Genomic DNA, 288,358 nt, shown 5'->3' with positions numbered 1-288,358 from the left:
GATAATCATAAGGTTTTATTCGCCAAAGAAATTTCTTGCATTAGTGAATAAAATGAATATTTCCACATAAGTCGCTCATTTTAAACTTTAGGAAGAAGGTGATATTAGCTTTGTTGTTGAGAATGTTATTACGTTTCGAAATGCATGATTAAATTAGGGTGTTCCATTTGAAAAAATATCATTCCATAAAATATCTTGAAACCGCGACTGTCAATTTTGTTTATGTAGCGTAGAGAAGGTCATTAAAAATGCTACTAGTTTGCCCATTTCACTGAATTCGTAGTATAAATACTAACGGAGTTGGGAATGGTGCCGACTTAATTTGGTACATCCTGTATACCATAATGTCATTATTTTTTCATGCACAATCACCTCCTGAAATTTGTCGCACTCCTTCACTAACACCCCGTATTTAAGAGTCCGATATAAAAAGTACTCTGTGCTGTCTTATCTCAGAATTCTTGGCATTTATAGGTATAAATATTTTTTCATGATTGCTCTCTCGTTCCCATAGAATGTCTGCTTCATTTAGAGAAGAAATTCTAGAAATTTTTTTATTGATACGATAAGACTATTTTCAACATTTATTAACAAATAAATTTATTTCCAATATCAACATCTATTCTATAATGTTTCAACGATTAGTGTAATTTGTCTTTGAAGGTAATTGACTTTCGATAATTTATTCGCATCAAAATGTTGCAATATGCAAGTAGAGGTACTCATTTGAAATTTTCATTAATTCAGAAAGAATATCAAAAAGGATTGACAAAACGGGTAACCAATTTGGATCAGGAGTCCTTGCAACAATATTATACTCCGTTATACTCTCTAGAATATAATTGACTTCTGAGTCAATTTTTGATGAAATAACATTTTAGGGTATTTCAAAAGCGAGTAAAATAGAAAGATATGTTTTGTTTTGAGTTTTAGAAATTCAATCTGGAAAAAAATAAAAAAATTGATCAACCACACGATGTAAAAACATTGGATGTTTTCGAATCATTCACTCACAAAGCTCCAATATAAAAGAAACAACAATATCAAATCAACATCAATGCGCTCAATGACTCAACATCATCATGTTTCACATATATCAAAGCTCAAGGTTCAATAACAAAATACAAAAGGAATACACGCTTTAGCTTGATATAAAAGTCAGTTTCTGTCAATTTGCTGTGTCAATGGAAGAATAATCTTATCTTTTCTTGTCTGTGTAATATTACAGGTTTCAGTTTTAGTTGGTATAATTTTTTCACTACAGGAAACATAATTCCTTATAGAAAAATTAACTCAATAAAAAAATGTTGCGAACATATGATAAACATCGAATTTCAAAACATAAAAAATATAGCTTCTACTAGACAACCCTGTAACAGCTCAAATGTATGGTCTGCAGTCAGATGAAAATTTAATAACTGGAGCAGATCTTGGATTTCTAGTTCTCGCTGATTGTTGTCCAACAGCTGGATTGAAGCCATGAAAAGATGACATGTTCCGACATAGATGAGGTGAATTTTTCTGGAAATCATCCTGAAAATGAAGTAACCAATATAGTACCAACTCAGCTTTATACTTATCTTTGTGTACAAAATGTTTCTTGTTGTTACTTTGTTATTCTCAACACACCAGATTCGCTATACAGGGTGAGTCTTTGACTCGTACAAATATTTCAACAGTAGATACGTGATGTCAAAAAAAAAAATTTTCTTATCATAATGAACTGTGATACCCCTGGAAAAACTAAATTACCTTAAGAATAACTAGCTGAATCTATAACATTGCGCACATCTGTGGATCTTTCAAACAGGGTTGTATCCAGCCAAAGTACCCAATTTTTTGAATTTCACAGATCCTTTTTATTTTTTGAAAATCAATAACTCGAAAAATTATACGAGAAAATATGAAGAATACTTTTATTTTACAAAAAGTTCGAATATTCATTAGATAGCGTCCAACTTAGTTTTATTTTTATAGTACGTAATGGTCATAAGGAGAAAACTGGAAGACGTGGGTGATATCTTGTATTCGAAAATGATTCATCGAATAAATAAAAAACTATATTCCGAAATTCATTTCATCCTATGAAACCGTTTGTGAGAGAACTAGAAATAACATTTTTATGTGGTAAAGGAAAGAAGTTTTTCTTATTTGACCTCAACAATCTACTGTTGTAATATTTGTACGAGTCAAAGACTCAACCTGTATATTTGAATTCAAATCGAAAGAACCAAAAATAGAATAGAAGCTAGCAGATTCCTTTTAAATCGTGTTGTAAATTCGAAAATATGTACTTCTTATTTTTCGTTCGTTGCTGTGAAAGCAATCGTGGAACATTTGCGAAATATCAATTTTTCGTAACTAGTTACAAAAAATGGCACATTTTAAAACATCCGTGGGTTCAAGAGAATATCACCTTATAAGTCGAAATTAGCAAAAAGTATTTTTAATGGCATAGATTGTTTGTCCACCTCCAGCCACAAAAATATGTGGAATATATTTCCAGCCACTTTCATCGTTTGTTGTATTTCTAGCATACATTATTGAGCAAAGCGAATACCACGCCAACCACGCGAAAAACTCCATTTAATTGAGGAAAATCATTGATATGGATTTAAACAATAATATAGATAAATATTTATTGAAACTCTGAACTGGTCACAAGCTAGCATGTTTTGAACCTACATTATTGTATTGATTAATCTTACCTGACTGTGATGCATTGTCCACGCCAATCTAGCGCGCTGATGTAAAGAAAATAAGGGACAAACAGATCTACTAGATATATCTTTCTCTACACTGTGTCCCAAACTGACTCCATCAGGACCTCGCAATAGGTCTGGTGTCTCACTGAGCCCTACAATCAAATTGTGATAGAATGTATACAGAGGGAGTGAAAACAAAAGCACAATTTTATATCTTTTGTATTTACTATTTTGTAGAAATTTTGGAAATTTCAATATGTTCTGTCATGTCAAAGTAACTAGTCATGTCATTAAAAATAAAAATTCACATGCTGCGTTACTTCTTGCTGACTCTGCAGGTATAAGAACCATTTTTAAATTTCAGTAATTTTTGCAATTTTCAGTGAATCAAATCATGCTAACTCACTCTCTGAGCTGATGCTGTTAAAGAGAGAAGATCCTACTATCTCATCCCTTATGCGTGCTAAACGTTTTCCTGGATCTTCACTTACGAGCCAATACGTTCTCATTTCACCTTTTCCCTATAAACGAAAAATTATAACCATTTACACGGACTGGTCAAGATGACAATACAATCTTCACATTCTATCGAACCATATATGGTACCCTATATATAGGGTTTGATAGAAGGCATTGCGAGGTGAAAGTTAAGAAAATAAGATCTGAATCTTTTAGTTCATTATGGATACTCTGATTCTATATTCTAGAAGCCACTTGTTGTAGTTCAATCAAATGATGGTGTTATGGTTGTTTTCATTTCCACTAAATGTATATTGGTGACACTGACTGTCAATGAAAGAACTGTGTTTTCCGTTTCCGGCATGTACAGTTAGACATGTGCATATTAGACATGTATCGTTGTTGTGGAATAAAGCTTCTGGAGTTTAAGTAAAAAGCTTTCATTAATCCTTTTATTATATTGCTAATTAAGAAACACTAAATCAAAAGATCAAAAGGTTATGGGCCCAGTCACGGCTTATTAGTGTTTCAAAAATATAGTAATCTGTGAAGGATCTGCGTTCTTTCTACTCCGATACCACGAGGTCAATATGGAGGCCCTTTCTCCCATTAAGTTGAATAACACAAATTGGAATATATGGAAGTTCCAAGCAAGGGTATCTCTATTATCAAAGGGATTGTATGATATCACCTGTGGAAATGAAAATTTTCCCATTGAAGCAACAGAAATCCCCAAATGGAGGTTAAAGGATGCTAAAGCCCAAGAAGCCCTGGTCATGAGGATGGAGGAGGAAGTTATTTCTCACGTCATGCAGTGTGAAACCGCCAAGGAAATGTGGCTTAAACTGGAGAACATCTTCGAAAGAAGATCAGAGGTCAGCACTCATTTATTAAACGAACAATTCTATAATCTCAAGTTCGAGGGTGAAAATATTAGCTGTTTTTTAACCAAAGTCACCAACCTAGTGGCCAAACTAAAGCAGCAGGGTGAAGAAATTCCTGAGAAGATGGTGATGACAAAAATTATTATGGCCTTACCTGAAAAATATAAACATTTCCAATCTGCATGGGATAGTGTTTCTGCTGAAAATCAAACACTGAATAATTTGACAGCAAGACTCCTTATAGAAGAAGAAAGATTTGGTAAAGAAGAGTCTTCTACAGCCTTAATGTCAGTTCGAAAAGGAAATACTGCCCAACAAAGTTCACCAATAAAGAAATGTTTCATATGCGGCAAAGCTGGTCATCTCAAATTTCAATGCAAGAATGTTGAATGTAACTACTGCAAGAAGAAAGGTCATCTGCTGAAGAATTGTTTCCTGAAGAAGAAGAAAGAAGAGAGGGATAAGAATAATGGACATCAATCGACAAATCAAAACAATGGGAACTATGCCCTAATCACTGGTTCCTCCCAAGAAAATCTGGAATGGTATCTCGATAGTGGAGCTTCACAACATATGTGTAAGCAGAGGGAACTGTTCTGCAATTTTATGAAACTAAAAGAGGCAAAATGGGTCAAGATTGGTGATGGTACAAATCTCAATGCACAAGGAATAGGTAACATTTGTGTCTCAGCTTATAATGGTAAATGTTTTCATAATGTTACTCTTTATGATGTTCTATATGTGCCAGACTTGAAAATTAATCTCTTTTCTCAAGGTAAAGCATTAGACAAAGGTTTGACTCTGGTTTCGGATGCTAAAAGTGCAAAATTTGTTAATAATGAAAATATTATTGTAGCTGTAGCAAATCGTTCAGATAAATTGTATAAAATGGTATTTAATTTTGATGAGGGGTCCAATGGTTGTGAACACGCAGAGCATTATAGTTATAATGAAAATTTAGAAGTTGATAAATGTTTTTTAGTGCACCAAACTCAAGATATTATGTGGTGGCACAGAGCTTTAGCTCATCAAAATTTTAAGTATATTACAAATACATTACAAAATCAAAATATGATTTTCAAGAACGCTGATCAATTCTGTAGTCATTGCATTCAAGGTAAGCACTGTAGAGAACCATTCAAAATTAACAAAAGTAGGTCAAAACATTTAGGTGATTTATTACATGTAGACTTATGTGGTCCGATGGAGCAACCATCATGGAATAATGCTAGGTATATTTTGCTGCTGAAAGATGATTTTAGTAATTATAGATTCCAATATTTTCTGAAGAATAAATCTGATGTATATGAAATATTGAGAGAGTTTATAATATTTTTCAAAAATCAAACAGGTAACTCGGTTAAAGTCATAAGAAGCGATAATGGTACAGAATTTACAAATCGTGCTGTGAGCACATTATTGAAGAATTACAACGGGATTAAACATGAATACACAGTAAGTTACACCCCACAACAAAATGGTAGAGCTGAAAGAGAGTTTCGAACGATTATTGAGGCAGTTAGAGCAATGCTTGCAGATAGTAACTTACCAAAGATTTTTTGGGCGGAAGCCGCCAACACAGCAGTTTTCTTGATAAACAGAACAGGTGCAAGTCCGGTCAAGGGTAAGACACCTTACGAATTAGTATATAATAGAGCCTTCGATGTGAAAATGATAAAAGGTATTTTTGGTACGAAAGTTTGGTCTTATATACCTAAAGAAAAAAGGAGAAAATTGGATGTGAAAAGTCGACAGGGAATATTTATGGGTTATTCAGACAATGTAAAAGGATACAGAGTCTTTTATGAAAGGAACAACAAGGTCGAAATAGAAAGAGAGGTAATATTCACACCACAAAATGGAGAAAAAGATATGGAATACTTGATACTGAACAAAGCAGAAAATGATGATGAGGTAGAAGATTCTGGTAGTGTAACACAGACAGAATTAGAACCCACCTCAGAAACTTCAGACTTGTCAAGTGAAGGTTCAACATCGATTTTGGACACAGCACAAAACAGAGGTGAACGACTGAGGCCACATAGGACACTCAAACTTCCTCAACATTTGAGGGATGATTATGAATTAGGCTACTTCAGCCTAGATGGGGATGAACCAATGTCCTACGAAGAAGCAATGGAGAGTAAGTATGCTTCAAAATGGAAGAAGGCAATGGAGGATGAGGTGAAAGCTTTATTAGAAAATAACACTTGGGATATTGTAGAGGAACCAAACGAAGGTGAAATTATAGACAGCAAATGGATCTTTAAGATAAAAAAGGATGATGAAGGTAAGAATGTAAAATTTAAATGCAGACTTGTTGCTAGAGGTTTCAAACAAAATATTGATCAGGACATTTATAGTCCAGTGGTTAGATTGAACACTATTAGAGTAATTCTGGCTGTGTGTGTTCACAGGGGTTGGACCGTTTATCAAATGGATGTTTGCAATGCTTTTTTACATGGGGAATTGAAAGAAGAACTTTATATGTATTTGCCAAAAGGTCTTAAAACAGAAAGCAACAAAGTTTGCAAACTAAATAAGGCAATTTATGGTTTAAAGAATGCTCCAATTTGTTGGTACGAAAAGTTTGATAAGTTCATGATAGAACAAGGTTTTTCAAAGAATTTATATGATGAATGTTTGTACATGAAAATTGACAATGAAGAACTATATGTTGCAATTTTTGTTGATGACATCTTAATAAGTGGTTCTAATCATGAAGATATAAAAAATTTAAAATCTAATTTAAGTAAATATTTCAAAATGAAAGATTTAGGTTTGCTGAAATATTTTTTGGGTATATCTATAAAACAGGAAAATTCAGATACAATTATTCTAAATCAGAAACATTATTTAGAAAATGTACTCAGGAAATTTAACATGTTTGAGTGCAAACCTGTGTTTACACCTATGGAACCGAAATTTGATCATATCGCATTAAAGAGAGATTGTTCTGAAAGTTTTGAAATTGAAAATCAGTGTAGGAGGATGATAGGATGTATAATGTATGCTATGCTTGGTACAAGACCAGATTTGTGTTCTAGTATTAGTTTACTATCACGTTATCAAAACTGTGCAAGTAAAAATTTATTAATAGCACTCAAAAGAGTTCTAAGATACATTAAAGGAAGTTTGGAGTTGAACTTAGTTTATAAAAGAAGAAATATCAACTTGATAACATGTTATGCAGATGCAGATTGGGGTGGTGACACAATAGATAGGAAGTCAACAAGTGGTTTTTGTTCATTTGTGTATGGTAATATTGTGTCATGGAGCTCAAAGAAGCAAAATACGGTTGCCATCTCAACTGCTGAAGCAGAAATTATAGCCCTAAGTTCTTGTATTGTTGATGCTTGCTGGTTAAGAAATTTGCTATCAAATATGAAACTAATTGAATCAGATATGAGGGCAATTGTATATGAAGATAATCAGTCTGCAATCCGTTCATGTAGTTCTCATGAACAATTGAAAAGAATGAAACATTTGGATATAAAGTTTCATTTCATCAAGGACAAGATTAAGGAAGGTTTGGTTGAAATAAAATATATTTGTAGCAGTGAACAGATTGCAGATATATTTACTAAACCCTTAAGCAGAGTTGTTTTTGAGAGGATAAGAGAACTTATGTTGACAAAAATTTAGTGCATTAAAATATTTTGTTTTTTGTTTAGAAAGATGTAAGATGTTTTTTTGAATCATTGATTGAGGGTGGGTGTTGTAGTTCAATCAAATGATGGTGTTATGGTTGTTTTCATTTCCACTAAATGTATATTGGTGACACTGACTGTCAATGAAAGAACTGTGTTTTCCGTTTCCGGCATGTACAGTTAGACATGTGCATATTAGACATGTATCGTTGTTGTGGAATAAAGCTTCTGGAGTTTAAGTAAAAAGCTTTCATTAATCCTTTTATTATATTGCTAATTAAGAAACACTAAATCAAAAGATCAAAACCACTTTAAAACTTTCAATAGAGTGAATAATAGAAACTGAAATTTACACTAATAGAAGGTCAAGAGTCCACTCTTATCTCTTAACATTTTTTTAGACAAGAAAGGCTTCATAACTAAAACTGTTTGATCAAGGAAGAGTTAGTGGGTCTTTTGGAAAAAAAAATCCAAAAAAAAACAACTGGGGAACATAACTGAAGAACACGTTTCCTATAAAAAAAAATTTTATTTTTTCGTTGTGAATGCTGTTTACCTAACAAATTTTTTCACATTCGGTACAATCTCGATTATCAAAAACCTCAATTTAGCAAAAATAACCTGATATCTCGAAATGGCGTACTGTAACTGTTGATACAACAAAGTACAGAGTATAATGTTGCTATATGAGGCTATTAAGGCCAAGTTGTAAAAGAAATTCAGGGACATAATTAAAGAAAATTTAACTTGCCTTGATTGGTATAACGCCTCTTTCCTCACATTTATAGCCACCCAGTTTCTGCAGAAGGGCATATGTTGCGTACGATATGTGGATTTTGAAAGCTTCTCCAGAGCTTTCCATTCTGGAAGCAGTATTAACGGTGTCTCCGAACAAGCAGTACCGTGGCATTTTCAATCCTACTACGCCAGCTACACAGTGGCCTAATGAACATACGATAATTTAGTTCCAATAGATCCATTTCTGATTGATTTTGATCCATCAAAATTTTTTATATCCACAAAAAACATATGTATATTTGTATTTATATCTGAAACTAATTCCTATCACCAAAAACGTTGGAACTTCACTGTAGATGAGAGAATTATTCATTCTTTAATAGTTCCTATTCTTATAGAGGACACCAAAATAAGAATCTCTTCCACTAGGATAGGGTAGTCGTCTTCTAAACTCTAGTTTCAACTTGACGTTCATCTTGTACTTTTAAAATTCGACAAGATATTTCTCAGATGGCACGCATCGTTGAAAATGAATAATAAGTAAATTAAAATGCTAAGGTTGAAAAAGCAGAGAATGACACTTGATTATAAGTTAAATTTGAAAAAAAGGGTTACAGTTGAGGTCTATTATTGTGTCCCCCTTTTAGAGCAGTTCTTATCATTTCAGAGCTCCTATGAACTCCAGCCAATATAGTCAATGACAATAATATCGAACGTAATGACTCCAGTATCTGGGAAGGCTTCAAACGGGCTAATTGAAAGTTTCGTATATTCCAACTTTCCATCAAGATGCTGATCAAGTCGTGAATCAATTTAAGAATTAGTAGTCCAGAACGTTTACTACTAATAGCTATAATTTGAAGAAGAACCCTTCTGAATACTCAATCAAATTAATGGCTGCATGAATGCGGCTTTTGAATTTCTGATGGGCTATTTGAATTTCTGATGGGCTTTTTGAATTCGACTGGTGGATGGGTAAGTTCAGAGAATTGTGATCGACATCTGCACGAAAATAAGTACATATATCAGTTATCAGTTTGTTGTAGATGCGAATGGTTACGGCATCTACAGCACAAAAGCCGATTTAGCTTCCTTCAATGCAGTAGATCTCTGTCAGTTTCAGCGGATCAATACAACGAAGAGCAATTATGGGAATACTTCATGTTTCTATCGCGTGGGCTAGGACAACCGAGAGAAATCTTTTTTCCACATGTTAACCAGTTATTTATCGATAAAAAACTTTCAATTAAATGTTTATGAATTTTCAATTCCAGAAATGCACCTTCATCTGGATGAAGGTACATTTTCTGTCTCGCAACACTAAGCAAGAGAGGATATTAATCAATGCATCGTTGATTCACAATTTCGAAACATTTTTAATAGGAGATTTGTTCACATAAACTGAGAATGACAGAGCTTGGAAGCTCAGTGTGGTTTTACTCGAAAATTATTCAAGTTTAAAATGGTTGATAATGAATTGGTTATATTTGCAGGGGAAGGACGAGGAAAAACACAATTTTTAATAATTTATCGACGTTTCGATCATATATTTTTTGTTTTTACTCAAGGCTACAATATAAAAGGAGAATTTGATGGACGGGACAGCTAAAAACACACAATCGCACAAGTTCTCCTTTTATATTGCAGCCATGAGAAAGATAAAAAAGTTATATGATCAAAAATCTATACCCATGCGTTGTAAAAACATTACTTGCAACAACTGGCAAATTGATTATTTGAACAACTTTGCTCCCACCTGAATGTATGCCTATTCTCAGTTGTAGAACTTCTCCTTCCATATGCTTTATTTTAAATTTCTTTATTTTGCTCAGAAGATGTAAAGCCATGGATGCAATTTCCCCAGCATGTTTATCACCATGCCTGATTGGTAAACCGCTAGCCACCATGTAAGCATCTCCGATTGTCTCAACCTATACAAAAACATTTTTTAAATGGAAGAGCACAAAACTTTTCTTTTCTTCGACATATTTTTACCTTGTAGACGTCATAGTGCGATATTATGGAGTCGAAGCAAGTATACAAGTCATTTAGCAGATCGATCACTTGCAGTGGTGTACTGTTGGCAGACAGTTCTGTGAATCCAACAATATCGCTAAAGTATATTGTAACGCAATCGAATATTTCTGCTTCCACCTGGTCTCCTCTTTTGAGAGCGTCCGCTACTGGTCTGAAAAGAAGAACAAAAATATTCACAATTTGAGTACGGACACGCATGCTTTTCGATGCTTTGGTAAAGCAAAAATGTCAATTAAGAAACTTATCCCATTCCGTTTTCTACCACGAAAAATCTCATACCTTCAAGACGAAGAGTACCTGATTTTTTGTGTGTATATTGAATAAAATGTAGATAGTAGGTGTATAGATTAATAATACATAATTTCATCATGAAGTAAATATTAAAAAGAATTGATTTAAATTAATTATTGTTGGTTCGTTGTCCGCAATGCAGATGATTGACAGGAAAAACTCACTTCGGCAGCATCCTATGAAGCAGTGCATCAGTCTTCTTCTTCTCTTCAGTCAACTGATTAGTTCTTTCTTGAACCAACCCCTCCAAATTATAAGCGTACTTCTCCATTATCGCAAGCATATTGTCGAAAATATTTGGTTTCAATCCTGCCTGTAATGCGATAAAAATGAAAATTGCAAATTTTATACCTATCATTTTAAAATCTAAACAGAATTTTTACATCTTTCTTTAATTCTATGCGCAACTTGAACTGGGCACCAATTCAAGATAGTAGAAGTTTCACCAAACAACTTAATATGGTCCAATTATGAACGATACTGACATTGGCCCACATGCAGAGGTATTATCCTACCTGCATTTCTTTTAATCTTACTCGGACATATCTGATATCTGGTCTCTGTTCTGGCTCTTCGTGCCAGCACGCTTTGATACATTTGATGATGTATTCAGATGCTTCCAGCTGCTCCAAGGGCGGTCTGAATGGTGTGTCATAATCAGTTCTCTTCACCCGATTTATAATATCTGAAAGTTAGATATTTGTTACTTCATTAGGTGAATCAAATCAAAACTATAATTCATTACAAAGTGAAATCGAAAATAATGAGCAGTTTTCACTCTATTTCACTTTCTTTTTGCAGCTTTCTTACTCTTACAGCAATTTTCATTGAAATGTGGTTAGTGAATACTGCAGTTTTCTCCAATAATTATGCCCTGGAATTAGGAAAAGAACCTAACCCGAAGTGAAATCTCCTGATCGGACATTCTCATCACCTATCACTACATCAGGCCCTACAAGAGAACGTTTATGTTTTCTATGGGGTTAATTTTACATCCTTCACACCGATCGACATATGGTTCTCGATTGAGCTAAACTGTATTTGCAGAGGTTACAAAACTGAGCCCTGAGTGACACCCTCATTATAACACTCCATTCAAACAGAAAAACCTCCAGTTGAATCACTGAGAGTCAGCTCAATAAGAAATTGATACATGCCAAAAAGATTCTTCGGAGATCTAAGTAGTATATGGATCTTAGCAAGAATATGCTACACCTCCTCACTGAATTCCTTACAGGGCATTTCCACCTCAGGAAGCACCTAATAAGAATGGATCTAGTATAGTGTCGATTCTGTGAGAGGAGGCAACACCTGATCCCCTGGATATGCCTTGCCAACGTAAAATGTTTCGATCAACAGGCTTATAGAAGTGAGGAAATAACCTCCTTATAGAAGTGAGGAAATAACCTCCTTCTAGATATCCCAGATACTGGAGTTCAGTATAACTTTAGAACTGGAGGGTGAGCTCCTAAGTGATGGCGAGAACACCTCTGATAGAGGCCACAATAGACAATAAGGTATCAGTGCAATGAAACCTATCTTAAGTCACGAATTAGCTGCTTACAATATACAGGAGCTTGATAACTTGCACGATAGGGGGTCTTTGTTGCATCTTAAGCATTCATCTTTCCACTTTTTAATCTGTAGGGAGTCGAATCAATGGTGAAAAATAATAATCTTACCTGGTGCAGTCAAGTTTGGCAGACCCCATGGACCAGAACGACCCAGTATCTCATACAGGACAATTCCAAAAGAATACACATCTCCTTTTTGAGTGCCTCTAGGTGGTGGCGATGGATGACGAAGAAGTTCTGGAGCTCTATATAATGCTCTTTTGAGTTCCTTTTCGTCTGATTCGAAACTGTTTCCTTTGAACTCGTGTAGTCCGAAATCGGTTATCTGCAAGACCCATCTACTATCGATCAGGCAGTTACTTGGTCTCAGATTACCATGAGAAATAATTTCGCTGTCGTGGAGATAAATCATTCCCTGAAATGAGAAGAATGTCTAAATAAGATTGATTTGGTTTTCGATCGCATGAGAAGTCTTCCAACATTGCCATCTCAATCTGGCGCAATAAAAAAGCTTGTTAAAATGTATATCGACTCATATAATAAAGTTCCTCCATAAGTGACAGGAATGACAGGATAAACTATTGTAATGGATAGGGGAATACCTTTTTGACTGCTTTATCTATTTCTGCATCCTCCGAGGAGGATACAATACAAAACTCAAGAAAAGAATCATTGCAATATTAAGGCCGGTCCACACTATTCTTGCTCGAGCTCGCCCGTCTTAGGCTTGTGTAGTCGGATGGTGTGGCTCGTCTGACTCACGGCCGTGTTCGTTATATCATTGACAACATTAACTCAGTGGCTTGTCAAGCTTTATTGACTCGCGAGGATCCGCTTCATTTGCAGACTTGTCGTCGTCCACATGACTAGAGCGGCTCGACGAGCATAGCGATTCTTTCCTTTGATGTACCGACAACAAATGGAGCCACACAAGCTCGTAAGATAACGCGCTTGTCTCTCGGATCGAGCTTCCGTCCACATTACTTGCAAGACATCAGAGTAACATAAACACGAGCACTAGTAGTGTGGATCGGCCTTTAGTATTGACATGCAAGGTTCATATTATATAGTCCATTCAAGAATGACTGACATCCCAGTAGGACTTGAAAGTCCAGAAGCAGCTTAAATCTGGTCATAAAAGATCTTCAATAATTTCTGTAGTTTCAATCACAGAAGTGGAATATTTGAATATAAGTATTTGAAAAGAAGAAATATTCAAATTCAGAGCATATTAATCAGCAATCAAAATGGATACAATTATGTTTCCAATTTGTTGGATTAAATTGAGAATGTAAACAGCTCCACAAAACTCAAATTACCTTCGGTCAGTGCATAGATTCACAATAATTGGTCTGTGGATCGCCGTTTATTTACAATACCAACATGAATTCCGCAACACAAAATCTGAACTTATGGGCTATTACCAACTTAAATTCGATTTTCCATAGCCACCCGAGATGTCAATCATTCTTGAGTTTACTATATATAAGTAACCCATTTCGAATTAATAACGATATATCTTTTGAATTAAATATTTTTGTCGAATGAAATATATTTTTTATATCTTTTTTCGAATGAAAATGAATTCCAGTAGCACAGAAATATAATATTGGAAGTGAAAATTAGATCTATCCGTTATTTTGTGGTCAAAATGCATTTTTATTCGAAAATAAAATGAATGAAGAGATAGTTTGAAGTGTTCTCTGTCGTTGGCTTCTACCTTTTGCCAACACTTAGGCAATTTTCGAATCCCATCTCGAAAAACTGCCTTTTGAGGGGATCCCAGTTGATTGGAGTTTTCGATTCCTGCAAAAGAAGTGCCTCAGGTGACCTGCTAGATCGTGCTACAATGCTACATCCGTCGTAAAAACCTAACCTAACCTAACCAACAAAATCAGACGTTTGTCTTCAACACCCCGAACTAATTTTTACTTCCTATAATAAGAAAAAAAATAATTAATCATCGGATAGATGTTTAATAAAATACAAAATAGGTATAAAGAAAACATTTTGAGTGGATATACAAAACGAAAATCATTCGATCACGTATCAGCTCATCCAACAATCAATTGACCATGTTGCTCACCTTCAAAATATCCGTAACAAGCGAGGAAATGAACATATTATCCAGTCTCATATCCTCGTTTGCAAGTACGTCTTCCAGACTACCCCTGGCGCAGTAGGCAGTGAAGATTGCTATATTTCCAGCATCCACGCTTGCGCCGATGAAAGGTATTAGGTTTTCATGTCTCATTTCCCTGACCTGTGAATATGAAGTAGAGTAAAACAAACGACAATTTACAACATATAGCCTACTTTCCCAAAACTTAGAACTCCATGGGTCGAAAATTTAAGTGAATAATTTTCAATGATGTAATAATAAAGAAATAAGAAACAATTTTATGCAGAGGTATATGCATGATGTATTCAGTTAGGTGTATTTATACGGTTGACATGTTTGAAATAGCACCAGTACAGAAAGACTTCTTACTTCGTTATAGCCGTAGAGAAATAAACATAATAAAAATTCTACCTGGTGGGTTCTGCAGGATTGAAAAAGGTTCCTACTGTTATAAACAACAAGGTTGACCGATTTATGTATGTGCATGCACGTTTTGGAGCAGTGTCAGATATATCAGAAGGAAACAATAATTGAATAATAATTCTATTACCTGCTGCAATTCTTTCCTTATCGATCTAGACAAATCGAAGGATTTCCTATTGGCAAACTTTATGGCAACAATATTTCCTTTATAAAGACCGATTTGTGTGTATGCACGTTTTGGCGAAGTGTCAGATATATCAGCTATACTACTAGCTGGAGCTTGAAACAGGCTGTATCTACAGGTTTGTATCTGAAAACAAAGGGATATTTTTCGACTCTTCGTAAATTCTTACTAAAATCCAAAATTACCATACTCTTGCTTGACATTTGTGTAGTCTCCGTGGGTATAATGGTCACATCTTTCATTTCGATTTTCCATAATAAACAGGCAAGCTTTTGCTCATATCTGTAGTGTCTGCATAAATAATTTCAATAAATCCATACAGCATTCTCTAAATGATTTATGGTCAAGGTTTTTGATTATGGAAGAAAAAGATAACTAGCCGAATCTCTATGTGACAGCAATTCACATAGGTAAAGGATTAATAAGCTGATAGGGTAGATAGTATGACTAATGAAAACGACAAATTTACGTTAACGTTGAAAACGACTAATTGAACCGTTCGCCCTGAGTGAAAAAGCTTTGCAAAAACTACGCGAAATCCGAGTCCTGACACCAATTTTTTGTGATTAATGGTGACATCCATATCCGCATCGATTGCCCAGTCAACCAGTTTCAGTCACAGGGAAGTTGTTGGGAATTACCACTGTGGAAATGCGACTTCACAATGTTGATTTAAAAAAAGGCCACCAGTACTTACTGGAGAGTGCTTAATGTCCGCAACATCGCATATCGCGGGTAATTACCCAGTACATCACATAGTAGGTGTAAAAAAAGCACCCTAGACAGCAACTTTGCGACTTCTCATTTTGGAGGTTTTTGGAACGATTATTTTGACAGAATAAACTACCAAAGTGTATCCTCTATTGAAGTTATATTCATGTTCAATTTGATAATTACCATCGTGGCAATCAATTTGCACTCTATATTCGAGGCGTTCCGAGGAAGAGTGACCCAAGCTACAATTTTCTGAAATTGAATTAACAGTAAGAACTGCCTGAAAATGAATCAAAATTTTATATACTCGTAAACTCAATTTCAGAAAAAATGTAGCTTGGGCCTCTTCAGCTCTGAACGCCTCATTTGTACCCTGTGTTTACTCTTTACTCTTACCTACATATATTTCGCATTCTGCTCTCATCCTCAAAAGGAAAATTGAACAACTATATGAATTACGGATATCTTTTTATTCAAGATTAATATGTTTCATACAAATCCAAATATATAAAATAAAGAACATATATCTTGTTATAAATCTTCATTCCACTTCAGGAACGGCATGGTCCAGCTGAAGAAGAAAAAATCAGAGCTGTATTGATCGTAATAAATTGAGTGTCATGAAAAATCTAACAACAGTAGAAGGTGATTTTTTTCAGCACAGTATCTAAAATAATAATTTGAAGTTCTCTCTATGATTCAAATCAATTCCAAGTTTGATTTTGAAGGTTGTGAATGTTACTTATCACCTAAATTCATATGAGGTATGTTGAAAGTTGAACGTTACAAATGGGGAGGATATGGGCCAAGAAGTGATCATGATGTAGTCATTATTTCAATAGGTTATATAACTACTCACCTTTTACTGCACGTTAATTAATCAATCAACGTCAAGTTACACTTAACTAAAACGAAATTTAATAATAGAACAGCTCGGTTAAAAAAATTATTCTAAAAATTTATTCATAAAGATTTTGTTTGTTCATTCTCTCAACACAACGTAGTCACAGAACGAAACACGTCACACCACGTTTTGCATAGCGCGATTTAGGTTATGAGTTAACCTCGAGACCACGTGCTGATAAATAGAACATTAGAAACAGTTACTGAAAGTTTTTCTTAGGGAAGTCGCTGGGTAGAGTTCATCGAAATTTATTCACAACAGATCATTTCATGTTCTAAAAATATCACAGATTCAATATTTCAAAAAAATCAACAGAGAGAAGTCGCATAATAGTAGCTATGTTCACTTCATCGGAACATCTCGATATGATGTTACATGCAACCACTAGGGATCTAAAGTTGAGGAATTCGCAAACTTAACAATATGCGGACGTTAATGTCCACAATGTGAAATCTAAGGGTACGTTCATACCGAAGATGCATGGATGAGCGCGGTGGAGGTCGCGGTCGCGGTCGAGGTTTACATCGATGCCTGGCAGTACATGTCGAAGATGCTTTCCTTTCAGTCAAAGCTCATAAACGAACTGAAAAATAAATACGTTACCCTGGTGAATGTCACGTGATTTGAAGATCGCCAATAAGCGTGCAAGGTACCTCGCGGCAACAGCCCGATCGCCATATAAAATCAAACTATTTTGTTCTGCGATCGACATCGCTGTAAACCGCTATGATAAGCGGCGAGGGTGAACGGGTGAAACATCCTTGGTATGTACGGTCTCATTAGAATATGAAGGTTTGTTTTGACATCGATGTAACGATCGCGACCGCGACCTCCACCGCGCTCATCCAGGCATCTTCGGTATGAACGTACCCTTAAGTACATCCATGAAACTTCTCAAAGAAGCGCTTCAATGCGATATTTTTGGGTACTCCCTGCGACTTACTGTTACATTTCTGGTTGACTGGGTGTATGCACATCCTCACCATGTCGTGGGCTCATAAACTAGACACGTGTCATTGTGAGTAGGGAATAATTTGATTTAGGAGTTGAATGCCGCAAACTAAACAGTATCAGCCGATGAAATGAGAGGTGTTACGATAATATTCTATTCGATATCTCTATTTGTATGCATAGGACTCTTGTTAGTTATGGTTGGATAACTATATTTCAATCGGTTTCTTCTTGGATATAAATGGGGAGAAACCCCATCTTGAATAATAAGACCAACACTTCATCTTGTCAGGAAGAATTTATTAGAACTGTTGGCGGGGATGGAAGGATCTCGACAATCATTTAGATAGGAAGCACTCGAAAAAATGAATTTTGGCTTGACCCCAATACAATTAGAAAAAAAGACTTGTTTGTTAGACTCTAATCGCGTAGGTGATTAAATGACAAAAATATTTCTACGCACTCAAAAACAAAAATCAAGATTTGACTTGTTCCATCCGACTGATAGAGACATCACCATTTTGTGAGGATTGTGCCTTCATACTTTGACAAAACCATTGTATAAGTCCTTATACATAACATCTGTCTATTAGTTGGGGAGCCGAAGAGGGAAATTCGGGATTTACTCCAGCGTGTCAGATTAATATGAGGGGACATACCTTGGACCCTGTAGAGTACCTCTACCAAAAATTAGACCTGTAGGAAGGGGCAATTGTCTAGGACAGCCTGTCAGAAGAGTAAAATAAAACGATCATTGTACATACTCGAGCGTGAAGATTAAGAAATATGTAGTTAATTACATGTTGAAAAGTATATATTCTCTTAATCTGACAATTTAAGCGTGTCGAAAATGTGTGGGGAGCCAAAGTTGCAAAAAAAAAAGTCACGTGTACATTCTCGAGCCTGGTGGAGTTTTTTCTTATTTTGAAGCTAATGATTCAAGAATAACGGAAAAAATTTAATCTGATAGTTTTATCAACAACAATAAAAATTTGCCATAAAAGTCACAAAAATCAGTTTTTTTGAATTATCTCCTCCCTTGGGCTTCAAATTTTTTTCGCTTTCATTATAAAAGTTGTAGAGCATAACATTTTCTAAAAATTTTGTCCCAAGCAATTTTTTCTACGTTCAAACGTTTTTGATATATATGGCGATTAATGCGAGGTGTTTAGCGATACATGCTGAAGCGAAAATTCACTCGTTGGAAAATGATACATTCTAAGGTTCAGTCAGAGACTAATTTCGAAAATTCATAGAAATCATCATAGAAATACCTTGTCATTTTGAAAATTGGATGAATGGGATTCTACATTGTCCTTGCCTTTTCGCAGGTGTGGCTAAGCTCCTCGCCCTTATCGCCCTCTAACTCGAGAACGGTTGAGAGTATGTAAAATTGTTTCAGACAAAAGTTGTGTAGAATTTTATTATGTTCAACTTTCATAATGAATACAAAAACGATTAGAGGAACAGGCAGGGAAATATTCGAAAAAAATCATTTTTATCATCTTCAAAGTGTCAGATTAAAAAAAACCTCCTCCTGATTAGTGTTAGATTAATGGGTCATAATACGTCTGCAACCCCGAGATTAACCATCTGTATTAACACGTTTGAGTATGTACAAGTAACAATTTTTTTTAACATTTTCGAGAGACCGCTGTGAACTTGCGTCACGTCCAAATTGTCAGTCCCTTGAAAAGTTGCTTCCTTTGGATCCAATTAACATATCCTCCAAAAATCTTACACGCTGTAAAAATTTTTTTTTACCATTTTCAACTCTTCCGTACGGCCAGTCCCAGTGTCAGAGACACTTTCCCCACCGCTGAAAGTGCATACATCATAAAACCCTCTTCTTTCTACCATCTAATCTTCAAAATGCACTAGGTCTCCACGATGCTCGAGTAGATAAATCCCGATTTAGCATCGTCGGCTCCCCAACTATTACATTAAGTTGAATTCTTTTTCATCAGAGATATGCTGCATTGTTCCGAGAATGGTATAATCGTAGAAACTGTACTTACTTCACAGCGAATAATGTGCTCACTAGTATCAGGCTCAAAACGAATAAGAAACCAACGAATAGCTTCCAATTCATTTGGCTTTCACATTTTTCACCATAGAATCCACATGTAGGTTCGGCCAGGGGAAGTTTTCCACCTACCCACTGAATTGTACGATCTGAGTCCAAATATTTAAATTCCTGAAAAATATTCCCTTGAACTTTTCCTATGAAAAATCAAAAAAGCTTATTTGTTAGATTTGAACCTGAGCTCGAACTTGAGCAGAAACTTGAGATTTAGAATTTCTGCAGCAAAAAAATAAAAAACAAATAATTTCACACGTTATTGTAATATTAGAACTGCTCATAACGTAGCTTCTTCATAAGGTTTAAATTGTTTGGAATGTCCTATAAAAAGGATAATTACAATGTGTAACTATTATTCACGAGTTAATGTTCTTCACGTGACTCCTCTTAATACTTCTTTCACTGAGTTTCATCATTTTTATGACCCATTCGAATTTTATTCAAATATCCTATAGCCTTCGAAAAATTGGTGGTACACTGTATGAATATTTTAGTTAATACTGGATCGTTCTATCTTCTATCATCTGACACGATTTGTAATACATGGATAAATACCGTACTTCTTCATGTTTCAATCTGAAGTCAAACCGTCAAATTTCAAGATCCTTTTCGACTCAATTAGAGGGATGTTAGGTGAGCAAATAAAGATTGAAAATATTGATTATTCTTCTGAAAACACAGAAAAAGATCAAAAGGTAATCATTTCATAATTCTTAATGACAATTATCTAGACAATTTTGCACTGGAATTACAAATTTTTATGGACCCAGAATAATGGAACAGCTGATCAGCTCACAGTTGAAAAATTGATTCCTGTCCATTCGAATTTGGAGTTCCTCAGGGCGCCGTATACACGGACCTCTATTGTTTATTATTATTCATCAATCATTTACCCGAACATATTATTGCACTTTTTGCAAATGATCTCTTTTATGCTGCTGCTAGATTTGAATGCGGGGAACCAGAAGAAACCATAAATCATCTAGTTAATCATTGTCCAATTTATAAATTTCAGGATGGTTTTAGAGCTATACATGCAGTTTCCGAATCTTTTTTGAATTGGGTTGTCAATTTTAGGTCAATCTGACATATTGAATCTAATTTTATTATTTTACGTTTTTCTGCTTTTGTTTTCTCTTTATTTCAGATAAAAGTTTCTGGTATCTTGGAGAAGACCTTCTGGATTTTCCCTTTGTTGGAGAAAAAATCAATTTTTGCAGTGCGAGATGCCCTTCAATATGGAATATTTCAGCTTATTTCGTGAACAATTACAATCCACTACACTCACGGGGAGAAAGGGTTTTTTTACTGAGGTTTTTCCCTAAGCTCTTGTATCATACACCAATTTGTATGGTACCCCGTTACGCTAACCTCTGCTAAAACTGTATCTCATACACATGCTATAATTATTGTTTGGTGTTCAAGATTGTAATGCTCTATATCAAAAGAATATATATATATATTTGAAGAGCCAGAAGCTTTGATTTTTGCGGCACTGGGAATGTTTGTTGATTAGTGTCGAAAAAATGGTTTGGTGGTTAATATCGAAAATACTGTATGCATGCATACATTTTAGTCTTAGGAATATGTGTAGAAAACCAACTTGAGTTAACTCATGAGTATCTGTTTTTAATCTCAATTGACTGTACTAAAATTCAGATCGACAGATTTTGACGTTGGTATAAAGACATAGATATGTCACAACGCCTACACTTATGACACTTCTAAAAGTTTATCAAATTAAGACCAAAAAATCTAGAATTTAGGTCCTTATTTGATAAGTTTCAAGAAAAAATAAACATTCGAACCTTCACGATTTTATTGATATCGATAAAAATGTAACCGTGAGTCAAAGAAACTAAGGTTCAAGATTACCCTAAACCACCATGATCGTGACAACATCAAGGCGTATATCAAACTTACGGGTACGGCATAAGGAGTGCTACTACTATTTGGATTGTATTGAAAATAACCTACAGGTTGCATACTCATCGGTAATATCGATCCATTGACATCCCTGTCGTCTAACAGTGCTACAACTGTGAAATTTCCCTCTGCGTCACCATTTCCATCGATGAAAACCTGAAAGTTTCTGATTTTTCTAAATTCATAATAATTATTAATATGAAAAGTTAAGTTCAATTCATATCCTCAGTATTCATTTCGGTGGGGGTGTGCCCTTTGGTCCGCTCCTATATAGACCACTCGGCGTCAGGATAAACTAGCTCTTTCTGGGAAAAAATAGTTTCGCTTGGACAATAGGGAATAGTCCTTCTGACGAAAATGATGTATTTTCTATGAAATATCTTTGAAACGTCACATTTTGAAAAAACCATTTCAACCGTTTCCCAAAAAAAATTGTTTTAAGTACTCAAAAATGAAAAATAAAGATGAGTATTTAAAATTTAAAGTGTTTCGTTTCTATTGCACAAGTTGGCAACATCGACTGAAATATATGTGTTATAGGACTGCTATGAAAATACGAGAAATGATTTATTGACCTACAGTTCGATATCCATAGCACTTTAATTCTTTTCAGTAATTCACCATTTCACTGGAAAATCACTATGACACACAAATAACTTATCAAACGTTCAATATCTGCACTTATTCACTTTCAGTAATCCACTATTCAACTGACAAAACGTCTAAATGATGATAAATACATATCGAAACGACCGCAGTATCAATAGCATTTCTCACAATCCTCCATATTTGTTTACGTTTTACAGCGCCCTCGACGGTAGTTAAAACGATTATGGTGTCATGCTCTGTTCATGATCTCAAAATGATACATGGCAAATAAAGAACAATGTTACAAATATGTTACGTGGATATCAGGGAGCGGGAACATGAAATTTACAAAATGTGGATATAATTTCGATACAGCACAGGTACATCTCAAATATCACATCAGACACGTAATGGTTACAGAAAAGTAACACATAACAAAGTTCCCCATTCGATCTCCCAAGAAAACATAACAGATATGTTACTGGTCACCTGGGATGCGTTGATAATAATGGACAACAAATATAATATCTTGATGAGATAGACAAAGATGACAGTCTATGAAGTCTGGACGAACGAGGAAGGTCGTAAAATTTTATGGGATTTGTATGGCCGGTTGCTGTTGAGGCTATGATGGCTGAAAATTAACAGATGCTATTTCATAAACAAGTCATTGTTCTTTTTATTTTCTAGTAGGCGCTGCTGCCAAATCGTAAACGAGAAACGAAGCGATTTGAATTTTAAAATCTCATATTCAAAGAATGATTTTGAATAGTTTCCCCGGTGCATTTGAAAAATTCATGAATGAAACTAATAATTATTCAGTCTAAACTTGCATATGCTGTGATTGCGGAGAATTCCCCATTCAGGAGCAACTAGGCCGAACTGAGTTAATTAGGTATAGGTACTTGAACATGAAGGACAAAGAATTAAAAGGGCAATATTTATTCACACATGTATCTAATTATAAAAAACAATATCGATGATACAATAAATTCGATTTTCCTGAAGTTAGAAGAGTAGATAATTCTGATACCACATTCCAAGTGTAATAATGCACCCTGTATCTTGATCAATGGAAGACCGGCTTCTGGACAAAAGGTGATTATTTTCAAGACGTTAAAACACAAAAATTGAAGACCCTCCGGAATTTGTTTTTCATTCCGAAATTTATAGCATTATTTATGTAGTAGTAGAGTCCCCTTCTTATATACGAAAAAAATTTTGTCCGATCATATAGATCGAACAGAATTTCGACGTACATGGAAGAAAATTTGCCTAGATTGGAAAGAAGATTTTAAGAAGATATCAATTGAAATTCAATCTGGGAGGATTCTGCATTTTCTGAAACTTTTTAAGATTTTAACTCCCAAATTTCTGAAACAAAATCAATTAAAAAATTGAAAGAACCGATTTGCTCCTGCGTAAATTCTTGCACTAATTTGTCAGGAGCAAATCAAGTAAAAAAATTGTAGCTAGACAATGAACTGAAAAAAAGAAACTTTGAAATTATAATTATGTATAATAACGTTTCGGATTTTATACCAGACTCCTTCATCAGACGAAAGTCAATTTCTTACGATCTTTTGAATTGTAGCTTTTATTTGACATTAATTGTCAATACATATTATAGAAACAGAGACTGCCTAGAAACGTTGATTGATTTGAAATACCGGATGACTCTTCAGCAACAAATATTATTGAGTAGAAAGAGGGGAAACTAAGCCACTAAAGTGATGTGAGCGCTATCTGTGTTTCTAAGACCCTAAGACTGGTTAAAATAATAATTCGAGGGCCATTTACAGGAACATATGAAATTTTGTACGATTTTCAGATGGACATTTTGATCGAAAGGTTTTGAATGTTTTGATTCTCATACCGCTTTTTGTTTAACTAGCTCGTTCTAGTTGCTGATTATTGAATTTTTGTCTGATTTCCTAGTGAAAACATCAAAATATCGTTCGAAAATGATTACATGATGAAGAACTGTGGATCGAATTAAATTGATTATTAACAGAACGTTTTCAGCGCCATCTGATTGTCAAATGTGTTTTCACACATGAAGTCGGTTTTTGGTACTAGAGATATGAGGGCGTTTCCTATCTGTCTACTCTATAATCTTTGTTAAGCAAGTTAATGCAAATATGATCTATTTCAATTTCTTAATTGATTTTGTTCCAGAAATTGGGAGTGAAAACCCTAAAAAGTTTCAGAAGATTAATGAAACCATCATTTGTAATCAAATGGCCACGAATGCGGGATGTGTAAGAGGCAAAGGATGAAGCCTGATGAAACATAGATTAATGTTAGAAATTTAGCAGTACATATAACGTTTCGTACACAACTGCGGTAGGCATCGCCAGAGGAATTTCTATGTGACATTGTATCTGACTGTATTAATTCATTTCACATTTCATATGTACTTTTTTTTCATTATAAAACTTACATCATATCCTTGGATCGAGTGATATGATCTATTAACAATCCTTTTCAAAATAGCACTACCATTTTTCGGATCTTCATCGCATTCCAAAACCTCAGTGAGTGCCCTTGCATATATCATTACAGCATCATATAGATAGGCTGCTTGTATTGGTACCTAAGAAGTAAATTTCAGATTAATTCTGACGGAAAAAAATTTTTTAGTAGGTGAAACCAATCAAAATTCATTTGGTTTTGTTGAGCCAGTGTGATCCAGTTCACTATTTAATACATCAATTGGGATTGTCTCTAACAAATGGCGTGAAATCTCAGCTTGGGACTCCCAAACCCCAATTATGATGTCTCTACCACCAATACAAGTATTTAGTCAAGTGATAAAAATTTCTGCAAATAAATTCATCTTTGGAGTGAGAAGATTGGACCTATATACTACTCGGAGTATACCTCAAAAGGTCAAAGTATTTCAATCATTATTTCTTCTATGCAAATTTTTTAATAACTTGTTTAAGTCTCCTAATTCCATTCCTTTTGAACAGTTTTTGGGTCACGATATTTTACTGCGAACATTTCGAAACATTGTGGAAAATCTTCATCTTCGAGTATCTCATTCGTTTTTAATAATAATACGTAAACTACCAAATATAATAGTAGTACTTACAGAAATACTGTCGAATATTTTCGGGTGATATGGCACACAGAAAGGAGGTTTGATAGATGTATCCTTAATCCTTTCGCATAAATATCTGCAACAAAATTCTACTATAACATCACTTGTATCTGCATAAAAAAGTTAAAATGCGTATCATGATTCAGTTTGTTGACCAAAATAAAACTCTAGATTTAATTATCAGGTTTAAATTGTGCCTGCATAAATTTTTCATTTTGTTTTAGCCACCTACTAGAAATTTTTCATTTTATATTTTGAAAAATTTGGATTTTATTTGTTACCAAATGAGAATGTTCGAAACTAATTCAAATGTAATATTTATGTTTCATTCGAAATAATTACTTCCGATCAAAGATTATAGAGTAGAAAGATAGGAAACGCCCTCATATCGCTAGTACTAAAAACCGACTACATTTTGGCCAGTGAAAACACATTTGACAATGAGATGGCGCTGAAAACGTATTATCAATACAGAAAAACTGTTTAATAACAGTTTTCTGTTTTATAATTGAGGGGCGCGAAATTCGAATTCTATTCCTTGTATTGAATTTCAATATTGACCTTGTTGAGACCAGAAAACAAACCTCCGGAGCGACAAAACAACAGGATGGTTTTGTTTTGTGACCAGGATATTAGTTTTCATCTGACCATTGTTTGGAATCGATTGGTATCAATGAAATACGCTGTTGGATGTGATAAATTTTTATTTGCAACCTATAAAAAATAACAAAAATTTGAAATTATGGACAACGAATAGAGCTTTGACTAGGATACAAGAGTACATGGTTATCTGCTATAGGTACGTCAAAGGTGGTTTTTCTGTGAAAACGTTTTGAATTAATAAACTGAGTAGAATTTGTACAATTTATATCAGAAATTGATATGAACCAATATTCAATTTACCGTCATAGGATGCACATTTCCGTTATTTACATATTATTTAGAAAATTTTCAAAACCACAATTAAAAAAACCTTACAGAGGTATACAAGACCTGTATTCAAGCCCGTCAGTATAATTTCTTCATGCTTTTTTATGATTTCTTCATGGTATGTTCTCTTCATGGCACAATATACAAATTGATTGACGAATGAACAAAACACTCACAGAAGGTTTCATAAAACTTTGACTTTCCAAACGACAATTTGACAGTCACCCGATTCCCTAATCGAAATCCATAAAACTTTTGCATTTCTGAATATATTGAAGGCATTTGAGAATCTTTGAATGGACGTATAAAAGTCATAATTTCCCCTAAATGAGCCCTTCATGTAAGGGATGCTTCCTGCATACCACAATTCACGTGGATTAACAGTTCTCAATCGACTTGCAGTAAAATGTTCATTGCACATGGTGTAGTCAGTAGTGTTTGCAGGCCTTTACGTCCTGAAAATTTTATCCACTTCGTAGCACTGAAAATAAAAATCAATGAATGACCGAGTCACCTGTTACCAGTTTTAATACTTACATTTCCATTTTCCTTAGTAAAATTCGTTTTATTTGATCCCTAGTTCTTCACCATACAATAATTTTCGAACGATATTCTGAGGTTTTCGCCAAGAAATTAGACACAAATTTCAATAATCAGCAACTAGAACGGGCTTGAAAAACAAAATGCGATACGAGGTTATCTATGGGTACGAGAATCAAAACATTCAAAACCTGTTTGATCAAAATTGCCATATGACTCTGACATCTCGCAAAATTTCATATGTCCCTCGAATTAAAATTTTAACCAGTTTTAGGGCCTTAAAAACACATTTGAAACACAGATGGCGCTCACATCACTTCAGTCGCTTCGTTTCCTATCTTTCTACTCTATAATCTTTGCTTCTGATTATATACAGGCTGGGCGAAATTGGTGATACCTGAACTACAACTTTTTAACACAACGAGATAGAGGAACATGCATGCCACATTACGATCGTCTGTTCTCGAGAAACTAATAATGCCGTCAACTACAGTCCTCTATCCTTTTTTCGAGTTATGGGACAAAATTGAAATTTTAACTTTGGTCATTTTCTCCGTTTCTTTTTGAGCTAGGATGTTGAAATGAAAATATTATATACAGACACTTTTTTATAGCAATCCAGTGGCGTACTATGATTTTTTCCCATTCATTTTCCTCTATTTCGTTGGATTAAAAAATTGTTGTTAAGGTATCACCACTTTTGCCCACCCAGTACACTAAACAAACATAAATTTTGTTAGGTAGAATTTTCAACTAACCTGTAGTTCGGATTTCTGGGGTGGGATGGCGTTAGTTTCAGGACTGATCTGAATCCTAGCAAGTCACTGCCGTTTCCCCAAGTTTCATTCAAAAACGGGTCCAGATAATCTAAAAAAAATCATGTTCGTGGGTGATCCTGGAGGATTTCGAGGAAAAATGACACACGAACATCCGAAAGAGAGTGAACTGGAGTAGTAAATCATGTTAGGATGAGTAGGAATTTATTCATCTCTATACGATTTTCATGCGTGGGAAATAGCAGCAGATAAATATTTGTCTGCATTATTCATGATATAACCCTCAAAAACAGTATAAGCCTATTTTAGTATTGCGGATGTTGCCCCCACTGAACACAGTAATTCGATGGTTTTTCTATTGGAAATTACGTCAATGAGCAAGAAATAGTGAGCAGCGTTTGCAAAAAACTACTGAATACTTGTGAATTCATCCTTTCTTATATTTCTCATTTCAAGCTATAAAAGGTTAAGTCCAAATTTGATTCAGTATTCAAGGAAGGTTCATCCTTGTGAAAGGTATGATTTCGCTCCTGATTAAAACAATTATTTTATAGATTTAACCAAATTCCATATAGTATTCTCATTATATTTCCTTTCTTACAGTAAATTTTGCCGAGATTAAAATATACTTAATATACAGAATCTACGGATTTAGATTTAATAGAGATTTCAGTAAAATTGTGTAGGCGTTTTGTACAGTGCATCCCGTGCATCCCAAATTTGCTGTCCGTTGTGCAACCGTTGGAGATATAAAAATAGAGCTAGAATTTTATTGGCTACTTTTTCATGACGAATTCGAAGGTGCTTTCAGTTTTTTGATATATGTTGAATTTTAGAAGTTACAGGGTCATTTTGAAAATATCGCATTATCAGGGATACTGTGTATCTTGAAAACTTCTTATGATATTTTCAAGGTGAAAAATCACTTTGATAGATATTTTCACGCAGAATTCACTGACATACACAAAAAATTTCTTGGCCATCCTTTTCGAGTTATAACTCAAACTTATATTTTTTATGGAACACCCTATATTTCATTTTATCATGAAATAGCATTTTTTCTGATTGAAATAATTTAAAACATTTGGTAAATAACAAAAATTGAAAAAATAATAATAATCAAAATTTGGAAGAAAATTTACGACCTTTTTTAATTTTTTTTCAGTTGAGGAATGAAATGATAGTCGAATGGAGCCAAATCTGGTGAATTAGGGGGGTGTTCTAGTAATTCAAACCCTAAATCACTAATTTCTTGCATGGCAACATGAAATTTGTGTGCAGGGGCGTTGTCCTGCTGAAAAAACACCTTTGGATAGCTTTCCGCGTCTTTTTTCTTTAATTTTTTTTTACCGTCAGTAATGTCGAATGGTAATCTCCGGTTATTGTTTTTCCCTTATTTAAAAAATTAATCATGATTACTCCATGACAATCCCAAAATCCTGAAGCAAGAACTTTTCCAGCAGATTTTTGGTCACGAAACTTCTTAGGTCTTGGAGAACCAGAGTCTCGACATTCCATCGATTCTTGCTTTGTTTCTGGATCGTAGAAATGTGCCCAAGTCTCATCCATAGTAACAATTCGGTTTAGGAAGTCAAAATCGTTTTCAAATCGAGAACAGATCGAACGCGATGCTTCTACCCTTGCACGCTTTTAGTCAAGATTCATACATTTGGGGATAAATTTTGCAGCAATTTTTCTCATGTCCAAATTGCCCTGAACTATATGATAAACGCGTTCTTATGAAATATTCAGTGCTTCAGATATCCTTTTAAGCCCAATTCGACGGTCTGATAAAATCATGTCATGAACTGCATCGATATTTTCGGGGACTTACACAGAAACTGGCTTGCCCAGTCGGTCATCATCTTCAATGGAAAATTCACCTCTTGTGAAGATTGCAATCCAATTTTTCACGGTCGCATACGAGGGACATTGATCACCAAGGGTATTAAGCATATATCTTCGTAAATCTGCTTACCTCTTAACCCATCTAAATACAGGTACTTGATGATGGCTCGATCTAAATTTTTCGATTTTCACAATTTCGGTGGACATCTCCTTTCTTTTAATTTATTGCGTAACTCTGGTTCACTTTTTTGACCTCAAATTACACACTAACACTTCTAATGAGTTATTGTTCGCAATATTTTTTTTTATGCATGGAAGTGGTCTAGGCTAATTAGATATCAATATATCCTCGTATATCGAAAAACTGAAAGCACCTTTGAAGTTGTCATAAAAAAGTAACCCATATAATTCTCGCTCTAATTTCATATCTCCAACGGTTGCACAAATACCCTTAGGAGACAGCGAATTTGAGATGCTTTATACATTCCTCTGTCCCAAAAACAATCTTAATTGGTGAAAATGGTGCCATATTGAAATCAAGAAATGACTGATATGCATTTTATGTACGGAAAAGTTAAAGTTGATGTAAACTCGCATGCTAACCACAGCATAGAAGGGGAAGTTCTTCATGAGCAATTACTCTATCCATTTTTATCTTATGTAAAAGGTTCCAGCCCTAAATCCTGAAGACTTCCCAGAATATTGGAATTCTCTTATTGATTAACGGTTACTGAATGTCGACTTTCTGAACAATCAACTAAATTAAGTCTCATTTCCAGTCAAAGAAAGAAAATTGGCGGTAATTGCCAACAAGATATTTATCGTACTCGTATATCTTATAATATTCATCAACAAACAGGAGGCGCTTTCGCTGTGACCTACAATGAGGCTCGATGGAAAAATCTGTAATTTTCGTTCAATATTTTTCTTTCACTCCACTGATCCTTAATAATCTGTTTACCATTTTCAGCTTTTTTGCACTTACCTCGACGCACGATGTTGATTCGTCTATTGGGGTCGTAGATCTCATCGTCAACAGAGATAACGACGTAGTCTCCAGAGTCTAGCAATTTCCTTCTTTGAAGACATTTCACGAAGTCGATTAACGCAATATGCTCACCGACAAATACATAAACTAGAACATAAAGAAATGTGGATGACCTGGGTGGAAGGCAATGAACATTTCAGGCCGTTACTTTAACTAATGAATCTTGGATATCTATCACCATTTTTCTTAATTTCAGGATAGAAAATTTGAGAATTGAAAAAAAAATTTTATAATTCTTGACGAATTCAAAAAAAATCTAGTTTCATTTGTATAGGGTATTTTAGAAAACCTGGATCTGACCAAACGTTTTTATTTCTCAAATAATATGAACCTTTTTCTTATTGAATTTTTTCATTTTCCAGGAAATTCCGAATTTTGTCTGAGTAGGTACACAAAGTTTTATGTACATTTTGACATAAGAGAGAGAAATAGCAATTTTTATGTAATAATTGATATTTATGCTGGTCAAATCAAGTGGTATCAAATGTTTCATAAATCAACAAAAAGTTGTATCTGAATCAACATTAAAATCACCAATACTTTTTATACTCTGAGGAAAATCAATAATTTCGGAGAATAGTAATAGCGTAATATACTTGAGGAATCTTTGATTTGTACAAATATTTTAACAGTAGATTCTTGAGGTCCAAAAAACACTTTTCTCGGTTACCATTTTCCCGAATCGGCTCAGTTTCAAAGATACAGGCTGTTGAAAAAACATAAAAAATCTATTTTTAGTTCTATCTCACAAACGGTTTTATCGAATGAAATGATTTTCCGAATATAGTTTTCTATTTATTTGATGAATTTTTTTCGAAGACAAGATATCACCCACGTCTTCCAGTTTTCTCATTATGACCATTACGTACCATAAATATACCAAAAATTCGAAGAACCCAACTTTTGAAACTAAGTCGGATGCCATCTAGTGAATATTTGAACGTTTTGTAAAATAAAACGATTCATATTTTCTTATATAATGCGCCGTTTTCGAGCAATTTGATGGTCAAAAATTGAAAAATATCTGTGAAATTTTAAAAGTTATGTACTTTGGCTGAATAAAACTCTGTTCAAAAGATCCACAAATATGTAGAGTGTCACAAATTCAGCTTGTTATTCTGAAGGTAATTTTGTTTTTCAGGGATGGCACAGCTCATTATGAAAACTCAAAATGGCTATATCTTTTCATCGAGGCCGAATCGAAAAAATGATATAAAGAAAAAAGTGTTTCTTCTGACCTCAAGACTATTAGAACAGAATCTTAAGTAAGGGGCCCTTAAGTTTTTATATCTAGTGATATTTCAGTTTTTTATTTTGGTGCAACTTCATCCTAGTCCAATAAAGCCATTTCATTGGTTGACCGGTTGTCTATGATCGTTGTCATTCCATTAACCTAACTAAATTGTCCTGTTAGTCAGTTTCAAGTAAATTAGTGTATTATTATCAAAGAGTAACAACTTTTTGTTGTTGAATTAGCAATATTATTGATAATGATAAGGATTGTCAAATAAAGGGTACCTAAGTTTATATAAGTACAACACTTTCTTTGTAAGGTCTTGTGTGAATTTGTTTCATTAATGTTGAAGAGGAACGTGAAGAAAATGTCCTTTTTGTCCTTATTAGTACGGATACGATGAATTATTGCCAAGCGAGTGGTGGTAATTTACGAAGGGCACTCAACTTCTCAACAGAAGAAAAGAGTTTGTTGCTAACTATAGCATGATTTGTGAAAAAAAATTGAAAATTGAAACACTGATGGCGTAACAATAAAGGCAAAAGAAAAGAAATGAATTCAATTTTCAAAATCCATCAAAAATGGGAAGTTCTGCAGCCAGTTCAACAAATTATTTTAGGTTAGAATCTCGCCCTCAAATATTTAAGTGGTCATTGCAGGAGCGCTTAAATTTAAGGTTAGCTTTAGCCATTTAAATGTCACTTAACAGTTGGTGCAACGTAATTTAAGTTGAGAGTTTATTTTAAGGGACACTTAACACTAAGTATGTTTGGTGTAATCGGGTCTTAGTACATAAATAACAATTTCGAATACCTACTCATCTCAATATCGTTTTATAAGTCAAACCTAGGTTTAGGATATGTCCTAAGAATATAGAATAAGGGGGAAGGACCATATTGCTCATTCCAATGCTATCGGAATAGAGGAGACTTATATTTCTGTTTTCACAATTGCGTAGGGAATTTAAGTTTCTGAAAAACTAACTTAGTTTCAGTTGATTGTGATTAGTCAGAAGCTTTTGCATGCTCGTTCAAATTCATAATCAAAGCGGAAATCATCCCAGCTACTAGCTACTGAACCCTCCGAACACTGGTTGGTTGCCCGATAACAAAAATTATCCCCTATCATGGGACTTAGGACTTCTTGATTTAATGTTTTTACCTACAAAATATACATTATTATCAACACGTCATCTATTGCTTTCTTAGATAATTCAGACGGTAGACTATAATTGTTTTGAAACCAGTAGGAAAGTGTCTCACTATCACATTGGATGTTCGATCGAAACTGTCCTTTGAGTGTGAAAAATGACAGAAACATAATACCAAGATTCTTTTAGAAATGAATTCATGATTATTCAAGAAACATATTCATTCCTGCCCTTTTCTTTCAGCTTCCGCAAAGCTAGAACTAAAATATATTCGAATCGAAACAAAACTACTGACAATCACACATAGACTTAATGGTAGATACTATCAGATCTATGGCCTAACATCACCTACGCCCATGAGGTGTTATTGTTATGGGCTCATCTTGAAATGCCATTAAATTTAGAAACTTATAACTACTAAAATAACAGATATTCAGTAAAAAAAACTGTGAAAATGTTACACTAGAATTTTTGTTTTTCTATACTAGAGAGTAACCACAAGCTGCACAACTGAGCATTATTTATGATATTGTAATATTTTCTTGTAATAATAAAATTGTTAATCATGTAGCATGAAAACTGTCTATTATAGTCCAGCCTTCAAATTGATAGCCGAGTCGCAGCCGAGACTAGCAAGCAGGCATATTACATTTTTTTGACGACCTCAAATACCTTTATGGTATCTAGGACACCGTATTTGCAAATTCAGCTCTGCAGTATTGTCACTGATATCCATATCGCTATCACTAACCATTCTTGATTTTAATGAACACCAATATTCAAACCACGTACCTAATTAACTCGTCAAATCTAGCAGATTTCGGAAAGAATTAATTTGACAAGAGCACATGACAGTTGTTGTCACGGGCACTTATGTTGTCATCAAATTTTGTAACGTTTGTAACAGCCGAAAATTCTCTGAAGAATCATCTACAGAATTTTGACGAGAAAACTGCAGACATTATTCTGTGCAACTAAACAGTGAATGCCACCGAAAGTATGTATGTAAATGCAGATAATTCAGAAGTAAATTCTCTAGAAAATTTTCGGCTTTTGCAAACGGTCGTTAGTGACGAACAGCCGGACGGAAAGAGTTTGCGGACAAAAAGTGTAGGCGGACAAAAAGAACGACTTTTCGATCGTAAATCAGTACGTGAAATGTAATTTTTTGTTTAGGTCTACGAAAAAGGTATATAACACAGACTTCTTTGGATTAAATACCAAGGATCCACGCTAAAATATCAGAAGAGGATCAAATAATGAACAAGGCACCTATTTGAAATAAGTAGGACTACACCTATAATTTCTGAAACAGCCTGTACAAGTAGGAAAAGTTGAAAAAAATATTTTGGCTCATTGAACTTTGGTACGTTTCTTTCTACACAGTGACCCAAAATAAAGTGGAAATGGGGTATTTATTATCAAACACCCTCTAGGTACACCACTCAAAACTTTTCTTTCTGGTATTATGACTACTATCGAATTTAGGTCATACAATCCCGTTTCCGATTGTCAATTCTACATATTTGCACTGAAGAAAAAGTTTGATCTATTAACGATGTTTACCAAGCATCAATAAATATCATCCTCGTCTCAACCTACTTACAAGCAGTTCGAGTACAATCCTGTCAGGTGTAAATTGCTACCAACAATAATCAATGCAATTCCGTATGCCCAGACGAAGAAAGGATACTTGAGATATTCACTTTGGTATAGTGTCAGGAGAACAGCAAATAGTCATTACACTATCCTTCCCCTATAGTGGGCGAAAACACTCATTGAATCAGATTCTTAAGATTCGAAAGGAAATTACCTATTCGCGTCCAGAATTCCACAGCGAATATTTCACGGGGGAAAATTGGAGAATTATAGCCGTATGCACCGTTTGATTAAACGAAGTTTAAGCTCTAAACGAGTTTCAAGCATAGAATCTCTATTGAAAAAAAAAGATGTTTGAGGAATTAATCTCGTTTAAGGAAACGGTGCATATGGCCATTAGTGTTTTATTACTAATAAAACCCAATAGGAAGAATGAAGAACATTGGCAAAATGTAAATTACAAGGATAAGAGCTTCAGAGGGTCAGACATATAGATGCCTGCACCAAAAATGCAATGAATAAGATTAATATTCTCATTTTACTCACTTCTTGTTCTCTCATAAGTGTCGGCAACAATATTTTCCATTTGTTCGATGTACCTAGGAATGTAATTTGTGTACTGCTTGGTATCTGTAACAACCAAACCATGATAATTGGAGAGTTCCTGAAAATGAAAATAAAATTATTTCGTCCGCTTCTTTGGTTGCTTGAAGATTTCAAATTGCACAACTAGTAACACGACGGGTTTTTCCAGAACGATATGATATAGCGTGTTCTGCTTTTTTTGCTGGATGAAAATTAAGAACATGCAGTTATGAATTTCTCATTGGAAAGAAAATTTTGTGTGTGGAAGTAGTGAAAATTTTACACAAGGCTTTGACTGAAATAACATTTTTATCAACATCACATGTGATGATGAACTATACTCATGAGTATAGTTAATAAGTTTTTGTGACCAGAACGGAGTAAGGTTGGCAAACATGAAATGTCGTTAATGTCATAATTTACCAACATCTATTTGTTTACGCAAAATGTCAGAAGTGCTTGCACAAACAGAAAAATTTATCAGGAACTGCTATTTTGAATTGAAATCTGCTCAACACAAACGTCATAACCTCACAATTTCCTAATATACAGTGTGGAATGTGTCGAACTTCCAAGGCCAGCCGACTGGTTTTATAAAAGTGAATGGACTATACATGACTCGTACAAATATTTTAACACAAGATTCTTGTATTCATAAGAAACACTTTTTACGTATACCATTTTTTTCCGATTCTGCTCTGATAAAACTATATTGCCATTTTAAGTTTTTATTATTTTTTATTGCACCCCTGGCAAAACAAAATAACCTTCAGAATAATAATTAGCTCAATCTGTGACACTAGACACCTGTGTATCATTTAAACAGAGTTGTATTCAGCCCCAATTTTTCAAAATTTCACAAAAACTTTTTAATTTTTAAACATCAAATTACTCGAAAACGGCGCATTTCGGGAGAAATCATGAGACTTCTATTTTACAAAACGTCCAAATTTTCATTAGATAGCGCCCAACTTAATTTCAAGAGTTGGGTACTTTGAACTTCTGAAACAGATATAGAATAGAGATTAAAACACGTCTTTGAAACGTTTGTGTCTCGAGAATCAATTCGTATCATTTTATCCATGAATCGTATTAGTGCTCTAATGGTACCCAAAGACATGAAATGTCTGCAAAAAGTGCGAAAACTCAAGCTTCTGAAGGTTACAGGCTTAATGTAGAAGCAAACTATTGAGCAAAATCAAGATTTATGGAAAGGAACCTCGTGGATTTTGATCACGGCATCATCCCACCAGGCTATCCTTATGGACGACTGACCGAAAGCTCAACAAATATTTTCTATCTACGACAGTGAACAGATCTACTATTGTAGGTTTTCAGATCTCGGATAATCTCGCTGCATTCGTTTTCAGACATACATAGGTAAAAAAATTCCTGCCCTTACCTCGATGGCTTCCTTCACTTCACTTCCTGAAGCCGGATGTTCCCCTGAAACAACAACGAATCTGTGCCAATCGAAAGCGATGAGTAGGGCAACAACACTCTTGGATACTTTGCTGGATGGTGGTAAAGTTCGTGCGAATGTGTAAAAAACTCGTTTGTCGCTGACCCTTGTATCACTACATTTCTGAAAAAATAAGTGTGAAATCAGTATTTTTCCGCACAATTAGACATACATCCATAAGATGCAGTGATAGAGCAGAATCAGAAGAGTTGTAGGCATTGGGTTTGTCCTTGTCGGCGTTCGATAATCTCAGACATGTAGTAAGAACGAATGTGCCAATATGCCTAAAGAGGAGGGTAATTTGACCAAAGAGAACATCTGCAAAAAACATGTCTATATCATGCTAAGTAGAATGGAGAGGTCAATGCTTGGAGTTACTCTTAGAAATAAAATACCACACCGAACCATGAGGACCGAACAGGAGTAAGAGATGCAGTAAGGGCTATCTTGAAAGTGAAACTGGGTGGGACATGTGGCTAGAGTGAGCGATGGAAGGTGTATAAAGAGACTTGCTGAGTGAAGACCAAGACATGAGGTCTTTAGAAGCAGAGGAAGACCTCCTAGTCGGTGGACAGATGATATCAGAAGATTGGCTGGCTGGAAACTGGATTCCGACGGCACAAGACGGTGAAAGATGGCTAGTGTTAAGGGAGTCTTTCGTTCAGCAGTGGACGGGATAAGCTTGGTGATGATGATGACAGACATTAGGATATGTAGACCTAAAAAGCATCTTTCCACCCCATGGAAATTTATCCTACGCGAGGAGATGCTAGCTGTCTACACTTGTGCCCGATGGTCTTAAAAGGTCGCACATCTATATCAAAACGGGGGGACCAAGCCTGCCTGAGAGCCGTGGATTCAAACAGCCAATGTTCTCTGCTAACATCTAATGTTAATGTACAGGTAATGCTGTAGTACCGTAGGGCAAATGGTTAGAGGTCTTTTGGCTCATAAGGTAAAGACACCTGCTATTTCTGTTTCGCATTTATTGACGATAAAATAGTGAACCCTTATTGTGAAAAATCGGTTATACATCAATGTTCCAAAGTATGTATAATAGTCCGTCACTATCCACTACTTTTTCTACTGGCAATTGATGGATTCCATCCTGGGAAGAGGCTCTTTGGCTATCATCCATGCATCGATCCATTTTTTGACTTCTTCGTGAGAAGTGCTGGTCAGCCAGGCCATGTTGCCATATCGGAAGATATGTTAATTTGAAGAAACATTGTCTGGACAGTACGGCGGATGGTGTAGGACTTCCCATTTGAGTTTTCAAGTAGGTATGTTTTGACTGGTGATGCAACAGTCAACTTTTGGACCGTTCCCATTGATTTTAGAACGTTACTCCACGTGTTTTCACGAGTTCTTCTTGCGTTTGTGATGGCTAGCCTTTCCTCTAATTCTTTATTCTTAAACTTTGGTGGCGCTCCGGGTCATTCTTGGCCTTCCAAGTCAAAACTGGCACATTTCTACCACGTTCGTTCAGCCAGACTAGATGGAGCATGGTTACCATAAACTGCCACTAAGATACAATGATTTCAACAACCTTTTTCTTCATATTGATTTAAAACTCACCGCAAAAATAAATTATTCGGCACAAATCTGAACATTTGACAACCCAGAACACACAGCAACTAGGTTGTTCATACCTCAGCAAAATGGGAGATAATTAATGCTATGTTAAGAGAGTCGGCGCCCCAAGGCATCAGATTGTTTAGTGCTCCAATTCTCTTTTATATTTATTTGAATAAATAGATAGGAAAAATATATATTTTTATTCTTGAAACTCACTAACAATCTAAATATTCAACAAAAATAAAATAACGATCATTCTAATGAAAGATGAATATTTTTGTAACGTAAGTTCATACCAGTAGAAAATTAAATAACTATTTTTGAAAAAAAAGATACTGAGTAAGATAATTTTCTTGATTTGAGTTCAGCTAACTTATTTATTACCTCCTCGAAATCAATACTTCTTGCAATTTCATTTTCTATAGATAAGAGTACCAACGAATTCAGTCTCTCTTTACCTTTGGTCGAGCGCTAATAATTTTTCACCAATTTCAATTTTGAAAATGATCTCTCTCCTGCACAGTTGGATGTTTGTGTGCTCAAAAATATTCGTATAGCTTCAGTTTTGGTTTATATCAGTAGTACAAACATCGGTTGCACATTTTTCATTATTTTCATAAATGTCCGTTAATTTGGGAATTTTTGCAATAATCAACTCCCTAGAACTTAGTTTTTCTCTTTGTCTCTCACGATTTTCATTACCCCTCCTTTGCTTTCTGAACATTATTCTTGATAGATTCTAATTGTATTACAACTTGAACAAATTGAATGAAGAATAGGCAAACCGTGATCAGCGTAAATATAACCAATAAGTAAGCAATAATTAGGATTAAGAAACTTGCGCCCTTCCGCTCTTTTGCTGATGAATACCGAGCTTGGATATTGTCATACGTTCTCGTGTACGTACGAAACGTCACCGACGGATGGGTTGAGGGATTCGGGTGGGCCAAGGAGTCATCGAAAAAAGTGATAAATAAAACTGAAATATTTCTGTGCTCAATTAAATATTGCTGACTTTTCACCAGCCATAATCTATGGAAATTATGAATATTCAGCATCCAAAAACACCACCTTGTGACTAGCGCAATGCCTCCCCCCAATAAACACCAGGACATCCGATGGACATCCGTTGGACGTCCTTTGACGGACAAAGGACGTCCATTGGATATCCCATAGATATCCGTTGTCACCAATTTGGATGTCCAATGGATGTCCATATTTGGTCCAAAATGAACGCATTTTGGACATGAATTGTACCAAAACGGAAAAACAATGGACATTCGATGGACGTTGCCTGGACAACTGATGGATATTAACTGGACCTTTTTAGATGAAAACTGGGCTAGTTATGACCCTCATATCGACGCTGAATCAGTTGAATAAACCATATACCTATACTTCATTGGATGTCGATATGACGTCCATAACTAGCTCAGTTTATATCAATTAAAAGGTTCAGTTAATCTTCATCAGCTGTCCAGGAAACGTTCACGAAATATCCAATGTTCGTCCAGATCTTAACAGAATGTCCAATTACCATATAGACACATGGAATGAACCCATTTATGAAATAAAAATCGATTTATATGAAAAAAATATATAATGCAAACCAAGTATATAAAATTGAAAACTAAAACTAAAATAAAACACTGTTCGTTAACAAAATTATATTCTAAAAGGTCATTTTTTTCTTCTCGTGTTTACTCCTCTCCTTGGCTCTTCCAAGCCACTCTTTTAAAACAACTCACTAAACTTGAAATTCTTGCGCTTTGATGAATAAATAAAACTTAATACGTTACTCTTTGTCACTCTTCAACAATAATGAATGACAATTGACATACTGTCAAATCCCTGCTTCGCCGACCGACGGTTATGCCAACCACAGATTTACCAAAGCTATTCAGGTTAGATATATCCATATTTATTATCATTGAGTATGAGGGTTTGATACCCAATAACATAATAAAAAATATAATGATATTTAGACTATATGGAAATATCGATTCCGCGTGATAGATGAAGACAACAATATATACATACTTCAGGACATACACAAGAATACGAAATATTCTCGAAATTGAGTATTTTCTGTTCGTTCAACACACATATGATTTTTATAAAAATCAGCAAATCATTAAATGACCGAAGCAGATAAGCTTTGATTTTGATGATAATTAAGAAATCATTATATCCCTAGTAGGTACGTCCATGAATGAGTGTACAATGGATGTCCATAATTGGATATGTACAGTACGTCCATGAATGGATGTACAATGGATGTCCATTATTGTATATCTATAGTACGTCCATGTACCGATGTACAAAGGATGTCCATGTCCATGTGTACCAATTATGGACCTCTTATGGATATCCATTGGATGTCCTGTGTTTACAAAAGCCATGGTCCCAAAACACGTGGCTCATTTAGTCATTTGCCTTTCCGTTAAGATGGCCCTGGAGATACTGAAAAAGAATGCCTAAGGATGACAGTACAAAAGTACAGTATTGCCAGAAGGAACAATGGAATAACAAACAAGTAGCGACTTCTATTATCAAAACCGCACGAACTTATTTACACTAGTAATATTATAATAATATTTAACTCTGATCAGATAATATAAGCATTCAACGGCTCACTTCGTATAAAAAAAATCATCCACGTCATTCGATCAAAGATTTCATCATAATTTGCAATGAGGACCTTCATCTAAAAATAAATCTATTCATTGTTATTCATTTACCTACATCTAATGAAAATAAAATAAATGAATTACTTAATTTATCCTAATTTGTGCAAGATACTTCGGATTAATATATATTCGGAGCTTAGTAGGTAATGAAGAAATATTACATAAGATTGATGCGGATAAAATGCGATATTTGAATCTGATTTACCATATCTTTATTCTACATGAGCTGAAATGAAAGAAAACAGATCTTTGTGTATGTGAAAAAGAATGTAATGGTAAATTCGTTTCCTATCAGCTGATTTACGACATCGTATTTTTTAATTGACCACGTGGATAAACATTCCTTTCTTCGAAAAATAAACGAGTAAAACAAACCAATTCGAATAGTCTAAACCTTATTGAACTGAAGATATCTTAATAACGTTATAAACCATTGAAATGCACTTTTATTGGAATTTGCGTTTCGAAACTCTATCAAATCAAGATTTTACTGCTTCCACAAACTATTTGCAGACGTATTAGCAACGAATATTTAATAACTCTAGTGATATGTAGCAGTTGATATTTATCATTCCTGATATTGGAGTGAATTAAGTTCGCGATTAAAATATTTGACATATACAAAGAATAATCACGACAATAGTGTGATAAATCATTATATAAATAGGAACTAAAAGATTTTTTTCATATATTCGTCCATTACTTATTCGAATTCAAGTAGCTCGTGCCATCATGACCAATATGGATACATCAGTTGTGTTTCAAAGTGTAGTAGAGCGTATGATGAAGTCGAAAGATATCGAAAATTACAAATTTGAAATCGACGGTGGCACTGCGAAATCGGACGGATTCATTGGTGATGTGATTTTCTTCAACATTCAACATGAATCTGAAAAAGAGCACCTGGTCCTGAAAACAGCAAAAACGGGAGAAACTATCAGGAAACGTATCGATGCTGACACCGCCTATGACCGAGAAATTTGCATGTACACTAAAGTTTTACCAGCATTGGAACAATTCACCAGGAGAAAAGGTCTCTCAGTCATACCATCCTTCATACCAAAGGTATTGTTCAATTTTAAGGAAAGCCTGGTTATGGAAAACCTTAAGATGCGAGGTTTCCACATGTGGAACAAAAACAAAATGATGGGAATGGCACATATAAAACTTCTCTTCGAGAATTATGGTGTGTGGCACGGTATCACCATGGCTTTCAAGGATCAACAGCCAGATGAATTTTCAAGTTGTGTACAAGGTTGGATTGACAGTAGATTCAGTTTAAATAAAGCCTTTGGCCTCACCACTCATTTCAGCAGAGAATTTTCAGAAGTGCTGAAACTGCTGGCAGAAAAAGGAAGACACGATTTAGTTGATGTCTATAAGAAATTTGAGGGGCGTATAGATGACTACGTTTATAGAAGAGATCTTCCAGAAAGGGACATGCTTATAATCAGCCATGGGGATGCATGGTGTAATAACTTCTTGTTCAAATATAAGGTGAGCAGAAACATAATTTCTTTGATAGGAAGAATACTCAGGGCTTATTTCACCAAATGGTGATAACTTCACTTTACTCAAACTCAGAATAAAAATCGAACATTGGCATGCAAATCAATGTCGTAGCTTGCCTTAGAGGGGCCCTGTATCAAAATGTGTTGAGGGGCCCTAAGGAAGAGTGAAGTAAAAATAAAAGTAGCAAAAAATGTTCGATAAATATCGAAATGATTATATGTACTTATAATTGAAAGTTCTAACACATACTTGGTGCTTGGAGCGAAATAATATACAAACAAATAACATACAAACAATATAAAATAATATACAAACAAATAATATACAAACAACATAAAATGATAAACAAACAATACAAAAAATTAAAGATACACTTTTCTAGTCTTTATTCCAGCAAATCTATCTATTAAATCAGCCATAGCTGATTTTCAAGTTGTTCCCCCTATCCCCCTCTATTCACAATAACGACATGTCTGACAGCCGTTCCTGTCCCATACAAGTCCTCAGATAATTTTTTATGACTTTTAATTTTGAAAAACTCCTTTCAGCGGTTGCAGTTGTAACCGGAAGGGTCAAAAATGAAAGGCATGCAGTAATAACTTCCGGAAAACTGGATGCAAGGCTATTGAATTTTATCAAGACTAATTCTAAAAGTTCTTTGATGGCACGAATTTTCTGAATTTCAGATTTTAAGTATTCGTATCTATCTGAATGATCGATTCGGTGTAATGAAAGGGATTTTGAAATGAATGGTTGTCTTAACAGTTATTCTCAAAAATGCTATCCTAAAACCTGTGAGAGGTTTTGGTAAACATTTTTAGGAAGTTTTTGCTTACATGACATTCGGGGGCCCCTAAAGCCTTGGGGCCCCGTATCAGTGATACCGCTGATACCGCGGTACGCCCCGCGGCTACGCCCCTATGCATTTGTCTGTGAAGTGAAGTAAAGAGGAAAAGAAACCACACAACACGGAGGCACTCCATTTTAAATGGAATTTTGGGGCGTCATCGCCATAAATCAGCGAGTACCCACCCTGTACATTCAAATATATTAACAAAGAAATCGATAACAAAGAAACTGCAACACTCAGAAGGAGCTGTTTAAATTTTAAATTTGTTTTGCTAAAACAAAGATAGTATAGCAAGGAGTAAATGATTAAAATTTGGAAAAAAATCGTGAAGTTTTTTTAAAATAAACATTTTTTGTTACTTAAATATTGAAGTCGTTTTTTGCAAATTTTTAAATTTTACAACAAACCAAATGTTCGAGGAGATCCAATGTCGATGTTTAGTTGTTGTTGAAATTCCTAGAGCACGTGTACGCGGAATTTATCGCCAGCTGAGTGAATTTGAAAGAGGTCGAATTATTGGTTTATTGGTTATTGAGATGTTGTCAAGCGTGGTTTGATAATACCCTAAATCGAAGAAGAGTTGGCAACGGACATGGAAGGGGCACAAATGAAGTTCGAGATCGGCTTCTAAGACTTATGGCCATTACAGATTGATTTGCGACAACTCGATCTTTGGCTGATGAATGGTAAGCAGAACAAGGTCATTCTGTAACTGTTCGAACGGTGTACCGCCGTAGGTATAAGGTCTTTTAGACTGCAGTATTATCGACCCCATCTTGTGTTACCTCTTACGGTTGAGCATCGACTGCAACGAATACAGTAGTGCAGAGAACGACAACATTGGAATATGGAATGGCATCAGGTCGTCTTTTCTGATGAATCTCGACTCTCGTTGGGTGCACATGATGGCCGAAGAAGGGTTAGACGACGTCGAGGAGAAAGACGTGAACCTCATTTTGATGTTGAGCACACCGTGATAGTACACCGGATAGTAGGCGTTATGGTATGAGGTGCTATTGCACAGCTTTAGACTTTATTCGAGGTAACATGACAACGCTGCGTTACCTTCAAGAAATAGTGGAGCCATATGTTCTCCCTTACCTTAACCGGCTTGAGAATCCAATATTTCAGCAAGATAATGCTCAACCTCATGTTGCCAGAGTTAGTTTAAACATTTTTGAAGCGATCGCCATGGCCGCCCAGATCTCGCCATCTTGGAAATTTACCCTTGCCCCCACGGACTCTGAGGTATGAAGTACAGGTAGCTTGGAATTGTATCCCTCAAGAAGAAATAGACCAAGACGTGTTGGGAAAATTTTTAACAAATTCAATGAAATGTAAACCCCTCGTTTTTTTTCTTCAAATCTTAATCGTTTTGTTATTGGTTTAAGAGAAGCTTTCGAAAATATTAGCAAAAAACCCTTGTTGGTATCTTCAATCATCATGTTATTGTTCGAAGATACCAACAGGGTTTTTTGCTAATACCTTTGAAAGTTTTTCTTAAAAAAGTGACTCGGGATACATCAACCACATATTAACCGTTTTCTAGTAATTTAACTAGATGAGTTCGTCAAATTCAAGATTATTTCATCATCCAGGTTAACCAAAAGTGTCAACCAGTTATAACTTTAAATAATAGCCCACTAGAACTCATATCAATACCCTCGAATGAGGGTGTAACAACCCGCAGAAGGAGCTCCTTAAGAATTGAATATATTTTTGTTTCAGGATGGCGAAAAGCAATCCCAGCCAAATCAAGTATATTTCTTAGATTTCCAACTATCCAGACCAGAATCCCCAGCCACAGAGATCAGCAGTGTCCTATATAATATGGGAGACAGGGAATGTTTCGAAAACTTCCAAAATTTACTAAGTGTATACCACGACAAATTATCAGAAACTTTGAGATCGTTAGGAAGTGATCCGGATAAACTTTTCCCGATGGATATCCTGAAAAGGCATTTGGGACAATATGCGTTCTTCAGTGTGTTGCATAGTTTTATATATACAAGAGTTGCACAATGTCAACTAGACGAAGCACCAGATTTGGGCGAGATGGCTGAAAATGGAAAAGACTTGGATGGTGCTTTTGCTTTTGGATTAAAAAACATGGAACTATTCTGGGAAAGAATACTGGAAGTGTTCATTCATTATGGAGAAATTTTGAAACAGTGTTCCAATAAATAAATCAATTTGAAAAGAACTAGATTAATTAATACATACATACACAATGACCTAAAATGAAGCCGTATAATAATGAAGTTACTTCGTTACACTGGTGGGATGATGTAAAATACAATCCTGAATCAATCAAATTTTTTTATTCATTATCCATACTAACATTAACTTTTATTATATTAATAAACTATAATCCTAACTAGATATTATTGTTGTTGCTTTTCAGAAAGCATGGTACTTTTCTAAGTTTTTATAGAATCTCTTATATGAGTGGATGTCCCGTCTTGTAAGGAACTATTATTTATAGGGGAACTTTTTTGCTTTATCAAGCTTATAAGATTATACAATTCTCGATATATTTCTGCTGCAGCTGAGCTTCTTTACCGCCTTGTCGTTTAATTGTTGTGAGATCAGCGCCTTTTTCAGCCAATAAGTTACTCTTCGCCGATGTTTTGTTCTCGAATGTATTATCTTAACTAAATGAATACTTGTGCAGACCTGAACAAGATCCCAAAAGTATCGAAACGTGGACGATTTAAAGACAGTCCGTCTGTTCCGATATTCCTGAACAGTACTGTCAGTATTTCAGAGACGATTCCTATTGGCCCAGTCGTTCGAGTTCTATTGTTATTCGATTGCGGGCCAGTAAAACCAGCAATATCGGAACAGGCCCAGTGTAGAATCAAAGAGGAGTTCCTCTTTGGTAGAATTCACTCCAGTAGTCCTGAAGTCAATAATAATATACAGGTTGAGTCTTTGATTCGTACAAATATTTTGACAATAGATTCTTGAGGTCAAAAGAAACACTTTTTTCCTCAACATTTTTCCCGAATCAGCTCGGTTTGAAAGATACAGGCTGTTGAAAAACCATAAAAAATATTATTTTTAGTAATATTATCTCACAAACGGTTTTATCGAATGAAATTAATTTCGGAATATAGTTTTTCATTTATTCGATTAATTTTTTTCGAAAACAAGATCACCCACGTTTTCTAGTTTTCTCATTATAACATTACGTACCATAAAAATACCAAAAATTCAAAAAAACAACTCTTGAATCTGAGTTGGACGCTATGCAATGAACATTGAAGGTTTTGTAAAATAAAATTATTCTTCATATTTTCTCGTATAATGAGCCGTTTTCGAGTAATTTGATTTGCAAAAATGAAAAATATCTGTGGACTCTGTCTAAAAGATCCACAGAAATTTAGTGTCACAGATTCAGCTATACTCTATCCATTTTTATTTTAGCAGACGGTTGGCCATGGAAATTTGACACATTTCACTCTGTATAGTACGAAAATGTTGGGTTATGACGCTTGTCAAAATATTTTTGGGTTTTAAATCAACGCTATGTTGCCCGTTCTACGTAAAAGTTTCTGTTATTACGTATTTTATCACAATGTCGAATCCCTTCGGAAAATATGTGACGAATATAATTGAAGTTTATACAAACTGATTTAAGGCATACCAAATCCAGTTATTTGCATGGAAAATACAAGAGATCAGTATAATATCATAATATAATATACACTAACTTGAGGAGAGTTGATGTTCGTTATCTTCTTTGGCTAAAGTTTGAATACGTTACATCAGTAGTAGATTTCAAAAATATTAACCCGAAGATGACATGCATATGTTGCAGTGGTTGGGAATGGGTATCTCCCGAAAGAATTAACAGATAATTACAAGAATGTTAAATTCTTCAACAAAAATCATCTTGCATCAATATAAGTAAAAGGAATTAAAGGAAGTTTCAATCACGATTAACTTCACCTTTGAACAAAAATTTCACATGAATAAACAATAGGACAACTGGCGCGTATTTGTCGCTGTTCATTTTAATGCATTCATATAATAATAATAATTAGGTATTTATTGGTACCTTAAGACATTTACAATGTATAGGACAAGTCAAATAAAAAATAGAAAAATCAATTTTCGGGAACTTATTCTACGATGATATTCATCGAAAATCCTGCAGTAAACTTTTCGCATTAATTCACTCAAACATAAAATTCTCAAATGCCACCACTTTTTTGGGTCTCCCAATAGAAGGAAATTCTTTGTCATCCTCTTCATTCACAATCTTTCTGATTGTGGAAATATTCACCTGAAATACAAGTCGTTTAGATTCAGATGAAACATCATATAAATTCTCTTACATTGAATATGTTCGCTACCGTCTGACGTATTATGGATTTTTGAATATCAGGGTATAACTGAGCGGACCTGAATTCTAAATAGCACTTCCTGAAACCCTGTCTCTTTTTTCAATCACTTTGGGCATTTTTGTAATATTAATTGATATAAGTTGTGGCAACGGCGTTATGACATTAACGACATTTCATGAGTGCCAACCTTACTCCGTTCTAGTTACAAAAACTTGAGAAAATTAATTCATGGCCAACCGACTGCTAAAATAAATATGAATGCAGTATAGTTATTCTGAAAGTACATATTTTTTTCCAGGAATGGCACAGCTCATTATGAAAATTTAAAACGGCTATATCTTTTTATCAGGGCAGAATCGGAAAAGATGGTATAGAAAAGAGTGTTTCTTTTGACCTCAAGCATCTACTGTTAAAATATCACCCTGTATACCTTTCCTCAGTATTGTATAGCAATGATGAAACTCGTTAGAAATTTCTAAGTTTATTATCTAAACTAAACTATATATAAACTAAAAGGTCGATATTTCTTATATATTGAAAAAATAGTAATAGTAAATTGACAGAGGGGCAGATGATCTGTGACCCATTGAGTCCAATATACCTTTTACAATTGAAGGTCTAAATGTTTTCACAATTTAGATATATATGGGGCAATTTATGATACACGGAAGCTGATTAAATTTCTTGGGTCGAATCAGAAAGCAAGCAATTGAGCTCGGGATTAAAATTATTCAGATATCAAGCCGAGTAATCATCACAATTGTTTAATAAGTAATGCAACGTGTGGGTATAAAGAACTATTCTTTTGATATTAACGTCCATTTCACGTACACTTCCTAGTGCATATTATAACATGACCGATATGAGTTTAGAAGCCGTGTTTTATAGTGTAGTGAAGCATATGATGAAATCGAAAAATATCGAGGACTACAAAGTTGAAATCGAAGGGGGAACAGCCAAAACTGATGGCTTCATTGGTGATATAATTTACTTCAACATCGTACACGACAATAAAAAAGAACACCTAGTTTTGAAAACCTCGAAAACAGGAGAGTACGTCAGGAAAATCATCGGTGCTGAAACCGTTTATGATCGGGAAATTTCCCTGTACACTAAAGTTTTACCCATATTGGAAGAATTCACTAAAACAAAAGGACTCTCAGTAATACACTCGTTCATACCGAAGGTATTGTTCAATTTTAAGGAAAGCATCGTTATGGAAAATCTCAAGATGCAAGATTTTCACATGTGGGGCAAGAAAAAAATGATGGGAAAGGAACATATCAAACTTCTGTTAGAAAAATATGGTATTTGGCATGGTATCACCATGGCATTCAAGGATCAACATCCAGATGAATTTTCGAGATGCGTTGGAGGATGGCGGGACAGTAGATTGAGAACCAATGAAACCTTTGGTCTTACCGCTCATTTCAGCAGAGAATTTTCGGAAGTGCTAAAACTGCTGGCAGAAAAAGGAAGACACGATTTAGTTGATGTCTATAAGAAATTTGAGGGGCGTATAGATGACTACGTTTACAGAAGAGATCTTCCAGAAAGGGATATGCTTATAATCAGCCATGGGGATGCATGGTGTAATAACTATTTATTTAAATATAGGGTGAGTTATTTTTTCTTAATTTGGCAGGAGCTTAGGAAAAATAAAGCAAAAAAAGGCTACTTATTTATTATACTTAATGTAATATAATTCAATGGTATTCAAGCCACACTAAGCTACAAAATTTAATGTCCCTGTGATTATTTTTTTGATTGTTTGTTCGTCTTCATATAAGATCCAAACAAGATGTCCTTCATCTACACTGAAAACCTGTAATATTATTTGTGAAACGCGCTTTATATCACAACTTTTTCGTTAGTATGCGAATTGGCAATGGATTTTATTTGTTTCTCATTTGTAAGCGTCAGTTTCCAAAAATACAATATTAATCAAGAAAGTTTATTTTATCAAGTCACTAACTTGTAAAACTGACAGTTAACTTGCAAAATTTTTAAAAGTTAGTAGTATTATTTTTATTCCAATCACCAAGTAAGTGTCAAAAGAGGTATCATTAAAACACTTTATGATAGAGCTAATTTAATTTCATCTACACCCGAAATTACAAATAATGAAGTTGACTTCATTAAACATTTTCTTAGGGATAATCAATACCCAAAAAATTTTATTGAAAAAACAATATTAAATTTAGAGGGAAAAATGACTAACCAAAATCGTAATAATGATCAGGAACAACCAACAAACCGTCAAGAACAACCAAATTTGTTGAATGTAATTCCTTATGTTAATGGACTTTCAGAAAAAATAAGAAGAATCGGTTCGAAGTTCAACATACGAACTGTTTTTAAAACGCAAAATGATTTAAGATCTATATTAACAAAAACTAAACCTTTGAACGAAAAACAAAAATCAAAAAATTGTATTTACAACATACCCTGTATTTGTGGTAAAACTTATACAGGTGAAACGTCCAGACCTCTAGAAATAAGAAAACGCGAACATAAAAATAATATTAAAAATAGAGAAATTAATCGATCACAAATCGCAGATCACATTTGTTTTAATACGGGAGACCACATGATGGATTGGGACAACACTAAAATTTTAATGACAGAACCAGACCATTTTAAACGAAAAATTAAAGAGTCTACGTGTATTCTATTAGATCAAGATAATAATTTGGCAAATTGTTCGGTAGGAGTGGATCGTATTTGGATCAATTTGCTAAAAAAGGAACTGTCATCCGGTAATTTCAAAATTAAATGAATCAACGTTTCTGTGCAGTCTCTGTTTCTGTGTGTTGACAATTAATGTCAGACAAAAAGCGACAATTCAGAAGATTTTCAACGTTATTTATTTTGAGTTCATTGTCAGGCAACAATTTTTTCTAGTTAATTTGCTCCTGACAAATTAGTGCAAGAATTTACGCAGGAGCAAATCGTTGATTTCATTTTTAATTGATTTTGTTTCAGAGATTGGGAGTGAAAACCCTAAAAAGTTTATGAAGAGATGCAAAATCCTCCCAAAATAAATTTCAATCGATATCAGTATTATTTACATTAGAAAATTTTGTTTTATCGTCATATATGTTGAAAATCATGGTACAATTGTTATTTCCAGTAACACAGATTTTTTATGATGAAAGAGTTGATACTGATGATGATGAACCATCTGTTGACTCAGAAACTGCTGAACTCGAGGACTGCAGAACATTTGTACTCTCCTTACTACCAAATAATTTGCTAGACATTTCGATTTTTTTGTTGACCAAATCATCAACATAACTCATCGCAATTTCGGTGCTCTTCCACCCTCCTGCACGCTTCAGTGCTAAAATATCTCCACCCGAATCCGCAACAATAGTGGCTTCATTTCTGCGAAAAGAGTGGCCGGTGTATAACTCTGGGTCTTTTAAACCTAAATATTTCGCTATTTGCTTTGGGACATCACCAATAGTATGCTGGCCAGCATTAAGGGAAATGCACTTTCCATGTCGGTATGTCAAAAAAAATCTTAGGCTTTCTGTTCCAGGAGGCCGAAGATTTACATATTTTCTGTATAACATGCAGGGCTTGAAGCTGCAGCCATCATCGGTTATGGTGAATCTTCTTGTTGTTAAATTTCTTGTTTGCGCAATGTCACAATAACGTATTTTCCCATATCTTCTACATCATTCATGTTTAAGGAGAGAATTTCGTCACATCGACAACATCCAAAAATCCCAAATATTGTTACAATTTTCGCCAGCTCCTGGTCATCAGGAGCATGTAAAAGAAATTGTTCAGCCTCTTCTTTACTTAATACCTTGGCCTTTTTTTTGGCGTATAACGCTCATTTTTTCGTTTCAGAACCTTTTGAAATCTGCAAATATGACTAAACGTCATATTTTTCAATAAATTTTTTAAGGAAAACAAACCTGCGAACAGGGGCATTTTCTTTCATTTCCAAGCAGCTTTTCAGCATAGACCATTTTGCCCATAAAGTATTAGGGCTGAATCTAGCTGATAGTTGATTCAAGTAGACCAACAAAACATCTTCAGTTACCCAATCACACTATTTTTGTTTTGCCACTTTTTGAAGCTGATTTTGCAGGTAATAAACTTGAAGCTACACTGCTGGCTGCCTCAATAATTTTTTTTGGTACATTCATTTCCGCTTTCGCCAAAACAAATGTAAAGAAAAATAAACAGACATGTTCATGGCAACGCTTCCATAGCTTACGGCATTTGCGACAAATTATTGAGATTTTTTTGGAATTTATCTAACCTTTTTACAAATGAGAAACAAATAAAATATAAAACAATACACGCAAGGTAACAGGTTTTACTGGCTCAAGGAGGTAACAGTTATATCCTCCATTCGCCAGTAAAAACCCTCTTACCTTGCTAGTAATGTTATATACTATATCTTTCACTGATAAACTTGAAAACGTCGAAAAATAGGTTCATTATATAAGGAAAAAATCTATTACATTTTAGGTAGAGGTTGTGTTTTCACATCGATAATTTTCTGTCTTTAATATAGGTATTGTAATAATATATTCAGTCAATGTTAAATAGTAATTTTCCCCGTCACAGAAAAAAATTGTGTATTTTTCATGGAAAAAATTTTAGATTTCAGCTGTGGCTCGATCTAAAATGTAATACTGACACTGATGTGTCCGATATTGGATGGCCCTGATCCTTAAGATAATTCAATAATTTTTTTCAGACCGATGAGAAGCCGTGTCAAGTCTATTTCCTAGATTTCCAACTGTCTAAAGCAGAATCACCTGCTACAGAGATCGCAAGTGTCCTGTACAATATGGGAGATAGGGAGTGTCTTCAAAATTCAGAAAATCTAATAGAATGCTACCACAAAAAATTATCAGATACCTTAAAATCGTTAGGAAGTGATCCAGATAAACTTTTCCCGATGGATGTCTTGAGGAGACATTTCAGACAATATACGTTTTTCAGTGTGTTACATACTTTTATTTATGCAAGAATTGCACAGTGCGACCCAGATGACGCACCAGATTTGGGCAAGATGGCGGAAAATGGTGAAGACTTCGAAGGTGTTTTTTCTTTTCGGTTGAAAAACATGGAAGGGTTCTGGGAGAGAGTACTGGAAGTATTCACACACTATGGAGAAATTTTAAAGGAGAATCCTGTAAATAAATAAATTCAACAACACGTGCTTTTTATTCTTGTTGAAATAGATCATAAATCATAATTCCGCAAATTAAATTTGTTATCGTAAAATTAAATCTTCTTCATCATTCATTTTCAATGAACCTTTGAAATCCAATACAGCGGAAATATATACTGCGCAAAAAAATTAACGCACATCCTGAAAATCTCAATTTCAATGAAAGTTAACTATACATTGACTTTATAACTTATTTTTTATGTTCTCTCGGGAAGGTTTTGAACGAAACAAGACACATTAAATGGAAGAAAAATTCAGGATTTCACCGAATCTTATGTGAAAGAAGAGAAATGAACAATTTTCAAAATACTGAAATGCTGATAAGTGATTTAATACTTGGTATTTCCACCCCTTGCGTTAATTACAGCTCGGCAACGACGGTTCATACTCAAAATGAGTGATCTCAAAATGTTCTGATCTAATCCTTCCCAGATTTCTCCGAGTTGGATTCCTAAGTCATTAAGAGTAGCTGGATGATTTTCCGAACTTCTCAGCTTTCTATTGAGGTTGTCCCAAACCTGCTCAATCGGATTGAGATCTGGACTTCTTGCTGGCCATTCCATTCGAGAGACTTCAACCTCTTCAAGGTACTCCTGAACGATGGCATTATCGTCCATAAAAATGAAATTTTCACCAATGTATGGGTCAAATGGCACTACATGCTCTTCAAGAATGTTCCTTATATACTTATCAGCATTCATAGCTTCATTATCAACGACTATCACACATCATTATCACTAGGTCTGTGCGAACAGTCAAAGATATTCCACCCCATACCATAATTGATCCTCCCCCGAAACCAGTAGTATTCAGGAAATTGCACTCAGCATATCTTTCATGTGGACGTCTGGTATACAAGGGAACGTCGATCACAATGGTAGAGGCAGAATCTAGACTCATCTGTGAAGAGAACTCTTTGCCAATCGGCCTCTTCCCAATGGATATGCTCTCTCGCAAAATCCAAACGCGCCCTTCGATGGGCTGGGGTAAGAGCTGGGCCTCTTGCCGCGACAAGTGGCCTTAAATCATATTCTCTGAGGCGATTTCTTATTGTCTGAATGCTAATTTGCACCTCATGAGTTTGCTCAAGCTGAATTTGAAGGAGGCGAGCGGTTGCAAACGAAGAAACTCTGAAGTAACCTTCTTGAATGGCAGTTGTTACCCGTGGTCTACCCTGTCCTGGTCTTCGGACATTCATACCTGTCTCCCTGAATCGCTGCAACATTCTGGACACACTTGTATGGGAAACTCCAAACCTTTCTGCAATTCTTGTGTATGTCCACACTTCTTCTCGCAAAACTACCGCTTGGGCACATTCCTCTTGGGTCAAATTGCGTGTTTCGCGTTGCATAGCGATCGAGTGTAGAAATTAAGAAAATCAAACGAAAGAAAAACTATTGATCACTAGAATTGATCGAGAACAACTGATTTTAGAATGGAGCCAATACATTCAAAATCTGATAATATCATCTTTTTTTATTACTGCTGGGAAAAAACATCTGTATTGAAGAAAACCGTTGAAAGTGGATAACATATGCATGCATAATTCTGATAAAAATAATTATCATTGATAACACCTTCAGTTGTAGAATAAATTTGAGATTTCCATAATGTGCGTTAATTGTTTTGCGCAGTGTATTAATTGGGTTTCGAAAAACAAATTTCCCTTGAAACTACCAAAGAAGTCTATCAAATTTGACGTATCTACATAATTTCCTCATTTCAAATGATATACATGGTGGACAAAATTCGATAGAATTGAATGACAGCTCTGTAACCGTAAGCCTAGTTGCACACACACCGATTTTGGACGGCCCGGAATAAAATCGGCCGATATTTTATCGGTAGCAGCACTCAACGGATTTTTACCGTCCAAACGATCAGCCAACTACAGTCGACTGAAATGGTCGGTAAAAAACATTGAACTCAAGAAAGAACTCCTTCTTGAGTTCAATGGTAAACAATCGGTGTTTGTACAAACGTGTACCTAGTCAAGCACGCCATTACATCCCGGTATTGCCGGTATTGGACGGTTTCTCACCGGCATTTTACCATCACCGATCAGTGGTCGGCGTATGTGCAAGGTCCCGTTCCCACACGTGGTTCACTATTGGAATTTGGACGACCGATATAAAATCGGCCGTCCAAAATCGGTGTGTGTGCAACTAGGCTAAGAGCTAAGGAAAATTGGATGGCACGTATCCGACCTCGATTTTCTAAAGATTGTTAATGGCCAAAACCGTATCCCTCTATCTTCGTTTGTTTTCAACTTATAAGTGAAAACTCATTTTTCGGCTCTTCGTACTGGTGCCTTTATTTCGTAAAGTATCAGTGATATAGAAAAACATATATAACATTCTACAAACACTTTTTCATGTAGAATGCAGTGGCACAGTCGAAAATTTTTTTCATTCCGCCACTCCATGCAGTGATATAGTATTATAGTAACTTTCATTTTCTTAAATATAAACTCTGTTATTTTTACATTTTCCAGTCCCAGATTTTTTTGTGATTCAGAATATATAATATAAGTCGTATCTCTAATTTTTCTCCCAATAAAGAACTCAATAACTAGTTCGGTCAAGTTGGCAGGTCATTTTGATTGATAATATGATAATGAGCTTTATGCTCATGTTATGGAGATTTTGGAGGTGAGTTTCAGTCCGGATATTCGAGAAGATGCTCGGAAAATGAGGAAATTATAAGAATTTCCATGACTACATCATATTTACCAATTAACATCTATTAGTAGTGGCACAGTCTTATTTTTAAAGATGTTTGAAAAGGCTGTGGTACTGGTATTTAAATTTTCTACTAGTTGAAAAGGTTTCGGAACATATTCAGCTAAATCCAGGTTTATGAAATTTCCTGAAAGTGATTCATTCCATATTGGCAAATTTTTCATCCTTTCAAATATCCGGAATGAAAGTGATCTTCACAGTCTCTCTTATTAATAATAATAATGAGGTTTATTCTTTGAAATCGACAAGGTTGTTACAATTTTAATATCTGAATAAAAAACCTAAGGAAATCCACTAAAAAGGCAAAGCCTGTTTCATTCAATAACCTGACACAATTTGGAAGCGAAATACAGGGTGGACCAAAAGTCCGTTTACTCTTTAAACAATGATAAAAACAAAACTAGATAAATGCTGCAAAATCTGTTTATTTATTATTAAAAAAGACAAGTAGGGATTTTATTTTTTGAATATTACATCATCCATATGTGACCCTTGTCCCTCACGACACTGTTGCAACCTGGAGCGAAAATTTTCTCAGACGAAGCACACTTCCACTTAAATGGACACGTGAACCGGCAAAATTGCAGGTACTGGAGTGACACTAATCCTTAATTAAAGCATCAAAATCCCCTGCATTCGCCCAAAGTTACTGTATGGGCAGCTCTGTCAGCAAGAGGGATTATTGGTCCATATTTTTACGAAGATCAAAAAGAACATGCTGTTACAGTGAACACAGAGCGGTATATAGCCATGCTACGGAACTTTTTTACTCCAACGCTACAGAATTTTAATGGTTTTAATCAACGCTCATGGTGATGATGACTCATTGATTGCAGTTCGTTAAATTTTCGGTCAAAAAGTGATATCAAAAAGAGGTGACGTTAACTGGCCACCTCGTAGTCCAGATTTATCCCCAATGAATTTTTTTCTTTGGGGATACCTTAAAAATAAAGTTTTTGACACCAACCCAGCGTCTCTTGAAGAATTAAAGGAACGCATCAGCGAAGAAATCCAAAACATTTCAGAAAACACCTGCAAGGCCGTGATAGAAAATTTTCGCTCCAGGTTGCAACAGTGTCGTGAAGGACAAGGGTCACATATGGATGATGTAATATTCAAAAAATAAAATCCCTACTTGTCTTTTTTAATAATAAATAAACAGATTTTGCAGCATTTATCTAGTTTTGTTTTTATCATTGTTTAAAAAGTAAACGGACTTTTGGTCCACCCTGTAGTTCATTATGATAATATCAATGAAATGATCTGCCAACTAGACCGAACTAGTTTTTGATTTTTTTTTATTGAAAGAACAATCAGAGACACGACGTATGTTGAATAATCTGAATCAGAAAAAAATATGGGACTGGAATATGTAAAAATAACACAGGGTTTATTTTTAAAGTAATTAAAATTATCACTATATCACCGAAGTGGTGGACTGAAAAAAGTCTTTGACTACGCCACTGCATTCTACATGAAAAAGTGTCTGTTTTTCTATATCATTGATACTTTTCGAAATAGATGCACCAGTACGAAGAGCCGAAAAATGAGTTTTCACTTATAACTTGAAAACAAAAGAAGATAGAGGGATGATGTTTTGGCCATCAACAATCTTTTTCGAAAATCGAGATTGGAAAAGTGCCATCCATTTTTCCCTAACTTTTACGGTTGCAGAGCTGCCATTCAATCCCATCGAATTTTGCCACACTATACAATAGGGAAAATATTGCATTGAGTCATTAGCTTTCTCGAGCTCGTACAAATTCATTACATCACATGAAATTCGAGTGTTTTCTAGGGCATAGTACCAATTTTTTTTCGGAATTATTGGAATTGGTCGAAAATTATAGACTTGAAGAGGGAAAAACGTGCAAGAAACATTGAAAATTCATATTAAATTATTCATAAAATAATGGACAACATTTGAATGCAGATTGCAAAAACAATACACTTCCTATACATCCAGAGATCCTTGTGACGCACTAAAAATACATCATAAATTATATCGAATAATTCAGCCCTATTAGTTATGAAATATGATGAAATTTGATTATATAACCAGTATTTAATTTCAAAGCAAACACTAACTGTCTATTCAACTGTCGTCCAAATTATTGTAAGAGATTAACAAAGGACAACACAGCATATAAAATCATTTGTAAATGGCAGATTATTTTTCGATCAAACTTGTGTTTTTTTGCCTCCACTATGTCTATCATGTACACAGTACTTCCTGACATCATTAAACAAATGATGAAAGAAAGGAATATCGAACAATTCAAATTCTTCATCGATGGTGGTACGAATAATCAGGATGGTTATATGGGAGAGATAGTGTTCTTTCATGTGGTTACAAATAATAATGAACGACTGAATCTGGTATTGAAATCGGCAAAGGCTCAAGAAGACTTGAAAAACATCCTTTCTGCAGATATCCTCTATGAAAGAGAACTGAACATGTACACAATTGTAATACCCACCCTGAAAAACTTCGCTGAACGTAACAATTTGCTGGAAATGGATAAATTCATACCTAGGTTGTGGTTCGCGGAAAAGCATTCGAATCAGGTGAATATTGTCCTGGAAAATTTGAAATTGCGGAATTTTCACATCCACGACAGAAGGAAACCTATGGACAGTTCCCACATGAAGGTTCTCTTCGAGACTTATGGGAAATGGCATGGAATTTCGATGGCTTTTAGAGACCAATATCCCAGACATTTCTCCAAGTTATTGGAGAATTGGATGGATCCCAGATTGAAATTGATTCAGAGTTTTGGTCTCGTGAAACTCTACAAGAAAGAGTTAGGTATCATAAAGAGAATGTTGGCGGAACGAGAAAGGGACGATCTTTTGAAAATCTTCGACGGTGTTGAAAACGAAATAGAATCGATTTTGTTCAGGAAAAATTTAGACCAAAGTGACTCATTGATAATAAGCCATGGTGATAATTGGAGTAATAACTACTTGTTCAAATATGAGGTTAGTTGAAGTATTTTTCAAGATACAAATAAGCTCAAATCAATAATCAACATCTTTAACTCGACAACTTTTCACTGTTATTCTAGTTCTATCTCAGCAAAAACACGAATAATTTTTCTTTCAAAAACTATACCTACTCCAACAATTAATTGCAATTGCGTTTAAATTTCTATTTATTCGGGACTCTTGTTAAGTTATCTAGAAAATTTGTTATACATTTATTCTTTTGGGATAATCTGGAATATTTCAAATTGTTTTCTTCACATTCTTTATTACTTCATCAATCTCTCGCACTTAAAATCCGTCAATTGGAGCAGGCTGCAGATGATGACAGAAAAACCAATTAACAGGGTGGGCAAAATTCGTTTTCTACTGAGAGGATCCCGAGAGCTATAAGAGCTAGAAGAAGACGGATGATACATTTCTGAGTTTTTTTTTCAGAGAAACAAGAATTGGTGAGTTATTAGCAAAAAATGAGATTTTGACGATTCGAAAAAGTTCTCATAACTTTTTTGTCTTTGGATTGACAGACGTGAAAATTAAGCCTTCTTAGGCACTTTTATTCGAAAAATCTACTGACAAAAAATTTTTTCCAATTCAAGAAATACAAATTCAATAAAAGTTTGCATTTAAAGCCTAATAATTCAAAATAAAAAAATATTTCGAGATCGTCAGCTACTTAAGATCTGTAACTTCAAAGACAAAAAAATTATGCGAACTATTCGAAATCTTCAAAATCTTATTTTTTTGCCAATAACTCAAAAACGAAGAATCGTAGGAGGCTACGAATTTTACCATTATTTGTTTCTCTGAAAAAGATCTCGGAAATGTGTCACCCGTTTTCTTCTAGGTGTTATATATAGTTCTCGAGATCACCTCAGTCGACAACGAATTTTGCCCACTGTGTACCAATTATTTTTTGCTGATATTTTACCTTGTATTTGGGGAGCCGACAGTGCTAAATCGGTATTTACTCGAATGTCGCGGAGATCCAGTGGATTTTGAAAATTAGATGGTAGAAAGAAAGAAAGGTTCTATGATGTATGAACTTTCAACGGTGGGGAAAGCGTCTGCAGGTTTTCAAAGATGTAAAAAAAAATTCTCAGGTGTACATACTCGAGCGTTTCAGATTAAGATACTGTATATGCCCTAAGTGTCTCTGATAATGAATACATGTTAATCTGACAGTTTTCAAAGTGGGTCTGGCCGTACAGAAGAGTTGAAAATGGTAAAAAAAAAATTTTTCGCGCGTGTCATATTTTTAGAGGATATGTTACTTGGACCCAAAGGAAGCTACTTTTCAAGGGACTAAAGATTCGCACGTAGCACAAAGTCACAGCGGTCCTTTGAAAATGCAAAAATAATCGTTACTTGTACATACTCGAGCGTGTCAGATTTTCATACAGATGGTTAATCTCGGTGTTGCAGATGTATTGATTATTAATCTGACACTAATCAGGATGGGTTTTCCTAATCTGACAGTTTGAAGGTGATAAAAAGGAATATTTTTGAAATATCTCCCTTTCTGTACCTCTAATCGTTTCTGTATTCATTATGAAAGTTGTAGATAATAAAATTCGATACAACTTTTGTCTGAAGCAATTTCACATACTCTTAACGGGGGCATAAGTATAAGGGAGAGGAGCTTAGCCATGCGAAAGTCCAAGGTCAATGTAGAAACCCAGTCGTCCCAGTCTAATGTACATTCATCGCCATATATCTCGAAAACGTTCAAACTTAGAGAAAATTGCTTCGCACAAAATTTGTAGAAAATGTTATGCTCTACAACTTTCAAAATGAATGCGAAAACAATTTAAAGCCCAGGAGAGGAGAAAATTCAAAAAAACTGATTTTTGTGACCTTATGGCCAATTTTTTTTCTTTCGGCTTGCTGAAGCTGTCAGATTATTTTTTTTCCTTTATTCTTGAATCATTAGCTTCAAAATAAGAAAAGAGCCACCGCGCTTGAGAATGTACACGTGACGTTTTTTGCAACTTTGGCGCCCTCTAACATATTGTCGTCACGTTCAAATTGTCAGATTAAGAGAATATATACTTTTCAACATACAATTAACCACTTATATCTTAATCTGGCAGGCTCGAGTATGCACAATGATCGTTTTTTTTTATTCTGACAGGCTATCCTAGACATATCCCCGTATGTACAAATAATACTTTAGGTAGAGATAGACTACAGTTTCCAACGTATCTCCCATTATAATAATCTGACACGTTCGAATAAATCACAAATTTTCCTCTTGGGCTCCTCAACTATTAATGAATTGTAAATTATTGAAGAATTGCATGTTCATTTCAGGGTTCTGATGGAGATTACAAGCCAAATCAAGTCTATCTCTTGGACTTCCAGTTGTCCCGACTAGACTCGCCAGCTTTAGAACTCAGCAGTACCCTTTACAACATGGGGGATAGACATGTCTTCGCTGATTTCAACAACCTGCTAACTATATACCATAAATCATTAACAGAAACCCTGAAGATCTTGGGGAGCGACGCCAAAGTTCTTTTCGCAATGGATGACTTGAAAAGGCATTGGAAAAAGTACGGTTTGTTCAGTGTACTGAACTCGTTTGTTTACCTTAGAATCGCTCTATGTGAAGCAGAAGAGGCACCAGATCTAAGCAAAATGGCTGAAAATGGAGAGGACCTCGATGGCGCTTTCTCTTTCGAGACTAAAAATATGCAGACATTTTGGCAGAGGGTGTTAGATATATTCATACATTATGCAGAGTTTTGCAATCAACTTTCGATCGAATGAAGAAAATTTTGATTGATTGTTTATGTTTGATGCCATTATTATTTATTTGTAACTGCAGTTTAATGTTATTTAGTTGGGGAATAACATTACACAAAAGATCTACATGGTCGCGGTTCCCGAAAGGCTTCAAATAGTTGGGGAATAAAACCAAACAAATCTTTTTCCGTTCATTTTTTTGTTTCTTTGAAGCTCTGTATGACTGTATGAGATGTGTGAATTCTTCTTGCTATTTGAGGTACAAAGCGATCCTGCAGAGACTAGCAAGCAGACGAGACAATATAGACAATTTTTTGCCGAAGTGCAGATTATATTTTGTCGTCGACCTGATGCACATACCTTATAGTTGGGGAGTCCACGATGCTAAATCGGGATTTACTCGAGCGTCGACCTAGTGGATTTTGAAGATTAGATGGTAGAAAGAAAAAAAAGTTCTATGATGTATGCACTTTCAGCGGCTGGAAAGCGTCTACAGGTTTTCAAAGATGTAAAAAAAAATCAGGTGTCAGGTGTACATATCTGGGAGTGTCAGATTAAGATACTATATATGCCCAACGTGTCTCTGATAATAAATTCATGTCAATCTGACAGTTTGCGTGGTGGGACTGGCCGTGCGAAAGAGTTGAAAATTGCTTGGTACTAAATTAGAATTGAAAAATGTTACGTTCTTATAATGAACGCGAAAACAATTTGAAGCGCGCAGGAGAAGAGATAATTAAAAAAAAAAACTATTTGTTGTGACCTTTATGGTCCAATTTTCATTGTTTCGGCTTGCTGAAACTGTCAGATTATATTTTTTCCGTTATTCTTGAATCATTAGCTTCAAACTAAGAAAAAAGCCACTGCGCTCGAGAACGTACAGGGTGGGCAAAATTGGTGATACCTGAATTGCAACTTCTTCAACCGAATGAGATAGAGGAAGATGCATGACACACTAGGGTCGTCTATTTTCGAGAAACTAATAATGCCATCAACTGCATTACTCTGTCTTCTTTCGTTTTCGAATTATAGGTCAGAATTCAAATTTCAACTTTGGTCATTTCTGTTAAAGCTAGGATGCTGAAATTAAAACATTATATAGACACTTTTTGATAGCAATCCAGTGGCGTACTTTGATTTTTCCTAAAGGTATATTTGCTAAGCTATAACATAAAGATGTATTTTTTCTTATGAAAACAGTAGTTTAAAATGACTCAGAAAGACTGAGGGCGATGTTTGATATATTTTTGAAACGGTAAAAAAATGGCAATTCTTTCTAAGTAATTTTAAACTACTGTTTTCATAAGAAAAAACACAACTTTATGTTACAGCTCAGTAAATAAACCTGTAGAAAAAAATAATAGTACGCCACTGGATTGCTATCAAAATTGTCTGTATAATGTCTTCGTTTTAACATCCTATCACTAACAGAAACGGAGATAATGACCAAAGTTGAAATCGCCCAAATTTAAATATTGGCCTAAGACTCAAAAACAAAAGCAGATAGAGGAATGCAGTTGATGGCATTATTAGTTTTTCGAAAAAGGACGACATGAATGATACATTCATCACAAGGGCGATCCTACGGGGGGGTAAAGGGGGTAATTAACCCCCCGAAAGCTCATAACGAATTCGATTTTTTTAATTTTTCACATGAAAAAACTAAGAAAAAACAATATTATTATCAAATAAAAAGGAGAGATTCCTTGTACAATTTTAAGAAAAAAAATATGGTACTGTAAATGCTACCTAGAGATACCTACTGGGTGGTATTTGAAGTCTTAATTTGAAATTTCAATTGTTCTTTCAATTACTACACCCCCCTCCCCCCAGAAAATCAGTCTAGGACCGCCCTTGCCTGTACACTTGACGATTTTTTCCAAGTTTGGCGCCCTGCCACATATTTTCGTCATAAAGAGAATGTAGATTTTTCAACGTGTAATTAACCACATACATACTTTATGGTGGGATTCTGCTTTTATCTCTAAGACAATCTGTAACTGTAACTTTCCATAAGCTTACAGGAAAATTGCAATTTTGGACGTTTTTAGTGATCTGTAGCTTAAAGGAATCCGTAACTATTTACGATAAGTCGTTCAGAAGTAAAGAAGATAGTTACAGAATTGCATTGTTTTCGAATCTGACAGATCGATCGTACGCTAGAGATTTGTAACTATTCTGACAGGCTCTCCTAGACAATTCCCCTATAAAGGCCAAATTTTTTGGTAGAGGTATTATAATACAAGGTTCAAGGTATCTCCCCTTATATTAATGTGGGACGCTCGAGTAAATCCCGAATATCCCTGTTGCCTCTTGAGCTCCCCAACTAATAATGAAAGTAAGGATTCCGTAAGGAATTAATTTGACAAGTGAAAATAACATTTAGGTTTTCATGGAATCCTAATTCTCGAAATTGATTAAATCGCCACTTTCGCATCTGTAACTAAGCGAGGAACAAAGCAGACGAAAAGTTTTAAAGGACGAAAGGTGAATGAGTACGAAAAGTCAAGTTTCGTTCGGAAATTAGTACGTGAAATGCCATTTTCTGTTTAGGTCGACTAAATACGAAATTTTTAACTTATCGTTCCTTATCCTTACTTGTAAATTTTTACACAGAATTGCAGAGTAATTCATAGATCTTATTATTCCCTGTTTGAATTTGTTAATTCCCAATTTGATTTTGATAGTTTCCAATTTGAACTTGAAAAGTTATAGTTTTGCCACGTTGGCGTTGGTCTGTATTATTGCTATTACTTTGTAAAAATTTATCGAAGATATGAAATTTGTATACTTTGTACATATTCGAATCTCAAGGATTAAGTTCTGAAATATCAGGACACCATTTATATCTAGTCCAATGGATGTGAATGGTGGAACCCGATTTTTCTGAAAATCTTGATCAATTCACATTTATTCGGATGTTTGTATGAACACCCATTATTGAACAGTTTCCCTTCATGTAAAGTACTCAATAAATTCTATTAATTTTGGTCCATCGATGGAAATCATTTCAAGTTAGATCAAAAAGCGAACAACCGTATGAAGAAGTACCCACTATTTTTTATTGGCCATATTGACCTCAAGCCTGGAAATTTTCCCACGTAATCGGCAAAAATAACGTAATCTCTACTAATCCAACTTGATTGGAAAATTTTTCGACCGTGTAAAAATAAGGTTGTTATTCCAAACTAGTCGCATGTAGCCAGATACGGAATGAAAAGCAATATTCTAGACCTTCAGCCTTCAGCTTCGAAAAAAGAGTATATAGTATTGGTTTGTTTGTCCTCCAAACTGAAGTTATTGGTGGAGAGAAAAATTCAAGTAACGAATTTAGCCGATTTATTTCTATCAATCGTTCAAAAGGAGCAATACAGTCCTTCATGTTGTCAAAGCATTTGACAAGTGGAAAAGGTCACATAAAATAAATATCGATCATATTCCGCTCCAAATATACCGAGTGTCAAGATTTAACGTTTATGGTTCAGGGGGTGATTCTAGAGGTCAAAATAACTTGATACCAATTTCGGTCATAAAAGGCATCCCACAAACCCTAGAACCTCTTTCAAAACCTCCAGAATCCAGTAAATTTGCGATAGACAAGGGCGGATTCATTGAGAAATGTGCATACAAAACAGGGTAGATGGATGACACCGACCTGCTCCTTGATAAACCATTTTTTATGGGTATACCAGTATTTGTAACCAAGATACAGGCTGATTTACTAATTTTCTTCATTTTTTCAATTAATTATACCGTATTAACGTACCGTTTACATTTTTGTGATAGGTGATTCGTATATTCTTTGTCAGAATTAACATTATAAAAGGAGTCTCGTTTCAGCTCCAAAATTTTAATGAGTAATGAGTAACACCCTGTATATCAATATTTTGAAATTTCATTCACAAAATCACAAATTTGGAAAGAGCAGGAAAAACAAGTAAGACTGAATGCATGTGGTATTTCCAGGAAATGATCGCTTTTTAGAAAATAAAGAAAAATTTTTTTACATTCGTTGGTAACTCGTTAGTAACTATTTCTAAGATCCGCAAAAAATCGAATACTGGGTGCTTGTGAGGTTAGCACCTAGCAGAATGCGGTGTTTTTCTACCAGTATCTTTGAGGTACAAACGAAAATGTTGGTGTTATAAATAGTTACTAACGAGTAACTAATGAATGCAAAAAAAACTTTTTAGAAAAAGTTGATGCTAACTTCACTCTAGCTGGAAAGATAATTAGGAGCGATAAAGAAAATTCTAGTTATTTGATTTTCTTTTTTGTTCAACCTTTGTAATGTATGTAGATTTGTTCCAACGTTATTATTGTTACTATTGCTAATATAAAATAAAGTTAGGATTTCTTCGCCGTGAAAATGATTACCATTTTCCATTTTTTCTCAATGTTTGCGATAAACATATGACATGATAATTTTCCTACGCATACAGGACTCAATTATTGTTAACAATAATTCGTTCAATAATGGACATGTCTTTTCGTATTTCAATGAAATTGGGTTCCAGTAATGGAGAAAATAAGAAGGAATGGCGATTTCATGGAATTACCTAATCTAGAAAAGTAATATTTGGGGAAGGCGATTTTAAACTTTGAAATTGGAAGAAAGAGCAAATACATTCAGTTTTAATGATTTTGTTCCGGTCTTCCGAAATTTGTGAATAAAATTTTCAAATATTGATATATGTACAGGGTGAGCAAAATTGGTGATACCTGAATTAACTACAACCCAACGAGATAGAGGAAAATACATGACACATAACGTTCCTCTTTTTTCGAGAAACTAATAATGCTATCAACCGCATTTCTCTATGTTTTGTTTTTGTTTTCGAGTTGTAGGTCGAAATTAAAATTTCAACTTAGGTCATTATCTCCGTTTCTGTTCAAGCAAGGATGTTGAAATGAAAATATTATAGAGACACTTTTTTGATAGCAATCCATTGTAGTGTAGTTTAAAATGAGTTAGAAAGAATCGCCATTTTTTTCCCGTTTCAGAAATATATCATACAATAACTATAACCAACTCGATGATATTTGCACATGCAAACCTTTATCTTCTTAGTATATATAGGTGATCATACCTGCTCAGTAGAAATAAGAAAATTATATTACCTAAATTAAATTTACAAAAATAAAAAAATTTCAGTAGAATGGTCTCAGAAAGTCAGAAAGAAAAAGATTGCCTTTTAAGACTAAGGTAATTCGACATAGTATTCCTCCCTAATTCCAATCTCGTTTCAAATGAATATCTACGTCAGAGTATCAGATTATTCTAGTTTATCGGCAACACTGTAAATTCAACATGAAGTTATTTCATTTCCTCATTCCAGTAATGGGCGCTTGATCTCATGTTCCATTAAAATTTCGATTTCCTGCATATTCTCTCCTTATTTCACCTTTATATTCGATTTCTGTAAGTACAATTTGCATATTCTGAATTTATTCCGAATAGGATTTTCAACCTTATCATTCCATATACGATATACGTGAAAAACTATCAGTTCTCCAAGGATTCTTGCTCGCGTTTCTGTTCCTCTGGTGTTTGATTATTCGGAGTTCGACAGTTCGAATGAGCATAGTTGCAGTTGTTGAGCAGTGGCGTACACGAAAAATATAAAATCCATTTCCTTTCGTGGAAATTGAATTATCCAGTGAAGATACATCTGGGAATTCCGAGATCAACAGCAGGGTCTCTTGTTTAAATAAACATTATTATTGCTTATAGCTTATATCATTAGATCTTACGCCTTCCATATAGAGTTTATCTACTTGAAATAGAACAAAAAAAAGATATCAAAACTTCACTAAAACTATGATATTTCGTAAGATAATTTTAATAAATCTCTGGCCTGAAGAATAAAGAAGCAGAAGGCAGCTTCTACGAAACATTGCCAGGGTGTTATTGAGTACTCTTCCTTTTGTTTTACAATTTCCTGATATAATAATATATAGATTATACGAGTAATTGTTATTGTATTTTGGAAATTTGCGGAATGTTCTTTTTGCTATAAAATGTTTAATTTGGGTTCAACGAAATTATGCTCTGTAGATGAATAATATAAAAGGTTTTTTCGTCTCGCCCTTCTTTGGAGGTGATTTGGCATATTCTCAAGATGGAGGCTGGGTTAAGAAGTTTGATGGGTTTTGGAGAGAGCAATGTAGTCTAAAACCTTTTCAATCTAGTTATTTCACTAGAATAGAAAAAATAAAAAAAGAGAATGTTAGTGTTGAACATATTGATGAACTATTACTTTAAACACGCTGACGTTTATAACGAAAAATTTATTGTTTTTGATTATGAGTAAAAATGGTTTAAGAAGCTTTACGGATTGATTCAGGCAGTGAACGATAAGAATATTTCATAAATTTTTTATTCATGATAAGAAAAAATTCAGCATTAGCGAAATATATTGTAACGTCCTTGAGTAGCAAGTATATATATATAGCAAGTATAAAGGAGTATACGTTCCGAACAAAAAATGTTTGTGTTTGATATTTCCTTCTTCAAAGTACAACGGGTAAAGTTATATCTTTAAACATTTCTATTAAATATTTGTACCTACATTTCAACATGTAGATAGGTAAGTGACAACACAGCAAAACATGGTTGTTGGTATATTGTTTTTTTTTTTCTTATTTGGGTACCACACCTTCTAATGTCGAAGGTTGGCGAGCAATAGGGCAATTTGAAACTTCGAAACTGCGGCACGAAAGAGTTCTGATGTGGTGTGTCCATACTACATTCTGGGGTTTTTCGTCCTAGGTCCCTCCACTGATCAGGACCTCTGTTATCTTGAATCTTCCCTGGATTATCAGCAGCAGCAGAGGGAATTTCTGGTTGTGCATGAGATGTCCGAGATATTCTCACTTTCTCGTTTTGATAATAAACTGCTCCACATGAGTTAGGGATATTGACTTAAATTGTAAAAAAATATAGTTAAAATAAGATTTTTGTGATGAAAATTCATATTAATATGATTTCAAGTTGCGAATTAATTTTAGCCTGTAGGTCTGCAGCGTATACAGGGTGGTTAAGAAAAATCGAGTAAAATAACGAAATTTTATTCCAAGAGAATTCAAGCATTTTAACCCCGGGGTTCATAAAGCTTGATCGGGGAATCAACGCTTGATTGATGAATAGACGTCAATTTGTTTTCAACGGATAACTGAGTTATGATCATCCAGAATATTATTCTCGCATCAAATTATGATGTTCATACGTCCATTCAATTATTCTCAATTACTACTACTTCACTAAATTCAGAAATGAAAAGGATTCAGTGATTTCGTTTTAGAAATCGAGTGACTGTCAAATCGTTGATCGAACAATCAAAGTTTTATGAAACCCGCTGTAAGACTATCAATACAATGTATGGCCTCCACGGGCATCAATAACAGCTTGACATCTTCTTTGCATACTACACACGAGGTTTTTGAACATTTCTTGAGGAATTTGGTTCCATAAACGGGGCAGAAGCTCTCTCAGATCATTTAAGGATTCTGGGGTAGGTTGATGATTATCTAATCTTCTTTGGAGCATATCCCATGCATGTTCTATGCTATTCAAATCTGGTGAGTGCGGAGGTATTAGTAAATGTGGAATACCAAGCTCCTCGCGCGCATTCTCAACTATGGCTGCACGGTGCGGTCTAGCGTTATCGTCTAGAAATTGAAAATTTTCACCAATAGCAGCGTGAAAATTTGGCACAACTTGTGATGATAGTTTTATTGTCTGAAATATAATTAAAAGAAGGTGGTACTTTTTTCAGAATTCAATTCCTGTCTGCATGCCGCTAAAATAGTTATTTTCCTATCAAGTGCGGAAAGTGATATTTGCCCGCACGAAACTGCCGTTGCCCGAACGATGCGAAGCAGAGTTCGGGTAAGCAGTTGAGTGCGGGCAAGACACTTTACGCAAGAGTTAGGAACAATATTTTTTCTACAAGCGCTTGAAATATATAAATATATCCATTTCACGAAACAGATCATATCTCATTTGATTAATTCATATATAATGACAGACGTAATTCTGCATGTCATTACTATGGGTTTCTCATCGTTGACGTTCTATGCATAGAAACATGATAGAATTTAATTTACTCTATAATATTTGCGTGCGGGAAAAACCCCTGCTAATCCATTCCCGCACGCAAATGCGTGCGGGAAAGAAATAGCAGGCGTTTTTCCCGCACGTTTTGGGAAAGTGACTCTTTGCAACTTGGAATGCGTGCGGGAAAAAGGTTGAACGCGCACGCTTGTAGAAAAACCTTTTTTTCATTTGGCACAACATTGTCAATGACATGCTCCCTATTAAGGCGGTCATATTCCCAGGACAAATGTGTAGATCTGTGCGCCCGTTGAAACGTATTCCGGCCCATACCATAACACTACCCCCTCGGAATGGATGGACATCTTGGACATAACGACGATTACGGGGTATCCGTGGGATTATTCTTCGAGAATCTGAAAATCGTCCATATCTGGATTCATTGTCCATTCCAGTCTTTGACGACGCTTATGGTCACGTGTTAATGGAACTCCTCTCAATGGACGTCTAGAACCTATATTCACCTCTCCCAAACGTCGTCTGATGATTTCGATGGAAACTTGAACCCCATCTGCATTTTGAAGAGTATTCCGTAGAATTCTACATGTAGGGTTTCTTCTCGCCGAAACGGTGATAAAACGATCCTGAGCAGGTGTTGTTTTTCGTCGCCCACCAAGCCTTGGTCTTTCCAACACGGAACCTGTCTCCCTGAACCTATTCCAAAGTCGAGATATTAACACTTTGGCTGACTTGAAGCCTTTCCGCTACAACAACCTGAGTAAGGCCACCATGTAGCATTCCGATAGCCCTATTAGCCTCAGCGTTTGTTAATTTACGTCTTGGCATTTTGAGAAAACTCCTTTCAAATCGAAGCCGTTGATAAACTGACTTCATTTCAAAATAAGAACATTCATGAAGCATATGCAAAGAACCAAACTTCAGAAAAAGGGCGACCAGATTGACGAAATGTCTCATACTGATTTTAATTGGATCGATTCAAGTTGTTATTGAGTTTTATCTGATTTTACAGCGATTTTCTTGAAGATTACATACTTTTGAAAACTATTGAATACGATATCCCTAAATCTTGTGGAGCAGTTTATTCATTAATTGCATTTCGGTATTTATTATATTCTAGCAAAACACTTCCACATTCTTCACTCTGTCCATCCAAGAGATATACCATCAGCCTTTAAGTCCAACTTTCAACAGCGTGTTCCTGTTGCCCCTTTTAACGTCCATGCTTCCAGCAGGGGCTATATTTGACTCGTACAAATATTTTAACTGTAGAATCTTGAGGTAAAAAAAAGACTTTTGTCCTCAACCATTTCTTCCGAATCGGCTTGGTTTGAAATATATAGGCTGTTGAAAAACCTTTAAAAAAATTCATTTTTTGTTCTCACAAACGGTTTTTTCGAATGAAATGAATATCGAAATATAGTTTTTAATTTATTTGATGAATATTTTTTCGAACACAAAAGGATATCACCCATGTCTTACAGTTTTCTCATTATGTACCATAAAAATACCAAAAATTCAAAGAACCGAACTCTTGAAACTAAGTTGGAAACTATCTAATGAATATTTGAACATTTTTAGTCCGGGAGGCACGCCCTTTTTTCAAGGAATTTCATCCCGGCTGAAATTAATACTGTATGTTGTAGTCACATTGTAAATGACGAAACTGACCGTCAGCTGGTCAAGTAGCGGTGGGTGCGCGCGTGGGAGGCGGCGGAACTTGGGAAAAAATGCAAAATTTCAAGTGATTTTATCCCGGCTGAAATTTTTATATGTAATATTAATGTTGAATAGAAACAAAATAGTGAAGTCAGCCGATAGGCGGAGGGTGGAAAATACGTCAGTCGAGCGCGTGAACTGGGGAAAAAAATTTGAAAGTCAAGTGATTTCATCCCGAATGAAAACACCTCCATATAATTTCTTACATATATGGAAATATAAAAATGACCGTCAGCTGCGTGTCTAGCGGGGGAAAGACCGTCAGTCAGATCATTGAAAATTCCGCGCGCCGTATAAATGCATGAGCGCGCTCATACATTTTTGCTCTGACTGACGGTCTTTCCCCCGCTAGACACGCAGCTGACGGTCATTTTTATATTTCCATATATGTAAGAAATCATATGGAAGTGTTTTCATTCGGGATGAAATCACTTGACTTTCAAATTTTTTTCCCAAGTTTACGTGCTCGACTGACGTATTTCACACCCTCCGCCGATCGGCTGACTTCACTATTATGTTTCTGATTAACATCAATATCACATATAGAAAATTTCAGCCCTGATAAAATCACTTGAAATTTTGCATTTTTTCCAAAGTTCCGCCGTCTCCCACGCACGCACCCACCACACTTATTTTCAAAGAAGCGCTCGTTGAATTTTTAATAGACGATTGGTTAAATGATCACATGGCATCGTGGATTTGGAATAAAACAGTTTTCGTAAACTATATGGAATGCCACAAATATGAAGTGGAACAACGTAAAATTCAACGAGATCCATTGTTAACGTGTCCAGGTCACGAAGAAGCAGACTCATATATGGTTTTCCATGTCTGTCACTTGAAATCTGATGTTCATGTAACTCCATATGATTTCTTACATATATGGAAATATAAAAATCACCGTCAGCTGCATGTCTAGCGGGGGAAAGACCGTCAGTCAGAGCAAAAATGTATGAGCGCGTTCATGCATTTATACGGCGCGCGGAATTTTCAATGGTCTGACTGATGTCTTTTTTCTCATTAGTTAATCAGCCTACGGATATTTTAACATTTATATTTATTGAAACTATGATTTCGATCGATATCAAGCGGGTTTGTTACGATTCACCCATGATACATGTAGATAAAGCAGCAACATCATATAACATACTTAATTATAGTATAGTATATTTATTTCATTTCTACAATTAATTTACATATCACAGATATGTCAAAATAAAATAGAAGCATGTCAAAGCAACAACAAAAAATATATCTCAGGAGCAATTTTTCTTTTTACAAAATTCTCTAAATTCTTCCAAGTTATAAGGTTCACACTAAAGTATGTAGCTGTAGCTGTGAATCCTTCTCCGAAAAAGATCAAACTGATCGATGCCTTGCAAATTCCTTGGTACGCCATTAAATAAATTCAACGCTGCATAATGGACATTTTTCTCCCTTAAAGTTGAGGAGTGTATGGGATAAAAGTAGGGTTCAGTTCTTCTTGTGTTATTACCATTCTTACAGTCCTCAAAGTAATACTGGTGCTTGTGGAGAAATGGAAGTAGTCTACATATGTAGAGACCATAAAGTGTCAGAAGGTTGTTTTTTCTAAAGTGACCCCGAGACGATTCTCTATGTTCAAATGATAGTATATAGATCTTATTGCACATATGCAATAGGTCATTCATATTTTTATTAATTCGTTATCAACATAATCAACATTCAAATAAATCGGTAGGTACAGGTAAATGTGCTTGGCTCCAAAGGTGGACGATGTATGCCGTTCGAAAGAAATGTTGGTTCAGTTCAGCCTTAGAGGGCGGGAATAACAATCCGTCAATTGTGCGGGCGTGGGAGACGGCGGAACATGGGAAAAAAAGGAAAAATTTCAAGTGATTTTATCAGGGTTGAAATTTTCTATATGTAATATTGATGTTAATCAGAAACATAATAGTGAAGTCAGCCGATTGGCGGAGAGTGTAAAATACGTCAGTCGAGCGCGTGAACTGGGGAAAAAAATTTGAAAATCAAGTGATTTCATCCCGAATGAAAACACCTCCATATGATTTCTTACATATATGGAAATATAAAAATGACCGTCAGCTGCGTGTCTAGCGGGGGAAAGACCGTCAGTCAGAGCAAAAATATATGAGCGCGCTCATGCATTTATACGGCGCGCGGAATTTTCAATGATCTGACTGACGGTCTTTCCCCCGCTAGACACGCATCTGACGGTCATTTTTATATTTCCATATATGTAAGAAATCATATGGAGGTGTTTTCATTCGGGATGAAATCACTTGATTTTCAAATTTTTTTCCCCAGTTCACGCGCTTGACTGACGTATTTTCCACCCTCCGCCTATCGGCTGACTTCACTATTTTGTTTCTATTTAACATTAATATTACATATAAAAAATTTCAGCCGGGATAAAATCACTTGAAATTTTGCATTTTTTCCCAAGTTCCGCCGCCTCCCACGCCCGCACCCACCCATGGTATTGAAGCTGACGGTCGGTTTCGTCATTTGCAATGTGACTACAACCTACAGTATTAAATTCAGCCGGAATGAAATTCCTTGAAAAAAAAGCCCCTGCCTCCCGGACTATTTGTAAAAAAAAGTTTTCTTCATATTTTCTCGTGTAATGCGCAGTTTTCGACGATGTTCGATGTTCAAAAATAAAAAGTATCTATGGAATTTGAAAAAATGGGTACTTCGGCTAAATACCTACGCTGTTTAAAAGATTCACCGATGTGTATTGTCACCGATTTAGCTATTTATTCTGAAGTTAATCTTGTTTCTTCAAGGATGGCACAGCTCATTATGAAAACTTAAAATGGCTATATCTTTTTATCCGGGCCGAATCAGAAAAAATTGTATACGAGAAAGTGTTTCTTTTGACCGCAAGAATCTACTTTTGAAATATTTGTACGAGTCAAAGACTCACCCTGTATAGTTCGGTTGGGCAGAGGAGTTGTATCAGAGGAGCGGTTTCATCTTTCTGGATGTTTGCCACGCTTGTTCAATTATGCTCTTAATTTCTGCTTGTCTCCAATCGCAACTCATGTATATTAATGATTTGAAATGTAGAAGACTATTCAATAAACCACAAAAAAGGGTAAGGTTTACGAATACAAAATTTGTTTGAAGATTTTTCCATGTGTCATGTGTCGGATCATTCAAAATTGAATACAGATTCAGAAGTTGTACAAGTCTAAGAAAATCGATATTTTGAAATCGAAATATTCATTTAGGTTATTCTCGAAAGAATGACCATTTGATCATGATTAACCTCATCAAATGCTCGGATGATTCCGCCAGAATATTTATAAAAGTTATATAAGTACCTATCAGTTCAAATTTTATTTAATCTCTCCTATTACCTAGTCTTATTACACAACAATACTATCATGAGTAAATAATAGAATCAAAAACAAATATTTATTTTTTCATAATGCAACGTTGCAACGTGAGTTGATACCGATGTGATTTTTTTAGGAGTAGGTATTGAATAATCCAATTAGAAACCTACATAAAATGGAGATTTTGGAGGAATTCCGATCATTGATTCCGCAAATGATGAAGGAGAAGGGAATTGAAGATTATGAGATTGATCTGACTGGAAATTCAGGAATTGGAGATGGATATATGGGGGATATTATATTCTTCAAGGTAAATGTCATTCTTGTTTATTATGATAGTGTGCTGATAGGATAGCTGGGTCAGAGCAATAATTGGCATAATGTTTGAATATGATTTCCACAATTTGATTTCTAATTATTATAATGTTAGTTGATGAACCTTTTTGATTTCGTTACATAATTCATAGATCTTATGCTAGTTCGAAGCACTATTAGTATGGCGAAATATAATATCCTAACGCCACCTGACTCAGTGGCGGATTTACCATAGAGGCTGAGTAGGCTGAAGCCTAGGACGGCAGATTTTGGGAATCGGCAAATTTGGGGACAATTTTTTTTGAACCCATTATAGAAACTGAAATACTTATATTTCAAAGCTATTTTAATATCTATCTACAAGAAGCAAGAAACTTTTTTGATATTCATATTTTACAATGAAAAATTAATTTTGGATAACTAAATCCATTCTCAAAAATAGGGTCTCTTGTGATTTCTTGCTAAAATTCACGGTATAAAAAAATAATCTTGATGATAGCATGAGTCGTAGAGGCTGGATTCATTTCTGAACTAGAATTTATCTAGTGAGCGGATGTAATTTTGATATGACAACTGGCTAGTTTTGATTAACTTTGATTCAGTTACAATTATTTGTTGATTTGGCTATCATCTTGAGAATTTTGTTACATACTCATTAAAATGATTGTGTGCGCAAACGCAGAAATGTTCGATATGCACTTTGTTTACGGTCTGTTTTTCTGAAAAACCGTGAATTTTCGCAAGATACTACAAAAGACCTTATTTGTTAAGAATGGATCAAGCTATCCAAAATCAATTTTTTTATTGTGAAATATGGATATGGAAAAAAGTTTCTTGCGAAACAATGTTTAGGGGTGGCTTTCAATAGCTAGCACTTTCAATCATAGAGGAATAGCATCGAAAACTTCCTCGCATAAAATATCTGCTTAATTTTATTCTTGTCAGTTTTTCGATTTTCAAGAAAAAAATCAAAAACTGCTTTTCAGGTGCCACCTTTAGGGAGCTGTAACTAAGCAGGGGGCTCAGAAAAAAATTTTTACATTGAAGATCCACCCTTTTTTTACAAAGAATTTAATTTTTCGCAACTATTCCTATGCACCATGTAAATATTATATTTGCTGTTTGTTTTCGTCCTTGCTACTTGTTTTTATAGTTGCTGAACTAAATGCTGAACTTTGAAAAATTTGAATAGCCTACTGGCGGCAAGTATGTAAATCCGCCACTGACCTGACTGAAAATTAGGACAAACTCATTTCACTTTCCTAACTCTCAGAGTTCTCAAACTCTCAGATTCCAGGAATCGTATATCATATGATAACCAAGCAGAGAGAGAGAGAGCGCTCGAAAAGTTCGAATTTGTGGCATTGCCTAACCTTCTCCTCGGAAATCGAAATCATAAAGGCATTTGGCGTTCTGACAGGTGAATAAAGCACTAAACTAATTCAGACTCATAACACCTGCAGATATAAATTTCATAAATGATACATTCTAAATCTATGGCAAGCCAGCATTACTCAAACTATCAACGGAAATACCATTTCGTTGAGAAAGAGCAGATACTCGCTATGGTTTCGTTCCCATTTGACCTCGCCAGAGTCACACAACTCATATCTCGACGAAATTGGAACGAACTGATATCCCTTTTATGTATGTAGTTGGTATGGTGATGGAATAGACCCTAGCGCCATCTGATAGGATACGAGGACCAGCACAATTTACTTTCCTAACTCATTTTTACTCTTTTGCGCATTGTTCAGGTTCAACGCAGATCCCCTATATGCCCCTATATAAAGGTCTAATTTTTTGTGTATATAATATATCATTTTGAACGTCAGCAATACATTTTTGTATAGCTACTTTACATGGATACAAGGATTTCCCCTCTTATATTAAACTAACACGCTAGACTAAATTTCAAATTTCGCTCTTGGACTCTCCTATCATAGAGATAGAAGAAAAGAGAAGAAAAAAGAAGGCACAAAATTCATATCTTCGGTACTTATTTACATACTTTTTCGCGAAAAAGTGTTCTATTGAGTAATGACAAATCTAAAATCGATTTATCTTCATTTTATCAAATGCAATGCATATGATATTTTTTATCATTCAAATAACTATTCATTCTACTTCAAAAGTTGTATTATATTATATCATACCATATTTACAGGGTGAGCCATTGATGCGTACAAATATTTTAACAGTAGATTTCTTGAATTCAAAAGAAACACTTTTTTCCTGTACATTTTCTTTTGATTCGGTCCTGATAAAAAGATATAGTATTTTAAAGTTTTCATGATGAGCTATGACACCTCTGAAAAAACAAAATTACCTTCAGAATAACTAGCTTAATTTGTGACACTACACATCTATGGATCTTTAAATTAGGGTTGTATACACCCAACCTTCCAAATTTTTCAAATTTCATAGGTCCTTTTTAATTTTTCAACATCCAACTACTCGGAAACGGCGCATTATAAAAGAAAATATAAAGAGTACTTTTATTTTACAACACATTCAAGTATTCACTAGATAATGTCCAAGTTGGTTTCTTTGAATTTTTATGGTACGTAATGGTGATAATGAGAAAACTGGAACATGTGGGTGATATCTTGTGTTCGTAAAAGATTCATCAAATAAAAGAAAAACTATATTTCGAAATTCATTTCATTAGATAAAGCCGTTTGTGAGATGGTATCTCAACAGCCTGTATCTTTTAAACCGAGCCGATTCGAAAAAATGGTAAAGAATAAAAGTGTTTGTTTTGACCACAAGAATCTACTACTAATATTTATACGAGTCAAAAACTCACCCTGTATACAGGGTGTATTTGAAGTTGAGGCTTATTTTTCAACAGAAGGTATAAGTGGTCAAAATCAAAATTACCTATACAAAACTTTCAAAATGACAAAGTTGAAAAAAAAATTGAAAATGATTACTGAGAAAGATGCTAATACAACCCTAGACCGTCTGTTAGCTGAATTATCAAAGCAAAGCAGTCGAAAAAAACTTATCTCCTGATTCGATCTTGTAGTTTCGTTTAAGATATTGGCTCGTTCGATTTATGTGGTAATCAAAATGTAAACTTAGGATTGCCGAATTGTTGTCATTATTCTTCAGTTACTTACACTATTTTATGAAATGGCTCATTTTGATACCAACTTAGGACACAAGTGTAAAAAATAGATATAATACTTCAAAATCTCAACAATAAAATTCGTCCAAATTATTCACGAATTTTTTCATAATGGGCATTACAATCTTCTTGTTCGAACATTCCAACAATCGTCGTAAAAATGGGATGAAATGGGGAAACATCATAGCACTTTTTCAACATAACTAACATAAGCACTTTCAAGAAACTGCCTCGATTTTCTACATGTTTTTTCACCCTGAATTGCACGATACAGCAATTATGATTCTCTCAAAAGTGATGCATCTAATCCGATGAACTTGGTACTGAACCATTCATTCTCCAGACATATGTTTATGTTTTGTTTCGTTTTTTCGATGCCAGAGTCCCGTATTTGAAATTCAATGAAATTTTGTCGAACTTTTAGGGGTTGTATATCAGCCATCTTGGATATTTTATTTAGACAATTTTTGGTTAAACGACTTATTTTGATGAGTTCTACCTTCTGTCAAATAAAAACCTCACCTTCGAAAATATCCTGTATATAATATATATTAACGATTTCATCCCCATAATGAAAAAGGGTACAGAAATAAATGAACAAATCATCCTCAGAAACAAAAGATCTAACCATTACTAGCAGAAAAAGGTTTGGATGCCTTGAAAAAACACCCTCCAGGTAGAGGGTGAATGACAAACTCCACAATTATACAAGAGAATTTGCGTAATTTAAGAAAATTTAATCATTATTTAAAGAATCATATCATAAAAAACTTGACCTATTTTTGTAAGAAAAATTTTGTTCTTGTCTTTTCACTCACTACTTATAGTAGTCCAAGATCCCAGAGCGACCAGACATAATTTATTTTCACACAGATGAAACTTTAGAGTCTCATGTGCTTTGAATACCTGCGAACTTGTGGCGCTTGCCTAGTGACACCTGGGCAGATACCAGGTGGCAAAGGTAACTTAAAATAAGTGTTACTTAATTTATTTTCTCATGGCTGATTTTTATATATGTTTTGAAGAATATTATTCTGAAGTTATATTATAAGTGACAGACACTTTCCATGGGCCAAAACTCTTGCCAGACGCTTTGAAACTGCACAAAAAAAATGAACTTCACTAATTTTCTTCTCGATCTTAGGATAGTCATCCTAAACTCCTATTTTCCAAAAAAATAAATAGGATTAACCAAAATTTCGATTATCCGAAATCATTGTGGTCCGCATTATTTCGGATAATCGAGACTTTACTGTAGGGCCTGTCCCCCTGTCCATTAACTTTTTAAGAATTCGAAAGAAAATACTATCCCATTGCATCTGAATTAACAAGGGACTATGAATGCAGTCAGTAGGTTTATTGTGTCTAAGTATGTGCTGTGTATGTGCAAGAGTTGATACTCTTAGGTATGTATATGTGCCATGTGCGAGCAATGTACAGTATACAGTAAATAAAAGAGACTCCAAACAGACTGTGAAAGGGACCCGAGTTACCACTCTGAAACGCATGCATAGTGTTCTCTCGCTCACACTCCCGGCTAAATAATTTTCATGTTTAGGGCATGTTGTTCACTACTATTTGTCTGAATGTGACATGTGAAAATAAGTAAATAAGTTCATTTATTTTTTGTGCAGCTTCAAAGCGTCTGGCAAGAGTTTTGGCCCTTGGAAAGTGTCTGTCACTTATAATATAACTTCAGAATAATAATCTTTAAAACATATCAAACTAAGTTAAGTAACACCTATTTCTAGTTACCTTTGCCACCTGGTATCTTCCCAGGTGTCACTAGGCAAGCTCCACAAGTTCGCAAGTATTCAAAGTACATGAGACTCTACTGAGATCCTAAAGTTTCATCTGTGTGAAAATAAGTACTGTCTGGTCGCTCTGGGATCTTACTCTAAAGGTTTGCTTCCTGTAGCACGTAGTATACAGATGTTTAAACATATGCAGGTTGAATCGAAAACCGACAGCAAAACACATCACCTCGTCATGAAGCTCGCCAAAAAGAGTGAAGCTCTCAGGATGAACACCAACTTGATAGAGAATTTCAGAAGGGAAATCTTCATGTACAATACAGTTTTCAAATCGATCGAATCGTATTTTGCCAAGGCGAAACCGACTGTTAAAGTGTTAGAATATGTTCCAAGTTTGTTTTGGTCATGCGGAGAACCTGGGAAGGAAGCGCTAGTATTCAATAATCTCAAGGCAGATGGCTTCACCAGTTGGAAGAAAGGAGAGCCTCTGGACTTCGAGCATACCGTACAAGTAGTTAGAAACATAGCAAAATGGCATGGAGAGGTTATGGCGTATAGGGACCAGAACCCGGATCAGTTCCAGAGTTGGATACCAAAGCTTCAAAATATAAGGTAGTTAATCAATTTGTTCGTTCGTCTTATCCCAACCTGTATTGGTTAGACTTCTAGTGATAAGTTAATCAGTAAATTGAATGGCAAGGTGGATCTACGATCTCCTAGAATATACAGGGTGTCTGTAAAGAAATGCGAAGGACTCAGGGAGATGATTCCTCGATGAAAATAAGCACAGGTACTTTCTATAATTTTTCTTCCAAATCGACCTCCCTTACAAGATACAGTCTTTGGAAGGCAATGACGAGTTGACAGTTTTTGATTTTTTTACGGATTCTAAAAAACACTGAGTCCTAAAACTATACATGATATGAAGCACAAAATAGATGTTACTCACACAATTTTTTTAGATTTCATAACTTTATTATTAAGGGTTGAAAATAACAACCCCTTATGTTTTTCCTTCAAAAATTGTTTTCAATTCTTGGGAAAAAAAGTCTCTTGTAAAATTTCGATACAGTGAATACTTTTCTCGGAATAAATAGAACTCACAAGCAGTTTTGATCACCGTTCATTCAGCTATGTGAAGCTGGCACCCCAAATGCGAATTTTAAAACAAAAATTCCAGGGTCGTTTGTCCATCGTAGGTCCATGTTTGTCCGTCCTTTTTTTCATTTGTCCAGGCACCGTTTGAGAGATATGGGAAAAAAACTTTTTTCGGTGCATTTTCTGAGCAGCACCCCCAAATTGCAAAAACTTTTTTTTGATGGTAAAGATCGTTTGTCCAACGTAAGTCCACTTTTGTCCACCCAATTTTTTCATTTGTCCACCCACAGAACCGAAGAAATCAACCTTTTGAAATTTTGGAAAGTGTGAAATTGGCACCGAAAATTTCAGGGTCGTTTGTCCATCGTAGGTCCATGTTCGTCCACCTTTTTTTTTATTTGTCCAGGCACTGTTTGTGGGAAATGGAAAAAGAAGTTGTTTCGGTGCATTTTCTGAGCAGCTCACCCAAACTGCAATATAAAGTGTTTTTATAGTAGAGATCGTTTGCCCAACTTTAGTCCACTTTTGTCCATCCAATTTTTTCATTTGTCCACCAACAGAACCGTAGAAATCAACCTTTTAAAATTTTGGAAAGTGTGAAGTTGGCACCCCCAAATGAAAATTTTTGAACCAAAATTTCAGAATCGTCCGTCCATCGTAGGTCCATATTTGTCCACCTTTTTTTTATTTGTCCAGGCACCGTTTGAGAGATATGGAAAAAGAAGTTGTTTCGGTGCATTTTCTGAGCAGCTCACCCAAACTGCGAAAAACTGTTTTTTATGGTAGAGATCGTTTGTCCAATGTTAGTCCACTTTTGTCCACCCAATTTTTTCATTTGTCCACCCACAGAACCATAGAAATCAATCTTTGAAAATTTTGGAAAGTGTGAGTTAGCACCCCCAAATAAAAATTTCTGAACCAAAATTTCAGGGTCGTCTGTCCATCGTAGGTCCATGTTTGTCCACCTTTTTTTTCATTTGTCCAGGCACCGTTTGAGAGATATGGAAAAAAAACCTGCAGTTCTGAATCTAAACTCGCCAAAGTGTGTTCGGATTTATTATGTTTCGATTTGGATCTTGTTTTTGAAATTGAGAAAGATCTATTTCCTGATGGAATAAAATTGAACGAATTTCCCGTGGATATTGAGGTAATACATGAAAAATATATGCTAGGCGGGGTGATTGTCCATTATCCCCAACACTTTATTGCATTTACAAGACGGGTTACAGGAACTTGGACAAAATGCGATGATATGTCACGAAAAGTGCAATCAGTCAAGGACAATATTTTTGCATATCCAGTCATCGCCATTTATATCAAATGAGGAAACTGATAAATTAATGTAGGTACTCGTAGTATTGTCCATATTTTTTGTTTAAAATAAATAATAGAAAGGAAAACGGATGATCAAATTATTTACCCATATATTCCCCATAAATTGAAAAACATCAACAAATCCTTATTCGCAATTTTTGAATTGTCTGATGGAGGATAATTGGTTTTCTTACCATCACATTATATTCCATTCCATTTGCGAATGGTACCTGGACAACTGAAGAAATTCGTAGACAAATATGACCCGCGATGCAACAACGTTATTCTCAATAAATTCGCAGTTGTTGGTAAAATTACGAATAAAAAGAATATAAAAAACAAAAAGAAGGTTCATGACTAACTCGCCTTATTGGAGCGACAATTCCTTCGGAATTGTTGTTTCCATTTATATTTTATATTCCAAAAAGAATATATTCGCTTTTTTTATCAATAAAGCATATGAACCAATGAAAATTTTGGTTGGCCAAACGTGACTTTGGACGAACGATTCATATGGTGAAAAATATTCTTTAGCATTTTAGGAATAGTCAACGAAGAATTTTGATTAATCAATTTTTCATCCCATCTTTCTAATGGAGTGTATACAAATGCAAATGAATTTTCGATGTACCATGAACCAGCGAAAGACAAACGAACCTGAATGTTTGGTTCGAAGATTTGCATTTTGTGATGCCAATATCACACTTTTTTTTTAATTGTTTTTTATGGTTCTACGAGTGAACAAATCAAATAATTGCCTAGATTGTAGTGGAATTGCGGAAAACTCTTTTCCGCAATAGGGTGGCACTGCTCAGAAAATGCAATAGAAAAATTCCCTTTTTTATATCTCTTATACGGTCCCTGGATAAATGAGAAAAAAAGGTGCACAAATAGAGACTTACGATGGACAAACTACCCTGAAATTTTGGTTTCAAAATTCGCATTGGAGGTTTCAGCTTCACACTTTCATCCAAAAGTTTCAAAGATTGATTTCTATGGTGCTGTGGGTGGACAATTGAGGTAATTGGGTGGACAAAAGTGGACTTACGTTGGACAAACGATCTTTACTATAAAAAACACGTTTTCGCAATTTGGGTGAGCTGCTCGGAAAGTGCACCGCAACAACTTTTTTTCCATATCTCTCAAACGGTGCCTGGACAAATAAAAAAAAGGTGGACACATGGACCTACGATGGACAAACGACCCTGAAATTTTGGTTCAAAAATTTTCATTTGGGTGTACCAGCTTCACACTTTCCAAAATTTTCAAAGATTGATTTCTATGGTTCTGTAGGTGGACAAATGAAACAATTTGGTGGACAAAAGTGGACTAACGTTGAAAAAACGATCTCTATCATAAAAAAACACTTTTTCGCAATGTGGGTGAGCTGCTCAGAAAATGCACCGAAACAACTTCTTTTTCCATATCTCTTAAAAACGGTGCCTGGACAAATGAAAAAAAAATGTGGACAAACATGGACCTACGATTTACAAACGACCCTGAAATTTTGGTTGAAAAATTTTTATTTGGGGGTGCCAACTTCACACTTTCTAAAATTTTCAAAGATTGATTTCTATGGTTCTGTGGGTGGACAAAAGTGAACTTACGTTGGACAAACGATCTGTACCATCAAAAAACCATTTTTGCAATTTGGGGGTGCGGCTCAGAAAATACACTGAAAAAAGTTTTTTTCCCATATCTCTCAAACGGTGCCTGGACAAATGAAAAAAAAAGGGTGGATAAACATAGACCTACGATGGACAAACGACCCTGGAATTTTTTTATCAAAAGTTGCATTTTGGGGTGCCAGCTTCACATTGCTGAATGAGCATAGAATGACTACCTCCCGCTAAAATACATGCACTAACTGTCTGCCCCATAGACCTATCGAAATTTTACAAGAGACTTTTTTCTCCAGAATTGAATAGGAAACCATAGGAGAATTACATTTTTCGAAAATCTATCCCACGAAAATTATTTTTGAAGGAAAATCAGAAGGGGTTGTTATTTTCAACCCCTAATAATAAAGTTATGAAATCTAAAAAAATTGTGTGAGTAACATCTACTTAGTGCTTCATATTAGGTATGGTTTTATGACTCAGTGTTTTTTAGAACCCGTGAAAAAAATCAAGAACTGTCAACTCGTCATCGCCTTCCAATTGTACCTTGGAAGGGAGATCGATTTCGAAAAAATTTATAGGAACTACCCCTGCTTATTTTCATTGAGCAATCCTTCCCTATGTTTACAGACACCCTGTAGATCAGAGTATCGGTATTTTTCATCAATTAATCAAGTGGGATAGCTACAAAGTATTGATAGATATGCTATAAATATCAAAACCAAATGCAAGTCATATATTGAGAACGAAAAAAGTCAGTTAAAAATTTCCAATCCATCTTTATGCAGCGCTGTTTTTTCAAGAGGCGTTACTTTGGTATTACCGGCATGCTATCAAATCACTTGTTTCTCTTGAAATTATATTTGTCATTTGCCATCTTGCAAGGAATTTTACAATTTGATTCGAAGTTAATTTACCTTTTTATCTTCATGCATGGATAATAACGGCCACAGGAAATATTGTAACGAGATATCAGATCATATGATTCATATTCAGTTCAATATTTTTCAGTTTCTCAAGAATTGGATTGGTTGGATCACAATTCTTTATTTTCTTATAGGTACGAGCTGTTGGTGCAGTTGGGTCTGATGAAACATGCCCACAAAAATTTCAGAAAGGTAGTTCAAATGTTAGAAGAAGGAGGCGAGTCTGAATTGGCTGAGAAATTCAAGTCTTTGCAAAATAATCTGGACCAATATGCACAAGTAGCGGATGACGAAAAAGATAGACTTGTCATAACGCATGCTGATTTATGGATCAACAACATCTTATTCAAATTTCAAGTAAGCATTATTTCCAACTAACCATAGAACTCACTTGAATAAGAAATATGAGGTCTTTTGATATTTACAGGAAAATACGAGTACAGCAATTGAAAACAAATATTTCGACTTTCAAGTAGCAAATGTGAATACGCCCGTCGAAGATTTAACTTTCTTCATTTACGGCCACTGTGATGATATTGTTTTGGATAAAATAGATCTCGTGATGCACGATTATTACAATACTCTCTCGCAAACAGTGAAGAAGCTCGGAAGTGACCCGGAAAATATATTCAGCTATGCAGATTTACTGAAGCACTGGAAGAAATATGGAATATTCGGTGTTATTTCCTCCATCGAAATCATCAAACTTCAGTTGTTACTCGATGAGGAGGTGCCCAACCTTGACACAATATCCGAAGGACAGTTTAAGGACATTTCAGACGTCTTCAATTTTGATATGAAGAACGAAGATTTGTACTTCCAGAGACTACTCACTTTATTTAGGCATTTCGGAAATAAATTTCTCTGATCGTAGTCAATACTTGCTGTGATTCATATCTATATATGTATATATACTAACTGACAAAGAAACTGCAACACCCAGACGGAGCTGTTTAAATTTAATTTTTTTTTGTTGGTAAAACATAGATAGTATAGCAAGGAGTAAATGATTAAAATTTGGAAAGAAAATCGTGAAGGTTTTTTCATAAAAACATTTTTTGGTACTTAACTGTTACCTCTTTCGGTTGAGGAAAGACGGCAACGATTACAGTGGTGCAGAGAACGACAACATTGGAATATGGGATGGCATCAGGTCTCTCATCTCGATTCTCTTTAGGTGCACATGATGGCCGAAGAAGGATAAAACGACGTCGAGGAGAAAGACGTGAACCTCATTTTGATGTTGAGTTGTAACATGACAGCGCAGCGTTACCTTCAAGAAATAGTGGAGCCATATGTTCTCCCTTAACTAAACCGGCTCGAGAATCCAATATTTCAGCAAGATATGCTTCATGCTTATACCTCATGCTGCCAGAGTTAGTTTAAACTCTTTTGAAGCGACCCATGTGAATCTTTTGCCATGGCCGCCCAGATCCCCCGATCTTTCGCCCATAGAGCATGTTTGGACATCATGGGTAGAAGGTTTGGAAATTTACCCCAGCCCCCAAGGACTTTGGCGGCTCTGAGACATGAAGTACTGGTAGCTTGGGATAGTATCCTTCAAGAAGAAATAGACCATCTTTTGCATCAATGCCAAGACGGCATGTGTTGAGGGTTGTATAGATAACCACGTTGTACAAACATATTATTAACAAATTTAATTAAAAAAATTGTAAACCCTTCGTTTTTTTTTCCTCCAAATTTTAATCATTTACTCCAAAATTGAAATTTAAACAGCTCCTTCTGGGTGTTGCAGTTTCTTTGTCAGTTAGTATATGTCATTTTTCTACTATTTTGACGAACCAATAAATCGATCAATAAATTTATACGTCCCGTTCATTTTCTAATGATTTCACAGGAATAACCTTATTGTCTGATACTACCCGACCAGTGTAAATTCAAGGTAAATACTTATATTGCAATATTGGTTTTTTTCAAACAAAATTTGGGGAAGGATCTTAACTGCCTCATTCTGAACAACTTTTTCATAATTACATAAGTTTGGTACCGCGTGAAATATTGGAAATAATTTTACGGTTGAGACTCGCGCGGTAGATAGGATTTGTGAGGAAATGTTGTCCTTATTCGAATTTGAACTTTATAGAATTGAAAAAGTTATCAGGAAACCAATATTAACTCACTACACTCAATTCGATTTTTAGATGAGTTCCAAAACGGTATAAATTCGTATATTGTTATTGTTTAACGATATTGTAATGATGCACATTTTGTATAACTATGAAATCACAGAATATTATTATTTGAAGAAAATTGCAATTATGACGTGGCTTTCAGGACCATCAACAATTTCATTATACTGATAGATAGATATCATTGATTCACTAAGAAAAGAAACATATTACAAAAGCAACAGAGGAGCAACACCAAGAAAAAATTGAATCAATAAAAAAAAATCGATTTAGTTCGAATCATTTTCAGAAACATATAAACGCTAGAAAGCAATCGAGTTCATTAAGTTTAATAGATGGGGAGCACAAGAGGGAAATTCGGGATTTACTCGATCGTGTCAGATTAATATCAGGGGAGATCAATTGGACCCTGAAGAGTACCTCTACCAAAAACTAGACCTGTATATAGGGGGAATTGTCAAGGACTGCCTGTCAAAATAGTAAAAAAAGACGATCATTGTACATACTCGAGCCTGTCAGATAAAGATATATGTGGTTAATTAAATGTTGAAAGGTATATATTCTCTTAATCTGACACTTTAAGCGTGACGAAAAAGTGAGGAAGGGTACCAAACTTGCACAAAAACACGTCCCGTGTGCATTCTCGAGCGCAGTAGCTTTTTTCTTATATTGAAGCTAGTGAATCAAAAATGACGGAAAAAATATAATCTGACAGTTTCAGCAAGCCGAAACAATAAATATTGGCCACAAATGTCACAAAAATCAGTTTTTTCGAATTATCTCCTCTCCTGGGCTTCAAATTGTTTTCGCCTCCATTATAAAACTTCTACAGCATTACATTTTCTACAAATTATAAATTATGAGCAAAGCAATTTTTATACGTGTGAACGATGTGTTTCTACCGAGGTTTCTTCATTGACCTTGGCATTTCGCATGTGTGGCTGAGCTCCTCGCCCTTATCTACATCAAACTCTAAAACGGTTAAGGGTATGTAAAATTGTTTGATTCTCAACAAATAAACTCCAGAATCCGCATACAGAGTAGTCAATGACTGCCGAAATCAGTGACCAGTGTACAGACCATTTTGGCAAGTAAAAACTGAACTAAAATATTCGGCAAATTTCTAAATGTGTCATTACCTACAGATTGAACTTCATATCTTCCATTTAAATATTTGAAAAGAAAATCTGTCAAGCTTAACATTTGATGGTATTAGCATAATATATTTCTTTACTATTTCGATTTAAATTTAAACAGTCAGAATCTTCAGCGATTATAGGAGATTCTCGACCTACTTTCGTCTTTGTGCTGGGAATGGTTACTGCAGATAATTCCTCCTCCTGAAATACTACATTACCTCCAGTAACTGAAGAAATGTATAGATAGGTTTATTGAAAACCGTCACTGTGTCTTCTTAATGTCAATATGAGCTCCACGAAGTTGAATTCTTCATTAACTTTTTTTCTTGAAAATACGCTAGCAAAACTTTTTCGTTAAAAGTAATTCTTTTGCATGTGTTCACACCATAAACGTTTGATATTTGTATACCATAAACTAAATTTGGCATTGGACAAATCATACTTGCTACTAGACTTTTTAGGAATTCTGAATTGTAGGAAACGCACATTGAGCCGTTTCATCAATATCGCTTAGAACGTCTTATCTGTCTTCTCCTACTTTGAAAATAATCAATGAATCATTTGCCAAAGGAAAAACGATTATAATTCTTCACTTTTTTGGCGATCAAAATTATAGACGAACGCTATCAGAATTAGGAAATATGAACTTTGATTGTCCGATCAACGATTTGACAGTCATTCGATGTATAAAACGATTTTACCGAAACCTTTTCATTTCTGAATATATTGAAGAAGTAGCTATTGAGAATAATTGAATGAACGTATGAAGATCATAATTTGGTGCGGGAATGATATTCTGAATGATCATGACAGAATTATCGATTGAAAACAAATTGAAGTCTATTCGTCAATCAAGCTTTATGAAATCCGGGATAAACCTTTGAGTATAGAATAATATTTTATATTCTATGCACTAAACGATACTTGCTTCCACAGCAACGAAGTGAAAAACAAATATTTCCGAATTCACTAGAAGAGGGACGCTTGTAAAGACGTTTTTGGTACTTTAATTTAAATTCAATTAGTACATCCTACTTATTCAAAATTAGAAAAATTCGCTGCGCTAGTTGCGAAGAAATACGCTGATTACAAAAAATTATGCTTTTCACAACTGGTTACACAAATAACTAATTTCGAGTTCCGAGAACATTCTTCACACTCGAAATAAATACATTTCCCAGTTTTCATATCGATGTTAAGAAAAATTCATCTAAGATGAAGTCTCAAACGTACTGATTCGACTATCCCCGAGAGCTTGCGATTGGAATAAACGATTCGTTGAACATATTTCTACTCACGTAAGATATCATCGGCAGATTCCAAGCTGCAGCTACCAGAGCTTCCGAGAAGCACGTGTCGTCCGGTCCGATGAAAGCCAGCGTTCCATTGTCCCTCATTTCAGTCATGAACTTGATGGCCTGAGCTGCAAGGGATGATTTGCTTCTCGCTAAACTCGAACTGGGGGCATTGGTTCCTATGTCACCAGCTACGAAATTGAGACGTCTTCCTGGCAATAATGCTGGAAGATATTTAGATTAACGCAATAATTAAAAGCGTGGAATGAGGAGGTCGAAATGATGTACGTTATAGTGAAGGAACGTTTTCCTAGGAAGGCTTCAACGATTATCGTTCAGCGATAATCACGTAGACGATTGTTTAACGATAATTGTCTAGCGACAACTGTTTAACGATGAAAAACCGACGACGATCGTTGAGCAATACTCATCTGAGGATGATCGTTCGACGATAATCGTCCGACGATAATCCCTCTGACGATCGTCTAACAATGATAATCGTCCAACGACGATAGTTTAACGATAATCGTCTAGCGACAACTGTTTAACGATAAAAACCGACGACGATCGTTGAGCAATAATCTTCTGAGAATGATCGTTCGATGATAATCGTCAGACGATAATCCTCTGACGATCGTCTAACAATGATAATCGTCAAACGAAGATAATTTAACGATAATCGTCTAGCGACAACTGTTTAACGATAAAAAACCGACGACGATCGTTGAGCAATACTCATCTGAGGATGATCGTTCGACGATAATCGTCCGACGATAATCCTCTGACGATCGTCTAACAATGATAATCGTCAAACGACGATAGTTTAACGATAATCGTCGTAACGATAAAGCGACAACTTTAACCATAAAAAACCGACGACGATCGTTGAGCAATACTCATCTGAGGATGATCGTTCGACGATAATCGTCCGAGGATAATCCTCTGACGATCGTCTAACAATGATAATCGTCAAACGACGATAGTTTAACGATAATCGTCGTAACGATAAAGCGACAACTTTAACCATAAAAAACCGACGACGATCGTTGAGAAATAATCATCTGAGGATGATCGTTCGACGATAATCGTCCGACGATAATCCTCTGACGATCGTCTAACAATGATAATCGTCCAACGACGATGGTTTAACGATAATCGTCTAGCGTCAACTGTTTAACGATAAAAAACCGACGACGATCATTGAGCAATAATCATCTGAGGATGATCGTTCGACGATAATCGTCCGACGATAATCCTCTGACGATCGTCTAACAATGATAATCGTCCAACGACGATGGTTTAACGATAATCGTCTAGCGTCAACTGTTCAACGATAAAAAACCGACGATCATTGAGCAATAATCAACTCAGGATGATCCATTGACGATAATCGTTCGACGATAATCCTCTGACGATCGTCTAACAATGAAAATCGTTTAACGAAGATGGTTTAACGATAATCCTCCGAAGATGATTGTATCGACGACTGTGGCTGAAGTCGACATATTTCAAGAAAATTTAGATTTTAAAGTTGCATCAATCAACTTCAATATTTTCTTCTTCTATCATTCCAGGATTAGGCAATTTGCCTGTTCCAACTTCACCACCTAAATAAAAAAATAATATTCTTTGGTTATCAATAAGATAAAATTAAAGGACAACTTCCACAAAATATTTTAATAATTTTACAACAGTTGTTTCGCTAACACTGTAGCTTCATCAGGTTATTACAAAAATTTATTGAAATATTTTGTGAGAGTTGTCGTTTAATTTTAACTTATTGAAAATGAACTTCCATCAGACCGAATTAATCAAATATTCCTTTGGTTATCGTCTATTATGAAGCTGAATGAAGTGAAATATACTGGGATTTTTGGATTCATACAGGCTGTCCCGGATAATGGAAACATTTTAATGTGAGATAGAGAACACCTAGAGGATCACGAAAAACCCCCATATCTCTAGGAGTTCCAGATTTTGATTTTCTATTTATAGGGTGTTTTTCAAATTTGAATTGAAATTATATCCATTTTATCTTTTGAACGGAATCACCGACTTATCCGGAATTTGGAATGAGGATAGCTTCCATGAGGTTCCAGAAAACTGCAATCAAATATCATTCCATTTGCAGGGCCGTACTTATCTCATGAATTTTTACAGTTCTTAAAATTTCGCGAAATCACCCGAACAATGAATTTCCTGATTTCTTCGATATCTAAGATTCATTTTTTCAACTCATCGAATAATATTGAATGACACCATCCAGGTTTCCGAAAACTGATTTTTTCTTCTTGATAGTAACAATAATTTTTTTTTCGTTTCTATATTTAACATCCTATTCATCTCATAACGAAGTGAATTTTGAATCTTTATGAATTCAATCAATTGAATTCAAATTATTGAATGTAAATTTCAGTTTTCATTTGATAGAATACGTCATTCAATTAGCCAGAATAAACTAGAAAGTGATGGATAAGAAATAGCTAAAATAAAACTAGAACTAGGCGGCATTCATTGTCTGTTCGAAATGAAGGCCTTCCATCTGAATACATTTCCCAGCTCTTTTATATTGGAAGGCCTTCATTTCGAACAGACAATGAGAGCTGTTTAGTTTTTATTTTATTCTACCTATTTCTTGTCCATCACTTAATAGTTTATTCTTGATAATTTAATCACTAAAAAATAAATAATTGTTAGAGGCATATCCTTGAGTAACGCTCCAGAAAACTGATGTAAGTATTCGATCGAATGAAAACTGAAATTAACATTCAATAGTGTATATTCAATTGATTAAATTATATAAAGATTCACTATTTCACGTTATGAGATGAATAGGATGTTGAATATCGACACGAGAGAAAAAATTATTATCACTATCAAGAAAAAAAAATCAGTCCTCGGCAATCTGGATGGTGCCATGCAATATTATTTGGCGAATTGAAAAAATGAATCTTACGATTTAAGCAGATATCGAATGATATTTGATTGCAGTTTTCTTGGACCTCATGGAAGCTATCTTCATTCCCAATTTCAGATAAGTCGTTGATTCCGTTCAGGAAATATATACTTAGTGGTTTCACTTTCCCTTCAAATTTGAAAAACTCCCTGTAAATCAGAATCTAGAACTCCTAGATACTACATAAGGGTGTTTTTCGTGAGTCTGTAGGTGTTCTCTATCTCACATTTGAATGTTTTCCATCTTATGGGGACACCCTGTATATTTAAATTGTTCTTAAAACAACGCCGACGTTTCGAAACATATTGTTTCTTTTTCAAGGCTGAAATTGAAATTATATAGATCAATGGTCATTTTTCAAAGAAATCAAATTTATACAACGCGTCAAGTAAAGGCAGGATGTGGATGGTGACAGTTGATATTGTGGACAACAGCGAAATAATCTTCTTCTTGAGTTCCAAAATGGTAGTTACGGCGAGATGAGTAGTACTTTTCCTTGAATCCTGGTTTGGAACTCTCAAATTCCCTTATTCAATAAAATATGGATATAATACAACGTCTATACCATTTCAAGTTCAAACTGGCGCTAATCAAAATCAAAATGACATTAGTCAAAATCAAATTGACAATATCAATTTCAAACTGGCATTAATCAGAAGCAAATTGGAATTAATTAAAAGCAAATTGGCATTAATCAATTTCAAATCGGCATAATTAACGTTATAATTAATTAAAACTATTCGAGAATATCGAATTTTCTTAAGAAATTTATATCTTTCATATCGAATGCAGAAAAAATGAATCTTTGGATATGAGCGATGAATTTTGCACAATTAACAACCGTTGCCTTGACAATATTATTTTGAACGATATTCTCTAGTTTCTGGAAATTCTGGATTCTACCATTTCGTTTCATTTACAGAACAGAGACGGAAGATCGTGTGATTTTTAATAAGTTATCATAAAAAGACGCGATGTCAGACTCCCATTGTATTTCAGAATCAACGTTTATTACTGTTCGCTGTTCTTTGGATACCTATTAACTATTTCATTTCGCAGAGTATGCAAAGATTTGAGAGACTCCGAATATATACTTAGTAATACTTTTCGAGATGTTGCCATCAGAAAAACTCATAATTTTTGAACGAAAAAGACAGAGAAAAAAAGCTGTGTTGAACTGTGTGATCAACTGATTCAGTTCCATTCGAACGTTGATGTTCGATTTTTATAATTGCAATTTTATTGTGTTTAATATCAATTAGAAATTGAGAAATGCCAATTTGAAATTGATTAATGCCAATTTGAACTTGATTAACCCTTAATTTGGCAAGAGCATTTATAAAAAACCAACATTACTAACTAATAACACTGTATTTTCAACAAACTTGTATGCATGGCGGAAATAGTTGCGGATTTGAATGAAATGAGGTCTATATATATATAATATACTACATTATGAAACCTGATGCAGCCCTCTACACAGAATAATACTTGCGTGAATAAGGCGTATCTCATAGGATACGGAATCAAATTAAGGGTTAATGCCAATTTGCTTCTGATTAATGCCAGTTTGAAATTGATATTGTCAATTTGATTTTGACTAATGTCATTTTGATTTTGATTTTGATTAGTGCCAATTTGAACTTGAAAAGGTATATATAGTATACATATATAGTATGTATGTACTTTCGAAGTGTTTCAACTAAAAATACTCATAACTTTTGAAGAAAAAACATTGAGAAAAAGAGCTGGAAAGGTATGCTGATCTGTGTGATCAACTGATTGACCTCCATTCGAACTTTGATGTTCGATTTTTACAGTTGCAATTTTATTTTGTTTGAACTTGATTATTGCCAATTTGATTCTTATTAATGCCAGTTTGAAATTGGTGTTGCCAATTTGATTTTAACTAATGTCAATTTGATTCCGATTAGCGCCAATTTGAACGTGGATAGCTGTAGTACTCAAATTAAGTTTTCCGCGATTAATTTGTGCAATTTTCATGATTGTGTCGGTATATAGTGATTTATTGTTTTCTGCATTGTGCATGTGGCTTTGTCCTGCAACCAGGAATTAGTCATTCTTGAGGATTGGGTTGTCCAAGATTTGTGCACTTCCTCGGGACCCCAAGAATAGACGTCTAGTTCTATTACTGGAGATTGGACGCATAGCCTAGCTGGCTGGCCTAGATCTGTTGTTCTTGACTGGTGGGAGTGCTAGTTGAGGGTTGCTTGATTAACTAGAGAAGGAAGGAAGGAAGCAAGAAAATTCTTTTTTTTTCTATGGTTGACAATTTCATCGAAATCGAGCTCATATGTCATTAATCTTGAGCAGGCATGGACTCCACTATTATTCTGGATGTAAACTATTTCTTTCAGAGAACAGAAGGTGATGACATCATGAGGGGACAAAACAAAAACAAAGTGATGTAGAACAGCGCAGATTTTCAATCAGGCTTATGCAAACTTCACTATGAACATCACTTCCATTAGATCTTCGTTCCTCATTGTTCAATCGTTAATGAAGTTGTTATAAATGATGCTTAGGAGGTGTTCTACGTCTTCTCAGTGGTTAACTGTATTATTTGGTTCAAAAAATCCCTATATATTTCACTTCATTTAATTCACCCTTTGCCTTCAGTTGTGAAAACAGCTCTGAAGAGGGAAATAATAGACCTTAAGGTTGCATTAGAATCTATTTAATACCCTCATATCATAAACTACCCGTATGCCTTTTTCAGTTTGATATTTATCTTTAATTATTCCCTAGCCTAATGATACTCAATTCATTCTTGTTAACTATAGAAGATAATGTTTTTGTGTCAAAGAAATTTCAGTTCAATTGGATTCATTTCATACCTGCATCTTTGTTCACTGCCTCGACTGCTAGAGGCAGAGCCCCTAGCACTACTTGAGTGGAACCATAGGCACCAAGAAAGCCAATGGTTATGGACTCGATGCTGCTATCTTGGTCTCCCTCCCTCGTCAAATGATTGTACAAGGCCTTCTCGTTCTCGTTGCTACAAGCCTTATCTAGTCCGGAAAATGGCTGAAATTCCTTGCGGTGCAATAAATCGTTAACGTTATGGTCCGAAAATGTTGATGTGATGGCCGATTGGGAATGCTCCGAGTGTCCATTCAGTACAAAAGATAACGCACTCACTATAATGAGGTGGAGAATTGTTTTCATCTCGATTTCAGTTCAACTTTCGCACTTTGTCAATCTGAAATGAACCCACCTTTTCTGTTGTACAGAATCAGATTCAAAGATTCATGAAGCATTTTGATTAATTTTCTTCGAAAAGAAACTATGAATCCATGAAAGTTTGTTTATATAACTAACTAACTAATAACTGAAGGAATTCAAATAAGGTAGCTTCAAGGGCTCTCCTAGACTGAATTTCTCTGAATTTCTGAGGGAGGGGGTAATAGTTGAATTAACAGTTTGAATTTTGAATTAAAACCTCAAGTAACTCCCTGTAGGTATCTCGAATACGAAGCATTTGGAGTCCCATATTCATAGAACTTTTTTTTACAATTATACAAGGAATCCCACCTTTTCATTTCATTATTTTCTTATTTTTTTATTAGTTTTTTCCTAAAAAAAATATAAAAATTTGAATTGGTTGTAGTGCTCTTGGGGGCAATTACCCCCTTTAACCACCCCCTCCTTGCAGGGCCACCCTTGGGTAGGTTTCGATATTCAGTCTCAACCTGGTAGATAATTGTCAAAACAATTAGGTACTTATTTTTTTGACGCAGTTGTACACTGCTTCAGTTCTTACTTATCAATAAAAGGGTCTTTTCGAGCAGATATACGAGGATATATTAATAAATTCTTAGCCTACTATAGAACCCAACAAAATTTCAAGGTAAACATATTTTATTACTCAACATATTCTCCTCTTAATTGGATACATTTATTACAGTGAACCTGCAACGTCTCTAGACCTTTCAAAAAAAATGTTTCTTCTTGCTCTGCAAGCCAGACCTCCACAGCTTTTATTATCTCATCGTTGAAAAAAATTTACAACGTTTTGAACTTTTTTTCAGTTGAGGAAAGAGATGATAGTCGGATGGAGCCAAATCTGGTGAATAACGGGGGTGTTCTAGTAATTCAAACCCTAAATCACCAATTTTTTGCATGGCGATATGAGATTTGTGTGCAGGGGCGTTGTCCTGCAAAAACACAACACCTTTGGATAGCTTTCCGCGTCATTTCTCTTTAATTTTTTTTCCGTTGAGTGGTCAGTAATGTCGAATAGTAATCTCCGGTTATTGTTCTACCCTCATTCAAACAATCAATCATGATTACTCCATGGCAGTCCCAAAAAACTGAAGCCAGAACTTTTCCAGCAGATTTTTGGACACGAAACTTCTTAGGTCTTGGACAACCAGATTGTCGCCATTCCATCGATTGTTGCTTTGTTTCTGTATCTTAGAAATGTACTCAAGCCTCATCCATAGTAACAATTCGGTTAAAGAAGTGTAAACGTTTCAAATCGATCACAGATCGAACACGATGCTTCTACCCTTGCACGCTTTTGGTCAACATTCAAACATTTGGGGATCCATTTTGCGGCAATTTTTCTCATGTCCAAATTGACGTGAACTATATGATGAACGCGTTCGTATGAAATATTCAGTGCTTCAGATATCCGTTTTAGCCCAATTCGATGGTCTGATTAAATCATGTCATGAACTGCACCGATATTTTCGGGGACTGACACAGAAACTGGCCTTCCCGATTGGTCATCACCTTCAAAATATTTACCTCTTTTGAAGCTTGCAGTTCAATTTTTCACTGTCGCATACGAAGGACATTGATCACCAAGGGTATTAAGCATATCTTCGTAAATCTGCTTACCTCTCAACCCTTTTAAATACAGATACTTGCTTATGGCTCAATACTCCAATTTTTCGATGTTCACAATTTCGGTGAACATCTTTCTTTTAATTTATTGTGTAACTCTGGTTTGCTTTTTTTTCTACCTCAAACTTGACACTGACACTTCTAATGAGTTATTGTTCGTTGCTATGGTAATGCAATATTTTTTTTATGCATGGAACTGGTCTAGAGGCTAACTAGATATCAATACATCCTTGTATTGCATAATGCATAATATTATTATGCATATTATTTTTGTTGTTTTTGCCCACCCTTCATTTGTGATTATTTAATTGAGTTTTGTCTTATCTATATATTCCTTTAATTGTGTACAATATTTTTTAGCCTGAAGAAGGCCCAATAAAGAGGTCGAAACGTTGCCGAAATAATAACTTGTTTATATTCCTGTTCCTTGACGGAGACTAGTGATCCTACTGAGATATATTAATGTTCTGTTCTTGAATCATTTAACAACAAAAAAACTCCATCAGATAAGTTTTTCGATCATAATCTGCACACAATCCTAATCCTCTCTGTTCAAGTGGTAACTCCTCTCAAAATATTAGTTCTCATTCATAATTTTGTAAGTTAGATCGGTAATTGTCTCAGATAAAATTTTTTTTAAATAAATGTAAAATATTTTTTTTTCGAAAATGGGAGATACTATTTTTTGACACTTTCGGCCGGTTTCATAATCAAACCTAAAGTCACTTTAATTTTAAAGCTTCCTTTAACCCTACTAAAAATGACAGGAAGGAAGCTTTAAGCTTAAAGTGACTTTAAATTTGATTATGAAACCGGACGTTAGTGAATTAAGTAACTTAAATCAAATTCCCATCTAAATACGTCCCTCCAGAAAAGAAAGGCAGGTCTGAAGAATTTTGAAGAAATTATATTTATTTGGATTTGAGTGTTATGTAAATGTAGCATAGGAAATCAATGTGCTTCATTCAAAGTAGCCAAACTTTTGATTCTGAGAATTTATTCTTTCAATGGTTGAATGTGTTCTTATTGATTTTACTGCCTTTCAAACACCTGTCTTTCCCAAATTGATTAGGTTCTTAAATTCGGTCATTTTCTGTAGCTTCAGAAGCTTATCGATATACTCATTAAAATATCGATAAGGCTTTTCACCTCTTGTAATGAAAAACACAATTCCTTACGGCTTTGGCAAATAGCAGTTTTAATGAGAAAGCGTTGGAGCTCTTCTGTTAACGACATCATCGAATTGGATTATACCAAAGGTAAATATATACCAACCAATAAATTTGGGTTCATGGACTATTCTACATTTAAAACTGATTTACTGCAATTGGTAGAAAGGGAAAGAGAGAACAACAGATTCGAGCAATTCTTGAAGAATGACTCTCCTCTCAAAAAGAAAATCAATTATCTCTTTGAAATGACGGAAAAGAGGCAAGAGGTCGTAATAAAAATTACGACGAGCATTTAACTAGAAATGCTCAATTCTTCATGAACTTGTCTACATAATATGATATACCTCACTTCACTTCTGACATTATTCATATAAGCAATTCCATTTCAATTATGCCAACTTCTGTAATGAAAAATGGAATGAAGGCCTTAATACCCACTGGGTGATATATAACATTTCGTGAATTATTATAAGAATGCGAAACAAGATGAAATGAAATTCGCCTATGGAAATCCGGAAGCTTGAAAAGACAATAATTTGGGAACGATACAAAGCTGACAGGTTCTAATTCATATTAGGTAGGTATATGTCACTTTTCGTATGTTTGTATCATGAGAAACATGGAAAATAAAAGAGAATTTGTTAGTAGTGGGAATGGGGAATGTTCATCCTCCGACAATATTCAGATATTCTTATTTCAACTATGATTTCAGCATACAACGTAGGTGTACAGAGTGGTCAGAATTCGATGGGATTGAATGGCAGCTCTATAACCGTAAGAGCTAGGGAAAAATGGATGGCCATTTTCAAAAGATTGTTAATGATTGTTAATTAATCAAAAGATTCATACTGGTGCCTCTATTTCGTGAAGCATCGGTGATATCGAAAAACAAATGTTAGGTTCTACAGATACTTTTTCATGTAGAATGCAGTGGCGTGGTCAAAGATTTTTTTCAGCGATAACTTTTATTTTTTTAAATATAAACCCTGTGTTATTTTTACATATTCCAGTCCCATATTTTTTTTTGATTCAGAATATATAACATACGTCGTGTCTTTGATTTTACTCCAATAAAAATACTCAAACTAGTTCGGTCTAGTTAGCAGGTCATTTCATTGATAAAATATGATACTGAACTTTATGCTCCTAAATTGTTTCAGGTTATTAAATGACACAGGCTTTGCCTTCCTTAGATTTTAAAATTAACCTTATAGATTTCAAAGAATAAACCTCATTATTATTACTAATATGAGAGACTGTGAAGATCATTTCATTCCGGATATTTGGAAGGATGAAAAATTCCAATATGGAATGAATCACTTTCAGGTGAAACCTCTTCAACTAATAGATAATTTAAATACCAGTACCATAGCCTTTTCAAACACCTTCACAAATAAGGCTGTGCCACTACTAGTATAGGTTAATTGGTAAATATGAAGTAGTCATGGAAATTCTCATAATTTCCTTATTTCTCGAGCATCTTCTCGAACATCCGAAATGAAAGTGATCTCCAAAATCTCTCATAACCTGACACAATGTAAAAGAATGAAGTTTATTATCATAATGAAGAATGATCACGCCTAAACGGGGAGGCAATGAATACAATAATAAGGATAAATTCAGATGCATACCACCCGACGATATGAAATATGAATATCGACAAGTGTTACGATCTGAATTGAACTAGCCAATTTGCCATCGTCAAGGCCCCAAATGGAGTACGCTCCACCGAAGAAAAGCAGATGCTGAACATGGTTTCGGCCTCATTTGGCCTCATCAGAGCAACATAGTATTTTTCCACGGTGGAGAACGTTTGGAATTGATGGAACTTTATTCAATATTGGCATGTTCTACTGGGTAATATACATTTACCCAGAGCGCCACCCAATATGAAACGGTGTCCAATAATATTATCATATTATCAATGAAAAAGACCTGCCAACCTGACCGAACTAGTTTTTGAGTTTTTTTATTGGAAGAACAATAAGAGATTATACGACTTATATTAAATATTCTGAATCAGAAAAAAATATTGGACTGGAATATGTAAAAATAACATAAAGTTTATGATAAGAAAAGTTACCATTATACAGGGTGTACCAAGTTCGAGGGCCTATTAGACGTAACTGGAGAACTGGACCTATTTGAAATCTGAAAATTGGGATTATGATAAAGTTCAACATTATCTACTGAGCTTAAATATTCTTGAAGCGTGAGCACTTTCAGTTATACAGGGAATGGAAATAAATTTTTCAAAAATTTGTTTTTCTATTTTTTCGTTTCTGATATGATATGAGTATTCAATCTTTGACTACATCACTGCATTCTACATGAAAAAGTGTCTGTAGAATGTAACATTTGTTTTTCGATATCACTGATACTTTACGAAATAAAGGCAGCAGTACGAAGAGCCGAAAAATGAGTTTTCACTTATAACTTGAAAACAAAAGAAGATAGAGGGATGCGGTTTTGGCCGTTAACAATCTTTTTCGAAAATCGAGGTCAGAAACGTGCCATCCATTTTTCCCTAGCTCTAACGGTACAGAGCTGTCATCTGTCATTCAATACCGCCGAATTTTGCCCACTCTGTGCATGAATTATTGAATCCTCTAGATTCTAGAAGGAAGCAGTTCAAAATAAGTTCACATATTCATTTCCATAATCCAAAAGTTTCATTCGGGAAAAAACAATTCTGAAGAATTGTCGTTCCACTCGTTCCAATAACGCAAGCTAGTCATGAACGGGCGTAGAGAATCCCAGGCGAGTCAAGAGGGCTCGCTCGTCAGAGTACATTCAATCAGAAAATACAGTGAGTACAAGGTACTTCAAGGGCTAAATCAATTCAAATTAACTTTTTAAAGTGACATCATTCTGATGTCAATTTTTAGCCTATTTTATCACCTGATGTCAAGTTAGCCAGGAATTTCAATTGAATTTGATGGTATGCTAGGTACAACTGTAAGTTGCTATTTCCTCTAAATTTCTGAACAACCTCTGGAGGTAATAAATGAGTTTTTGAAGCCTGATCTTCTTTTTACATTTTCTTGTTAAATTCACGTTAATAAAATTCACGATTTTTCAAACGAAACTATAGGTCCTTTCGTTTGCATAAAAAGTGTATCACTTTTTTACACGCGATTTGAGCATTCGTTTGCTGATTGAATATACACCAGTGTGGAGGAGGTGTAATTTGTCTACATCTTCTTTTGACCATGCGTAGATAAACTACACTTTCTCTACACTGGTGTAAATCAAATCGAGTGCAGAAAAGTGCTACACTTTTTATGCAAACGAAAGGACCTTAAGCAATTTTTAACATTAACAATAACACATTAAGAATATATATATATAGATAAAATTATGAAAAATAAACACATTCTTCTATTAAAATATTGAGTATTGGGTCCACACGCTTTCTTCACTGCTTTCATGCAGCGCGCTAAGCTTCCAAAACAATTGGCAATTGCCTGTTGTGAAACGTTTTCTCATATTCTCATTCTTCAAGAAGAGTTGTTCTGAGAGCTGGAATGGTTTCCGGTAGACAGTTGCGAATAAGCCTCCCTAACATGTCCTACACATGCTCAATTGAGTTTAGATCAGGGCTACGTGGAGGCCATGCAGTCTTATCGATATCTAGATAATCTGTTACAATTCTCGCCAAACGGGCAATAAAACACGGGCACATATTAAAAAAAATCACTTGCTAAATGCAATGCTCAATTCCAGTGAACTGTAACTGACAAGATGAATTACAGTAATCACAACTTTGCTACGCAACAGGATAACCGTGTTCCTTGATCAAATAGTAGGTATTGTTCTTAATATCCTAATGTTGTAAATTGCTCAGTTCCCTTTGAAAAATCGTATTTCCTTCCAGGAAGGAGCTATTGACATGAATTAAACAGAAAAATGTTAAGAGAAGATCAGGCTTCAAAAACTCATTCAAAGTGCCATAATTGCGTCACTAATTACCTTCACAGGATGTTCACCATGTTAGAGGAAATTGCAACTTTCAGTTCTACCCTGCATAACATCAAATACAATTGAAATTCCTGCAGACTCGACATCAGGTGATAAACTAGATGAGACAGGCATAAAATAGACAACAAAATGAACAAAATTGATGCGCACCTCAAAAATGATTTTAATGAATTTGGTGAAAAAATTTTCTGTCCGGTGTTTTTGTCCAGGAGTGTATTTTAGACGTGCCCGGTTGGCACTTGGAGTACTGTGTTGGTACTCCATTTTCACTGTATTATCCGAAAGGTTGCTTAATCCGATTTAGTCCCCTCAGGTTTGGCTGGGAAATAAGGCTCATAAAAGCAATAGGAAATGTCAAGATTTTCTTACTGGTGTTGTCTCATGTTGCCAGGGATAAAAAAGCCACCCCTAAAATTTGTTTCGCGAAAAACTGAATAATGAGGTATCCTGTAAATACTTACTGAAATTGAGATTTTCGAGAAAAAAATTTATCACGGGTCCTAAGTAGGGTGAGCGGTGTAGGTTGGGATTATCTTAAATTTACCTATGAGACGTACGTCATGCTAGCATATCCAAAAAATTTTTATTGCCTCTTCGTTCTCATAGAATTTCTGCTCAATTTAATTTCTGTCAGTTTTATAGTTTCGAAGAAAAAATTTAACTGTTTGACTAGTACAAATATTTTAACAGTAGATTCTTGGGGTCACAAGAAACACTTTTTGCCCTTATCATTTTTTCCGAAACGGCTCGGTTTTAAAGATACAGGCTGTTGAAAAACCATAAAAAATTTTATTTTTAGTTCTATCTCACGAACGGTTTCACCGAATGAAATGATTTTCGAAATATAGTTTTATAAAGGGTGTTTCAAATTGCGCGGTTTTTTTTTAAGAATAAATGAAATATAGATGGCGCACCGAAATCGTCTGGGTATTTTTACATTTAAAAAGTATGATGTACGACTTTTATAAAAATAGCTTCGTACACGATACAACAACGCGTTCAAATTGTTAAATTATTTCATGAAAATCAGCGTTCTGTGAGAAGTGTTTTCAGAAAATTAGGTGAATTTTATGGTTTACATAATCGCTCATCTGAAAGCACTGTTGGTCGAATTATTAAAAAATTTCAAGAGACCGGTTCGGTGATAATCGAATTTTTGTGGCCTGAATTAATTAATATTGATCAAGAGGATATTTGGTTTCAACAGGATGGCGCTACACCTCACTTTGCAAATGACACAATTGATTTATGGAAACAATAATTTCCTGGACGAATAATCTCCAGAAACGCTGATGTCAATTGGCCACAAAGATCATGTGATTTGACACCGTTGTACTATTTTCTTTGGGGGTTATGTGAGAAGCCAGATCTATAAGAATAATCCACAATCGATTCCTGAACTAAAGAATGAAATTATTCGTGACATCAGTGAGTTAGAGCCTTAATTATGTCAAAATTTCATTGAAAATTTAAACAAAAGAGTAAAAAAGTTCGTACATAAATGTCATAACTGATACTTCAATTACCAATAAAAAGTTTTTGAAAACGATTGCAAATTATTTATTCTTTTTAAAAACCGCGTAATTTGAAACACCCTTTTATTTATCTGATTAATCTTTTTCGAACACAAGATATCACCCACGTCATCCAGTTTTCTCATTATGACCATTACGTACCATAAAAATACCAAAAATTCAAACACAACTCCCGAAACTGAGCTTATGAAATCACAGATTTTTAGCTTGTTATTCTGAAGGATGAAAGGAAATTTGTTTTTCCAGGGGTGGAACAGCTCATTATGAAAATATAAAATGGCTATATCTTTTTATCAGGACCGATTCGGAAAAAATTGTATAGAAAAAAACTGTTTCTTTAGACCTCAAGAATCTACTGTTAAAATATTTGTACGAGTCAAAGACTCACCCTTCACCCTGTTTAGAACAGTATCAAAATTACAGTTTTAAAACCAGGTGATAGTAAGAGTCAACTATACCTTACTCAATAAACTTTTCAGGGTTTTCACTCCCAATCTCTGAAACAAAATCAATTAAAAAATGAAATAAACGATTTGCTCCTGCGTAAATTCTTGCACTAATTTGTCAGGCGCAAATCAACTAGAAAAAATTGTTGCCTGACAATGAACTGAAAATAAAGAACGTTGAAATTATAATTTTATATTGTAACGTTTCGGAGTCTATATCAATTTTCGAAAATCTTCTGAATTGATTTTGTTTCAGAGATTGGGAGTGAAAACCCTAAAAAGTTTATTAAGAAATGCAGAATCCTCCTAGAATACATTTCAGTCGATATACATTACTCGTGAACACAAAACACCGAAAAATAATTGGGTGTATGTGGTGTTGAAAATCAACCTTTTGAATATCTCGCTGGCAATCAAAATGTGTACAATGAGAACTTTCACATCGATAAGCCCCAAAATTGCGAACTCAAAATAACTGAATTGGAGGAAATGAGAAATTCTACGGGGACAGTTGAGGTAGAATGATAAATATTTGTTTTTCATGTCGAGGGCGAGTAAATAAGGGACTAATTTTTCAATATCTAAAAAGTCACGACTGTTTGGACAACGAATCCGCCGAAGATCAACGCCTGAACGTAACTGAATTGTTTTTTTATGAGGGAAGATATGATATTCGAAATCTTGCATTGAAATAAATTTAAAATCAAGTTCAGTCCACCAGCATGACTTCAAAATCACCCTTCTCGATTCGAATTCAAACAAACTGAGTCGAATGTTGAATACAAATATTATTATTCATTGATTAATGAAAATATTCAATAAGACAACCATAAGAAAAAATTATTTTAGAATATCTTATTTCCAATTTTTATTATCAATCTAGAACAACAGGAAATAGATTTGAGGGACGTCATCTTGGAGGACTTGCGAATGCAGAGCCTTTTGTCAATTAACGGAATTTCTATGTGGTAAATAAGCCACCACCCAGTGTAAACAAGCATTTAACTCTAAATATCTACCGGGGGTAATGATAGTTTCCCAAACATTCGAATACAAATTGGTCGTTGAATAACATATTCTTCATCACACGTTATTACTTTCTGACAATCCGAATATGGCGTCTGATTCAAGAAAAACAAAATTTGTAATCTTGATTCCGTTTCTTCTCAAGCTACCTGAACTCTTAAACTTAGTTTTCGAAAATTCTTATCAGCATCAAAGATTATAGAGTAGAGAGATGGAAAACGAAGCGACTAATAGCACAGCCTTCTATAGACGGCTGTGCTAATAGTGATGTGGGCGCCACCTGTGTTTCAAAAGTGATACTGACCCTGAGACTGGTTAAAATATTAATTCGAGGGCCATATATAATTTTGTAAGAGGCCCATTTTGATCGAAGCGGTTTCGAATGTTTTGATTCTCGTATTGTTTTTTGTTTTTCCAATTCCTGATTATTATTTTTGTCTGATTTCTTGGTGAAAACCTCAAAATCTCGTTAGAAATTTACAGCATGGTGAAGAACTGTGGATCAAAAAATGAATTTTCGAAATTAAGTCTTTTACTTTACTAAGTATTAAAACTCGTAACATGTGATTTTTATTATCAGTGCTCCGAAGTAGATAAAATTTTCAGGACGTAAAAACAATGACACTACCGTCTACACCATGTGCAGTGAACATTTTACTGCAAGTTAATTGCGAACTGTTCATCCATGTGAATTGTTGTATGCAGGAAACATCCCTTGCATGAAGAGCCCATTTAGGGGAAATTATTACCTTTATACGTCCATTCAATAATTCTCAATTGCTACTCCTCCAATATATTCAGAAATGTAAAGGTTTTATTGATTTCATTTTGGAAATCGGCTGACTGTTAAATTGTTGATTAGACAGTCAAAGTTGTCTGAAACCTGCTGTGAGTGTTTTGATCATTCATTAATCACTTCGTATATTGTGTCTCAAAGGACCATAATATCAGGAAAGAATTATGAAAAAAGCATATATAAAAAAATATACTGACGGGCTAACATACAGGTCTTGTATACCTTGTAATATCGGTTCTTATTAATTTCTGATATAAATTGTACAAATTCCACTAAGTTTATCCATTCGAAACAATGTATTGCACAGAAATAATACCCAAAGGTTATACGTCAAAACGTATAACAGATCCCCATATACTTTATATCCCATAATTGTTGCCCAAAATTTAAAATTTTTCATAAATTGCTAATAAAAATACCCGACAGCGTATTTCATTGACGTCGATTGACTCCAAACAGAGTTCAGGTAAAAATTAATATCCTGATGATAAAATAAAATTTCGAGGTCTTCAATAATTATAAAACAATTATAAAACTGTTATCAATCAGTTTTTCTGTATTGAACATTGAACTTCTTCTAGGGATCAATGGTATTGACACTAGGTATTCAGCGCCATCTCATTGTCGAATGTGGCCAACATGTTATCGGTTTTTAGTACTAGATATATTATCTTCGATCAGCACTATATCATTTTCCTAATTTAATTAAAAACTTTTCAAAATTTCCTCCATTTTTAAATGTGTTATTCGTTTTCAAATTATGAATTCATGAAAGGCGCTGCTAATAATTTCTGGAAAACACTCTCAAGTCTGGTAATATCTAAATGAAGACCAGTAGTCTATCCATAATCGTTATGAAGTGGGAATCGTCTCAGCCTAAGTTTATTAATCTCCCGCTTTCTACTTGATGAGAAGTTTACCAATAATGAAGTAAATAAATCAATTAGTGTTGAATTCTTTCGTGTTTCCTAGTCGAGAGTTTCTGCAGACGAGATTTTGCATAATGTTTATAGGACAGAATGAGATAAATTCAAATGGGTATATTTTAGGTAGGTAAATTTCCATGTTTCGTAATTCATTAGGTACAGGAAGATACTTAGAATATGTGTTCTTATATATACAGGGTCTTTCACGAGGAACCTCACCCATATTTATACGGAAAACTACTGAACGTATTTCCATGAAATTCAGCACTTATAAGTATTTCACGATGCTGATGAAATCTAAAATATTTTCAAGGCATGAGCACCTCCGGTTTTTCCGGAAATGACGTCAACTTCCGTTTTTCAAATTAGAACACCATTTTTTTATTGCAGAAATAGATTCCTTAGAAAATTTCAAGTTATTTTGATGTAACATTTTTCAGTTTTGGTTGGAAAATTCTATCTGGGCGGGAAAATTCGAAAAAAAAATCGAAAATAGAGCTCCGCTGAAACAAGAATAACTTCGAGGTTTTTGGATGGAAAATTTTCATTTTTGGGATTTTTCAAGATGTAAGATTGATGTATCCACTATGCCTAATTTTACTAATGAAGATTATTTAAATCTCATTCTACTTCATGGAGAATGTAATAAAGTTGTAGAAAGAACGATTCGACTGTTCATTGAGAGGTTTCCTGACCGACCCAGACCAACGAGAGATACCATTAACAGAACCATGACAAACTTGAGAAATGTTGATTATGTTAGAGGTTCCTACGAGATATTTGGATGGCTGCAGTAAAGAAACGGTTTGATATTTTTCGACTCTGTTTCCAAATTCATGTTAGGTATAAAAGGAAGTGCAATCGGGAAACATTTCAACAATTTCGGATGAAATTTTTTTTCGCTGTAGACATGTAAAAAAAAGTTGTGTTCGGTTTATGAAAAAATTTCTTCACAGAAATTGTTCGAAAATTGTGTTCATTCAGAAAATGAAATTCAATTTGGCAACCGAAAAAAAAATCACGAACATTGAAGGTTTTCCGCCACTTTGAAAAATATTTTTCGGAGATCTTTTCTGAATGGAGAACTCAAAAATACTCCGATGTGACCAGAAACCGTTACTTTGAGATTTATACATAACTGACCACACTCATTAGAATATTGCTTAAAGATGACATTGAACACCCTGTATCCCGCTTATGCGTCGAAAACGGGGTATATGTCATAAGGCAAAAGTGATTCTCCCGGTGTCATTTACCCACCATAAACGTTTGTCCAGTTTATGATGAAACACCCTGTATATTCATTTATATCAGGAAAATTTCGCATCAACCCTCATTTTCATTATATACTCATATTTTCTGTTTTCCACGCACATCGTTGAGTGCGTATTTGACAATGCATTTATGGAACACCTAGATAAAGTACAAAATGAAAAATATTTCATATTTTGCCTATAAACGTTTAAGGTATTCCATATATTTCCCATAGGTATTGTGTAGAATACCGGATTTTACACATTGCCGATACATTCCTTCTTCCAATTATATTCTCATATGAATGGAACTCCAGGTCCATTCCACATCAATTAATTTTCATATACCTACCTAATAATTTTTAGAATGTGCTGAAAGAGGAGAAATACGTTGCCATGAAGTTTTTGCAGAACTTTAATTAATATTAATCGTTTTGTATGAATCTTCACGTATATTAGATATAGGTTTACACTCATGTTATTAAAAGAACTAGATCGAATTTTGTTTCCTAGCTGAATATGGAGAATATGGGGCTTGGGACTGGTTCAATCCAATTCATACACAAAAATTGTAATACAGAAGGTTGATCATAGTCATGAGTCTGGAACATAATTAATATTGTGTACCTAGTATTCACGTCCATGTTCAAAAATATGTAAAATATCACGGGAATATGGACAGAATGAAAGAATAATCAGTTATGAGTTTGCCACCGTTTCGGAACTATTTTGTTCCTTTCTCAAGGCTAGAAAAAAGTTAGTATTAATTATACACAAAAACATATAACAAAGAATAGTATACCCTATCATACAATTAATAATACTTATAGAACAAAGAACAAAAAAGCGTATGACAGTCAATGTAATAAAAACAATGAAATCGAAGTTACATATTTTGCGGTACCTACGATGTACAGTTGACACACATTCACATATTCGGTCTCGGCTAATTTAATTCATCCCAACCAGCAAATATACAGTGTGGAATGAAAATATAAAAGGTGAACACACATACAAACGATTCAGAATTTGTATCCATTAGGTATTCTTATTTTTGATATCACGTGATCATAAACAGCACTCAAGTTATTTGTATCCTATACATATAAGAAGAAACAATGGAGTGAATTATAGCATTGAGTATTAAACCTATTAAATACTCAATGATTATAGAGAGGACACAAATAACTTGAGTGCTGTTTATGACCACATGATATCAAAAATAAGAATTCCTAATGGATAATAATTCTGAATTGTTTGTCTCCACGTTTCTGTTTCGTGTTTTTCGTCGTATGTGTGTTCACCTTTTATAGTTTTATTCCACATTGTATATTTGCTGGTTGGGATGAATTAAATTAGCCGAGACCTAATATGTGAATGTGTGTCAACGTACATCGTACCAAAATATGTAACTTCGATTTCATTGTTTTTATTCCATTGACTGTCATACGTCGACATAGTTTGTTCTTGACATCTTGTAATTATTTTCAATATAACTTTTATTAATTATTTGATGAGGTATACCTACTATTCTTTGTTATATGTTTTTGTGTATGATTAATAAATACTTTTTTCTAGCCTTGAAAAAGGAACAAAATGGTTCCGAAACACTGGCAAAATCATACCAGATTATTCTTTCATTCATTCATTCATTCTGTCCATATTCCTGTGATATTGCACACATAATTAAAATTTCTTCAAGGAATAACTCAAAATAGAAACCCGTAAATTGATTTTCAAATAACTACCCTAGTTTCCTGACAAAAAAATTTAGTGTTTTCTTCAACGCCATACAGCTTCCATTGTTCAAATGGAAACAAAAATACCACGTGGTATTCATAGAAAATGACATAATCCCAGCAGAATCTTTCGTTATTATTTTAATTTTGTGCTTAGATAAGCACAATCTGATCAGATTGAAGTTATTTTTTGGGAATAAACTTGAATTTTTTCTCCAAACCCTTACCTATAACTTAATAAAACTTCCGTTTTTCAAATGGAAGCATAATACCATCTCCGCCGAGTAAAATAGAATCCCACCATAATCTTTTTTTCTATTTTGCGGTTATCAGAAGGAACACAAAAATCTCTTGAAAAAAATATGGAATTAATAATCAATCAAGCAAAACAAAGATTATTGTTTGAGTTCATTTTCCGTGAGATTTCCAACGAGCCTATATGTTTTTAATTTGAAAAAAAGTTGGGAGGGTGAAGCAAAACACTCCAATTTATTGCCAGAAAAAGAGTTAAATTAAAAATCAATAATTGACAGGTTTCAGCGTTTTCATTTTGAGTAATTGGATGAAGAAATATTAATTTTATTTCAGTCCTCTACCCAACCTCATATGAAAACAAAATATACAGGGTGAGTGTTTGATTCGTCCAAATATACAGGGTGAGTGTTTGATTCGTCCAAATATACAGAGTGAGTGTTTGATTTGTCCAAATATTTTAACAGAAGATTCTTGAGTTCAAAACAAACACCTTTTTCCTATTGCATTTTTTTCGACTCTGTCCTGATAAAAAGATATAAGTATGTAGCTATTTTAAGTTTTCATAATGAGCTGTGCCCTGTGCCATCCCTGGAAAAACAAAATTACCTTCAGAATATTTAACTAGCTAAATGCTAAATCTGTGACACTACACATCTCTGGATCTTTTACAGTTGTATTCTGTCAAAATACAAAATACCTAATTTTTCTAATTTCACATTTTATTTTTCAACATCAATAAATTACTCTAAAACGGCGCATTTTATTAGAAAATATGAAGAATACTTTTATGTTACAAAACGTAACATTAACATTACGTAAACATTAGATAGCGTCCAACTTAGTTTCAAGAGTTGGGTTCTTTGGATTTTTGCTACGTAATAGTCAATAAGTATGAGAAAACTGGAAGACGTGGGTGATATACCTTTTGTGTTCGAAAAAGTTTCATGAAATAAATGAAAAACTATATTTCGATATTCATTTCATTCGATAAAACCGTTAAATACCATTTTTTATGGTTTTTCAACCACCTGTATCTTTTAAACCGAGCCGATTCGGAAAAAATGGTAAACGAAAAAAGTTTTTCTTTTGACCTCAAGAATCTACTGTTGAAATATTTGTACGAGTCAAAGAAACTCACCCAGGACATTCGACAAGACAATGTGTATTTTGTATCATTATACAGGATCCCAGGATTGATAGGGAATAAATTTCGACGTTGCTTCATAAATGCGACCACTTGATTGGGGATTTATCGAATTTTTCTAAACTGGGACCTAGCTGAACAAATGAAAATTTCCACTGCTATTTTCAAATAGGGTGCTATTTTCAAATAGGGATTCTCCTAACATTTTCTCACTCATCCTCTTTATCATAAAGTTTTCAAATAAAATTTTTTCAATGCACATTTTTCAATGATAATATACAAATCCTGAATAAAAGGTTATGGTGAAAAATAAAAAAAGGTTGTCGATTCCATACCCTCCTATAGCTATGGGGAATGAGTTAAAAATTAAGTTCTAGATCCATCTGTATTCGAAAATACTACTACAAAATTTTATTTGTTTATCCCTGTCCCACTTTGAGAAAATTGAATGATAATTAATCCTGGGACACCCTATATAAGCTCAAAAAAAATTCCTGGATGTGATAAAATGTTCTTCCCTGAACAAAACTTAGAAACCCTCGAAAGTTGAAAGACTATCCATATATTTTTAATTTGAATGAATAATACAGACGATTGAAAAAGTTCATTCAATTCAAGTTTCCTATTGAGATAACTAATCTTAGTTATTTACCAATGTTCATTTCACTACCCTTACTCGCAACATGCCACGGGGTTTGGAACGCAGTATATTAGGAGGTTGTTTTCACGACAGAAGCGTTGTGAAACTAACTGGTGGTTGGGGAGAAATTGTGAATGAAAATCTAGCGCATGACTTTGATTGTGAGTATATTTATTCAGATGTCGCAGCAAACAACACCCCCGTCATGAAACAAGCAATTCAAATCGCTTATGAGAGCCTACTACAATTTCAGAGTATATCCATCCATATTCCACAATGAGTATGTCCCTCCTGAAAAAAAAAAATGTTGGGCAACTAAAATTGGATACCGTCCATGTATGGTCTCTCTACAGTCAGTTTCTAATCGTGCTGAGGAAAGTTTGTCGGAAACTTTCCCTCTACATTTTGTTTTGAGTGAAAGAACATCCCGAATAACAATATAAATAAGAAATTTCCTACTGCAGCCTATGCAGGTACTGAGAGAATATAGGATATATGCTGATGCAAAGCTAATGGGTGAGACAGTTAGATTGAAGCCAAATGATGCCCGTAGGTGGGTGGCTATCCTCATTACTGAGGGACCCGGCTGTTGAAAGCCTGCTGAATAACCTGATCTTATTCAGCCTGGGGTATGAAGATGAATTGAGTATATTTATCAGAGGCAAGCATGCATACATAATTTTAGAACTGATACAGGTGGAGGAATAATGCAAAAGTCAAATTTTAAGGTTTAGCAGTTCTATTTAACGAAGGATTACTGCACTTTGAAAAAAATATCCAATATGTCATAAGATCACAAAAAAAAATTAAAATACACATGTGCATAATACATGTTGTCAATAGAGCAATATGGCAACCAATACTCCAAAGAATTACTATGAGATCTGGTTAACAGCTTATAGGGAGATAATGGCTGTAATACGAGAAAAGGCCTTTTTGAATATAAATACAGCCTTACCGAAAGAGAGCCAGTCAGTACAATAAAAGATAGCGTTGAACGACCAACGAATAAAAATAAATAACTGGAATCATAAATCAATTAGTGTAGGTAACTGTGTAAATAGATCAGCAGTAGATAGTGTAGTTCATAAGTGGAAATAAATTATTTAGAGAACTTGGACTATTTTCATTACAATATAAAGGAAGAGGCGAGAATTTGCTCTCATTCTTATAGAGTGAAATGTAATAACAGGTACAACAACTGAAGCCCAACCCTGAATGTAAAGCGTAAAATCTCAATCTCTCAATTGGAAATGATGGAAGACGAAAACAATAAGGTTGAATTGAACACTTCATGGCATTGAACGGTCATCTGTCGATTCTGAAAATTATTCATCCCAGTCAGCATAATTTCTGAAAATATTCTTAAAAAACTGTGGAAAATTCTTATTTTCTTATTTCTCTTCTACTAAAATAGATTAGGATTGGGATATTCCGCAAATTAACGAAAGTACCTTGTTTTTAATTTTCAACATGTCAATGTATAAATTCACATGAGTGACCAATATTTTGGAAAATATATCCTCGAAAAGCTTAGATTGAAATATTCCGCAAAATTACGAAAGTATGGAAAATTTATGATTTTTAACATGTAGATTGGAACAATGCCCATCGGTTCTGAGATCCTCGAAATTTGTGAAAATTATTTTCTTTCACGAAAATATCTTTTAATGAAGTTTGATTTTGTTTTGAAAATCCTTCTTCATATTAATGAAAGTTTGATGCGTTTTCTTATTTTGTTTTGAACTATTGCATATCTTATACAAGAAAAAGAAGTTGTAGAGTAGCAAGCTATGAATATTTCAGGCCGTTTTCATTGCTTTTTCTATATCTAAAAACAATGCAGCACCGTATTCAAAAACATCATGATAATGATGATAACCGCATTCATTCATTGCTGTATCCCGTTACCGGGAATTAATCTACAAAAATAAGAAATAAAGAAAGAACAGACTTATAATTTCTTGGGGCTAATTGTGACTGTGTGCCCCCCTGTGACTGAAGAGACCCAACCGTGACCTGCAGATCCTTCCACACTCCGGGCATGGATAGTCACCAACCAGATCTGGCCGCCGCTGAATTCTTCTCGAGTCTCCATTATAACTGTGCACCATAGATCTCCACTGTGACCTGTCTAACGCTAGTTGTTCCTAGTTATGATTGGCATTAATTGATTTTAGGGATTGATGTAGTGTATCCTTAAACCGCTTATACTGGCCGCCTGCTTCCGGGCTCTCTCTGTCAATTCGCCATACAGAGCTATTTTTGGGAGTCTTGTGTCTTGCATCCTCAGAATGTGGCCGCTCCATCTGTTACTTGAGTCTCAATTGTTGTACAACTCGCGCGTTGCAAGACTTCTGCATTCGAAAATTTGTGGAACCATCTGATGTGCATTATCTGTCTTAGATCTGTCTTAGTTTGCGTTTGTTTAAGCTGTTTAAAATGTCGCCTGTAGGGCTTCCATCTTTCGCTATAAACAGCTGTCTTGGTCTTCAGATTGAGGTCGTGATTTTGAAACACTCTGACCTTTAGCTTCCAATATGCCCGTGATGCCGAATTGATACGGTTGTGTATTTCCGTGTCTAGGTTAGCCCTAGTATTTATGAAGCTTCCCCAGTAGTTGAACTGCTCGACCTGTTCTAGGTTTTCATTCTCCAGGTTGAATGTGTTTGAAGGCTTTCTGGGGGACTTACCAGGATTTTGGTTTTGTCGATATTGAGTCTAAGACCTAAAGCTTCGTATATATGTTTATAGGTGTCCACTGTCCAGCATTATCTGTAGATCCTCTGGGCTCCTAGCGATATAAGTGCGCAGTCGTCTGCATATTGAAGTTCCGTGATAACCTTTAAACTGGTTTTTGCTCTGAGGCGCTTCAGGTTAAATAGGCCTTCATCAAATTCGAATCTTATTCCAACACCTCTTACAGGCATACTTATGTCAGCAATTATCGAGACAGCTATGGCGAAAATATTCTAAAGGCGCTAACACGCAGCCTTGTTTTATTCCAGAGTTGGTTAAGAAATGGTCGGTTGTAGAGCCATTATGCTGTATTCTAGCGGTGTTGTTGGTATGAAGGCTTTTACACACTGCTAAGAATTTTTCGGGTACCTACTCCAAGGCGGGCCATGATTTTCCATAGCGTTCTCCGATTCACCCAGTCGAAGGCCTTACTTAAATCGTTGTAGGCTGTATAGATGATTGATTGTTGTTCACGGGCCTTCTCTTGCAACTGTCGCAGTGTGAAAATTAGGTCCACCGTACCTCGATTTGGTCGAAAGCCGCACTGGGATTCAGGTAAAATCTTTTCTAAGAGTGGAATCAGACGATTAGCCATAATCTTCGAGAGAATTTTGCCGACCACGCTAAGCAACGATATGCACCTGTAATTGTTGCAATTTGACGTATCGCCTTTGTTCTTATAGAGGTTGATAACTAAAGCGTCTCTGAAGTCTTGTTGCACATCTCCTTGTTCCCAGATCTTGCGGAATAGTGCTAGGAGACTATTGACAATGTCTTCATCCAGGGCTTTGAATACCTCCGCTGGAATGCCGTCTAGACCTGGTGACTTATCATTTTTCATAATTTTTATCGCACTTATGATTTCCGACATTGAGATTTCGTCATCAAGCGATGTCATCGGACTATACGCGGGGAGCAGGTCTAAAATGGATAAATCCGAGTCGATATTTTGATTCATGACCTGCGAGTAATGCTCCTTCCCTCTTTCGAGAATTTTTCTATCATCAGTTAGTATAGCTCCATGAGCATCTCTTATAGGAAAGTTAGCTTTTCTGCTTGGACCATAAACAGTTTTAATAGCTTCGAAAAAACGCCTGTAATCATGGTTATCGGCGTAAGCTTGTATTTCCCTAGCTTTTTCTTTCCACCAGCTATCCTTGATTTTTCTTATTTCTTGACGGACCTCGCGTTTTATGTTTGTAAGACTCTTTTGGGCTGCAACATCGACAGGCTTGTTAATTGCCGTTTTCATCGCTTTGTGTTTTGCCTCCAAAAGAGGTGCGATATGAGTTTCGCTGTCGGCGAACTACTCTGGGGATTTTCGGGAGCGTTCTGTGCCCAGTATTTCTTTTGCTGTATTTGTAAGAGATGTCTTGAAGCGGAGCCAATGACTCTCAATGACGTCATTATAATCCGGTGGTGTTAGGCTATCTTTGACGGCAGATGTGAATATTTCTTTTGTAGAAGGGTTTTGTAGTTTGGAGATTTGAAGGCGCTCTCTTAGATACTTTGGCTTGCGTTGGTATTTTGGGAGCATTGAGATTTTCATTCTCGAGATTACCAGCCTATGATCAGTCCAACACTCCAGATCTGCTCTGGGTTTAGTGACCAACACCTCTTTCAGATCTCTTCTTCTCAGGATCACATAGTCGAAAGTATGCCAATGCCCTGAGCGCGGGTGGCGCCAGGTCCCCCTTGAATTGGGTCTTGTAATAAAATAGGTGTTCGTTATACACAGCTTGTGTTCTGCACAAAGAGCCAGCAGACGTTCTCCGTTCGAATTGATGCTGTCTGTGCCGTGTTTCCCTATTATTCCCGGCCACAGTTCTGAGTCTTGACATCTGCCCACTCTGGCGTTGAAGTCTCCAAGGAAAATAATTCGTTCCCGTTTTGGGATTTTACCTACTTAATGTAGCAACGAGTGTTTCGTAGAAGATGAGTTCAAAGTGGGTGCGTATACTGCAATGATGTTCACAAACGTGTTATTCGCTGCAGGAAAGCGTAGGGTCATCAAACGTTCTGAGTTGCCAACTGGTTTTTCGGTTAGTTTGGCGGCCAGGTCGTTTCTAATGGCAAAGCCTACGCCATTAGCCGTCTGTTCCGATATTCCTGAACAGTACTGTCAGTATTTCGGAGACGATGCCTATTGGCCCAGTCTTTCGAGTTCTATTGTTATTCGATTGCGGGCCAGTAAAGTTGTCTGATTTCGCCTTCCGGCAAGCCTTTCTAGAAAAAAGTATACGCTTGTTCTACCAAGCTACCTTCGTCCGAAAAGCGTGTCTCGCTTAGGGCAACTATTGCAATCGATGTACTTTGCAGTTCCTTATCGATTAGGGCAGTACGTCTCTGTGGTCGGTCGGCCCTGGGGTTGTTTAGCAAGGTTCTGACGTTCCATGCTGCAAAAGCTATGTGCTTGTACGATGATTCACTCGCTCAGGCACCCTCCCCCGGAGATCCGAATCGGAGGGTATTTTACCTCCGGATACAAATTTTGTCCTGTTCGACTGATCCATCTTCTTGCAGGAGCTGCGTTAGAAGGTGTTTAAAAGTTGCACGGGTAACGCTGTCAGTGCAACTTTGGTTGCGGTTTCGCCTAGATTTTCTTGTGGCACAGGTATCCTGAGACGACAAGGTTTAAGACGTAACTTATGCAACGCAGAGAGCCATTTCCTGCTCAAGCCGATGTTCAGGCTAGGTAATTGTAGGAAACAGAGTTATACCACTCATGTTCGGTCGCCAGAGCCTCGTTCGTAAGAACAGGGTGCACCGCGAGTAGGTGAGGTTGGCATTTGAGAGGAGAGGCTATAAAACGCATCCATTCCCTTACACCTTACTGAATGCAGCATATATGAGACATTCCTTTTCCTCTCCCCTTAGGTGGGGTAAAATATAAGAAAGGATTTCTTGAGCGGATGATCATTAATTGATTACCGATTAACTGCCTTAGAGTTTTTCAGTTTTCCCTCCACCAAGTAATTATAAGTGCCCTTATCACCCATTGCCGAGATTCGTTATTGTCATTTGTGTCTAAAATCAATTCCGAAGAACTTTATTCCCATAAAATACTTTATAGTAGTCACTGCTATTAGTTCAGGATCCCCAGATGTCCTTTCTGAGTTCTCAAGGCACCGGAAATAGTCTAACTTCGATGCGCAAGCTCCTGAAAAGAAACAAAGAATTAACAACCTCCTTCCTGACTTCTTACGGCGCCGGAAGTAGAATGCCTGGCGGTGCGCAAGCCCCTGAACAGGCGAATATCAACGGTCTTCTGACTTGTAATCCTGTACTTTTTGAAGCTGAATTCTGTACGTCAAAGATTATAGAGTTAGCTCTATAATCTTTGCTTTACGTATTTTCCGATATCTCAAAGCCTTGATTCTGGCTAACGAACGAGTCGGAAACCTTCGAGACTTATTAAGTAAGTAATAACTTCAATAGTTATCGCTAAAGCCCGTTTGCAACAGCCGAGAATTCTCTGGAGAATTCTCTACAAAATTCTCGCAAGAAAAGGGCGGAGCCTATTTAGTACGCAACTGAACAGAGAATTCTACCGAAAGTGCGTATGTAACGGTACATAATTCACGGCGCATGAAATCTCGAGTAAATTTTCTAGAGAATTCTCTACAAAATTCTCGCAAGAAAAGGGCGGAGACTATTCAGTACGCAACCACAGATTACAGAGTAGTGGTACGCAACTGAACAGAGAATTCTACCGAAAGTGCGTATCAGAGTCTTGTCCCTTTCCCTTTCTCTATGGTGCGTATGTAACGGTACATAATTCACGGCGCATGAAATCTCGAGTAAATTTTCTAGAGAATTCTCGTTTTCTCAATTTCCGAGAATTCTCTAGAAAATTTACTCGAGATTTCATGCGCCGTGAATTATGTACCGTTACATACGCACTTTCGGTAGAATTCTCTGTTCAGTTGCGTACTAAATAGTCTCCGCCCTTTTCTTGCGAGAATTTTGTAGAGAATTCTCCAGAGAATTCTCGGCTGTTGCAAACGGGCTTTACACCCCAGATAGCACGAAACTATGCAACGTGTTTGATTCTCAAGATGTAGATTGAAGGGATATCTGGCGATTTTGGGAATCATGAGTGAATAACCAATAATTTTCGAAATATTCTGGAAAAACTGATAATTTGTAAATATTATATGTGACCAATTATTAATGTATGGAATCAAATATTATTTGTTACATTTGGAGACAACAATCTAATGTTTTTGAAAATTACCTGAAAATTAATGATAAAGGTAAGTAAGAAATTAACTTTAAGATGGCGCTGATGACGAATTTACAGATTTTTAGTTAGTCTGCTGACATTTTGCAGATTTTGCACTTTAATTCCTAACAAAATTCCAAATGAGAATTCTCCCGCTTAAAAATCATATTTGTCAATGGAAATTTCCACTGAAAATTCCGACATTTAAATTAATTCGTTGTGGAACTTCGAATATTATACAAACCGGTGGCACTATTCATCAGCATTTTCCAAAACGCTATTGTATTGTCATCCGAAACAAAGAAGAATCTACGCTTCATGGGGAAACTTTGATCACTCAAACCCAGATGGCATTTCCTTCGAACCTACGATATTATGCATGGGTGCAGATGAAAAACTTTTCGCCTTTAAAGCGAAATAAGCGTCCGTAAGACGTTCTACCGAAGTTCCATGCAGGGAGGCAACCAACAATTTTGATTTAACCAACTGTTAACACCCTAATGGAAGTGATTCAGAGACTATAACTATTGGTAGGAACTCTGAATGCTGAGTTGTTCTTTCACTTCAAGTGGAGAACTTCAAATAGTGTTGAATTGATTCATTTTTCGGGAAATTTGTTCTTTATGAAAATTTAACGAAGGAAATTCCCCTTATAATGTTATTGTTCTAAAATTTGTGCTATCACGGTCGTAGCGGTAATAGACTGTGAAAGAATAGCCCCATTTTCAGGAACTATATATATCACTTTGTTGTAGTAATGTTAGGGGGACAAGAAAAAAGAATATCCATTTGTCATAATAGTTATAATAATGTATACTCACAATACACAGTATTTTTCATATATGTACAAAATATACAGTAATATATAGACATCACAATGTTCCCTATATTAATCATTTGTAACGCAGGCTAAATTATACTTACAGCTAAAGTACACTGTACATCTTAAAGAAAACCGAAAAGAAGCTTAAAATAACAAACTAAGGGCTATTTATTCACATGTATTTTACAATTTAATTTAAAAAAATGATTGATTTTCATATAATTTATGTATGCTACAATATTTATATATTATGTCTATATGCTCATTTATATTTGCCATTTTTCTTTTCAAACTACAAACGGGTAACGTTTAAATTTACACTTTTAATTTTGAAAAGCACCTTGAGGTTAGGTTGCAAATGTACAAAATCTCGAAAGTTATCTCCCAACATTCATTAAAATCAATAGAAGCTAAGAGGTAACTTTCTCCCATGTATTATCAGGTTCTGGTATTCCTGTAATTTTCACAAAATAAACTAAAAACAATATCAACAAAAACTCAACTCACTTATTCAAACTTTTGGTGAAAATTACAGAAAAATGAAAACTTCCATTCTATCAAAGTAAAAAAAAAATCACGCTAATTTGTTGAACGCAACAAGTATATATATTTTGCTATGAACTTTTTTTCAAAAAATTCATGATCAGTATCAAGTATGGATTTGTTTGGAAAAATCTGAAGAATTTATTTTTAATGTGATTTTGTTGGATGACTTTGATCGAATGAAACAGGGTCATGTTGATGCACCAGCAAAAAATGACACGCCGTATCAGTCAAAACCAGTAATAAATAAATAAACAACAATCTAAATGTAAAAAAATAAAGAAAGCAACAAAACCGCAAGGCAAATAGAAACGAAATGTAACATAGTCAAGTCACCCTTATGAAATAATCACAAATATTGCAACAACTTCATAAGAATAATAAAATTTTACAAGATGTTTATGAAAATAAAGATCTTCTAAACAAGAAAAATTTGTATAACTAAGTTCAATATGAGATCTCTTAATAGGTAGTAAGTTTATTTTTTAGCATTTTTATCCATTTTATTAATAGTAATAACATTCTTTTTTATTTCAAGAAATCACAGTGAAACTTTAAATATATTAAGTAATCTTATTAGGATTAATCCACAATTTCAGATAGGCCGAATTCGAAATTCGGCCAAAGAGACACAAATTAGTAGTTAAGTCATAATCATGCAGAATTCAATGTTAAACGCTTCGATAAAATACGTGAACGAAAAGAACATACTTTTTTCAAGGACTTGTTAGAGATATGCTATCACACTGTGGTGATTACGATCAGCAGGTGGGCAATGTCAGAGACACACTCAAGGAGGCTTGGGGCTATTCTCCTAAGGTTCTCTTCGACAAAACTGCAAGTTGGAAAAATATGGACGACATAGGCAGGCTGAAAAGTAAAATTAAATCGATGTTTCATGGGTATAGAACTTTCAAAAATATTATGTATTCAGTATTATTCAGCATAAATACTGTCTGATCAATTTCGGCCATAAAGAAATTTATACTTACAGGTTGAGTAGTACCAGGAGCAGCTACATTCACGATTCCTGCAGCCTGTTTTTGTTGTAGGTAGTGTATAAATCCATTAGTTAAATTATTCGACTGTTTAAGTACATCCATGTGATCCATTCCACAGGGCAAGGCCAAAAGCATACAATGTTCTTTTTCCATCTGAAAATCAACAATTATTTAAGGATATTGAAACTTCCATATAAACTCCAAATATTCACGATGAATCAAAGTGAGTCAATGACATACCTGCATCTTTCTGGCAACGCCTTCTACTTGTGGAGGTTCTAATCTCATTCGTTGAAATATTCTTAGAGGTGGAGTCGAGCCATCTGTGTTTTTAGGTAAACTACACTTTGCAACATAGTCATTTCCAGATACATAGTACATATGGACGGCCGCTTGGTCATTCTTCAAAGCCAACAGACCCTGCCACATTTTTGGATATTGCTGAAAAAATTAAGTACGTGAGTAATTTGTCACATGAGAATAATTAATATTCAAACAAAATGTGCTGCAGATCAACTTACCTTCAATAATATATTGAGACTTTCAGCCTGGGGAGGTACTTGGCTAGCATGTGGTGGAGTAGCAGCCTGTAAGCCCCTCTGACTCGTAGGAGCATCAACCCCAATATGTCTTGCAACGGCTCCCATAAGGTTACCAGCTGCTCCTAGACCAGCACCCAAGGTCATGGTATGTGCTGAAACTGGTCGGTCAGGGGTTGATATGCCTGATAGCCGATCTGGGGTTAAATGACTAGACATAGGTCTATCTGGTGGTAAATGACTAGATGAAGGTCTTTCAGGATTACCCAAAGGAAGGTGACCTGTCAGAGCTGAATGCCCACTGAGTGGACGGTCTGGTGGTAGATGAGAACCCAGAGGTCTATCGGGCGGCAAATGAGAACCAAGGGGTCTATCTGGTGGCAAATGGGACACCAAAGGTCTATCGGGCGCACCTAAGGCTGCCATGTGTGATAATGGGGGTCTGTCACTTCCAAGAGCTGCTAGAGAGCTATGGCTAGTAACAGGTCGATGGGCTGGTGGTGGTTCGGCAGCCGGTTCGTAGTATCTATTTAAATTATAGTGCTGCATCCTTGCAGTTGGCATGTTGTAAACTTGACCTATTTGTGGGGAGTCTGAAATTGAAAGAAAAAATAAGAACTTATTCCTGAAAAATTTAGATTTATTCTTGAAAAGAATGATTATCTAATGCTGATAAGTACCTGTAGCTCTATCGTGAGGCGAGTGCAAACTATGAGGTACAGCAGCACCCCTGCTGGACAGTGACAGACCTACAGAGTTCGAAATCCTCAATTCCAAGGGTGGAGAAGTAACAGGTGCCTCTTCACCTTCTTGTCCATCACTTGACTTCTCTATACCTCCGGAAACAACAGAAGACCTAAAAAATATACACTTTAGTAATCCTGGAGAAATTTGGTTTTTTGAAATAACAAGAAAGATTATATGCAATTATGTCACTAAAAAGGTACTAAATCTGGTTGAGTATTTTTAGCTTACCTTGGAAAATGATAAGACTGCCTCAGATACTGTTGATACATAACATGAGATGGGTGCATGTAATGTGGTGGTGGTAAATCATGCGGACGAAGAGTAACTGATCCAGGAGGGAAGTGTGGTATAGTTTCAGCCTGAAAAAAAAATTATTAGTTTTCATCTTATGGGTTACCAAGCTGAATGACATTGAAGACCTTTTTATCATAACTCCACCTGTTTATTCATACATGCACACATAAATAATATTTTACCACTTCGGATCTCTCAAACATCAATCTTTTCAGGGGAAAAATGAATATATTAAACAACTTATTTAAAAATAAATATAGATTCAATCAAACTAAATGAAAAATTTTACGATAAAAAATAAAGATATTTTTAAGAGAATTAAATCGAATAAAGACAGATTCTACCGGCTGATATAAATATAAACCAATGTCACCATCCAAATCGAACTTGCCAATGTTTCACCATTCATAGTACCAATGGTAACATTATTCTATCGAAGATTAATGGAAGCAAATCATGGTTTCTGTGTTATTTGACCGCGTCAGAGAAACACAATTGTCACCCACATATAAAACGTCTACGAATCAATGGACCTTCATTAGATGCCAGTAAACGCTTTGAATTTTTAACTGTATCCCAGCGTCATCTAGCAGGTTACCGATCTTTATTCAGAGGCCATTGGGAGTGGTTGAGATGGACCCGTGACCTGTCAGATGGCGCTGGGTTACTCCAAAGCGCCTACTGGCATCTAATAAAGATCCATCAATTCGTAGACGTTTTTCAACCACGTGAGAGTTAACTGAGTTAAGTTGCACAACGAGGTCAAATAAGACCGAAACCAAGGTCAGCATTTACCCTTCCTCAAAAGAAAATACTTACCGTTGGCACTCCGAATGATAATATAATTTAGATGGTAGCATAGGTTGCCATTTATATCAGCCGGTGGTATCAATCTGAAGTATCCGATATATTCAAGTTGAATAAATGACAAAAAATTAAAAACATCAAAAATTCAACTTGTAGGACACAATTAATTAAGCAAATCACCTGAGGTGAAGGAGAGTTTTGATGAGCTGGCGGTGGACTACGACTTCTATTATAAAGACCTTGTTCTCCATGCTGCATGTTAGTATAAAAAAGACCCAATTAGTAAGATATCAAGGAAGAGATCAATATTATTTATCCAGGAAAACACCAAATGAAGTGAATTGAAACTTACCAAACTAGCCTCGTATCCAGATACAGGCATGCTCGATTGAGGATGGTGCCTAGGCTGCCCTTGTGGAGATAAACTGGACAACCCTCGAACGGAGATCAAGTTAGGAAGTGTAACATCTACTTTCGGCGGTTCTATCATATTCTTCCCGTGCATTAAACGGCTCGCATTTGTGACCATGGTTTGCGATGGAATTTTACCAAGTACGGAGCTTGGTACGCCGGATGGAATGTGCATCGGGTGACAGGTCTTCGGCATCATTGCAGATTTGGGCAGATGAACTTGTTTGATAATAGACTGTTGGTTCATTATCGGCGTGTTAGAAACAATTCCTTTCGGAATAACGGTCGGAGGAGAAGATTTGTTCATTTGCATCATCTGTTGAGATATGATATTGTACATCTGACTCGGAGAACTAACGGGTTGTTTAACCGTGACAGGCTTAGGAGAGCTAGACGCTGCGGTTAAGTTTGTTCTAGGAGAGACATGCGCTGGTACGAAGTTGGGCATAGAGACGTTGACACTGAGATTTTGGCTAGGTTGCGTTATAATCTTGTTTTCTACACTCAAGGCAGCTGGTGCAGAACTAACGATCACTGCGTTTTGTTTTTGAGAAGATGGTATTTGCTGTGTGACCACAGCTTGAGCTGCTTGAGAGGACAAAACGTGAGCTTTAAGACTTTGCGGTTTCGACTGTTGTTTGATTGCTGGTAAGGGTGCTGGTTGTTGAGACGACGTTATCACTGTAGGCTGTATTGGCTTCACTTCTGTCGATGTTACGACAGCACTTGGTTGGCTGGTTGTTGTGTTAGAGCCAGGTTTGTTTTCACCAGGAACAGGTATGTACTTATTTTCTTCACACTCTCTCATCGGGGTTAACAAACCAGTAACCGGGTCTATTAAGGTCATTGGCTCCTGCCCCATTTCCCCTTTGATTCGCCTCAAAACAGCAGCCTTCAAACCAATTGGTGGTCTTTCCGTAGTACTTTCTTTCACAGGAACTTGTGGTTGTTTATTTTCCTCTTTCTCTGCCACAGTTGCATTAACCTGAGGTGTTGTTACATCTTTAGGCTTTTCAACCTCTACTTTGGGCGTTTCTACCAATGTATTTGGAACCACTTCATCGGTAGATTTGTTTTTCTCTTTCTCTTCGGTGGTTTCCTCGGTAGCTTCGGAAGCCCTACGACCAATCCTACGGCTCCTTGTTGATTTTCTTGGAGTCTCTGGTACTGCTTTCACCACCGGAACAGGTTGTCTAGTCGATCTCCTAGTTACAAGAGAAGAGGAACGTGTCACAACATTCTTCACAACGTCTTCAATTGTATCATCCACCGTTGTTCTGAAAATATCTTTCTCTTGCAGTCTTTTCGATTTTCTGGTATTGGTGCTACCGGAGGGTTGATTGAAGTCTTCAGCCTTTTCTTTAACTTCCACTGATTTCTGAGGGGAATGAACTGGTGGAATTTCCTTCGGTACTTCTTTGACAACAGCTGATTGTACTGCTGCGGAGTTAGTATTCGACTGTTTAATTGTCAATATGAGTCTTGGACGGTTCTCCTCGTCTTCTCTGAACTCGTAAATGTCTGCGGGAGATTCAGATTCAGCCTTCGATATTTTTCTTTCCACCTTCGCTCTACCTCCACGAGGGTTAGTGTTACGTTTCGTTGGAGTAACGGGTTCTTTAGACTGAACCTTAGCACGCCTAGTTTGAATTCCGGGTCGTTCAATACCTCCTCTACCTTTACGACCTCTACCTCTCCCACCGCGCCTTGTTGCTATTCTTGAGACAACTTCTTTGTCCTCATCTTCTACCGAATCTTCCATGGTTTCTGTGTCACTCTTAGGATCGGGTTCCTTAGTGTCAACTGTTTCTTCTTCTTTGACTTCCGTTTCAACTGGTTCTTTCTGGGGTGTAGCGGGGTTCTCTTCTTCTTTGGGTTGGTCTTCTTCTTCTTTGCTGGATACGTTATCATTGCTGTGGTTGGATAATTCATCAGCAGAACATAAGGTTTTGATAACAGAATCAATGTTAACGTCTTTAGGTGACCAATAATCACTATCTTCTTTGTCTTCCCTTCCATCCAACAGCAGATCCTTAATTGGCATATCAGCACTTGAACAATCTTTGCTAATATCTGATACAATACTTTCCGAATCTGTTTTTTCTTCCTCGACCTTCTCTGGTTCTTTAATAGTAGGCGATTCACGTTCAACTTTTGGTTTTATTTCCTCTTTGTTCTCAACCGTTACATCTGGTTTTGCCTCTACTTTTTCCACTACAGTTTCCTCCACTTTGGCTTCTGCCACTTCTACCTTCCTAAGATCGGAAACCATAGCTTCTGTGAGGGTTTGATTTAATTCATCAGTAACTGTTTCAATAGCAAGTTTTTGTTTTGGTTCCTCATATTCCACTTTCACCTCTAGTTTTTCTTCTTTTTGTTCCGGAACTCGTTCAACATCATCGGATGATTTGATATCCGATATGGCCTCGAGTTTCTGAAGTGGTGCCTTCTCATCCTCAAGTTCGCTCACTGGTGTTGTTTCTTCAACTCTAGGTGTTTCAGGTTGAACTTCTTCTTCTGGTTCTTTTTTAATTTCTGGAAGGTTCTTGTCCACGATGGTATTGGTAGCGATCACATTAGTTTGATTAGTAGAGGAGAGAATTGCACTAGACGTTTCTGGAGCAGCAGATAAAGCGACCAAGCTTGGCGGATTATCAGGCAGAGACTTGATTATCTTTTGATTGTTTATAACTGGCGAAATATGAGAATTGGGTGAAATAATTATGGATTGTGGTTTCACTTGAATTATTTTGGTTGGAGAACCCTGTCCCACAGTGATAGGGACCTGTGCTGTTGAAGGTTTAGAGGTTTCACTCGCTTTATCTCCGATATTAGCGTTGAAAGCAACTTGAGAAGGAATATAGTTGAAATGCCCAGGTCTAGCAGGAACAAGCAATCCCCGTGCCACTGGTATATTCGTTTGCACCAACATTTTCTGGTTCGGATTGAAAGGAAAAGATTTAGGCATCCCAGTGTTTTGGAATAGCATTCTTTGTCGAGCTTCCTGAACTGGTATCAATTTTGGTGGTTCTGAAGAGTAAGCCACTTTAGGTTGTGGTAAGTTCATTGTAGTAGGTTGTAATGGTTTTGACACCATGACCGAGGTGAGTGGAAGACGAATCTTTGAAATAGACGTGGCGGCTCTCGAAGTAGATAAATCTTGGGATGAATTAGATGGAGAAGCTTGCTGTAAAGGAGATCTTGCTGGAAGATTGTGAAGAGCAGGTGATGCGACTTGTAATATTGGTATAGCAGTTAAAGGTACGTCAGCCTTAGTTGTTGTTGTCTCTGGTTTTGATATTGCTGTAAGAGGTGGATACGATGGTTCGGAAATTTTCACCACTGACGTTCTCAAAGCCGAGTTGGTGATGACTGTTGTTGGTGTTGAAACCAAATTACTTTGTACTTGTGGAGAAGTGACTTTTGTAACCACCGTCATTTTAGACTCCACTTTGGAAACAATCTCATCTGCTTTTGAAGACCATGGATGTATAACTGTTCTTGACGGTTCAATTAAAGGTGGAAGAGGCAGAGGAGGAATCTTACTAGGAACCTCAACTTTATCCAAATTCCTTTTAGCATTAGTTATTATTGGGGGTTGCTGAGTTATTGGTGCGAGTGATGGAGGACTACCAATATTAGCCGGGGTTGCCTTGATAACCAAAGGTGAAGGCGTTAGTTTGGATTCTTCCGGCCTGTAATATGTGGGAATATCAGGAGTTTTTGGTGGCTGTAACAATTCAGACATATCAGGCGTTTTCGGCTGCTGATCGAACCTTATACTGATTTCATCCTGTTCTTCCGTATCAGTGTCAATCTGTAATTCATGTTCACTTTGCGGAGTCTCTGGTTTGATTTCGATATCTGGTGCACCCAGACTTTGTACAGCTTGTCGCATCTCTTCATCATCCTGTACGGTAGGTTCTTCTACCAAAGCGGTAGTTGGATCATCATTGGTATTGCTCAGATCATCCTCGGAATAATGCTTTCCAAATTCACTAGAGAAACTTTCGCCAAGAAGAGCTGCAACAGCGTCCTCTGTCTCTTCTTGGGAGATGACGGCCCTTGGTTTCTCCTCTGGCGGTTCTTCAACTTTTTCCAGTTTGACGTCTTCGATTTTAGGACACTCGGGCGGTTTGATGGCATCGAGATCGGATATAGACTTCACAGCATTCTCGTGAATTGTTTCGTCGATGCCAGGACCAAAACCTGGTATAAATTTATCCCGTTTCTTTTCTTTGGATGAAATGGGCGATGTTTGCGCTTGCACTTGAGGTTGTTGTGGAACCGAAGAAGTTTGTTGTTGAGTGGTTGGAACATCAACAGGTTCTATTTTGACTGGACAAGCTATTTCAACTCTTAGTGAAGGTTTTTCCTGTGGTGGACTTGGAATGTCAAGAAGATTAGGTAAACTCTGGCTTTGTGTTTTCGATTCGTGTATAGTTGGTGTACACGGTTCTTCTTTAGATGAAATGATGGTCTCCTTCTTGTTTTCGCTCTTGACTTTGTTCTTTTCATGATGATGGTGGTGGTGGTGGTGATGATGCTTTTGCCTCTCTTCTTTGCTTTTCTTGCGTTTCTTTTTCTTCTCTCGTCCTTCTTTCTTCTCTTCTTTCTTGAAATCTTGATAGAGGGTGTTATCATAGTATTTGAAGAGATCTTCCTTTTGATCGGTTACATCGTTCTTCTCCACAGAATTTTCGTTTTGATTCACCGGTTCATCTTTGATGTTTGCCTCCAATTGTTTACCCATATCTGCGAAGTCCATACTGTTTTCATTGAAGTGAACTGCTGCCTCAGCCAATGCTGCAGCCGCTGCCGCTTCTTGTAAAAGACGTTCTTTTTCTTTTCTTTTCCTCTCTTTTCTTTTCTTTACTTTTTGGTCTTCTTTAGGGTCGTTCTCGTCTATTTTAGCACTTTTTTCTTTTTCTCCCTCCGAATCTGAGTATCTATTTGGAATATTTTCGTTATTGAATTCCTTCATGAAAGAATTATTCATTTTGGTGTCGGATATTTCATTTTCCCTCATTCCATTCTCTGAAGAATCAGATAAAGATCCGAATATATTCTCCATTTTGCCATCATGTTTGAAATCATTTTTGGATGCAGACTTACTCCTCTTCGACTTCTTGGACTTGTCTCTTTCTTTGCTCTTATCGCGCTTCTTATCTTTCTTACTATGTTGCTTCTTTTTATCGTGGTGTTTGGTTTTTTCGGAAGAATCATTCTGCGGGGAATCAGTTAGATCGAATTTATTGGAATCTTCACTGCTCAAGGAATGTTTGAGTCTCTTTTGTTTCTTTTTGTGTTTCTTCAGTTTTTCCTTTTTGAATTCTGTGCTTTCATCTGCAGAAGAATGGTCTGGGTAGGAATGACGGTTATTCATTTTTTCAGTTTTGATTTCTGATAAGGGAGGTTTGGAATCCCCAATCTCAGTATCGTTTTTATCGAATGAATTATCTTGTTTGTCGGTTTTTCTTTCTTTTTCAACCGAATTTCGGAATTCATCTTTGACCTTGAATAGATTCAAATCCAAATATGAGGAAATTTCCATTTTCGACATGGAGAACAGGTCAGATTTGATCGAATTTTTGTAGTCATCGTCAGAGGTCTCATTGACACATCTCGATGATTTTGAAGATTTACGCTCGATCATGTCATCGTCACTTGCTTCAGTTAGTTCGTTCTTATGCTGTTTAGTACGATCTGAGTCGGAGTCTGTAAAGACTCCCCTCTTCTTATGCGATTTTCCGAAATCGGAGAAGTCTTCGTCAGAACTAACAATAAGCATTTTATGTCTCCTGCTCTTGGAATCGCTTTTGTCATTTCTTTCTCTATCTGAGTCAGAGTCTTCATCCCAAGAAGTTGACCGTTTTTTCTCTTCTCTTTTGGCTCGACTTTGCTTCAACTGACTGAACTTGGCTTTGATCTTTTCCTGCCGTTTCTCCTCCTCCTGCTTCTGCATATTTTTGCAACTTCTAGCCTTGACTTTATCGTACATTGAAATATAAGCAGGTTCATCGTCCACGATATCAAAAATGGAGTGTTTTCTTGGTTCGTCTGAATCAGTATTATCTGAACTATTGAGTGTCGGTTTTCGAATTCTGTCTTTTTTCTGCGATTTATTCTTATCTTCGAAACTTCTGTTACATTGATCATCTCTCGATCTATTTTTCTCGCCCGTTTTATCCCTTCTTTTTCCTTCGTTTCTTTTATCGTCCTTCTCCCTTTTCTCTGTATCAGTGTCCGTCAAGTCGTACCTTCGTTTTTCTTTGGTTTCTGGCCTTTTCTCTTTTTGTGTCTCCACGTCATCAGTTGATCGCAATTCTAATCTAGCTAAGAAATCTTTATCCGTTAATTCTTTAGATGTGGGAGCAGTGGGAGATTCCCTGAGATCTTTCTCCCTACTTTTACTTTTCGATTTCTGCTTTTCGAATTTTTGCTTATTTCGGTGCTTCTCATCCCTATCTTTATCTTTTTCTTTCCTCTTCTCCTCGGACTCCCTGATGAAGCTGGTTTTCTCTGATGAATATGGTTTTTCTTCGAGCGATCTGGAATTTTTCAATTTAGGTTTGAGCTTTTCGTCGGATCTGGTACTATCTTTGGAATCTCTTCTGTCGGATATCTTCTTATGATCTGAGTGTAGCTTTGGTTTTTTCGCCTCGCTCATGTGCTCGAAATGATCTTGGGAACTCAATCGTCTTTTTATTCCGACGTTCGCGGGTGTGCTGTTGTCCCTCGTTTTATTCTGATCGGATTTAGGCTTGTCCGTATCCATGGAGATGTGCCGAACTTCCGAAGCTTCTTTCGATTTTTCGTGGGCGTTGTTATCCCTATTTTCTTTTATGCTTTCTTTCCTCCTATAATCGGAGTCCTTGTCGGAATGCTTGTTGTATCTGTCCGAATGAGAGTCATTCTTTCGAAAAACGTCGTGCGAGGCACGATCTTTTTCTTCTTTGCTGCCTTGTTTGTTGTATTTACTTTCATTGTTGGAGATCAATTTATCCGCGTTAACGTTGTTGTCTTTATGCTTGGTTTCACCGTGATTTTCTCGATGTTTGTAGTCATCTTTTCTCTTTTCATGATTGTCGTCTTTATTTTTCTTTTCTTCCTCTCTGCGCCTCTCTTTCTCGTGTTTTTCAGCCTCGTGCCGTTCTTTTCTGGCCTGACGTTCTCTCTTCGCTTGCCGCTCTTCTTCTGCGATCTTCTCTTTTTGCTCCCGCTCTTTCTTCTCCGCTTCTTCCTTCTCTTTACGCTGACGCTCTTCTATTAATGCCCTCTCTTTTTCCGCTTCTTCTTTCTCGCGTCGTAATCGTTCTTGTTCTTCTCGTTTCATTCTTTCTTGTTCAAGGTGTTCCATTTGTAATCGTTCACGTTCTGTCCGTTCCTTTTCTTGTTTCTCTTTCTCTAGTCTTTCCTTTTCCAGCTCCTTTTCTCGTTCTTGTTTTTCTCTTTCTAACCGTTCTTTCTCTAACCGCTCCTTTTCTTGCTGTTCCTTTTCTAATCGTTCACGTTCTAACATTTCGTTTTCAAGTCGCTGTTTTTCTTTTTGTTGTTGTTCTTTTTTCCGTTCTTCACTTTTACCGCGTTCAGTCTTTCGATCGTTTTCTGCACTAATATCACTAAATTTATCTATGTCTTCTGTTCTTCGTAAACCGACATCACTGTTTCTTCGCGATTTGATTTCACCACGCGGCGAACCGTTGTTAGAATCCCTTCTACTCGTTATTTTATCACTCTGTTTGATTGTTCTAGAGATTTTGTTTTCGACGTTCGAACTAGTGACGGACGCGTTTGCACTTGGATCACTAGAAATGTTACCTGAGTTCTTTTCACTTGGTTTTATTGGTGCAGAATTGTTAAGTACCACACTTCTATTTACATTCACTTTGCTAGATAATCTATTATCACTAGAAACACTCGCGCACGATTTTAGTCTATTGTCACCGTGGTTTGTGCTTCTGGTTGTTGTACTTGCTGTTTGAATTTGCGGGGTGGGTGAAGCAATTGATGATGGTGTAGCTGGTGGCGTTTGTTGTAGAGGGGTGGGTGTAGCCGGCTGGATCGGTGGATGACTCGGGAAGGGATATTGCAAACCTTTTGCCGGAATCATGTTGCTCCCTGAAACAAGAAGAATAAAATGTTACATGTGGATAACGTCTAGCGTTGATATAACCTACCTGAAGATCTGGGGGAGCTCATTTGTAAGCTGGGGGAGGTTATTTTGATAGTAGAAGCTATAGTCGAGGGTACAACCACGGAGGAGCCTTGTATAATCGATGCAGCTCTGGGAAACAGCGTGAAGTCCTTTGGTTCATATTTCTCGCCTACGTTCTCCAACCGTTTCAGGTCTTCGTCGAAAACTGAACGTTTGGCCATCACAGATTTGACAATTTCCGAAGGTTGGACTTCTTTCAGATCGAAATCCAACAGTTTGTGCCTCAGTCGGAACTTTTCTCTGGTAGCATCGAGCTTGGCCAAGGCGTCACCGCCGGCAGCGCTCAACGCCCTGCTGCCTGACCATTTCTCGTACTTCTCGTCCAGAGACTTGATCCTCTCGTCCAGAGAAGGGCTCGGTGGATTCTCGCTGTCGCTCGAGTTGGAACTCAGGCTCGGCGGCCTTGGAGGCGGCGACGCAGGAGGCGGCACGTGGACCGGACTCGTCGGTTTTGGGTTCGATATTCTCGGACTGGTTACTGCGGCCGGCGGGCTGGATATGACGATGTCTTTTTGGCCTTTAATACCAGCGACGGACACGCTGCCCCTTCCCGGCACCTGGGACGCAAATCTGGGGAGAGGAAGGGTTAAGGGGCCGTTTCTCTCCCTTGGTACTCTTCGTGGTTCACTGGGTTGAAAGTTCTCCGGTCTCTCGTCGCAGAGTGGCGTGCCGGGTCTAGAACCGCCAACACTTTCTGATCCTGAATGATCGTAATGGTGGCTTCTGGAACCGCTGTCACTGCCGCCCGTCTTCCTCCTCTTGCAAATGCCATGAGGAATGTACGTGTTCCGGTCGTGGACTAAATCCCTCGAGTGCTTGCTGTCGGCCGAAGGTCGCCTGGAATGATGCTTCAGACTGACGTCTGATAACCTCCTGACCTCCATTACCTTCCTGTGATCCCTGTTAGCCTCTATGATGACGTCTGTTCCTATGGCGTTGTCCAACAGCTCCAATTTCAGCCGTTTCTTCGATACTATGTGTTCATCACCGGAACTTGGACAATCCTCCAGTTGCTCGAGCAGGTGGACTCGTTCTTTCTGCAGGTTCCTTATGTCTGGCGGCGCATAAGGTACGGTTCCGTGGTCTACGGAAGTGGCGGTGACAGCAGATCTGCTCTCGATTACGTCAACGTGCATGGGGCTCTCGTGGTTGTTGTAGCTGTAGTCCGGATCGTAGGGATCGTCTTGGGACGCAGCCGAACCCTGGCTGTATTCATCGTAACTGCGAAAATGGCGGTCGTTTACTTCGCCACCTTCGTAGTAGTCGTTGAATCGGCCGATACGCGATTTTGTAGTGGTGGTGGCTCTTGGAGTCACGTTTCCTGGAGTACCTGGCGAAGGTATAGCCGAGGCTACTTGACTAGCTGCGATGCTTGAACGACTGCTGTAGGAGGAGGTCCTGGGCCTTGTCGGAGTGTCGTACCTGTAATAAAACGGACGTTATCTTCCTTCTCTTATTTGAACCCCGGAGCATTTGACTTCAGTTTAAAAGGAAGAAGACGTAAATAGGCAAAACGCTGTTGAATCAAAAACTTCCCCACAAAGGGTGAGCTCGTTATCAATAAGTCTTCACCAGATGAATTAATAACTTGACAGATCAGCTAAGGATGAAGTTGCGAATTGAAATCCTCTAATTATAAATCCTGAATTTCAGAATTTAGTATAAGACACATTATATTCATTGAAACACGCTCAGTTAAAATCTATTGAAACGCTTGACCTTTAACTGCTAATCAACAGTGACAGATTAGAGCCAAGATTACTTGGCTTCAGAACTAGTTTCGGTTTGTCATAGTGAGTAGTAGGTAACCAGTCTTATCGGTTGACTAACGTGGTGCACGGTTTTGTTTTATTATTGGTTCCCACAAACAATAAACTTTTTTCCACTTTCTCAAACGAGATATGGAAAGATATCTAATCAATAAGCGATACGTTTGAAGTTTAATAATAATGAATATCGAAAAGTAAGAGATATGTCTGTCCAATGAGTAGGTAGAGGAAAAATCGATAGCAGTATCTCATTGAAATATTAGCCATCTTTGGCGACGAAGCGACGGTTCTCTATCTGTCGGCGATATCCTAATAGCTATTTTATCTATGAAATAAAGATTCATCAAACTTCTGGATTTATTGTTATGTGAACCGACTTGCGACTTATTTTGGTACAACATACAGTAAGTAATTTCAAATGTTTATGTTATGGTGTAGCAATGCGAACAACGGCACTTTGAGGCGCACCCTATTATATTAAAATCTGCACATCCGATAGCCCCACATAAGACCTTCTCCTAAAATTAACTATTAATCAATTAATTCGCTAAGATTTGTTTAGAGAAAGAATTTTTATGTATAACTCCATAGAAGTTTGGCCACGATCTGTTCAAACCGTAACTGTATGTGGCAAGATCAACAAAGGCCTAGCAGTGGATTATTTCTGAAGTAAACTATATTTAGTACATTTCCTCAATTAAAGCACCAAAGATGATTGTGAATGATAACAATGGAATGGTTAGATGAAGCCAAATGACAGGGTGGACGAGGGTTACATGAAGGCTACTTTTCAATGTCGATGAGGCAGGAAAATCTTCACGACCAACAACAACTGTCTACATATTAGTTTATTCACAGGATAATGATCAAAAAATATAGGGTATGTGATTCTTACCTGGCGAATCTGGAAGAATCGAAACTTCTGGAGGCGGAATCCCTTCTCTCCTCACCCCTGTCGACAACGGGAGGCGCCTGTTTCTCCAGGTGCTCGTAGAAGGACTGCTGACACTCCCTGCTGGCGAAATCGACTTGGATCTTGTTGCCCTTCAGGCTGTAACCACGCATCTTGCTGACCGCCGACTGGGCACCGACCATTTGCTCGTAGAAGATGAGCGCCTGGCCCCTATCCCTGTCGATGCTCACCTTGCTGATGGGCCCGAATGGATCGAACTGCATTCTCAGGTACTTCTCGTTCACGTTCTCCACGATCCCATCCACCCACACCACGTTCGTCGGCATCGACTTGCCAAAGCCCAATTTGATACGGTTGTTCCCTAAATGTTCTCCGTCCATTTTCCTGATGGCTTTCACAACACTCACTATGTCCGAGTATTGACAGAACGCGTACAGACTCACATTACCCTGGTTCTTGATGTCGATCTCGATAATCTCCCCGAATTGGTCGAAGTGTTTCCTGAGGTCCGAGGCTGTCGTGTCCTTTTCAAGGTTCCCTATGAAGAGGGTGCGCGTGGCCTTTGGGTGAAACTCGTCTATCTCGGCCTCGTACGGCCTCAGGTCGTTGTCTTCGACATCGAAGCCCTGGTAAGAGGCCACGTCGATTTTGCATCCGAAGAACAGTTTGTCGTAGCTGACCTCCAGAGCCTTCTCCACGTCCTCCGGCTTCTTGAAGCACACGATGGCGTGCCTTTCCGAATTTTGACCGACCACTTTCACGGACGTCACTTTGCCGTGCTTCTTGTACTCGTGGTAGAGACCGTCTTTCAACGACGTATCGGAGGATCTAAGGGGTAGGTTCCTAACACAGATAGCTAATGGTCTCCTATCGTCAGAGTGAGCTAAGTGGCTGTTGGCGGCTGTTCTTCTCGATTTAGGGGTACTGGTCGAGCTAGTTCTAGAGGTAGAAGAACTCGACGAGCTACTACTGCTCCTAGACCGCGACCTGTAACGAAAATCAAGCGTGAGTGTGATATGCGCGAAGCTGATGCATCCTCGAAATCTCCAAAAATGTATCTCTTATGGTTGGTCAAGCGCCGATCCCGTCTTCGTGGAGAAATTAGATCGCTCTCCTCCAACAATACACTCGACTTCGGTGCAAATAGAGCAGCGACTATGAATAGCTCGGATTCAATTGTCGCCGCAATCTGAAAACTCTTTCAACGCTCAGTATCTGCATTAGGTGACAAAGGAAAGAGAAAAAGGCATTGCGATTGGAGTATGAGGTGAATGGACTGAAATGAAATTAGTCCTGATAGGCGCTACAGCCTGCAATGAAGTGAAATGAATTGCGTTAGTTGAGGAAATGATAATGTTCGTTAAATCCACAAAGGTGCTTAACCATTAGTTTTGCGAGGAACGGAAACTACGGTTCTGCTATTTTGCGAGAAGAATGAACCGACATGAGGTAAATTATATCCTGCAACGTTATCGAGTAACTTCTTCTTCCAGGCGCATTTCTTGGTTACATTTCAAATTTTTAAGTTGTCAGTACCGTTTGTCTATGTATATCTGTCAGTTATACGCAACACAGGGATGACAATCAAACGATATTATCTACTAACATATTTCAAAGCAAAAATCGAATTGTTATCGACTATATTAAAAAAATTTTATTGGTTACTGTAGTATCGCAGGCGTCCAAATATTCGCATTTTACGGTTTAGGAAACCGAAGGTTGACGAAATTTTAATGACAATTGAGAATGTAATAATAAGAAGTTCACATGACCTCGTATCATCAACAACTGTCGACCGTTATCGACCATAACCTGCGAGCAAATTTCCATAGAAATTAATGGACTTTTGCGAGTGTATATCCAAACTTAAAGACATACTCTTTGTTCTCCACATTGCCGGCCCAGCGATAAAACAACCCTCACGTCAGTAAACGATCTGAAAAATTCCTAAGAAAGGATGAAATTTCTCTTAATTCATTTCTTTCCTGACAGTCATAGATGATCGGGAGAAAATTAAGGAGTTTTGACAATCGATGTCACGATTATGACGATAGGTTAAAATCGGCATGACAGAAGATAGGATGACCGGTCACAGAGCAGGTTTTACACTTAAAACATAGATATGACCATAGATATTCTATGATGACCAGACTCATCATAGAATATTTTTTTTGGCCTCGGTATTTATGAATTATCATTATGTTTTACTTTGTTTTTTTAGATCTCCAGGACATATAAGTAAGACAACGATTTCTCTACCTCTCACTCGAACGTTTCGCGAAATACAACCTCGAAATCGGCGACGAATGCCTCAATGGTCCAATTTCCTCGTATTCAACGGTCTGGCATGCCGCTTTCGGTACCGACCAACATCTCCATCCCCGTTCCGTATTTACGGCCACATCGCTAATTAAAACCGACGTACTTCCGGTGACACACTCGAATCCGAATATCTCAGATGCCTTCGGCATACTAATCAACGAGTTTTAGAGATGAAAAACCACCGCCAACGTCACGACGAAGGAGTTTAGCATCCGTAAAGCATTGTTCTCCTGCATGAATTATTTATGGGAGGGGTATTTTTTTTTTACAAAACCGGCTAGGAAAAGTGAATTTTAATAACGTGTTACGCATGTTGTTTGTAAGAATTCAATAGTACATTAGACACCTGATGATGTTATAGGCAGACGAAACAACAATAAATGAACACGAACATTGAGGTTAGTAGACTTCCACTAAAAAATTAAATCTGTGTTTCTGTCAAGACTCAATAAATCAATAAGTTTGGATTACTCGTAGTTTGGAGAGATTATTACTAACGCTAGTAGTAATAGTAATTGAAGCGTTAGTCAGGATCTAAAAGATTCAACCAGATGAAATTTCGTACATTTATGTTTCTATGTTATATGTTACTAAAAAATTACTAGTTCACAGAGAGAATTAGTAACGCCTTATTTCAATAATAACGAAGTATATAAAATCAACAATTTAATTCAAGAATGGCGAGTTGGAGCAACTGAATGAAATAAAAATCAATTTTCACTCTTTGACACAAAGTTTTTGAAAATTAGTAATGCCTTCGTAATTTGTTAGTCATGAACCTATGGAATCATGTCCAGAAATGTTCGAGTTACTAACATTAACCAATTTCTACTAGTAATTTAGACTATAATCGTTCGTTAGGAAGGAACAATATTTTTTATTCGGTTTTTCAGTAGTTTGATCGAGTAAATTTCAGTTAGTAAATGATCAACAGCTGAATTACTAACGACGCATTCAGAATACATTAGTAATAATCGTTCGTTAGAATGGAATAATATTTTTCACTCGGTTTTTTAGTAGATTAATCGAGTAAATTTCAGTTGATAAATGATCAACAACTGAATTACCATCGACGCGTTCAGAATACATTAGTAATAATCATACTCGGTTTTTTAATACTTTAGTCAATTGAATTTCAGTTAGTAAATGATTAGTATATAGATCAGCAACTGAATTACTATCGACGCTTTCAAAATACATTAGTAATAATAGTTCGTTAGGACAGAACAATGTTTTTTACTCGATTTTTAGATAGTTTAATACAGTAAATTTCAGTAAGTAAATGATCAACAACTGAATTACTAACGACGCATTCAGAATACATTAGTAATAATCGTTCGTTAGAATGGAATAATATTTTTCACTCGGTTTTTTAGTAGATTAATCGAGTAAATTTCAGTTGATAAATGATCAACAACTGAATTACCATCGACGCGTTCAGAATACATTAGTAATAATCATACTCGGTTTTTTAATACTTTAGTCAATTGAATTTCAGTTAGTAAATGATTAGTATATAGATCAGCAACTGAATTACTATCGACGCTTTCAAAATACATTAGTAATAATAGTTCGTTAGGACAGAACAATGTTTTTTACTCGATTTTTAGATAGTTTAATACAGTAAATTTCAGTAAGTAAATGATCAACAACTGAATTATTATCGACGCGTTTAGAATACATTAGTAATAATCGTTCGTTACGACGTACTCGGTTTTTTAGTAGTTTAATCGAGTAAATTTCAGTTAGTAAATGATCAACAACTGAATTACTATCGACGCGTTCAGAATACATTAGTAATAATCGTTCGTTAGGACGGAACAATGTTTTTTACTCGTTTTTTCGGTAGTTTAATGGAGTAAATTTCAGTTAGTAAATGATCAACAACTGAATTACTATCGGCGCGTTCAAAATACATTAGTAATAATCGTTCGTTACGACGTACTCGTTTTTTTAGTAATTTAATTGAGTAAATTTCAGTTAGTAAATGATCAACAACTGAATTACTATCGAATCGTTCAGAATACATTAGTAATAATCATTCATTAGGACGTACTCGCTTTTTTAGTAGTCAAATCTAGTAAATTTCAGTTAGTAAATGATCAACAACTGAATTTAATTCAGAAAGCATAAAGCAACAGTTGAAGTTTTAATATTACTCATCATTCGACAAAAATACTGAAGGAGCTTTCACAAGCCCCAACTAGTTTCTTCGCTTAATGGGTTATTCAGTCATTGGAACTATTAAAATCTGCCACAGTGTACCTCTGAACACTTATCAGTTCGACTAATTTACTAAATCCACTATTCTGTTGATGTTAATAAGTCAATGATTTTTCAGTTTTCTAATGGCTTAATGAAACAAATCAGGGTGATATCTCGATTGGGGAAATTCAATGCGCAGCAAAGCGCGAATTGTTCGAACTTTAACCCCATCCTCGATAATCTAGCGCATCCTTTCTAAAGTGGAAGGTGGAACACACACAGCAGCCTTATTTACGACATCGGTTTCAAGCGTCCGTTTTGCGTCATAAAGTTTTGAAATACGAGGATGTTAACCGTTTCAAGGACCCGAGGTATTCTTGCATTTTACCGATTGCCGTTCGGAGTTGGCGCGCTTGGAAAATAAACATCGGACAGGAAATGAATTCGAAACCGAAGTTTACGGTCTGTTCGGTTTGCCAATCGCAGAGGAAACGATGAGCCATTTCCGTAAATAAGAAAATCGTGATTTTCATCGTCCATAAATTAATAGATAGAGAAGGATGAGTGTGGACGGCAGAAAAAGCGTTCTTAACACTTCAATTCCAAATTCCACTCCATTTTTTTAACTTTTTTCATATTTTATTCCTCAATTTCCTAACCCCGAAATGAAATGAAAAAAGGTCGACGGGAAAAGACAATGGCCAGATTACAGTCGGATTTTTCAAAAAATTTCATTGAGTTACCTACTCTCAGCCTGTATCGTGAATATTTCAGACAGGCTATAATGCTTTTGTTCGTTTTCAACTCTATTCTTTATGACAAAGGGTATAAATGAAAAGTTGCGAAAAATTCATGTGTGGGTCTTTGATGTGAAAATATTTTTGAGCCGCTCCTGAATATTTTTCTGACTCCTTCCATGTTTTTCTCAACAGACAGATATACTTTTTCAAGAAGAAAATTCTTAAGATTTCATATCAGCAATTCTCAAGATCTCATTGGAGAATATTGCATTGATCTGTTTCAAATTTTCTCATTGGAAACTATGAGTAACGAAACTAACTTGAACTCTGAAACAAGAATCACTTTCAATAAAACCTAATGGGGGAAAAATTCGTAGACTACTACCTCCGAAGGCAATATATTACAATTGAAAGTAATTGGCCACAAGGTTAGCCCTCATAAAACTGACAATTATAAATTATAACGCCGTCCTTCTCAAGCAAACCCTACTTAAGCCCAAAACTCCTCGAGTTCCCATGTGGTGTAGAATAATTTACACCGCTCGACATATGGGTACCTCGAAGGATTAATTATTTTAATTACACATTTGTGCCTGGTGCGGCTATAAAAAGCATTTTTATCTAGAAAAGTGTATCCTAAGCCGTTTATCAAGAAGATAATGGTAATCCTTGAGAATGATCAAGGTTTATGAATGAAACATTTCACTCTTCCATTTTCTACAATGTCTCTAATAATTATTGAATAACTCAGTATTCATATAAGAACATTTTGTCCTATATTAAGTCCTGTCAGTTTTCTGGATTCTATGGAAAAAATTAGAAATTGTCGAATTATAGAAGGCTGTATCAAAGCAGGGGGATGCCCCAAAAAAATGTATATATACATGAAAGACCAACACTATTTATGACAAAGAATTGTGTCTTGAATTTTTCGTAACTATTGATTTACACCCTGTACATAGACATATATGCCATATATATAGTTTTTCAACCTTTTCGCCCCACCATTCTATTTCCTTACTGTCGTGGGGAGAATATGCTGAATTGCCCAAAACTGTAGCGCATTTTCACATCAGAATTTCCCACTTATAAAAACGCCATTCCGGGTAAATTGAAAGAGTCTCAGGGCTCGATTTTCCTCGGACTCGTAAAACTAGCGGACAAGCGATAAAAGGACGTATTAAACCTCGGCTTTTGGCTAGACAATCGCATACACGTCCTGTATATCTGCCATCTCAGCCGCAGAGATAAACAGTCCATAAATAAATACCAAGCCTTGTACAATGCCAAATAGAATCCGCAGACGTAATGGGGAGTTCCCGGATGGACAAGAAGCTTTTCATTCCGGCAAAAAGGACGTATATTGCCCCGTTAAAATATTCATAGACATTGTCGGACGACTGTTCTTGAAGAAACTTTCGTATTTATCGTTCTGGACAGTGAAAAAAAAGGGAAAAATCGATATGCTGGTCTATAAAGATCTTGAGAAATATTGGGAGGACCCAATCGAAAAATAATTTTATTTCCCCCTTCAAATATGAATTAGATTCAACCACTTTTCTTTCAAACAAATAGCTAATATTACAATTATTATAAAGATATACCTATTTATTTTATATCAACAAACACCTAACAGAATTTCAAATATAAAATGATGTCTCCCAATTACAAATCACTCCTGGAACCACCACTAGGAGGACCTTAGTTTTTGTACCAGATTTCATCAAGTTACCTAAGTGGGAGCGCCCACCAAAGTAGCGTAGCACTGACCTGGCTCATACATGACAAAGGCGATTCATAATTTTCAGATATCGCACAACTATGAAGTTCCAGTTATTATTTTGCATCGCCTTTGTCATCTATGTGCCAGGTCAGTGCTACGCAACTTTGGTGGGCGCTCTCCCTAAGCGGAAGCGCCCACCAAGGTAGCGTAGCACTGACATGGCACATAGATGACAAAGGCAATGCAAAATAATAACTGAAACTTCACTCTGATGTGCTATATCGCTACTTTGGTGGGCGCTCTCCCTAAGTGGAAGCGCCCACCAAAGTAGCGTAGCACTGACATGGCACATACATGACAAAGGCGATTCATAATTTTCAGATATCGCACATCAGAGTGAAGTTTCAGTTATTATTTTGCATTGCCTTTGTCATCTATGTGCCATGCTCGGTGCCATGTCAGTGCTACGCTACTTTGGTGGGCGCTCTTTCTAAGGGAAACGTTTGGCAAACTTCTCGTCAGATGAAAGCGGAAATAATCAAGGGTTTCACAGCTATCCAGACATACAGGGTGTTTTCAAAGTTGAGGCTTTTTTTTTGACAGAAGGTAGAAATCATAAAAAGAAGTCGTTTGAGCAAAATTCGTCAATATAAAGTATCCAACCCCTAGAAGTTCGACAAAATTTCATTGAATTTCAAGTACGGGACTGTGGAAGGTGACTCCGGCATCGCAAAAACGAAACAAAACATAAACATATGGCTGGACAAGGAATGGTTCAGAACCAAGTTCATCGGATTAGATGCATCAGGTCACTTTTGGGAGAATCATAATTGTTGTATAGTGCAATTTAGGGTGAAAAAAAAATATAGAAAATTGAGGAAGTTTATTGAAAGTGCTTATGTTAGTTATGTTGAAAAAGTGCTATAATGTTTCCCCATTTCATCCCATTTTAACGACGATTGTTGGAATGTTCGAACAAGAAGATTGTGATGCCCATTGTGAAAAAATTCATGAATAATTTAGACGAATTTTACTGGTGAGATTTTGAAGTATTATTCTATTTTTACACTTGTGTCCCCTAAGTCTCTTCTGTCAGTTGGTATCGAAATGAGCCATTTCATAAAATCGTGCAAGTTATTGAAAAATAATGAGAACAACTAGGCAATTTTAAGTTGCCATTTCATTACCACGTAAATATGGAACGAGCCAATATCCTAAACGAAACCACATGGTCGAATCAGGAGAGAAAGTTTTTTACCACTGCTTTGCGATAATTCTGCTAACAAACGGTCTAGGGTCGTATTAGGATCTATTTTAGTAATAGTTTTCAATTTTTTTTAACTTTGTCATTTTGTATAGGTGATTTTTGGTGCAACGCTTCATTTTGACCAGTTCTACCTTATGTTGAAAAAAAGCCAAATGTAAGGATCAATAAGCTTGTAAGTGCTTGTGGCTCCAAAACTAGACGATTGAGGACTGGGAAAAAGTCTTGATCTCAGAGGAAAGCAGCAAAGTTGTCATCTGACCCTTGTTTCGGGAATCAGGAAGAGGGTAGCTGACAGAACTGAGCTACCGTCTACCTCATTACCTCTGATAGTATGGGTATTTCATGTCTGCTTTACAATGAAATATGAATTGTGTTACTATATCTCGACAAGTAAGGAATTTTTTATTTCGAAAAATTTTCAAGTTAAGAGTCACTAAATAAAGACTTGAAAAATCAATTCATTTTAATTCGAGGGTAGCTCGCCGAACCTTCTTCCGAGTACTGGATCTCAACCACTGAAATCTACCAATTATCGAAGCTGTGAAGTCCCATCCGAACAGTGCTTCTCTCCACATGCGTAGCGTCAATTATAATCATCCAACACGTAATAACATGCCACAATAACCCGAGACCACGCAGCAGACAATCGCACGTAACCTCTTCGGGATAATAACACATTTTCGAAATTACCCCAGGCACGTCATGATTTTTCACGAAGAGAAAAGAAACTGGACGTATGGAAGGCGCTGCCAGTCCTGCCACCTGTTATTCAGTCTAACCGTCTAGTACTTTGACCTGTACGTGATATGATTCAACTTGAGATCGGGCTCAGACTGCTTATGCAACTAGGATACGAGATCCGTCGATTTTAGGGAGCAGCACAATATGCAAATGGGCTGTGCAGAGTTAAATGCTAGATGATAATCGAGCGAAATCGATATTCGTGGCTGAATTGGGAATGAGGGGTATGGCGTTGTGAAATACTAGGTGGTATCTTATACTCACAGACAATAATTAGTAGTAATTTTCGATAGTTGAAGTTGTTTTCATAGCGGGCTTTAATTAGTCAAGTCGTTACAGCAGTTCAGAATATGCGGGTCACTCGAAATAGTTATTTATGTACCAAACTCTCTATTCTGTATTCCCAAAAATGATCAATCGCCCCTCTATCTTGTATCGGTAACTCAGAAAGGAACAGCCAGACTAAAAGTGTTTCCGGACGAAAAGTGTATGCGGACGAAAAGCGTATGCGAACGAAATGTACATGCATTTCGACTTTTCGTTGGGAAACTACTAGATAAAATGTAATTTTTTGTTTAGGTCGATATGAAAAGCATTTTAATATCGCTTTTGAAACATAAAATGCTCGAATTCAAAGCCAAGTGGCAAGCTCCAGCTCCTGTGAAGCTGTGTGTGTAGCTTTTGTTTGAGGGCACGTTAAAAGTCGCAGTTTTGAAGCTGTTGGGCCCATTTTTGAAAAGGATTACCCGCTCGTATTCGCGGTGTTATAAGCTAATAGATTTTGGTGAAAATCGAAAGAATCATTTTTGAAAAATATACAGGATGATCTTTGACTAGTACAAATATTTTAACAGTAGATTCTTGGAGACAAGAGAAACACTTTTTTTCTTCATAATTTTTTCCGAATCGGCTCGGTTTAAAAGATACACCTCGGGTTTCATAAAGCTTGATCGGCGAATCAACGATTGATTGACGAATAGACGTCAATTTGTTTTCAATCGATAATTCAGTTATGATCATTCAGCATATCACTCTTGCATCAAATTATGATGTTTGTACATCCATTCAATTATTCTCAATTGCTACATCTTCAATATACTCAGAAATGAAAAGATTTCAGTGATTTCGTTCTAGAAATCGAGCGACTATCAAATCGTTGATAGGACAATCAAAGTTTATGAAACCCGCTGTTAAAAAAACCATAAAAATTGTTGTTTTTAGTTTTATCTCACAAACGGTTTTATCGAATGAAATGAATTTCCGAATGCAGTTTTTCATTTATTTGATTAATCTTTTCCGAATACAAGATATCACCTATGTGTTTCAATTTTCTTATTATGATCATTACCTACACGTACCATAAAAATACCAAAAATTCAAAGAACCCAACTCTTGAAAGTGAGTTGGGATATGGACTATTAAAACGTATTGTATAATAGAAGTATTCTTCATATGTTCTCGTATAATGCGTATAATGTTCAAAAATTAAAAAGTATCTGTGAAATTGAAAAATCGGGTAGTGTCACAGATTTAGCTAGTTATTCTGAAGTTAATTTTGTTTTTCCAGTTGTAGCTCAGCCGAGGGCTCAGCTCATGAAATCTTAAAATGGCTGTATCTTTTTATCAGGGCCGAATAAAAAAAATGGTATAGAAAAAGTGTTTTTTTTTTACCTTAAGTATCTACTATTAAAATATGTGTACGAGACCCACCCTTTATATGGTGGGGCACGCAATTTTAAATCTATCGATGTGAAATTTTGCTAGAGTGCATATCACTATCATAGAGATGATAGATGTCACTAAATGTTGTTTTTTAGTCGTCTTCTTGGTTATTTAAAAATGATTCATTATCCTACTCTCAATTCTGAAGAAATTAATGTAAAGTTCATATTTTAGACCTCTTTCAATTTAATACTTTATCGTTTAATGTTTGTGCGAAGTGAGGCAGTGAAGTTATTGAAGTGAATATTTGTAATTTAGTATTTGGCAATAATTATTCTGGTAGGCAGAAACGTTGAATCCAGGTTGAAAGTAGATACATCCGCTTTTTTTATATGTAATATAAAATTTTTCTTTGAATGCGAGATATTGCAAGTGCGCAGAAACCCTTCCCGATTCACAAAGCTGTGGCTTCAGAAGTACCATTCTGTTTGAATCTTTAGGGAAATCGCCGTTGTTTGTAAGATGGTCATGAAAGCGACCTGAGGCCAAAATCATGCACCTATTGTAAACAAACCTAATGGTTTGAAAATTTGCCAACTTCGAAGACGATTCCTCGAATGATTGACGATTACGTAAATACGAGCATATGCCAACTGAAAATTGGAATTTCAACGCAAACGAGGTATTCACTGACCAATATAGCTCTTTCCACCGACATAAAAACGAATATATACACATATTCGAGATAACTCCGTTACTTGAAAAAACTTTCCCTATTAATAAAGTTCCTGGTTTAATTTTCCTCGGCAAATTCCGAGCTAAAACGAAAATTGCGACTCAGACTAGGATTTCCTGATCTGATATACAACGAAGGAAATTCGAAACCGCCAACCGGAAAAATCCAATTAATAATTTCCCCATTACGAATTTTCGGGGTTACAAAGGGTTCAACTCATTCGAAGTTATGGGACTGGATCCTGACTCGGGTCAACCCTACCCTGGGCAGTTTTTATTCATGCTTAATAATCATAAGAATACAGTTCCAACTCCAGCTTATCAAAGGCAAATGAATGAAGCCAATATCAGGAAGAAGTAGGTATTATGATATATTCTTTACAAATCGTTTCATTAAAGAAATAGCCACTGAATGAAAAGCAGTACAGGAGTTATAATTTGTTTTTCTCTCGTTTTTAACCATTTTTTCTCAGGATATCGAATTTATCAGATATAAATCTTAGATTTAATTGATATTTTTCGTTTATGCATCAAAAATTATTGTGAATAAAATAACTTAACATTCCTGAATAAACTATATGACTTTAGTTTGATTAGTTATTGAGTAAATTCGTAGTAGATATGTACTATTACGCTATCTTTCTGTTTTCGGATCTGGTGGGGGTGATATTGTGAAGTGTTCATTATTGAATTTATACGCTGTCAACGTTAAAAATATCCGAGCCGGCAATGAAACATCACTTTGACTTTTGGCGACAATGTTGTTGAAATAGAGAAAATGTGTGGCACCTAGTTTTAAGAAAACCGTGCAAAATTTCTCACAAATAATTTAAAAAATATTGAAAACTTTGTTCAGTTCGATTCTATGTGAATTTAAATATTGGCAAAAGTGTTATTTCTACTTGGAAGTTTGAATAGACATCTATATACGAGTGAATCTTTCCGCGAAAAATTTGGGAGAAAACAAAGAAAAAAAGGAGAGAAAGTATAAGGATACAATATAAGCAAATGGAAAAGTACAAAAAATACACTTAATTTTGAATAACTTCAAGCCAGAGGGTTTTAAGTAGCACGAATTTCAAATAAGAAAAGAAGGTGGCACAAAGTCGGCACACTTGTGCTTACAATTTTGTGCCACACCCCATGCCATTCTGCCACGTGATTGCATTTTGTAGAGTGGCACAAAGTCCACTCATTTCAAGGTATGCACTTGAAATGCCAAAATGTTTGATCCTGAACTACAACTTTTTCAAACCAACGAAATATGGCATGGCACATTACGGTCGCCTTATTTGGAGACTCTAATAATGCCATCAACTACATTCTTCTATCTTCTTTTGTTTTCGAGTGATAGGACAAAATTAAAATTTCAACTTTGGTTCTTATCTCCGTTTCTATTTGTGCTAGCAGGTTGAAATGAAAATATTATACAGGCCCTTTTTTGATTGCAATCCAGTGGCGTACTATGATTTTTTCCAACAGGTATATTTGCTAAGCTATAACATAAAGATGTGTTTTTTTTATGGAAACAGTAGTTTAAAATGAGTTAGAAAGACTGAGGTCGATGACTGATATATTTCTGAAACGCGAAAAAATGGCGATGCTTTCTAAGTCATTTCAAACTACTGTTTTCATACGAAAAAACAAAACTTTATGTTATAGCTCAGCGAATAAACCTGTTGGAAAAAATCATTGTACGCCAGTGGATTGCTATAAAAAAGTGTCTCAATAATGATTTCATTTGAACATCTTAGCACAAACAGAAACGGAGATAATGACCAAAGTTGAAATTTTGATTTTGGCCTATAACTCGTAAACAAAAGAAGATGTAGTTAATGGCATTATAAGTTTCTCGAAAGAAGAGAACATTATGTGCCATTCATTTTTTCCTATCTCGTTGGGTTAAAAAAATTGTAGTTCATGTATCACCAATTTTGCCCACCCTGTACGTTTACGATACCAAGCCACGCGAGTTTGTCTGATGATATTACAATCAAAAATCTAGTTTTCATGAAAGAAAATTTTTCTGTTACTGATTGATAGGTTGGGCTAGATAAGTTCTTTTTTATTGATGTTCACGACCTAACATCTCGCTGTATTTTTATATTTGTATTTTGAATAAAATATTTGAAAGACAGTATTTTTTTAATTCAAATACACGACTTGAAAACTTGAAGAGATAGTATTTTGTAATTTGTCTTTTAATTGAAGCAAAATATGTCGATACCAGTTCGCATAATTTTCTTTGTTTGAATTGTGTAAAATTTGCAGCGTTTTTATCCGTTTTCGATAATCTAAATACATCAAACCGTACAATTCAGTGGGGGTTATTAGTTTCCAATACCTTAACATAAAAAAACACACCAATCTTACCTTAGCGACGTACCAACCAAAGGAGAGGAATAAACAAAAATTTAAAAAATAAAAATAAAAAAAATCATTAAAAAAATAAAAAATATTAAATGAACCCTTACCTAGACGGTGATCTGCTAGACGTGCTTCCAGATGGCGACGGCGACCTGCTGCCCGATCTGGACTTGGTTTTTTTCTTTGTACTTTGGTCCGAGGTGCCCCGTCTCTCGCTCCCGACGCCGCCCGCCTCGACGCCCGTCGCCGCGGTCGCCGCCGCCGCCGTCGTCGCGTACCCTGTTTCATTTTGACTATTGTAACGTCCACCCGCTCCCGCGCCACCCCCACTGCCGCCGCCACTCTCGTAGCTCCAGGAATTGTTAAGCGTCCTGTGAGATCCACGGTCTATGATGACGTTGTAGGGGCCGTTCCGAAAACCCCGGTCCCTGTTGCGGCTGCGGTTCGTGTCATGGTAGCCGGTGCGGCGGATGAACTCGCCATCGGCTACTCGGCTGTTGTTGCTGCGCTCGTAGAAGCGCTCGCTGAAGGGCCCGTGCTCGTCGGATGAACTAGAGAAGAAAAAACTGGTCAGTTACGTCGCCTGGAACGGGTTCAGAAGATTCGCGGCCCACGAATAGGGCCATGAGGAACACCCAAAATCGCAAAAACGGTCAATCTATATTAATAAAAGAGGATCTATGGTTTACTTCAAAATGCTTTATTGTTCAAACGATCGCACCAAATTGGACAATTCTTTTTTTGTTGTGTTTATTATTGTTAGGGCAAGGTTTATATAACAAAATATTCCCAAAAAAAATTGTACAGAACAGAAAAAGAGGCATTCCTTTTTCTTACGACCAATCGAGCAATCACGATGAGTTAGTTATTATTATCTACCCTAGAAATAATTTAAATGGCATAACTAGGTTTGCCGGGTCAGCTAGTGAACAATAAAAGCCAGACGGGTCGTTTTCAGTTTGAATTTAAGCGTTATTTCTTCTCAAAAATTGGCAACACGGTCATTTTGGCAACAGCATCATGAAAAAGGACAACCTGAAATTATTTTAGCCGCGAAATCGGAATATGTCAAAGTTGAATGTAGTTCATAAAGGGCGTGAAGAATAACCTGAACAAAGCATGTGGTACATTCTATATACAAGGTGAGTCATTGATTTGTACAGGGTGGGTAAAATTGGTGATACCTGAACTACAACTTTTTCAACCAAACCAGATAGAGGAAAATGCAAGACACATTACGGTCTTCTTTTTTCGAGAAACTAATAATTGCATCAACTGCATTCCTCTATCTTCTTTTGGTTATAGACCAAAATTAAAATTTCAACTTTGATCTCCGTTTCTGTTTGTGCCAGGATGTTGAAATGAAAACATTATACATACACTTTTTTGATAGCAATCCAATGGCGTACTATTATTTTATCCAATAGGTTCAGTTGCTGAGCTATAAGATGAAGTTCTGTTTTTTTCTTATTAAAACAGTAGTTTAAAAGACTGAGTTCGATGTACGATACATTTCTGAAACGAAAAAAAAAATGGCTTTTCTTTTTAAGTAATTTTAAACTACTGTGTTCATACGAAAAAACACAACTTTAGGTTATAACTCAGCAAATAAACCTGTTGGAAAAAATCATAGTACGCCATTGGATTGCTATAAAAATATGTCTCAATAATGTTTTCATTCAAACATCTTAACACAAACAGAAACGGAAATAATGACCAAAGTTGAAATTTCGATTTTGGCCTATAACTCGAAAACAAAAGATAGAGAAATGTAGTTGGCATTGTAAGTTTCTCGAACAAAGACGAACATTATGTGCCATTAATTTTCCTCTATCTTGTTGGGTTAAAAAGTTGTAGTACAGGTATCACCAATTTTGCCCACCCTGTACGAAGAATTCAACAGTAGATTCTTGAGGTGAAAATAAACTTTTCTCATAACAATTTTTGTCAATTCCGGCTAGATGAGCAGATATGGCCATTTTAAGTTTTCAAATTGAGGTATGCCACCTCTGGAAAAACAAAATGCCCTTCATAACAACAAGCTAAATCTATGGCACTACATCATATTTCAATTAGAGTTGCATTCATACAAAGTACCCAATTTGTCGAATTTCTGAGATATCTTCTATTTTTAAATAACAAATTACTCGGAAACGGCGCATTATTGAGCAATTGAGCTTTCGTCTCAATTTTAAGAGTTGGGTTCTTTGAATTTTTGGTATTTGTATGGTAGGTGAAGGTCATGATGAAGAAAGAAACTGGAAGATGTGGGTGAAATTTTGTACTCGGTGGAGATTCATCCCATCAATGAAAAACTATTTTCCGAAATCATTCCATTCGATATCGTTTGTGAGATAAAACACAAAATTAAGTTTTTTATGGATTTTCAACAGCCTTTATCTTTTCAACAGTTCCCAACTGGAAAAAATGGTGTAAGAAAAATGTGTTTCCTTCGACCTCAGGAAACTTGTTAAATTAAATGTACAAGTCAAAGACTCACCGTGTATGTAAATGAAAAATACAATTGAACACTTTAAAAACACATCTTTTTTTTGTCAAAAAACGTTGCTGAATATTATAATTTTTAACTGTTTTCGAGATATTGTGTTTACTGAATTTATTTATTAGAACATCAAGTTCTGACAGAGATGACAGTCACAAATGTATACTCCACCAAATAAATGAATTTTTTAATAAACCCTTAGTGAACACTGAAATGAAGAAGGCTGCAAATTTTACACAGTTCAATTATTTATGTGGCCCAAGTGAGCTTTCGTCACTACTCAGTAGTCAGTAACTATTTGTGCTAGATTTATGCAGTTAAAACCAGTAGTGGAGCAATATACATTTATTTGCAATTTCATTTTATGATGACGATTTTTTTTAATTTTTAACTCAACGAAATAATGAAATAACCTACAAACTGTTACACAATAAACCTAATTGTCTTCAATTATCGCCACGCAGTTAAATTTTCAGCCAAACCGTTCATCTCACAATTGAGATATCACGCTGTAATTGGAGGAATATATTGATGAACCGTTTCGACCATATCATTCTGGATTTAAGTCATAACAGTACAATATAATTTTTCCTTCTTCATCGGGAGCCTCACAGGAGCCTGAGGCGCTAATGGCATACACCGCTTGCTGCACATTTATGGAACCATGAACTTTTACAACTGCAGACTTCAATGCAGACAGCAGCTGGTGTAAAATTTAATAGCCTGCAATGAACTCCCGAATAAAGTTCACGGAGGAACCGACATACGAGAAGGAAATTACAATCTGCCGTATGGGGATCGAAAATTTGTATTTTGTCCATGTGAAGCAGTGTGATTTATCGATACAGCAGTTGAAGTACGCACAAGAGGGGTGCATGATTGGATATGGAGCCGATGGCCTATATCGAGGCAACAGTCGTCAAAACATATGTTGGGGATATATTTTTTCTTGCAGCCAAACAGCATTATATTCTGGATGTGTGACCACTGCGATTATGAATTTTAGCAAGCAACGAAATTTCCTCTACAACTGAGTGCATTTATCGTGATTTGTAAATCATTCGTGGGTTAGATTTTTAATTTTAGCACATTTTCAATAGCTGAATTGAATGAATTATATGATAATACATAATCCACCTTTATGTAACAATATTCTTTAATTCTTAACTCATGAAAACTTGAAAATTTTAAATTCATAGTTTAACAAACAGTATTAATTCTGAGAAACTTGGGGCAATTGTGTCATTATTTTTGACTGTGATTCTAAAAATGTTATTTAGGGTTACGGTTCCAGAGCTTAAATAAACAAAAATAATAAAAATTAACCACAATAACCAAAAAATGGTTACACTTCGACCAAATTTTTAATTTTTTTTTTAAATGCCCATAATTTTCAAACTGCATGGGATAGATTTTTTTTCTGATTTTTCTTATGATGGTTACAATCAATCCTGTCACCCCGTTACGGCTTGACGTTGAGTTCTGAGACACCCTGTATATAAAGTAGAGATAATCCTTAAATTTTTTAGTGGAATTTTAGACATATGTACATTATAACACACAATAACCTATAGTATTACAAAGCCAACTCGAGAATGGATATTTTTTTCTTAACGCTAGTTACTTTAATTCGAATTCAAATATCGACGTATCCGACTGGCAGATGGCAATCGCTAGTCCGTGTCGTAACTGGCATAGTACTGTATTTTTTCTCCGCTAACGTTAACAACAAATGAATGGTTATATAAGGAATATAAAGCAAGGAGATCGTATACGGTTTGGCGAATCAGGTCATTCGTATAGAATGTAAACATAAACATCGATCAGGATTAGTGTCAAGCCGACAACTGTCCAAGATTCGCATTTTGATCCGATGGATAGATCTATCTTTCAAGATCTTGATATAGCGACGAGGATCTTGTAGCTGGGTGTCGGGTGTTTTTTTTCTTGTTAAGTGAATTTGCTGTTCGAGCTAGCGGTATTTGGTCTGGAAAAAAAGGTAGACATTTGCATCTGGGAGCGTTTCAGAGGATGAAAATCGAGTTCTTCTCCATGTTTGCATAGAGATATTTTATTGATCCTGATCTATTCAAAACTGAACGAATAATTTGCATTGGTCTTTTTTATGAAAAATGGCTTTTAAATTTCAACTGATCGTTCAGTCCACAAATCAAGCTCTATTTTTTTTAAGCATTGATAATTCATAGCTGATCCAGACTAAACAAGAAGTAAGAAATATTTCATGTTAAATTCCCTAATTTTATCGCTTTCCATCAAAAATTCCGCATGAAGTTGCGAAAAAACCACATCCTGTTCTTTTTTTGGCATTGGATGATAACACTCCATTGCGAGAACCAAAAATTATCGAGTAATCCACAAAATTTCCGTTTTAGGATATTGAGCAAGTATCTTATATTTACTGTTTTTCTTTCATATTTATTTTCGGAGGAGTTAACGTCATAGAAGGTTATCTTGTAACCTCAGCGTGAAGAGCTGAGAGTGTATTTCGTATTGTAGCACTAATAGATGGATAGTTCAAGAACAAAAAAATCTATTAAACTTTTCACCTTTCGTATAAACGAAATGTTTAAATTGGTCAATGATTGAAACTATCGTCGAATGAATTACTTGTTTCATGTTCGCTGATCATCGCAGATCAGCAGCATAAAACCTGCGTTAGTTCTCAAGAAAAACGTTCAGAAAATAACTTAGAATACTTAAGTGATTGATGGACTTGTTTTTCTGAATTGATATCATGGAAATATTTTTAAGATTGGATTATTCGTGAGTTTTCTACTTGTACAGGGTGGGCAAAATTGGTGATACCTGAACTACAACTTTTTCAACCCAACGAGATAGAGGAAAATGCAGGCACATTATGGTCGTCATTTTTCGAGAAACTAACAATGCCGTCAACTAAATTCCTCTATCTTCTTTTGTTTTCAAGTTATAGGCAATAATTGAAATTTCAACTTTGTTCATTATCTCCGATTCTGTTTGTGCTAGAAAGTTGAAATAAAAACATTATAAAGACTCTGATTTTTTTCAACAGGTATATTTGCTGAGCTATAACATAAAGATGTGTTTCTTCTTATCAAAACAGTAGTGTAAAATGACTTAGAAAGACTGTATATTTCTGAAAAGGGAAAAAAATGGCGATTCTCTCTAAGTCATTTTAAACTACTGTTTTCATACTAAAAAACACAACTTTATGTTATAGCTCAGCACATAAACCTGTTGGAAAAAATCATAGTACGCCACTGGATTGCTATAAAAAATGTGTCCACAATGTTTTCATTTCAACATCCTAACACAAACAGAAACGGAGATAATGACCAAAGTTGAAATCGCCCAAATTTCAATTTGGCCTATAACTCGAAAACAAAAGAAGATAAAGGAATGCAGTTGATGGCATTATAAGTTTCTCGAAAAAAGACGAACGCAATGCGCTATTTATTTTCTCTATCTCGTTCGGTTAGGTTAGGTTAGGTTAGGTTAGACGTTGATATCTTCCTCTTTGGTCATAGATTTAGCTTGTCATTCTGACAATTTGTAGTCATTACAGTGCAGAAAAAATTATCATTTAATTATTTATATGAAAGTTGAATGGATGAAGTTGAAGAATCTGGTGACTCTAGTACCAAACGAAGTAAAAAAAGATAATAAATGATTATTAGAAATCAATACAAGAGCATATATTATCATCGAAAATGAAATAGAAATCAAGACAAGAACAATTCTATTATAAATACTACTTCGTTCAACAAATGGAATGGGAAATGGGATTGAGCTTATGCTTATGATCTTATCGCCACTAGACAAATTTTAGAGGTAAGTACGTACCCGCATCAAAATAGAGGAAACTTAGGAAAGAGTCCAACATCCCCCTCATTTCGAATGCATTTATTCGAAACAGACGTGGGAGATTTGAACATACCGTGTAGAAACCAACGGACGCCCACATACGTGAAAATACTGATAATTTCTATATTTATCGGATTGATTTTATGTTTTCAGTAGTGACTGTAGGTAATAAATTAATGCGAACATAAATACCCAAGTGTGCACGTCAAAATGTGGGAAGCCCGGCTTTGAATTTCAATGGAATATGTATGTTTTTTCAGCGGAATTTGAGAGGTGGAGACCATCACCCAAATGGACACAGAGAGTTCGTTTAACCTGTCAAACAGCTGAATGTCATCCTATAGTGCATTTATACAGTGCGAGTTCTAACTTGGAATTACATAATCAAATCGAAGACAGTTTTTTGTTGTGAATATGGTAGGACAGCTAGATTAGTATTTTGAATTGCGCTCTTAATAATAAAACATAATTGCTGAAATCCATAAGATTGAAATTTCAATGATGACTAGCCACGGAGAAAGTTCTTCATTTATGACTCTATGAATCATTTTATTGAGTTAAATTAGATTTCTTAAATTTCATATTACTTAATTTCAGAATTGTTTTCGATATCCTAAATTTATAACTGAAGCAGCTAAGAATCAAGGGATAAACCTAAAAAACACTTGTTAGACTGCTGATAACTTGTTAAACCTTAGTTCTTTACGAGATTGGTAAGTGTTTCTAAGTTGAAGAAACATGAGCAGAAAAGTAATGACTAATATTTGGATATTTTTGTCCTTACAAAGAAACAAAATTCCAGTAGTTCTAAGTTTTGGGTTCCTATTAAAGCTGAGCAAAAGCATAAAGATCCATTTTTCTATGACTGAAAAAGTTGAAAATATCGACAGCAAGTCGAGCACCGTTGAAAATTCATAAGGCCCATAGAAAAATGGAACAACAATAGACAGCAAGTCTTAGAATAAGACAATAAATATAGTTAAGGGATGGATCAAAATCAGAGGGAGAGAGTACTGGTATTAGGGTATATGGGCCCTCGGGTGATGAACCCTCTGTTCTGCAAGCGGAAAAAACAGCTGTCTATGAGGGAGAGGCCCACATAAAATAGTGCTCCGTATGAGATGTTCTCGAAATTGCAAAAAGGGCTAATTCTAATCCAATCTAAAATCTCAGGTAGAAGGAAAAAATACAAAGCCATCCTTCCAACAAATTAAGTGCAATTAAAGGCTGGATCATCCATTTAGTTAATTGAGTTCACATTGATCGACTTCGTGGAAAAATTGCGTGGATATGATATCATCGCAGGTAAAGGTTCAATTGGGAAGCCACAAAAGATTGATCTAATATGGCGCAGTTAATAACAGGACAAATATCCTAGTGGTACGTGAATAACTACGCAATTACGACATTGGATACATTCAACTCCCAGCTATTAGATGTTCTCTCTCTCTCTGTCTCTCTCGAATTTATCGATTTTCATTCCATTTGATTAAGTAAGGTCGTGATAACATGTTACATAATGTCAAGGTCGTTAGTGAAACATCCGCCTGACTTGGAACGAATGCAGACGAAACACACGAAATTTTATTCGTGAACTTGAAAATTTAGCAGAACCACCTTGGGATTTTCCATTTTATTCTGCTCATATATACGCTTAATAAAAAATATTTGCTTCAATTCTACCACCTGAAAGGAACAGCTGTCGATTTTTCACATAGATATAGAGCAAAAGAGGTCCGAAAATGTACGAGGTGATTTCTTCTACGAAAATATTAGTATTTCGTGTAAAGCGTAGGCTCCAAATGAAAACCCCTTCTTGGAGTGTCGCTCTCAGTTTCATATAAAAAGATATTTGAGCATTTTCATATTTCATCCTATAATGCGCCGTTTTCGAGTAATTTTTGAATATTCGAAATATTGGGTACTTTTGGCTGAACCCTGATTAAGATTCTCAGAATTAACCTTAAAACATAACACATTACAGATGTGAACTGTCATAAATTCAGCTCATTAATCTTAACAGGAATTCTGTTGTCGTTATATAGTATTCCGATTTTTGTCAGCTGGACAAAGTTAGTTTAGAGTAGGTTTAGAGAAAATATCATTTATTGCCGAAAATTGAAACGTTAACTGGGTTATGTTTGAGTCTGCTAACTCTTGTACTAACTGAGATAAACAACGATAATAATTGATTACATATTGGAGATGAATATCATAGTTGCAAGCCTGAATTCGTTATTATCGAGGTTATTATTATCGAAAATGAACAGAAATCAAGAGAAGAATTTTTAATATTCATAGCCAACGATATTGCGGCAACTCATTTATCGTATAATAAATACAACTTCCTTGAACAAATGAAATCGAAAAAGTGAGTTTGTCTTTAACACAGTAGCTAAAAATTTGATAGCTATATCGTACTCGTAAAGGAAAAAAGAGATTCGTTTCACCTCAAGAATGAAATATACAGGATGAGTATTTGATTCGTAAAAATATTTCAACAGTAGATTCTTGAGATCAAAAGAAACACTTTTTTCCTAAAGCATTTTTTCTGATTCGGCCAGGATAAAAAGATATAGCCATTTCAAGTTTTCATAATGAGCTGTGTCACCCCTGGAAAACCAAAATTATCTTTAGAATAATTAGCTAAATCTGTGACACTACACATCTGTGGATCTTTTAAACAGGGTTCTATTCAGCCAAAGTACTCAATTTTGCAAATTTCGCAGATACCTTTAAATTTTTGAACATTAAATTACTCGAAAACGGCGCATTATTCGAGAAAATATAAGTAAACTGTTATTTATAGAACCTTCAAATATTCATTTGGTCATACAGGGTGATTAATAACTATTGGGACATAGGGAAAAGGCAGATTGTTTGGACAAAAATATGGCGATAGGACCAAATATACCTCAATAAAATATTGCTTTGGAAAAAGATAGAGGGCGTTAAAGTTGAATTTTTTATAAAGGGACAGAATAATATTTTCTTCGAAGTTCGAAAGTCCTTTATTAAAAGAATTAGAAAAGGCATAGAAGTCGGAGGAGGCCATATGATGAAAAAATATACAGTGAAATTATTAGCAAAAAAACGAAAAAAAAGTTCAACTTTAACCGCCCTCTATCTTTTTCCACAGCAATATTTTAGTTGGTCCTATCGCCATATTTTGGTCCAAACAATCTGCCCTTAGCCTATGTCCCAATAGTTATGAATCATCCTGTATGTAATCAACAAACTGGAAGACTAGGGTGATATCTTGTGTTCGAAAAAGATTAATCAAATAAATAAAAACTATATATCCCGAAATTTATATCATTGGATAAAACAAGTGAAATAGAACTACACATGAAATTTTTTTATTGTTTTTTAAAACAGCCTGTATTTTTTAAACCGAGCCGATTCGGAAGAAATGTTGAAAAAAGAGCGTTTCTTTTGACCTCAAGAATCACCTTGTATAAGTACAGGTCAAAGTCTCATCCTGCAATTCGATTGAGCAAACATATACAATTCGTACTAATATGTTATTTAAATTTCCTTGAATTCCAAAAATTCAATTTCATATTGTGAAAAAAGTCCGTGTTTCCTGGAACTGATCTCTAACGATCTGAATGATCTAGCTTTTACCACCTTATCTCGAAGCGGGTCAAGAGGTCCACGACCTTATACGAACTATCTTCGTCGCTATCTATGTACGGTCTCGGGCTCAACACACTGATAAGCGCGCCACTGGTGCCCCTAAAAGAGCTCGAAATCATCTTGCCCACATTTATCTCTCGGCCAAAAGCATTTATAACGTTCGAAAACAGGTCACGTCTCCTTCTAGAGTATAATGAGAATGCGAAAAAAATCTAGATTACGGTCCACTGTCCATTCGACTGATCTCAGCATCGTGTGCTGGCAAATTTATTTCACTCGTTCGCACGCTGGTCGAGATATACAGGGTGTTGAAGTGAGGATTTGAATCGGTGACGTGACGAAATCCAAGAAGAGATTCCTGTGCCAGAAACCGGACTTATCTGGTTAATAATTTACAATAATAAAAAATTGGAATCGAAAAGGAATATCACATATCATATAGGACTTTTATGATATGTGAAATCGCAGTGTTATTTTAGCGAGTGACCCCCTTCTTCAGTGGGCCACAATGTATTCGGAACCACTAAACGTAAACCGCGTATTTAAATCGCTTCAAAATTGTTAAACAGTTAGAAACTCCACTCAATAGAAAAACTTTCTTATCTCTTGCATTTTTTTCATATTGAACGTATGGAGATTAGTATGGTAATCTACTCGGCAATAACAGCTTCAGCATTTTCAGATTTTTCTCAAAATTCAAGCGATTCATGAAAAAATTGCTAGAGTCGAGAAAATTTTTCATTTGAGAAGGTTAACTGTTTAACAATTGTTAAATGTTTAGTGGTTCCGAGAATGGTTCCAAAAACAGTAAGCTAATTTCATGAGTGAAATAGATGGATTGATTTATGATGAATGTTGATTATTGCAACATTCACATGTGTGACTGTAGTTTCAAAATTATAATTAATTTTCTTTTTTTTTTTTAAATTCGACGAAAATCGAGAATATTGTATACCGGTAGATTCGGGTGACTTGGGATAGTCCTGTAACTTGGGACAATTACCCCCCTTGCAGATTTCTTTGTTTCTTAACATTTATGAGTGAAGGGACAAACTTATAAGATTGTGTAGCGTCTTTTCGGTTAGTTCAACAATTAATTCCTGTTGAGTTTGCCTTTACCAGAGCGTTTGAATTGACAGGAAAAATTCACGAATTCAGGAGAGTAAAAGAGCGTTTTTTATGGCCCATATACTTTCTAGTGTCCTGTACATGTGTAATTATTTTTCTGGATACGTGGAATATTGGGATATAAGATATATCATGAAATAAGGTTGTTTACAAATCAAACGGCAACACGGATCTCATTCATTTATTTTGTTGTTTCATGGGGTGACTTGAAACAATGCCGAATAGATACAAGCGGAGCATTGGCAGCAGGAAATATGCCGATTTTTCGCAGGATATTATTATATACGTTATTTCCACAAACAAATCACCAAAGAATAAAAGAAATCAAAGTTCCCTTGTTTTGTTTAGTTTTTTTACATTTGAGTTGCAATATATTTACTTTCGCTGTAATAGGGTTTTATCATTTAATTTCCTTACCGAATTACAACTATATAATCACAAATTTTAATTTTTCAAAACTATACACCGTTTTAAGTCACCTATTTCATTTGAGAGTTGAGAAATCGATAGATTTCAACTTGTGTCCCAAGCCTCCCACAAATCGGTGGGTGACTTGGGACAAGTATATTTTATTTTATTTTCAATTTATATCCGAATTATGAAGCATGGTATATATCCTAATCAATAGTCTGAGTCATTTAGCATATTTGAATCTGTTTCTCACATGAAAATAGGTCACCGTTTTTGAAATATGACAAGTTGAATTTCAAAATCGTCCCAGGTCACCCGAATCTACAGTAATGAGTGGTTTTTAATTTTAAAAAATTCTTCGATTCAGTCGAAAGTTAATTAGGATTTCAGTCCAAACTTTTTCATAAAAACATCAAAAACTTATCCGCTGGGTATCAAACATGGAAATTCTGCCAATTAAACATCATCTTCGATATCTTCAGGTGAAAAGTAGAATTTTACGGTGGCTTCATCTGATGACTCGTACGTGTCCCAGTTTCATAGTCATTATTCTCGAATTATTACACGAATATAAGGAAGGTTGTTGTACTGGTGAACCGAATGACATTTCTCTTTTTTTGTGAAGTCTGAATCGATATAGGCATTCCGAGCTGCTTATGCCTAATGTTTATTTTATGCATTTAATTCGGTCTGGTATGTGAACACCTGGACTTAATCCTGGATTGTGATATTTATAAATTATTCCTGATGCTTTTTATGATCGTCGGCTTCGAGACTGAGTCCCCTCTAAAAACTACTGAATTCTTTGGCCTTTTCGCATACCTAAATATACTCAAACCGATCCCGGAAGTTTTCCTCAAAATTTCTAGGAATAGGAGCCATAAACTCACAATTCATTATTTTTAATGACCATTCGTACTTATGGAATTTTTTCTGGTGATCACTGAAAAATACTATGCCCCCAATTTTTGTTTCAACTTTCTGATATCAGCAGAAAGTGGAAGACACAAAAATTCAACACCTATAATCGAAATTTTCCTCGATTTTAACAGATTTAGCCGATGAAAACAGGGTTACTGAAAAAATCGGTTTCAACAAGAATCAAATAAATCAGAATTTTTTTGCTTTCCACTTTTCAGTTATGATTCATCAATTTCAATTACTTTTCAAAAATGTTTTCCATATAAGTGGAAAAAAAATAAAAACTCTGAATAATAATGCTCAAATAAAAATATGAATGTTTTTTCGAATTTAAAGAAGGAACTCGAAAATTCACTTCTAAATAGGTGAACTAAAAATAAAATGAAAATTATTAAACGACCCTTTTTCGTGAAGCATTTCGATTTCTAATAATATGGTTTCACAAATAAACAGAACCAAAGGAGAACGAATATTTAATACTTATACCTACTTTGAATCTGGTTTACCTGAAACTAAGGTGTAGAAAAAAGCACTTTTTTTTTTCATTGAAATATCTCAATTTAATAAATTCTTAATGAAAAACAATAAGTATGAAGCTATTATTTATCTCGTTCTCAATCAATCAATTCCTGAGTGCCTTTTCGAGGTCTTTTTGTATTTTCATTGAAGAATTATTATTTAAAGTTTTTTGTTTCAATTTATTTTTGTAAACCTATATGAAAAACATTACACTTATTTTGAAAAGAACCTGATTTTTTATATCTTACCTGGATCCTGAAAAAGCTGATAAAACTAATTTTAATCGAAAAAATCTGACTCAAAAAAAAAAGAAACTTTATTTTCATTAGAAAAAATGTTAAGATCTATGAAAATTCCGCCTAAGTCTGCGGATGAAGATAAGGCATAAATCTACTGCGTGTGTTATTACTGATGAGTGTTAATATTTTTTTATTCACTTGTTGGCGATTTTCTTCAAATTGAAATTGGAGGTCTTGTTTTTTCAGTTATCACCAGAAAAAGTTCAGGAAGAAAAAATGGTCATTATAAATAATGAATGAATGTGAAGTTACGAATCCCACTTCTAGAATTTTCAAATAAAACTTCTTGTTGTTATTAAGTGGAAGTAACAATTGGACATTTGTAAAAAGATACGATGAAATTTGGATTTGAAGTGAAGATGAGTGTCCCTGAGAGCACAAGGCTTGAGAAAAACTCGAAAACGCTTCTTGCCAGCATAACGATTGCAAATTTACTGTTTATAAAGTTGAAACGTGTCCCCGTGATGATGAAATGGGAACAATTATCCCACAATTTGTGCTGTACGTGTAGGCGATAAAATGAACCGTACAGCCACCGCGTATGTACCGTATTGTACCGGTTTCTTGAATATCATTATTTATTATTTGCGTCGGTTAAATGTTTTAGCGTTAATCAGGGCCTGCAGGCATCGAAATTCCCTCGATTCCGAACTGCATCATTGCCATTGCGATAGGTACGATAGAGAACAGGAAATATTCCTGGCATTACTGAGAATTTCTATGAGAAATAATATTTTCTAGTAGTCTGAGCGAGGAGGGATAGCTCGAGAATGTTTCATTACCTTCGTACTAGAATTGAATTAATTTGCAACAAGAATAGTTGACCAAAAATTCATGAGTTTTGTTAATGAATGACGAACGACAGAAATGTCATTTTTGTGAAAAAAAAATAATCAAAACTTATTCTTCTGGAAATAGTTTCTCTGCAAATATAACTGAGTCTTATGGGTGGAATAGACGTGTAAAATTTCTTGTTGAACAGCGTTTCAAAGTCTCATCAAAATTACGCAAGATACGATTTAATTAATTCATTTTATCGTATCATACTAGATAGGCATGTTTTTCATCGAAGGCAATATCTTACCAATGTAAACATATCTTTACAACTATATCTGGAATTAAACATTTCAATAATTTGTCGTTTCGATAGAAATGATAATATTTACAGTACAATATCTCAGATACCAGGAAGTGCCGAAAACATGCATACCGTATGCTTTATATAATATTGGCGTTCACTTCAAAGAAAGTAAATTCCCACATTTTGGTTCAACAAAACCATATAGCTACGTCTGAATAAATTTTTTTAAGAACGCCATAGGATAGAAAAAAATCATTACATAATAGATAAAAATAATTTTTCTGCAGATAATACAATCTATTTTAGTTCATGATTCGCAGAATGATGATATAGAGAATGACTGATAAAAAAAAAAAAAAAATGGAGTACCTCGAAATTTATATCTTCTTCTGATTCAACAGGATTCTTCAAATGTTATATGACAAAACTTTTTCATGGTGAATCATGTGAATTTAGCAGCCATTCTTAATGGCCACTTTCAATCCAGCGGCCATTTGACCAGAGGCGTTGAATAGCTTTTTTCCTTTTGATTTTTACTCTTTCAAATTGAAACAATTTGGAATACTGATCTCATTGAAGGTTATCAGCATTCAGTAATGATATGTTTATTATATGCTAAAACTATTCGTTTAGATGAAATTCATTTTTTTATTATTAAAAAGGCTGCAAATTAATAGTTGATACTATTTGTTTCTCAAAAACCGTTTCTTCAAGCAAGACATTACAGGAGACTTCATTTGTTCAGAATGAATAAGGCTATCAAAAATTAAAATTTTAATGGTATAACATGAATGAGGAAAAACGTTTGGGGTGACTTTTTGTACCCCTTGCACTTATGAGGGAACACCACCAAAATATTTTTCATTGCTTCCGCTCTCCCATAGACTGTCGACGCGATTTATTTTCTGTTAGTTTTCCGGTTTCTAAGATGAATATTAAAAAAATATTTTTCAGGTTTCATCTTTAGGGAGCAGCATCCAAAAAATAAATTAGAAATTTTTCAACAAGGAATCGCGAACTTTTCCTTCGCACCCTGTATCGCGCAATTTGCTGAATTTTATTCATTTACACCATGCCATCTGAATGCGATACTAGCAAAAATAAATTTTGATGCAAATAAAGCAAATATTAATTACTATGATGGCATAGTATGAACGTATTATTACTGAAGATTAATAATCTTTCTTTGAAAACTAAGAATTAAAAAAAAACAGTTAGAATCACGGGTTAAAGACCATGCGATGCTAATCGAAGTACGCTAAATGGGGGTACTACATCGAAATTGGCTACTTGGGACAGCCGGATAGAAAATGGCTCTCAGATGGACAGTAGCTGCCGGACCGAAAGTGGCTGCCAGACCGGAAGTGGCTGTCCGATCAAAAGTGGCTGCCCGATCAAAAGTGGCTGCCCGATCAAAAGTGGCTTCCCGATCAAAAGTGGCTGTCCGATCAAAAGTGGTTGCCCGATCAAAAGTGGCTACCCGATCAAAAGTGGTTGCCCCATCAAAAGTGGTTGCCCGATCAAAAGTGGTTGCCCGATCAAAAGTGGCTGCCCGATCAAAGGTGGCTTCCCTATCAAAAGTGGCTGTCCTATCAAAAGTGGCTACCACACAGAAAATGGCTGCCAGACAGAAAGTGGCTGCCAGATATCTCCATCTTTAGTTCAGCAAACAAGAACCATCGACAACGGATGCCATCTTATTTCAAGGATAATTTTGGAATTGTCCTAATTATAATTTGTCAAAGCCAAATATTTCGGTTATGATGTGTAATTTTGGGAAATCCAATGTTCTTAGGAATTTCTATCGAAGGAATCGTTAATTGAAACTTCAATGTCTCAAAGAGTAAATTGCGAAAAAAAATGGCGCTTAGTACCAACGGTTTGTTGTTGGAAATAATAAACAAAAAATGTAGTTGGTAGGTGTTTCTACATGACGTTTCCGGGATTGTCAAGCATTTCAGAAAAGAAAAAACACTTTCTCATTCGAAACTCTCGATAAACTAATAATCCACCCATCTATCGACTGAACGACGAGAAGGTTCTACGCTCCCCGTCGCCATTTCGATTCCTCACGGGCAATAATTGAAGTCCTGATCACCTCCATAGGCAGCGAGGACTACGGGAGGTTTTTGTGGATACGCAGAAAATGCCCAGGCAACCGCCTGGGCCGTGAAATCCATAATCGATACGGCGAGAGCGCGCCTCATTTCATCACGGCAAAAACCCTCACAGGATCCGGCTAGCTAGAAGCGGAGCACGTACAACGAGCGCTTTTTCTCCACCTACCGGAGTCGCCGAGTATTCCTACGCGGAAATTTTCACTCGTGCGTTACCTCGGATCGAGATGCCACAAAAATTTCGCCGTGAAAATTAAAAAGCCGTACGCTCCGGCATGATCCAGTCGCTTGGCGACGGTCGATGCGCCCGGCAATACATCAAGGTTGACGGGCGACAAACGAACGTCGGACTCATGTCATGAGCCTCGCTTGTCTCGATTGGGAAGTAAGCGTGCTGATGCTTCGGGTCGTAATTAAGGCTCTCCATACGTATAAGACATGAACCCTCCATCTTATAGCTCGAAATAATTGCTGTCTATGTGTGCGACCACGATTGCTTGATAGCAAACTTAAAAAGGGCGCGCAGCAATATTGCATCATATAGCCAAGCACCACTAAGAGCTGTGTAATCAAACTGCCAGAAGTTCCTAGTGGCCTGGAAATGCCGTAACACCATAAAGCTACAGGCTACATGAAATAAAATTACTTTATGCGTGTCAGGGCAATGTGCCACAAAGGGAAATGAAAAGACTGATGAACTTGAGAAAAATATTAAGATAAACCTGTTGTCCCTGAATCACTCTTGGAATTCTTGGAAAAGGCCACTTTATGAGTGCTATCCATCAGTGGCAGTTTCAAAACAAGAAACTGCTCTGGAGGAAAGCTCCAGAACTCACACAAGAGAAAATATTAGTGGAATATTTCCCTACACAAATGAGCTGTCGCGTACAGAGCCTCAGTATGGCGGGGCACTTAGTGTAAATGACCAGATGCCGTGATAGTGGCCTGCTTTGGGGGCGCTTTCGAGGACACTCAAGGTGGTGGAAGATGCTAATGCATACTTTCTCTATAGAGAAGACTGCAAGTGCATCAGCTCATGCGTTGACGAACCCTACAGGGTCATTGCTTCTGATGGAGATACATGGTCTACATTACACATCAAGAGGTGTCTCGTGCCTGGAGGGCCCACTTGGTTCACCGATGACTCTGTGATGTCTACGGGTACTGGTGTAGAGACTGTGGGATCTTGATACAACCAGTCCATTCCTCTAGATAATGACTGGACTACATGTTCTTTTTGTTGTTCTAAGGAAAATGCTGGAAAGCTCTGGGTGAGCTAGGCTCCAGCAACGTTTTGACAGTTATTTGATGTCCAGCATACGCAGAGATTTCTGTAAACAAGAAGGCAGACATACTGGCTAAGCTCAGCTTTTGCAGGTCCAGAACCAGTACTGCCATCTGTCGGTAACTTATTTATTAGATGGCTAGACGAAAAATTTTCCTCTAAATGGAGTTAGGAAGGAAGGGCCTTCTCGTGGGAACTACCGTGTCTGGTTATCAATGGTCTAACTGGTCACCTGGTTCAATAAATCTCTAGATAGATTGGGGTTTAGTAGTTGTCTGGTTTAAGAAGATATCTTGAGAAGCAAGAGTACCCTAAAGATCAGTACTGCAAGAATACCTATCTACAGCCTCTTGATGACGTTGGTTGTCTGGTTTAAGAAGATATCTGGAAGCAAGAGTACCCCAGAGATCACTACTTACTAGGGCCTGTGCTTTACAATATTTATATCCATGACGTATGAAATAATCTGAAAAGTATGCTTGGATTATACGCTGGTGACACCGCAATAGCTATCCAACATGGCAAAATTGAAATTATACAACGATGATTACAAGATGCTGCCGATAAGATTAACTATTGGTGCATAAAGTAGGAAATCAAACTTAATGGACGAAAAATCCAAGCGATAATATTACAAAAAACAATACTTAGGGAAAAAGAGTGGAATAATTAGGGTTCAACCTATATAGATATACTCCTGACTAAGAAAAGTCATACACAATATATTTGTCCTCTACTTCAATACCCATTCCACATAGCGTTTTGCAAAATAGGACATGAATTCAATGGATGTGCATTTGGCCTTAGACGAACCAGCAACATTGACATGTCGAGGACGAGTCCACCCCTGTTTGCGTGGTACCTTCCAGCTCGGCGGATATTGCCCGCAGAGTTGGCTGGGTGGTTGAATCAACATACCCGAATTACAAATATTTTGCCATCGTGTTAGATCATACACGGTGAAAGCTAACCTGAGAAAATATTGACAGTATGTAAAATTGTACGAAGCTGATGTGTGGGTATGTGACACAAACAGATGTCGTGTAAAAACATGGGCAGTAAAACACTAGTTAGAACGACATACTGAGATAATGAAAACATAGAATATCGCTATCAGTTTTAATATCTTAAGGACCTTAAATCTTGATAATTTTTTAAAAGTGGATAACGATCGTTATGAAATATGACGAAAAGTAAGCTCCATGTTATAAAACTAATAACAGCTGCATCTACCTTATCTGAACCCCTTATTAGATGTTTTACCTGGCAAAAATCGAAAAACATCGAAAACTGATCCATAGAGGTATGCCAAGAGTATGTCAGTTCAACAATCCTTTCCATTAAAACTTAACCTCTATTTTACAGTACTTTGTCAAAGTTAGCAAACCTCTAACTTTTCCCTTTTCTGTGGGCGAAGTTCATGACATTTTGAATTTGTTATATTATAATGAAGTAGGCTTTAGGCAATAAATTCAATAATAATAATCATATTCAGATGCATACCACCGCCGATATGGATATCAACCACTTGCCAATTCAGCCATCGCCAGGACAACTAAATGGAGAACGTTCCATCGAAGAGAAGCAGATGCTGAACATGGTTTCGGTCTCATTTGACCTCGTCAGAGCAACATAGATCCTCCTCCGATGGAAAAACATTTGGAATTGATGGACCCTTATTAAATACTCACAGACGCTTCTGAGTTTTATGGAGTAGTACGTGAGCGTCACCCAGTATAAAACGAGATCCGATTAAATCCCCTCCAGATCGAAAACCGAACGTCCCATATGTCCCATATTTTTTAATTCGGGTCTGCCTAATGCAGAAAAGATGCGTGTAAGAATTGAGAAATTGGGAACCTCTTCAGTTCACGGCAGAATTATATTCATATCGTCATTGTTTTACCGCCGGCATCAATTCTGCCGTGAACTGAACGTGTTCCCACCTTCTCAATTCTTACATGCATGCTGTCTGCATTAGGCAGACCAACGTACTGAATTAGAGGAAATATGGGACAAATGCCATTGTCTTCGACTGGGTTTCGATCTGGAGGGGATTGAATCAGATCTCGTTTCATACTAGGTGGCGGTCGAGTACTACTCAATAATACTCAGAAGCGCCTGCCAGTATGTGTTGCTCTGACGAGGTCAAATAAGACCAAAACCATGGTCAGCATCTACTCTTCTTCGATGGAACGTTCTCCATTTAGTTGTCCTGACTATGGCAAATTGGCCAGTTCAATTCAGTTCGTAGCATAGATGTCCAAAACCTGGATCAGCGGAATAATTACGAAATTTACGCTTGTGAAATTGTCCGCGGTCCGCGGAGTGCTATTATTGCTACCGTATTTTTGCCTCATTTGTTTCGGGGTTGCCTTTCTTGTTACATAACAGTCGTCAAAAGATGAGCAGGAATACATACACAAAATAACGGACATACCTGTGCCCGTTTGGAAACCTAGTGCTACCGGGAGAGGTAGAATAAGGGGAGGTCGTTGTCTGCGGTGAGGCAGAGGACGGAATGGCGGCTGGTTCGTAGTACTCCGTCGTCAGAGTCCTATCGTCCACCTTGTGTTCGGTGTTGTGAGCCTTGGACGCGCTCTTGATGTCCATGAACGCCACCGTGCACGCCATCGTGCCCTCGCCCGTCTCCTCCTTCGTACTTCTAGGCAGCAACTTGACACTCTGTACACGTCCATATCTGGAAAGAGTTAGATGGATCAGTCAGAAAGCCAAACCGGAAGCGGTATAAAGCGGTTCGATGCGTATCGGGGCGTGGGGAGTATTCTGCGGGGACTAGAAGGGAACCCTGAGGAACCCCGCAAGGTCAAAATGGGATGTTCGACATTATTATCAATAATTATCATTAGATTAGATTATAACAGATATTATAAACGAGAATGAATAAATTTCAATGAAACTTTACAGTAATAAATCAGAATTGGTCATAGGCTACAGTTCATAATATGTGAAATCCATTCCTATACAGGGTGAGTCTTTGACTCGTACAAATATTTTAAACGTTGATTCTTGAGGTAAAAAAAACACTTTTTACTACTAGAATTTTTTCTGAATCGGATCGGTTTGAAAGATACAGGCAGTTGAAAAATCATTAAAAAAAAATTATTTTTAGTTTCATCTCACAAACGTTTTTTTCGAATGTATATTTTTCATGTATTTGATTATTTTATACAGTCAGACACTGTGTAATGAAGAGAAGACGGAAAATATCGATTTTTCAATTCGTTTAAACCGTTGATTCCAGGTTAATATATCCGACGCAGGGTGAACTATAAGAGATAGAGAAAAATGATCCAGTACAATTGTGTAGAGCTCGAAAAGTTCTATAAATATTACGCGATGTCATATGTCTAACTGTCAAGGATAGCCCACTATACCAATTTTAAAATTTTTAATTCAATCTAAAATAAACGATGCGCAACCGATAGTTAAATCAGCAAATGCTACGATCTAAATCGTACTCACATAGTACCATCACTCAAAGTATTAACAAAAGTCGACAAAGGGTAGATACTGAACATGGTTTCGGTCTCATTTGACCTCCTCAGAGCAACATTACTCCTTCGTCAACGAAACTGGAATGAATTGCCGGCTCCTTTTACTCGATGTCAGTAGCGGATATGATGTATAAATACTCCGTGGCGACATCTGACAGAGAAACGGGAACCAGCCCAATTCAGTTTCTTAACTCGAGTGAAGATAGCAGTATCCATCCATATGCTCAAATTCCCAGATTGAAAATATCGTATATTAAGGTAATTAAACAAGGGAAAAAGCGCGGAAAGGTTAAAATTCATGGCAGTTAGTAATTCAGGACCCAGACATAGAAATCAATCTAAAATAATGTTCCATTTGCAGAGGACCTTAACAAAATTTCACTATAGTGTAGGGAATTTATTCGAGTTTTCGTGAGAAATTCATTCCTATATAATGGAGAAAAATATCGGTTTTTTTTTTTTCATAAACAAGTCAAAACGAATTTGAAGGGTTCTCTGACCCTGGAAAACTCTAAATTAAAATTTTGAATTATAATATCAAATCACATGCGATATCTTGAGCCATATTGTGAACAAAATTCCATAATGGATTTCGCAGACATCTGCCAAAGTGAATGTTAATTAAAAGAGACTGAAAGGGGACAAAAATAATAAAGTTACACTAAATAAAATTCAGGAATTACAAGCGATGAATTACGATACTCTTATCCTAGCCCATGGACTCTTAATCATTCAAATGATTTACAACTCTACAGTATAATTAGAAGCTCTTCGAATAGTTTACTATTTTTATTGGTTTACCTGCCCCATATAAATCACATTTCTGCCAAAAATTCTCAAAATTTTCGGTGAAACGTCACGAATCGAATACAGTCCCCGCAAGAAGAACTGTTATTAGGTACACAGACGTCAATTTCAGTATGACTTTGAGCAGCCACAGTTTACAACACCTCAGTTCAACTTTATTATTGCATACCCTATTCATAAAACCTACAACGGACCTGAGAAATAACTTTCGATCCTTAAGTCGTATACCTTTCGTCATCCTTTTGTGACGCCAATGACAATAAATAGTGGAGTTTGAGTTGAACAGGTACCTGTCTACCCAGAAATCAATATCAAATCTCCTTGGTGAGTCAGGGTTGAACAAAAGGATCAGGGTACCTAAATGTACCTAATGGCAAATTCACATGACGTTGTATTTATGAAAGGGAGACTAATATTCGGACTGAGAACGACATGACGTACTTATGTGATGATGGGAAATGTTCAATTACCAAATCTTTACCATTGGCCGTTATTGCAACGGTTTTTGAATAAAGGAATTGAAGTTTTTCATGATCATCGTTGTTGACTGATTTTATCTAGGATACGCTTTTTATTTTTGGTCTTGAAACATTAATTATCAAATCAAATGAAACACTATTATATAGTATTGAAAGATCATGGACAGTGACGGGCCCAGGAGTGATTTGGGAGAGGGGCCGTATTTTATATTTGAAATTCTGTAAGGAGTTGATATAAAATAGGTACCTATGTATATCTTCATAATTGTAATATAAGCTATATGATTTTTCTATATTCGAAAAAATATTGCTGTCAAGTTCTCAAAGAGCAAATCTCGGAATTTCATCGAGATCTTTTTGGGAATTTTTCGAAGGTTAAATTTCGACACTCTTATTTCCCAGAAAAATCATCGTGGATTTAAATGTGATGAATATTCTGAAAGAGTAACTCTTCTAGAAATTGATTTTAAAATTTCATCGAGCTTGGTGCAACTGTTCGGTCTTGGCGTTTTTTTCAGCTGACCCCATCTTTTTGGGAATTTTTCGAAGGTTAATTTTCGACAGTCGTATCTCCCAGAAAAATCATTGAAGATCTAAATGTGACATATATTCTAAAAGAGCAACTGTTCTAGAAATAAATCTCGTAATTTCAACTGTTCAGTCTTGACAATTCTTCGACTGACCCCATCTTTTTGGGAATTGGATGAGTAAAAAGTAAAGCACAACATTCATATCTTTGTAGTTCTATTTTGTAGAAAAATGATCGAACAGATTATTTTTTATTTCAAGTCATGTAAGTATAATTGTGGGGTTTGTCATTCACCCTCCAAGAAGGGTTGCGGTTAGTTTTTTAAATGGCAACTCCAACCTATGCGCCAGAAATATCTTTTGTTGCAAAGGATGATTCAGTCACTGATAGGGTTTTTTATCAACCTATTTTTTCACTTGCTGAATACGAATTTTTACTTTTCCCTTGTATTATCAGGTCAATTCTACATTTTAGGAGTGAGAAGTGACTTTCTTGACAGAATATATAAAAGAACCTCGGAGGGAATGTATGGATTATCTGATAATTCTCCATTAATTTTAATAATTTTGATTTTATTTCAAATTCCTCAATTATACCTCACGAAAAATGCATGTTTTCTATGAAAGGTACTTAAAAAACATCAGTCAATCCTGAACTGCATGTCAATGTCCTCATCATACAAAAAAAAACTAGAAATTCGAATTCAAGATGTTTAACCAATCCATCTCTTACGAGTCTAATAGAAAAGGGTTGATTAACAAAATCTTCCATTTCTAAATCATTCTCAGAAACGAAACGTCATTTTCTACATTTCCTAACATAAAAAGTTAGGGTTATCATTAAAAAAAAATACATCATCAATCCACAAACAGTTAAACAAAACAAAAATGTTTTTCTATTGAGTGCGATGATATGCAAGAACCCCAAATGGCAACCAAAAATTTCGCTGATGCATGTAACCAAAAGATTTATGATGTATACATTTGACGGTGAATATTGAACGTCAGCCCGGTCTTACCTGGTGGTAAATAAAGATGATTAATGAATTTCTCGATACCATCGAATCGGGCCTTTTTCATTTCACAAAAACCTCGTCAGAAAGTGTCATCGAACATGAGAAACGACTTGTTGTTGTTTTCGCGTTCACCCCCAAACCGACCCCCACCACGGCCGGGCGACAAACCCTGCCCAAACTTTCCGAGATTGCATGGCGAAACGTTTATTCGGACGAACGGGAAGAGTTCGTAGTTCCCTCACGGAGTTCCTGAAAATCAATTTTATTCGGCGAGGATCAGGCCATTCTGTTCCAGAAATACTATACGAGAGGGAGGGGCGCCTGCGCAGCAGCCGCGGCGAGGACGTCTGGTTTTGTCCGGAAACCGGCGAGAAGGAGGCACAGGACTTCCTGGGCAGGTTCAGCAGGATGTCAGCATAAATGAGTGTCTTTGACTTGTACACATATTTTAACAAAAGTTTCCCGAGGTCTAAAGAAACATTTTTTTTCTATTCAACTCGGTTGAAAACATACAAGCTGTTGAATAGGTATTTAATTATATCTCACAAACGATTTCACGTAATTCTTCTTCATTTTCTAGCCGTTCTCGAGTAATTCGATATTCCAAAATGAAAAATATCTGTGGAATTAGAAAAATTGGGTAGATAGGTACCTACTTTGGTATATATTGTCGGATTCTATCAATGAATTTGAAAGTGGAGTTTTCGCTTGGCGAACAAACTTAATCCATTTCATTCCATAGAAGATCTTGGATCATTTTTATTTTCGCATAATTCGTTGACTTCTCTTCGGCACTCCCATACCATCTTAGAATCGATGGTACGACAGTGCTTCAATCGCAGCCTGACTGTCAGAATGTAACTCTATAATATCACATTTCTGACAGATTAGGAATTTCATATTAGTTTAATCTAATGATATCATTTATCCCAATACTGAAACAGATATAGGTCTCTACGTTTTTCTTTATCGAAATAGCAGTTTCTAGAAATTTTCGGTGAATGTATCCCCGGACTATATCATGATGGTTTTAGTGGTAAATACTGTAGTCTATGCAGTTGTGCGCAAGACTTATGATAAATCTTGAAGTTTTCTCAATTTTTAACATTCTTTTAGTTTTCCTTTTTTTCAATTGAACTTAGTTCGGAAATAATACGGAAAGTAGAGTACACAGAAATACCAGATACCAAGCCAGGCATACAGAAATATTGAATTGGAAAAACGACTATGGGGAATTCTCCTCAATTTGGTTATCACAGCATATGCAAGTTTAAACTGAATAATTATGAGTTTCATTCATGAATTTTTCAAATGCACCACGGAAACTATTCAAAGTAATTCTTCTATGAGGTTTTAAAATTTAAATCGCTTCGTTTCTAGTTTACGATTTGGCAACAGAGCCTACTAGAAAATAAAAAGAACAATGGCTTGTTTATAAAATAACAGCTGTTGACTTGCAGCCATCATATGGCGCGTACCCACTGGCGTGCCTCAACAGCAACCGGCCATGAAAATCCCATAAAATTTTACGACCTTCCTCGTTCGTCGCAGACTTCATAGACAGCCATCTTTGTCTATCTCATCAAGATAGTGTATTTGTTATACTTTATTATCAATGCATATTTCAGTCGATGTTGCCAACTTGTGCAATAGAAACGAAACGCTTTAAATTTTAAATACTCATTTTTATTTTTCATTTTTAAGTACTTAAAATATTTTTTTTGGGAAACGGTTGAAATGGTAATTTCAAAATGTGACGTTTCAAAGAAAATTAAAAAAAAATTTTCGTCATAAAGAGTATTCCCTATTCCGTATAGAATTGCCGCTCCAACAATGTGAGTGCACAAGCGTAGGAAATCCCATAGAAGCTGAAACATCTAAAAACAACTGTAGACCGGTTTCGGGATCATTGTCCCTCATAGGTACAGTGCAGTGTTAGATTCCTCAACGTTTGTGCACGACTAGCTCGCATTGTTGGAAGAACTGTAGAGTGATCCGAAAAACTGAAGAAGGATTGAAAACTAATCGGGAATTCGATTTAAAAAAATCATACCTTCATCTTGAACTGTTTTCAAGATAATTAGTATCTAGTTAAAACCATTATATATAACCATTAAGTTTTTCGGAACAGGGAAACTACGCTTGAAAGGCACGCAGGTAAATTATGGCAATAGGGGTATTTCTGAATATTTAATCAAGAGAATTTTCTTCCTCCAATTTCAAAAGTTTGAATTTTTTTTCCTGCAACTCTCAAAAATCCAGGAGTATAGTTATAAGTCGTCGCCGAGGTTTTCGCTGAGGTTGGTAACATTGATAACAAACAGTTGCGCCCCGTGGTTAATGTTGAATCTCATTTGTTTAAAATTACCAAAATCAAATTGCTTATGCACAAAATGTATACAAATTCTAAACATTACATAGATCTCAATCAATTTTATAAAAATCTAAAAAAATCAGGTAAGTTATATTACATATATGTATCTATGGGTTATGAAACTTCTTCAATATGCTGTTTCAATTGGAATCTCTCATCATCTGCTCAGTTCGTAGACCAAAAATGCTAATTTCGAACTACATATATAATAAAACGAAAGCACCGTCTGTAGAATCCTAGGGACCGCGCGTTCAGTTCAGGTACCTACCGCACTGGCCAAATCGATGTAGTGTAAATACCAATGAGACTAATTTGTTTAAACTTGACTAATTTATTCAGATAACCATAAAAATAAATTCGCATCTTATTTAAGGTTTTTTTTACTATTATAATATCCGATAGTTTCAGAATCACAAAACAAATTACCTACAAGAGATCCTTGCTACTTGCAACAAATTTTCCTCGTACTTTTCAGTTTGAGTCATTTGTGTTGTTATTTGTGAATAGAACGTTGTTTTCGTTTCTTTGACGCGTAAATGCTTTGATTGTTTGAGTTATTTTTTTTACATGAGAAATCAGGTTGAAGAATCTGTTGCTTCTTACGAAACTTCGGGTGTAGTTGATCTGTTAATTGACGTGGTGGGAAGCTTACCAAAAGAGTGACGAATATGAGCTGTTTTTGAAGAGCATGCCAGACCTTGTCCAAAAATGAGTACTTGAAATATTCGAATACAGAATCTGTGTCGGCGATCTTAGATCCATTAATTAGAAATACGTAGGTTTTACCAACGAAAGACTGTTATTGTACTCTCGAAGAAAAATAAAAAACATAGTCAGAATCGAATGAATGGAAAAGAAGGAATAGGCTTCTGTAAATTACACTATTCGTCTTATTTCGTCATCCAGGAAGAATATGGCCGCTATAAAAACTCCAAACAGCACCTCAGAGTTGTGATCGAAGTCAAAGAACAACAAAACGAAACAGTATTCCATCTTGTCATTCAGTTCACCCGTTCAGTGTAGAGCTCCTACCTCCAAATACCCCCCCTCAAAACCCGACCGTCTTTGGACTTATGCCACGAGTTGGCGTTGGTAGGGCCGGCAGGGGGGATACGCGCATGTGTACCGAACTTTCTATAAATACCCCGTGCCTGGCATCGACGTTTCGCAGAAGGCTTGGCCGGAGATCCGTTTGGAACACCGCACGAAGCGCATTCACGTCTAATCCAGGATTTAAGTGTAGTGTTTTGTGTTTCACCACCCTCTGTATACGTTCGAATCGAATATTGCATGCCAAAAACCACCTGGATAGAAGGGTGTGTGTGGTTCCGGCCACCTTTAACCATTCGATTAAGGAATGGGGGGCCCATAACCTATTAATGATCAAATATATGACTCGAAATCGCCAAATGAGGATTACTACTACTCTGTGATGTGTATTCTGTGTCGAAACGGCTTAAAACGGCCTATGTCTAGGATTATTTCTTACTAGGATTACGAAATGCATGGAACTGAGTGATCAGTAAGTTAGAATTGAACAAGAAACTACCGAACAGCCAACTAACACTAAGAAAAGCCCGGTTCGCTTCTGAAAAATCCCCAGAAGGCCACAGAGCTGAATCGATTAATGCGAGGTCGGCCGAGAGGCGCGACGATTCAGCTTCCAGAGCCCCAGTCGCCTCTCGCGTCCCTGCCCCCCTATGCGGCGTTGCCACGTCTACGCCACTCGAGCTTTCGACTGGTATCATTGTATCAGCGCGGTCGACCAGCCAGTTTTTGATCGTTGGAAGTACGGGTTCGGGTTGGCCGAGCGTGCGGTCCGCACCGTGTATTATAGGACAGTCAGACAGAAAAGGTGTTTGTTTCTTTTTTGTCCGAGATCCGTTCTTCACGTTTTATGGTCTCGATTTAGACAACGGGTCTCGGCTACATTTTTATTCCCTTTGCAATTCCGGGTGTACTTTAGGCTTGGGAAGCTCGTTATCTTGGCAAATCGACTTTTTTCATCAGTTGTTTCTGCGATTTCAACGGATCGAAATCCAGTCCTCCATTTTCCGATCCTTTCACGAACTAAACAAATCGAGAGGATGCCTTCTTTTCGAATTCATATAAAATTGTCAATATAATTATTTTAATCTACTGAAATATCTGCGCAACACTGTATTGTGCGTTAAATTAGTATTAATGTAATTTCCTAACCTTTAAATTGAAATATCTTTAAATTATAGGTATATTATGAGTTTAATTCAAATTTCAATCGGTCAATTAATAATTTATTTCTCAATAAGTATAATAGAAAAATCCATAAATATCCCTAAACTACTGAAATGTCCGCCGACACATAATCGTACTAGTGCATGAATAAGTATTTCGTAATTTCGTATCTTTCTTAGCTACATGAAAGTTAACTATAAATTCAATATGAAAAAAATCGAATAATTATTACCAAATTACTGAAATTACTTAATCTCCTAGTAGTAAATAAGTATTATCGTTAATTTCACCTGGGCCTTAATATATGGAATATTTTTTTGATACGATAAAAAAATCTCATAAATTATAGAAATATCTTCCACCTTTAAAATCTCACCAGTGTTGAAGAAGGATATAATATCGTAATTATAAATGTAATTACGTGATTGAATAGCATTCAAGTATTTATCGATCAATCATGATATACATGTTTTCAATTTGACAAAAAAAACAGATGTTTTATTGATCTAAGAAAAAAAACCATAAATATTCTTAATATCTATGGAAACATCTAATCGAAGTAGTGCGTAAATCTGAGAGTATTATCATAATTATTATATGTACTTATGATTGCATTCAAATTCCAGCAATCAATTTTTTTGTTCCTATATATAAAAACTCCATGAATACTACTGAAATATCTTCGAGAATATCTAAACGTAAATTCAATAAATTTTCCTAATCTATTGAGTACCACGAGGCGCACCGTTTATCATTTCCTTAGTGAGAGCGCCCAAAAAAGTAGTGTAGCACTGACATGGCACATACATGACACAGGCGATGCATAATTTTAAGATTTGAACTGAGAACGACATATTTCACGCAACTGACCCTACACTCAGATGTGCGATATTTGAAAATTATGCTTCGCCTTTATTATGTTGGTGCCATGTCAGTGCTACGTGCTACGCTACTTTGGTGGGCGCTCCCCCTTAGCAATTGTGTGCATGCAAATTTCAATCGATCTATCGTTAATTATTTTTCGATACAATGGAAAAATCCCATAAATATTTGCCAGTCAAGTACCTTGCGTGAAGTTCATGTATTCCAGAAACTACTAGGACTATGGATATAGGAAAATGTGTTGCGAAGGACTTTTAGACAGGAACGAGGATATTTTGACTGTGATCGTTTGATCTATACAAAAATATTATTTTAAAAAATATTATACCTAATATCCAGAGTTGGTTCATACGCATTGATCAGGTATCTGCTGTGAAAAATGTATTTCAATTTCACTGCGCCTGAGGTCACTTCAAATAGAAGCAATTATTTTCTTTTACGTATACTCCACACGCAGGCAGTGTGCAACCAGTTCTAGATGAATAATAAACACGGTTTTCTGTGTACACAGCAGTGGTACTTCGATGTATTCTTGGTTCGTTGTTTACGTTAGTTTGATGCCTGGAAACATCATGGAGAAAACAGAAGGCTAATAACGTTTCAGATTACTCGCGGAGTTGAGAATTCACAGTTACATGAACTCTGCCAGGCAGCATAATATGACCCAAGGCTGAACAATATACCAAAGTTTCTCGTTGATGGAATTCAATTCTATCAATATAATGTTGCCTCAAATCGGCCTTATCAAATGAAAAATAGAAAACAATAATGGGAATAAATTCTTCAAATAAGTCAATTGACTCAATCACTCAATTGACAATCTCTTTCTCATAGAATTAATTTGAACAATGACGGAGAAATTGCCTTTGTGTAATGAGATTTTTCATAAATTATGATGAAAAACGCCATTTAGATACGATACGAATCACAACGCTGCAAGTAAAACGAAGCAACATTGTTGTTAGCTGAACTAGGAGCTGAAGCTTGTTGAAGACAAAATGCAACTATATCAATTCGGTTCAGAACATGTACTACCATTTCGGTTCGTTTTAAATTCGCAATAAACCAATTTCGGACACGTTCTACAGTTTCGACCTTACTCGCAAACTATCAAAACTGCTTTCTATAAAAGTGTACTCGTATTACTATACCTATCTTATAACTGGGTATGCCACTTTAAGACTGACGCTACAGTCGACCCGCTACGTTCTCGAGTGCGGAATCGACAACAGGGTCCACAACTCCTCCGGTCGATCGGTGCGACGTTGCCACTAGTCCCGGATGACGTCACGGCACTCTTGTTGATTTATAATGAGAAACAACGAAGCCTGCATGTTTGTAGAGGTGTGTGCGGAATCAATATTCAATGGGATGGGACCTCTCAGCCCTGCAAGGTAACGCTTTTAGCCTGGCGTCGAAAGAGGTGAAACGTTGTTTTCTGTTTGCTTTCTATTTTTCGTTTCCGCGGAATTGGCGGTGGCTTTCTTTCTTCGATAGACACGCTTCACGTGGTAAATTGCGAAGACGATTTCACGTTCGAGCGATATGAAAAATATGTGTTCCTTAATGAGGTTTGGATATTGGGGGGATACCGTCCTTTTCAAGGATCCAAGGATGTTTTAGGCGTTTCCTGCAATAAGGAAAAAGGCAAAATTCAATGCTGCAATATCTTCTTCGAGAAACGGTTGTTATTTATACCATGCCTTTAGGCTTTCGTTTTGTTTTGAGATATGCTCAGAATAGTGTTGTTGACGAGGTTGTTGAGAACTGAAATTTCGAATTTTCCATTTTCAATAATTCATTATATGGTTACGAACTCAGCTGAAGCAGTAAAACAACAGGCTTAATTCCTAAAGACCAGGTAAGGTGAGGTAGATCCGAGGGTAGATCATTGTGCTAACTGATTCTTCTTCCATGTAGATTCAAGATATAGGCTTTCCAGCAGGCTAATAGGCCTAGGAATTTGAGTTTTGGGTGGATCAGCCCATTTAATTCAGATCGATAATAATTAAAAAAGAAAGCTACCAGATAGATCCAACAAATTGATTTTCTAAATAGATTCGCTCTCCATTAGGTCAGTAAGCCTAGAGAGCCTTTTAAGTAGAGCTGAGCCTTTAATGTAGATTTAGAATTGAATTAGTAATACGTGACAAGCAATATTTCAGGTAGATCACTAAGGCAACAGATTTGTCTTTTATTTAAGAGAGATAAGATGGCACGATAATAGTATATTTTCCACTTTTAGATATCAAAGTGCCTTTTATTCAGATCAAGGATAAGTAAGCTCTAAGGTAGATCACTGAGTCAACAGATTTGTCATATATATAGCTTCAAGAGATTCACTCTCAGTCAGTAAGCCTAGATAGTAGCCTCCTCGGTTGCCTCTTAAGCAGAACAGTGCCTTCAGTATACATATATCGAGAATTCAAACATGCAAACTTTTAGGTAGAACACTGAGGCAACAGATTTGTTCTATATATAAATTCAAGAGATTAGATTCCCAGTAGCACGATAATAGTAGATTTCAGCCTTTCAGATGGAAAAATGTCTTTTATTCAGATCAAGTTTTCAAGGGTACCTAAGCTTTAAGGTAGATCACTGAGCCAATAGATTTGTCTTCTATATAGTTCAAGAGATTCGCTCTACAGTAGGTCAGTAATCCTAGATAGTGCCTTCAATATATATCGAGAATGCAAACTTTTAGGTAGAACGTCGAGGCAAAAGATTTGCTTTCTGCATATATTCAAGACATTAGACTACCAGTAACTCGAAAACCGTATATTTTCGCCTTTTAGGCAGAAAAGTGTCTTTTATTTAGATCAATAGACAAGGTCAGTAAGCCTAGAAAGCGTTTAAAGTAGAACCGAGCCTTTAAAGTAGATCCAGAAATGAACAAGCAAGATTACATGTAGATCACTGAGGCAACAGATTTGATTTTTATATAAATTCAAGAGATTTGATTCCAAGTAGCACGATAATAGAAGATTTTAGCCTTTCAGAAAAATTTCTTTCATTCAGATCAAGTTTCCAAGGGTACCTAAGCTCTAAGGTAGATCACTGAGCCAACAGATTTGTCTTCTATATAGCTTCAGGTGGTTCGCTCTTCAATAGGTCAGTAAGCCTAGATCATTTCCTCTCAAGCAGAGCAGTGCCTTCAATATATATCGAGAATTAAAACATGCAAACTTTCAGCTAGAATACTGAGGCAACAGATTTGTTTTCTGCATATATTCAAGACATTAGACTTCCAGTAACTCGAAAACCGTATATTTTAGCCTTAAAAGACGAAATTTTATACCTAAAGGTAGAGAAGAGGCTTTAAGTCAGATCAACAGACAAGCTTTAAGGTAGATCACTACCACTGGGGAGTTTCATCTTCCATGTAGATTCAACTTCAAAATACATAAATCGAGAATACACTAGAGCTTCGAAAGATTCACTGTCCAGTTGGTCGGTTAGCCTAAAGAGTTGCAATTTAGCTACATCAGTGCCTTCACTCGTAATATACTTAGGAGAGATGAATATTAATGTTTCAACTCGGATTTCAGGTAGATCACTGAGCCAAGAGCCTTTTTTTAGGAGCAGTGCCCTATGCCTATGCTAATACTTGATCTACTTCAAGTCTTGAGCTTTGGATCACTGATCCAACAGTCTCTCCTTCAGATAGCTAAGTTAACCTATCTATTTCATGTTCAGATGAAAACATATCTTCTGACGAATTTCCAGAAACTCCAGATCATGCAGAAAACAGGCAACTGAATGACGATCTGGTTCACTATTCGACGCAGAACTCAGAGTACAACAATACATAAAATCAGAAAGTGCACACGAACTCAAAACGTCTAATGTATTTAGATTTATCATGGTCGAAACAGGTCCCCATTCAAAGCAATAACGAAATGACGCAACACCCTGTGCGGAGTCAATAAATATGACACAACTGTACTTTGAACTGTCTAACTAAATAACGAACATCGACTTTTACAATCCCCAAATTCTACAACGTACTAAGCAAGATGAAATTGAAGGTGTGCGTCTATCTATGTGTGTTAGAGAGAGACTTCCTACAAGGCGTCGTTATGCATGATATTACCCAAGGACAAACGGTCGAAAACACAATGCGGAGTGAAAGAAACGGCCGAGAAAGAGAAAAAAGACGAGGCCGTCCCCGATGTACATCAAATATCGGAACAGACCGACGTTTTCAGGACGATGGTTGGTATGACTCAGCAGCCATATTACGGTCCATGGAGTGTCGTGCAAAAACAAGTGCCACAACGATGTACACGTTCATTCACCTAAGTCACGTAGGCTAGGGAACAATCGTGTGGCCCGAACATAGATAAGTTTCTACGTTTCTTGCGAGAACGGAGTCTGCTGTTTTTTTTTTACCGATGAGGAGTTCGCGGAATGAAACGTCTTCGGTTGCAATCTGCGAGAAATCGACGACTTGTGTACGCGAGTTACTTCCGGTTGGTGTCGTAGGTGAAATTTCATCTTCGTTTGTCTTGTGCACGTCTTTTGGGGGAAAATATTTGAGTAACTTTTCTCACAAATTCTCTTCCCTATTCGATGGAATTAACTTTCGGCCATGACTGTGGACACTAACTACTTTTTGCACTATCTACTGTGTCGAAAGTTCAACTCTTAGAATTGCCCAAAAAGTTCTGAAATATGGACAACAGCGAGACACTCTTTGTAAATAACTTTTAGGACTGATCCTGCAAGGTCACTGTTCTTGAAACAACTGCGAAAAATACTCCAATACAAATGATGGTACTTATTGCCAAATTCTCGAAGATTCAAAACCAATGCAATAAATGGAAAACACCAGAAATAACTTTGGGTCATTGAGATTTAATATTTAGCACTAGTGCTTAAAATACTTGAATGATGATGTTGCTAAATTCTTAAGAAATGAAAACCAATGCTAAGTATACACGAAAAAGTAAAAATTTTACCGTTCATGAGAGTGCAGTTGCAGTTATTACTTTCACCACTATCTACCCCAAAGTTTCACCTTCTGCACTAGTACGAAAAACACTTCAAAATATTCTCAAAAATTGAAAACTAATGCATTACACAAAAAAATGTCTGGAACTCCTTATTTCCTGATGCAAATAAGTTCTTTTTGCACTATCGGTTGTGCCAAAAGTTTGATAAGGTACCAACTTGCACTGTCCAAAAAATACCTTGATACAAGGTGATTCATTGGGAAATTCGCATACAATAAGAGTAGATGCAGGACACCACGGCCTCTGAATAAACTATTCTTTATGGGTCTATCTTTCTTCATTAGAAGTATACAGGGTGATTTACTGATTTTCCCCATTTAGTAGGTCTAGAGTCAAAAAAACACATTGTATATGTCGATATTTTAAAATTTTATGCACAAATTTGTGAAGACCGGAAAAAACAATGGAAGAAACCATTATTTTATTTCAAAGAAAAATAACGTTGGAACAAATCTAAAAAAAGTTTGAATAAAACAGAAAACCAAAAAACCATAATTTTCTTTATCGTCCTCTTATTATTTTTTCAGCTAAAATATGATCATTCTCACTCTTCTGATGCATTCTCCGTTAAAATAATAATACAACAGAGCAGTCTGTAAGTATTAAGTGATTTAGTGATTAATACACTTCAGGTTCATAATAAAAAAACATTTTGGGATATCGAACCTAAAGTGTATTAACTCGATTAACTGAAAACATTAAAAAAATACGTATACACTGCTTTATTATACTATTGAATACATCAGAATTGTTGAGAGATGTGTTTATAGCTTGAGAATATCAAGATGTACAACATTTAAAATTTTAAATGTAGATTTTTTTAAATAGGGTAGTAATGATCAATTTACGCAAACAAGGTATTTGAAAGTCAGGAATTTGCTCAAAATATGGACATGCAATCTCGTTTTTCAGTTTGGTATCTAGAAGAAATATGGAGAATAGAAAATAGTTGAAGATTTGGGCTAAAAAAGTAACATTTGGTAAAACAAAAACAACATAACAACTGAAAGTTGTATGCGGAAACAACAAATGTAGGACTTATCCTTAGAAATTTTTTCTGCTCTTTCCAAATTTTTGAATGAAATTCCAAAGTATATTCCTGATATACAGGGTGTTGTTTCAACTCGAAGCCTACTCCTTAAATTTTGTAGAACCCGACCTGAAATAACACTTTCTTCATTACGTTAATCGATAGAACTCCTGACAAAGAACATACCAATCAAATATAAAAAAAATTATAGGTTCATAAAATATTATTAATTGAAAAAATAAAGAGAATTAGTTAATCAGATCTGTATTTTGAGACACAGAACGGTAGACCCATAAATTATATTTTATTTAGAAGCACATCGGTGTCCTCCATCTACCGTAATTGTATGTGCATTTCCAACGAATCACCCTGTATTAAGGGAGTTTTTGGACAGACCAAGTTGGCACCTTATCAAACTTTTGGGACAATCGATAATGCAAAAAGTACTTGTTTGCATAAGGAAGTAACTTTCAGGCATTCTTTTGTGTATTGCATTAGTTTTCAATTTTTGAGAATATCTTGAAGTGTTTTACATACTAGTGCAGAAGGTGAAACCTTGAGTTGCATCTTCGTTTTAGAATTAACCAAAAATGAAAAATTTTTACTGCTACATTCTTCGCTACATCAATAAAGATATGCGCATTGTTCAAAATATAAGAACGTCTACGTGGTACAAACATCGACTGCCATCCAACGCAAACAAAAAGTACATTACCAACGAAACAGGGGTTGATGTCATTTCCCCATGTGTAAATATCATTAGCGTGTACGCCCAGGTAGGTAAATATTCGATTTATTTACTCATTCACCTTTCAGTGCATTCCTACCGCTCTTCAACCAACTACACCAAACAAAAACGAGCTTAAATTGCCGCCTGAAGAGACACAATTAACATATCCAGTAATTTTTTGAGACTTCACTCCTTCTTCCAACCCCAAACGACAAGGGTATTGAAAAGATGAAATGATTTCTCATACTAGGAATACGTAACTTGTGATGGCATTAGTGGGCGAAAAATTCCCATTCAACTCAGAAGCGTTCAGAAATAAAAGAAATTTGGTCAAAATTTAAAAATCCGTTGTCCTTTCTGTAATCAAATTTTCCACAAAATTAGCTCTGCTTAGAATCGATCACACCGAGGAGAACCTTACAACAGTCAGAGTTTGAGTTCTCCATGTCTTCATCCATCTTTAACGATTTCTTGCTCTGACGCTTTGTTCAACATATAAATTATTATATCCCTGACAACTAGAATGCAAATGACGAAGTGAGCCTGTCTGGCTACGTACTCCATCCATCGAAAAACCAGTAAAGCAAACGAGGAATAAGAATTTTTCCATTATACAGCAAGCACTCAATCATACCTTTCAAACGTAGAGTACACCATCTGTCATTCAAACACCTACAGGTAAGAGCACTTTTCTAACTGTGGAGTGACACTCGAAGTGAACAGTTCAAAGTTTTAATTTGAAGAGATGCTTATGGTAAGAAACTTAGACCACCATCAATGATGGTCTCTTCGTTTTTTGGTCTGTAAGACCAAAGGAAATAATGATAGAAATTTTTATATATACAGGGTGTCAACAAAAATCCATATAAAATACTCAAGATGGCTGAGCTACAAAACCTAGAAGTAAGGGACTGTAGAAGATAAATCTGGCATCGGATAAACGAAACAAAACATAAACATATGGCTGGACAATGAATGGTTCAGTAAATCCGAGTCTATCTGATAAGTTGCATCAGGTCACTTGAAAAAATTGTTGTATCGTGCGATCTGGGGCAAAAATAGCGTAGAAAATTGAGACAGATTATTGAAAGTGCTTAGGTTGACAAAATGATATTATTGTTACCATATTTCATCCCATTTTACGACGATTGTTAAAGGATTCTGAAATAATAAGTATTCTATTGTTTTACATTTGTGCGAACCTGCAACGTCTCTAGACCTTTCAAAAAAAATGTTTCTTCTTGCTCTGCAAACCAGACCTCCACAACTTTAATTACCTCCACGTTGGAAGAAAATTTACAACCTTTTAAACTTTTTTCGGTTAAGAAAATAGATGATAGTCGGATGGAGCCAAATCTGGTGAATAAGGGGAGTGTTCTAGTAATTCGAACCCTAAATCACGAATCTTTTGCATGGTAATATGAGATTTGTGTGCAGGGGCGTTGTTCTGCAAAAACAAAACACCTTTGGATAACGTTCCGCGTCTTTTCTCTTTTATTTTTTCCCGTAGAGTGTCAGTAATGTCGAATAGTAATTTCCGGTTATTGTTCTACCCTTATCCAAAAAATCAATCATGATTACTCCAAGGCGATTCCAAAAAACTGAAGAACTTTATAAGCAGATTTTAAGACACGAAACTTCTTAGGTCATGGAGAACCAGAGATTGTTGCTTTGTTTCTGGATCGTAGAAATGTACCCAAGTTTCATCCATAGTAACAATTCGGTTTAAGAAGTCTACATCGTTTTCAAATCGAGCACAGATCTCACGCGATGCTTCTACCCATGCACGCTTTTGGTCAACATTCAAACATTTGGGGATCCATTTTGTAGCAATTTCTCTCATGTCCAAATTGACGTGAACTATATGATGAACGCGTTCGTATGAAATATTCAGTGCTTCAGATATCCGTTTTAGCTCAATTCGACGGTCTGATAAAAATCATGTCATGAACTGCATCGATATTTTCGGGGACTGACACAGAAACTGACCTTCCCGATCGATCATCATCTCCAATGAAAAATTTACCTCTTTTGAAGCTTGCAGTCCAATTTTTCTCGATACGCATACGAAGGACATCGATCACCAAGGGTATTAAGCATATCTTCGTAAATCTGCTTACCCCTCAAACCTTTTAAATACAGGTACTTGATGATGGCTCGATACTCCAATTTTTCGATTTTCACAATTTCGGTGGACATCTTCTTTCTTTTACTTTATTGCGTAACTGTGGTTTACTTTTTTGACCTCAAACTTCACACTGACACTTCTGATGAGTTATTGTTCGTTGCTATGGTAACTCAATAATTTTTTATGCATGGAACTGGTCTAGGCTAACTAGATATCCATACATCCTCGTAGACCAGCTATCAAATTAAATTCAGGTAGTTGATACAAATTAATAGACAATGAAATACATAGGTATCATGATATTCGAGATAAAATTGGAGGAGAAGTGTGTTATACTTTTTGATTGGTTTCTGCAGCCTTCTTAAGAACTAACTCTTAGTTCTTAAATAACCTTTTCTCTCTGTTTTCTACGCAAGGATCTCGACGCACAGTGTAGCCTCCCTTAGCTAGGAGCACCGAACACAACGTGATCAAACGTTCTCATTTGCAGGCTAGCTGTGCAATTCCGGGATCAGTCATTTCCTTATTCGTTGTTGCGATGAGATAAGCCCCCTTGCCGTCATGTGAACGGCACACCGGACGTTTTTGAAATATGTTCCATTGTGGAACGTAGCCGGAGCGTGTCCAACTAGGATCAGGTGAAACGAAACGATTTTGTGAGAGCCGACTTACGCCTACGTAAGGAAATGGAGCGCCCGCATCAGTAACCAAGTTCCTCGGCAGTTCTGGAGTGTGCAACCGTGTATAATTCGGAGTGCAGAAGGAAAATATCGCGATAGAGATATCATTAGAAAGTTAACGAGTTTCTTTCCGCGATTTAAAACTAGTACGAGAATCTACACGGCGAGATATGTTGCGCTACAATTTTTTTAACAGATATCACAAAAAAGACTGACCTTTAGTTCGTCCCAAAAACAGAAAAAGTGTATGGATACAGTTACAAGGGCAGTTCTTCATAATACATGTTAAGAAGATGTAAAAAGGAGGCGCAATTCAATTCAGAGCCGATTGGAAGGGAGATGACATATTGGGTGGTTATGACAAGTTCAATTGACAGAGCTGGTTTCGTTAGCAGTTTCGTTATAAACCCTGAAGCCAGATTGGAAAAGATAAAAAAATCAGGGAAAAATTAGGAATTTTGACTCTTATCAAAAACAAACATATAAACCGACGTACAAAAATCCACATCAGTTTGACAAATCTGATTAAAGTGGGCTTAGAGCCGATCATAACTAAATGTCAACCATAGGTCGTACTGAATATATCGAGATTGAATTAGTGGTTTTGCTCGTGGTTTTGTGTGCTTTTCGTGTACGAGACATTGTATAAATCATTGTTCATAAATAATTTGATTCAAGTTTTTATAAAGTTATTTTGGTGCAGCTCAATTTTTATACCACAATTATTATATCTTGGTTTTTACTATTAACCAGAAGTAAGTCTTCTAATTTTTGTATTAAATCAATGAAAATAACCTGCCGAGTAACCTGCCAACTTGACCGAAATAGTTTTTGAGACAAAAAGGAAATTCTGAATCAGAAAAAATATGGCACTATAATATGTAAAAAAAATGGGGTTTTCATTTGGAAAAAATTAAAATTGCAATTACATTACTGCTTTCTACATGAAAAAGTGTCTGTAGAATGTTACAGAATGTTGTGTTCGATATAAGTGAAACTATACGAAATAGAGGCACCAATGCAAAGAACCTAGAAATGAGTCTTCGCTTTTAACTTGACAAACAACAAAAGAATATAGAGGGCTGCAGTTTTGGACATTGTCCATCTTTTGAAAATCGAGATAAGAAACGTGCCATCCATTTTTCCCTAGCTCTTAGAGGCCATTCAATACGATCGAATTTTGCCCACCCTGCACAATGCCAACATTGTATATAGTTAAGTAACATCTTAAATATGCAGAAATAGTCCTTAGGATAAAAAGCCAACACAGTTTGTAGGTAAACTTCGATGTCCATTGACTAACATAACAGAATCACTTTTGGATTTTTTTCAATAAGAAATATCGTCGAAAATTTCAATTTTTTTCAATTTGTTTCAAATCTTTCGAACAACATGAAATTATCAATCACTTCTTGTAAGATTATTTATGCTGCCCCAAATTTTTTCCATAATGGTTCATTTTGAAATGTTTTACATCAATTTCTCAGCTGAAATGCACTGACCTGGGCGCACAGAAAACTCTTTCGTAGGTTACTCGATTCTCCAAAATAGATCCATGGTTGTGAAACAATTTCTTCGATAGTTTTCAAGATGTTGAAAATTGAAATCAAATATATTCCATAAATGATTTTCCAAGACCAACACAGAGAAGAAAATTTGAAAAATTATCTTTAAATTTTTCTCATTATCTCTCCTACAAGCAAAAACGACTTGGACTCGAAGCAACGATGAAATATCAGGTTGATCAATCTAGTAACCGTACTAGTTGATCAGTCAATCGCATTGCTACATTTCTAGATACTCCAACAAGTTTCAAAGTTGAGGAACATTGTCTCTCCTGTTCTATTCTGCCGGAAATACCGTTTTGAACTAATTGTACGCCAAACCAGATACAACTGATAGTTGTCTCCGTCTCAAACGGAAAGTCTTGATAAATATAACGACAACAATGAAGAAACCTTTTATACCACTGCTATCAGGGTATAAAGGTCTGTTTGTTGTTTGCCACGATAACTGACAACTGGTAAGTCATTCAACTGAGACATCGGAATATATAGAAATTCAAGGAACACCACACTATTGAATCGTTGACCTCAATCGATCTGAAAAAAATTAACAGTCGGCGATAACTAGAAGGAACAAAGTGAATTGAGGTTGGCACCAAAGTAATAATCGGGAAGTGTTTATAAACAATAAATTGATGGTTGGTATTGGTCAAAAGTTTGTATTGCCGATTTTATGGGCCGTATTTTTAACTTTTTTTATCTTTATTGGGATTATACAGGGTCTGTTGACAAATGCTAAGGACTAAGGGAGATGATTCCTCGATGAAAATAAGCAGGGGTAGTTCCTGTAACGTTTTTTCGAAATCGACCTCCCTTCCAAGATATAGCCTTTGAAAGGCGATGACGAGTTCACAGTTCTTAATTTTTTTTACGGTTTCTTGAAAACACTGGGTCATAAAACTACATAATAGGAAGCACTAGATGTGACATTTCCCTTCAAAAATTGTTTTCGACAGATAGATTTTCGAAAAATAAAAGTATCTTATGGTTTCCCATTCAATTCTGGAGACAAAAAAAAAATATCTTGCAAAATTTCGATTCAGTCGATATTTTTCTCGGAATAAATAAAAACTTACAAGGGAGTTCTGATCACTGTTCATTTAATTTCATCATATAGAGTCATTCGGGGCAACTGTGCGCACTTTTGCCTTTCAAGCCATACCCTGTTTCAAATGTTGAATCTAGGAAAATTAAAACATATTCATAAGTTAGAGAATTTTCTAATCTATAAAAAAACATCGAAAAGCAAACAAACAAAAACGTTTTTTTTTTCGCAAAAAAAAAAATTTAATAGTGAAAGTCGGAGTGCGTTCACATGCCCCGTATTGCGGGTAAGTGTGCGCACCCTCACGGGATAAGTGAACGCAGTGCTTAGTGAACCACACAATCAAAACAAATTACAAAATAATGTCATCAAAATGTTACAATATTAGAGAAATGCTGTTTATTGTCAATACAGAAACGCCTTTTTATAATCATTGCATTATTGTTCGTGCCACAATTCCTGGTGAACACAACACTGGATACATTGGTGGCTCTTCATATTTTTCCGAACAAAAAGGACAATATTGATCGAGTCCTAATCAAGAAAATCAACAATGTCATAATTTATTCCTCATTGAACTAATGCCCATATAATGAATCTATGGGCACACTTACCCGCGCACACTTTCCCCAGTAAGCCAAAATTTGAATTGACGTTCTTATAGAGTTGAGCAGCTAAGAGAACCTAAAGTTTTTTATTATATATTTAGATTAATATGCGCATGATCGAATAAAATATTGCTTAACACTGTCGGACTCGGAACTTGGACCTGGCAGAATTTGCAGAGATGCTAAAAATTAAAAAGAAAACTAGTGAATTTGATTGATTGCAAATAAAAAGTTAACGAAACGTCGCACGGTGCACTTCAATGAAAAACTAATTTGGGGATTCTGCGCCCTTGCTTCACCCAAATGAACCCCTCTTTCATACATTGCATAGTCGAGATATACGCACTGCGCACACTTACCCACTGCGCTCAGTTACCCCGAATGACTCTAAGTGTTCCAAAGAATGACTACCTCCTGCAAAAATACATGCGTCAACTCTCTGCCTCATAGACCTTCGTATAATGCTTGTTTTTAGTTTTTATTTATTCCGAGAAAAGTATCGAAATTTTGCAGGAGTCTTTTTTCTCTAGAATTGAATGAGAAACCATAAGAGAATTTTATTTTTCGAAAATCTATCCAACGAAAACAATCTTTAAAGGAAAATCATAAGGGGTTGTTATTTTCAACGCCTAATAATAATGTGAAGAGTTCTAAAAAAATTGTGTGAGTAACATCTACTTAGTGCTTCATATAATGTATAGTTTAATGACGCAGTGTTTTAAAGAATCCGTAAAAAAATTAAAAACTATCAACTCGTCATCGTTTTCCAAAGGCTGTATCTTGGAAGAGAGGTCGATTTTGAAAAAAAATCATAGGAACTACCCCTGCTTATCTTTATCGAGGAATCATCTCCCCAAGTCCTTCGCATTTGTTTACAGACACCCTGTATATGGATAGGTGGAAATTGTGTTGGAAAGTTGGACACTGCCTGATGTAAATAATTGAGTATTGACAAACTTGAACCATGTCGAATCCAAATAGCTATATCTAACATTTTTGCACAATTACAGAGATAATAATGGACGTTTAGTATAAGTTTAGACCAATGTGTGAAATTGGTTTTTTCTTATAAAGAAGAAAATTGAATGATGCCAAAAATGCCTGTGGCACTGATAGATGTCCAAATAACTTCTCGGACTATAATTACCCAAATTAAACTTCGCGATATTCCATCACTTTCAAGCATCAGCCGTTTTGAGATCGACTACGCCGGTTAAAAGTAAACAGTCCGTTCTGGTCAACGACAATAAAAATTTCATTACGTTTTCAAGGTTGTAACGTACGTTTGAACTTGGCATTCTTCGAATTGTTCACTGATAGATTTACAAACATGTCGTTCTATAGGTCTGTTCATCATAAAAGATTCGACTGAGATACTCGATGATGTATTTGACGTGAAATTTACTAAACACTATGACCAATGCCCGTCACTTGTCAAATCTTCTAAACAGTGTGATTAAAAGATTATGTAACACAAAAATAAATCAGCAAATATCTTTATTACACCCTATACAGGGTGAGTCTTTGATTCGTGAAAATATTCTAACAGTACATTCTTGAAGTTCAAAGAAACACTTTTCTCTCATATCATTTTTTCTGATTCGGCCCTGATAAAAAGATATAGCCATTTTCAGTTTTTATAATGAGCTATGCCACCCCTGGAAAAACAAAATTACCTTCAGAATAACTAGCTAAATCTGTGACCCTACACATCTATTGATCTTTCAAACAGTTGTACCCAAATTTTCAAATTGAACAAATACTTTTTAATTTTTAACATCAAATTAGTACTCGAAAATGGCGCATTATACGAGATAATATGAGGAATGCTTTTCTTTTACAAAACGTTCAAATATTCATTAGATAGCATCCAACTAAGTTTCAAGAGTTCTTTGAATGTTTGGTATTTTTTGATACGTAATGGTCATAGAGAGAAAATTGGACATGGGTAATATCTTGTGTTCGAAAAAGATTCATCAAATAAATGAAAAACTATATTCCAAAATTCATTTGTGAGAGAGAACTAAAAATGACATTTTTATATGGTTTTGCAACATCCTGTATCTTTCAAACCCAGCCGATTCCAAAAAAATGTTGAAGGAAAAAGTGTTTCTTTTGACCTTGAGAATCTACTGTTAAAATATTTATACGAGTCAAAGACTCACCCTGTAGAAGCCGAACAAATTCTTGGATTCGAGTTTTGATTAGTTGCTCATATCTAGCCTAATGTAACTTGATGGTAGCTTCCTTTCAATGAACTTTAAATTGTCCAATAATTGTCGATATAAGATAGAGAATCTTAGGTAAAGAGTTGCCCTAATTTATTTGAGCAGAATAGAATAGAATCTAGCCTATTCATAAGTTGTTAAATATCGATCTGTACCGAAATTAAACAACTGTATTTATCTCATCTATTCAATTGAGATAAAACTTCTTTGTCACGTCTTGTAATTGAGTCTTATTGTTGAGATCTGATAACCCTTGTAAAACTATCAGAGCAACCTTGAAATTTTTTTATCCATTACTCTATCAGAAATTCTTCACTCTTGATTTTATGGACCAAACTACCATTCTGCATCGAGAAAGCTCCACTGTTGAGCAATCATTTCGAATATTTATCAAAAATCTTATCCCACCATAAGATTTGGTCTCAGTTCAGGCCCTGCTGAAAAAAACTGATTTTTGGCCTTATTATGACTTTTGTTTCTCAATTCAGGGTTAGCTCTAGCTTTACCGTTAGTTATCAACAATGAGGGGACACTGTTTGAATTCTGGAGGTTTTGCAAAGAAAATTATTGATTGACTTGAAGGTTATTTCAAGGTCAACTTGATTTTTCATGAGAAAGTAATAACTTTCGTTTGAAAAATTCAATTATTTGAAATCCGATGAGAAAAAGTTTCAAACAAAAGTTACTACCTTTTATTAACAATACAAATCTGCACTAAAAAATATACCTTTGCATTTGGAAAAATAAAGTTGACCCTGAAATAACCTTGAAGTCAAGGTAAAAGACGACTGATTCATTCATTCATTCATTGCTGTATCCCGTTACCGGGAATAAATCTACAAAAGAAGAAGAAAAAAAATTCGAACAGACTTGTAACTTCTTAGTGCTAGTTGCGACTGTGTGCCCTCCTGTGACTAAAGAGACCCAACCGTGACCTGCAGATCCTTCCACACTCAGGGCATGGATAGTCTCCAACCAGATCTGGCCGCCGCTGTATCCTTCTCGATTCTCCACTATAACTGTGGACCAAAGACCTCCACTGTGACCTGTCTAACGCTAGTTGTTCCCAGTTATGATTAGCATTAACTGATTTTAGGGATTGATGTAGTGTATCCTTAAACCGCTTATACTGGCCTCCTGGTTTCCGGGCTCCCTCAGTGAGTTCGCCGTATAGAGCTATTTTGGGGAGTCTTGTGTCTTGCATCCTCAGAATGTGGCCGCTCCATCTGAGTCGGGCCCTCGTTACTTGAGTCTCAATTGATTATGTTAATTTTCTGTCCCCCTTGATACCTAACAATTTTTATTTGAAACATTTTTCCTTAAGTACATATTTTTTGAGATAATATTCACTGCCTCAAGTTCAATGCCGGTGTCTATACAGGGTGTATTAGAAGTTGAGGCTTTTTTTTTTCAAGGGATTGTAGAACTGGTCAAAATGAAGCGCAAAAAAATTAAAAATGATTACTGAATAGATCCTAATACGACCCTAGACCGTTTGTTAGCTGAATTATCGCAAAGCAGTGGGAAAAAACTTATCCCCTGATTCGACCATGTGGTTTCGTTTAGGATATTGGCTCGTTCGATATTTACGTGGTAATGAAAATGGAAACTTGAGATTGCCGAATTGTTCTTATTATTTTTTAGTAACTTACACGATTTTATGAAATGGCTCATTTCGTTACCAACTGACAGAAGAGACTTAGGACACAAGTGTAAAAAATATAATAGAATAATACTTCAAAATCTCACCATTAAAATTAGTCTAAATTATTCACGAATTTGTTCACAATGGGCATCACAATCTTCTTGTTCGAACATTCCAACAATCGTCGTAAAAATGGGATGAAATGGGGAAACATCATAGCACTTTTTCAACATAACTAACATAAGCAACTTCAAAAAACTGCCTCAAGTTTCGACATTTTTTTTTCACCCTAAATTGCACGATACAACAATTATAATTCTCTCAAACGTGACCTGATGCATCTAATCCGATGAACTTGGTACTGAACCATTCATTGTCCAGCCATATGTTTATGTAATGTTTCGTTTTTGCGATGCCGGAGTCACCTTCCACAGTGCCGTACTTGAAATTCAATGACATTTTGTCGAACTTCTAGTATTTACGATTCTTCCATGTGAAATAAAGCAGTTGATATCCGTTCTTCCAGTCCAGTTAGAAGAAGCACAGGGAAGAAAATATTTCAACTCATTTCATTATCCCTATTAACAAATCATCCAAAAACTGGTCCCAGAAGGTTCCCATATGAATATCGATCAAGTTTTTTTTTCTTGAGGAACAGAATACATTACCGCACGTCTAACAATTTTCCACGGTACCGAAAAACCCGCGGCAACGACGATATAAAAATTTCATTAGAAATTAGACATGCCGTCTTGATCGGAGCAGATTACCGCGTTATAATCGTCTCTCCGAGGAGATAGCCCCCAAAGAGCTACGTCCAGGCCAGGCCGAAAGACGCTAAATAATTGCGATGGAATTACGAAAAATCTCGTAATTCGTTTATAATTATAGCCCCGTCCTGCATCGTGATGAACAGCAATTATGCGCACGGCGAACGGAAAGCGGATGGTGAGTAGGATCATGTTTCACGTGAAATATACAAAAATCGTGAGTTGGCAATAATTGATTCCGCCTAGTGAGCATGCGAAAAAAAATCCGAAACGAGCTTTCACAGTGGCAGAAACAAATTGAAAAATATCGTTTATTACTCCAAGGATTGATGGACATTTCCAGTTTGAAATTAACCAATCAAATTCCAAAGTTTATTTTGCTATATTTATTGCCTTCATGCAACATAAGAACCAATATTATGTTTGTTATTATTCGAATATGATTCATAACAATTGGGACATAGGCTAAGGACAGATTGTTTGGACCAAAATATGGCGATAGGACCAAATATACCTCAATAAAATATTGCTGTGGAAAAAGATAGAGGGCGTTAAAGTTGATTTTTTTTCGTTTTTTGCTAATAATTTCACTGTAAATTTTTTCCTCCATTTTTTAAGGGAAACACAATTGAACAGTTCAGAGCATCGGAAGGGGATTTGAAGTAACGATTCATTCATTTTATTTATTTATTTCGACGATAAAGCATAATTAAAAACAATGTAACATAAAAAGAATAAACTTAAATTAAATGTTCTACGTGGCCTCCTCCGACTTCTATGCCTTTTCTAATTCTTTTAATAAAGGACTTCGAAGAAAATATTATTCTGTCCCCTTATAAAAAATTCAACTTCAACGCCCTCCATTTTTTTCCACAGCAATATTTTATTGAGGTATATTTGGTCCTACCGCCATATTTTGGTCCAAACAATCTGCCCTTAGCCTATATCCCAATAGTTATGAATCACCCTGTATACAGGGTGAGTCTTTAACTCGTACAAATATTTCAACAGTATATTCCTGACGTCGAAAGAAACACTTTTTTCCTATACCATTTTTTTCGACTCGGCTCGGTTTAAAAGATACAGGCTGTTGGAAAACAATAAATACATGTTATTTTCAGGTCTATCTCACAAACGGTTTTATCGAATGAAATGAATTTTGAAATATAGTTTTTCATTTATTTGATGAATCTTTTTCGAGCACAAGATATCAACAACGTCTCCCAGTTTTTCCATTATGACCATTCCGTAAAATAAAAATACCAAGAATTCAAAGAATTCCACTCTTAAAACTAAGTTGGACGCTATCTGATGAATATTTGAACGTTTTGTAAAATAAAAGTATTCTGCATATTTTCTTGATTAATGCACCGTTTGCGAATAATTTGATGTTGAAAAATAAAAAAAATCTGTTCAAAAGATCCACAGATGTGTCATAGATTTAGCTTGTTATTCTGAAGGGAATTTTGTTTCTCCAGGGGTGGAAAAAATTATATAAGAAAAATGTTTTTTTTTACATCAAGAATGTACTGTTCAAATATTTGTATGACTCACCCTGTATATTCTAAATGACGTTCAGATGTAATGAGTTGATATGAATACACAATGTTACAATCTCAAAATGAACTATAGACGCACACCCAGCACATCATCATTTTTTACCTCAATTTCTCGTATTTTTATATACACAGGGTGTTTTTAAAGGTGAGGCTTTTTTCAACAGAAGGTAGAACTGCTCAAAATAAAGCTCTTCACCAAACATCACCTAAACAAAAGTTCAAGATGACAAAATTGAAAAATTCACTTGAACTTAAACGATTTTATTGAATGGCTCATTTCGATATCAACTGACATAAACATCGAGCATAAACATACTTAGGACCAAGTGTAAAAAAATAGAATATTAGTTCAAAATCTCACCAATGAAATTCGTCTAAATTATTCACAAATTTTTTCACAGTGGTCATCACAATCTTCTTCTTGTTCGAACCCTCCAACAATCCTCTTCCATTTTATACACTGTTTTCACTTCAATTCGCACAATACAACAATTTCTTCAAGTGACCTGATGCAACTAATCAGATAGACTCGGAATCATCCAATAACCAGCAATATGTTCATGTTTTGTTTCGTTCTTCCGATGCCGGAGTCACCTTTCACCTCGCCTTTCACAGTCCCTTACTTGAAATTTAATGAAATTTTGTTGAACTTCCAGGGGTTGTAGCTCAGCCATCTAGAATATTTCATACAGACAACTTTTGGTAAAATGACTCATTTTGATAACTTTTACCCTCTGTCAAAAAAAATGCCCACCTTTTAAAACCTGGCTGAACTCCAAAGCTTTAGGTATAAATTTGTACTGTATGAAGTTTTCACTCTTCGATTCCGCAGTTCATCTTCTCTCTATCTTGAATTCTCAAAATTTCCAATATTATAAAAACAATATGTATTGTGTGTTTTCACCTTGTTCTTCATAGGTACGTTATGGTATCTGGTTATGGTACTTAAAATTCCCCAACTTCTGGTGTACATTTCATTTATCCCCCATAATCCATCGATGATTTTTTTATGGCTCTTCTTGAACGGTATCTCAAGGTGAAAATGTATAATCACGGAATCTGACTTAACTCAATGCAACAATTCAAGCAGTGTGAAAATGAAATGACAATCCGGTATTCGTTAATCATTTTTTGTCGAACAAAAAGTCAAATACGGCATTTTGTCCGACTTTTCAACAAAATGACAAACTAATAATAATATCCTCGTTAACTTTGATGTTTGACAATAATTAAGAAACAAATAATGACGTTCCATGTTTGAACTGCCTGAATTATTTCATTGAGTTGAATCAGTTTCCTTCACTTTTGAATTGGTTGATGATTGTTAAATATCTTTTAAATGACAAGCATCAAGTATTCGATATTTTGTACGCAGTTGTAACGTAAAATGCCCTTTAAGAATAGCCATTCAAAAATTAATAGTTTTCATTTTATTTCGTTATTTGATTATACTATTTCAATTAAAAAAGTGAACATTCTCTTTATTCATTAACACTTATTCATATTGTAATTTCTGTGTATACAAAAGCACGTATTGTTGTTGAGTTTTTCATTTCAAATCACTCTTATCATCATATTAATATTTTCATCATTACAAAATTTCCTTTGTACGAAAGATCCGGTATCATCTCCGCTATAGATCCAAGATCCAAGGTTTGCAACAAGCTAAAAATCCCAATTCCATCTGGAACCTGTCACCGACTATTTTTAGCCGTTAGAATCTAAAACATCAATTTAGGTGTTCAATGTCAACAACAACTGGCGGAACCAGAGAAAGCAATCGAACAAAAACGACAAATATTGTCAATCGTAAAAGTTTCCATGGCGACAAGCCTCGAAGTCCATCTGTTTCCAGCTTTTTTCTCTCGTACGACAAATCTAACAGCCTAGGAAGTGGGGTACATTCATTACATTTATATCAGAAATGCATTAACATGATTTCTAGGATAAAAGAGCAGGTTCTTGTGTTCAGAATGATTCTCCACAACGCAAAAGTAATGCTTGACCATAAACTGCGATTCCATGAAATAGGAAAATAAACACCGAGTTTCGTATAAAGGGAGATTTTACACTTTCCAATCGTTATACACTGATCAGCAATCGAAATGGATATTTATTATTACTTTACATATGTAAGACTCTAAGTCCCTAGAAAAATTATCCTGAAATAATTGCTCTGTATATTGTCATTAATACCAAATTTTTATGAGTAGGTGATCCCCTCTTATCGTGCTCCAATTTTTGAAGAGTGAAGCTCAAATTTGGCTGAATTCTGCGGATGTATGACGTTGAAAAATCGTAGTGATTTTGGTGAAAATTCCTCTTACCGATTTTTTCCGCCAGCTATTGAGAATTTTCAAACAGTTATAATTTACTTCTCTAGAACGTGTCTTTCGAAAAAAAAATCAATGTAGTCGAGTCGATAGAGAATGCGAAAATTTCAGTAGATTCGTTAATCCAGAAAATGGTTGAAAAGTTCATTTTTTCGGGCACTACCCTTAACATTAAAAACCGTCAATCTGGCTAACGAATCGTATGAATCTGAATCGGACTGCCAGAAATTGGCGAACAATTTCCTCCTAACGATCACATCGAATTTTCGATTATCGGAATTCGGAGGTTATTAATGATTCGTTAAGTTAGAAGCGTGGTTTCTCTGCATACTGATTGCTCAATGGGAGGATTTGTCTTTTCTTTTTGAACCTGGCGCATAATTTAGAACTTTCTGCCTAAATTGGATTACGCGACGTAGTTGTGTAATTGACGATCAAGATTCTGCATTCGAATTCGTGAAAAATCAGATTATGCCAGACAAAATGTTATATTCGATGCCAGTTGAAGAAGCATTATCACTGAAATACCTTACACTTATAAAATGGTAGGCTTGGGGCCCATTAGATGAGAGGTCTGGGCTTCAGATCACTCTGGAGTCAAAGGAGACCAGGATGCCAACTACATTGCCAACGCTGGCCCAGAGCCTTTCTGTGGTATAGGAAAATGAACCTATAAGGAAGAGTTTCTGGAGAAGGAAGAAAACTAAAAAAAAACACTCTGGAGGAATGAATCATTCCAAAAAATTCATCCGAAATTTTAAAACTGAAGATTCGAGATCCAAGATGTATTTGGATCTGACTTAGATTGAGTTACGCCTCCTAAACGCTTCCCTCACAGGACATTGTAGCCTTAGGAAGCATATGATGACAATGGGCTTTGCAGAAACTGGCGAGTGTAGGTTCTGTGGGAAAGAGGACAAAACTTCAGTTCAACTGATGGTTACAGAATGCCTCGTCATTGCAAGCCTGCGCAAGGAATGACTTGGACGAGAAAATTATAGGAGGAATGAGCCTCCTTGAAGCCTTTTCAGATACTAGTAGAGTTCAATGAAAGTCTGGAGCTGGAGGGTGAGCTGTACAGGGTGGGCAAAATTTGATGGTATTGAATGACAGCTCTGTAACAGTGAGAGCTTGGGAAAAATGGATGGCACGTTTCCGACCTCCATTTTCAAAATATTGTTAATGGCCAAAACCGCATCCCTCTATCTTCTTTTGTTTTCAAGTTATAAGTGAAAACTCATTTTTCGGCTCTTCGTACTGGTGCCTCTATTTCGTTAAGTATCAGTGATATCGATATACAAATGTTACATTCTACAGATACTTTTTCCTGTAGAATGCAGTGGCGTGGTCAAAGATTTTTTTTTTAGTCCGCCACTACAGTGATATATTGATAACTTTTATTTTTTTTAAATATAAAACATGTGTTATTCTTACATATTCCATATACGTCGTGTTTCTGATTGTTTTTAAAACAAAAAAACTCAAAAACTAGTTCGGTCTAGTTGACATTTCACTGATAATATGATAATGAACTTCATGCTCCTAAATTGTGTCAGGTTATTAAGTGGCATAGGCTTTGCCTTCAGTGGCTTTTCTTAGGTTTATTATTCAGATATTACAATAGGGATTACTCCTTTTGACGAAAATGATATATTTTTTATGATATATCTTTGAAACGTCACATTTCGAAATAACCATTTCAACCGTTTTCCAAAAAAAAATTATTTTAAGCACTTAAAAACGAAAAATAAAAATGGCTATTTAAAGTTTAAAGCGTTTTGTGAGAATTGCACAAGCTGGCAACATCGACTGAAATATGCCTTGATAATAAAGGACAACAAATGCATTATCTTGATGATATAGACAAAGATGGCTGTCTATGAAGTCAGCGACGAACGAGGAAGGTAGTAAAATTTTATGGGATTTTTATGGCCGGTTGCAGTTGAAGCTCACCAGTAAGTACGCGCCTGTAGATCAACAGCTGTTATTTTATAAACAAGCTGATCCGACATTGTTCTTTTCATTGTCTTATAGACGCTGTTGCCAAATCGTGAACTCGGAACCAAGCAATTTAAATTTTGAAACCCGAGGGGTCTTTCACTGCGGAATTTTAGTGTACAAAATGATGGAATTGAGGCGGAATTGCCCGGAATTTTATGGAATTACACAGAATTTGATGGAATTACTCGGAATTGAACGGTATTTCATAGGAATCAATTGGAATTGAACGGTATTTTATAATACCACAATGGAATTCAACGACAGTGTGATGGAATTTAATGGAATTGAACATGCGCAGAAAGCAGTTTTTGAATAATCGCGTCACCTAACGATCGTTTTGACATAACCTATAAAAGTACGTAAATATTTTGGTGTGTTGTCGATGGTGCTCAAGCAACGGTTTTAAGGTAAGCTTTTATTGATTGGATTTTCGTTATGCATGAAGTGTTTGAGATAATGTGATTCCACATTTTTCGCGTGGGTGAAAACTGAAGAAACCTTTGTTTTTGTAAATCATATCATGGCCTCCGAGATATAAGTATTACAAAATTGACATTTAGACAATTCCAACTTAGGTCATTATCTCCATTTCTGTTTATGCTACGAACTTGAAAGAAAGCCATTATAGGAACACTATTTGGAAAGCCATTCAGTGGCGTACTCTGATTTTTTCAAGAGGTTTCCATGTAGAGCTATAACATACAGTTATGTTTTTCCTTACATGAACTATTTATGCGTTGGAAAGAATCAGTATTGTTTTCCATTTCAGCAATATATAAAATATTATACAGGGTTGCCACGTAAAACGATCCATCCCAATATATCTATAAATTTGAACTTTTCTGGAAAATATGTATTCGGTTGAAATATTTTACGCGGCCACAATGTATAATATGTTAATAGTTATTTTCCTAACAAGTCCTAACAAGAAGCTGAGTGCGGGCAAGACATTTTCCGCAAGAGTTACTAACGCTATTTTTTCTACTAGCTTTTGAAATATACAGGGTGATTCATAACTATTGGGACATAGGGCGGATTGTTCGGACCAAAATATGCCGATGGGACCAAATATACCACAATAAAATATTGCTGTGGAAAAAGAGAGAGGGCGTTAAAGTTGAATTTTTTATAAGGGGACAGAATAATATTCTCTTTGAAGTTCGAAAGTCCTTTATTTAAAGAATTAAAAAAGGCATAGAAGTCGGAGGAGGCCACGTAGTACATTTAATTTAGGTTTATTCTTTTTATGTTACATTGTTTTTAGTTATGCTATGTCCATGGTTATCTCATCGTTGGCTCCACCGAAGCATAGAGACATGGCAGAATTTAATTTACTATTTAACATTTTATTTTAAATGCTAATGCGTGCGGAAAGAAATAGCAGGGGTTATTCTAGGACTTTTTGGGTAAGCAACTTTTTGCGTGTTGGAAAAGGGTTAAACGAGCACTCTTGTAAAAAAATAAATTTTTGAAATGAAAAACCATAGTGATTTTTTCACAATCGACTCGAAAACAACAGAAGTTGACGTCATTATGAATTTCTCAAATGAGAATGACACTCATTTCTTTATATCTCTCAAGCCTGAGTGTCGAAAAAGTGTAGTTCATAGGTTCATTCACCTACGTCGCCAACCTGTATAGGGAGAGCAAAATTCGATGGGATTGAATGGTAGCTCTGTAAAAGTACGAGCTAGGAAAAAAAATGGATGGCACGTTTCCGACCTCGATTTTCAAAAGACGGATAATGTCCAATCGAGTGACCAATACCACATCTTTCCATCATCTTTTGTTTTCAAGTTATAAGTAGAAACTCATTTTTCGACTTTTTGAATTGATGTCTCTATTTCGTTAAGTATCAGTGATATCCATCTTTTGAAAATCAGGGTCAGAAACGTGCCATCCATTCTTCCGTAGCCCTCACGGTTACACAGAGGTGCCATTCGGTAAGATCGAATTTTGCCTACCCGTACATTTTATCAGTATTTTTTTTTTTTTTTGAAAAAATTCCCAAAACAAATTTATTGAGAATAAATGGCTGTCTTGGCGATAATAACTGTTATACTTATATTTTTGATGCACTAGTAGGTTCAGTGTAGAATAAATTATATTTCAGATGGAGCAGGATGGAGCTCGTTGCGAAATAACGTCAGTGGAATATGAGACGAACATCAAAATTCCCTCTTACTTGAAAAATTTGTTAAAAGCAACTGGGTACGATACACGGTTGGTTTTGACAAAACTGAATGAAGATCATTTCAGTAAAATAGAGACGTTTGCAGTAACAAAACTAGTTCCGATGGTATCTGCAGCACAACGGAAAGACTTTTTTGGACCAGTTTTTCACGCGGATCCAAGCAGTTTCCAGATTTTGGATGGACATAAAGTTTTATTGCTCGAAATCAGCGAGCAACTCAAGAAGAGAAACAAGAAGTATAGTGATCAGTGGACAATGACTGAAAACTTGGAAACAATTAATGACGAAAAAACTTCAGAAGGAGAAGTGAAGAAAGAAATAAAATCCCTACAATTTTCAACACAAAATCTTACTGAAGAAAACGAAACAATAAGCAGGAAACTGAAGCAGACATTAAAATCTAAATTCAAAAATTATTGGCTGTCTGAACGAATAGAAGAGCAATGGAATAATGTGATGATGAAGACCTATTTGACACCTTCGAACTCCCTAAATTGCCAGATTACATGTTTCTGTAACCAAAAAATTATAATCAACAAATTATCAAGATCGTGTACGACAAAAGCAAGATGGATTTATTCAAACTACCACACACACTTTGAGAAAAAACACATTTTGAAAAAAAATCCAATAATGAGTACAAAATCCGCGACAAAATCGAAACCAATTCAATCTAAGATAATTCAGTTTGTAACTCAACCGGACGTTTTTACGGAGAATGAAGATCAAGAAATAAAAAATCCGGATATAAAAATCTCGGAAAAAGGAAAATTCGACAGGAGCGAAACTTCTTTAGATTTTGAAAATATTTCAAGGTCAACGACTCCTTTTGTTATAGATGAAACAGCGTGTAGTTTGGAGTCGAATGAACATCTACCAACACAAAAATTAGAAAACGCTCAAAACATATCTAATAAGTCAATAAATATATTATCTTCAATAATAATACCGCCTTGTGCTTCGAACAACTCAGAAAAAAATAGTTTACAAGGAATTTTCATTGAAAGTGCTGAAAAGGAATCTTCTTCTTTGAAGTTACCATCGGTGAAAGAATCATTTTTTGGTACAGTTTCTGATACAAATTCTCGATCCGAAAAGGATTATTCGTGTGCGAGCAGTTCCAAATGGACTTCTTACAAATATTGTCGTTCTGAAAGACAAAGAAGAAATTTCGAAAGAAATCAGATCAACCAACCTTTGATTACATCTTTTTTTACCATAAAAAAACATTTGGAAGAAACAATTGACAATAACCAAGATCTTAGTAATATTTTCAATCAAACTATGAAAGAACTTTCACATGGAGAACAGAATTTATCAGCAAGTGATTTTTTACAAAATCTCATAGATATCTCTAAGACTAATACTAAATCCTCCCATTGTAACAAATACGATGAAGATTTTAAGAAATTTTGTTTGTATTTATTCTACGCAGGTGGAAATCTTCTTTATGAAACATTGTCTTCCAATTTAAAAGATATTCTTCCATCTTTATCCACGCTTTATCGATTCCGATCTCAAAATGCAGTATGTACAGATGAAGGAATTTTCAATTTTACTGGTCTAAAACAATTTCTTGAACAGCGAGATCTTCCAAAAATAGTATGGATATCAGAAGACGCTACAAGAATAACTGATAAAATACAGTACAACTCTAAAACCAATAAGGTTATGGGATTTTCATTACCTTTGGTAAATGGAATACCAAATAGTAACGCCTATGTTGCAACTTCTGCTGCTAGTATTAAGTCATATTTCGAAAATGGCTCAAGAGCACAATATGCTTATGCAATAATGGCTCAACCTTTGAGCGCTCAAGTACCAGCATTTTGCCTTTCTGTGTTTGCCACTAATAATACTTTCAAGTCGCAAGATGTCGTGAAGCGTTGGGAGATGCTGAGATCTGAAGCTGATAAATTTGGAATTAGAATTCTAGGGTTTTCATCAGACGGAGACCCTAAGTTGTTAAAAGCCATGAAAATGCAGGCTCATTTTGTTGAAAGTCCTTCATTATTTAACTGTTTTTATATGGATGTAGATGCTAATGATTTTTGCCTAATGCAAGACGCGGTGCATATTATCACCAAATTGAAAACTAGGTTCTTGAAGAAAGATATCAATCTACCGATGGGAGACTTTGCAGCAAATTCAGATCATCTTAATGAGATAATTGAAAAATTCAGTAAGGGAATACATTTCCTAACCAAATCGGACCTCTCATCAGAAGACAAAATGAATTATGAAAGTGCATATAAAATGTGCCAAGAACCTGTCTTGAATTTAGTGAAAAACGGAATACTAAGAAGTAATGCTACATCAATGTACCTGAAAATAATGTCTAATTTAATTATTTCTTTAATAAATAAGGAAACCCAACTATCGGAAAGAGTCTTCAGGATATGGTACAGCATTTTTTTCCTGAGAATATGGAGAGCTTGGATAAAAAACCATGCAGAATATACATTACAAAATAACTTCATCACATTGAATGCTTACACATGTATAGAGCTAAATGGGCATATGCTTATAAAAGTGATAAAATTATTCCAGGCTGATGAAACACTTGCAACAAACCTTATTTGTCCATGGCTGTTCAGTAGTCAACCGTGTGAAGGTTTGTTCAGAGCAGCTAGGTCAATTACTTCAACATACTCTACAGTGATTAATTTCAGCATCAAAGAATTTTTAGACCGAATTGAGAGAATAACGTTTATGAATTTTGTGGTCACCGATTTAAAAACGAAGTTCCTTTTTCCTAGAGAGGATAAAAAATGTTTAGAAGATAACTTTAACCTTACAACCCCGTTGGAATTGAAAAATATTGATTTAGGAAGAATTCTGGAAGAATCTTTAGAAGAAGCTCTACTTGATGCTCAGAGACTAGGCATGGAAGTGGAAAAATTTTCAGCTCAAATATTCGATGTAAGAATAGATGCACTAAGGGATGAATTCGATGATGAAAATGACGATTGCAACATAAATATTAATGCAGAACAGGCTGATGGAATATCTACATTTCTGGAGAGAGATAACCTTCTGAGAACCAACATGGAATCTGATGATACTGACCATAATTCGAGCCATAATTCGATCAATGAAACTGATTTGAAAGATTATTCACATTTGAATGTTGATCTTTCAATTGAAAGTCCTTATACAGAAGTGGTTATAGGAGAAAATAAAAAAATTATAATAAAGAAATCTGCATTGTGTTGGTTGTTAGAAGAAGGTAAGGGTAGAATAAGCACAGACAGACTAAGGAGGTATAATCAAAAAAGAAAATACGCTGGGAGAACCGACGTTAAACGTAAGTTGAGAAAAGGAAAACAGGAAGAAGAATATTCTGACAACAATCTATCCGAAGAAATGATAATTGAATTGGATGAGAATTCATCGAAAGAGGAATTAGAAGTACCCGTAGATGAAATCGAAAGTCACGATAAGTCTGAAATGGGTAAGGTGATAATTGAAGCAGAAAGATATTACGCGATAGCATATGATGATGGATGGTATATTGGCAGGGTTCTCGAGAAGAATGGCAATTCATATAAGGTCAAATTCTTGAAGCAAGATCTTCAAAATTTTGTATGGCCCAAAAATTTGGACATTCAAAATGTGATAGATGTTTTCTTCATATATGGTCCTATAAGCATTGAAGGAACAGATCCTTTTCAAATTACAAGATTTGACCTGAATAATATAAGGAAATCCTTTGCTCATTTTAAAAAATCACTTTAGTACTACCGTTCTTGTTATTATATCATATTTTTTCAACATTCGAATGTTTTTGAATATTTTTTGTTATAATATTGGTACTTCTTCAAAGTGATCGATGGTTTTGTGGAAAAATAGTTCCTTCGAGAGTTCCTTATTTATCATAAGTTTCTTCTTGTTTTCTCTTATACCTTTGTAGAGTTTTATATGGAAAAAAGAGTTTTATTTTTGTTTTTCATGTTTTATTAATTTTGAGTTTTATACAATGTTTTTTCTAATAAATTATATTTATGTACTCGAAATTTTATTTGTCTTATTTTCAAACATGATTCTATTAGTAACAGTGGGCAGCACACTCATGTTAGGTTTTCAACTTGATAAACTGAATTCGTAGTGGGTTTTATTTTAGTCATTAGGTCTACTGCAGTGCTACAGGTGTGATATATATGAAAAAAACCCCAGTGGTTTCGATATTCTATTTTATAGGCTCCAAATTATTAAACATTACTGAGATAAATTAAACGGAATTATATTCAATTGAACGGAATTGAGCGGAATTATGATGAATTCAATGGAATTTTGTGGAATTTAACGGAACTGCGGAATTGAATGGAATTTGGATGAATTGAACGGAATTTTTGTGAATTTTAGGTATTTAATCACGAAATTGGAATTTTAGTGTACAAAAATCGGCCAGTGAAAGACCCCTCGTTGAAACCCCATATTTGAAGGATGATTTTGAATAGTTTTTTGAAAAAATTATGAATCAAACTTATAAGTATTCAGTTTAAACTTGCATATGCAGTGATAACCCAAATTGAGGAGAATTCCGCATTGTAACAACCTTGTGGATTTCAAAGAATAATCCTTATTATTAGTACTAATATGAGAAAGTTTGAAGATCACTTTCATTCCAGATATTTGAAAGAGTGAAAAATTTTCCAATATGGAATGAATCACTTTCAGGAAATTTTATAAAGGTGGATTCAACTCCGAAACCTCTTCAACTAGTAGATAATCTAAATACCAGTACCACAGCCTTTTCAAACACCTTCATAAATAAGGCTCTGCCACTACTAGTAGAAGTCAATTAGTAAATAAGTAGTCATGGAAATTCTCAGAATTTCCTCATTTCCCGAGCATCTTCTCGGATATACGGAATGAAAGTGATCTACAAAATCTCTCATAACCTGACACAACATAAGGGCATAAAGTTCATTATCATATCAATGAAATGACCAGCCAACTTAACCGAACTAGTTTTTAATTTTATTTATTGGACGAACAATTAGAGATACGACTCATATTATATATCCTGAATCAGATAAAAATATGGGACTGGAATATGTAAAAATACCATAGAGTATATATTCAAAAAAATGAAAGTTACCACTATATCACTGGAGTGGCAGACTGAAAAAAATCTTTGACTGTGCCACTGCATTCTACATGTAAAAGTGTTTCTAGAATGTTATATATGTTTTTCGATATCACTGATACTTTACGAAATGAAGGCACCATTACGAAGAGCCGAAAAATGAGTTTTCACTTATAACTAGAAAACAAAAGAAGATAGAGGAATGCGGTTTTGGCCTTAACAATCTTTTGAAAATCGAGGTCTGAGAAGTGCCATCCATTTTTCCCTAGCTTTCACGGTTAGAGAGCTGTCATTCAATCCCATCGAATTTTGCCCACCCTGTAGATGTGGTAGTTGCGAGAACAGCTCTGATACGGACACAATAGATTTTAAAGTCGCAGTGAGATGAAGCCCCTCCCCCCTTGCCAAACTATAAAATATACAGAGATGTGGACTAGAGTGTGAAAGAAAACACTGAGGAAACCACATTAAAAAAATTGTCCATGTTTTCCCCCAATACTTTTTAAATGATGTGGTATTTGTTCGAGTTCGTCATCTCCACGTGGCCGTACCTGGAAGTTCAACGATTTCAAACGCAAGCACCAAGGTAGGTACTTCACACACAAACATCCAAAAACGTATTTGGTATTCCCAAAGGTAAACAGCGATTTATCGTCTGATCGTCCTAATCTGTGAAAATTCAAGGTTGTTACGCCACGTTAAACACTTTCAAACACGTTTCCTATTCGAAATTTGCCACGAGATAAGGAAATTTGGACGCTACTCGTGATACCTATAGTCATCGGCGACGTTGCCAAGTGTACAGCTCGATTTGCCCATAATAAAGACGAATTTAATGATCTATTTGATCATCATCATCTCCACCGAATATGTTTGAGATACGAAAAACATTATACAGGAAATTAAATCTTCAGTTTCACAAATATCGATAAATCAGCAACAATTATACTGTTGTTGACCAACTAGTTTTGGGAGTTTCCGTAAGGAAATGTGGCCTTCAAGTTGTCGGAACTCTTTCGTTTCTCAGAACGAGGAAAATTTGCGAATGTTAAATACCGGTCGAAAATCTAGTTGTGAACTTGACCAAAAATTATACGAGAAATGGCGAATTGAGTGGCGCTGTAATATTCCCCAAGGTGAAATGACTAAGACGCATATTTCCCTATTAATCTTGATTCGCCGAAGACCAGAATGTATTCCATTATCGAAAACGCGGGGGTTCACGAAAAAGAATTATTGAAAGCTGAAGAACGAGGATGTGTTGATATCTGGTTAGCCTAGACCAGTTCCATCCATAAAAAAAATATTGCGTTACAATATCCACGAACAATAACTCATTAGAAGTGTCAGTGTGACGTTTGAGGTCAAAAAAGTAAACCAAAGTTACGCAATAAATTAAAAGAAAGAAGATGTCCACCGAAATTGTGAAAATCGAAAAATTGGAGTATCGAGCCATCATCAAGTACCTGTATTTAAAAGAGTTGAGAGGTGTTGGAAATTCGGTTGGTTTAGGATAAATTCTTCTTCAATGAAACGCACTTTGTGAAACAATCTTTATATTGATTCAATCGATTTAACGGAGCTCGATCTATACTCTCAATGAATATCAAACCAGAACTAACTAAACGGAGAGAAATATCTCATTCCTAAAAGATGCTTATATACAGTATATAGGCTCCAATAGCAAAGTACATAATATGGTTATCACAGTCGAAAACTGCTGGGGTATGTTATTCAACACTTTTACCGCCAGCACTAATATTGTTGACTAATAAACCAATCGCATTTGACATATTTATATTTGTCGAGAATTCTGAATGAGTAAGGGATTTGGTTTTGCTTTACTCTGATGAATTTATCTCAACAAGAGGTAAGCAGATTTACGAAGATATGCTTAATACCCTTGGCGATCAATGTCCTTCGTATGCGACCGTGAAAAATTGGACTGCAAGCTTCAAAAGAGGTATATTTTTCATTGAAAATGATGACCGATCGGAAAGGCCAGTTTCTGTGTCGGTCCCCGAAAATATCGACGCAGTTCATGACATGATTTTATCAGACCGTCGAATTGGCCTAAAACGGATATCTAAAGCACTGAATATTTCATACGAACGCGTTCATCATATTATAGTTCACGTCAATTCGGACATGAGAAAAATTGCTACAAAATAGATCCCCAAATGTTTGAATGTTGACCAAAAGCGTGCAAGAGTAAAAGCATCGCCTTCGATCTGTGCTCGATTTGAAAACGATGTAGACTTCTTAAACCGAATTGTTACTATGGATGAGACTTGGGTCCATTTCTACGATCCAGAAACAAAGCAACAATCGATGGAATGGCGACACTCTGGTTCTCCATGACCTAAGAAGTTTCGTGTCCAAAAATCTGCTGGAAAAGTTCTTGCTTCAGTTTTTTGGGATTGCCATGGAGTAATCATGATTGATTTTTTGGATAAGGGTAGAACAATAACCGGAGATTACTATTCGACATTACTAACCACTCTACGGGAAAAAATTGAAGAGAAAAGACGCGGAAAGCTATCCAAATGTGTTTTGTTTTTGCAGGACAACGCCCTGCACACAAATCTCATGTTGCCATGCAAAAAATTCGTGATTTAGGGTTTGAATTACTAGAACACCCCCCTTATTCTCCATCCGACAATCGTCGCTTTCCTGAACTGAAAAAAAGTTTAAAAGGTCTTAAATTTTCTTCCAATGAGGAGGTAATAAAAGCTGTGGAGGCTTGGTTTGCAGAGCAAGAAGAAACATTTTTTTTGAAAGGTCTAGAGACGTTGCAGGTTCGCTGTAATAAATGTATAATTAAGAGGAGAATATGTTGAGTAATAAATTAAGCATTTTGCTATTGAAATTTTGTTTGGTTTTATAGTAGGCTAAGAATTTTCCAATATATCCTCGTATATGAATATCGAGCAACGAAAGACGACACAATGGGGCACTGTATTAGCTTATTGACATTTTGAGAAGTGGAGTGTAAACAACGAGCATCTGCATGTCAACACGATAAAAATTAATCATAATCTGGATATCCTTGTTCGAAGCAGAAAACTAAGGTTATCGCTTAATATCCGTAAAAGCAATACGTTCATCGTGGTAACTAATCAACAACGAGATGAAAAAGAAGACAAATTACTGCCTAGATGAATTTAAATCAATTTCTTTCCTGGCATCATACATGATTAACTACCAGAGATGTGACTATGATCAACTGGACAAAACAAGTCAAAAAACCACAATGAAATAATGGATTAATCCTCTCATTATCTGTTCCAACAAATTGTTATTATTTTCAAGAACGTTAGCAAAAAAAGATGTGCAAAATGTGGTTTAATGGTCAAGGTGTTTTCCAATGACTAAGAGAGGTTGTGCGTTGCTCATCAACGCATCAACTTTCACTACTATCATTTCACGACTACGAACCTCTTGACGCTTTTAAAGTTCTTGTAAAGTGCGGTTGGTTTGCAAAACACCAACATGATTGGCACATCTTTCCTTGAAAACCTTAACCTGAAGCAAGTACTAACAACCTTTCTGTAATGCGGAAGAATACGAGAATACCATAAAATATTAACAGTCACGGATCAATATTTATCTCCTTCATTCAGAAATATCGATTTACATCTTATTCATCATTACGCTACCCCCACCAGTACCGCAAACATAATCTGTGGCGCGTTATTAAGGACGGCCATTAAAATGTTTCACGATGTAGAAGAGGAATTAGAAGAAGCCTGAATAAGTACCGCTACGTTGCCAGAGCACCAGGAAGTGGACCACAAAGAATGGCAGGTGCGGTACACTGCTTGAAAAAATTGATGAAAAATAGCGAATCGTTTTGGTCTTGCGGTTGATCAAGTGTCAGACCAAGTTAAATTACTGTGAAGACACATTCACTTTATTGATTAATTGAAAAGTGCAGGAAATAGTCCGCTTTTTACTGTTACTACTCCAACTTAGTTTCAAGAGTTGGGTTCTTTGAGTTTTTGGTATTTTAATGGTACGAAATGCTTAAAATGAGAAAACTGGAATACGTGGTTGATATCTCGTGTTCGAAAAAGATTAATCAGAGAAATCAAAAACTGTATTCCGAAATTCATTTCATTTGATAAAACCGTTTGTGAGATAAAAATAATTTTTTTTATGGTTTTTCAACAGCCTGTATCTTTTGAACCGAGCCGATTCGGTAAAAATTTTAAGGGAAAAAAGTGTTTCTTTTGACCTCAAGAATCTACCGTTTATATATTTGTACGAGTCAAAGACGCACCCTGTATAACGATCTACTTGAACTTGCCAGTATGATCTCAAAGACCACCACACACAATTTGATTAGTGCTTAATAATTTTATATTTGAAATTCTGTAAGGTGGAGGAAATGAAATCGTTTTTCGATAGTCAAAAAAATATTTCTCTAAATTTCTCAAGAGGGGTCATGATGTTGAACAAATCATGTTCAAAAAGGGCCTTAAATTATTGTTCATCTAGATTTCTTCTTTCTTCTGATGATTTTTGTATCAAATTGAGTTCTAGAAGCTCAAAGACGAAGAATCTGCTATTCCTCCCACAATTGAAGAACAAAAACATTTTTCGACAGGCTGAAATCAGCCTTAAAGTTTGAGAAAGTTTTTTCTGTAAGTTTCATTGAAATCTTTAAATTATTTTACTATATAAGTACCTAATCATTTTCAAGAAAATATGAAATGCAGAAAAAGAAAGGAAACCAAGTAAATCATATACGGAACTGATAATAATCTTTCTGAAATCATTTCATTTGTTTATTCAAAAGTTATTTTGAATTCTGTGGAGTTGACCTTGAAAAAATCTTCATCCCAACCAAAAACATAAAATTCGTTGTAAAAATCAAAATTGTTCTTATCTCGCAAGGGCGTGAAAAAGACAAGGAGTGGCACTGAATTCCCTTCATTTTTGAGATCACCTAAGAAACTTACATGTGCAGGCATCACCTAATCCAAAGGACACTTGATTAATCCAATTCACAGCAACTCTTCTGAAGATTTTAGTTGTCAAACGAAGAAATAATCCTTTTTGCCTTTTCCTGCACTAGTTAAACTCCAGTGGTTAATCCTCAAACTTCCAGGGCACAATATCTCCTCAACTTGCATCTCACACAAATAAAAAACGCAAAACCACTAAACACACACGCGTTCGTTCTTCTCGTAGCACAAAATCCATAAGCTTTCCTGCAAATCCTGAAAAAAATCTTGGGAATTCATTGCCACACCCTGTAAGTTCAGTATACCGTGACAGGCTCTGTCAACCACGATGCTATTTTGAAATCTTCAATATTGACATGCGAGATAAGAACAATAAATGTTTATTTGGTGTTTTAACACTAGCTACGTCTTACCATAACCAGAATAAGCATGAGATCATTACCTGAAACAAAAAAAGATATGTTAGTGACGGTTAATTCACTGAATTTATTGTATTTTTCGAAATGTGATAATAGCAAAGATGTAGGTACAAATATTGGGTCAATTATTACAAAAGGTATAAAAAAATAAGCGAAAGAGGATATCTTGTAGCAAGAATTCCTTCCTTTGATTTTTGGATTTTTAAGTGTGGATCTTTCGATTTTCGTATCATTTCAAGAAGGATTCCCATGAAATTTCGAAATCCTACAATGTCATCTAATGAAATTTTTCCATTTCTATCGCAATCGGAATCCTAGATTTCAAGGTACGACTTTTCTATTTTTTATGGCAACCCTATTGAATTTTCCCATTGAAAAATGAAGAATAATATTTGTATTCAACATGAGACTTGATTTTTCTCTGGAATGAAAGCCAGATAACCTGCAGTATAGAAATGAAAAAAAAAAAAGATGAAGATCTTGAAATCTTAATTTCATCGAAAGACGTCGAACATTGAAGGATCTCAAAATTTCATGGGAATCGTTCTTGAAACAAAGAAGATATAAGCAATTTTGGAATATCATATATTTCCGATTTTTCACTATAAATCAAGAACAAAAAGAAATATATTGAGATATGAGGAACGTCATGTTGGAAGACTTGCAATGGCAGAAATTTTTCATCAATAAACGAAATTTCTATCTGGTTTATTGAAGATATTAGTGCCCCAATTGTATTATGATCACTTTATACATCGATCGTGAATAAGAGGCAAGCCATTAAGCTGTTCTGAAATTCCCCGATGTTCTAATGAATTCGTTATAATGTATTGTATGAGGATACTTCCTCAAAGATCGGAGACAGAGTGAAACTTGAGAACACCCAACAAACATTCGAATCATTCCATCTCCAGCATGGAACAAAGGCCTGAACACGAAAACCGAACTCATTCTCGGAAAGTTAAAGTAATTTATAATGGAAATAACGCTGGCATGCTTCCTGTTCTGCCCCGGAAAGCTTCTAGCAATAATAGACAGAAAGAGCATAATATATCAGTGGTCCATTATGCTGCTGCCTTTCAGAAACTGTATGTGCCTCAATAAAATATGATCAGGTTGTTATTTCCAAGAAGAAGGAGTTCTAGAGAGATCGTCAGGACAGAGGGAAATAATGAAAGATGCAAGGTCTCAAGCGAAAAGTAGGGATCAGAATAAGGGTGGAATTTTCCGAACAGAGAGTTCTTGAAAGTTCCTAACCCCTTCTAACAACAAGACTGCCAACTCAATGAATAAAAGAGTATCAAATTTCATACAGAGGTTCAATAATTCTATGGTCTTCGAATATTGGGAATGACATCCAAAAATTTACTATATAGGGTGTCCAACTGAGAATAAAAAAGGCTTCAACATATAATTTTTCTTTTTACATTTAAGATGAAGGAGTAGGAGGTTCTACTGATTCTGTAATTTTTATTTCCAATGAAATATTGGTTCCAATTTCCAATTCAACAAGTTTATCACTGCAGGAAAATTTTCCAGCTTCAGTTCCCCAACAACTCTTCCTGTCATTTATTGATCCAAAATTGCCAATTATTAAACCAGTTTCAGTAACATTCAAAATTAAGAAAAAACAACTATCCACTGAGGAGTGACAATGACTGTCGTCATCACAATGTTGCTGCGATCTACAATCAGGATTTCAGAACTGATGTAATTCTCTGTGACTCTGCTGATTTCAGATCAACGATAAACTGTAAGGAAAACATGCCCAATTCAAGTTCAGAAGTGAGCCGAATCAATAGGATTTTGCCAGCCTAATAATAATAAAATCCTTGGAAACGAACAGATGTTATCGACAAGGCCGTCAAAAAAGGAAAAATCACATAACGAACACAGGCAAATTACTACTTTCACGAGGCGAGGCCGCGAGGTAAATGGTTATAACCATAAAAATAATGTACCACATTGCCGACACAGATTGTCACCCCAGTTTAGAACGAAAAAATCGCCAATATCGATCGCTGAGAACAAGCTAGTTAATTTCCAGTTAGCTTCAGGTAACTGCTTGAAGCCAGGAACTCAAGCATTCACATGTGCACGCAAAGAAGTTAGATGGTTATCTAACGGCCAATCAACGACCACAAGAGCCAGGGAAATAAATATCCCCGGAAATAAACGCCAACAAGCGTTTAAAGAATGTTGGTGCATTGAAAACATACCACCCCAAAAGTTTTTTAACACAGCTAAACTACGTATTGAACCATGTTGGAATTGTGTACATTCGACAAATTGCATAACTTCATATTAGAAAGATCCACATGACTATGCCACATGTACAGCTTATCAGTGAATTTCAAGTTGGCCTTGAAATAATCTTAAAGACCATCACCCTCTAATTTTACGAGGAACGTAATATATTGAAGTTGATTTTGTTTCAAGTTGATTTTGCTTCAAATCGAAGTAGGCGACTTGTATACTTTTCCAGACAGCAAATAATTCAGGAAATGCTAATTGGTTAACAAGACAACTAAATCCATTGAATCTACTAGAGATTCCATAGTAATAGTATCGACTACAGATACTATTCATCAACATATCGAAGATAAATTCATATCATAAAAATAAAGATTTTGAAATTCCTGTCTGAGGATTGGAAAAATAACAGAAGCTTTTCAATATTACACAGTGTGGGAATATTCAAAATTTCCAAGCTTTTTAGCAGTGATCTTTCAGTTATTTCACCCTTGTTTCACCTACAACTAAGTTGCCATCTTCGCAAGATGAGGGCTCTTTTTCCTTCTTCTAAAATTCTTCAGGGTTTTCACTCCCAGTCTCTGAAATAAAATCAGTAAGAAAATTGAAATAAACGATTTGCTCCATCGTTAATTCTTGTACTAATTTTTCAGGAGCAAAGCAGATGGAAAAATTGTCGCCTTATAATGAACAAAAAATGATGAAACTAACGAAGTTTCATCATTGTCAGGCAACAATGTTTCCATCTGATTTGCTCCTGACAAATTAGTGCAAGCAGGGGCAAATCAATTATTTAAATTTTTTGATTGATTTTGTTTCAGAGACTTTGGGGAGTGAAAACCCCAAAGAATTTCAGAAGATGCAGGGTATTCCCAGACTGAATTTCAATCGAGATCTTTTTCCTGACCTCAAACTACCTTTTTATAGATCGAAAAGTTGCCTAAATTTTCCGTAATTTTCGAATTTTGGGTTGGAAGTGACATCAAACGATTGAGTTGCACTCATTGATGAGAAATTCGAATCTGCTCGTCTGTCAGGCGGCCTTAAACAATGAAATTTCAGAAAAAATTGAAGGACGTGGTCTGCAACAGTTCAATTCTATGATGGGCGATATTCTTTCCGTGTTATAGGCATCTGAAACTGTTCTGTACTGTACTACTGTAGCGAAATTTCGTGTAAACATTCTCGTTTTTTTTTAGGACTACTTCTCTGGTTATGAATATGAACAAAGCTCTTCACTGTATGTCAGTGCTTGCCACTTCGTTCCTCCCTAATTCTGACCCCAAATTCCTCATTGAAAGAATAGTGTTGGACCTAGGAATGATCCTTGAGGTACACCTTCCAACCAAAATCATTGAGCGAGCTGCGAAACCTATTTGTAGCAATTACTCCCATACCAACATTGAGAATCGATTGAAATTGATTCAATTAAACCATCGCGCCAAAAATGAAAGCTGCAATCACCTCGATTCTCAACACGCCAAATTGGTATACGTTACTTTTCGCCTTTCCGATCGTTGCGCCCGTCTCCGCGTGGGCATCCACGTTTTATTTAATGCCTTCGAAAGTAGGGCCCATCTGCAGCGGTAATCCAGTACCATCGGCTCCTTCGCGTCCTATATTCCGACCCCAGAAGGTGCAGGGGAGGGCAAAGAACCAGTTCCGAGAAACGATGTGCGATGGTGGTGCAGTTTCGAAAATTACCGATACACAGGTGCGTGCGCGCGCGTCCTCCTTTCGGTGAAAGTGGTGCTGTGCTGTTGACCCTCCCGGTTACCTTAAAGTCGTTGTTGCAGTTGTCACCCGGCCCTACCTGCAGAGTTTGATGCGTGGTCGCTTTAGGTGCGGACGGTTTATTTACAGTATCCATAACACGCCCTCGTATTTTTTCTTGCGATGTCGTTCGGTCTGCATTCTTTGGAATTGTTGCTCCATATATCGAATCTATGATTAAGCTTTGACGTGCAGTATCGCTGAATGAAATCTAAGCTACCTAGAATCTTTTGGCTGGGCTGGAAACTAAAGTTAAATCCCCTCATGTATAGACAGTCATTAAGCACTAACAATTGACAGGTCAACAGCACGGCTGTCAGTTTCAAAACCAATTCGACACACTGTGTTGAGAGTCCTTTCACTGGCACTAGCAGCAACTGATTGCGTTAATTTATAAACGTCGATGAGGCCACGTACAATCTACAAAAGGAAAAGCAACGAGGACAACGATGACCCTGGCAGCTTTTTGTGACTTCGTTACTCGAGGAAATTATGCGACCATTTGTTCTTTACAAAACGTTCACCAGTAGAGACTGACAAGTGTCGACTCTGAGATAACTGCATTGGCCAAAATTTCAACAAGAAAGATCTCTGACCAAAAGTGATCGTACTACAAGCATTAAGGAAATGCACTGCAAAATTAAAAAAAAATTGGAACATAGGTTGCTGACTCTTGAAAAAAATCATTTTGGGGGAAAAACTAAGAGATATTTCAGTTCTGATGAAAGCTTCGTTATATCGATTGATGTATTTGTAGAAATTACCGAGCACTATTCAGAACTCTCATCAGAACTCTTCTGGGATAAAGTTTTGCCAACATAGGAAATACTGGTTTTCAAATTTCTGATAACAACATTATTGCTGATAAATTGAAAATTTTTATTTTTTCGATAAAAATCTCTTGACATATTTCGTAGAATACGCCGAGCGCTATTCAGAACTGTCATCAGAATTCTTCTGAGATCAAGTTTTGCCAACATATGAAATACTGGTTTTCAAATTTCTGACCTTATCATTGCTGATAAATTGAAAAGTTTTGTTTTTTCGATGGAAGTCACTTGACATATTTTGTAGAACTAACCGAGTGCTACTCAGAATTCTCATCCGAACTCTTCTGAGATCAAGTTTTGCCAACATAGGAAATATTGGTTTTCAAATTTCTGACCTTATTATTGCTGATAAATTGAAAAGTTTTGTTTTTTCGATGGAAGTCACTTGACATATTTTGTAGAACTATCCGAGCGCTACTCAGAATTCTCATCAGAACTCTTCTGAGATCAAGTTTTGCCAACATAGGAAATATTGGTTTTCCAATTTCTGACCTTATTATTGCTGATAAATTGAAAAGTTTTGTTTTTTCGATAGAAGTCACTTGACATATTTTGTAGAACTAACCGAGTGCTACTCAGAATTCTCATCAGAACTCTTCTGAGATCAAGTTTTGCCAACATAGGAAATATTGGTTTTCAAATTTCTGACCTTATTATTGCTGATAAATTGAAAAGTTTTGTTTTTTCGATGGAAGTCACTTGACATATTTTGTAGAACTAACCGAGTGCTACTCAGAATTCTCATCAGAACTCTTCTGAGATCAAGTTTTGCCAACATAGAAAATAGTTTTTTAATTTCTTGCCATATTATTGCTGATAAATTGAAAAGTTTTGTTTTTTCGATGGAAGTCACTTGACATATTTTGTAGAACTAACCGAGTGCTACTCAGAATTCTCATCAGAACTCTTCTGAGATCAAGTTTTGCCAACATAGAAAATATTGGTTTTTAAATTGCTGACCTTATTATTGCTGATAAATTGAAAAGTTTCGCTTTTTCGAAAAAATCACTTGTCATATTTCGTAGAACTCGCCGAGCGCTTTTCAGAACTGTCATCAGAATTCTTCTGTGATCAAGTTTTACCAACATACGAAATATTGGTTTTCAAATTTCTTACCTTATTATTTCTGATAAATTGAAAAGTTTTGTTTTTTCGATGGAAGTCACTTGACATATTTTGTAGAACTCGCCGAGCGCTATTCAGAATTGTCATCAGAATTCTTCTGAGATCAAGATTTGCCAACATACGAAATATTGGTTTTCAAATTTCTGACCTTATTATTGCTGATAAATTGAAAAGTTCTGTTTTTTCGATGGAAGTCACTTGACATATTTCGTAGAACTCGCCGAGTGCTATTCAGAACTGTCATCAGAATTCTTCTGAGATCAAGTTTTGCCAACAAAGAAAATATTCGTTTTCAAATTGCTGACCTTACTATTGCTGATGAAAGTTTTGTATTTTCGATAAAGGTCACTTGACATATTCTCTATATCTCGCCGAGCGTCTGGTGCTCTGATGAGTATTTTATTTTAGTTTATAGTTTAGTAAGAGGGTTACATTCAACTGCGACTTATTAGTCACTACAGCTCGCTCTAGAGTTCCAATAAACTCCATTATCTAAGAGGCCTTCAAGAAGGCTAAGATTTTTCTCGTCCAAGTCCTTCCTTGCGCAGGCTTGCAAGGGCGAGGCATTCTGTAACCATGTGAACAGGAGTGTTCTCTTCCCCACAGCAGATACTCAGAAGACACTATCATCTTAGTTTTCATGGATACCCTTCTCCACCGATAATTCAAGTCTATGCCTGTTCTCTAATATTTGGAGATTCCTGTGGTTTCACTGATTGCCCCGCTGACGCCCGAGCAAAGGCAAGGAGTTGTCCGAGGGCGAAAAATGTCTACCACTGTTTGAGAAAACAACCTTCGTTTTCAATGAGGAGGGAGGTACTGTTTCCAGTTTCCAGAATTTAATTGACTGCATACCGTTATTTTCCTTCAGTATTTTTATATCAAACATAAAACTCTCCTCTTGAATCACGAGCATAACAACGCGAAGAATTCTATTCTCTCCAATTCGAAATAGAAAACCGTAATAAGCCTTAACGAACCCTGATTGCTTTTACTCCACCCGCCCCGGAGACATCCTCTCATAGAATTTTAATTATAAAAATTTCCTCCTACGTCCGCGTCCGGATTTTCCCTGAAAATCCTCGTATTCGGCTGAATTTAAAGGAACCGTTACCTACTTTTTTTCTCTAACGAGAGAGCGAGAGAGCGCCCTCCACTTTCCATAGGACGCAGTTATTCGGATTGTTCGGGATTAATTTTAATTCTTTTCATCTTGCTTTCGAGGGAGTAATTGCTTCCCAGAAAAGCGGCCACCATTGTAGGTGCGGAAGCAGAGGCCTGGATGTGGAGGAGCAGAAAGCGCATTCCGTATTAACGAGCTTTGTAAGGGCTGCCCTAAAAGCTTCTAGCTGTCCGGATCGAAAGTGTAGTCGTCAGCATATGGTTCGAGCGCTTCAATCCGCATTATACCCGAATGCATATTTGAAGTGCTCGAATTCTGTGGAATGCATATGGCTGCGTTTTAGCGTGGATGCATCGTAAAATGGGCCACTCGATGCGGAGAAACTCTAAAAGGAGCTTTCAGATAAGGGCACCACGCCAAGATAGCTCTGAAATCAACAAAGAGAAAAGAAGTGTCCACTACTTGGAAGCAGCAAGGTATACTGGCAAACATGCCTACTCGACACACCGCAGGCTAATGTCGGCAAAATGTCATCGGCAAAGCCAACGAGAGAAGACGCATCCACATTAACATGGGTGTACACCGAGGTGTACAGTCTAAATTGCAACTCAAGCCAGACGAGGCCACTGAGGCCAGCGGTTGGCACATCTTCACTATGAATTTCCGTTGGCTTACTTGAGACCGACAGTTCAGCGTCACACAGCGGCATGTCGGCACAAACCGATGAGGCATCCACATACACAGCGGCTTTGCATGCCGCTTGGATGCAGCTTTAAGCTGCACACACATTATGCCGCAGTGTGTGCTTTGCCGAGCGGCCTTGCCGCTGTGTATGTGGATGCATCGTTGGTTTGTGTGTCTTCTTTCGTTGGCTTTGCCGATGAGATTTTACAGATTGACAAAGCCGCTCGACACACAGCGGCATAATGTGGATGTAGCTTTAAGCCGGTGTAGCCATCGAGCCCGAATTGGCTGCCTATTAGCCTTACCATGATTGGGCATCGAGAGCTTGACTCGGCCAATTACATATGTACAGTCGAACAGTTACGTCGATAATGGATTTTGTAAACGATGCATCTAAACAGACTGTGGCAAACTCGGCGTATACGTACAAATGCGCCGAACTTTGAAGGCAGAATCCAGCCCTTCAAACAAATCGGCAGCAATGAAAGCATACTGCTACAACGTTGTTTTAGCAGCCGTAGGCATTAATCATGGTCTTTAAAGACCATGAGGCATATAATTGATTTTTCAAACATCACAGCAAAACAGCAATGGCAAACACGACAGAATATACCAAAAGATTGGTAAGTAATGAGAAAGCCTATGGTTGGCTCGGCACACAAGCAAAAATATTATGTCTGCCAAGAGTTTAATGGCAGAACTCGATCATCAACAAACATTTGCTGGCTGTACTGTTTTTAGCAGCCTATGTATTAATTCTCATTCATATACATCTGTGTGGTTCAATTGGCCGAATTAGGCCGACTTACCACGCCGTATTTCGGCCGAGAATATCCCTACCAGAGTAAATGTCAGATAATACATGTGTTTGGTTTGAACATCCATTATTCAGCTTGTTGGTATCCGATAAAGCTGAAGTTTGGGTAAATTTTGAAGTATCTAGTAGTTTTTGAGGAAAAAGTGACGGCTGAATTTTGACATTATGGTGAATTGATGAATGAAGACAAAATGACTTCAACCCAAGATGGCGGATACAAAATTATTGTCAGATTCCGTTATTTGTTGTCAAAATTCATGAATTGCACATAGTGTTTCATTCTGCAGTCCACAATCTTGAGACTTCAAACGTAAAGTTTCGTTCAAAACAAACTACCAGCTGATTATGCACACAAACAAGACTGAATGTATAAGAAATCATTCAAATGAAGAAGGAATTTACCACAAACATAAATTGACTGAAAAATTCAATATTATATCTCTCAGGTACAAAACCACGTAAATATTCCTTATCACACACAGATTATCGCCCAAGATTGTAACTGTAGATCTTTGATAAGTACTATTACACTTCAAAGATTCGAAATGAAAAAAAAAACGTGGCGCATGTAATAGATATTCGTTACATTCAATCCACTTTACTCGTCATTATTATCATATCAGTCACATTTCACAAGTATTACATCAGACTTTTGAAAATCCACAACCACGAATCTTGAGGACAAATGTATCTCCTTTCCACTACAACTTACGCCAACTACAACTTTGCTACTTCCAAAATCTCGTCTTCAGTTCAGAACATATTCAGATCAATAATTTCGGTCGTCTCTAACCAAATCATAAATTTGACGTTAAGGAATATCTATCAGACACCTCGTCGAGCAACAATCTACGCATCACCTCCAAAAACCCCTTTCCAATCGTCCTTGAGTTCAGACAACAATCAGCATTCGCAAAGCCCACCTCCGAGAAAAACAAACGTTTCGAAAATAATTCTAATCGCTCTTCAAACAATACCAGCCATCAGATAAACAACAAATTAATCCAAACCGTGAAAAACGATATTCGTATGTGCCTACATAAGATAAGCAGAAAAAACCAGACCACAATCCACCAAACTGTTCGTCGCGGATTGCGATCATTCGCTGTTGCGTTATTATATTTAAACTTTGGAGTTTTCGATTAGATTAATCTTCATGTCAAAGTCCTTCAGTAGTTTGAGCATTACGTCAACGAGTTCGACTATTAGACTCGCTATTAGAAGCTATCCTTTAGGGTTCTCTCCGGAAAATCACCCTGAATTCAAGTGAGCTACGACATTTCCGTTTTCAAATACCAGGAAATGACCAACTAGGAAAAATATGTGTTATTATATCGATTACGATACAAAGTAAGAAGATGATGCATGTCTGGGTTACGTTGAAAATTACACCTATTTGAAAGAAGACTGTAATTACCCCACGAATCATGGAAGGAGTACCATCATATGGAATTGCAGCTAGCGGTTGAAAGCTTAGTGCACGCTGTTTTTTCAACAATCGAGGGCCATGAAAGTTAGCTTCAGTTGTTTCTACGGATGTCTCTCACACTAACTTGAAGAGCCAACGAAAAATTAGAAAATTCACTAATTTGCGGCCAAATAATTATACGACTAGGTAATCCTGCAGCCAAACAATCTGGCGATAAATAATTTGTGCGGCCATATAATGTCGATACCTTATACTCGTGACGCCAAACTATCATGCGGCCAAATAATCATGTAGCCTGATAGTATTAATACCGAAAATTGGCACAGCTAAATATTTCGCAGATCTAATGATTATATGGCCGAATGGGCCAAATAGACGTCAAATATTCATAAGGCCAAATAGTCTCACAGCCGAATAATAGTAGGGTAGAATTATATTAGTTCCGGATAGTCGTACGGCCAAATTTTCATACGGACTAATAATCGGCCGAAGTGTCGTACGGCAAACTGGTATGTAAGCCAAATAATCTTGCAGTCAAATGAGTAGGGCGAATTGTGTAATGTACGGAACGATCAAACGGCAAAATAAAATTCCAAAGCCGGATATACGTACGGCCAATACCGGTTAGGTTAGGTCAAACGGCCAAATAACGGTTAGGCGGAATATTTGTACGGCCGGATAATTGTTTAGAGATTAATCTGACAACCAAATGGACAAGATAGTTCTGAGGGCCTAATTGTATTGAGGCCGAGTAATGATAGAGTCAGATCATTATGTTAAGGTCAAAAAATGTTGAGACCTTATAGTATTATGGGCAAATAGTTATGGGGTGAAATAATCTTACGACCAAACAGTGTCAAGATCGATAAATATATGGCCAATAGTGTCGACTCCGAATACATCATGAAGCCAAGTAGTGTTAAGGTCGAATAATGATACTGCATAAACAAATATGTATTAGAGCCGACCAGTCGTACGGCCAAACAGTCCCACGGCCAAATGATCATAAGGCAAGATAGTTCTGGGTGCCAAACTGTAGAAAGGCCGAGTAATCATGGGGCTAAATAATCTGTAGCTCAATTAATCGTGCAGCCAAACTTGTTGTGACCGAATAACTATATGGCCAAATAGTGTTGAAGTCAAACGATCATACGGCCAAATATTTTTGAGGCATAATCATGAGGCCAAATAGTGTTGAGACAGAATAATCATAGGGCCAAATAGTGTTGAGGTCGAATAATCATTCGGCCAAAACTGATCAGGCAAAATAATCATAAGGCCAAATACCGTTTATATCGAATAATAACACTGCCAAATAGTGTTGAGGCCTAATAATCATACGGCCAAATAGTGTTGATGTCGAATAATAATACGGCCAAATAGTGTTGAGGCCTAATAATCATACGGCCAAATAGTTTTGATGTCTAATAATAATACGGCCAAATAGTGTTGAGGCCTAATAAGCATACGGCCAAATACTGTTGAGGCAAAATAATCATACAGCCAAATAGTGTTGATGTCGAATAATTATGCGGTAGTGTTGATGTTGAATAATCATACGGCCTCATAGTGTTAAGGCCGAATATTGTGGAGGTAGAATAATTTTTAGAGGCCAACTAGTCAAAAAATATCACTACCGCCCTTAGAACTATTGAACAGGGTGCAATGCCCACAGTTATCGCTGAATACCAAACGCAACCCTCAATTTCCTCGTTGGCATCGAGTTGACAATCACCCCGAAAGTCCGTACCTAGCCGAAACTTTCTGCAAATTGGCACATCCTAGGGGAGGGCGCTAAATTGCGAATGGAAACGGGGTTTGAAAAAACCGCCGGGCCAAGGGGGTAGAAGGGGATGGTGGAAAGCAAGAACGGGGTAATCGGGCGATCTCCCAGCACCGACGGATGATGAATTTCCCTTCCTCCCGCAAAATGCGGGCGAGCACGATCGATACGGCGACGTTGCCGGGGCGAAACGGCAACGCCGCGGAAGAGCCGTCGGTTCCTCTCCAGTCCGACCGGGAAGCGGAATAATTCTTCTCGGTTTTCGGCGGCGTTGCCAAATCTATTCATTTCAGAAATAGGGGAGGTTTTCTTCGTCTTCCGGAAAATTTAAATTGGAATCTAAGAGAATTATACAATGTATAATGAATGTATCTTCTGCTCAGTCAACATGCATCATGGATAGTAATAAAAGTTTACGAAAAAGAGGTTGTTGTGACGTGGTGTTTGATTATCACCAAGAAATCTCATTTCTTAGGTAATTACAACGAAATACATATGTTAAATAAACTGGTGAATGTCTGAATCGGAAACACGCAACGTTCCACTGGAGTTTTTAATCAGAACGACTTGGCAACGTTGCGAAGTAAGGGGAATTCCATTTCTTGGTTTTTTACGACCCGATAGAAAGAGAGGGACAGAGGCAGCGTGGGGAAGATTCGCATTTATTACGTGCCACCGGGTACAACGAACGTCGGGGAAATTGAAAAATAATATTTCTCGCTCATCAGTACGGGAATTTATGTCTGGCAATTTCTTGCCGGGGCCAGGTTTTGAGTTACGGCTTCGCTTTATGGAGGAAGTTGAGATACGGGTCGGAAACGGTCTTGGAGGGGCGTGGAGGGACGTACAATCCTTATTCGGACCATTATTTCCAAAATGTAACTATGTGGTCGAGATGGAACGAAAATACAAGCTCCTAGTACCCCGCAGCTTGATGATTCGAGATTTTCAATGAAACTTGGAGAAGATACCTTGCTTCTTGGAATACACTTTCCTCATAAGGTGAATGCAAAGATGTTCGTTGCCCCAAACACGGAAGCGAGGAGGTCGTTAAATCAACATCAGAAATAGCATTTATCCAATAATTTTCAGCTAACTACTTCCTGTTGGAAAACGACCGTTTCTAATATAACCGCAGCTATATCAATAAATGCATCAACACGTTCGTCGTTATTGGACTCGGCCCAAAAATATTCAATGAATCTAACAAGCCGACAACTTGTTGCGATCCAAAGCGTAACGCTGTAAATGACGGTGTTTTTATTCTGAAACTGTGCATGATATTTCAGCAGTCAAGTTGGAATGTTTGATCAATGTTTGAATTGTCGCTCACGGAGTATTGTTTTCGATATTGGATGTAGAATTTCTTCAATGACGTATAAACAATGCACCTCCTTAGAATAACAAGAAAAGGGAATCGCTAAATCCGTTTCAAAATTCAGAATACGTAAAAAATACTAACACTTTATGACATTTACTGATCTAATATTGAAAATTATTAACATATACTCCATTCACTTTTGTTTTAGCAGTCGGTTGGCCATGGAAATTTGAGACATTTCACTCTGTATAGTACGAAAATATGGGGTTATGACGCTCGTCAAAATATATTTGGGTTTTAAATCAACGCTATGTTGCCCTTTCTACGTGAAAGTTTCTGTTATTACGTATTTTATCACAATGTCGAATTACTTCGGAAAATATGTGACGAACATAATTGAAGTTTATACAAACTGATTGAAGGCATACCAAATCCAATTATTTGCATGGAAAATACAAGAGATCAGTATATCATAAGATGCAGTAGCTTGAGGAAAGTTAATGTTCGTTAACTTCTTTGACTGAAGTTTGAATACGTTACATCAGTTGTAGATTTCAAAAATATTAACCCGAAGATAAATTCATTTGATACAATGGTTGGAAATAGGTATCTCCTGAAAGAATTTACGGATAATTACAAGAATGTTAAATTCTTCAACAAAAATCATCTTGCATCAATATAAGTAGAAGGAATTAGAGAAAGTTTCAAGTCAAGATGATATTCACAAAAATTTCACATGAATAAACAATTAACAGGACAACTGGCGCGTATTTGTGGCTGTTCGTATTAATACATTGATACACTAATAATAATTAGGTATTTATTGGTACCTTAAGACATTTACAATGTATAGGACAAGTCAAATGAAAAATAGAAAAATCAATTTTTGGGTACTTATTCTACAATGACCTTCATCGAAAATCCTGTAGTAAACTTTTCGCATTAATTCACTCAAACATAAAATTCTCAAATGCCACCACTTTTTTGGGTCTCCCAATAGAAGGAAGTTCTTTGTCATCCTCTTCATTCACAATCTTTCTAATTTTGGAAATATTCAACTGAAATATAAGTCGTTTAGATTCAGATGAAACATTATATAAATTCTCTTACAGTGAATATGTTCGCTACCGTCTGACGTATTGTGGATTTTAAAATATGTGCGGGCCACACAACACAGGTTATTCTGTGCATCGGTTTCTAAATCGTTGTGTGGTCCTTTTTGTCTGTTTATAATACTGTCAACCTGTTATTGTAAAAATTTGAGACAAATAAACAGATGATGATGATGATGATGAATATCAGGGTATAACTATTTGAATGAGCGGACCTGAATTCTAAATAGCACTTCCTGAAACCCTGTCTCTTTTTTCAATCACTTGCGGCATTTTCGTAATAAAAATTGATATTAGTTGTGGCAACGGCGTTATGGCATTAACGGCATTTCATGGGTGCCAAGCCAACCTTTCTACGTTCTAGTTACAAAAACTTGAGAAAATTATTTCATGGCCAACCGACTGCTAAAATAAATGTGAATGGAGTATACTTGAATCCCTTTTCGGCAGCCGATCTTTAAAATTGAGAAAAAATAACTTTCAACTGGAAAAAAAGGATTTATTTGAACAAAACCTCAAAATCCTTTTCAAAAATTACAATGATTCTTCTAACGACTTGATTCTAACTATCATCATCATTTCGCTACAATCTACATTTCAATTACCAATTGCTACAAATACTCGATTGATTTGTACAAAACATGAAATAATGTTATACTCACAATAAATATCTTCTCAGCAAAACGCAAAGCTACTTAAGTCAATCGTAAAGGCTTACCTGAAAAGAAAAAAAAAACTTTAGTACACTATACTTTGAAAATTATCATGTGTCGGTTTGTATCAAGAGTACGAGTCAGTACTAGTTATCTGACGAATTGAGGTAGGTATGACAAAAGCTGTGAATAACAATAATAGTGAGTTTATCGCTGGGTGGAGTAAAAATTTGAGTCTTGGAATAGGCAGTAATGATTGTTATCCTGCATACCGGCAGAGTGGGTAGGAAACTTTGACGAACAAACAGATAAACGGACAATGACAACATAGGAATTTCAGCTGCAGTCTATCGCGGCCAACACAACGCTGAAATAAAGAAATTGACAAACTTTATCTGCGACGATAAAGCAATCCTTACGCCAATTAGCAAAATGAATACTTGGCATTGAGTACTGAACCACAGTATCGTTATATTCGTTATGGTTCAAATGGGAACGAGAATAGCAGCTCTCGAATGATAGAATGCATTCTTATATTAAGCCCATTAGTTATAACTGACAATTGCCGCATAAACAATCACGTGTCATTATTGATAATACCAGCGAGGCTGGTAGACAATTTTCATCGTAGTCAGACGTTATTTATTGTTGCAAATCCGATTGTCTGTAGTGGGCATTAGTGGAAATTACATTTAGTCCATTATTTTCAATAATGAGGATAACTTATCAGTTAGTTATTCATCCTTCAAGGCAGCACACATAACGATGAAAAAAATGGAAGTACATACAAATTAGCATATTCAGAAAATCAAAATTCAAATGATATAATATAATAAAAATTATATATAATAAATAAGCATGGAAATTTAAGATGAACTCCTGTATTGATTACGATGAAATCAATCTAACAGCGTAATAAAAGTCACGGAAGATGCCTCCACCCATTCAACAACCCAGTCTGTATCGTCCTGCCATTTTCATTTTATGATCATTCCTAGGGCGAGATGCAGAACGAGCTCCCCAACCCACAGCTGCATCATCCTTGATCAAAACGGCCCGTTCTAAATGGAACGAATGGCATATAAATCGTGATATTTTCCGATGCAACCGACAAAGCGTGATGCCTTTCGACATTTCGCTGACAATGAGCCGTCTTGGATCGGTGAACATTGAACGTGGGGCCCTGATTTATAGGACTAAATAAGCCGTTCTTTTGACCTCTACGGATTGTCATTAACGTTTCAGCTTGGCATTTGACTAGATGCGGGTGTCTTGAACGTCTGGTGAGACGGTTCGATCAGATTAGTAAAGGCCAGTCTGAAAAAGGAGTAATTATTTTTTGAACGCACTTCACGAAACACCAAAATTCATCAGATGATGCTTCAACAGATGAGACTGTCGTTTTCCAATAACAAAATTCTCCAGATAAACTGCATTTGGTTCAAAACACTTTTGTTGGCTTATTGATCAACCTATAAGCCTAAAACCTATTACTCTTGAGGTCAAAACTTCTTATTTTTTCCATCTTCGTAACTGCTAATCTTTGGCTTACTGATCTGCCCTGAGGGAAATCAAAAAACGGCAGATCTTGAATGAGATTAGATTGGCATGTTGATCACTTTTGGCTTACTGATCTGTCTTCAAAACGAATTTATTGTCAATGATCGACTTGATGCGGATCATTAGGCTTACTGGCTTTAAGGCTTGTATATTGGCACACTGATCATCCCAATGTCGAAAATCTCGGCCCATTGATCTACATAAACTATTAATCTAACACTTGCCCGAAACACTTTTGTTGGCTTATAAGGCTGATTAGTCGGCTTACTGATCACCTGTAGAGCTGATTTGTTGGCTTACTGATCACCTCCAAAGCTAATATGTTGGCTTACTGATCACCTTCAAGGCTTTTGGTTTACTGGTTTACAATCTTGATGGCACCTTTTTTGCCACTGATATAGGTACCAAAACGACGAGTCATACAGCTTACTGGAAGCCAAGAACAGCTGATCATAAATGAGATAGGATTGGGTTTTTAATCATTTTTGTCTTACTGATATCTCTTCAAACCAAACTTGTTGCCAATGATATAACATCATGTCGAAGCTGTTTCCAGATACAGATCATTAGGCTTACTGATCTCCTTTGAATCTGTTGAGTTATAGATCATTTCAAAGCCCAAAATATTGATGTGCTACTTGAGACTTTTTCGAAACACTTTGTTGGCTAACTGATCACCTAAAGGCTAACCGGTTGATATACTGATCATCTATAAGGCTAATCTGTTGGCTAACTGATCAATTTCAAGGAAAATCTGTTGGCTTGCTAATCAATCTTGATGGAAATCATTTTGCCACTGATATAGGTACCAAAACGCCGAATCATACAGCTTACTGGAAGCCAAGAACAGCTGATCATAAATCATAAATGAGATAGGATTGGGTTTTTGATCATTTTTGTCTTACTGATCTCTCTTCAAACCAAACTTGTTGCCAATGATATAACATCATGTCGAAGCTGTTTCCAAATGCAGATCATTAGGCTTACTGATCTCCTTTGAATCTGTTGAGTTATAGATCATTTCAAAGCCCAAAATATTGATGTGCTACTAATAGACTTTTTTGAAACACTTTGTTGGCTAACTGATCACCTTCAAGGCTGATCTGTTGGCCCGCTGATCAATCTTGATGGAAATGATTTTGCCACCGATATGTGTACCAAAAAGGCGAATCATATAGCTTACTGGAAGCCAAGAACGGCTGATCACAAATGAGACAGGATTGGATTTTTGGTCACTTTCACCTTACTGATCTCTCTTCGAATCAAACTTGTTGCCAATGATCTAACATCACCTCGTATCTGTTTAGGCTTCTGATAGCCTTTGAATCTGTTGAGTTATAGATCAGATCAAGGCCGAAAAGGTTGGCCTATTGGTCTACTCAAAATATTGATATGCTACTTTACACTTTTTCAAACACTTCGTTGGCTTACTGATCATCTATAAGACTGATCTGTTGGTATACTGATCATCTATAACGCTAATCTCTTGGCTTACTGATCAATCTTGGTGGCGATTCTAGAGGCACTAATCTACTCAAATGGCGACCCTTCTGATATTGTGGATACTTGCTCAGCAGTGGCGTAGTGAGATATCTAAATGTGAATGACACTTGAGTCAATTTTGTATTGTAACGGATCTGTCCAAAAGTCAAAATTGCTATTTTCTTGTTCTTCCCAAATGCAAATCATTTCGCTTGGTGGTCTTTCTTGACAGATTGTCTGTTGTCATTGATCTACCGAAATTAGCAGATCATAAATTAATGAGAATACATAAGCTTGTTGATCACCTTTGGCATTCTCATCTACCGTGAATCTGTTGGCATACCGATCTATTTAAGAGCGAACATATTACAATGATCTGCCAATACGTGATTCTGATAACACAATAAAGAAACGAAATGGCTGATGGTTACCAAATTTCGATGGATCTGTTAGCTTATTGATGGTGTGGGCTTCTTGATCAGATAAGGTAGCTAATTTGAGACTAAATCAACTGTTCATAGGATACGAATGTGTTAGTTCTGTAGAAGATTGGATGAAGAAAATCCTACTCTGTCGCAGCTTAGCGACAGGAGTCGGTAGGCGAGTACGAGGCTTAACAACACACACACAACATAACACGACATGGTAATCATGCTGATAAAGAGAAGAAACCGCACACCGCCTTACCGTAATTGTCTTCTGGGAAATTTCAAATTGATGCTCTCGTCCTCCTTATCTCCAAGAGGAAGTGATCCATCACGTCTCCCGTCTATTATTCCAACAGATCCAAGATCCAACTACGTCGACCAATTTTAACGGGCGAAATTGACTCAATCAGCCTATTCAAGAACGCACAATTTCCCCGGCCAAGATGCCACATCACATGCGGGCAGAGAGAAAGACAGAGAGAGTCCTTGAAATTATGTAATAACCTCACGACTTCGGTTTGGCAGGCCGAAATTTGTTGGGTGCTCCCCCTCACCCCCGGATCGATAAGGTGTGCAACTATTTGCCGTCAGTAAAGGGGTTGAATGGGGTAAGCTAGACAAATAGACGAACAAATACGCTCAACATCGGGGGCGAGAGGAAAGGAGAGAGAGACAGAGGGGCATCCACAGTCTGAGTTTTATGGCATCGATTCGATCGATACGAGACGGTGAGAAATGTCAGCGGTGCATAGTCGAAAAATATGGTTCATAATTTCCAATCGTGGAGCACAAAAACAATTTATAATTCATCCGGAAATTTCCAGTTTTCGTTTCTAGACTAAAAATCACCACCAAGCAATGGTAGCCCCAGCTCTTCACTCCTTTCAACTGATTTCGAAGATTGAAAATTGAGGAATGAAACGTGAAAAAGTCAATGATGATGAACTCAAGTGTTTCAGTGACGAATATGCAAAACTTTTATCACTGTATAATCTCAACATGCAAACCTCTTAGCCAAGAGAGCTTGAAATCCAAATTTTTTCAATTCTGATAATGATAAAGAATGGTCAGAGATGAGTTTGGGAAATAAAAGCCCTGTTGGAAGTTTGCAGCAAATTTGTCCCCCTCATGGAGTACAAAATCTTCAATTTAAATGTCGCGTACACATGAAAAAATATCTGGTATAATCTTCCAGTAACACATATTTCATAATACTTTTGAATGAGTGTAATTATATGATGCAATGTTTGGGTACGAACGAACTGAGAGAAACGCACTACTAAACTATAGAAAAAGATGTTTAAAAAATATTTTCAAAATTTTCGCTATGTACAGGGTGGGCAAAATTAGTGATACCTGAACTACAACTATTTTAAACCCAACGAGATAACTTAAAATGCATGACACATTACGGTCGTCATTTTTCGAGAAATGCGATCAATTGCATTCCTCTATCTTCTTTTGTTTTCGAGTTATAGGCCAAAATTTAAATTTGGGCGATTTCAACTTTGGTCATTATCTCCGTTTCTGTGCTCAGATGTTGAAATGAAAACATTATAGAGACACTTTTTTGATAGCAATCCAGTGGCGCACTATAATTTTTTCCAACAGGTATATTTGCTGAGCTATAACATAAAGATGTATTTTTTCTTATGGAAACAGTAGTTTAAAATGACTTAGCCAGACTGAGGGCGATGTATGATATATTTCTGAAAAGAGAAAAAAGGCGATTCTTTCTATGTAACTTGAAACTATTGTTTTCATACGAAAAAAAAACAACTTCATGTTATAGCTCAGCAAATAAACCTATTGGAAAAAATCATAGTACGCCACTGAATTGCTATCAAAAAGTGTCTCCATAATGTTTTTATTTCAACATCCTAGCACAAACAGAAACGGAGCTAATGACCTAAGGTCAAATCGCCCAAAATTCAATTTTGGTCTATAACTCGAAAACAAAAGATAGTGGAATGCAGTTGATGACATTATAAGTTTCTCGAAAAAAGACGAACGTAATGTGCCATTCATTTCCTCTATATCGTTGGGTTAAAAAGTTGTAGTTCAGATATCATCAATTTTGCCCAGCCTCTACCTACCTACATATTATCGTAGTGAACAAAAATTTATTGCAAATCTTCTATTTTTTGTTCTTTATTTTTATCCACGATATCTACGACTTCACTCAAGTAGGACAAAGACCTTAATTTTTCGGTAAATGTTGCTTAAGAAAGAAAAATTATTTATTTATTTAATTATTATTTTTCGTGTAGAAATATTCATATTGAAGAATGAACGCATCAAAAATTGATCGATAGTTGGAATTTAGAAAACATGGAACTTTGTATGAAATTTCTGTTATTTTTTGTTGTTCCTCTTAGATCTTCATAGTAGGTACAAAATTTATTTATATCATTCAGCCCCCTGTCGTTTGCATTGGAATCGCGGCTTATCTCGGTATGATGTATAGCCGTTCTAATAATAAAATAAATGATTCCAAACCAATATTTTTCTTTCCCCCAAAACGCCTACGCCAGCTAACGTCGGGTTTATGCCGGGTTTGAGCAAAAAATACGGCCGGAATATCCATAATACGGAATGAAACCTAGCCGAGAGAGGGCCAGAATCGACGCTGGATATGCAAAAACGAAAAATAACCGTTTCAAACCCGAATCCATCAGTCATTTTTTTTGCTCGCCTGACTACGACCGACTTCTACCGTCGAAATAAATTATCGGCAATGCAGAACGGATAGGGGGGCTTTCCTTTAACTGCAAACACGAATGAAATATGACTTTTGGATACCAATTTTCATGAGATTTCCACCGTATAAGGAAAAAAAGTTATAAGAAATGCTGCGAATTTTTTACATTGGTTTATTATTTCCTAGTTCCTTTCATTTGAACTCTACACTCGAGAATATTAGGTATTAAGATAAGAAATGGATCGCGCCTTCACAGTAAGGCAGGTAAATAATAAACGAATTAATTCAGATGCATAACATCCGCAGATAATTAAATCAACGAATGTTACGATCTAAATCGAACTAACAAACTACCATCGCTCGAAGTATTACCAGAATTTTCATTTCGCCGACAAGAGTAGGCATCTACTCTTGTCGGCGAAATGAAAATTCTGGTAATACTTCGAGCGATGGTAGTTTGTTAGTTCGATTTAGATCGTAACATTCGTTGATTTAATTATCTGCGGATGTTATGCATCTGAATTAATTCGTTTATTAGGTATTAAGTTATATTGGAAGACGCAACCTGTCTTCATACTGAGATTTTCAAACTTCCATTACTAAAAAACTAATGGATGTGCTAAATCAAGTGATGAAAAGTGTTCCACTGCGTAGCATTGTAGCCGAAAAACTCAGAAGTTAGTCTAGCTTGAAAAGTCCCAAAAATAGGTACGGTTTTTATTGAAAAAAAAAATAAATAAAATTAATAATATAAATAAAATGAAGCATTGGTTTAATTTCCCAATTTTCAACTTTTTGAATTGTCGACTGTAATTGTTTTGTATCAATTATCATCTGTGAAAAGCTTGGAACGAGCATGTTTCTTCCGAAATATTTTTTTGGAATTTTTTTTTCACTGTCAATATTTTTTTATTTTTCTTATAATTTTTGTGACTCCTCTCCACTTGTTGATTTAATAAAAATAATATTTGTCAAAAATTAGAGACTAATTGTCTCTATCATATTGTATTTTTTTCGAAATTATTTTTTTTTTTCAAGAAATCGCTAGGGGTTTCAGATATTTGTTGTGGCATAAACAAAATAAACCTATGTTTTCTCATGTTGAAAGTTCGAGTAAATTATTAATCTTTTTCTTTCCCATAGTAGGATTTATTAGGCTCTTTCCTTCATTTTAGCGAATTCGTACTACCTATAAAGTTTCCATCGTCATTTATTTCAAGTCAACGTCACAATTTCTTTCGTTTTTAAAATTTCATCTATACTTTATCCTGAATGAGATGTAGAATATCTTTTCCACCTGCCTCCATATACGCGTTCATGTGTACGTGTATACATAAAACCAAGAAGAAGAATGGAAAACTGTCGAGGTGTTTTTCTTAGGGAATTAGAGATTATACTGACTTAACCTAGAACATCTAAAAGGGTAGAAAACGAATAGTCAAAGGAAAACTTTAATTTTATATTACATCTAATGTCCTTTTATTGTACATGTTTCATTGACGGTGAGTTTGTGTTATATTGCTTCGTGTCTATCAGAGAATATTAATGTGAACAAAACACTTGTGAAATTTTACGTTATTTGACGTCTTGTTAACTGTATTATCTATGTATTATTTATATTTCAGCTGACCTGATGATGGCCTAGTGCCGAAATCGATAGTCTAAGTATATGATTATAAAAACAAGTGTGTCTTCCTTTACCAATTAATTAATGATGTAGAATAGAATTTGCTCACAAAAAACAGTGAAAAGGTTATCATTTGAATAACAATATCTTCTTTTCAATGAATTTCATCGAGAAATATCTATTTCTGTACCTATATGTTTTAATTTTGTTGTATTTCATGACTTTCAAAAGGTACTCAAATTTATAGACGTTCAATAAAGGTTGTGAATTCGAATGTTAAAAATATAAAAATGTCAAAAATAAAATAATAATCGAAAATATGAAAAACACGAGTTTTCTATCTATGGCGAATTTAAATGATGAAAAATAAAAAAGGAATAATTAATATTATAATCAGAATGTCAACGAAAATGTTGGTCCAGGGACTACTGGAAACTGGAAGTAACTTATGAAATCCAATTAATTCTGAATATACGGAAAGATGTAGTGACGATTTCAGTGGCGTAGGTTCAGAGAGGACAAACGCTTCCCCACAAAAAAACGAAAAATCTACCATCGCGGCGTCCGGGCCTGGAACTTTTGGGGCGTCCAAAAAAAGGCGCCCGGACTTTTTTATTGTCGTTTCCTACCCTCTTTCCTGCCGCTTCGCATAGCATCGACGTCATGGTCCGGGGTCTGCACAGCGTCGTTACACATTCGATGCGTGGCCTGGCCATGCCAAAATCGATAAAACTACAACGTTCCGTGCACGCCCACGTCGGATTGTGCGGGCCCAGTGGCGTACGCTGGAGAAAAAGAGTTATTCGCACTAATATTTTACAAGAAGGCGGTTTTTGATTTTGAGAAAATTGAGACGCGATTGTCACTTCATCAGACATAGACTGATGGTATCAGCAAATTTTGGTGCAGAAGAATATCCAAAATGACGTGCAGGACCACCATCTGCAACTGATCAAAACTGCAAGACGATTGTCACAGCAATTCGGGTTGCTTAGTTATGGTGAGGTTATGCAGAGTTACTAAGAACTAATACCTAAAAAAGGACCCAACCTAATTGGCAGATGGCGTGATTGCTATCTGCCCATGGGCAGAATCTGGAAATTTCATCAAGTTCGGTGCAACCATTCGATCTTGACTATTTTTTAACTTAGCTCATATTTTTGGGAATTTTTCGAAGGACAACTTTCAACACAAGCATCACCCAGAAAAATCATCGTAGATCTAAATGTGATACATACACTTATTCCAAAAGAGCAGCTCTTTTCGTAATAAATCTCGAAATTTCATCGAGCTCATTGCAGTGGCGGTTCCAGGAGTGATATTGAGGTTGGGACACAATTTTAAGTTTGAAATTCTGTAAGATGTTTGTTGATTTAAAATAAATATGTACATATATCTTTAGAATTGTTGCTATATATTTGAAGAAAAAAATAAAATAAGGAATAAATCATTTTTCGATATTCGAAAAAAATTTCTCTCAATTTATCAACATTGCACAGGGTGTTCTGAAGAAAAGCTTGCTTTTTTTGTTCACCCGTGTATAAAACGAGAAACAAAGTAACTTAAGACAGTCACGAAAGGTTTCTGTAGAATCAAGCTGTAATTAAAAAAAAAATGTTGAAATGAGTAAAATGGTTCAAGACAAAACCCCTAATTTTGCCGGTGTGTATAATAGGGAATACTCCTTTTGACGAAAATGAAGTATTTTTTATGAAATATCTTTGAAACGTCACATTTTGAAATAACCATTTCAACCGTTTCCACCAAAAAAAAAAATATTTTAAGTACTTAAAAATGAAAAATAAAAATGGGTATTTCAAATTTAAAGCCTTTCGTTTCTATTGCACAAGTTGGCAACATCAACTGAAATATGCGTTGATAATAAAGGACAACAAATACACTATCTTGATGAGATAGACAAAGATGACTGTCTATGAAGTCTGTGACGAACGAGGAAGGTCGTAAAATTTTATGGGATTTTTATGGCCGGTTGCTGTTGTGGTTCGCCAGTGAGTACGCGCCTTATGATGGCTGTAAATCAACAGCTGTTATTCTATAAACAAGCCATTGTTCATTTTATTTTCTAGTAGGCGCTGTTGCCAAATCGTAAACTAGAAACGAAGCGATTTAAATTTTTGAAACCTCATATTCGAAGAATGATTTTGAATAGTTTCCCAGGTGCATTTGAAAAATTCATGAATGAAACTCATAATTATTCATTTTAAACTTGCTTATGCTGTGATAACCCAAATTGAGGAGAATTCCCCATTATGTAGTTTCATTTTGTATTACTCATTAGTGTGAGCACTTTCTGCTCGTTAAATAGAGCCCAGATATGTGCCAAAATTAATGGTTTCTTGAACAAATGTTTGTTTCAGATAAGTTAAATCATTGAAGTTGCATGTTTTGTAGAGATAAATCTAACCGAGAAAATACTCGAAATTTTCTTGACAATCTTCAATAAGAAGTAGAGTAAAGCAGATAGACCATAATATCCAGCTTTTCCAGAGAGAATTCCACGATATAATCCAAAAAATGTATTATTTCAGCTGTGCTGTAACTCCACCAAACAGTGTAGATTGTAAATTTCGAAGGGTTCCTAAGATCTGTTCTCCAGTACCAGAGTTGTAATGAACTCCAGTATCTGGGATGGCTTCTGCTTGTTGTTGTGCAAAGCATTCTTGTGTTGGCTAGGAATGGCGAAGCATTCAGTCATCAGAAGATCTGGATTTTCATCCCCCTCCCCAAAGAATCTGCCTCGTCAGTTTTTTCTACACCCTTTCTCATCGAGTTCTTCCTGGGGCCACTACTCCAGATCCAGATACTCAACTAAGATCTCGCAGCCTTACAAGAAAGAGTTTCAGGAGAAGGAAAAAGCGAAACAGTATAACTATGGAGTACGTTAGTAAACTGCATTTGGTAATTTGTTTATATTGTTTGTCCCCCTACCATATGAGGTCCGCCATATGGTCACGCCACCACTCTATGCTAGATCCATTGAACTCTAAAAGAACTGAAATGGCCTCTAGATGCAGGCAAACTGAGGAAGACTGAAAGGGAAGATGTAGAGCAATCTATCTCTCTCTGCGCTCTGTCAATTGGTTTATAACGATGTAAACAAAAACAACTCGGGGCGTTGAAGTGAGACGACTGCTGCGTCCGACGTCTGATGCGGTTATTCGATTGGTTGCCGAACCATTAGAAAGAGAAGGGTTGCTCTACATCTTCCGTTTCAGTTGGACACACTTTTCGTCGTATTTCGGTATCTAAGAGGCCCTTCCAGTTCTTTCAGAGTTCAATGGCTAGATCTCATCTTGTGTTGAGATATCAACCTCCAAATACTCACCACGCGAAAACCGGCATCTTACCTCAACTCCCTCAAGATCTGAACCGTCTTTCCTGCCGATAAAACGAAATCAGACTGTTTTCCATCGCACCAGCGTGGGCCCCATACAGTCCCGCCCATAAACAAATTCTGTTTGTGTCACGTCCGTGCCCAGCGCCCAAACGGCATAAATGTTGGACTATAAATGTTCGGCCATAATTCACCGATCTTTTATGCGCGAGAACTTTCGGATTCCTGACTCACATTCGGCCCATTTCACCCCGATATAAATTCACGGAATGGCGGCCTAGAAGCGAGGGAGAAATAGGTTGGATTACTAACTGCTTTCGAGGAGATGGCTGCGAGCACGGCCGTGGGGGGAGGTTTCCGGAGAAAATCAGGGACGTAACGGGGAATTTATAGAGGGGGGGAGGGGTTAGGGAAAGGTCTCGATGGCCAGGTTCTTGCGAGTCCTTTCATCATCGTGCCAAAAATGTTCTTCGTGCAGGGTTTGTCGTTTGTCATCTTTCGTGCGTACGGCTTTGGTGGCATCTCTCGTATTGTCAAGTTCTGAGGCTCACGGCTAAAAGAATCACTCGACTTCAAGTGCACAGAAATTCGTATATATACAGGGTGTTCCTAAATTGAACGCACAAACGAAGAGGAGAGATTCCTTAAGTGAGTTTAAGAAAAAAAAGTCCCATAAACATGGGGTCGCAAACGTTTCGTTTTCGAGATACAGAGTGTTGAGGTTTGAATTTTTTTCAAGTTTTTTTCTCATAGTATCTACACTTCACAAGATATTCAACTGAAATTTGGCATAGATATTACATTTTAGAGTTCTCACCACGTGACATGGCAATTTCGATAGAAGATCTACAGGGTGATATTTTTTCTGGAACACTGCCACCTGTTCTTCTGCAGAACTTTTTTTGGTGAGCAACTGTTAATTTGAAAAAATGTAAAAAGAAGCTTTGTTCTTATACTAAACTTTTCGGTCTCTTGTAGTTTTGTCATATCTACCAACGATTTCGAGAAAAAAAATTTTGAACGATTCTCTCGAAATGAAAATCCAAATTATGATGGGGAGGCCATTTTGTAAGCTGTAGATCTTTTATCGAAATTGCCATGTCACGTGGTGAGAACTCTAAAATGTAATATCTATGCCAAATTTCAGTTGAATATCTTGTGAAGTGTAGATACTATGAGAAAAAAACTTGAAAAAAATTCAAACTTCAACACTCTGTATCTCGAAAACGAAACGTTTGCGACCCCATGTTTATGGGACTTTTTTTCTTAAACTCACTTAAGGAATCTCCCCTTTTCGTTTGTACGTTCAATTTAGGAACACCCTGTATATGACGTCACAAAATGGCAGAAATGCTTTTTATAAATGGTGGTAATTTTTTTGAATCCTTCTCATCAGAAAAGTCAATATAATAACAAGGTGTTTACCATAGATTCATGAAGACTGCAGGTGGTGATTTCTTGTTTATTATACTTATTTCGTAAGGACCATAGATGATGCTCGGTAAGGGAGGAAATATCGAGAAGCAAAGGCTATCCGAGACGACGAGATCGAGTATCTGCGCCCCAAAATGCGTAATAATAACGAGAAATTCGGAATGTTTTGGCGAAGGTCCATCGGTCAAGGACCGAAGTACCAAATTTTTCTCCACTTGACACTGTCACTCCCTAAAACGATCTAGAAATTCCTGAAGAAAGCTATAAAAAAAGTACAAATTTTAACGTTTCCTTAAACTGATTTCTTATGAATTTACAGCCACTGTAACTCTAGAATCGTCCACTTAAGGGGAAGTATAGTACAGGGTGGGCAAATTTCGATGTTTTAACACTACAGCTTTCAAACCAGTGGAGATTGACGAAATCTGATACCCTATTCTCGTTATCTTTTTCTGAGAAACTAACGAGAATAGTAGTCATTTTTGGCCACCTTCTTTTGTTTTCAAGTTATAAGCGAAAATTGGAAAAATGGCGATTTCGAAATAAATTTAAATCTCCGCTAATACTGATGTTAGAGCTCGGAAATGAAAACATTATACAGGCACTTTTTTAAGTAGAATCCAGTGGCGTGCTTGCCTTTTTAGCAGGATTTTCAATTACGAAGCTATGACCCAAAGTTAAGTTTTTTTAAATGGGAACACTCGATTTCTGTGCAATTTTTTGAAAGCTTAATTTTAACTGATTTCAAAAATATATAACATCATATGGTTTGTATCAATATAAATAATAGAAAATGGTCAAATACCTATTTTCTCAATATTTCTATGGTTTCAACTTTTGACGAACACAGAAAAATAGAACTTCCCATAACAAGAGCAGTGTCCTTCCGGCAATATTATTCTTTCTATGCTTTTCACCAATTTCCACAAAATTTGAATTTTGGAGAAATTGAGTAAGAAGCATAGAAATGGAAGAACTAATAGAAGGAGACTGTGGTTATCATAAGATGCTACATTTTCTATTCTCATCAAAAGTAAAAACCATAGAAATATTGAAAAAAAGAATTTTTGACCATTTTCTATTATTTATATTGATAGAAACCATATGATGTTTTATATTTTTTTGGAATCAGTAAAAATTAAGCTTTCAAAAAATTGCACAGAAATCTAGTGTTCCTATTCAAAAAAACATAACTTTGGGTCATAGCTTCGTAATTAAAATTCCTGCTAAAAAGGCAAGCACGTCACTGGATTCTACTTAAAAAAGTGCTTGTATAATGTTTTCATTTCAGAGCTCTATCATCAGTATTAGCGGAGATATAAATTTATTTCGAAATCGCCATTTTTCCGATTTTCGCTTATAACTCGAAAACAAAAGAAGGTGGCCAAAAATGACTACTACTCTTGTTAATTTCTCAGAAAAAGAGAACGAGAATGGGGTATCAGATTTTGTCTATCTCCTCTGGTTTGAAAGCTGTAGTGCTAAAACATCGAAATTTGCCCAGCCTGTACATACGATTCGAGATCAAGACGATCAACATTGGTTGCTTTACGGATGCTACCCCAAATACGAAAATGTGTCACATCTTTGAGCAATAGCCTGAATTACGAACTGAGTCAGTTGAAAAAAAGAAATGACCACGTGAGAGGTAAAATTAGGAATATTGAATAATTTTCAGTTATTCCTGAATTTCAGCGTAATTTTGCCATATATCGCTATAAAAATCTTTGCAATATATAAAGAATTGAATCACCGATGTCACCACGTCGTTATTTTTAATGAAATATGTCGAAAAACCGTCGAGAAATGATTGTGAAAACAAGTCTTATTGACACTAAAGTTCAAGTTTTTTTCTCATAAAAAACAACTAAATTGGAAAAAAAGATCATGACGTCCTTTAACTTCAATTTAATAAAAAAATCAAGGCTTCACGTAACAAATTGAAAGCCTAAATTAGGAACTTGTGAAGGCCGTTTTTGAATGGAGATTCTTGAGGTATTACTTCCCTCTTAAGCAATAATATGTATAGGACAGTTTTTGTACCACAAATATAGATACTCGCGTTAAGCAGCATGGTTTTCAAGATATCGAAAAAAAAAGTTAAAGACTACAAAAATTTGAAGTTGTATCGAAGCAATCACTTGGGATCCAAGGGTTAGGTAGAGCATTTTTTGGAAAAATTGCACCGTACTATAATGATATTTTTGTGTCAATTTTTTTTGGATTGTATCTGTAACATGTGATATTCCCTATAAACTTGTAAGAGCCCTGTATATCGAGAATCCTGATTGACTTCCCAGTAACAAATGATAATCTACAAAAGGAACCATTTCTCGAATATGTGTAATTCGATTCGTTTAGAAAAGCTACCTGTAAATACAACGGAATCAAGGAAGTAATTCCCAAACATGAAAACAACATCTGAAATTCCCATCGAAACCATTTGATACCGATACAACCGTATTTCGAAACCTAACACTTATTATCCAACGCCATATAATTGTCTTAAAACGAGAAAAAATATAAATGAAACCGTCTAACGTTTTTAACATCAGTCGAAAACATTTTTTTCCATCGCTAATGTGGGAAGTATTGTATTACGCTGAAGGTAATCACATCCTTTTGTATAATAAAGTCTTGATGTAAACTGGATTCTGTATGCATAACTTAACATTCCTCGAACGCTTGCTACATGGGAATAGAATGAAAATATACTTTCATGACGGAACAAAAGACGTGGCAAGGGATAGGCAGAGTTCGCAGACGGGAATATAAACTGTTTAGATCTTGATAATACCACTGATTGAAAGCAGAAAATTATCGCTAAACATATCCAGTATGAGCAACTCCCAATGAAAAGTTGTGTCTTAAGGTGCTTTCAAAATGATGACAATAGTTAGTACAAGCAAAATTTGTCGTTTCCAACAGGTAACGTTGGTTAAGGCTCCATTACTTCTTATGGAATTATATAGAAGTAAACTAGGAAAGTATGTATCCTTTTCTCCAATAGGCGATAACTTTTATGCCATATTTTACGAGCTCGATTTAGTGCTATGTTTATGAAATCGTAAGTTATCCGGATGGGATACTTACATATTGTTTCACAACACTGACATCTTCATTCCAAAACATTCGATTGTAGCAGAAGTCAGTTCTCGTTTTCTTGTCTACGTATTGAAATAATAATAATAATAATAATAATAATAATAATACAGGGTGTATTTGAAGGTGAGGATTTTTTTCAACAGAAGGTAGAACTGGTCAAAATGAAGCGTTTCACCAAAAATATCCTATACAAAACTATCAAAATGACAAAGTTGAAAAAAAATTGAAAATTATTACTGTAATAGATCCTAACCGTTTGTTAGCTGAATTATCGAAAGCAGTGGGAAAAAACTTATATCCTGATTCGACCATGTGGTTTCATTTAAGATATTGGCTCGTTCGATATTTACGTATAGTATATCCAAATCCAAGAGGCCAACGGTAAACATTGCAGCATGAAGTGATCACGCGTCAAGAACGTGATAACGCAGAGGTGTACTAATAAATTGAATTCCGAGAGCGTTATATTTTAAAACTTTGTGAGTGTTCCAGTTCCAGTGAAAAATGTGTATGCTTATCTACGAGTCTGAGTAATGAACAATTAATCTAAAGTTCCCACTTTAATAAATACTATGTATATAAATGTGTAACAATATTTTTTTTTTAAAAGTGACTACCCCGTAGTGTCGTCAGAAGATGCAGAACTTTCCTCTAAGTTGACGATGACTGGTGTTATATCATCCATAATATTATCCAGTTTCCACATGTCTACCTCAACTTTTTGTTTGACATGTTTCACGCACTTTCTCCATCTTTCGGAAGTAACCCGTGAGAGAGCCTCTTGAAAAAGATTTTGGACGTCAGCCATTTTAAATGTGGTGTTTTTATCTGCCACAAAATTCTTGACATCGGCCCAAATCAATTCAATAGGGTTCAGTTCGCAGTGGTAGGGCGGTAATCTAAGTACAGTAATATTTTGGGCCTTTGCGGTTTCATCCACAATGTATTTTTCAAAGTTTTCTTTGTTCTGCCTGACTATCTGCAACTATTGCGCTTTTATGAGGTCAGGGGTGAAATCAATATTTTTCTCCCTCAACCATTGTTGGATATCACTCTTTCTGAATTGTGAATTAGGAATTTTTTCCATTTTCCTTGAATGGTAAGGAGCATTATCTAAAACTACTATAGAATTTTCCTCCAATTTAGGAACTATACCCTCGACCACTTTTCGAAGGACTGACCATCCATTTCTTCATGGTAGTCACCAGTTTTTTTGGATTGGAAAGTCCAGAGTCCTCCAGTTAAAAAACCAGTGTCACTGCCAATATGACACACTATAATTCTTTGCCCTTTGCCTGGAAAAATATATTCACTTCATTTGAAAAAGAATGTTGAAATTGTTTTCCACCAAAAAGGTACTTACATCAAGTTTCAGAAAACTTTGATTGCTCGATCAACGATTTGGCATTCGATTTCCCGAAGGAAATCATTGAAACTTTCATATTCCCGAATATATTGGAGGAGTAGCAGTTGAGAATCATCAAATGGGCGTGTATAGATAATTATTTGGTGAAAGAATGATATTCCGAATGCTTATGACCAACTTATCGACTGAAAACTAATTGACGTTCATCCGTCACTCGATCGTTGATTCTCTGATCAAGCTTTATGAAACCAAAGGGTTAAACTCAAAATTCAAGACCTTCCCAAACGGATTTTTAATCCAGTAGATAATCCAGCAAGTAACGCTTGCCGAGAAGATGTAACTGTTTCATCGGTCCACACTTTGGATTTAGTATGACCGGTATTTACCCAAGTTTCATCCAAGCAGTAAATCTTCCTGTTATCATCACGGAAGGTCCTAATTTTCGTGAGATAGTTTCTTCTCCAACATTTAATGTCGTCACGGTTCATTAAAAAACTGTTGCGTTGGCGACGTCCATATTTGAAATTAAGTTTTTTCAATATTATAGAGAAGGTACTCTTCTTAAAATTTGGCAAGTTCGAGTCTTCATTAACTATTTTTAATACTTTCTCTATAGTCGGGTGTTCATTTCTGAAGAAAAACTCGTGAACTTTTCGCCGTATTACATTTTTATCGAAATCTGATAAGGACTCCCATTTGGTGGTCCGATTTTGATTTGTTGCCGGCTGTGATAGAACACCGGAATTTATGTATTCGGAAATAATTCTCCTAACACTTCGAGCTCCAATGCAAAGTCTCTCAGCAACTCGGAGTTCTACGTCCTTTAAACACATTCCTGCATTTTGAATAATCTCAATTTTATAAGTATTCAAAATCATATCTTTTATCTCGGCACTGAAGTGTCGTTTCAGACGTCTCTTTTTTGGAGGACTTAAGTCAACACGCGATTCCTCAGCAGTATCAGTACTTGACATTATCTTAAATGCTTGTAACTTGAATAACTTGCTACAACTATAAACCAATTTACGAAAGAAAAAGCAATGAATGATCTCTGCAGTTCTGCACAACAATTCGCATACAATCAATGAATCAAACGTAATGCGGTACTGCATTACTCCCACCTGCAAACATGGCGTTCCTGAAGCTTTGACCAATAAGAGGAGTACCTTAAATAAGATCACGCGCTGGTCAGTTTGTTTACGCTGGCCTCTCGGATTTGGATAGACTATAGTAATGAAAATGGAAACCCAGGATTGCCGAATTGTTCTCATTATTTTTTAGTAACTTACACGATAGTATGAAATCTGTCATTTCGATATCAACTGACAGAAGAGACTTAGGACACAAGTGTAAAAAAAAGAATAATACTTCAAAATCTCACCAATAAAATTCATCTAAATTATTTACGAATTTTTTCACAAAATTACAATTACAATCTTCTTGTTCGAACATTCCAACAATCGTCGTAAAAATGGGATGAAATGGGGAAACATCATAGCATTTTTTCAACATAACTAACATAAGCACCTCAATTTTCTACATTTTTTTTCATCCAAAATTGCACGATACAACAATTATGATTCTCTCAGTAGTGACCTAATGCATCTTATCCGATGAACTTGGTACTGAACCATTCATTGTCCAGCCATATATTTATGTTTTGTTTCTGTCAAAAAAAAAGCCTCACCTTTGAAAACACCCTGTATTGGATTGATGTGACCGATTGATGAAAATCCAAAATTGAACTTAAAACAGATTATACGATTTTGATAAAATGAGTTTTTAAAGTGGTTTCAAAACTCATTTCGTGGAAATCGTATAATCTGGTTTAAGTTCAATAATATCTAATGATTTTCATTGTTGCTAGTTTCCTATTCTCTTTTGTATGAATTCTTAAACACTGGAATTAAAAGGGAACATTCGAAGAATAATTCAATCTAGTACTAGCTAGGCCCTAGCACGTAATTCAAACGATTTTCCACTCGTCATAAATTGTGTTTCACTTCACAAATTTTTCTCATATATGCCTGTTATAATGCATTCATTCGCTATCGCTACATACGAATTTCGCAAATTCATTATGCCATAGAAATTCTATTTGTCGTTAATGATGCAAAGTGAATTGGGTAAAACGACTATGGAGTCGAGGAATTGAGGTCTGCTGGTTGTTAAGAAATTATGGTAGGAATACTGTGGAAAAAATTGTAATTACACGTGTCATGTTGGTCTCATACAGATTTTTCTAACATGACTGCTGTGTGCGGAAACAATTCCATAACTTTTCGAATATAACATACATTATGTATTCCCAAACAACTGAAATTTTCACCGTTTTGAGATATTTTCGACCATAATACATAGGGTGGGTAAAATATTTGAAGCAGGTTTCTTCAAATTTGTCAAAATAATGTGATGTTGACAGATTCCATTTTCACTGTGAAATTCCCATTTTTGATAATACTTGAAAATCTCACCAATAAAATTAATCTAAATTATTCACGAATTTTTTCACAATGGGCATCACAATCTTCTTGTTCGAACATTCCAACAACCGTCGTAAAAATGGGATGAAATGGGGAAACATCATAGCACTTTCCTAACATAACTAACAGAAGCACTTTCAAGAAACTGACTCGATTTTCTACATTTTTTTTTCATCCTAAATTGCACGATACAACAATTATGATTCTCTCAAAAGTGACCTGATGCATCTACTCCGATGAACTTGGTACTGAACCATTCATTGTCCAGCCATATGTTTATGTTTTGTTTCGTTTTTGCGATGCCGGAGTCACCTTCCACAGTAACGTACTTGAAATTCAATGAAATATTGTCGAACTTCTAGGGGTTGTATCTCAGCCATCTTGGATATTTTATATAGACAACTTTTGGTTAAACGTCTTATTTTGATGAGTTCTACCTTCTGTCACCTTTGAAAACACCCTGTATTTTTTTGAAAGGGAATTTTTTTTGTATGTATGATTCGAGATCAAAAAAAGAATGCATTCGTACTTGTTGTTTTTTCCACCTTCCAGATATAAAAAAAATGAATATAGTATCGTATTCCCAGTGGAAAAGTGCCTGTAGAATTTTTGTATCGTTTCCAAATATTTTCGAAAATGAAGAAATTATAGCACATTTCGAAATCGACAAAATATCAAAATTTGGTTAAGTATATCTTCAAGACAAATGAAGATATCGTGAAACGTTTGCCACTACTGGACTTTTCACGAAAATCGAGCCCAGGACTTCTCTCAACGTTTTTACCTAAAAAACGTTTTACCATAAATGCTGTAAAATACTACTAGATGAGTCCATGTAAGTTTGGTTGCGTATATTACACCCGTTTCTTCTGAACCGAGCAAGGGTATAACAACCTGAAAGCGTTCTTCACCGTGCACCTGTTTGTTGAGTAACGCAATGCGTTATTTATTATTTGTCGTAACTGATTGCATAATTACCTAGCAAACTCGCCAACTTCTACTCTAATCCGGTACAGAATGACGATAACAACCAATTCTGGCCTGGCAGACCTGATGTAAAATTCATAAAACCACGAGTAAAAACGGAAAGATTATCGGTAAATTCAGGAGATGGTATCCAGCCAACTTGGTAATGACTAGGATGTAATTGGTAGTTTTCATGAATAATGTCGAGGACGTTCCGAACTACTCGTCAACTTCTCGAGATTCTCAACAAGAAACACCATAGGTATCGGATTCAGTTTTTCATTGGATAGTTTCTCACATAAAAAGTGGGCATTGAAAAAAGTTGAGGAAACTTTAATAAATCCCCATACATGATTACTTTTTATAGGAAATATCCAGTGAGCGAAGGAATAGCCCACGTTCTGTTTTGAAATATGGGCTATTGAGGCCAAGTAGCCAATGGGATTTTGAAGGCTATAATATTTTGCGTCTACGAATAATCAGCAACTTGTACTTAATAATTTTGTGAACATGTGGCGTTCAATACTTCGCGAATTCTATACGTCTATACGTCAAATATAACAGATAATATAGTTTGGGAAAATCTAATTGAGTTATTCGTTGAAAAAATATTGATTTCAATACAGACTTATGCCCTGGAAGCGCATTTTGAGGGAGTAATGAAGATATTTTGAAAATATTTTCTTGTGGTGTGTGTAGGGTGTTCAAAATCAAAATTTAAAATTATTTTCATATATACAGGGTGTTCGAAAACAAAGATATAGACCAAAGTTACACTTTTTTAAATGTAACACCCTATATTTGACCTCAAAAATGGAATGGCAAGCTCAAGTAATGATGAGTTTCTTCAGATTACTTGATAGCTCAGAAGCACCCTTTACGAGATAATGGCGAAAAATCGAAAATATGGAGTTTTTTCAAATTGCAATTAATGAAGAAACTAGTCACGCCAGCGATACAGACAGAATTTTTTCGAGTAGACAAGTTGGCTACTCCTACATATAAAAGAAAATTTTAACTCTGTAGTATACAGAGTGATCATAATTAATTCTCAAACATCAACTACAAATAATCGTCGAAAACTTTCTTATTTCAAATGGCACACCCGGTATTTCTATATCTCGTTGAACGTAATAATTAATTTCGAAACTATCTTCATAAAATTTTTATACATCTAAAGCTGATAGTTTCTGAGCAATTTTCGATTTTTAATTCAAAACTAGTAACCCATTTTCGCCATTATCTCGTAAATGGTGCTCCTAAGGTATAAAGTGATCTGCAAAAAATCATCATAATTTGAGCTTGCCATTCCATTTTTGAGATCAAATAGAGAGTGTTACATTTAGAAAAGTGTAACTTTGGTCTAAATCTTGACCCTGTATATATAATAATAATTTTAAATTTTGCTTTTGAACACCCTACACACACCACAAGAAAAGATTATCAAAATATCTTTATTCACTCACTCAAAATGAGGGCCGCATTTGGGGTCATAAGTCATTTCACCAAAATTTGTCCATATAAAATATTCAAGATGGCTGAGCTAGAACCCTTAGAATTTCGACGAAATTTCATTGAATTTCAAGTAAGGGACTGTGGAAGGTGACTCCGGCATTTGAAAAACCTAAACATATGGATGGTTTAGTAGATAGATCCGAGTCTATCTGATAAGTTGCAGCAAGTCACTTGAAAAATTGTTTCATCGTGCGTTTTGGGTAGAAAACATCACCCCATGTTTAAGACGATTGTTAAACGGTTCGAACAAGAAGAAGATTGTGATGACCATAGTGTAGAAATTTGTAAATAATAAGGACGATTTTTATTGGTGAGATGGTAAAATAATATTCTAGTTTTAGGCATCTAAATGAGTCATTCATAAGATCGTGTAAGTTACTAAACAATGAAAAAATTCGGCAATCCCAAGTTTCCATTTTCTGACTAAAAATCGAACGGGCCAATATACTAAACGAAACCATATGGTTGAGTCAGTCATCACGAGATAATTCAGACAAATGATCTAGGGTAGTATTAGGATTAGTGATTTTTGGTGAAACGCTTTTCTGTCAAAAAAACCCAGCTTTGAAAACACACTTTATAGTGGGAGATAATGGCCTCGTATAAATTTTTGGAGAATATTGATGACTATAACTGAGATGAAACAATGGAGCCATTGTTCGGCTAGGTATTCTCAAATCCATTTTTTTTATGATCAATTTCGGTTTTCAGTCAATAAATTGTGGAATTCCAATTAATTTTTATGGTGAATATAAAATATCAAGTCGGATATCGTTATTATTGCTTTTTTCAGTCGTACGTCCTTAGTAACAGAAATAATGAGCACCCAACCAAAATAAAGGACTTATTTGTCGTTGATAATGAAGCACAAATATAGAAGGATCATCGTTTGTACACTTGAATTTAACTTTTCGGTTCGTAACGGATTCCCAATTAAAGGTTTCATTCCGACTTATAGAAAAAACTCGTTATTTTAAGAAAAATTAATCAGTTTTGTTTTTGAATAGAAGAAAAATTTTTGCATGCTATCGACTGCTCAGATCATTGACCATGTTCACAAAATTATACAATAAAAATGAATAAATACTTATCAATTCAGATACAAATAAGTTGTAGCTGAATTAAAATGGAAAAAAATTAAATATGGATAAAGACTTGCAATAAATATATTCAACATAAAAAGTGTGTATGATTCGAAGGAGCTAAAACAATGAGTTACGCCGAAAAAAATTATCAGTCATAAAAACATGTAAATAAACATGTGTATATGGCATTATAGGATAGGGTAGACCATATGATGCATCCTTTGATCTCTTAGATGGACGCCAAAAACACATTTTCAAGATCATCAGAGGAAAAGAACTAAATTCAGATAGACCATTGGATATTCGGTCGAATTTTGCTGTGAACATTATTGTATACCACCATAATACGCTGATAAAATACTAAGAAATGAATAAATTATCTGGTTAAAACTGTGCTAAATGTATTTATTAAATTACCAACTAAAAACTGAAAAACGACTGTATGTACAACTACAAAAAAATATTTCAATGAATTTAATGATTGTATCGGATTTTTCGTATTCAACTACGGTACTGATGAGGGCCAAAAGCCCGAAACACGTGTCTACGGTTAATATTTCTCAGAGGGTTATGTCCGTAAAATTTTTTCTACAGTATTATTATACGTAATTATACAACTTGGCAACGTAGCCGTTTGGCTTAGGATAACCTTACTCCAATTTACATTTCTAGTCGAGCGATCGCACGTAATGGGATCCCATCTGATACATAACACTTCTCCGTATTGTTTTTGAGTGTGTAATTCCATACAATACAGCTCGTTGGCATAAAACGTCTGTATAGAAAATATCTTATCTCAGCCTACGTAGACAGTTTCGTGTAAATTCATATCGAAATTGAGGCAGTTCTTTGCAAGTCATCCGATGGCTTAGGTTAGCATTCGTCTTATCGCAGTCGTATCTGGATGTAATAATCGTCAACTCGACTGTTATTTATTGTGGATCGATCGGGGTAGGGGACCACTAAAATTATACCGGTTTCCTCCCCTCGGAGTATGGAAATACCAAGCCAAGCAAGAGAGGACACTGGGTGAAACAGAAATCGGTGACTTTTCAACCGTGGCTTGCTTATTATGCCTTCATGAATATTCCCTAGCATCATCAGTATATATAGAATATCCCCATATCATTATTTTCGTTTTCCTCGACAGAAAATTTGTCCCAAGTTGATTTTCAGGTCTTTTTTGTCAAGGAATTAGATTGTGCAGCCAGACGACTGCCCTTTTTTATTCAACACAAGATTAGATGGAGGTTCAAGATATTCCCACCCCCGTAGAGCTATCAAAAGCACTTTGGGATTTTTTTATTGTGGTTAGGCTTAAAATTTAAGGCTAATTTATTTTTCTATGAGCTTAATGTGAAGCTAGTTAAACCTATTCGGAATTTTTTGCATGGTCAACAATAAGGGAGAATCTGGGAGAATATACAGGGTGATTTCCGAGGTGATTTCTAACCAATAAACCCTCGGGCAGGAGGTAATAGAAGTCCATATGAGGAATCAGAAATTGGCTAGCAAACATCTCTTATTCGTACTGATTTTAAAACACCAACGTCGATACAGAGTGTTTCCTGTAAATCAAAGAATATTCGAAACCTTATAATTTCTGAACTGTTCGATTTTTATGGTAATTTCCAAACTGTCTTCTACTGAGAGAGGGTAACTATCAAAATTCATTTTCCGAATATGATAATGAGAAAAATGTGATGTTTTTGATATCCGATCATCCAGTCTTTTACAAAGCAGGTATTTTTTATCTCTTTATTCATAATCATAGTTTGAAAAATCATTGATTATTTCGAGAGTTTAGGGGATTTTTCGGTTTTTTGAAAAAAAAATCCAGATATTTTGTTTTCCAGATGGTTCTACTCGGTTCCAGTCCGTTCAAGAAATGTGTGCCATAAGAATTGATAACTGATTTCCATAGCATTTTTTCTTCTAGTCGCGAAACTAAGAATTATTTACTTATTTACAGGATTGGCAAAATTGGTGATACCTGAACTACAACTTTTTCAACCCAATGAGATAGAGGAAAATGCGTGGCACATTACGTTCATCTTTTTTTGAGAAATTAATAATGCCATAAATTGTACTCCTCTTCTCTTGTTTTCGAGTCATAGGCCAAAATTTAAATTTCAACTTTAGTCATTATCTACGTTTCTGTTTTTGCTAGGATGTTGAAATGAAAACATTATGGAGACACTTTTTGATATCAACCCCACTGGATTGATATCAAGTACGCCACTGCGTACTGTGATTTTTTCCAACAGGTATATTTGCTGAGCTATAACATAAAGATATATTTTTAATTATGGAAACAGTAGTTTAAAATTACTTAGAAAAACTAGAGGGGATATATGACATATTTCTGCAACGGGAAAAAATTGGAATTCTCTAGTAATTTTGAACTACTGTTTTCAAACGAAAAAACACAACTCTATGTTATAGCTCAGCAAATTGACCTGTTGGAAAAAATCATAGTACGCCATTAGATTGCTATCAATAAAGTGTCTCAATAATGTTTTCATTTCAACATTTTAGCACAAACAGACACGGAGATAATGACCAAAGTTGAAATCGCCTAAATTTAAATTTTGTCCTATAACTCGAAAACGAAAGAAGATAGAGGAATACAGTTGATGGAATTATTAGTTTCTCGAAAAAAAAACGACCGTAGTGTGGCATTCATTTTCCTCTATCTCTTTGGGTTAAAAAGTTGTAGTGCAGGTATCAACAATTTTGCCCACCCTGTAGTGTTTTGATACCCGAAAGATTAGAAATGTTTGAGTACTGTCCTGTTTTTTCTTGATTTTCCATTTTGGATTTTTTGGAGAACGCAACGACAATAAGCTTGCAAAATACTTATAAACAAACTCGATTCAACAGCTTATAAATTATCAAGGTTCGAATATTTTTTAGACACTCAGTATCATAGAAACTAGTATTCATAAGGGATGTTCGAATGAACATTTATATGGTCTGCATCTGTCACTGATAAGAAAACTTTGTATGAATCAGTTCATCCATATTTTCCTCTTAGATTTTCCCAAATGATTGATTTTTAATGCCGAGTTCTGTCAGGCTTAGGAGAACTTGGTATTTTAGGAGAAAACCATTATTTCAGAAACATTTGTAAAATAAAATGGTGAGCATCTAAATTCGTAACAAATTAATTAATCTTGATTGAAGATGAATTTTTTTGTCCAAGTGAATTTTTTTCAAAGGTCTTATGTTATACTCGCTTGACGGCGAAGCTAGCAGAACCCAAGGTTAAAAAATATCATAAAACGAAAATAGGCAACGGGTTCAGACCAGATCAAAAATTGATCGGAAAATTTTGATATCAAAATCTTGATAAACTTTCGATTGGCTGTTCTGCTAGACTGATGTCAAATAGAATCTTTTTTTCCATCAAGGATCAATGAAAAAATAAAAGACTCGATATAATATTTGGCAAGAAGAACGATTTTGTCGGAAACATGACCACTTACAGATTCGTCCACATGAGCTAAAAAGGCAGATTGGTAACCTTATTCCAATCCCTGTAAGATCATTTTTATTCAATAATAATTTGGACGAAACATATTGATGTCTTCATTAGATAGCATCAAAAATAGCTTGATTCTGGTGATATTTCGCAATTAGAAACACAGCAGTTGTTGCATATATCTCATGCAACAAGGGGACCAAAAAACTTCTCTTCTCCTCAGCATGACGAATGCATGCCTCAATTTCCCTTCAACATTTCGTCTGTACGTTTGGACGCAATTCAACAACATTTATACGAATCGTGCCGAGAACAACACTGCTGCTCTATCACGTCGCCTGGTTTTGCATTCACCTATTGCAATTTCGCAATTGTCAAGGTGCACCTTCTGTAGAAATCCCCACATTACAGCAACATGCATCGACCTTTGTTACTCCTCTTTAAAAAATTGGCTAATTCCTGTTATTTCTGCGCAATAACGGTGCAGCCCGAGGGGGGCCATGCCATAAAAAACAATCTTTAATCGCTCGTTAATTCATCAAAGTTCGAGATATCGAGAAAAATGGCGCCTCGGGCTTGTTGTTCTGAATGGGACAATTGTCCGTTTGTTCGATTGGATAATAACATAATTTCCGTTTCGGTTTTTTTTATTTTCAACTCTGTAGATATACGGATTCGTGTTCTTTGTCTTCACAAAGAGCGGTGTAAATCGAATGGCTCATTGTTATTTAGAATTTTCGGTGGGTGATAGTGAATGGCAATACCGTGACTGCCACGGTGCAATTGACGTAAGCCACAGAAATATATAACATCGGGGTTATCCAATTCCAATTGGCAGATGACAGGTTTCACTTGCTTACGTAACTCGCATAGAATATCTTATGCTTGGCAAACCTTTCAAAAGGACACTTTATACAAATATGCAAGAAAGGGAAAACAAGCAATGCCGCACGAAATGGAATCGTATAATGGACGAGTTCAAAGTTTGGCCACCGTGAATATACTCGAAAAAAAAACATTTTCTTCAAATGGGGAATATTCCTCAATTTGGGTTATCACTGCATATGCAAGTTTAAACTGAATAATTATGAGTTTCATTCATGATTTTTTCAAATGCACCGCGGAAACTATTCAAAATCATTCTTCAAATATGGGGTTTCAAAATTTAAATCGCTTGGTTTCAAGTTTACTATTTAGAAACAGCGCCTACTAGAAAATAAAAAGAACAATGTCCGATCAGCTTTTTTATAAAATAACAGCTTTCGATTTACTGGCGCGTACTTACTGGCAAGCCTCAACTGCAACCAGACATAAAAATACCATAAAATTTTACGACCTTCCTCGTTCGTCGCATACTTCATAGACAGCCATCTTTGTCTATCCCATAAAGATAATGTATTTGTTGTTTTTTATTATCAAGGCATATTTCAGTCGATGTTGCCAACTTGTGCAATTGAAATGAAATGCTTTAAATTCTAAATACCCATTTTATTTTTCATTTTAAAGTGCTTTAAATAATTTTTTTTGGACAACGGTTGAAATGGTTATTTCAAAATGCGACGTTGCAATGATATTTCATAAAAAATACATCCTTTTCGTCAGAAGGAGTATTCCCTATTCAATATGCTGTCTTAATTATCCTTGGAATGTCCTCTGTTAGAAATTCCAAATTATATGATGAAAATTAAGTGTTTTTGGGACGAATTTCGTCAACAATTATAAGTTTTTTCGTGATTTTTGCATAACAACTATGGTTTATCTCCTTCAACAGTTCATTTGGGATTCACGTTATGTAGGAGAGCACAAAAACCATCGATGACATTTATGATCCACAAAATATCAATTGTGGGGTGTTCAAAATTGGTGATACCTGAACTATTTTTTTCAACCCAACGATATAGAGGAAAATGTATGGTACATTACGCTCTTTACGTCATTTTTCGAGAAACTAATAAATGCATTCCTCTAGCTTCTTTTGTTTTCGAGTTATAGGTCAAAATTAAAATTTCAACTTTGGTCATTATCTCCGTTTCTGTTTAAGATAGGATGTTGAAATGAAAACATTATACGGGCACTTTTTTGAAAGCAATCCAGTGGCGTACCATGATTTTTTCCAATTGGTACATTTGCTGAGCTTTAACATAAAGATGTGTTTTTTCTTATGAAAACAATAATTTAAAATGACTTAGAAAGACTGAGGGCGATGTATGATATATTTCTGAAACGGGAAAAAAATGGAGATTCTTTCTAAGTCATTTTAAACTACCTACTGTTTTCATAAGAAAAAAGACAACTTCATGTCATAGCTCAGCAAATGAACCTGTCGAAAAAATTATAGTACGCCACTGGATTGCTATGAAAAAAGTGTCTGTATAATGTTTTCATTTCAACATCCTAGCACAAACAGAAACGGAGATAATGACCAAAGTTGAAATAGCCCAAATTTAAATTTTGGCCTATAACTCAAAAACAAAAGAAGAACACAACAAAAAAAAATTGTCCAATTTGGTGCGATCGTTTGAACAATAAAGCATTTTGAAGTAAACCATAGATCCTCTTTTATTAATATAGATACGTTATAACTTCAACACCATCACAAAATCACGCCAAACATGAAAAAACTTCTAAATAAAACATCTAGATTGTAGCAATTTAATTTGTATTTTTTATCATATCACTTATATTCGATAGCCAAGAATATTCCAAAGATTGTTAAACTTTTTAAACGATTAAAGGCATCGTAAGCCACAGAGAAAATAGAAGAAATTTTCGTTTCTAGAGTGAAATTTTTTTCGAATTTTCACAAAGTTGACAAAAGCTGACGAACTCGTGTTGACTCGTTGACAGTCGAGAGGTAAGGGTTGATTTAGATGTCATATTGTAATTTTGTTGAATGAACGACAAAAGGAGAATTCCGATACTGCTGGTGTTACTGGCTGGTGTTCGAATTTCTATAGAACCGGAACGACCTCGCCAATAGTCGTTGTCTCTGGGAATACTGGTGGTACCACTGGTACCTACTGTTCGGAACTACCCCATTACTAGCCTATATAGACGACCAGACAAGTACGGTCATGTCCCAAACACCTCATTTGTTCGAAATTCGAAATAAAGCTCGCCCGAACCGACGAGAAAGGTTGAAACCGATATAAAAGTAAATTCAACCATGGCCGTCTACAATGAGAACTGGTTTCGGTCGAACCTGATTCAAAATCACGTTTGAAAAACTGACAAGACAAGCTTATTTGGAACACATTTCGAGAGAAAGAGAGAACAGGTTCATGTTATTAGTTACCCGGACCTGGGTTCGGGGTTGCCAATTTGGTTAATTTTTCCCCGAAATGTGGGAATTTTTTCTGTCGCACAACGAGGCAACTGCGGAGACATCAGTTCGGCGAGAGCATTCGGGAGTAACAATATACAGGTCTAGTTGTATAACGCAAGAAAGGACCCACCTAGGGTGCAGAAATAGGGATTGGATTTCTGAAATGGAATACTTCAGTCAAAGCCTTCCTCGTTTCGTTGCCTTTTTTCCTTCAGGTACAAGACTATTGGGTAACAAGTATACTTCACTACTGTTACATCACACTATGAAACAGGAATAGTGATTCAGTTGAATCTGGACAAAAAAAAAACTGCAGAAGAATTTAAGGTTTTTGTGGGAAAGTATCTTCACTGAGGAATTGGGAAAATGAATTATTTTCTGGGATGTTATCGATAGACATTTTCGTATCCTAATTTTATATTCCTTTCCTGTTTTTTTTTTCAGCCACATGTCCTACAGAAACAATATTTGAAATAGAAGGGAAAATAAATAATTTCGAATCTCATCCAATTCTGTTTTCAAATAAACTATTGTGCAAAACATGAATATGGCATTTGAATCAATCTTTGAATAAACAACCAAGATTTCAGTCCACTATTTTCTGTCCAACCCAAAAAACTTTCAGCAAATTTAAACGAATGGTAGATAAGTAGCCTGAATAAGGCTGTATTCAAACAGGAGCTACTCAAAAAAATATTTTACTTGAATGACCCAGACTATTTCTTGACAGAAATATCCCCTTAAATTTATCGCAACTCTTTATTTACACCCTGTATGAATTTTATTCGATCCAACATAACTTACTCAAAACAACCAAACCATGTTCGAATTATTATTTCATTAAACAATTCTCTATCAATATCTTAGAAATCTGGCAGAGGTTCTAGAATACAAAGTATACAATCTCTATAAATGTTATAAAAAATTTTAAATCTCATCTTATAACCGATCGAGTTAAATATGAGAAAACAATCTAATTTCTGAGGGAATTTTCGCATCATTTCACATTTAAACCATGTCACAAAAACAGAATGTTTAAAATTTCAAAAATAAAAGATAAAGTACCTAACAGAAAAAGACTATTTCAAGAAATACCCCTTTCGTAAACTATTCTTATTTTAATATTGAGATTCATATTTCAGTTCCCGAAAAAAAGATACTTAATTTCAATCATTGACAAACTTACAAAGAAAATTTTCGTCAAATTTTTTATCTGCACGTGGTAATTGAATATAATCATGAAAAAATTCAATTTTGCATCTGAATTCTGTCGGTAAAATTAATGGAAATAATAAGAAATACAGAATCTCACAAATGTATTTTCTGTAAACAATTATAGATAATAGTTTCGATTTATTCAATTACATTATGAAAAAACAACGACAAAATAGCATGCACTTCCATCTATTGAATAAAACGATTTTGATCGAATAAAACTTGTATTGTGAAACAATTTTCAAGGGAACAGTGAATGGTCGATATAATGCAACTTGTACGAATTATTTCGCTCATATTCTGGCAAAAATGGTTTTGGAAAAATCTGATTCGTTTTGCGATTTGTCAACTTGAAATTCAATATTATAAAAAAGAGTGGGCTGGGCTTACAAACATGCTATCGACATTAAAGCACGACTTGAAAAATGAAATTAGGAAAAAATCTCAGATCTGCCTGTCAGTGTGGAACAAAAATCTAATTCGATTGAATATAAAAAAAATTCAAACATCAAATTTGATAGTGCGTGAATCATATTGTGAAGCAGATGTGTAAAATTTCGGTTTACAAATATAGGAATGGGTGTTTGTTTCAATAAGAGATTCCGGATATTTATTGTTCATAATTTATGTACATTATGAGAAATTTTAGACAAGTGTTTCAATCCAAATTCAAAAGCGAAACAGCTCTCAATCAATCTGAAACATATCTCATCTGTTTTTACATGTTTTTTCGCATTCTTACATCAACAATACTCAATTCATTAAATTTATCATTTTAATTTAACTATTCCAGACAAAGCTTTGATGATTTAATAATACCTAAATATGTTTCGAGGAAATCAGCTCATTTTCAGGAGAATAAAAGAGAATATAAAAGTCAAAATAATATTTTGACTGATTTCATTATTTTGACTTGTATATTCTGTTGTTGTTCTTGTTTTCTGAGAGCAGTTTTTGTGCTTTTAGCTTCACTTGTATGTAAAGCTTAAAGCACAAGAATAGGAACAAAAATAACAACAGAATATAAAAGTCAGAATATTATTTTGAGTGATTTCATTATTTTTACTTTTATATTGTTTTTCTTTATTCTTTTTTCCCCTGAAGATGATCTGATTGATTCAAAACATGTTGAGGGTTTACATCGAAATTTTTCGCCTGGAATAGTTTGATTATTTTCACTATAGACTGACCAGAACGTAGAAGATCAATTGATTGATTAATTAGCCACCCATATGCTATAGAACCTGATATTGTTAGTATTTTGTGAAATGCAGTGGTACAAATTTAATATGAACAAAGGCATAAATGAGTTATTCATCGTATTGCAATAAAAAATTTCACTATTTCTCGTACAATTCAAGATTTAACAGAAAACATCATCCGGAAGCTCTTACATCAGAACACACTTTGTGTAAATGGAGTATGTTGTTACACATAACCGCATCTTAGGCCAAAAAGCATGCTCTGGGTTGTTGATGAAACAGTTTTGATACACACAGACAGACAGATAGACATCGATATCTCACCGGCATCCTGAGGGTTCCTTTTGTACCATACGGTACTGAACCCTGAGAAATGAAAAAAAAATATAAATACCAAATCAACATATACACATATCAAGAAAACAACATAAATATGTAATTGATTCTAAAAAGGAACTATAATGAAAATTTAACGTTTAGGCTCTGGTAAATTGACTGACTTTTGTTTAAGAAAGTAGACTTGGATGCAAATTTGGGGTTATATTTTAGTTACTGTCAAAAATAAGTTTACAATATTCTGAATAATATCTTATTTTTTATATTTATTTATTGTTTTTCGATTGCAAATAGAAAATGTTTGAATATCGAAGCAAATATAATGTTTTTTATTCGGAAAAACAAATTGGGATCAATTTCCAGATTGTATCATTTTTAGGGAAAACATCAAATCTTCATTTCACGTAATTGAAAAACGAGGTGGACGGAGAACGAGTTGTTGAATGCCAGAGATTCACTATCGAATAAATGATTCAGACCAATATGCATCTCATTTTTCGAAAACAAACAAGTAGGCAAAAAAAAACGATAAACAAACCGAAAAAATTAACAACAGGTGTAGGTTATTTTGAAACGGGATCGACTTTCCGAAATCCTTGATATAGCGCGGTAAATAAACGCTTTCTTTTTTCTTTCGATTCGGATCGATCAAAGAAAAACGCCTGCCAACTAAAATAGATCGAAATACCAGGCTTATAAATGCGGTTCTGTCTGGATGTTTGGAAGCATCTGTAGTCCAGTAAACACAGCTCTGAAATCACTTTTCTCGGAATAAGCTGCATTTTTGATATAATGATTGTAACGGTGAAAGAAATATATGGTCGAAAATGCAGGTGTCAGAATTATCAGGAACATTGAAAAATTCGTGCAAATGTTAGAAAAATCACGTTTTTCTCGAAATTTTCGAAAATGAGGAGGTTTATCAAAAAAAGTTTCGAACAGAAGTTGTAGAGCGGAAAATTCTAGTGAGAATCAAGTCTTTTCCCATACTCAAAGTGTTCATACCGACTGATTAGCAACGTATATCTGTATTTGAGCGAGGCAATCGAATTTTGAATTTCCCGCACGACGACAAGCCAGAAACGAGTAGTTTGTCGAGCGAACATCTGCCTGGAATACAGGGTTGGCTTGAAGTTATTTCGTCTGGAGAGTGCTTTTATAATTCTTAAAATATTTTCGGAACATGAAATAACAGCTTTTGCTATAAAATTATTCGCTATAAATTTGGTATTAAGTCGACGTTTCCATCATACCGGGTGTCACAAAACGTTTATTAAAATTCTATGGGTAGTATGTCTCATAAGAATAAATAATTTTTTTTTGAATGAACCTGAATACGTGGAGACGCTTCGTTTTTAAGATAAAAGGTGAAAAACTTCGAAGAAAAAAAAAGGGAAATTTTGCGGAATACGCAATTGAAAAATAAAGTTAGTGACTATCACATGCCTGAAAATATTTTAATTGATCTAATCGTTATTGGTCTACCAATTTTCATTCAGAATAAATTGAATAATGAAATGCTGCATTGCCTTTCAAAAACACGTTATAAGTTAAAGATGAGAACACAAAATTTCATAAGACAGTAGGGATGAAGAAAAAGTTAAAGCGTGAATATGAAAAAAAATAGTCAGATCTGTGAAAAATTGGGTTCACCAAACAGATTTCATAGACAGGACGTTTGTTAGAATAAAGAGAAAATAAAAGCAGTTAATAACGCTCAACTTCATGAAAACCTGAATGATAAATTATCGAATTCAATAAAACTAGGAATGATATGAGATACCACTGATTCGACTGGACGTGTTGGTAAATAACCAGGAAATGATTGAAGGTAAATATGGTACTGAAGCTGATAATGCAATGATAAATTATAAGATTTCGAAAAAACTGGGCAAAGAATATAGGAGCACGTTCAGAACAACCTGTGGTAGATATTGATAAAACAGATAGTATTGTAAGATTGAAAATGGAAGATCATTAATATTGAGGATTTCATTGAAGTTATTGTTATAAACAAAAGTATTTTGAATATGACCTGTTGATAAGTCTCGATTGTATTGAAAAATTTTGTTTAACTCCAGATGATAACCTAAAACTTCTGCAGAAAAAGGAAGAAATTACTTAAAGAAAAAAAATTAAATATACTAGATTCACAATATGAAGTTTATGAATTTTAATGAATTTAATGAAGAAGATAACAGAAGATCACGTTCATGCATAGATTTTCTATATTTTAACAAAATCGTTGTTCCGGAATCTCAACCTTTTCTGTTAATTGGTGAAATGATAAAAAAAAAACTAGAGATTGTTAAGTAGTTTTCAGCGCTGGATATCAATTCGGCTTTCTCGTCGATTCCTATCAGAGTAAAAGATAGGTATAAAATAGCTTTTACTCAAAATTCAATAAAATACCTGGAACATATCATAGAAAATAATACCATTCGTCCGATTTATGATAACGTGAAAGCCATGAAATTCATTCATTCCAAAAACAAAGAATATCGGGCAATTTCTTGGAAAAATATATTTTCATCATAAATATATTTCCAATCAGTGTAGAATTCTAGAACTATTTCATAATTTACTGAGAAAAAATGTAGATTTCAAGTGGACGGATGCCTCCTATTTTGGCAATTTTTGCTTCAAACTCCCCCATAATTCTTCAAACAGATGCTAGTATCGAAAGGATTGGTGCTATATTGTAGCAATCTCAAAAAAATAAAATAATTGAGCCTGTTGCAGTGTTGCATATTTGTGAAAAGTCCATTAGTGGAAACCTTTTTACAATATCTTTCTTTGTCTTGAAGATATAACCAAATTTTGATATTTTGTCGATTTAAAAAATGTGTCATTGCTTCTTCATTTTCGAAAATATCTTAAAAGGATCAAAACTTTCTACAGACACTTTTTCACTGGGAATACGGATCCATATTCAATTTTTTGTTATCTCTTCTACTAAGGCTGAAAAAAAACTTCTTTATTTTGAATAAGGAAAGTATCTTTTTTTGATCTGAGGTTATGCAAAAAATAACTAGCTTTTCGAAAATATACAGGGTGTACCAAGTTCGAGGGCCTATATTAGACGTTTCTGGAGAACTGGATTTTCTATGACCATATATTATTATTGATATGAAACAGATACTATTAATTTTACTTAAAAATTTTTAATTTGACTTAAAAAAAATCCCATATAACTCAGGATTTATTCATTTTTAGAGCATTGACATATTAGAACACTGTCATTATTTTCTTCGAAGAATTCTTTCATGAGTTTTTCATGATTGCGTAATCATGAAAAATTAGGGTTCTAATTTGAAAAACGAAGTTATGGGCAAATCATGATTCCCATTTTTGACACAGCATTCGGAACACTCTGTGGAAAGTTTTTCATTTTTTTCTCAATAATATGAAAACAATTTGGACGAATGCAACGATTTGAACAGAAATATATTCAAAATTGAATACTGTATCATATCTGAAACGAAAAAATAGAGAAAAAGAAATTTTGGAAAAATTTGTTTCCATTCCCTCTATAACTGAAAGTGCTTGGTCTTCAAGAATATTTAAAGTCAGTAGATTATGTCGAACAATATCATAATCCAAATTTTCAGATTTCAAATAGGTTCAGTTCTCGAGAAACGTCTAATAGGCCCTCGAACTTGACACAGCCTGTATATGTCCATATATTACTTCTATTCTCAAAGCAAAATCACCATTTCAGGGAAATTCCCATTTTCGACAGAATTCTATGAAACCATTGAACACAAAAATTTCCACTCACAATAAATTTCCATCTCAATAATACGAATTAAAACTAGAATTTCTTTTGTTAGCTGGAACATCTATAAATTCAATAAAATCATGTGATTCATGTTACACTCAATTTGAATACATATCAAGCAGAATTTCTATAATCAATGTTAATATAAATAAAACTCATAAAATGTTCTGAAATTGAGTACCATCATTCTGCTAACAAATTCGAAATCTTTTTCTAGCAGAATTCAACAACATAACGCAGAAACACCTATCTGATGGCGTTTCTGACTTTGCTCTTAATCAGCCCTATTTATAACTGAAGTCTTGAAATTCTGTTTTAATACATCCCCATTAAAAAATGAAACGATTGGTGATCTTGCTCTCTAGGTTGCCTATATCTGTGGAAATACTTCTTTTTGGAAATAATCTAGGGCAGAAAATTTATGGAAATTCACCGCATTGTATGACCTTACAATTACAATGTATTGAAGTATTCTATGTCCACTTTATTCATAGAATAATGTATGTGAGACTCAGAGATCAGTTGGTGATTATTTCACTTTTATGCTGATTTTGCCTTGAAAATATCGACATATCGATATGCGATCACAAGAAGCACGAATTTGTAACTAAACTGTTGTTTTTCCACCCTTAATAGATGAGATAAAAAATTGAATATATGTAGTATTGTATTCCCAGTGAAAAAGTGCCTATGGAATGTTTTTATCGTTTGAAGATATAAGACGCCATCCAGTTTAGAAGAACCAGAAACAGCCAAAATCAAGCGATATCGGATTCTCTGTACGATAAAACAATTATTTTTCTAACGTGTTTTGAAATGAAAAACAAATGATGCCTGTTGTGGGGGCAAATAATGTATTCTACAAAAATTTGATATACCCTAGTTTGGAGATATTCGCTTTCGATGATATCCCTTACACTACTGAAATTTTTTGCATTGAGATATAATATTCCCCATCCCCCAATTTTTTATTCACCATAGAGATGAACAAAAAATAATGCCTAAGTTTTTCAAAATTTAATTTTATCAATTTGACACGTTTCGATGCTACTCACAATCGCGTTCTTCGGGAGTATAGCGCTAGTCACAGTCGATATACTCGATATACGAAGTCTATTCATTTAAATTCAGTCAAATCATGAACATCTGGTTTCTCCGTTTAAGCTTCCGTCCAAGCCAGAAATTCGAGCGTTTAGAGCGTATATCGAAACAAGAATACAACCCTGGCCGAATAAGCTGCGCCCCAAACTACACTTTCTGGTATCTTCTTGTCATGTAGCCGAGGATGAAATTAAAAATACAGATATACGTTGCTAATCAGTAGGGATGATCACTTTGGGGATGAAAAAAGACTTGATTCTTACTAGAATTTTCCGTTCTACAACTTTTGTTCGAAACTTTTTTTGATAAACCTCCTCATTTTCGAAAATTTCGAGAAAAACGTGATTTTTCTAACATTTGCACGAATTTTTCAATGTTCCTGATAATTCTGACACCTGCATTTTTCACCATGTATTTCTTTCACCGTTACAATCATTATATCAAAAATGCAGCTTATTCCGAGAAAAGTGATTTCAGAGCTCTGTTTACTGGACTACTGTGGGCCAGACGAAATGAATTCAGATGGATGAAATGAAAAACTGAACGAATACGCCGAATTATTTGGGTTTCATAGAATCGTCTTCTTTTTCTTCTATATACATACAGGCTGACCCCAAAATACACATGTGCGTACTAACGAAACGCAGTCATGATTGATTTTGCTGATATCTATTCTGTATGTCAAAAGATCATTAAAATAGTTTTCAGGATTTATTAGTATTCGTCTATATTGAATACAATTATTCGCTTATAAATTAAGCCAGTTTTTTAATCTTTTCTAAAGTCCCTTTAATTTTAACAGTATCGTATAGTCTTCGTTATAGTCTCTCTAAAAGATTATTAAAATAGATTATGAAACTGGCTGTGAACCCATAAGTACCTATTTAGCAAAAGTATTTTTTGAAATTAACCATATGTTAAATATCAAAGAAAAAGAAGAGCTATCTGTAACAAAACTAATATCCCAAGGTCAAAATATATCTGATTTTTGGATTAATCAAATTGGCCACAGAACTTTCAATTAATGTTCTGTTCAGCTACAAGCTACAACATCAATTTATGAGCAACATTTGAATTGTATGAAATGAACAATATCTTGCTGCAGATTAGCAACAGACAGACAGACAGAACACATTGTTTAATCATCTTGAACATAATCGGAAATCGATAAATATAAGTACAAATAATTTATATTGCTTCCAAATTTCGGAAATTCCGGTTATAATGGAATTATAAACACCAATTTGCCAACATAATTCAACAATTAGACCTAAAGGTATTCAAACATTGTCTGAGATAAATCGAGAGCTGTATCATCACACTAATAACTTCGAAAGTGGTATTTCTATGAAACTATCTTAATTTTTTGACAGTCAGCAAGGTGTCATAACTACAGGCTTTTTTAAAGGTTAATGTAGCTCTCTCTATAGTCAAGATATAATCAAGAAAAGTTCGAATTGACAGAGCACATTCATAGCGTATCTTTTCCGCCAATCGGTCTGAAGCTTTTGTTGCAGAACTGAATGAAAAGTTCATCAGAGCAAAGAAACAAATATGGAGTTCTGTTCCGTTCAAACCGTGCAACGCCACTAAATAACGAAGCACAAGAAACTAGCGTAACCAGTCTCCATTAGTATGCTAATGGCCTGATCGTTTCTTTCTCGCAGTTCTAAGAATCGAAGAGAAATATTAACGGTAAAACGGTTTCAAGGAAATGACCGGATAGTGTTGTAGTACTGTATAAATATAACCTTTCAATTATTTGTGATTGAAAAAAAATCAGGGACATGTCGCTGTTAGCTACGTAGTTTTATTGAAACGACCGTTTCTGTTATAATAATTTATTATGTATGTAGATTTATTTTATTACTACTCGGCAGAATAACTCCTTCCTTTCTCGGAAGACAACACGATGAAGGTGATTCACGTTACTCTAAATCTGTTCATTTCAATTTATTTTCTACCGTGGTTCAATTGATGGTTCTATGTTCAGTTCAATGATCACAGAATCCGACCATATTCTTCTAATCTATATGGCCAATAGTTAATAGTTCTCATTCGAATAAAACAATACAGAGGAAAATTCCATAATGAAGAACAGACGAAACACCAAAACCATGGAAGAACTACTAGATAGAGATAGATTCGTTACACGAGCAATGACGTCATAAGACCTGGCACAGCTGCTTACATAACATCGACGTTGCCGCGCTTGTCCACGGTTGCCAACGTTCACGCCAACTGAGCATAATCATAGGTGAAAAGTAGCCACGGACTACCGACTGGCTATACTGTAGATGTAGAGAACTTGGGCAGTGAAACGAAACGTTTCTCGAATTGTAAGTAAGGAATATTAGGAATTTACTCCTTTACGATTTTCCAACGAAATCTCTCATATTACTTGAACGTCTACATAGAAATTTAGTTTTTCTACTTAGTTAAACAGGTAGTTGATAATTGCAAGCAGAGTTTTGCAGAAGTGATAGCTTCCTAGCCCTACACTTTTTTGTGGAAATTAACCTACAATATGAAGTCCCTCCAATAGTATTTGAAGGTGGTCTTCAAAAAGAACATAAGGCAATAACACATACATAAAGCTGTAATTATTAGCGTATAGAAGTTGACCTCAAACTAAATTGGTAACATGATGATCATTAAAAAGCGTCACCTGATTTACTCGGATTTACTTCACCAAATTCAACATTACAAACTTCTATGAAAACAACGTATTATGCGGTTATTTATCGAAGGAAACTGTTTAATTAGGTTCATCATTTATTGATTAAAAAAATCATCTATCTGGTTGTGACTTGGTGTCAGCATCGAAGAAAGGTAGGTGGAGTATCACCATGAAAGGTGATACTACCATGGGGTAACCCACGACGTTGTGGGTTTATAATCTCGGCACGTAGGGGAATAGACTTCAAAAATAAAATATTTTTCATGGAATAGAAACCCACCATGAGTTAAAACACCTTCCGGTCTCAACTCACAATATTTGATATGATATACAACCTATTACTTGCCGTTGAAATCTATACACACGATATCCTTATTGTCACATAATTATTTGATTCGATATTATATTCTATTCAGATTCTCAGCTATTTTGAAATAAAAAAAAATTTAATATCCTTTTTCCTACCAGCGTTTTGAAAGTACCTATTACCACAGACGTCTTTAAGACGTCTCCAATAGACAGATGTGCTATTGGGAATTCAAAACAAGCGATACGCCCTCTGGTGGCTATTTTTGTAAATAAAAAGTTAAGGCACTTTTGTCATTTATTTGTTTACATCATAGACCTAATAAAATAAAATGTATTATTAGGTCTATGGTTTACATCGAGGAACGTAGAACAATGACGTAAAGGCATTAACTTTTTACTTCGAACTGTCACCACTATGTCGCTGCAATCTACATTTGAATTCCCAATTACTTTGCATACTCATTGCGTTTGGAAAGCTTGGCACTTAGCACATAATTAAAGAGTAGCGTGAATCATAACATTTTTACATGTCTCTATGGGTCAATCATAAAAATTTAAAACATGTGTCTATGCGCTGAGCGCTCAAAAAACAGTTATCGAAAATTTTATTTTTTATGCAATAATTTGGCTTCCAACTTCAATATTATTATAATTTTTCGAGTAATTATTATACTGCTCTCAGGACTCCATGCCATAAGATAAGATGCCTCGTGTAGAATTGTATGGATATCTATATGAAATGAAGCAATTGTAATGATGGGAATTTATGTTTATTATATGATTATCATAAAGTCGTATAATGTCAAAATGAATAAATCGAATGTGAACATCATCAAGGTCGACAAATATTTGATATTAGAACCAGTATTTGGCTACATTTCGATTCTTAACGAAACAAACGATCAAGGTTAACTTCTGATCCTTCTCTGGTGGCGCCACATATCCTAAACATTTCAAGAAAAGCCTCGAGAAAAGCCATCCTATGTTTGCAAAATGAAAAGTACTTTTTTTATTCGGCCTTAAGGTTTCAGCTATCTATATGAAAGAATTGGAATTCTGATACCATAGTTGCAGTGCAGACGTAAGTAGACGGATTGTTTTCAAAGAACACTTTAGTTTACACAATTTTCCGTGTATTCTTTATAGAAGGTGAATGGACTGAACATTTTGCAACAACGATTTCTATTTAAAAATAACAGGCAGGTATTTCTCCATAAAGAACGATTGGTAATCCTTCACGGCAGTTTTATCTGACCATGTTTGGACCAGCCGCAGGCTACTTTCGACAACATCACCTATAAATAAAATATCCACATTTCCATCGGTTATATAGAATGCTTTCTGAAAGCTGCTTTACAATGTGGAAAGCATAATATTAGCTCTAATTGAACTAACATTACCATAAGTACTGTTGCCAAAATTTTAAGTCGGGTGATCTCGCAAATCCCACTTTCAAACATCTACTAAGATTTTAGACAAATACCCCACATAAAAATTCAGAATAATATTTGGTGAACTTTTATTACAATGATTTCTTCAGAACACTCGCAGACCATTTTTAGACCTTTTTCATCACTGCATGATCAATTTCAATGTTCGGTACGAATTAGGAGCACAGATATACATAGAGCTCGACAAAGAGGGACATAAAGATTCAAGAATCGAGCTCGTTTGAGCAATTAACCTCAAAACCAGCTGCGAATACACATGTCACACACCGTTCACGTTGACAAAGTTTGCTCACAGTACCGGGACAAAAAACAAAGAGAAACTTTTCCATCAGACACGAAATACAGTACTACAAAAGTCATTGTTTTCGTTCTGTATTGTTTCAACTGTCATTGTTCATAAAATCACAGCACACGGAAGTTTTTTGTGCTTTAGAGAAACGTCAGAACTTCGATGCATAAAAATAGTACTGTACCACTGCGAGGAAATTTCAATATCGATTATAGAGGTATATGTAGATGGTGAGTAGATATTTCTACATATTTTATTTCTTCACAATTTTATGAGAACACAAAACTAAATGTATATTTAAACATAAATATCTTTATAATCTTCTGTCTAGTTGAATTCTAAAACTGTTATTGTCATATTTTCGGTAGATCCACAACTTACGGGCCAATGAGCTTCAAAAAAGCATGATTTTTGATTTTTTTTCTATTTCCAATGCACCTACTTCTTTTAATCCGATGCCAATAAAGATGCTGATAGACAAGCTGTAAGAAAATCGATTCTGGATTCCTCATTATCCTTAATGGTTAATACTCAGGTTATACTATAAATTGAGCGACGTACCTACAAAATATTGGGTAATAAAAAAAATTTCAACGTTTAAATTTTGGTGAAAAGAATAGAGATACAGTTACAAAAACTTTTATGCATTTTTCATTGACAAACAAAAATCCAAAACTTCATAGTAAAGTTCCAGTCGTTTTTTAGCAGCCGTTGTTAAACGTTCGCAAATAGGTAGTAAAGAACCTTAGTCATGTTAGGTATTTTATGACATCCCCGTCGACTTCACATTTATATGGCCTTTATTGCCTGGCTATAGGGGAGACCCAAGAACAGAGGATTTGAATGCAGATGGACGCTTAGCTCTCGAGTGGAAGGGAAACTATTTTAACCTGCATCTAAATGACAGTAACAAGAACGACGTTGATGCGTTTCAAACAATGCGGAGGGTAAATGTTTGGAAGCGACATTGAATCCCTAGAAATGGACCAGTTGAAAAGTTCTCATTGGTGTTTTCACCCTCTGGTAGAATAATAGAATAGGAAACAGGCAAATGAAACCAGAACCATTTTATTTTTAATCAAATTTCATTCTTTTCCATCTGGTTTGAATGAAACTCAATCGAAACAACCTTCTGAATTAATTGGAAGCACGATTTTTGATAGATACTTTATCCATAAAAATAAATACATTGTATATAATATATGGAGTAAGCTATGAATTTTCGGGAGTAACGCTAAGCTTCTATTGCGACATTTTGTCGTTATCTCTCAAATTTGATAAAATGTTAAGTAAAAGATTTTATCCTGAAAAGTTTAAATAATAAAAATTAAGGTAGTCAATCCAAGAGTCAATCTCATGGAAATATGTATTAACATAACTTCACTCTGCCAATAACGTGATGATACAAGATAAACGCTATGTTAAGACAGAATCAGACGGAGAATATCAACCTTAAAAGTTTCAAAACCTGCTTGACGATGAATTCCTTTGAATGCATGTTATTTTTATTGTTTTCAATATAATATACACAGTTTTAGGCATCATACAATATAAAGCATAAAAAGGTTTAACATACAATACGAAAGATTTGGGAAAAACCCTCAGCGAAAAATAATATAAATTCAATCAATCATTCGAATAAACTTGAAAGAAGTTCCCAATATAGATATAAATTCTTCGCGTCTGTTCGGCATGATTGAGTGCCTATATATATATATATATATCCCAGAGAAATTGAACAAAAAATCATTTGTTTCTTGGCGAAGAGCCCAGTTTCTGGGAGTTAAATAAACATTATATGTATATACTATCATTAGACGCCAGGCAAAGTCACAAGTCAGGTGAAATTCTCCATTTTGACCGTAGTTATAAATTCGTAAAAGTACATAAGTCGAGGGCGACTAACATTAAAATAAAAAGTTCTACACATATATCTACCTACCCCGACTGAATTCCACGGAAATAGATATTTAGTTTGCTGGAATTTAGTATATACCTACGTTGGATTATACAAATTTAATGATTTGGGAGGAAATGAGCAGATAAAACTAAAAGCGCATAATTAAATATTTGAGGATGAAATATGGGTGATATTGGCACTCCCAATGAACGTAGAATAGTTTTGACTCTAAACCAAGGACTATGATTTGAATTGTTTACAACATAGTTTATACAAACCATATGAAAATACCAACCTTCGAATAGGTAGGTACTAGGAAGTTTATAAAACTTAAAATGCTATATAGCTATAAAGCTGCATATGTATATGTTCATAATTTATAATGAATACAACAAATCTACTTCAGTGGATCATGCAATTATCATGGTTGAAAATTGTTTTTACCGTTTGAAGTGCTCTCGTATTCGGTCTTCTCGTATGTTGTCGGGCAAATTTCCTACCCACAAATGCCTAGTCTCTCTGACCATTTTGCCCTAAACACCACATTGAGAAATATTTGTTTTTGGACGCACAAACACTATTTCACAAAAAAACACAGCCGTTTCAACTTCATCGCGGATCAGGAAGGAGCACTAACGACCGATTTGGTAAACTTGGAAAAAACACGAAAACCACCCGAAAAAGCCTGCACTCACATAACGACACCTCACACTTGAAATTTAATTATGTAGCACTCATACAATTTATTCCTTGGCTTTGGTTTCACTCATTTTCTTGAAATAACACTTTTTGACACAGTGCGAGCGACTCCTCTTAATAATTTCGCTCTACACAACATGCTGGGGCTTATGCGATACTCTGGTACGAAATGATGCCTGCGCTCCGCCTATAGCAATCACCAATCTCAGACGTACGTCTCAGAAAACGGCAACGCTGCACGAGCGCTAGAAGGCGAAAACGCGGTGAGTACGTCCAACATCGATCGGACGCTTTCGTGTAGCATTCTATAGCGATCCTTTATCTTTCATCTCTATCCAGTGGACTTTTCGGTCGGAAAGCTGTTCTACTATTCGGGTTATAAAATTCGTACTAATTTTGTGGAATCGACTCTTTCACATAGCTCCTTTTATAGGAATAGGAATATACAATATCCAAAAATTAATTTAGTAAATGAACCTTATTGTGTATCATACGTATTTCACGGAGTGTATATATAAATTTTCAGTACAAGATACAGCTAAGTCTAAAAATCTCCCGGAAACACGAAAGCAAGCGAATTATTCATTCCAAAAAGAAAAAGGTAATCTCTGCTCATACCTAAACTAATCAATAACTAAATAACCACTCAGTCAAGATGTTCACACATTTAATAAATTGTAAATTTTCTATCTACTGGTTTTTGTTTTGGGGCCATACAAGGATCGATTTCATGGAATGCTCATAATTTTATTAGAAGCGCTGTTCCGATATGCATTTTATAAAATTGTATGACTAAAAAATACACAGGGAGACGCTGTTTCATGTTTAGATAAATTTCCAAAAATGAATTATGAATTGAGCGTTCTGTGAATTTCTTCATATTGGCGTGGTGCGATATTTTCTCGATGGATAGTATTTCGCTTTAATTGAAGCTGGATGGACGAGTCTACTTCGTGCACAGGGTGGGTACGGGAGTATTCGCTTTCGACTCGGCCAACAACGGTACAAAATTCAACGCGTTCGAGTTCGCTTGCAGGCAGGCCATACCTACTCTTTCGAAAGTATCAGACATCGAATTCATTCCATTGTTATTTGTTGCAGAGAGCGATTCCGTTTCGGTTCAATTCATATAACAAGTGCAAGGCTTAATGTATTGTTCGGGATTTTTCAGCTTTTGAATTATTTCGGAGGCGGTGTTATGCACGCATATTCAGCTTGAAGCTGCCTACGGATCACGTTGGTTTCGTTTAATGGATTATCCGATTGAGAAGTAGGTAGATAGTTTCTCGAACTGTCCATTGGTACCTACAATAAATATTCAAATATTCTACAAATAGAACGGCAGAGTTAATGTCTCTTAGTCTTTTTCTCTTCTTTTCACTGAATCTTGAATTTACCACCGCTTAATAAAATTGTATTAGTACTGGGTGAAAATAGATACGAACTACCCTTAAAATTCAGTGGACAACGCCTATACCGCATTTAGATTTCTTTAGTTTGCCCAACCTTGATGTGATGTGGAACCAGTTCACACATCCTGCTCCATCTGTGAAATATCGTGAGAACCACGAGTACAGATTTCTATGTACACCAACTTCAGATTTTCGATCTTGTAACAATTTCCCAAATGAAACTAGAATACATAAATCTTTCCAAAAATTCAACTAATCATCAGCAAAAACTTGATAGTAGTAAATGATGTAAATAAATATAAATGAACCACAATTATATTGATTCACTATTTGAAATGCATGTGGCGTCATCTGGCAGATATATAACTAATTGTTAGTTAGCTGGTTTTCTGCTAGACGTAGATGTTGCTTGTATACCTATACAGTGACTCTATCAAACACCATGGCGACAATTGGAAATTTAGCAAGAATATGGCGGCTTAAAAGCACATATTTCAATGCTATGATCTCTAATTCGGAATGCGGATTGGCTCACGTCACGTCGTGTGACCAAATCCGCCATATTCTTGCTAAAACGATGAAAAACGAGACCACAATTGTCGCCACTGTGTTTGATAGATTCATTGTATGTATACCTCTATTTACGGTATATAGATACAGTGACTTCGATACTACACACACTGTATGTATAAATTACAATGGAATCTTTACATTATTAATTGTTAGTGAACTGGTTATCTGCTAGATGTCGCTATATCCATTTCAAATAGGGGACTATATTTACTACTACCAAGTAATATTTTTAGCTGAAGACCAGTTTAATATTTGAAAATATCCACCTATTTTAGTTGTACTAGTCCATGGAAAAAGTAAATCCAAATAATAGTGCACTTATATTCACAACTACTGAGTAGTTTTTACATCATGGAGAAAAATCAATAGCCAATATTACTTTTTCCCTTTTTTTTTATACATTTTCGTTGAAGAATATTTTAGCCTTCTTGATCATGATAAACATAGTTCACAGCTCAATTTTATAATTATTATGGTGTTTTCATAGTAAGAGCTCTCAAAATTTGGTTTTTCTCCATAAAAGACAAAATTTTTTGTCCAATAAGTCTTGCTTTACTAAAATATATGCATGTTCTTTTCACATATTCTTGAATAAAGATCAGTTTTCAGATTCAACAAGGAATCAAACAAAGGTAATCAATTAAAGTCAAAAATTTTCCAAAATACAAAGATTAGGAAATCAATTGAGGACCTCAAGATTTCAAGAAAGTTATCAATATATAATGATAATGAAACAATACTATACAACTTTTATCTTATCTTCCGACAAGTTTCTACAATGCTTTTGTTGCTTTGTCGTTCAGCAATATGAATGGCTTGCTGAATTTTTAAAGTATCTAAAGTCCTGTTACATTTTAACCAGATCTTTCCATTCAACCCCACAGCAATTTCAAAGGAATATTTTTTTCCAAGTGTCCATAATAAAGGATATTCTAGGTCTAATAACTTCTGTGCCATTTTCACACTCGTGTTGAAAACGAATCCTTCATTGGATAGTAATCCTAATTTTCCTGCTTTGAAAAGTGCATCAACACACATCAATTCTGGTTCCATCTCTTTGTATGCATTATGGACTCTTGCATAAACTGCATCACCAACATTCACATCTACTTTTTGTTTTTTGGTTGCCCCTTCGAAGGATAGCATCGACAGGGAAGCATGTTCACTGGCTCCAATATCTACCTTCAGCATATCTCCAGATTTTTTTATGACTACGCCAACAACGAGATCTCCCCGTTTGGGTGAATATCTTTTCTCGTTGCTTTCCACCCAGTAAGTATTGGGAGCTTTAAAACCCAAGGTCCCTACTTTAGTTACAATCACTGAATTTGGAAGATCATCATTTCGATGCAATCCTGGTCCAAGAATACTCACTAGCTTATTTGATTTCAAACCACTTAGCACATCACCTGGAAAAACCTGTTGACCTTCCTTACAAACCATGATAAGATGATTTGTCAACGGGATTGGAACAGAAAGTATCCAGGAGAATCAATTGGCTACGATGAGAAGTTAACTTTCAACTCATACAAATTTCGTAACGTTACGTTTTATCGAAGATACTACCCTTTTGGTTTTACATTAGATTTTGATATGACTGCAGATTCTGGATATGACACTATGACAGGACTACAGGCAAACGCAGAGGTTAGCTGGTTCATAGAGTATCTGACAACAATGTCATATGTCATGTTGTGTAGTGACAAATCCTTGAAAGATCTGTAGTGACGTGGTGGGTCTTTTTCCCACCATGTTAGTCTTTTTCAAGACTAATATGGAAAAATCGTCAGAAAAACGACCAAGTAACTCATATTCTTCTTCCGCGAGGATGTCTTTAAAAGTTAGTCTTTCTGACATCCCATCAAATTGAATTATTCAACCAAAAATCGCCATTACAAATTATTCAAGATCTTCTCAAATCGAATGCGATTCTATGAAATTCAATGTAGCCTAACCATAGAGTCGACCATAGTTGTCCCTGAGCCTAACCGCGTGAAAACCAAAGAGGCAGACGTTAATCTTTGTGAAAACCATTGAACTAAAGAAAGAAACTTTCTTTAGTTCAATGGTGAAAACAAATGAATTCACAGACTAGTGTGAGTGGGTAGTAGGGTAGTCTGTGAATGAAATAGCAATCTGTGATAGCAATCAATAGATAGATCGGCCTTCTTGTGTCCATCTAGTTTTTCTTTGCATGAATGTGTAGCGTGTAAGGTGGGGGTGGAGAAGCCGAAGATTGAACCGCGGATTTTGACAGTCCGGGATTGTAGAGGTTTCGATGAACGGTTGCTTTTTCAGGACATCACCAGTTCGGATTTTTCGAGAATATTTTACATGAATGATGTTGATGAGAAGGTGAAATTTTTTTCTGAAACTTTATCGGATTTATTTGATAAACATTTTCCTACTAGAACTATAAGAATCTCGAAAAAGAATGCGCCGTGGATGACAGACAGAATTAGGAAACTAATGAAGGAGAGAGACAGGGCTAAAGCACGACATAAAAAAAACAGAACTGAGGCTTTGTGGGGAGAATACAAGCGTTTGCGTAACACAGTAAATCAAGCTATAACCAAAGAGTAACCAACTCTTTGCTATAACTAGTGAAAAGCGATTATATTTTCATTACATCACCATGAACACTTCAAGTAGGGAGCAATGGAAAGAACTCAAATCATTGGGAATATCGAACAAATCACGGTCAGATCTAAGTTTTGATGATCCTGATGCAATAAATAATTATTTTCTGAGAAAAACATCGCAAAATTCAGATAGTTCGGTAATTGACTACTATAGAGACAACTCCATTTGCTCCGAACAGTTTAGTTTTCGACTTGTTGATGAAAACACTGTCCTGAAATTCTTGAAGAAACTAAAAAATAGTGCTCCTGGTTGCGATAACCTTTCGGTATCTTTCATCAAGATATGTTGTCCTCTTATCCTTCCATATATTGTTAACATCTTCAATTCCATTCTGCTCAGTTCCAAGTTCCCTACTTCCTGGAAGCACGCTGAAATCACGCCTATTCCTAAAAACAAAAATCCTCAAGAGTTCTCGGATCTGAGACCTATCAGCATTCTATCGGGTTTATCCAAACTTTTGGAAAAAATAATGGCTGACCAACTTTCCGAATATCTGGAGAATAACTTGATTTTACCTGGAATTCAGTCAGGCTTTCGTTCCGGATACAATTCTACTAGTGCACTGCTGAAGATAACTGATGATATTTTGCGCTCACTTGATGATTCCAAATGTGTTGCCTTGTTTCTGCTTGACTTCAGCAGAGCTTTCGATACGGTTAATCATGATATTCTCCTAGCTATTTTAAAATCTTGTGGAGTCTGCGAGGATGCGCTACAGCTATTTCGGTCATATCTCACGGGACGTTCGCAAAGTGTAAAGTTGGGTGAAAAAGTCTCTCGTGCAAAAAATGTTGTAGATGGTGTCCCGCAAGGCTCGGTCCTTGGTCCACTCCTCTTTTTAGTTTACACCAGTCAGTTCGTAAAGTTCATTCGATATTGTAACGTCCATATGTATGCAGATGACTTCCAGCTTTACTACGATTTTACAGTGAGTGACCTAAATAATGCTGCATTGAGAATGAATGATGATCTTAAACAACTAGCGGACATAGCAGCAAAACATTCACTGAATCTGAACCCAAAAAAGTCGTTTGCTCTAGTATTCGGTTCCAATAAAAACAAAGCAATTGTTAGGGATAAGTTCAAGCCAACAATAAATAATGAGGCTATTCAATTTGCTAATAGCGCAAGGGACTTGGGTTTGGTTTTGGACGATTCTTTAAGATTTCGTGAACATGTGGTGAGCGTAGTTCGTAAAGCGTATGGAGCATTGAGACTGCTGTATCCACATAGATCGTACCTGCCCATTCATACAAAAAAGGTTCTGTGTGAGACTGTAGTCTTGTCACAGTTTAATTATTGTTCTCCTGTGTTTAGTTTCTGTCTTGATAAGGAAACGCTGGGCAGGATCCAGCGTGTACAAAACTGTTGCATCCGGTTCATCTACGGAATTAGGAAGTATGATCATGTGTCACATAAGTTGGTGGAATTGAGTTGGCTTCCAATGAAGATTTGTTTTGAACTTCACGCTCTCTGTACATTTCATCACAGAACAGACTTACTTTATGCATTTCATAACATCATTTTGACGAGAAGCCAGAGATATAGAATATATATATCTATATCTCTGCGAGAAGCCCACCTTATCTCTACAATAAACTGGTGTACAGAACTGATGTTCATAATATCAACGTTCGTCGTAGAAATATATTATCATGTCCTCAACACAGAACATCTACTTTTGAAAGAAGTTTCAGTTATAATATTTACAGGCTGTACAACAGTATTCCTAGTGAATTCAAGCTTTTAAATCGAGCTGGGTTCAAGAAGAGAATTAAGGCTTATCTCCTCGATCCCTCTTCGACATGATTTCTTGATTTTCTCCGTGAAGTATGTTTACTGACATTCTCATATTTTTGTCTTTTTTTTCTCTTCTTTCTTTGATTTATATACATTGTTTGCTCATTTTTTTCTTTTTTTTTTTGATTTAGGTATATTCAAATGTATTTTTTCGTAAACTACAAGGGTTAAGTGGTAGAGCACCTTTGGGTGAACTTCCCCTTGGGATTTCTGGTGAAATAAAGACATTTATTATTATTATTATTATTATTATATAATCCCATTCACTTTTATAAAAGCACTCGGTTGGCAATGGAAATTTGACACATTCTAAACTGTATAGTACGATAATGTGAGGTTATGACATTTTTGGGTTTTGTATCAGCGCTATGTTAATCACAATGTGAATTTACTTCTGAAAATTAATTACATAATTCGAAAATTATTTTACGCATTATTGAAAACTGTGTCAATACTGAGGTATTCATTTTCCAAATTTGCCGTTGCAAGTCATTTGTAAAAATAAAGTCCTCAAATGCCACCACTTTTTGTGTCTCCCAATAAAAGGTAATTCTTTGTCATTCTCTTCTTTCACAATTTTTCTGATTGTGAAAACATTGAGCTAAAATATAAGTTGTTTAAATTCAGATGAAATATAATATAAATTTACTTATATTGAATATGTTCGACACCGTCTGATATATTGTAGATTTTAGAATATCAGGGTTAATATGTATTTGAATGAGCGACCCTCAATTCTAAAAGCACTTCCGGATAATCTCTCTTCGTTGTAGGCCAAAGCCCTTCCGAAGCGATGACCGCGAGAACCGCTGGCACGAAACCGGTCGAAAAGCGAACTGCGAGAGCCGTAGGCTTGATTCCAGTCGAAGAGCGAATTGTGAGAACCGTAGGCCCTAGCCCTGTCGAAGGACGTACCGCGAGCGTTGTAGGCCAAAGCCCTTCCGAAGCGATAACCGTTCGAACTGTAAGCCCGAAACCGGTCGAAGAGCGAACCGCGAGGCGTTGCAGGCCAAAGTACTTCCGAAGCGATGACCGCTAGAATTGTAGGCCCGAAACCAGTCGAAAAGCGAACCCCGAGAACCGTAGGCCCGATTCCGATCGAAGAGCGAATGGTGAGAGCCGTAGGCCCGATCCCCGTCAAAGGACGTACCGCGAGCATTGTAAACCAAAGCCCTTACGAAGCGATGGCAGCAAGAACCGTAGGCCCGAAACCGATCGAAGAGCGAACCTTGAGAGCCGTAGGCCCGATCCAGGTCGAAGGGAGAATTGTGAGATCCGTAGGCCCGATTCCGGTCGGAGTGCGAATTGTGAGAGCTGTAGGCTCGATTCTGGTCGAAGAGCGAATTGTGAGAGCCGTAGGCCGAAGCATTGTCGAAGGACGTACCGCGAGCGTTGCAATCCAAAATCCTTCCGAAGCGATGATCGCGAGAACTGTAGGCCCGAAACCGGACGAAGAGCGAACCGTGATAGCCGTAGGCCCGATCCAGGTCGAAGGGAGAATTGTGAGATCCGTAGGCCCGATTCCGGTCGAAGTGCGAATTGTGAGAGCTGTAGGCTCGATTCTGGTCGAAGAGCGAATTGTGAGAGCCGTAGGCCGAAGCATTGTCGAAGGACGTACCGCGAGAGTCGCGGGCCAAAGCCCTTTCGAAGCGATGACCGTAAGAACCGTACGCCCGAAACCGGTCGAAAAGCGAACCTTGAGAGCCGTAGGCCCGATTTCGGTCGAGAAGCGAATTGTGAGAGCCGTAGGCCTGATCCCGGTCGAAGAGCGAATTGTGAGAGCCGTAGGCCCGATTCCGATCGAAGAGCGAATTATGAGAGCCGTAGGCCCGAGCATTGTCGAAGGACGTACCGCGAGAGTCGCGGGCCAAAGCCCTTTCGAAGCGATGATCGCGAGAACTGTAGGCCCGAAACCGGTCGAAGACCGAACCGCGAGAGCCGTAGGCCCGATTCAGGTCGAAGGGCGAATTTTGAGATCCGTAGGCCCGATTCCGGTCGAAAAGCGAATTGTGAGAGCTGTAGGCTCGATTCCGGTCGAAGAGCGAATTGTGAGAGCCGTAGGCCCGAGCATTGTCGAAGGACGTACCGCGAGCGTTGTAGGCCAAAGTCCTTCCGAAGCGATGACCACGAGAACTGTAGGCCGGAAACTGGTCGAAGAGCGAACCCCGAGAGGCGTAGGCCCGATCCAGGTCGAAGGGAGAATTGTTAGATCCGTAGGCCCGATTCCGGTCGAAGAACGAATTGTGAGAGCTGTAGGCTCGATTCCGGTCGAAGAGCAAATTGTGAGAGCCGTAGGCCCGAGTATTATCGAAGAACGTACCGCGAGCGTTGCAGGCCAAAGTCCTTCCGAAGCGATGACCACGAGAACTGTAGGCCGGAAACCGGTCGAAGACCGAACCGCGAGAGCCGTAGGCCCGAGCCCTGTCGAAGGAAATACCGCGAGCGTTATAGGCCAAAGCCTTTCCGAAGCGATGACCGCGAGAACCGCTGGCCCTAAACAGGTCGAAAAGAGAACTGCGAGAGCCGTAGGCCCGATTTCGCTAGAGGATCGCATTGTGAGAGCCGTAGGCCCGAGCCGTGTCGAAGGAAGTACCGCGAGCGTTGTAGGCCAAAGCCCTTCCGAAGCGATGACCGCGAGAACCGCTGGCCCTAAACAGGTCGAAAAGAGAACTGCGAGAGCCGTAGGCTTGATTCCGGTCGAAGAGCGAATTGTGAGAGCCGTAGACCCGATTCCGGTCGAAGAGCGAATTGTGACAGCTGTAGGCCCGAGCCCTGTCGAAGGACGTACTGCGAGGGTGGATTTAGAGCCAGTTTTAACACAAAAGCCGGAACGACCAGGCCAATAGTCATCGTCTTGTCGAGGGGTGAACCGCATAACCCCATAACCGTAGGCCCGATCCCGGTCGAAGAACGAACCCCGTGAGACGTAGACCTAAAGGTGGAACTGCCCAACATGTAGAAGACCATCGGCTTATTAGTCTTCACTACAATATTGGGAGATCATTTCGGTTGGGGTAAAATTCGTACGAAAAGATTTTTGACACGCCATAGCGAACCTCGGGTCGAGGTATACAAACTTAATGAAAAACATCTATACAAATGCCACTCGCTGCATATCGCTCTAACGGAAGACTGGAAAACCGAGAAGATTAACGTCAAGAGGGGTGTCCGACAAGGTGATCTGATGAGCCCGAAACTATTCACCTTGCCCCTCGAATATGTTTTCAAAAATATCGACTGGGAGACAAAGGGACTACTGATAGATGGGACCTATCTGAATCACCTCAGATTTGCTGACGATTTGATCGTGATCAGTAATAGTGTATACCAACTGGAAGAAATGCTTAATGAGCTAAATGAGGAGTCAAAAAAAGTAGGTCTCGAAATGAATCTCCAGAAAACAAAAGTAATGTATTTCGAGCGAGTGAATGTAAACATAGAGGGTGAGACCTTGGAGTCGGTGGAGGACTACATTTACCTCGGTCACAAGGTCAAACTGGGTAGGGAAAATCAAACAGCGGAAATCGATCGGAGGATTAGGCTTACGTGGGCGGGCTTCAAAAATCTTAGCCATACATTGAGGAATAAGAGAGTCCCTGTGTGTCTCAAGAGGAAGGTTTATGAGGCATGCATTCTGTCTATTATGACATATGGCTCGGAGACGGTAACACTGACTGTGCGGAGCAGGAGAAGACTGGAATCCACTCAACGCGCGATGGAAAGGGCCATGCTGGGGGTCAGCTTACGAGATCGCATCCGCAGCTCAGCCATCAGAGCCAGAACAAAAGTCTGCTGTGTTATTGAGAGAATAGCAAGACTGAAATGGAGGTGGGCATTACCCATGGCCAGAAGCGAAAACGACAGGTGGATGAAAAGAACCCAACAGTGGAGACCTTGGACGTGTACTAGAGAAAGAGGCCAACCCCCTCTAAGATGGAAGGACGATATCGTAAAGACAGTGGGGACAGGCTGGATGAGAGTTGCTCAGGACAGACAGGAGTGGAAACAGATGGAAGAGGCCTACGTTCAGCAGTGGACGTGCGAAGGCTGAAGAAGAAGAAGATAGCGAAGAAACGCGCTTTCCAAAGAACCCTCTACCATAGTGTTGTGATTATAAGCTATTGAGTTGTTTCGTATGAGCCTATTCCAATGCAGACAAAAAAATGCCTGGACGAATTTCACTGCTACTCTATCTGTAGATGGATGATGCACCTTTGACATCTAAAGTCGACCATATTTTGTAATTTGCAATCATTCAACTCCAACTAGCAATATCTTTGAAACTATTGATCCAAAATATGTCTTAGATTAGAAGGTAAGTATTCTTGATGAATTAACCGTTTTCGAGTAATTTGAGTTTGAAGATAGGAACGTTTTTCTTCGAAGAGTACAGCAAGTTGAACAAAAAATCTTGAATTCTTGAACAGTACGGTCCAAAGTTTGATTGACCTTACTATGTTATACCCATAAAAACGAACAGATCTACCATTAGAGTTGAATTTCTCGTGAAATATTTAGTTTTTGTTGATATATCCACAGTAAAATAATATTATTTTGATACGTATTATCTAAAAAAAACAGAGAACAAAACATCAAAGAGTTACTTTATCGAGAACTACCCTTTGTGATTTCGAAAAAAGATTCATAATCAAATAATACTATTACAAATAATATAGGAATCTTTTGTTTCGGTAGTTATGTTAGAAAAACCGATTATTTATCGTTACATACCTTCGCCCACTTCAAGATACTGACGGGATTTCGTAAGATTGTAGTACCTAATGATCGGTTTCGGACATGAGTTCATTAGATACAGAGCCTTTATTTTTTGGTGTTTTATTAGCCCTAAAAACATTGCTTGCAATTTCCGATTAGCCTTGTATGAGATACACAAAGGATTTTTGTTGATTTTGAATTACTGATATAGTACCGTGAACTTTAGCATAGAACTATGTATACTAAGGAAAAATACCTTTGTCGTGTTTGTCGGCGTGTTGCTCTGTTTTTCTCGGGTTGAGCCTCACGCCTCATGAAATGAGGATATAGTGAATTTAATGAAAGTAATCTTTGACTATGCATCTTTTCATTGTGAGGCAATAGATGGAGATAATGAGCCTTTTATACATCGCCCTTCCGGCGTTCATGCGGACTCTGAAGCGGCACCTTCATCTAGTTTCTTGTCTAAGTTTTCAATAATTCAACCTGCCCTATTTCGTGAAATATTCGTTGAAAGAATATGCTGTAACGGGCATTTTTCATCAGGAATAAATGCCGAAGATGAGGGTCATATTCATTTGTATTTTGATTTATTTCAAGGCAGTCAAAAGACCTCTTCAAGTGGAGCATATTTTTTAATCAAATTTACAATGTTAAACCTGATTATTGTGGGTTATCCTTGAGAGTAGGATATATGGCATCGCGAACTTTTTTATAGAACTTCCTGAGCTCTACAAAATTCTAGTTAGTCTTTTTTCTATATCTCTTATACAGTAGAATCCGATTATTATGACGCCGGCCATATTGACCAATCGCTTATGATGACGCAATTGCACTGTTAAGTTTGGTTTCATTCAAAACTCCTTTCAACAGGATTCGGATTTAATGACTTCGCTTATAACGACATGTCGCTTACAATGACATGATTTCAGATACAACAACATTATTTGTAGAAAATTTCTCCGGTTATAGTATAGTGACATCTCGATCGTTTTCTTGAGCCACCCCCACCCTTTTCATGCGACGAGGTTTGATACGATACGAGATATATCTGATTTTTTTTGTGAAAACGTAAAAGTTCTTCATATTTAGTTGTTTTCGTGAAAGAAGCTGATAATTTTGAATTTTTTCAATAAAGGAAACATATACAGTAGAATCACAGCCCTCTTAAACACAGAGCCATGAACACTATGTCGCAACACCGCAAATAGCTTGGTGCGGAAGGCCGACTTTAGGCCGCAGTTAGTGCGCTATAGGAGCGCGATTTTCGAATACATTTCAATTAGTACTCTAAAAATCAACATGGGATGTCTCAAATTTAATAAAATATCTATAAGACACTATCCTAAGCCATACCTTGGTCAAAGAATTGGATTGACTGATCATATTATGATTCGAGAACCAGTTAATGAAAATAATTTGATCTTTATAATAGCACCAAGAATGAATGATAAATACAATTATTGTGGCAATATTGCATATTTTAAACCCTATTTATCGTTCATTAAGAACCAACAAAAAGGTGTGGTGTCATCTCTTCCCACAAAATTGTGTAAATGAACTCATGAGTCCAAATATTATAAATGAGTTAACAGTTAAGGAGGTTTGAGCAAAAACTGAGAAGAACTGTACGTTGAATAAATTTTCTCACAAAAAAAACAAAACTGAAATAGAATTGCCCATACCAATATTTAACTCAAAATATAAATATGAAATTCAAATTCCTACATAAATAATTACAATCGACAGAGGTGAATCTTGAAGAACTATCGTATTCCCATTTTATCCAATTCTCTATTTTTTAGGTAATGTCAATAAATTATCACGATCGAGAACTGTTGCTTTCTTTTTTCTAGAGAGTTGGAAAGGGTTTGATAGTTTATATTTTTCACATGATTATTCAATTGAATATGTAAACAAAAGTCGAGCGAAGTGGATACAAAACACTTTTTCAAATCACTTTCACAACTGCAAGTCCGTGAAAAATCACCAATATTAAATTCTAATTCAATACTACGACTTTTAATTCTACCAAGTCTGTTTTTGATATGTAGCAAGAAAAATTTGGATACATTTGATGACTTTTTCAAAAACTCCACATTCTTTCAATTGTGGACATTTCTTTGGCATAGATAAATGTTTCAGTGGTGACTGTCTCAAAATGCTATCAGCTTATAATATTAAATTTGATAAAATTTCACAATTCACAATATCGTTAGTACGTTAGTATCAAAATGAATTTCGCAAAATGCACTGTATGTATGTATTTATTTATTTTGGAATTTTTGGAGAAGGAAAATATACTAACATAATCATTTTCTGAAGATTTATTATTGCCTTGCTGCTAGATTTACAACATTTATTAGGTATGATACGAAATAGATCCTACAAGCAAAATCGAATTCAAAAACGTTAGGTACTTTACCAAACGACAGTTCACTTCATTTCTTTTCAATCTTTTTATCAAACAATTCACTTCACTCATAGAATTTTTTCCTCAGCATACAATTCACTTCACTCATAGACTTTTTTTCTCCTTCAGCACACAATTCACAGCACTTTCAAGCACTAAAAACAAAAAACCAAAAACTACACATAACCTACAAACAACACGACGCCGGCAAGCACGATACGAGAACTAGAAATTCTAGGCCTTTCCCTGTGTTGCCAAACTTCCCCTCATCACGGCTATGTGTTAAGAGGGCTGTGGTCATTGAACTAAAGAAAGAAATGGAAGGGACCCGCAGTTCAGCAAATCGGCAGAAAGTGTGTCCAAAAGTGTGGGAGTGAGAAAGACTATTGGTGGGTATCCCTTCTCTCTCTTTTAGATGTTTTGTTTACATCAATCAGCTGACGGTTTTGTTGATTACTCAGTTTAAATTAGTTTTTGGGATGATTTCTCTTGTGTTCAATTGGAAACGAGATCTAAAAGTGTTCAGAATGCTAAAACTCACGATTAATATTCGCTTGAAACTTGAAAAAACTCAAATAAATCGGGTAATCCCACTCGAAAACCTTTAAGTATCTGGATTTTCGGTTTCTGAAAAATATGGATCTAGTGAAGGGACAGATTACCTTTACCTGGCCACCCGAAGAAATTAAAAGGGTTGAAACTGCCTGAAAAGACCTCTTTCGATTTTAACTGTCCTCTGAGTAAGTAATCTTCAGAATTGAAGTTGTTTATGAATTTGTGGTATAAAGTTTTAGAGAAAGTATTTTATAGGTTTTTGTGTTTCTCAAATCATTGTTGTCC

The 288,358-nt window shown here is 35.8% G+C and overlaps 8 protein-coding genes across 15 annotated transcripts; 4 read left to right on the top strand and 4 right to left on the bottom strand.

Annotated features, from left to right (window-relative positions):
* Positions 1-888: 888 nt before the first annotated feature.
* Positions 889-89,277, bottom strand: LOC123316357 (guanylate cyclase 32E-like). Of its 3 annotated transcripts, none has more exons than XM_044902398.1 (21): positions 89,054-89,277; positions 36,452-36,634; positions 35,011-35,128; positions 30,419-30,568; positions 27,568-27,676; positions 25,331-25,415; positions 24,677-24,829; positions 21,643-21,801; positions 19,655-19,833; positions 15,253-15,358; positions 15,011-15,193; positions 14,425-14,601; positions 12,447-12,753; positions 11,280-11,449; positions 10,929-11,077; positions 10,432-10,624; positions 10,193-10,367; positions 8,450-8,640; positions 3,112-3,226; positions 2,709-2,857; positions 889-1,533 (listed from the first exon to the last, which is right to left on the bottom strand). In XM_044902398.1, exons 1-21 carry the CDS (start codon positions 89,159-89,161, stop codon positions 1,381-1,383), a joined length of 3,312 nt encoding a protein of 1,103 aa, XP_044758333.1. In that variant the 5' UTR covers positions 89,162-89,277; the 3' UTR covers positions 889-1,380. The 3 variants fall into 3 exon arrangements, with proteins under 3 accessions (XP_044758333.1, XP_044758334.1, XP_044758335.1); XM_044902399.1 differs by having other exon boundaries at positions 11,301-11,449; XM_044902400.1 differs by having other exon boundaries at positions 890-1,533; positions 21,697-21,801.
* On the top strand, positions 41,294-45,523 carry LOC123316359. Its single transcript, XM_044902402.1, has 2 exons — positions 41,294-42,276; positions 44,870-45,523. The coding sequence occupies exons 1-2, from the start codon at positions 41,512-41,514 to the stop codon at positions 45,326-45,328; spliced, it is 1,224 nt and encodes a 407-aa protein (XP_044758337.1). The 5' UTR covers positions 41,294-41,511; the 3' UTR covers positions 45,329-45,523.
* On the top strand, positions 57,631-61,296 carry LOC123316358. Its single transcript, XM_044902401.1, has 2 exons — positions 57,631-58,419; positions 60,736-61,296. Exons 1-2 carry the CDS (start codon positions 57,646-57,648, stop codon positions 61,192-61,194), a joined length of 1,233 nt encoding a protein of 410 aa, XP_044758336.1. The 5' UTR covers positions 57,631-57,645; the 3' UTR covers positions 61,195-61,296.
* LOC123316360 lies at positions 66,476-85,339 on the top strand. The gene is made up of 6 exons (XM_044902403.1): positions 66,476-66,592; positions 73,931-73,935; positions 74,453-74,617; positions 79,706-80,121; positions 84,601-84,823; positions 84,894-85,339. The coding sequence occupies exons 3-6, from the start codon at positions 74,483-74,485 to the stop codon at positions 85,332-85,334; spliced, it is 1,215 nt and encodes a 404-aa protein (XP_044758338.1). The 5' UTR covers positions 66,476-66,592; positions 73,931-73,935; positions 74,453-74,482; the 3' UTR covers positions 85,335-85,339.
* Positions 89,278-94,853: 5,576 nt separating the features above from the next.
* LOC123316821 lies at positions 94,854-95,319 on the bottom strand. The gene has a single exon (XM_044903067.1). It carries the CDS (start codon positions 95,193-95,195, stop codon positions 94,854-94,856), a length of 342 nt encoding a protein of 113 aa, XP_044759002.1. The 5' UTR covers positions 95,196-95,319.
* Positions 95,320-119,543: 24,224 nt separating this feature from the next.
* LOC123316626 (protein split ends-like) lies at positions 119,544-274,137 on the bottom strand. 6 transcript variants are annotated; one of them, XM_044902797.1, is made up of 14 exons: positions 273,707-274,137; positions 261,740-261,781; positions 168,790-169,050; positions 148,690-149,133; positions 134,803-135,807; positions 132,101-133,560; positions 123,862-132,041; positions 123,690-123,761; positions 122,637-122,767; positions 122,342-122,517; positions 121,644-122,254; positions 121,363-121,563; positions 121,114-121,275; positions 119,544-120,991 (listed from the first exon to the last, which is right to left on the bottom strand). In XM_044902797.1, exons 1-14 carry the CDS (start codon positions 273,787-273,789, stop codon positions 120,863-120,865), a joined length of 12,957 nt encoding a protein of 4,318 aa, XP_044758732.1. In that variant the 5' UTR covers positions 273,790-274,137; the 3' UTR covers positions 119,544-120,862. The 6 variants fall into 6 exon arrangements, with proteins under 6 accessions (XP_044758732.1, XP_044758735.1, XP_044758734.1 ...); XM_044902800.1 differs by having other exon boundaries at positions 168,790-169,034; positions 273,707-273,730; XM_044902799.1 differs by lacking the exon at positions 123,690-123,761.
* LOC123316627 lies at positions 201,596-208,108 on the top strand. The gene is made up of 2 exons (XM_044902804.1): positions 201,596-201,911; positions 203,618-208,108. The coding sequence occupies exon 2, from the start codon at positions 203,618-203,620 to the stop codon at positions 207,434-207,436; it is 3,819 nt and encodes a 1,272-aa protein (XP_044758739.1). The 5' UTR covers positions 201,596-201,911; the 3' UTR covers positions 207,437-208,108.
* Positions 274,138-276,581: 2,444 nt separating the features above from the next.
* On the bottom strand, positions 276,582-277,580 carry LOC123316603 (exosome complex component RRP40). The gene has a single exon (XM_044902767.1). The coding sequence runs from the start codon at positions 277,387-277,389 to the stop codon at positions 276,697-276,699; it is 693 nt and encodes a 230-aa protein (XP_044758702.1). The 5' UTR covers positions 277,390-277,580; the 3' UTR covers positions 276,582-276,696.
* Between the last annotated feature and the right edge of the window lie 10,778 nt (positions 277,581-288,358).

The sequence above is a fragment of the Coccinella septempunctata genome, chromosome 7 (assembly GCF_907165205.1).
Source record: "Coccinella septempunctata chromosome 7, icCocSept1.1, whole genome shotgun sequence".
NCBI classification, from domain to species: Eukaryota; Metazoa; Arthropoda; class Insecta; order Coleoptera; family Coccinellidae; genus Coccinella; species Coccinella septempunctata.
The sequence above is the reverse complement of the archived record's forward strand: the minus strand, read 5'-3'. Positions and strand labels throughout refer to the sequence as shown.

Coding starts and splice junctions, on each gene's coding strand:
- LOC123316360 (XM_044902403.1), top strand. CDS start 74,483: ATGGAGATTTTGGAGGAATTCCGATCATTGATTCCGCAAATGATGAAG. Junction 74,618..79,705: donor GGGATATTATATTCTTCAAG/GTAAATGTCATT, acceptor AAACATATGCAG/GTTGAATCGAAAACCGACAG. Junction 80,122..84,600: donor CCAAAGCTTCAAAATATAAG/GTAGTTAATCAA, acceptor ATTTTCTTATAG/GTACGAGCTGTTGGTGCAGT.
- LOC123316627 (XM_044902804.1), top strand. CDS start 203,618: ATGGAGCAGGATGGAGCTCGTTGCGAAATAACGTCAGTGGAATATGAG.
- LOC123316603 (XM_044902767.1), bottom strand. CDS start 277,389: ATGGTTTGTAAGGAAGGTCAACAGGTTTTTCCAGGTGATGTGCTAAGT.
- LOC123316357 (XM_044902398.1), bottom strand. CDS start 89,161: ATGACTGAAATGAGGGACAATGGAACGCTGGCTTTCATCGGACCGGAC. Junction 30,569..35,010: donor CACTTATGAGAGAACAAGAA/GTGAGTAAAATG, acceptor TTTATGTTCTAG/TTTATGTATTTGTCGGTGAG. Junction 8,641..10,192: donor GAGAATAGGCATACATTCAG/GTGGGAGCAAAG, acceptor TATGTTCATTAG/GCCACTGTGTAGCTGGCGTA.
- LOC123316821 (XM_044903067.1), bottom strand. CDS start 95,195: ATGAAAACAATTCTCCACCTCATTATAGTGAGTGCGTTATCTTTTGTA.
- LOC123316359 (XM_044902402.1), top strand. CDS start 41,512: ATGACCAATATGGATACATCAGTTGTGTTTCAAAGTGTAGTAGAGCGT. Junction 42,277..44,869: donor ACTTCTTGTTCAAATATAAG/GTGAGCAGAAAC, acceptor TTTTTGTTTCAG/GATGGCGAAAAGCAATCCCA.
- LOC123316358 (XM_044902401.1), top strand. CDS start 57,646: ATGTCTATCATGTACACAGTACTTCCTGACATCATTAAACAAATGATG. Junction 58,420..60,735: donor ACTACTTGTTCAAATATGAG/GTTAGTTGAAGT, acceptor TGTTCATTTCAG/GGTTCTGATGGAGATTACAA.
- LOC123316626 (XM_044902797.1), bottom strand. CDS start 273,789: ATGGTCAGAGAGACTAGGCATTTGTGGGTAGGAAATTTGCCCGACAAC. Junction 132,042..132,100: donor GAGCTCCCCCAGATCTTCAG/GTAGGTTATATC, acceptor TTCTTGTTTCAG/GGAGCAACATGATTCCGGCA. Junction 122,255..122,341: donor GCCTCACGATAGAGCTACAG/GTACTTATCAGC, acceptor TTTCAATTTCAG/ACTCCCCACAAATAGGTCAA.